At 34.9% G+C, this 240,590-nt stretch overlaps 3 protein-coding genes across 8 annotated transcripts; 1 reads left to right on the top strand and 2 right to left on the bottom strand.

The window, feature by feature from the left end:
* Positions 1–7,494: 7,494 nt before the first annotated feature.
* LOC124360051 (nostrin) lies at positions 7,495–127,209 on the top strand. 5 transcript variants are annotated; one of them, XM_046813307.1, is made up of 14 exons: positions 7,495–7,674; positions 32,676–32,687; positions 89,745–89,830; positions 105,827–105,970; positions 113,199–113,305; positions 114,065–114,252; positions 116,577–116,665; positions 119,732–119,867; positions 120,718–120,882; positions 121,872–122,024; positions 122,491–122,643; positions 123,633–123,741; positions 125,414–125,566; positions 126,678–127,209. In XM_046813307.1, exons 1-14 carry the CDS (start codon positions 7,645–7,647, stop codon positions 126,782–126,784), a joined length of 1,632 nt encoding a protein of 543 aa, XP_046669263.1. In that variant the 5' UTR covers positions 7,495–7,644; the 3' UTR covers positions 126,785–127,209. The 5 variants fall into 5 exon arrangements, with proteins under 5 accessions (XP_046669263.1, XP_046669259.1, XP_046669260.1 ...); XM_046813305.1 differs by lacking the exons at positions 7,495–7,674; positions 32,676–32,687 and adding exons at positions 73,230–73,358; positions 87,222–87,524; XM_046813303.1 differs by lacking the exons at positions 7,495–7,674; positions 32,676–32,687 and adding an exon at positions 41,263–43,232.
* Positions 127,210–131,891: 4,682 nt separating this feature from the next.
* LOC124360053 (xyloside xylosyltransferase 1) lies at positions 131,892–150,756 on the bottom strand. 2 transcript variants are annotated; one of them, XM_046813309.1, is made up of 5 exons: positions 150,170–150,756; positions 138,662–138,888; positions 136,814–137,060; positions 135,274–135,524; positions 131,892–133,884 (listed from the first exon to the last, which is right to left on the bottom strand). In XM_046813309.1, exons 1-4 carry the CDS (start codon positions 150,581–150,583, stop codon positions 135,318–135,320), a joined length of 1,095 nt encoding a protein of 364 aa, XP_046669265.1. In that variant the 5' UTR covers positions 150,584–150,756; the 3' UTR covers positions 131,892–133,884; positions 135,274–135,317. The 2 variants fall into 2 exon arrangements, with proteins under 2 accessions (XP_046669265.1, XP_046669264.1); XM_046813308.1 differs by having other exon boundaries at positions 131,892–135,524.
* Positions 150,757–153,735: 2,979 nt separating this feature from the next.
* LOC124360050 (acyl-CoA synthetase short-chain family member 3, mitochondrial) lies at positions 153,736–217,902 on the bottom strand. Its single transcript, XM_046813302.1, has 15 exons — positions 217,784–217,902; positions 179,641–179,768; positions 169,638–169,803; positions 167,826–167,970; positions 166,914–167,058; positions 166,523–166,619; positions 165,400–165,611; positions 164,298–164,526; positions 163,339–163,449; positions 163,174–163,246; positions 162,212–162,338; positions 157,461–157,606; positions 156,526–156,748; positions 155,609–155,784; positions 153,736–155,015 (listed from the first exon to the last, which is right to left on the bottom strand). The coding sequence occupies exons 2-15, from the start codon at positions 179,753–179,755 to the stop codon at positions 154,920–154,922; spliced, it is 2,061 nt and encodes a 686-aa protein (XP_046669258.1). The 5' UTR covers positions 179,756–179,768; positions 217,784–217,902; the 3' UTR covers positions 153,736–154,919.
* Between the last annotated feature and the right edge of the window lie 22,688 nt (positions 217,903–240,590).

The raw sequence follows: 240,590 nt of genomic DNA, 5'->3' as shown, positions 1-240,590 counted from the left end.
GCTCCGCTCGCGTGGCAGTAGAGAGGGCTACATCAATCAAGCATCGAAAAGAAATACTAATTTTATTATACGTTTTTTCCAATTAATTTATTGCTCTACTAATACATCGTAGCATATCATAAAATCTATTATAAAAGTTTTTTGTTTATTTTAATGCGTTTTGGTAAACAACGTTATTAGTTGGAGCATAAATATAAAGGTTCTTCGGGTTTCCGACTCTTGAGCAAGCGACGTATAATTGACCGTGCGAGAAACATGAGGGTTCCAGATGGATTCCTGCGACGTTAAGTGATTGTCCTTGTGCCTTATTAATCGTCATTGCGAACGCAAGTCGAACGGGGAACTGAAGTCTCTTAAATTCAAATGGCAAGTCGGATGGAATTAAGGGGATGCGAGGGTTGAAGACATCTTCCCCGGCAGATGTTCCCGACAAAATCGTTGCTTCAAATGTCAAAAAATGTTTGTTTAAATAGAAACGTCAAAAATATTTATGTTTACTTAGTTACTGTCAAAAATAACAACAATTTTTTGTCGCATTATATATGTTTACAAAGAACAGCTGATTAAAAATTTGAAAAGACTCTTTCACTTAATAACATATGTTTGCTGCAATGCATTTCTTACGGGTATTTCTGTAACCAGTGGGGCGGAATCCTGAATCGGGAAAGGGATAAAAAGTATCCTATAACCTTCTACAGATCAAGACGAACAAATTAAAAAAAAAATTAGGCGAATCCGTCCAGCCGTTTGTGAGTGATGCTGTTACACACGAACAGTTTCATTTTTATATATATAGATTTCAATTATTCCTGTATAAGCTTCCCTGGTAGTAGAGTGTTTGTACTGTAAACTTTATACACTTTGACCTGATCTTTGCCCTCCTTTTATTAGTTCAGAGTACTATTGTTAACGATTGTATGACGTAGTATTTCAAAATATTCCCAAATTTTCCCTCTCGCTAGTGTGGGGGGGTTCCATACTCCCGACTCCACGGTGTCTCGAGAACCCCTATAGAAGATTTCTGGGTACGCCACTGGACTCTTAGGTGGTTTATTGAAAAGAATTCTGTATTTCCATACAAACGAGCCCTTTGCCGGGAGTGTGGAAAAGTACCAAGAATTTTTCAAAAGTAACGATTTCAGTAACTGATTACAGAAACAAAAGCATATACAAGATAATTTTATATTATTCTACTAAGCCATTAGTCTGAAAAGAATTTGTTGTTACTTTTTGCATCAAGGACAAAGGGAGGTTATTGTTTACTCACGTAGACGTGAGGACATTTTCATTGCCAGACATTACGTGCATGACGCCTGGCTGTGATGACTGTTAAAGTTATATAATGTGTAGCTATATTATGTCGTATTTTATGTGACAGGATAGTTAAATAGTGAAAGAATAGTGTCGTACTATTAGATGTTGCCATGTTGGGAGACTTGCAAACGTTTACTACATTGTTTTAAACACTTTAACTCGTAGTGCAGTGAAACCCCGTCATAATGTCTCCATCTCAAGTTTCCTCGTTTACAACGTCAAAATTACTTTTCACCGAAAATGAGCGGTAGGTTCGTTATTGAGTCTCATTGATTGATTCCGAAATCGGAATCTTTATTGAAGATTTGGTGGACTCGAGATTCGGCTTTGACACATGACTAATCTTTAGCGTCTCTCAGGCATTACACTAATGACACCCGAGTTTCCTTTAGCCTCTCACGTATAAAGTCGTATCGGTGGGAAAACGTCATAATGATGGCTCACTGTATAATATGTTGTCTGTAAAAATTTAATTGATTTTAGACACATATCAATAAACCGCCCTGCTTATATAGTCGTATCGCAAACTCTGGCATAATTCACATTTAAGTGTATACAGGGCTGTCCGTACGGTTGTAGGCGAAATGTTCTTCTTCCTTCTCTCTACAGCCTTTTTGCTTGCAAATTCTAACAGGCAAGATGAAAGACTATTAACAAATGAAGGAAAAGTTACTGAAATCCATTGCTTGGTTGGATCCGGTCGGGAGCACTTGTAGTAACATCGTCAGTAACAAAACTACTACAAAACTCGGGTTTGCACTTTACTTGTTTTAGTACTGACATAGCTGGAGTGTGGTAGCTCCATAAAATGGACATTCCCTTAAAATTATTTAAAATTCATAACTTTATCTCTATTAAAATACGATTTATAACTTCTGCTGCACTGTACACTGATTGAATGCATATGGCACCTCTACTCAAGATAAGTTTTACAGTTTTATATGAGTCAAAATAACTATTACAGACGCTAACCTTTTAGTATTTGTTGGTTGTACGTGTTCTGTATCCTGGATTGTAGAACCTTCTGAAGGTTTCATAATCAAGGCCTGTGTTCACAGAATTGGTCACGTGATTAATAGAGTATGACTTGATCGACAATGCTTGAACTGCTTTATAGGCCTTTTACCGCTTGTGTCAGTAATACTTATTCAGTATTTAGTTAATTGGTTTGTTTTATTTGAACCATAACAGCCATAAACAAACCAGTGCGTTACTCATGGCACAAAGAAACGTGCACTTTAATAAGTAAAAGAAAAAAGACTCCTGAATTAGTTACGGTACATCAAAAAATATTTCGAATTTCTTGATTTACCATCTTGGGATTCAATCCAAGAAAAACCTGCTATCCCAATTGTCTAACGTCCAAACGGTTCTCACTAAGTTAACGTCTCTTTTCCTTCTGATTAGTTTCCAATTACATTTTGATTTCGTAGTCGTTTGACTTTTATGTATTTAATGAATTTCAATATTTAGTTTAACCGGCTCAGATATTTAACTTGGTTTAAGTTTACTAGAAATGTAAGTTTTTTTATTTAGCAGTATTTCAAAAATAACCCTCAAATCAAAAGTATGAGTTTAAGATACACAAAGATAAACGTTGTACTATTTGTGTCTCCAAACATAAGAAACAGTTATTTTGACGCTTAACTAATTTTTCAATGCACAAAACAACTTTACTCGTTGCCTCATTTTGCACAGATATTAGATCTTCCTGGTTAGGTTAACTCATTTGTGATCGCTATATAATTTAAGGAACAGTCAGCTCCGCTATTTGTGCAAACTTGTGTAACTAGTGAAATCAAGCTTTAAACAACAATATAAACACAACTGACACTCCGAAGTGTCAATGAGTCTTAGAGAGTCGGCACTATTTAAAGTCCACGCCTTTGATTCTGCGTAAAATGCTACGATCCTCGTTCTTCTGAACTAATCAAGGACGTTGCCAGTGAGGAGGTCCAACGGGGTCCAGACCCCCCCCCAACTTTTCAATTTTACAATTCTTTTCTAGTAAAGATTATTATTGTTTTATTGTTTTAATAATTCGGTATTACTGACATGTACTGCTGAAAGATCGTTCTCAACAAAGAAACGAATCAAGAACTTGTTAAGGAACAAAATGAGGTCTTAATCTCTGTCCACTACGGGAAAATATCAGTTGTCTGGACACACCCTCCCCCCAAATCTTTTCCTAGCTACGTCCTTGAAACTAATATTTTAGGATTTATTACTGCAACGGCGGTGAAGCGCTCACGATAAACTGTGGAGACGACCCGCGAAAAGGTTGGTAATAACTTCACGTGACTTCCAATGACCAGTTTGGAAAGATAATCTAAAAATACTAATTTATAACTTTGTCTCTCAAAATTCTGTATCTGAGCGTTGTTCCTCCCTCTCTGAGCTGTGTTCCTACCATCATGGCTATCAGCGCTCTCAGCTCAGCTTCACTGCACCACTGCTAGAGTTAGGTAAGGGAACGGCGCACGCTATCCTACCATCATGGCTATCACCGCTCTCAGCTCAGCTTTACTGCACCACTGCTAGTGTTAGGTAAGGGGGACGGCGCACGCTATCCTACCAATCATGAGTATCACCGCTCTCAGCTCAGCTTCACTGCACCACTGATAGAGTTAGGTAAGGGGACGGTGCACGCTATCCTACCATCATGAGTATCAACGCATCTCAGCCCAGCTTCACTACACCACTGCTAGAGTTAGGTAAGGGGACCGGCGCACGCGTAATCCTACCATCATGCTATCACCGCTCTCAGCTCAGCTTTACTGCACCACTGCTAGAGTTAGGTAAGGGAAACGGCGCACGCTATCCTACCATCATGGCTATCACCGCTCTCAGCTCAGCTTTACTGCACCACTGCTAGTGTTAGGTAAGGGGACGGCGCACCGCTATCCTACCCATCATGAGTATCACCGCTCTCAGTCAGCTTCACTGCACCACTGCTAGAATTAGGTAAGGGGACGGCGCACGCTATCCTACCATCATTGACTATCACCGCTTTCAGCCCAACTTCACTGCACCAATGCTAGAGTTAGGTAAGGGGACGGCGCACGCTATCCTACCATCATGGCTATCACCGCTCTCAGCTCAGCTTTACTGCACCACTGCTAGTGTTAGGTAAGGGGACGGCGCACGCTATCCTACATCATGACTATCACCGCTCTCAGTCCAGCTTTACTGCACCACTGCTAGAGTTAGGTAAGGGAACGGCGCACGCTATCCTACCATCATGGCTATCACCGCTCTGAGCCCAGCTTCACTGCACCACTGCTAGAGTTAGGTAAGCGGGACGGCGCCACGCTATCCTCTACCATCATGAGTATCAACGCTCTCAGCCCAGCTTCCAATACACCACTGCTAGAGTTAGGTAAGGGGACGGCGCACGCTATCCTACCATCATGGCTATCACCGCTCTCAGCTCAGCTTTACTGCACCACTGCTAGTGTTAGGTAAGGGGACGGCGCACGCTTATCCTACCATCATGAGTATCACCGCTCTCAGCTCAGCTTCACTACACCACCACTGCTAGAGTTAGGTAAGGGGACGGCGCACGCTATCCTACCATCATGGCTATCACCGCTCTGAGCCCAGCTTCACTGCACCACTGCTAGAGTTAGGTAAGGGGACGGCGCACGCTATTTCCTACCATCATGAGTATCAACGCTCTCAGCCCAGCTTCACATCTACACCACTGCTAGAGTTAGGTAAGGGGACGGCGCCGCTATTCCTACCATCATGAGTATCAACGCTCTCAGCCCAGCTTCACTACACCACTGCTAGAGTTAGGTAAGGGGACGGCGCACCGGCTATCCTACCATCATGGCTATCACCGCTCTCAGCTCAGCTTTTACTGCACCACTGCTAGAGTTAGGTAAGGGAACGGCGCACGCTTATCCTACCATCATGGCTATCACCGCTCTCAGCTCAGCTTTACTGCCACCAACTGCTAGTGTTAGGTAAGGGGACGGCGCACGCTATCCTACCATCATGAGTATCACCGCTCTCAGCCCAGCTTCACTGCACCACTGCTAGAGTTAGGTAAGGGGACGGCGCACGCTATAATATTTGAATGATCTACGCGGCCATAATTCATAATACGAAACCCCATTACATTGACTACCTGAGGCAGGAGACATTCTTACAAACAATAGGCCGCCGCCTCCACCCTTCTATTATATTTCTTTTTCTTTTGCGCGTAACAAAAACTAGTCGGAATTTGATCATTGAACCATATTTACGTGTCTGTTACCGGAGATTGTATGGAAGCATTAACGTTGTGAGTGAAACAAGCGTTCATTGTTAACCTGGTGTAAAGTAGCGATCTACATGTAAGCGACATCTCCAATATAGTATATTTAATCGAATGTGTTAACTTTTAATATTCTTTTTATGATCGGGTAATTAAGTCCAAAATAAAACATTTTCAAAGAAATTTATGTTTGAAGAGATATTTGTTTTGGTATTGGGTTTTGAGTCTCTTCGTCGTCGATTTTCTTGGATCTCTTCAGACGAACATGACTCCAGATTCCAGGAGTCAAGTCTGAGACAGCGTCAACTCAAAATTAAATACACACAGAATTACGCAAGAATACATACTCTGGAGAATCCTGTAATAGGGATTTTTGTAACAGACTTGTCTTGAGCTCAGATCCCTTACCTCGTGCTTCAAGGACTATAAATAAAAGAAAAATGTCTTCTTTTCTACCTGAAACGATAGAAATGCTTCTGTCAGCTCAACCAAACCCAGCAGTAGTAAGTGAGGATGAAATAAATTGAGTTAAAAAATCCCTATGGTAAAATTATGTTTTGTAATCTGATTTTTTGTATATGAAATTTTAACTTCGTATTTTTAATTTTAAATGTTTGTCTTTGCTTTATTTTTGTCATTCTACTTCTTGAAAAATAATAAAAATATTGTTGACCCGTATTACGTGAAACTTCGCTAATCGGTGTCACCTGGCCGTGAATGTAGAAGATACAGGAATTTGGTGCAGGAACTTCACACGAACCCTGAGATCGTGTTGTACAAAGACACTAATGCGTATTACGTGGTACCTCGCTAATCGGTGTCACCTAGCCGTGAATGTAGGAGATACCACTCATGTGTTTCCGTGATCTCGATACTGTATTGCTGGAACTGGACGCTTACCGTATTGAAGATACATGGAATTTGGTGCAGGAACTTTGCACAAACCCTGAGATCGTGTTGTACAAAGACACTAATGCGTATTACGTGGTACCTCGCTAATCGGTGTCACCTAGCCGTGAATGTAGGAGATACCACTCATGTGTTTCCGTGATCTCGATACTGTATTGCTGGAACTGGACGCTTACCGTATTGAAGATACATGGAATTTGGTGCAGGAACTTTGCACAAACCCTGAGATCGTGTTGTACAAAGACACTAATGCGTATTACGTGGTACCTCGCTAATCGGTGTCACCTAGCCGTGAATGTAGGAGATACCACTCATGTGTTTCCGTGATCTCGATACTGTATTGCTGGAACTGGACGCTTACCGTATTGAAGATACATGGAATTTGGTGCAGGAACTTCACACGAACCCTGAGATCGTGTTGTACAAAGACACTGATGCGTATTACGTGGTGCCTCGCTAATCGGTGTCACCTGGCCGTGAATGTAGGAGATACACGGAATTTGGTGCAGGAACTTCACACGAACCCTGAGATCGTGTTGTACAAAGACACTAATGCGTATTACGTGGTACCTCGCTAATCGGTGTCACCTAGCCGTGAATGTAGGAGATACCACTCATGTGTTTCCGTGATCTCGATACTGTATTGCTGGAACTGGACGCTTACCGTATTGAAGATACATGGAATTTGGTGCAGGAACTTCACACGAACCCTGAGATCGTGTTGTACAAAGACACTGATGCGTATTACGTGGTGCCTCGCTAATCGGTGTCACCTGGCCGTGAATGTAGGAGATACACGGAATTTGGTGCAGGAACTTCACACGAACCCTGAGATCGTGTTGTACAAAGACACTGATGCGTATTACGTGGTGCCTCGCTAATCGGTGTCACCTGGCCGTGAATGTAGGAGATAAACAGTGTTCGTCGGTAGATGGCGCGCTGCAGCCCACTTTCAAACACGGCCCTCTGGTCCGACCAGTTCCATCCAAACACGCGCCACTTCTCACAGCTCTCGCGGTACCAGCGAGGTTATGTTCGGTGACCTTCGCCGGTCAGGTGGTTGTCAGTTGCGCGCGAACTGGGTATCAGTGAACAGTGACCGTTATTGTGAGCTCCCGAACATGTTTCGTGTATACTGTTGCTATCGGTAGGTAGCCAACATGACGTCGCTCTTCAAGGATACGTTTACGGTAAGTTCTGAATTATCGTTAAGATATATTTTACATTTAGTAAGAGATTGACTGCTGGGGTTTCTATTCAATTTTTAACTTTCACCATCACGGTACGGTATCGTTTTTATGTTATTGAGGAAACTTGTTACTTTGAGCGTCTAAGACGCAGATGACAATTGTGTATTGGGGACGCACTCCCGTCAGTTCTTACATAAGAAAAATACATACAAGTTATTTAAAATCACAGTCGTATTTGTATAATTGTGTTGTATACATTCATAACCTAATTGATTGCTATGAACTACCGTACTATATTGTATTCAAAAACTTATGAAAACTAACTGAACGCATAGTCTACAAATAGGTAATAAATTATGCAAGCCTTAACAGACCAAAGACAAGAAACATTCAATATAACTTTAATATATGTTTTTAAGTCAACAAAAACATATAAAAAAACACCGTATTGCTTGTGTTGTGTTATCATGTCAACAATTTTAAACTAAAATGCAGAAGCAAAACAAAAGTATTCTAATCCTCTCTTGTACCATTTGAGGAGAACCCTCGGAAACTGCATCTTATTTTGCTTCTTTCCCGGAGCAAGGGTCTCGTATACAAGTATACTGGATTGACTATCTTAAAGTTTGGTGAATGATGTAGCATTTTAGTGTATTTAATTATTTGTTCTTTTATTCTCCATGATCTTTCACCCAAATTCATAGGCGACAGATTGCCCATCGTGTATTGATCAGCATGTATATTGTAATATTTTTGTAAACTGTAAACAAGACGCATTGTTGAATGTTGGTTTTGTGTACCTTATCGTTCTCTTTAAGGATGATAATTCAGTAAACCGAGAAATAATAATAATGATCTAAAAAACATGTGATTTTACTAGCTGCAACTTAGCGGCTTCAGGTACTGGTACGGTAATTTCAACTTACTTAGAGCTCGCTGGGGATCATGATTCACATAATCATTGAATGGACGATCGCTGCCCATCAACAATCTTACGTCATTATTTAATTACTTAACTTTTTTATGATTCTGAGTTCATTCACATTGAGAAGGAGACCAAAGATGACAAAACATTTTATTGCAGGCTATCATAACCGGAATTTATTTCCCGAATAGGAACTGTATAACTGATACGAGTGAAAGGTTTAAATGCCGTGATTATATTTGGAACTTACATTCATCTTTACTGTTTACCGAGAACAATTAATTAAGCCACAAACAAATTCGACAAATTCGTACAGCCTAAAAGATTACGTAGGAGTCTGACATTACTTCGTTAATGTACTTAAAGTCATTGATAGTTTGTATTCATTAATATTTAATATTACAGGTCACTAGTCTTTAAAATTATATTAGAAAACAAAAATATTTGGAGTTTTTGTAAATTTTTGAAATTTTATTAACTTTGGAAAGAAAACTATTGGCTGATAAAAGGTAATCCTGTCAAACGCTCCACAAAAGTGTGAAAGTAGCCACTCTACACCACACATACCGAAGCTTGTACTTTCAACAATAACACCAAAATCAGTCTCTGGCTGTGTATCCACTGATGGATCAAAATTTTCACTTTAATTTTACTAATTAATGTAACCTATATAGATAAAACATACGTTATCGAAATAAAATTATTCATTTTGAAAAATATTGAATGACCACGTTTATTTGTAGGATCGTACAGTCTATATTCTATTCTCGCGTCATCAAAACCTTAATACCTCACTGAGGAGTCTAGTAAAGGAAACCATTGACCTCATGTATTAAAATTTAACGTAATGAGAAACAATGATAAAACATAGGATTAATATATTTTTGGAAAGTGGGTTTTGGATTTTTAGTGTTACGTAAGCTTAACTATGAAACTTGTTACACATTACACATACGTAGCTTCTTATTTTTGCTTGTAAAGTCTAGTGAGTAAAATTTGACAGTTCTCATGACCTCTTTAAGGATATCCTTTCGGCTTAGCCGAAAGAAAGGCAGATTTCACGTGTGAATGTCATTTCAAAATGTCAGACAAAAATTAGCATTAATTAGTAGTAGATTTTAAATTTGTACAACGCTAATGACCCATGTAAATATACTTGTAATACGTTCATGTTCACTTCTTTCATCTAGTGTAAAATTATTTCAATAGAAAAGATTCCTAAAATTAACCAATAATTTTCAAATTTAATTAGTTTTATTTTTTTCTACTGCAATAGTAAACTCCAGTAAGAAAGAACCCATTCTCCAATCAATTGTCAAATAACGTTGAGGAGGTTATCATCTCAAAAAATACCAACAAAAAACACTCTAGAAAGCCTTGAAGAGGCTCTGGAGTATTACCCCCTCCACCCAATACGTTAACGTGAAGTTCAAAGGTCACATTTAGGTTGAATTTTGGTCTCAACATGTTTAACTATCAATTGGCGAAGTTTAAACTTGAGGCGCTTTTTCGATTGACTATATCTGTTTAAAATTTGAATCTAAAAAATACATTTTTATTGTATTGCACTATAAGATCACCCACACATTCGACACGTTAAGTACAATTTGCCAAAAGCTCTTTTGGATGACTTAGGAGTCTCATGTATAGAACATACTTGAGGTGTGAGGTGGAAAATTTGTCCACATATTCCCTCCGGCATTGGAGGGAGAAGAAGAGAAAGAAGTTCAATAACATAATGTAAGTGCGGTAGTGTGTTACTAATTAACAATATCCATTGATCTTTACTGATATTTGGTGAACAACAACAACAATATCAAGGACTCGGCAGGTCCTTCTTAAAATCGAGTCATTGTTTGTCTGTCCGACCGTCAGTCTGTTTGATAAATCTGTTTGATAGGAAGGTCCTGAGACTTGAAACTTGGAACGTATGAGTTTCTGAGTCCAAGAAATGACTATTGATTTTGGAGTCAAAAGGCCAAAAGGTAGCAAAGGTGCAAGAAACTCCGTAAAGAAATGTTAACTTAGCACAATTGAGAACAGTACTCATAGTTCATGGATATAATTTTGTTGGGACCTATGATACACCGTTGTGTCGGTGTATTGTCAATAAAGCTGCAGTTTTATTGCCAATACAGCTAGTTTGTGACGACACATTATTCCTGGATATTCAATATGTTGATAACATTCTCGGAAACATTCGTTAACCCCGTTTATAGCTCAGACTCCGCATAATTCCGAGAGAAGAATGCCGGCAAGCCCCAGGGCCGGCTACAGATCAGGATATACCCCGAAGCTTCTTGACCTCCTACCGCCAGATCGTGACAACTTGTCCTACATCTCGGCACCGGCAACGCTTCCCCAGTAGGGAGGGCTCTGTCACGTCTCACAGAATCCATTTTGTCCCGTAATCTGCTTAACTAGACCTTTCTTGTTGAGTGTTCAGTTTGAAACTTAATGTGAGTTAGATCTGTAAAAGCAGTTTTAGGTTTAGTAGCGATTAATTATACTCATCTGGTGTTTTAACGGGTTAAAGGATTAAACATACAAGTATTTTGACATTATAAAACATTGTTTATGAACTTTAAAAACTGGGCTTAAAATAGCTTCAAATAGACATATTTCAACCATAATGGTACCCCTGTTATATGGAGTTGAGAATCTGAAATAATTTCGAAATAAAGGTTTTTATAAACATATACTTTGGAAAAAATTTCAACTAGAATATTAAAACTACAAACTTACTGGCATATGGAATTAATAATTTTCAGAGGAATTATTCTGCATGTTACCAGACATCGTGCTATTGTAACAATCGCAAAGCATTCTGTTGACAACATAGCACCACCTTTGAGTTTGGAGTGCCTGAGTATCTGGTTTTGGATCATCACCTTAGTAGACCTGAGGACGTTTCTCATGACTGCTCATTTGACTATAATATGTCTCTGTCCTGTTGCTGCAGAAATATAGGGAAATCTGGTCAACTAGATTTTTTAAAATTGAGTAATGCCACTAGAAGTACATGTGGATTCCAGTGGATGTTCACCAAAACGCAGCTTCAAATAGAAATATTTAAACCATAATGGTACTCCTATTATATAGAGTTGACAATATACAACGATTTCAACATGAAACTGTTTATAAATATATAGTTTAGAAATAAGCAATTTCAACTAGCATATTTATTACTGGCATATGGAGTTAATGATTTTCTGAAGACTGATTCTGCGTGTTACCAGACACCGCCACCGTACGATTGTAACGCTCGCAAAACATCCTGTTGACAACATAGCGAGATCTTGCACCCCCTTTGAGTTTGCAGTGCCTGAATATCTAGATTATCACCTTAGTTGACCTGGAAACGTTTCCTATGACCGCTCTTTTGACTATAATATGTATCCGTCCTGTTGCTGCAGAGATATGGTTTTCTGGAATATCTAAAATTGAACAATGCTACTAGAAACTAGAAGAGCATGTTTGGATTCAGTGGATGTTCACCAAAACGAACAATCACTATCATTAGAATGCTTCTGAACAAACCCACGACATACTCCCGAGTAAAAAAGAGCTATGAAGCATTTAGTGGCTAAGGTAAATAATTAGTATTGTGGCTTAGAAAATTCGAAGGCCTCTGTTGCAGCATTGGATAAAGCCAGTGAACGAACAGACTGGCCCAGACAGCCCGTCGTACGGGAAAGTGAATCCAATCTGTGTCAACAATCTGATTGGTCATGGCTACTCTAGAAGCTAAGTCTCGCTGTCAAGAAATGTAGTAGCGAGTATTCTCTACAGTCAATGTAAATGAGTTGAAACAACGGGATAAATACTTAACCCTTGTTAATGATATATTATCTTGTTTACCTAGTCATTAATCATCACCATCACTTTGATTGCGGTAATCACTTCACCGTGACCCTAGTCGAGAACTACAGTCAGTTAGTTAGTTTTACGCAGTTAGTTATCAATCCCAAGGGGAGTCGAACATTGATTATTAGCAAAGCCTGTCACAAAGGGTTGCACAATTTTAATTTCTGCCTGTCTGTCTGTTTGCACGATATCTAGAGAACTAATTGACCTATAGGCTTTAAATTTTGCACGAAGATAACATTTTTATATATGCACCATATGTGGTTTGGCCTCAAGTTAGCGAATATATTTATATTTGTCTTATTGGTAACCATGATGGCAACGATAAAATGGTATGTGTAATAAACAAATTGAGTAGAGTCTAACATGTGAGAAAGTAAGACAAGGTTAGTTTGCTACATTGATGAGTAAGATTTTCATAACTTTCTATTTTTGATTGTATTAGTTTTTGTTTTTGTTTTCTTATGACAAGAAACTGAGGGTACTTTGGGATTATACCGACCACACCAGTATGAAGAACACAAAAATATAAATTTATAGAAACAAACATGATAGAACGAAAAAACAACTCTTTAATTACAAAATTACAAAGTTACAAGCATTTCCAGGTATTGTGATCGGTATTGTTGTCGCTGTTATCTTATGTTTCTCGAGAATCCCGATTACAGGCAGGCCGCGCGGCATCACATGATTATTTAAGTTTTTTGCACGGTACATAATTGCCTTTCCATTACAATTCAATTTATATTTCTGATCAGCCCCTCTAGAATTTGATATTTTACTGATAGGTACTATCTCGAGGGATGTTTTTCTTTCGTTGACATCAGCGCGGCGCAGCACCGAAGGTGCTGCCGAAGCCCGCGCTGATGGCCGGAGGCACTCGCATTTTGGGTGGCAGAGTGTGATCAAGAATAAAAACAGGTTTGAGTGTTTTTTTTTTCAATAAAGAGTTTAATTTTTGTTTGGTAATGTTTTTTTTTTGTTGAATTTTTGTGTTTGGAGAAATGTAGGGGTAAAACACGGAAGTACAACAAAGCGACGCACCAGCTGAACGGGCGGCGAGACTCTGCAATCACGTTATTTACTAGACCGCTCGACTTTGACCTCTGTCTGAGGATGGAGAGGGGTTTGCGATAAGACAATTCCTGTTTTATATTGACGAAATATTGTTCTACGCTAATCTAGTAATCAGTAGAAGCAAAATGTCAAATAACGATTCATGTCTGGGTGTGGTCGGTATAATCCCAAAGTACCAAACTGAGAAATTGCACTTGTACCTAACAGGACCTTTTCGCTGCTTACGGAGTAACGGATATTCTGGATGGGTAAGGTTGGAGGTATTGGCCGTCTCCTCTCGAGATTCATGAGGAAGGATTTTGGGCATTAATCTCAGTCATGTATCCTTGGAAGAAAGGGAGGCCAGTTCTGTACCAGTCTCTCCAGTCAAAGCAGCCAGGAGGTGGCATACCCTTATGTGTAAGCTTGCAACTGCCTTTAACATTTAGGGACCCACAAACTCCAACAGTCATTCACCGCAGTAGACTAGACCCTTGCTCCCCAGAATCTCAACATTTGCGGTTAGTGATGTACCGCTCCTGGGCATCAATGAGGTTGCCCAGATGTAAGTGACATCGGTTTTTGCTGTACCCATGTTGGTTCAACTGAAAGATGTAAACCAACCAGAAGTAAACCCTCCTGAGGAAATTGTATTACTAATACAATCGAAGGTTCTATAGGATCATCGATTCGCCTTTGTAGTTTTATTTATACGAGACGGTATATAGACAAAAGTATGAAGTATTAAAGTATAAAGAATTAGATGGTAGTGCATGTCCTTTCACGGAATTTGGCTGAATGTTAGGAAAACCCAAAATTCAGGGTGCTATCTAGAGAATGAATTGAGTAAGCTTGAATTTTTTATATTTTGTTTTTTCTATGACTATTTGTTCTAGCAAGATTCCTCTTCAATACGTTTCTCTATCTGTCTGTGTGCCTCTTTTATGTTGGATATATGAACAACATAAAACTTAATATATTTTGTGCATGAACAAACGAATTAAGTTATGCACTTTAAAATTTGGATGACATTTCAGATTAGATAGACAAGAATGTTCTGTGATGATGCACTTGGTTGAGCGTCATTGAATCCACTAAGTAGGCTGAACGAAAAATCTTTCTTCCGTCTATCTGGGGCTGTAAAATTTTCTTTGTCTGATTCTCTATCTGTCTGTCAGGTATCTCGAGAATGAGGTTGTCTAGGATCTTGAAAATTTCCGTGCAATTTCAAAGAAGCATGTTACGCGAATTTGGTTTGGCACACTCCCACCTTGTAGTAACATGATTATACTGGGTAACCAGAGTCATTCTTCACATCATTCAGATTATTTCTAATCATTATCTCCATTGTTTTATTACAAACGCAAAAAAAGTTATCACCCTTTAAACAGTTCCTGGTATACTGCCTCAGTGAGAATGAGAATGTATAAATTGTTCGTGCAGTTTCCGAGTACAGCACTCTTAAATACTAAAGTGAATGTGGAGCAATGTTCAAGTCCGAGTTGTGTCCCAAGAATGGAGAGGCAAGTAACGGACAACCTTTAAACATCAACTCTTTACCTCTCGCCCTTCTCCCAGTGTTAAGTAATGTATGTTGTATAAGTGTCGTTTACTTAGTCAGCTGTTTGATTAGGTCTCCATCGGCTCTTTCTTCAGGGCTACAGGACCTTGCCAAGTGGCTTGCTCAACTAGGACTATTATTAATGGGGCACTCAGCTTCACGTTTTTTGTTTGAGCTGCTCTTAAAATGATCACCTTTTGTTTGAGCTGCTCTTAAAATGATTGTTTGTACACATAATATTTCCATAATAATTTTGATAAATTTTGAAACTGGCGTTCAAGTAACCTTGGTTGATTTGTTCTGTTGAAGATTGAATGATTAAATGAAAGGCTTCTATATTAGACACAATTTGTTTGGATAGAGGATGCTGAGAACATTTCCGTATCTAATGAGATATTGCTTATAATATAACTTCTGGTACAATCGAAAGAAAGGCAGATTGCATATTTCCATCTTTAAATATCAAATTAAAGATGCTTTGACACGAGTTAAAGGTTAATTTGCTCAACATTGATAGCATGCAGGCTTGATTGATTTACTGAAGGTAAATAATGGTCGCCACTCCGAAACCTAATTGAATGTGTAGCCTTCAGGGCATCCTAAATAATAATGCCAGGTTTGGGGTCATGCAGTTAGAAATTGTTTTTGTGAACGCACTCGTGTTGATGCCATTTGATAACATCTACGTTTGTACAACAAGCATTAAACTCAATTTCTTGTTTGCTTCACGATGTTAAACAGCTGAGATATAACTATTCATATTAATATACTCGTGCCAGAACGACCACCATCTTGAAATCTTAAGATATAAAAATGGGTAAATACTGAAATACTTTTCCTTTTCAGTCTATGTTGCGTAATATTCAAAATAAAAACCTTTCGCACAAGTGCTAACGGTCACCATCTTGAAACTTTCATTAGGTCTATATGAAGCTGGCTAACGGACTTATCAAGACTACTTCTACTATGTTTACACTGAATCGGTTAGAAATTGCAATAGTTGTCGTGTTCACTCGTAATCACACGCGCGTATAAAATCAGGCATTATAATTTTAATCGATTTTCCCAGTAAAACACATTTTTTTTATAAAAAAGTTATATTTTCGTTAAATTAAGTATCATGTTACTTGCTTCGAGTTTAGTGTTTTAGCGTTAGCGTTAGCGTTTTAACGCGTTAGTGTTAGAGAAGCTTACGGACAATTTTATTTCTATCAGTCTTTGTTTTCGCACGAAATGTCGAGAACAAACTAACCTATAGATTTGAAATTTTTCATGAAGCTTCATTTCTAAATAAGCAGCATCGAAGTTGACGATGGTCTGTGTGTTAGTGAACATACTTACATTAGTCAACCATGGTTGCAATGATAAAAATACAGGATAGATACATTTTTTAAACAAACTGAGTACATAACAGCTTTTTTCACGCGGGTCACAGTAGCCTAATGAAAGTTTGCATGCAACGTCAACAAAGCCTGTTGTGCGATACGTGCTGTGGTTTAGTTCTACCATGTATTGTATTGTTCATGAAACTGAAAAGACAATAAAAACATTGGTATTGTGCAATTGACGTGTAGCAAGTGCCTTGGCTGAAAAGATCACCGATGGCTCATTCCCACCTCGACCTCCTGCCGTAGCCAACAGCGACGCTAACGGTTGTCGCAAATTGCCATTTCCTCTCCCGCGGGAAGCTGCAGTTAACCCTTCAATTACTTCCACTTTGCACTTTCACTACCCCTCTCCCCCCGCCAGCTCTTGTACTCTTTTACTTGCGACTGTTGTCTCTGAGGATCCTGTTATTTATTATTAATCACGTAATTTTACCGAGTTACACGTTTGTGTTTATTCTTAATACCTCAATTCTGTCATCAGAAACATTGATGGTTCTATACTACTCCTACCATTGACAACGTATTGTATATGAGAATTTGAACTAGAGAATTATCCGATATAGGTGCATTATCCTCTTCATTTACACTAGCAGCAATGAATAGCATGTCATGAATCTGAAATGACTTTACCTTTCTTTTGTTCTAGTCGCCAGGAGTAAATAAAAAAGGCACACCGGTACAATGGAGTATCGAAGAATTCGAATGAACATAACAAAGGACTGAAGAGAGTAACTCTTTCCCGGATTAGTGCACTTTGTACGTTTGCTACCTTTTGACCTTTTATCCTCAAAGGTATTAAAGTTCTTTCTTGGGCGAAGAGGAAAGTAGGTAGCAAGTTTCAGGTCTCTAGGACCGTTCTATCAAATGTTATCGCACAGACGAACAGACAAACAACTACATTAAGCGTATTGTAATATAAGACGCATTTTCTCGTGTTAAGGACATTATGTCACCGTTGTCCTGTAGGAAATTTTTGAAGTGTTGTTTAGAAGGCCATAATGCTGCATACGTGACAATTAACCAACATTTAATGTTTATTTACCCGTAGATGCTATTGATCTAAAAATTTATTAAGGTCATGGGAACAAAATTGTAAAGTAAACTAAAAAAGATTTAAATTAAATTTACGGTGCAAGCAGTAATTCGTCGAAATATGCCCAGCTGATAGCATGTTTATCAGGCGTTTCAATTTGCAGTTCTGTGTTTTTTCCTAAACTTATAATAGCTATTGATCATCAGTTTTTAAGATGCGGATTTATGCAATCTTAGCCTTACTCCGATATAGGTTATACACGCGTACCTATGTATTACTAAATGAAGCTTGATCGTAGATATGAAAACTATACTTCCTTCTCATCCACTTTGTATGTATATGAGCCAGAGTTAAACGATCATATCATGAGCTTTTGGTTGTGTTTGCACTTACAACACTGGTAATACTGCAATTTTGGTAATAAGCCGAGGATAATGCTGTAACTAAACACAGCTGTTACTAAATGTAATGGTGACTATGTCTGGTAACAGCTCTACCCTCAGCTCATTCAACAATGAACCGAAGGTTCCCTGGAAGCCCTGGAGTTTCCTGTGTTACTTGCTGAGGTAGAAGACCTTCCAATACACAGCTGCCAGCAGTGAGCCGCCGGCCAACGACGAAGGCCAGTCGGTCAGTAAGGCGACACCGGCCCGGCAAGGTGTAAAAAATAGCAGACAGGTGGAAACTGCTCTCTTGTCTGGCTGTCAGCCGCGATCTGTGTTTCCCGTCTGGATAATTTCTGTCCTTTCCAGCACGAGCCTCCTGTGCTTATGTAACCATCCTGGATTGTTTTCTGATATGTACTTTTCGATCCCAAGTAAATGTTTTATACCATTTGGTACAGACCTCAAGTTCCACTGGGATCCAAGACTGTGTTGCCAGTATAGCAAGAGTAAGAGAAACTGGATAAATTTTTAAGGAGATACCGATAACCCTTTTAGCCTTATACTGTCCGTCGTCATGGACTACTAGGCTGTTCGAAGCCCTTATCAAACGATCAAGGGGCAGTCTACAGTACAAGGTCGACATTACTGATCCAAGTGCTACAGCCATAGAAAGGATTTGAACATGCGCTAGCTCCAACTAAGACCCATAGATTGATATCTTAAGACAATTCGGCCACCGAGAGAGCCGGGTTTCAGAGATGAAATTCCTTGTAATATTAGTAATTACGAACATCACATTATTGACCTCAGAGGTGCTTTTACCCATCTCATCATCTAAGTGAAAGTGCTCGAAGACACCCATGCTGGTGTTCGGAAATGGGAGAATTCCTGCATGCAAATAGTCCTGTGATAAATCTCAGGAATACTTAGGTTCTGATCGGTATCCAGGTAAAGATGCGTATTGATACTGTTTTTGTAGTCATCGAGATTCTAGGTCTGATACAGTGTGTTTACCAACGTCCATAGCTAAACTGAAGAAAGCTTAGAAGTATCTTGCTATCCATCTTGTTTATTGCAAGTTCACAACTTCTACAAAGTTGCAAACCTTGGCATAGCAAGATTGTGAGGGGCATGAATCAAAATTAAGACTCTCCTGATATCACCACTGACTTCTGGTGTACTTGGATCAACTTGTCGTCTCTGTAAGGATGTTATTTCATAACTCCTTGCAGCGATGGGGACACAATGGGGAACCGTACTATACTAAAGAACCTGCTAGAAATCCAAGGTTGCCTCAGACAACGTTTTAAAGCCTATCTATATATATAAAAATGAATGTTTGTATGTTTGTCCTTTATGGAATCGTGAACTATTGGACCGATCATGATGAAAATTTGTACGTATATGTATTTTTCCACGGAGAAGGTTTATAAGCTATGCCCATCCCTTTCCCGATTCAGGATTCCGCCCCACTGGTTACAGAAATACCCATAAGAAATGCATTGCAGCAAACATATGTTAACGTCTTTTCAAATTTTTAATCAGCTGTTCTTTGTAAACATATATTACACTTATAGTTTTAAAGCATAGAGTAAGCTTAAGAGAAACGACAAATTTTGTTTAAACTGTTTTTGCAATCACTGTTAAACATAGACTTTACTATCCAGATAATACAATTCAAATTTGACGTAAAAATTCACCTTTAACTGCAATATTTATTTAATATAAACCATGCTCATGCTTGATCAGAAGAGTAATGCAGATATCATAATTACTATCTTACGTTGGCTACAAATATAAAGAATGTTATAAAATCAACCTTAGTTGTTTTTTTTGACAGAAGTATGGTTCTCAAAACTCCGTGTGTTCTCTCGATCGAGACAACAAAGCAAGCTCAATCGTGGCATCGGAGATATAACTAATTTAATCTAAAATTTATTATAGTAAAAACAAAAATTTACTAAGTAATATAAGGACTTCGGTTCTTAAGATTTGCGTGCGAAGCCGTGGGTAACAGCTAGATAGAGGCAGGAATATGGTACATACCTTCATAATACGCCCAAGAGGCTCACGATGGAACGACTATCAATTATCTCAACAATGTTTAGAATGTGATAGAAAAAGAATAAGTGAATATAGTGTACTGTTTTTCAACGGGAAATTGCGTGCGAAGCCGCGGGCAACTTTTGCAAAAAATTATTGAAATGCGCAGCAAAGCGCGCCGGGCCCGCTAGTTAATAAATAAAAGAGTAGGGTGAGATGCCATTTTAATCGCAGGAAATAAAATGTACCAGTTTTATATATATATATATATATATATATATATATATATATATATATATATATATATATATATATCTTCCGCTGGGAACAACTTACACTGTGACATGCTAGGGCAGACTGTGCTAATGGCGCAGTGTAGCGTGTACACTGGTTATCGCAAGATAACCGGAACAAGGAACGTCGAGCGTGGCTGCTGCTTGGATGGACGACCGCTGAGCGATCCTGTCCTTGCAAGCAGCCCGACTGTCCGGCCGTTGGTAGTGGTTCGGAAGTCAGCTTTAAGCCGTTGGTTCCCAGGTTAAGTGTTAGAGAGGGCTTCTTAGCCCTAACTTCGCCTGGGAAAATAAGTAAGATCTACTCTGCTTTAAAAATACATCTTTGACATAGATGAAGAACGTTTTGCACCCTTGTTATTAGCCGAGTCTGATAATTTTTACCAATTATAATTAATAGCCCAATGACCAACAGCAACCGAGGGAGTCCTACAGTTGTCAGTGGGTATTGACTCACAAGAGATTCCTCCTTTGGCTACATTAGAAGACTACTGAAATCCTACGTACGAGTATTCCTTCATTACTCGACGATGACTTCTGTACTTACAAGGTGCAATGTCATTAATATTAGTGCGAACCTCAAATCATACAGACAGACCGATCCAGCTCAGAACTTACTTTAATATTTTCACCTGAATCTCCGGGCCTCCAAAAATTTCTTCAGAAAGAAGCAAGAAATAGAGCTGTTGTGACTTAAAAAATGTATCGAGAAGCATATTACTTAGGCCAACCATCTGAAAACTAAAAGGCGTTTGTTTGCTTCTTACGCAATTTTTAGATTAGTAGAACAGAGATAGTCTTAGTTACATAAGGTCAGCAGGCAAGTTGATCTTCAAAGGCGTTGAAAGGTCTGGGAAGGACTTAAATTACAAAGATTACTTTCCAAAGGTTAAAGATTCGAACGGGGATACGTCTAACTACGGTTCAGGTAGGCCACGGAGTAATCTAAAAACGCTCAGGGAATAGTTGATCCTGCCGTTCCAGCCTTGTGGAAGCTGAAGGTTGCGTGAAGATTGGCGAAACTCTAGTTTAGTTACTGGGGTACCTTATTATGTGGGATTCAAACAGTTATTTTGGAAAATTACTAAGATCAAGGATTAATATTTTTGAAAATTTTTAGGACTGACAACCAAACTTCGATGTGGGCTGAGGAACTTACAAGAACCAAAATCCCGACCTCCTTGATACTTTAAGGAGGTAATATTTAGGAAACTTGCCAGAACCAAAATCCATGTATGCTAGTATTTTGATAAATTTCGTTTAGTTTAAACTGGTATAATTTAACCACAATGTCTACCACATTCACTCTTTACTAATATAACGTACCTATATGTTCCTTTCCCTTCGAGGAGCTCCTTTACGACTTTTTATGTACACGAAAATAATTTGTTTTCTTGTTTTGTACAGCACCTGTTTTATGGTTTACACCACTGCTTTACTTCTACATTCATAGGCATTGCATAATTCATTTACTCCTTCATTGTAGTTCTATTTGAATAAATCAGCTATTACTGAGGCAGTTCAGCCTCTGTTCCACGAAGAATGTGGACAGGAGAATGGGCGAACTCCGAAGTTTGCCAATAAAGGCAAGGCTTAATTAAAATCAAGAGGTTTTAGATTATGCAGACCCACGTTAGGACGACCTTGTAGAGTCTGCGGCGTCTGTGTGAGCGAACGTGTTTAGATACATCTGCAAGACAGTCCTCACTATTATTAGCTAGATGCTGGAACATGATTGATCACCAGGCTGAGCGCTGCTTAGCAGGCGGCAGGTGGGATATGTTAAGAATATCTGTTCTACCCAGGATTATTTTAGCAGACCAGATATATGGCGCTAACAACTTAAGGGACTCTCTTCAAATACAAATGCGAGGTGACACTTATCAAACCCAATAACCGCTTTTATTATTCGTGGAGTTTTAAACCCATTATAATTTATATTACTGTAAAGACGGTATTAATAATATCGAGAATATAAAACAAGTATACAATAATTTACCTGAATTAACCAGTTACACTTGCTATCCTTGCTGATCCTTGTTATAACTGTTAAATGTTACATTTTGCTTAAAAAAAAGTATATGAAATAAATTATTAAGGTAGTTTTATGTAGAATCTTGGAGCATTGGAAAAAAGGTTTATCGTACTAATACTAGTATAAACAAATTCAACATTTTCCAATATATAATTTTTATTTTGTGCAAGGCCTTTCTGAATCAAAGATTCCATCATCAGGTACTTTGCAGCAGGTAAATTTACAAATAGAAATAGTTGATGAATATTCCATGTTAATAAACCTGTGTATGTATCATAATACTTTTCAATTCAAAGAATCATACTACACTCAAATTGATGGTACAGCGATGGGAAATCCTCTTTCATGCTTCATTGCAAATATATTTATGAGTTATTTTGAAACTACGGCCAAAACAAAAATGAAATATTTTCCAAGAAAGTGGATAAGATATGTTGACGATATCTTCGCAATATTTAATAAGAATGAAAATCTACAAAACTTTATCTCGACTCTAAATTCATTTTACCCTACAATTAAATTTACATACGAAGTTGAGCAAAACAATAGTATACCATTTTTAGATGTTTTAGTAATTAAAAACCAATCAAAATTTGAATTTGACATTTACAGGAAACCGACGCATATAAATAGATCTATTATCAACGAATCTAACCATCCACCTCAACAAAAAAGAGCTAGTTTCAACTCAATGATTTACAGACTTTTGAATACACCACTATCTATCGATAACTACAACAAAGAGTTAAACTACATAAAAGATATTGCTATTTTTAACGGTTACACCACACAACTTATTGACAACATACTTAACAAATCAATCAAAAGAAAATTAAGAAAATCTAGAACAACATTACTCCCCCTTCAAGATAAGAAACAAGAATACATCTGTACAACATACAGTACACATTTCAAATCAATTGCAGAAAATTTTTAAAAAGCATACAAACAAATCTATCACTTATAAAACAAACAACAAATTATCACAAATATTAGGAAATCCCAAGGACAAAACCACATTCGAAAACAAATCAGGAATTTATGAAATTAAATGCAACGACTGTGATAAATTGTACATTGGCCAAACTAAAAGGAACATCAAGACACGATTCAAAGAACACTTTGCACATATAAAATATGGAAGAAATGAAAAATCTGCTGTGGCGAATCACTGTATTGAATCTGGACACAACATCTCTAATAAAAATTTACGATTATTAAAAGAAGTTACTAACACAATACACTTAAATGCTTGGGAAACATTTTAAATTAACACAAATCAAGAAAAACTTATCAACAATGAAGACGGACCAATTCAAAATTCAGTTTTACTCTCATGTGAATTTATAAAGAAATTAAAAATGTAATTCTGATTAAAAATTTTATACTGGCTAACCGTACATCCAAATTGTTAACCATATGTTATTATAAAATTAATTATTATTTAAAAATGTAAACATTTGATAATTTGTGAAGTGCCTGATGATGGAATCTTTGATTCAGAAAGGCCTTGCACAAAATAAAAATTATATATTGGAAAATGTTGAATTTGTTTATACTAGTGATAGTACGATAAAGGTAGTTTTAATTTGTCTTTTAAAATTTGCTAATATATAAAATTTTCTTTATAAAATTTCAAGGCATGAATTATTTAAAATTTCGGTACTTTGGGATTATACCGACCACACCAGTATGAAGAACACAAAAATAGAAATTTATAGAAACAAACATGATAGAACGAAAAAACAACTCTTCAATTACAAAATTACAAACTTACAAGCATTTCCAGGTATTGTGATCGGTATTGTTGTCGCTGTTATCTTATCTTTCTCGAGAATCCTGATTACGGCAGGCCGCGCGGCATCACGTGATTTGCACGGTACATCATTGCCTTTCCATTACAATTCAATTTATATTTCTGATTAGCCCCTCTAGAATTTGATATTTTACTGATAGGTACTATCTCGAGGGATGTTTTTCTTTCGTCGACATCAGCGCGGGGCAGCACCGAAGGTGCTGTCGAAGCCCGCGCTGATGGCCGGAGGCACTCGCATTTTGGGTGGCGGAATGTGATCAAGAATAAAAACAAGTTTTGAGTGTTTTTTTAATAAAAAGTTTAGTTTGGTAAATGTTTGTTTTTGTTGAATTTTTGTGTTTGGAGAAATGTAGAGGTAAAACACGGAAGTACAACAAAGCGATGCACCAGCTGAACGGGCGGCGAGACTCTGCAATCACGTTATCTACTAGACGCTCGACTTTGACCTCTGTCTGAGGATGGGGAGGTGTTTGCGATAAGACAATTCCTGTTTTATATTGACGAAATATTGTTCTACGCTAATCTAGTAATCAGTAGAAACGAAATGTGAAATAACGATTCATGTCTGGGTGTGGTCGGTATAATCCCAAAGTACCAAAATTTCAAATGTCCCTTAGTGTCTGTCATCCGATCTATGCACTTGAAACAAGAGTGCTGTCATCCAATCTATGCATTTGGAGACAAAAGCGGTGTTGACCAACGTTTGTGCTTGAAGACAAGAGCAGTATAGACCAACATTTGTGCTTGAAGACAAGAGCAGTATAGACCAACATTTGTGCTTGAAGACAAGAGCGGTGTTGACCAAAATTTGTGCTTGGAAATGAGATCGGGGTATTCATTTTTTTGTGATTTCAGACATGTAAGGCATCACGTCACCCTATCTTCGCGTTTTGTGGCAAAATGTATGTCGTCAATCCAATACTGCTTTGAAATGAAATGAAATGAAAATTCTTTTTATTTTTTCAGGCGAAGTTAGGACTACATAGTCCTTTCTTACACTTAACCTGATTATTAGTATATGTAAGTACAAGCCATTTGCAATCTTCAAAATAAAAATCAAATCAACAGCGTTTCAAAAATAAAATGAATATTTGCTATGTATTCTAAAACTAACAACAAATCACTTAACAAAAACAAAATTACACTCTTAAATTTATACTGTGTATAAAATTAATATTTTGATTATAAAATAATATTTATGACACATTTTAAACAAAAACTTAGTCAAAATATACAACATTACAATTAAAGCATTCTATTTTTATTAAAATTATTTACTTACACTCACACATTCATTCATTCTGTCAAACGGCAAGCAGACACTACAAATGATTTATTAAAGACAGTCGTTCTGTGGTGGGGGATTCGCAACGTCGACGAGCCAGTGCGGGTGTTCCTTACGCCTTCTTCAATAAGGCAATGAACTCAAAATCGTTTGTAAAGTATTTTGGAAACCCAGTTTTAAAAATAGAAAAAAGTAAAATTAGGATTCGGAAAGCTCTCAGATCTTGCAATTTTAACGTTGACATTAGTACATAATAAGGTGAGATATGCTCATCTCGCTTTAAATTAAACAAAAATCGTAAACAATAATTTTGGATTTTCTGCAATCTATTATTCAAAACCACAGTCATGTCATTAACCACGGCACAACAGTAGAGGAAGTGGGGAAATACGAGTGATTTAATCAGTAAAAGCTTTATGTGGTGTGGTAGAAATCGTTGCATTGTTTTCAGCGTATGAACTGCTGCAAATACCTTTTTACAGGTACCTACACCGTAGTCAGTCCAGTCCAGCGTTTTCGTAATTGTCAATCCCTAACTTCTGACACTACTACAGTATGCTACAGCCTCTCCGTTTACCAATATTTCACGTACATTGTTAAAGTCAACTGTATTCAAAAGTCTAAAATGCCCAGTTATTATGGGTTTAGTTTTGTCCGAGTTGAGTTTCAGTCCGTGCTTTTCAATCCAATGTACAATCTGTTGAATGTCCAAGTTAATGTTTTCAATAGTTTGATTAATGTTACTAACACACTGCAGTGAGCATATATCTGTAAGTCATCAGCATAAGAGTGAAACTTCGTATGTGTCAGAACCTTGCTTATATCGTTAACATATAGTGAAAAAAGTAAAGGGCCAAGAATGGATCCTTGTGGAACACCACACGTAACAGGCTTCCAGTCAGATCTAATGTCATCAACCATAACACACTGCTGTCTTCCACCTAGATAAGATCCCATCCATGTAAGAACCTCGGTGGAAAATCCTACATGTCTCAATTTTTCTACTAATAAAGTGTGATTAACAGTATCGAAAGCTTTAGAATAGTCAAACTGTACTAATACAGTGCACTGCCTTTGAGACAAGAGTGGAGTTGGAGTAAAACACAAAGAATATATAATAGTCATTTAATAATGCAATTAACGTTTATGAGGGGAAAGGTAAATAAGTTACTTTTATAATAATGTGATCCTGTACTGACGAGAAGGATTAACGTATATAAGGGGAAAGGTAAATAAGTTACGTTTATAATAATGTGATCCTGTACTTACGAGAAGGATTAACGTATATGAGGGGAAAGGTAAATAAGTTACGTTTATAATAATGTGATCCTGTACTTACGAGAAGGATTAACGTATATGAGGGGAAAGGTAAATAAGTTACGTTTATAATAATGTTATCCTGTACTTACGAGAAGGATTAACGTATATGAGGGGAAAGGTAAAATAAGTTGAGTTTTTAATAATGTGATCCTGTACTGACGAGAAGGATGGAATGGTAGGTTTCCCTCCATTTCCAGTAGTGTCCTCTGCCGCCGCTGAGGACAGGATTCCTGCAGGCAGACAGACAACTGACCTAGTCCACTTCTTTGAGTTGACATGTGAAGAGAGAAGACACAGTTGTCAACAGAGAGTAAGTTATTTTCTCATAAAACGCAGCTGGAACCTCCATTAACGATGAAGAGTATTACGTTTGTCTCGAGGCGTTTTTTTCGACAATTCTAATCCTTTTTTGGCTTCGTCAATGATGGAAGAAGTGTTGACACTCCGAATCCAATATTGCCTATGTCTTCTAAGACGCATCTTGACATCACGACATTTCATATCTATTCTTATAGAACATTATCGTAGCCTCTCAAAAACTTAAAATTAACGTAATATTTTTTTCGAAAACAACTTTTGAAGAACGCGAAAATAACTTGTAGGCCTATGTGAATTTGTAATAGAAAATTTTTAGAGCAATAACATACAATGTTTACGATTACAGTGTTTAATAAGATACGGTGTGGCAGGAGAGTATTAATGAGTACCTAGTGTTTTCGTGGTTACAGCGTACGAAAAGTTAAAAATCGTTTTCTTTTAACCACCAAGAAAAAACGGGAAATTTTTGAGCGATGTTAGCAATTTTTATGTAAAAATACAAGATAACTCTCCGTTCAGAAATTTTGATCTCCAAAATAGATATAAAAATACTATTTACATAGTTTTTTTCTATGTTGGAATTTAATGGGGATTTCCCTGTTACTGTCCTCTAACTATAGGCCTAATGTACCTCATAAAAATGTTGAACTTATTTTTAGTTATGACCACGGGACGATACCTCTTGATCTTGTCAATGCCAAAGGTAAAAATTAATTGAATTTTTGACGTGACAACGTCTTAAATTAGGTTGCGGCTCGGAGTCACTCATGAAAAAGTGTAACGCCCGGTAACGTTACGATGCCCGTCCAGTGGGTCCGCCGCACGGGATCCGCACGGGATAAAGCAGATAACTGTGGGTCCGCCGCACGGGATAAAGCAGATAACTATGTTTATTCGTGAAAATGTGGAGTGCTTAGATTCGTCATTTACAACAACTACAACAATAAAGGTAAATAATTGTACACTGATATTTCATTATCGTAAACTATGATTGATTGATTAAATTGTTAGATTGACACAAAAGTTGAGAAACTGAGTTTATAGGTTATGTCATACTATTGACAAATGTTGATAGTGTTAAGTAAATTATTAGTTTAAATCACTCTGCAATCAATCGTAATTCAGTCGATTGAGAAGAAACAGCGCGTATTGCTAGTCAAACATTTAAAATAACAAATTATAACCTCTAACCTGTCATAACAGTGCGACCAAACAAACGAACTAAACCGACCAATCACCACGCGCGGAGTTAGAATTTAACTGTGTTTAGCAAAAATTTCAAATTCCAATTTTAGTAAATGTTTTATTCAACTTTACCATTTACAATAACAAATTTTAATTAATTTCAAATTATGTACAATGTTTTAGTAAACAAAATATATTTCTATAGTTAAAATTTGTGCAATTCTTATTTTCATTCAATTCCTTGTTCCTATTGTGCAATTTAATAATATTCATATCAATAAATATTCTACCGAGAAAAAGACGTTGTCACGTAAAATCTTCGCCCGTAAAACCGACTTTACAGGCAACCATAATGTTTTTTTAAGATTTTATTTTCAAATTGAGTTTTGAGAAATACTTGATGCATAAATTTAAGTCGATAAACGATTTTAAGAACATTTTTAGATTTCCATTTAATACAGAGAATCGTGTCATCAGAATATTGTATCACTCTTCCATTCTAGATTGATATATTCAAGTTCTTGACATAAATAAGGAAGATAACTGGTCATAATATTGATCCCTGAGGGACACCGTCTTTAAGATACAACGAGAGTCAGGCGGAAACCCCCTAATACCAGTACTCCATAACTGGTGCAACAGTGTTGCATGATGCACACAGTTTAAAGCTTTGGAGAGGTTGAAAAACATGCTTATCACATGTGTAAACATACCTTAACTGGAACGGTTAGGGGATCGCGACAACGAAAAAGTAACAGATTCCACTGGAACTGTTGTGACAACATTACAGCGAATGCCTGCCGTTGCATCGTATTCTGGGTTGGTAACCTTGATTCAGCTCGTACTGTAACGAGAACTGGAGTGATGAGAAAACAGGAAACCTTAAAAACTTCAGTACGCATTTGCATTAGTGAAGTAACCAGTTTGCGTCAATAAATGTTTTTATGCTTCCAAAAAATTTGGCTCGGCTCAAAGTGACATAAAGTTGACCGCATGAGTGAAAACGGGTTTCGGAAGATATATTGCAACCTTGGATAAGGTTTGTCCTTCGGGCTTGTTAATAGTCATTACAAATGCCAATGTGATAGGAAATTGCTTTCTTTGCATTTTAAATTGTAGTGTGGTTTCTGAAGGCATTAGCTCTACACGGGGAAACAAAACACTGTAATTTGTAGCTTCCTGTGAGTACTTTGCAATCAATACTGATATTGAACATTCTTCTTCCCTCTAATCCTGTAGAGTGTGTTCTTCTTTTCTGCATTTTGCAAGAATTTTTAGAAACTCCACAAAAATATACAAAATGTAAAAATTGTGTCTTGTCATATAACGTATTCAATTTTAAATACATGTTTATTTTACTATTATATTAAAATACATTTTTGCAACAAAAAACGATTTTACATGAAACATAACTCATTATGAATTCTTTTATAAACAATTCCAACGTGCACTCTCATTTGCACAAAGAAAATAATATTTCCCAAAATATTCAAGATACGAAAATGTAAGATTTTTTTAATTGTAAAACATTATGCTCAGGAAATATTTAAAAAATGAGTAAACATTAAAAAGTTGTAATAAAAAATAAATATTTTCGTCTAGTCATTAGCAATCTTGTTTTAGCAAAATATAGCGTTTGATAGAAAACAAAATATGCTGTGATTATAAGTGTTTTTACTTGGTGACCTATTGATTTTTATACGATCAATAAAATCACTTATTTCAGCGTTGACAAACCACTAAAACATTGATATATCAAAGCTATGTTACATAAGCTACAAAATATAATCATACAAGGACCTGATGTGTGAGACAGAGAGAGAAGTAGGTCTCCACGGTTCACTAACAGTAAATTTACGTCACATACAGCACCGACAATTACAGTAATTATAAAAACTCTACTTTACCGTAAAAACTGTGCTCTGCGCACAGTCACTTTTAAAAGACTAATTGACCCAAATAGCTGCTCCTCTCTCTCCGTAATTAGCCATTATCAACAGGTTAATAACCGTCAATTAAGCCGAACGTGGAGTCCTGACACGGCTCTTTTGTCAAGTTTAGAAGGCGATATTGTTTTGGATTTACACTCGAAAGTACTTTCAACTGGAAAATTAAATCTGTTTATGTTTGAAAACTCTACGGCAGAAGCATGATTTCTAAACTTTGTCGATCAGATACACTTTAGTAATTTACTGCATGTATATTAATAATGCAGCCTGGTAGTGCGGTAGTTTGGTAGTATAGGTTTGTTTATTTTGACTTCCATCACGCAATGACCACCGAACAGGGTAATAGTTTGTAATTGCATTGTAATTAATAGTTTAAAAACTGCAATAGCAATTTGGGAATCGCCCCAATTTCAGAACTCCTTAGACGCTTTAGATGTTTCAAAGAACCCTAGTAATATTATAAATGCGAAAGTGAGTTTGTTTGTTTGTTAGTTCCGCTCTCACGTGTAAACTATTCAACAGACCATCATGAAATTTTTTAATATAAATACTTAGGATCCCTAGTTATTCCCATAAAGGCCTCTTATTATTTTGAAAGTCCCTCGGAGCTACGCCCCACTGGTCTCTAAAGTTGTGAAAAATCCTATCTTGGTCTCTAAAGTTGTATTACAGCAAACAAATATTGTTAATTGAATGAACCTGTCAAATGTAATCACGCATTCTGTGTAAACATTTATATATGACAGCACAACCTTATTTTAAATTAATTTAACCACTATTTTCAATTTGTTTATATTTATAGTCTTAAAAGTATAGCGTAAGCGTGATAGTAACAAGACTTCTTAATTTAACTTTTTCTGTAAGCGCTGTCTAAGAAAGATTAAGAAAATGTGGAGTTAAGAATTTAAAAGCTTTTGTAAAAATATGATTTAAAATGCAGAGCTTGGTAAGTACTGTAATCCAGACATCAAAAACTACTACTAGCTAACTTTTACTACACATTTAAATCCGTCTTACCTGTATTTTGACATAAGTAGGCATCTCACACATGTGTATAATATAATATACCAGGTGTTTTAAAAGCTCCCCCTCCATTCACGTTTTTATGAATAGAGATGGGGTGATTTACTTTAGGGATTGTTTATATGACCAACTGAGGAGTTTTTTGACGTATGAGGATGTTTGACTCACCCCCCCCCCCCTAATTGAAACCCCTAGCAAATGACACCTCATTTTAAAGATATTATAAAAGAAGAATAATGAAGCAAACTATAGGTATCTAATGTTACTCTATCAAATTTGGTTACCAATTCCAGTTTGAGTTTTTTATAAAACCTCCACAGTTTAATTTACATTTAAAATTATTGTAAGGCAGATTCACTTACTAGCTATTTTGAGAACTTGGGACACAAAATCACAAAACAAGTTATTACAGGAATCAATCAACAAACATCAACAACAAAGGATTAACATAGCATTTATTAGGTTTTGTTTTGTCTGACCAAAGCCCATTAGGAAGTCCTGGGAATACCAATGGCTGATTTTGCCATGTCATCTCTTATTGTTTACCTGTTATTATGTGAAACACATCCAGTCCAGACTCCAGACCGCAGTAAATTACATCGTCTATAAATAAACACTTTTTGACATCGTGGCAACCAAGCAAACTAAACTTGGCGTCGGAAATATAATTCACTCGAACAAGAGGTGCTCATACACTTGCGAAGCCTACGAAATTGCATGCGAAACCGCGGGTAACTCCTAGTATTAAATATAAGTGCTCAAGCACGTTTACATTAAACGTACGCATTTACGATTGTTAAAACAATATGTATTTATTTACGTCTCTTCTTCAAAAACTTGTAAAACTCTGTAAAAATAATTTTAAATCTCAAAAAACTAAAGTTATTAAAATCAAATATCAAAGAATATTTAAAGTCGGCGCCAATTGAGTGTTTGTAAACAGTTTTACTCTTTAACTTCAGGGTTTAAATAAAATATTTCTTAAATTTAGATATTCACGTTAGATATATCATGGTGGCCACTTAAAAACTTTAACTTGATCTCTAACTTCACGACTGACAACAACCGGTGTCAGCGTAAGTTTAAAAAAGACAACTAATGATTTCTGTAATGATTCATGTAATTATACAACTTAAAGATGTAATGAATCTAAATAGCCTCCGGACACACGCATATCTTCCAATAGTCAATGCCTACCTCAGAAATTTCTCGTTTTCCATTTACAAAAACAGCTGTTTGTATGAAACCTATGTTACATACAACGCAGCGAAATACGTGCTAGGACTGTGAATGGCTGCATAAATGAATTTGTGATAGCGGGAGCTCAGGTGGTGTTGGAGGTATTTCCTCCAACCCATATTTTACCGTTATTTTAAGTAAGATACTGAAAATGTTCTTTAGATCAATTATACTCAAATACACTTAGGTTTTTATATTTACACGCATATTTAGTGTAAAACCCATTCAAAAATTAAACCGTTAGGATTTAATATTAATCAAATTACTTTTCTGTTCCAGATTTCCACGGAGGTATGTGATACAAATCGTTTTAAACGACAGATCACGTAAGTTTTAATGTCACAACTGGAAAGCGGCAGTCAATGTCTTCTTTCAAAAGTGCATAATTATTTAGCCCATAAATATTTGCAATCCTACTGCAAACAGTTATGCAGGACACTTTACTGCTTAGTAAACAATGCAGTAAAGTATAAATGCCTGTGATTTAGTGCTTTATGCTGTTGAACTGTTCAGTGGCGGGTGTCAAAGTAATGGTGCGATTTAGCAACGACTATTTACGCTAAAGAGTAGAGATTAAATTTATTTATAGAAATGATGCAGTGATACTTACATTCTACAACTAAATAAATTACAATTTTTTTGTTCTCTTAGAACAAGAAGTTTATCATTGCAATTAGTCCTGAAAGGACCTTTGCGCTACTTCTGGAGTGACAGTATTCTGTATGGGTAAGGTTGGGGGTAAGGGCCACCTCCTGTCGAGATCCATGATGAAAGATTTAGGGCATTAATCTCAGTCATGTCTCCTTGCAAGAAGGGGAAGCCAGCTTAGAACAGCCTTTCCAGTCAAAGCAAACAGGGAGCGGCAAGCCCTTAGGCTAGCAACAGCCCTTAACACTTGGAAGCCCCACCAACTCCAACAGTCATCTCCCGCGGTAAACTAGACCTATTGATCTACCCTTGTCTCGACATTTGCGGTTAGTGATGTGCCATTCCTGGCCATCCATAGGGTTGCCCGGATTTAAGTGACACATCGGATTTTGCTGTACCCGGTGTAGGTTTAATTGGAAGGTATAAACGAGTCAGAAGGGCACCCTCCTGGGAAAAGAAACAAGTTACTCTAATACTTATTACTACAGTGTAAAGTCTGATTTGGTGTTTGTTAAATGGCTTAGTGGCAGTTGGAGTAATGAATGAACACAATGTAACGCTGCTAATAAAATAAATAAAAATATTAGGTACTCCCAGAAACTATAACGCATGTACATCCTAACTAATATTCTAAATACGAAATTAAGTTTGTCACATTTTCACGCGTAACCATTCAACCGATTGTACTAAAACTCTAGATGGGCTTTCTCAGGGTCCGTGGTTAACATTAAAGCCTATTCATATTTCGAAAATCCCTCTGACCAACGCTGCACTGATCTCTAAAGTTTCATTACAGCAAAAAAATGTTATTAAGTGGAAGAGCCTGTTAAATGTAATCAACTGTTTTGCGTGAACATTATTTTATGACAGCACAACATACAGCAGTAGGTTTAATACATTTTACCAATATTTTCAATTTGTTTACAAATACAGTCTTAAAAGTATAGAGTAAGCTAGATAGTAACAACACTCCTCATTTCAACCGTTTCTGCAACTGCTGTCGGGCACAGAGTAAGAAAATATCCAGATAAGAAGTTTTAGTAAAAATATACTTTTAACTGTATGATTTAGCAAATGTTTAAGTATGGGTAACTGCTATTCTTCTATAAGTTTCACCTTTTTATCTTTTAGTTTTTATTTGGACTTGATTACTGAATTGCCTACATTTGTTTCTACTTCTTCTATCTTCGGGTAAGTTACCTTGAATACAAAAACGCAACCAAAAATTAATTGCACCATCGTAATACATCTAACTAACTTTCAGCACCCTAGGAACGGTTCACGAGAGTTTATTTAAACAATACAAATAATGGGATTGTTCATATATCATTTCATTTCAGCTATGTTTGGATTTAGAATTATTCACTAGTATTAACCAATGTCAGTCTCTCAGCTGGTAGGGAAGTCACTCACTAGTGGCACTGTTTCTGTCAACATTCCTCCCTCATAAGATAATTTTTTAAAAGTTACTAAGGTATTCCATACATTTAGAAACTAATGTTTCATACTAAAACCAAATTTGCATTATCATAATGGTCTTTTCTCGATCACTTCAAGGATATTTGGCGTGGGATTGTTGAAGTTCTGTCGTTGGCGCGGTGGCAGAGTTTAATCGTAAATAATTAACTCTTTGACCGCTCTAAACCGAGGTCAACAGCGAGATGTGACTCGCGGCCAGGGGTCAACAATGTGCCCAAGGGCCGTGACTGACCCCCGTGTAACTTACTGCCACCACAACTGTCAGTTCAGTCCTGTCTGTGTCGTGTGTCGTGTGCGGTACGTGTTTGTGTTGTGTGTGTGTGTAGCGTCAGAGTTAATCACTTACAAGGCGAGGGGTGTGGGGGGGGGGAGTGATCAGTGGTGGAGAAGAGTGGGGTCAGTGATCATCAGTGAATCAAAGACGGGAGAGTTGCCTGTGCCGACGTGTAGCAAGACTTTCTGATGATCTTCGCTGTTGGAAATTTGAGTTGAGCTTAGTTTTAAATCACAACTACAAAGCTGAAAACTATTGTCTCCTAAATCGTAGCTCAACATCTACAAAACCCACATCGTTTGTCTAGTTGTTAAAGTATGGGTCACCCATCTATCAATAAATTTTACAAGTTCCAATTTCAAAATTAGATAATTTCTTAAAATTTGAGTTAGCAAGTTATTTTTAAACTCTAACATTCTAAATTTAGAATAGTTTTAAATCGCTTCAAATTAATATTTAATAAGGGAGTTTGGGAATAAACCCATACTAGAAGATATTTTTTTAAACCGTGCAAAATGTATTTTAATTCTATTCAGTGCTTTGTACTATGTTTATTCAGTTGTAGCAAAGAAAGTAGCTAGGAAAATATTTTGGGGGGAGGTCAAGACGAATTATATTTTCCCGTATTCAACCGCTCATTCCCCACTTTGTTCCTTAAAAGGTTCTAGACCTGTTTCAATGTTGAGAACGATCTTTCAGCAGTACATATCATTAATACTGAATTATCTAATTAAAAATAATCGTTTGCTAAAAAAAGTCATTTAAAAAATTGAACATTTTGGAGGGGGGGGGTCCGGACCCTTCGATGCTTCGCTGGCTACGTCCTTGGTTGTAGTGAATAAAATATATGTTAGAATAAAGTTTTAAAATGTTTTACAATTTTATCTCTACGTGATATAATAACTTTTGCCTCTGGCATCACAAGCCTTTTATAATGCAGGGGAGGTTTTGGTATTTAACTTAGAGACCGTCCAATTAGACGACGACTGATTCCGCTGTTTAAATTGGGTTGCATTGGCGAAGAATGAAAGGGACATGATTGTAAAACTAGATGTGTAAATGAAAATGACTTGGTGTAAATGAATGTAAGACATTTTAGACCATAAAACTGATTTGATTTGGCCTTCCCGGTTCCTGAGATGGAGATATGTTAGTGGCATTGCAATCTCTTTGCCACTTTGCTATTGCAAACTTTTCATTGCACTTTCTACAGAAAACCATATACGGTGAACGTTGGCGGTATAAAAACGGTTTATCTGTCACTTTACAGTCACTGTATAGCACTTTTATTTGCTGTCGTAACGTAGGCAACAATCGCGAAATTTAGCTGTGAAGGCAAACATAGATACATGGTTACGTAACGTTGGATAGGAAGATAAAGGCGTTAGATGAGATGGCTAGTACCTCTTGGCATTAAGAGGCAAGCATACGTGTGAGACTTTGTCTGTAGCACTGGAGTAGGGAGTAAAAGGAAGAGATAGCTACCTTTTGTCAAGCATAAGAAGCAATCATGAGTATGAGAATTAGTCCCTAGCACTGAAAGTAGGGAGTAAAAGAAAGATATGGCAACCTCTTGGCAAGCTTAAGAGGCAAGCTTGAGTGTGAGAATTTGTCTGTAGCACTGGAGTAGGGAGTAAAAGAAAGGGATGTCTACCTTTTATCAAGCATAAGAAGCAGTCATGAGTATGAGAATTAGTCCCTAGCACTGAAAGTAGGGGGTAAAAGAAAGAGATGGCAACCTCTTGGCAAGCATTAGAGGCAAGCATGAGTATGAGAATTTGTCTGTAGCACTGGAGTAGGGAGTAAAAGAAAGAGATGGCTACATCCTTGGCAAGCGTAAGAGGCAATCATGAGTGTGACAATTTGTCTGTAGCACAGAATAAAAGAAAGAGATGGCAATTTCTTGTCAAATATCTAACGGAAGTATAGATAACGCGAGAACTTGGCTGTAGCATTAAAATGAAGAGCAAAGAACTTGGAGGAGATGGTACCAGATTTTATTAAATAGTAACTTGATATTTGCATCTAGAGTACCTACAAGATCGTTGTACACCACACCATATTTTGTGTGTAACAACCTTCGTTGCGGTTGAATGTGAAATTTCAAGTCTATACCTCATTTGATTCTAGAGATGTCCCGTGGACATCCCGTGGACCAATACTGGGGAGGACAGACAATCGAACAAAAAAGAAATGTTTACATCATCCCACAGACAAAAGAGTAATTGACCAAAGCTACTGATTGTCTTTGAGTGTTAAACGTCAATGAGGCTTAGCAAAATCCCATGGATACTGTAGACATCCACCATCGTAGAACTTTTTGTTGTACATGTGAAAGTGAAGTTTCATACAAAATTTAAAGTTTACAGATGAAATCTTTCTCGAGATATCTTATGTTAATTAAGGTACACGTGTTACGTTAAAATATCATATGATCCTTCTCAGGTACTCAGTTTGCTTACAAATGTATACATTCTGTCATTTATCGTTGTCATTATTGTTATGCGTAAGATCAATGAAAACATTTTTGATAACGCTCAACCAAATCCCGTGGAGTGACAGGTATCATAATCGTACTCTATGGTACATATACAGAAATGAAGCTTCATGAACAATATCATGTCTATAGGTTACTTTGTTATCCAGATATCGTGCGGAAACAGTCAGAGATGAAATTTCGCAGCCCCTCAATTGATAGGCTTCGTTAACTTTGAGCTAATCATGTTGAGGTTGTGCTCCCTCAACCTCCTCAAGATAACGAACCGAAAAGGAACTGACTCTGAAACTGTGCTCTCATCGGATAACGACCTCTGGTATAGGTGCTATAGATCATTAATTGGCTGAGCGCTAGCGAAGCCTTTCACTCGTAGGACTGAAAAAATTATGTCTGTCTGTCCGTACGATACCTTGAAAACGACCTGAACTATAGACTTCAAACGTTGAATGCCGCTTCATTTTTGTATATGGGACACTGAGTTTGATGATGGTTTATATCATTCCATTGGATTTGGCTGAGCGTTAACAAATATTTTACATTGGTGTTATGGGTAACCGTTATGGCAATGAGAAAATAGTAGAGTAAATAAAGTTTCAAACAAGTTGAGTACAATCATATGAGATTTTAATTAGGCTTATTATCTCATATAGCTTATTCACACAGTAAAAAGATAAACTAATTAAGTGGAAGATTTAATGTCAATAGTTTGTAACAAGAACTGATTTCAGCCTACTGTTACGTTGTGGTACTCTTCCTACCTTAACGGAGTTTTTATTATTAAACACTGGCATGAGATTTAATTCAATGGGAAAAATATGAATGTATCATGTGGCAAGATGTCTCGATAAATATCTCCTAGCTTTAAATTTTACATGAAACTTCATTTTTTTCTACATATACAAAAATGAGTTCTATGATGATGCATCTCCAACCATGGAATTTGTCTGAGCATCATTGAAGCAATTTCTTTTTATCTGCAAGGGTATTTAAAACTTTCTTTTCTGTATGACGTATGTCCATGTATCCGACCGTACATCTCGATAATGAAATCAGCTGTAAGCTTAAATTTTGCATGCAACTTCAGTGAAGCCTGTTGTAATCCTATCTTTTACTATGTCGAACGCGTAGATGCAATTATGAAAGTGATATCTTTAGCCGGATGTTTCTTAAAATATGTCAAAAATCGTAAATTATTAGCGTTGCAATAGAAACATTGCTTTACTGAACTTGCGTGTAAGTTGAATTTTGTTTATAGTCGTGCTTGCAATAATATGGGCACGCCACATCTAATTAATTAAAAAGTGTACAAGCAATAAATAATGTATTTTTCCTTGGGGTTGAACATCTCACCTCAGATTTAGTCCACAGCCTCTGTTTTATGCCGCTGTGCTATTATCAAACAGCAATAAAAATACTTTATTACGTAACGTACGTTCACATTCACTTGTAAAAGACGTCGTAATATGAGCGAATAAAACATGCTATATATTTTACTACATTACAGCACCTTTCGAATAGCTAAAATATATGTGTTAAGTACCTACTCCATCAACTTCTTTATGTAATATAATCACTGAAATCTATAAAATCCACTCTTTAGAAGAACAGTACAAGTGTAATGGACGTTGCAAACTTTAGAACACATTACGGTCTTACATAGTTTTCTTATACTTTGTGTTCTTTTACAAACACAAGAAACCATTTTTAGTAGATTACTAGCTGACCCGGCGAACTTTGTCCCGCCTTAAAGGCAATATCACATGATCAACATTTTTTACTTTTTAAATTAGGATAATTGTAAATAAAAAAATATAATTATTCCAATGATTCTTTATTTGCCATTTATTGTAGCACCTTGTGATAAACTACATTTTTGGTTTTTTTTTTATTAGGCGCGAAAACGAATAACGCGGATGGTCTTTCCGACCCGTGGACATGGCCACATTTATTGGCTATGGGAAAAACATGGATGTTTGAGATTAAGACCACAAACTTTTTCAACGATTGGCCTTGTGACTTATTTACAGTCATGACGGATCGGAAATTGAAACCGTTTAAACTCAAATGGCATGTCGGGTGGGATCATCGGGATCCTCGGAATGAGAATTTCCTCACCTTTGAGTATTGTGGTGTAAATCAAATTGTTCATCAATTTACTTACCACCAAACTTGTTCCGTTACACAGTTTTTGGTTGGTATAAGTTTCGAAGCATGATTACTACAGAACCAATATTTAGTTGTAAATTGTGCCAGGTACATCCAAGGAGTTTAAACATTCAGTTGGATAGTTGGTGGCATCATCTTCATTTGTTACACAGTCAACAGATTTGAAAGAATGCAGTGTACCAATGATCTCATTCTGAATTATGTAGTTTAAGTCATCTACATCTTTATTCTTAGCTGCCAAAATTGCTCGCTCACTCAACCATTCATTATTTTTTGAGGTTAGTAATGATGTTTGGGAATTACCGATAGTCAACAATTACTTAGAGAAATCTTCAGCAGATGTATCGTTTCAGCAATGCAACTCTCATGTTTGTGTCAGCTGGAAGTTTCCTAACATAGCGCCATAGATTCGATGATTTGAGGCAAGCGTTTTTATTCTGTCGGCAGCAGTCGATCTGGGAATTACTGGCAATGTTTTGGCGGAAATCGCCAGACAGTAAAATAGTTGCGCCTCCAAAACATTTTTGAGGTCATTACGTATATTTTGCAATGTTAGGTTTAACCGCTTCCCAATGCACGTTTATGCGCTATTGTGCATTCGTCCCAGATGATGATCTTCGATTCTGATAAAACTTTCGCCATAGCGGAGCGCTTTTGTAATGTTGCACGTTGGTTCTTCAATATATTGAAGATATTTAACGGCAATTTTTAATGCAGAATGTGCCGTACGACATCCTTCTAGCAATGTGGCTGCTATTCCAGAAGAAGCAACTGAAACTGCAATGTTGGATCTTGCACGAACAGTGGCTAAAACTACTGACATGAGAAATGTCTTACCAGTTCCACCATGTAAATATAAACCACCGTTTCCATCATCAATTGCCTTCATTAATGTATCATAAACTTCCTTTTGTTGGGGGTTCATCAGGGGCACATTTGTTTGAACTACTAAATCTAATGATCATATTCACGTTCCCATTCCAATTCTCGATTAAATGCGTCATTCATTTTACGATTTAGCGCTGGCATTCCTAACCTGACTAATAAACTACCACACATGAGATAACTCATGTCTTCGATCAAGAGCAAGGCCCGATTATGTATCTCCTCATTCATTTCAAGATCGTAATTTATTGAACTGACACGAATTTGATGTAAAAATATCTTCTGCCATATTATCCTTGTATTTGTGCCACAGGTTAGATGGGTTCGATGGAAAGCATGTCGAAATGATGATAGCAAATAATGTACGTATCTGACTTGAAGATGCAGAGATAACTGCTTTGAATTGTAAAAAATTAAAATTTGATTTGTATTATCTGGATAGTAAAGTATTAACAGTGATTGCAGAAACATTTGAAACAAAATTTGCTGTTTCTCTAAGCTTACTCTATGCTTTCAAACTATAAAGTGTAAAGAAATTTAAAATAATAATTAAATTATAAAAACATATATTTCTTTTGTCGCATTAATATATGTTTTACAAAGAACAGCTGATTAAATTTGAAAAGGCTCTTTCACTTAATAACATATGTTTGTTGCAATGCATTTCTTACGGGTATTTTCTGTACCTTTTAGAGACCAGTGGGGCGGAATCCTGAATCGGGAACTGGATAAAAAGTATCCTATGTTCTTCTCCCAGTCCTTAGCTACCTTCCTACCAATTTTTCAGCCAAATCGTGTCAGCCGTTCTTGACTTATAAATAGTGTAACTAACACGACTTTCTTTTATATATATAGATATAATATTAATTTAATCATACATAACTTTTCATCTCTATTCGTTTAATGTTCCTTTCGAACGTAAAGTGAGAAACATTGCCAAAGGAAATGGAAATGACTTAAAAATATGCAGATTAAGGTAAATTTGTACAATGCTATTTTTAGCCCAGAATACATATATTTTTGTCTTCATTCTATTCGACTGTTGCCGTGAATTTCCGTTTGTAAACACTACATATATAGCGTTAACTCTCTTTAAAAGGACAGCAAAAGTAAATGATGACTCACTCTGATGATTTATTTAGAACTGAGACCAGATGTTAAATTATTCTAATTCTCCAGCTCCAGATTGTTCCACTTGTTGCACGATAACAGGCGAGACAGCTCCACCCGAAATAGAGAACTCTGCGGAGAGCTACCGGCGCAGCGTGCGGCGAGTGGTGGGTAAAAATAGCCCAAGAAGCGCGGAGAGGGTAAAGCGAGTAGTCGCGGTGGCCGAGCGACGAGCGTAGCGAGCAGTGCGGTGATCATGTCGCGGGAGCGGCGGTGGTGGGGTGTGCCACGAAGCTTCGCGGGGTTCTCACTGTGGAGACTGTCCAATCCGTTCGATATCGCGGAGGTCGGGTCGCCAGAAGCCGAGGTCAGGGAAGAGGAGGATACCAAGAAACAGTCTGAGGAAGCGGCACAACCACCAGTCGTAGAAGAGGAGGTTTGCGTGAAAGAGAAGAGTCCTTCGAGAACGTCTTGTGTGAAAGAGAAGAGTCCCTCAAGAACACTTGAAAGGAGTCCCTCGAGAAAATCGGAAAGACGACGGAGTAGGTCTTCCAGTTTTTCTTTTAGAAGTAGAAAATCAGTCGAAAGAGTCACTCCGGAGGTGGAAGTTGTTAACGAAGACATAAAGAATAACGTATTACCAGAAATCAGCTTCACTTTTCTAAGCGAACACGATCGAGAAGATGAGTACATAGTGGTGGATCCTTCTTTTAAAAATCCATCCGAACCCGTACAAAAAGATTCTCCATCAGTTCTGAAGAGGAGGTCAGAGATCAATTGTGTGCTAGAATCTAAAGGACCGGAAGAGAGGAACAGCAGTGAGAGATCGTGTAGTGTAGAAGATGATAGACTGAGGAGAGTGGATGATCCGGAAGTAGACGGTTCCTATACGGATTTGAGGCATGTGTCTAGTGTAGTTCTGTCGATGAAACCGGTGGACTATTCAAATCTGAATGTGGCTTTGGAAAGTGTAGTGAAGGAGCACGATTATGAGGTATTGAAGGAGCCAGCGTATTCTTCTCCGAGAGCTTCCGGATTAGAGTGCTTTCCTGTGTACGCTACGGTGCTTAAAACAAACAATACTCAAGGGTCCACTTTGGATTCAACATCTTCAAAAGACTTTGCAGAAGCGCTGCCTTCCATTCACACCACAGAGAAGTCTTCCACTATTGATTCCACGTCTTCTAAGGACTTCCGGGAGGCGCTTCCGTCTATTCCTCAACCCGATTGGGACGAGATGAGTGGTAGTTCCGGATATAACGCGGACTACGCCGAGCTCACTACCCCTGTGGTCACTCCGGAGCCTGTTGAGGAACCTCAAACGGATGTTCCGGAAGCTAAGGAAGACATGGCGTACTGTCAACACCGAGCGGAACTCAAGCCTTCTCTCCGGAGAGTGACTCTTCTCCGCTGCAAGAAGACAGTAAGAAGGACCCCTTCCATCGGGAAAGTGAAGAACAAACTGGGAAAGGCTTGGAAGAAAGTTCGCGGTTGGTGGGTTGACGAAAGGGTACGCTTGAATGATGTGATACTGAAGAGGGACTCGATCCGAGAGCCCTCGGTTGTGTCCGATTGCAGAAGTATGAGTGAGGATGACGTGTATGTGGGGTTGCGGGGGGTAGAAGAAGTGGACCGAGTGCTTAGTGTGGAAGATGTGGCGTCTACCTGTTCCACTCTACCTGCCAGGTACCGAAGACGGCTCAGACACTCTCCAACCCCTGTCCTCTCTAGGGCTTCCAGCGTTGCCGCCTTCCGTCGCAGCAGATTCTTCCCGGAGGTAACCAACAAAAATGTAGATGTCTGTAGAGATTAGCCAATTAACTGGTCTATGATATGATTTCTTTTATTTTTGATGGATTTTGAACAAATCCATTTTTTCGAAAATGTCTATTACACAAAGTAGTAGCGGTTTTGACTACTGGGAAGCATACTGTCAATATTCGCTTAGGCTTATGAATTCCTTACAATCATAATGAAAAGTGAATTAGTATAAACGTTTATTTTCAGAATAACACATTTTTTCAGAACTCAATGTAAACGCAACCAATCAAGAACCAGTAACTATAAGCCGAGACTGCCAAATAATCGCAATTGCTGACAGGAAAACCTCTGGAGAGTTTCCAACTTGGACTCTATACTTACTGTTGGATTTGTCGACAACAACGGTTTGTTCGGTGGCACAATCAACAGCCCCACCGTGTGTCTTGGGCAAAATTCACTTACCAGTCATAAAATAAAAAAAAATAATAAAAAAAACTAAAAAAAAAAAAAAACTAACAAATTACTCACATTTGGAAAAATGTTTTAATTTATAAAATAAAACATTTCAAGTAGGGAAGTACTCGTGGTAGTAAACTAATTATTCCTGTTACAGAATACAACAAGTTATTCATATTGTGTTGTAACAGAATTCTCTAAGAGTATTTAACATTTACAACACGTCTTTATAGTACTCACGTTGCTTACACTGATTTAACTGCGTATATACCTAGCGATGATAGAACGTGTGACAACACTAAAGTATGTTTTGTAATACGAACCTGAAACCTGAGTGTTCATCAGAGGCCAAGGACATTCGTCTTGACTACCTACTTAGTCTTCCTCTGTATATTGTTGCGCACTAGGTCCAAATTGAATGAACAGTATTAGTTCCTTTTAATATTCACATTTAACTATCGATTTGGAAACAATTACCAATTTGAGATACTAACATAGTTAAGTACGTTTTTATGGCGAATATAAAAGAATAAAAACGTTGACATTAGTTAAGATTAACTTGCCATTAACCAATAGGCCAATACTAAATACTAATGCGGACTCTACTAATACTAGTGTTTTAAGAGTTATCAACAACATAATAACATAATTTCTATTATGTGAGTGTGCTGATTTAAAACTGCCTCTAAAGTCATTTTTTTTCATCGCCCTAAGATGGCATTGAAACTAGGCTAAAAGGAATTGTCTGACGTCAGGAATCACGAACTCTTTGCTGAGATTACTTGCAAATCCGACGTGCAAGTAGCTGGTCTTAAAAACCACTCAACCTGTCTCAGATTTTCTTCACTTTCATGGCTACGTTTAAATAAAAAATGTATTTACCTAGATGTTTTGACGCTTTGTCAATAATCTCTTTACGTGGTACAATCGGGTTTTAGTTGAAATTATTTTTTTATTGGTCAATGTCCTTCAAAATACATTTTCTGAAGACAGATAAACGTTTTTGGTTATTCCACGAGGAGTAGGCATTTCAATTAACTTAAGTTGTAAAAAAATTTTCAAAAAGAAATAACCTAAGCCTCTTTCTAAATTTTAAATGGTTTGACTCTGCTGTGAGGTGCATTTGGGAGTTTGGAAGTTTAGGCGCATCTTATAAACAGACTAAAAAATGGTTAAAGATGATGAAATGAATTATTTGTAGAACACTTAATATAGGGAATAACATGTCTTATGTAATACTAAATTTAATTCTTACAATATTAGTAATACAGTTTTTGAAGACTATACTTATTTTAAAATATGTAAATTCTGTTTTCATAAATAATTGTGCATGTCACTTCCTGAAGGAATAACTTATGAAGAGACTGTTAAAACTTATATTTTTATCGACACCCGTTTTTATTTGACTCTGAAAAAATTCCATTATAAATGCCAGTAATCCTTCGTGTACTGATAACTAATTTTAAAAAAAAACTTAAAACTAAGAGTTTTTAAGGCATATGACTTTGAAATAAAACAAGATTTCAACAAAACCCAATCGCATTACCTTCACATCAGATAACAAGTTCTATCTGAACTGATTAAATAAACTTATAAAATAGCACAAAAGTACATTCAAACAAGGTATATTAAATCGACTAGTGAAATGGTCTGTTATTCAATATAAATTTGAATAGTCATTGGTTAGTTAAGAGTTCTGCGATATGGTTGCTTGGTAAATCTAGAGATAGTATCATCTTAATGACAAGTTTTAATACAATCACTAAGTACATTTTTTTAAACCCTTCATTCTAAAAAATTAACTTTAACATCAGATATATGGTGTGAGTTCTATAACTTCCAGACAAATATATTAAATTTTTCGCACTTTTATCTATTATGGATTGGATTTTTATTTGAGAAATAGAATTGATGGTCAACCAGACACAGCTCGCACCGTGCCAAAGACTGGCATAATGCGCAATTGCTGATATTCCGTCATATAAATAAAATAAAATTAAGGATATATCCTGCTGGATTGCATCCTTTATTACAATGATGTGTCGTCCATTAAACTCAGAAATATATAATTAGAACCATGTTAAAACTTAATAAGAGGAAATCCTGCAAACCAATAATTTTGAAAAACCATAAAATTCTCACCTTACCATCTCTGTATATCCTAGAAACCCTATTATCAAGTATTGCACTATTATAACATCATAAATCAACCCTACAATACACCATAGATCTATTAAAACTATTCGAAAAGTCCTTATTATTCACCTCTCAAAATCTATAATAATTGCCTCTATATCTAAAGAGTGAGAATTCCATAAATGCATTTTAACTTCTTTAAAATGCTATCTCATTAAACGGGCATACTATTCAGTAGATGAATACTTAAATTGTTGCGAGTACTTATTATTGAATGTTGAGACGAAGCTCACTAAGCTATGAAAAATATGTGACTATTTCTTCATTGGTGTAGTTTATTTTATTTTTAAATATTGACAACTCACATGTTTATCTTTAGCTATGCTGAAAATGATAAACCTGTGTGAAGCTGATAGTAAAAAAATAAATAATTTCACTGTGACAATTGTTTTTAACAAAAACAGTTAAAGTTTTAAGAAAAAATATGCTCTGTATAAACTATCTTGAGCAAACGTCTTACAAAGCACAATCGTTAGATCATATAGTAACATTATAACAATATAATACCGTACGTTACTCTAGGTTCGATCTTTCCAGTACGTTTGGAACTCCATAATTTGTGTATATGTTAAATAACCAGTATAGGATTTATGATGGGACGAGGGCTTCTCCCAATTGCTGTGACCTGTCTCAATTATGTTTCGGGAGACTGTAGTTCATCTTGAGATTTCCAGGTGTCTCTTCTCTTCGAGACTACATCAAGTATGTCCTTGAGTATTGAGTCAGAATGGGGTACAACGATGAAATGAAATCGTTTTACAGCAAGTCTATAGATTGAACTGCATTGGAAAAGGAACGTCATATGTTCAGTTCTTTATTACTCTCCTAATCCATCATTTTATAACCCAGTGGTTCGTCATGTTCCCATCGACAGAACGCCCGAGAAAGACTATTTAACTTACAATTTTAAAATGACTGGAATGACATTTTTTGCAACTTACATACTCTTTCTATTCTTGTATAGCACTAAGGCGGTAATATGTCTTTTCTCTACAATCAGTGAGAACAATAATTAAGAAATGCAAATAGTCTGACGCAACTGTAGAACAACGCTGTTGACTTGGTAATTCCAGATAAAACTCCTGTCCAGCCTTTTTCCAAGAAGTGGTTAGTACTAACTTCCCTTTGATGGTGTCTGTTACCACTACTATCGGCCAATCTTCATTTTAGACCTACCATAAACAAATGATCAAGTGTTTCAATTTGGAAAAGTTTATTTCCAAGGTGCTATCACTGAAAAACTAAGTACAGGAATTATTTTGGATATAAATAATAATGTTCAGTTGTTCTCAGTTTTTATTTTGACATATTCCAGAGAATACTATTGTGTCAATATCGGATTACTTTTCAATTTATACAAACACTAAAACAACACAGGGTTAGGGCAATTTTCCTGGGAGAGAGACGGATCATGATTGTACGATTTCTACCTGCACATTTTAATTTCTGCTATTTTAGGTGCGATGGGAACCCCTGAAGTGAAAAAAACGTCACGTACTGTACATGTGTCCAGTGCATTCAGCTGAGTTTCGTGGTGAAAACAATCGAAAGTTTTAGAGAGATCGAGGAACATGTCCAGAGTTTGCTCACGTCTCTCTATGTCTCCTTTCCCCCATCGCAAATACAGTAAGATAGCTATTGCACAACTGTCTATTTATTTTGCCCGAACCCGTAATATTCTAGGAAAGAATATCGAATCTATCCCAAGAAAAAATTTTAAAAGATGGTTTTTTCTTCTAGCGACCGTTTCTGTTACCGTCATTATACCAAAAATAAATTTGCTATTTAAGTTAAGTATAAAAAAAAAGGTTCTGTTGACATTTACTCCAATAGGACCATATACCAGAGATGATGCCGGTACCAGTTGTAATCCCACACGTGTCTCCCTCAGGTAAATGTCTGCCGTGTCCCCGGCACTATACTCTCGGTCATATACCAGAGATAGAACACCGATGTGGTGCCAGTTGTATTCCCACACGTGTCTCCCTCAGGTAAATGTCTGCCGTGTCCCCGGGACCATACTCTCGGTCATATACCAGAGATAGAACACCGATGTGGTGCCAGTTGTATCCCCACACGTGTCTCTCTCAGGTGAATGTCTGCCGTGTCCCCGGGACCATACTCTCGGTCATATACCAGAGATAGAACACCGACGTGGTGCCAGCTTTCTTCCTCTTCCGGTTTGGCTACAAGTCTAGATCGGAACATTTTACCTTTATGACCTTTTACTTTTCCTAATATTATTGTGATCAAAGTGTTTGCTCGTAATAATAGCGAAGTGTTAGACTGTCCTGTCCAACAGAATAAAATATTATCAGAATAAATTGTCCCATATTCACAGATACTTTGTAGCAAATAACAAAGAATTTCTTGTGACACTAGTTCTCATGTAACTTTTCGTCTTGTTTGGCTTTGTTCTAACAGTTCTGCAACTTTCGAGAAAAAAGATTATAGTAAATTATAGATTTTAGGGAGTTCCTGGCTCTGTATTGCAGGCAAAAGCATAATTTTCTACTCTGTGAATGAGAAAATCTTTCAAATCTTCTGCAGTTTCATATACAAACCGGAATGCCCCATATTGATTTTCAGGGTCGCAAAATTTTACATGTAAAATTAAGAAGTCTAATTTTTTAGTGGAAGATCCTTTTAAGTATAGATTCACATCAACACAATTTGAACACGAAAAAGAATTGTTCATCGTAGCATATATATTCTTGTTGTGTTCAAAAATGTTCAACAAAACTACTCGTATTTAATTTTAATTACTTATTAATGAATGTACCTAATACAAAGAGCCTATAATTATAAAGCGGGTGTATATTTGTACTGATTCTAAAATTAACTAAAATAAAGTAAAACGTTCATATTGTGTCACATCATTTCATTAATCTGGAGGATGGATTTTACATTCGGGATCTAGAAATTTAGCTTTTTTATGGAGGTTTTGCATTGATGACCAAGAATTTGGCATTGGTAATTAAAGGCTTTGGTGACCCAACAATATCATACTGGTACTCCATTATTTTTGCATATTGGTTTGATTTACGGATTTAACCGCAGAAATTTTGAAAAATTGTTGAAGCAAGAATTTTAGTTTGATTCATAGAATTATTTTTTGTTCGATTATAAAGTGTAGCATTGGTGACCCGAGCATTTAGTACTGTTCGTCTGAAAATTTTGTATTGGTGATCTAAAAACTTTGCATTACTGATTAAGTTTAATAATCAATTTGTAGTCTGTAACCACCAACCTTCAGAATGTTTGTTCGTATTTTGTCGAAATCTCGATAGTTATAGAGCCCATGGGGTTCATTGTCCTCAAGCTATAAACACTAGAGTAAGTCTGACCATACATTCACGCCACTTCATTACAGCATCTCAGCAAAGCAATCAACAATAGCCATTGTTGTCCGCTTAACATTTCCTCTCGTTTATCGGAAGTGGGATGAGGTCTATTGTCTAATATTTCTTAAGCAACCATTCAGTATAGCGGGCTGTCCAACAGCGTATTTATAGATCATTCTTTTGAAGGGTGAGTAAAATATATGGTAGGATTATATAATTTATTATTGTTATGCTTATAAAACAGAAACGTTCCACATAAAGTTTTGAAAAAGTTACTATATGACGCCATCACAAGCTGCTTTGTATGCATATTAGGTGGAAAATACGAAGCTTATCTTAAATCTAGCTGATCTATTGTTAAACACGATTTTAAAGACTGGTGAGATGTAGTCGATGATGCCAGTGTTTTAGTAACAGTATATATGTTCCTATATCACATAAGTTCTTTGTTTAAAATTTGATAATGACGATGGAAGGTTTGAAAGGATAATAGGGTTCATACATTTGCCACCGTTATATGTTACAAAATGTCAATACACGAAGTTTCGAGCATTGGAATCCATCCCCTTCGTCAGGTGCGAAAGTAAGAAATAAAAAAATCGAGTAAATTACATAAGTCATTTCAATCATTTTACATTTTTATGAGACTAATTTTGTACTCAGGAATGAATTGTAATTACCATCATATATCATAAAATTCCATTTCTTCATAAATTTTATTACATAATATTAGATAAAGTAATCTCTAGGAGCTGAGAGACAATTTGCACTCGTATAAATATATAACCTGAGATTTCTTGAAATAGATAAGGACATTTTCTAAGACAGAAATCGAGTATGGTGGAGGTTAAAATGACATGGTATCAAAAGGGTTAAGAAAATATACAAATATATTTTTCGAGGTTGAAAAACATAAAACTAATCCTCAGACACTTTAATAATAGTTATATAACTGTCAGACAAGATAAAGGGACAGTCGTCAATTTAAGGGTCAGTATATGGTTAGTTGACAATGATTTACATTTATGTACGTGTCTGGCGGTTGGTTTTAACTGTGTTAGACTACGAAAATTATGATCGGGGGAAATTATTTTTAAAGCTCTTTTAATCTTTTTGATACCCTTCTCCCATTTCGATTACCACTAAAACTAGCACGGTAGACAGTAGATTTATTTTTTTATGGGAAACTTCTCTACAGTTTTTAAGAAACCCGGGTTGCGTGCTTGTAGAATGAAACTGAGCTTACATTTCTATAGATAGTTTTCTGAAATTATACTTATTTAGAGAAAATTACAAATAGTCATTGATCCGTTGAGAGTTTTCTGGTAGAAACTACTGAATTTTCAAACCTACAAGACCTGTTTTGCAAATAACAGCGGAAATTTCCCTTTTGACAACAAGAGAGGTCGACCGACACGTGAACTGTTAGTTGTTATCAGTTTCCTCATGTTGAGTGTCACAGGTGATAATGTCTGATGGCACTTCGGTTGAAGAACTGACTACAGTTAGTAGACTTGAAGTTCCCTTCGAATCGAGTACTAAATCTGATAGGTTGTCATAAAAATATTGTAGGCAAGCAGAAAGAAATAGAGTGGAGATGTGCTCCATGTAATATATGAGAAGCAGGCGTGGAATTCAACATGTATTTCACAAATGAAAAAAACACTGTAATTTCTTTTTACTTCAGTAGTTCTGTGCCTTATATGATCAGAAAGAGAACCAAGTCCTGCAGAGATATGTGAATATTTCTAACTTCATGACAACACTGACAAATAAATAGTGCCGTACAACTAGCACCCGTTTCTATACAACCAACTATACAAACCACAAACTATTTACTGTTTGGGTTTTCGCATTAAAAGTAACTAAATATCATTTCCCCATTAACTTCCTTTCTCTATTTGAAATCATTATTAGAAGTACCTATACTAAATTTTCCAAACAAATCTGTTTGTCCAGCTTAATGGTATCAAATCAAAACAAAATCGTTTATTCTCCAAAAAAGTAACAAAAGATACATTATTAGTATATTCATTGACTTTAAAAACGAAATGAAATTGAATATATATAAAATATAGAATATAAAAATCAATTTTTATCAAAATGAAAATGAAAGAAAAGTGAGAATTTATTTGGATGAAGTTGATAAACTTGATGATACAGCTACAAAGAGAGCTGTATTTTAATGATTTATTCAGTGGTTAATTTATGACTGAGAAAATAAAAAGAAGAAAAAAAGGTGAAGTGAGCAACACAATTCACTAGAATTGGCCGACTCTATTTCTTACCAGACCTGAAGGATTGCTAATGTATATACAGGCTTCATCGACAGTTGATTCCCTATTGATTTGAGTCAGGATTCGTAATGTACGAGTTATGCCGGATTTAATCTTACCAGCCTTGAATTATGTTTCATAAGATACCGGCTTTGCCGATCTCATCACTGATAATCAGGGTTACTAAACTGGCTGTGTTTTCCCTGGCATCTCTAGGTCGTTTATTTAAGATATTACTAAATATGTCTAAACTTTTGATATACGAAGGGAACGGGAAATAAAAAACTATTATATTGTTTATAATAATTTGATGCAATAACTTTTTAATCTATCTTGGTAATTCATATTCCAACTATGTTCTACGCATTTTATGTGCCACGAATAAAAATAAAACTCGGTTGCTCCGCTCTGCTTTGGGATCGCGTCTAAAACATCGTAGTGCCCTACATTGTGTAGCTGATGAGACATCTAGATTACAGTTGATTTTATAGTCTAGTGTCTTTGGTGTTGAAACAATGCAAGTGAGTACGATTTGAGCTTCTTCGTCACCGACTTCTTTTAGGTCTCTTCAGACGGATGTGAGCACCAGATTCCACGAGTCAACCCTATGACAGTCAGATTTCAGACGCTGCACTTACAGGAAGGCGAATTTGAACTTAACTCAACATTAACAATCAAAAATTATTATCTCTGCTTATGCTAAAGATTGGACTAGATTTGTCGATTTACGCAAGAAGGATATACAACTAGTACTAGGTATGCTAACAGGACTGGCTAAGCGGAAGGTGAAATGGAGGGTATTGCAAAAAAAACGCACAATTAATAAAAGGAATCCAACCCTTATGTTCTTAGAAATAAGGAACGTTATGCTCACAGAGCGCCAACGTGACTTGAGCTTAAATTTGGGGACTACCTCAAGGGATGTTTTCCTTTTTTGCAATAAGAGCGGGGGTCCGCTGACGCTGCCACCAAAGCCCGCGCTGATGGCTAGGGACATTTCCAATCGGTTCTTTTCCCCTTTCTTAAACGTGATCTGGGGTTGGAAAAGTTGGACGATGTAGCTCATGGTATGACGTCAGGAAGTACCGATCGGAAAATACGTGATGACACACCTGAAGGGTTGAGTGAACTGTGGTGGATGGTCAGGAGGAATGTACATGGGCTATTGTATTTCGCGATGACTCACTTCCAAGCAGTTCCAAGTATTCATGTCCTGACAACGTAACCCCTACCCTAAACTATCACATTGGGCTTTGTGCGCTTTTTTTTCGAAAATATCGCTTTATTCTCTGTGGGCTTTTTTCGCATAATGAAATTAACCAAAACTCAACATAAATTGTACATATATTATGTTATAAAATACAGTTATATTCTAAAAAAGTTGCTTTTACCGTCTGAAAAACACAGTACATAGTATACAAATCCACCTCAAGAAATTATAATATGTAAAAGAGTTTTACAAAAGTAAAATTCTTCTTGACTTCTGAGCAATCTAAAATCGGTTTGGAGATATTATTTTCCTGTAGTGGCCTGAAAGTAAGGCAAGTGCAGTCAACTGCTCATTATCCATTTTGTTCCTTAAAAAGTTCTTGGCTCGTTTCAAAGTGGAGAACGATCTTTTAGCAGTACATAGCAGTAATACTGAATTATTTAAATAATAATAGAAGTTTGCTAAAAAAGTGAATGAAAAGATATTGAAAATTTGAGGTGGGCCCGCACCCCTCGCTGGCTACGTCCTTAAGTCCAAGGAACAACTTTATTGAGTTTGGATTAAAGTTAAAAGAGTATTACGTAGATTTGTGCAATAACTCGTCCGTTACCTTAAAATATTAAAGTAAGCATAAGAAATTTAACTAAATTTAAAAGAGAATTATTTTTTCCCCAATACATCCATAGGTTGGAACTCAAACATTTGATCATTACATTACACCACCTAGTTAAGTATAGTTTAGTTTGGGAATGAAGTAATTTTAGAGGTTATATATCAACACGTCAAAGTATTTACGTCGATACGTAAGAGCGGATACGGATAGTATCGATACAGTCTATATAGGAGAGAAAGTGACAGCGGTTCTGAGCGGTGGAGAGGCGTTATCTCGGCTGTTGTCAGCAGCGTGCGCGCGAGCTTGTCGCAATTACCATAATGTTGTGATAAACTGTAATCTAACTGAGGAAGCACTACAGTTCCCATTAACAGGCCGTTGACACATTTATACTTGGCAACTTTAACTCTACAGTAGTTGTCTTGGTTCAAATCTGTCTCACACGGCGTGTCATAGTTATTCTTAATGGCTTGTAAATATTCTAAAAAGGTTTAAATACAGTACAGTGATTTTATGAATTCATGTAAAAACTGTTCGTTGGGGGTGAAAACTGTTATAGATTTATTAAATTTCTTAAACATGGATCCGTACCTATGTCATGAAATTGTTCTGTTTTTATAGCAGAAATGGAATTCAGTATACGGTGGTATTTTTGGCAACCCCAAAACCCTAACCTGGGGGGTATAATGTAATGAAACAAATGTTTGAGTTCTTGCCTATGGATCTATTGGAAAAAAACAATTATAGACTTTATTTAGTTAAATTTCTTATCCTTATGTAAGTATTTTGAGGCTAGAAAGTGTTGTGGAAATAGAACCAAATAAACGGATACAATTGAGTATTCAAGGATCCGATTGAACGTATCGAACGAGTTACTGCACAGACCTACGTAGGCCTACTCCTCTTTTACGTTTAGACCAAAATCAATAAAGATATTCCTTGGACTGAAGGACGTAGCCAATAAGGGTAAGGGGTAAGGACCCCCTCAAACATTCAATATCTTTTTATTCAATATTTTAGCAAAGTATTATTATTATTTAAATAGTTCAGTATTACTGAGTTGTAGTTCAGTATTACTGCAGAAAGATCGTTCTCAACATTGAAACGGGTCAAGAACGTTATAAGGAATTAAATGGGAAAAGAGCAGTTGACTGCACTTGTCTTATTTTTTGTCCACTACAGGAAAACATAAGTTTTTCCAGAGCTAGATACGATTTTTCAGAAGTTTAGAAGAGTTTTACTTTTGTAAAAACTCTTTACATATTATAATTTCTCAATGTGGATTTCTATACTATGTACTGTGTTTTACAAACAGTAAAAGCAACTTGTTTTTAATTACATTACTACATAAGTATAATCAATTTAAATTATTAATCCTGCACAGCCTACTAAGGCATTGCCTCCATAATATTATAAATACCAATCGTCAATACAACGTATTCATAGACGTAAAACCTTTGTGCAAAATTCACCATTTTGCTTCTTAAATTTGAAAGTTTCGAAAATTTGAATGTTTCCGGGGGGGGGGCAATTTCGTCTTGACCCCTCCCACACTTTTTCTGGCTACGTCCTTTGCTTGGACTAAGAGGAAACTATGTATCAAGCTTCGTCTCTAGGACTTTTCCATCAAGATACATCGCACAAACGGACAGATGCGATTTTAAGAAGTCCCCGTTGGGTCTTTAATAAAACCCCGTAACAAAAATATTGTTTGGAAAGTTGCATTGTTGAATGAGCTGCCCTTTAATGTCCTAAATATAATTGTCAAGTATAACTGGTTATTTTAGTTTATGACCTATGAAAGAACGTCAAAATGTTTGTAGAAAAGAACGTAAAGTAGCAGTTTCGAAAACCCATTAGATAACCTCATCTCCGCCGCAGAGCCGAGGACATTAAACCTTTGGACACGGTTGGTATTATTTTCAGATTTTGTCGTAATCGATGTTTACTATGGAAGAATAGAAACACCCATTTCATACTCCATTGTGTTTTTGTTTACTTTCAGTAAGCCAGCGATCCGACAGCGCACACAATGTAAGCAGGCGCATTACTTTCTCCAGTATGACGTTGACGGTGTCAGTGGTGAAGCGACCTTCAACTTGACGCTTCAATTACGGAAAAGTCGCGATCAGCTGACGAGCGTCGAGCAAGGTTAGGTTATGACGGAGCAGGTGTGCCAACCTATACATAACATTAATCGGTAATCAACGGATATGATCGATTAACTGATTCCGACCTTGAGCTTAAAAACGGGGAGATTTCACCTTGAGAGATGATTGGAGTAATGAATTAATTTCGAGTTGTTTACTTTCATCGTGTAGTCGTTAACTATACAGGTTTTATCGGGCATAATTTCGATGTTTCGTAAAGCTTAAGCGGACGGATCCAAAGAGGCTACTTATTATAAGGCAATAAGTATTGACAATGTTTAGTAAAATATGAATATATCAGTGAATGTTTTAAAGATGGCTGTTTTAAAACTGTATGATATTGGAGGCACTTCATTTAAGAATTTCTTCAATTACGAATAATATAATTTACGAGTATTAGAGATGTTACCCCTCCTCTACCCGAACTTAAGCTAAAATTACCTGACAATTTTATTAATTTTTAAATTGAACGTTTTAGGTAGGTACTTTCGTAAATTCTTTATTGGCGATCAACGAATCAAGGGGATAATAGGATGAAGGAAAGTTTTAATCGTCAAGATTTAGTGTAATAGGACAATTTAGATATGTCTAGAACCTTTTAGAGCGTCTGATATTTATCATAGTTATATGTCACTAAATGTATTACATGATGTTTGGACGTGTACGTGTACGAAAAGTTGTGTTATACATTTTTCCAACACATAACGATGGCAAATGTACGAAATCCTTTCAAACCTTCCTTTTCCATTATCAAACTTGAAACAAAGAATGGAAACTATGGTTTTAATAAGTCCTTTTTAAAGGTCTAAGAACAAAATAGAAATATTGAGAAAAATAAATAAATCATATGATAACAACACATTTAATGCGTCAATTCACTCTCGGCTGAAACAGATTAGCCCAACCTGTTTCCACTAGAAGCATTTTCACAGTTAGAACAGTTAAGTGAAAAATTATCTCTCTGCTGAATTAATAAAGCCAAGAATTCACTTTTGCCCAAAATAGTTATGGCTTCAATTTTTCCTCAGTTGGTTGGTAAATATCTCCTAGCTGGAGCATTTAAGCCGGTGGTAATCCCGCTATCAACAACTTACGTCGTTTCATCTGTTTAATTCGTAGCTGGAACAATTAAGCGGCAGTTTATCTTGATTGGAACAGTAAGCCGTCAAATCTATTCAGGCTGGAGTAGTCAATCTGTCGATCTATCCTGGCTGGAACAGTTCCAACATATCTCCATCAGTAGGAACAGTTAGAGTGGTAGTTGTAACCACTCCGCCCGAAGGACGTATACAACGGGAATTCCCTGTCGCCTAAAGCAATTTTGCCTCGGCTGGAGCAGTTTAGTGGGCATTTCTCTCTTGGCTGGAACATTCAATTTGGCACATATCTCAAGACTGGAGCAGTTAAGCACGCCATTCTATTTCGGCCAGAATAGCCAAACCTGTCAGCCATAGCGGCATCCCCGATAAATCCCTCTCAACTGGAGCAGTTAAACAGGCAATTCATTCTCAGCTCTCGTCCGGAGCAGATATGCCGACATCTTTCCTCTGGAACAATTAAGTCAACATTCTGTCAGTAGAATGACAAGTATTTCATCATTAATCTGACGACTGAAATCAAAAGACTCTTTCTACAACAGTCCTGAACAGTTTCTATTCTTGAACCACATTCATAGGCGTACAACTGCTGGTAGTTAAGACAGACTACCAATGTAGTTTAGTGGCCGAGAGCCAATTGCACTAAATAAGCAAGCACACAATTCGGGTTTTCTTGAAACCACAATGGGATTTTTTCCTAAGAAACGTCAGCCAAACTAATTTTGGTGGAATTAAAAATGGGTTAAAAAGACGAAACTATGTATTTTTATCAGATTTTATTTTTCCTAGTTATACATAACATAGCTATGGTAGGAACATTCCATTTTAATGTTGAATTTAACTTCAGTTCACCTTCATTTAATTGCACCGTCTGGTATCTGACTGTCTCAGACTTGACTTTGGGAATCTGGAGTCATGTTCGTCTGAAGAGATCTAAAAAAGTCTTATTGTCTCATCAGGTGCACAATGAAAGGAAGGTTTGCTAGTTTAGTGTACTTAAATCCGATCATCAGACACTCAAATAATAGTTGCCATACAAATTCAAATTCAAATGACTTTATTTGTATCATATATACAAAAGGGCTAATTTAGGGCCATAAGGCCCTGTCTTACAATTAACCCTAAGAAAGAAACAAGTAGATTAAGAAACTTTAAATTTGATGTATATGGTTATACATAGATGATATTATTTTACGATATCTGATAAATAGTTTCATATTTTAACCTTTTTGATACTCTCATTTCAACATCACCAAAACTAGATCGGCTGACGGTCGATTACCTTCTTAGGAGAAATTCTCGTATCGATCAGGTTGCGTGCTTATACAATGCAAATTGGCTTTCGGATCCTGGGCTATAATTAAGCCAGTTACAAATAGAAATCTCGGTAACGATTTACATAAGTTCAAAACCACGTGAAAACCAGTTTGATGCCAAACTTAAATTATAAGTCTATATGGCCGCCGTATGTTTATTCATATAGTGTAATTTAAACAAACAGTGTAAATAATCAACATAAAAACATTTTTTGAAACTACAGTGCTTAGTGTTTACAGAACTGTGTTAGATAGTAAAGAATATTGTAGAGACACTGAAGCATGAATCAACACAGCAGTTTATGTCCCACAGCTTATCACAGTAGTCGACTGTTAGCGTTGTAGCAGCTTCTAATGACAGCATACTGAAGATAAGAAAAGAATGCTAGTTGATTGTGTAAATGTCGTGAGACTTTTTCTGAGAAATCTACCTATTGCGATCGTTCTCATGACTGAACTTTTTGCGTTTTTGTCGCTTATGTGCCTCAGAACATAAAATCTCTCTCTCTCTCTCTCTCTCTCTCCCCTTCTCCTCTCCCTCCCTCCCCCATAGTTTTATATATAGGCTATATATATATATATATATATATATAATATATATATATATAGCCTATATATATATATATATATATATATATATATATATATAACTTGTTACGTTGTATAAGCCTAAATGCACGCGTGCTTATGAAAACGATCCGTTGTAATTTTTAATAGCTTCTGACTAACTTTGGAACTGATACAGTATTTACATATGGGTTGGATAAGTTTGTTGCCAGTCTCAACCAACAAAATTTGTCAATGCAATATTGCGGCCGTTTGCATAGTACGAAATTTTTATCTGAATTTTTTTCCAACGTAGACTCAAAATGACATGCTTTTCGAAGTATTAAGTAATTATGAGCAGCTATTGCTCTTATTCATAATTTCATGTTTTGTTCGGTTTAAAGACAACGGCTATTGAAAGATTGGAAAAGGAATATCAGCTATTATAGGCAAAGTATAGCATAACGGAAATGTATTTTATAATCCACCGATCATTTAAACTTAGCGGCCATGCTATGAAATAACGAAAACCCAAGAGAAACGGAGGAATACGATCATATGGAATCATTGCAAGTTAATATAGTTAAACATATATAATGTCAGACTAATTACATCCAAACAAAGTCCACGTTTTTAGAAAAGTCTTCACAGGTTTATAACTATTTATGTGTTACAAGGTCCCGAGATGATGTAGTTTATAATTGTTTAACAGTGTTTACGAGTGGCTTATACTACCTTGTCAACCATTAAAGAGTCATTGCGCCATCATTGTTATACAAACTATCCTCTCTAACTAATAAACTCTAGCTCCCGTTCAGTTATTCCAAATGATAACCAAACATGAAGTCTTCTTTCTTCAGTTTACGAGTGGCTTATACTACCTTGTCAACCATTAAAGAGTCATTGCGCCATCATTGTTATACAAACTATCCTCTCTAACTAATAAACTCTAGCTCCCGTTCAGTTATTCCAAATGATAACCAAACATGAAGTCTTCTTTCTTCAGTTTACGAGTGGCTTATACTACCTTGTCAACCATTAAAGAGTCATTGCGCCATCATTGTTATACAAACTATCCTCTCTAACTAATAAACTCCAGCTCCCGTTCAGTTATTCCAAATGATAACCAAACATGAAGTCTTCTTTCTTCAGTTTACGAGTGGCTTATACTACCTTGTCAACCATTAAAGAGTCATTGCGCCATCATTGTTATACAAACTATCCTCTCTAACTAATAAACTCTAGCTCCCGTTCAGTTATTCCAAATGATAACCAAACATGAAGTCTTCTTTCTTCAGTTTACGAGTGGCTTATACTACCTTGTCAACCATTAAAGAGTCATTGCGCCATCATTGTTATACAAACTATCCTCTCTAACTAATAAACTCTAGCTCCCGTTCAGTTATTCCAAATGATAACGAAACATGAAGTCTTCTTTCTTCAGTTTACGCCGAAAGGAATATTTACCGTTCTAATCTCTTTTTCTTTCTGTGTGTATTGGCCATACCCATGTATTTCGACAATCGGAAATTCCGTACTGCGAACTACTTGTAACACAACATAGGTTATTCCTTGGTTGCTTTTGATAGATTGACTATTACATAGTTATGTTGATGCAACCATTCTAAAGTATTCGAGGCTACACTGTTTCGTGATCTCGAGTTAGTGATTAGTATTTCAGTGATAGGACAAACTTAGAGTCACGTTTGAACGTTTGAAGGCAGACGTTCAAAGGGTGTGGACGGTTTCTTATTGACAAAAGCATTTTTACCATGACTATGAATTAGTAACTGTCTCATATTTACAAGAAAAGGCAAAGTACGAATATAACAAGGAAGTGGCAGAATAAGGTAGACTATCCAACATTACCAAGAAAAAAACAAACTACGAGTATCACAAGGAGAAAGAAATCTCCTCACATTAACAAGGAAAGGGAAACTATATGTATCACTAGGAGGTGATAGATTATCCAACATTGATAAGAAAAGGTAAACTACAAGTATGACGAGGAGGTGGTAAATTATGCAACATCAACAAGAAAAGGTAAACTACGTATATTAAGAGAGGTGGTGGACCCTCTCACATTAACAAGAATAGAAATAGGACAGAATAGTATTATAACTTTACCTTTAATATTTTAGACTAGTCATATTTAAAAAATAATAAAGTTTTATTCATACCACGTATGTATAAGCACCCCGAACACATATATTGACATGCTGAGGCGCTCATTGTGTTCATGGCTTAAACGTGTCAAAAAGAAGCATTAGATTTCAACAATATTTCATTTGTCGTTCATTGACATCTTTGTATAATCATCGAGTTTTTCCTGTGGTTTAAAACATCAGTGGTATCATTGTACGTTATTGTTCCGTTAAGACCAATTAGGTGAAATGTTCGTTTTCCTGACCAGGATGCTACAATCTTAACTTCTTAGTTGACCCTTGTTGCTGCGAGAAGAGATCTGGAAGAAAGACCTGTATTCTGAATTCAATATCTTTGTTTGTGCGGTTATTTAGGACACAATTGCCAGTAGAAGCTGCTGAATGTTCCTAAACGAGGCCAGAATGTTGAGCATGTTTATGTCTGGCAGGTTTATTTATACCGCCTTCCTCTTACAAAGCAAAACTTCGCACTACATCTTCTCTGCTCTAGTTTAGATTTGATATGCAGACAATTACGCTTTCAGAATTTCGGAAATGTAGCACAGTTATAAGCCACAAAAAGTGAAACACTGTTTAGAGACAGCGGTTCAGGATGCACGAAAATTTGCAACTCAACGAAGTATACGAACATGATAATGGTGACAGTAGAAATATTTTTTTTAAAAATCCATGGAACTGCCAAACTGTAATTGGTCGTCAAATCTAGGTATCTGTTCAACAAGTCATCCACCACCAATAAAGAACTTTAAACTAAGTATCTTGGCATGTTTGTAAATCTTCGAAATTGTGTCCTTTCCATCGATTGGCTGGGCGTTGTAGGAAATATTCAGTTCTGTTCGATATTAAGTTCTGAGACAAGGATATGGTGATGAGTTAAAAACGGATTGAAAGAATATAAGTAATTGTACTGTCCTTCGCCTTGTAACAAAGACCGGTTCAGGACCTTATTACAAGTAATAATGAGGTTAAGCTTGGCGATGAGAGTTGCGGCAAAGTGAAGATATTCGAAGTAATCTTTCATGAAGATGTGACTTCCTATGATAATGTTACCTTTGATAGTCCTGTATTATTTATTTAATACAGTCAAAAATGTCACTCACAGAATCCAGCATGCCATAGGAAGACTGAGGAGTCTGTACAGGTTCAGTAATTTGTACCAGTGTGAACAAAGCTGCAGCTAGTTCAGACATTAGTCCTAGCACTAATTTATTATTGTTATCCTCTCCATTGGAATAGCATTTTTAGGGAAGACGTTCAACACAACGTCTCCAAAATACAGTAATCCCATTTATATTTTCACTGCGACTATATGCTCACGTGACCCCCTACAGAGATGTTGAAATACTTGTAACAGATATGGAAGATTCTGACTACTGATTCACCGCAAACCACAGTATTTATGTGAGAAGATCGAGTTTCGGAATGGGGTTTCAGAACCCAACACTCACGACTACTGTCAGCTCCGCATTCTGCATGTGAAGCTTAAAGCTGCCAGGAAAGGCTTCTTCTACTTTGGGCCTACCATGTATGACACCTTGGATGTTGTTCGAAGAAACGTTCAAGCGGAGCACAAGGGAGCTTTGAATGTTGAGTCTAGCTCCAGTTCACTGTCTGGAATCTGACGCTGTCACAGACTTGGATCCTGGAATCTGGAGTAATGTTCGTTTGAAGAGATCTAACAAAGTCGGCGACGAAGAAACTCAAACTCTCACAGTTTCCACATTTGAGGCACCTAGACTACAATTGTCTGCCTGATGAGAATATAAAAATACATCTTCAACTATATTACAACTAAATCTTTGTAGTCTAGGTGTCTCTGACGTCGAAACAATGTGAAGAGTTTGATGTTCTTCGTTGCTGACTGTTTTTGGATATCTTCAGATGAGCAAGTCTCCAGATTTCAGGATTCAAGTCTCTGACAGCGTCATATTCCAGACGCTACCACCATAGCTACTTGACAGGGGTACTTTATAGAGACTACACGAGTAATAATATCTTGAAGCATATTAAGTAATGATACTATTTGATTTGAGTGCCTAGACTTCTTCTGGAAACCAGATGTAACTAGAGATCGCTCGTAATAAAAGAAGTTTTTATTTATTTATTTATTAGTAAATCAAAACCGTATTCGAGCGGACAAGTCCTTCATTGCTGTGTGTTCTAACAATAGGTATGACAACTGCAGGTTCAGTTAGAAGCGAAAACCATCCATATGTCCAAACTTCTTTAAAATAAGGTGCCAAACAAAAGTGACAACGATCACTAGCCGCGTTACTTTTTCCAGTGATAGCCAATTAACCTATTTCGGCGACCGTTGATCTTGATCATATTATGATTCCTCAATTGTCAGACGATGACGGCGGATGACACGGGTTAAATTGACGCCAACGTCCTGTCCATCAATTGTCCGCGTTTTTCTCACGTCAGTGCCAATTATCTGATGGGCTGCTCTCCTCTCTCAGTTCTCAGAGATCGTGTCCAGGGCGAGGACTCGAACTCCGGGCTCATGGCGGCGATGGCGGTGGTCGAATTACCGATCCTTGTCTTCACTTGGGTGAGTTTGTGTTGAAAATCATATACCTGCAGGGCGGACGAGATAGGCAAAATATCGATCTACAAGTTTAGATTCTTTGTATTTTTAATAGTATATAACTTAATACAAATACTGATCAAGGAACTAATTTTAATTGACTGAGCGTTAGTCAGGTCTCTCTGTTAAGGGATTGGCTAAAATTCTCTTCTATTTTTCTGTCCACAGAATATCTCGAGAACGAATTTATCTATAGGCCTCAATTTTCCATGAACCTTTATTTATTTGAAGCAACATTGAGTTCGGTGATGGTGCAGGTGCATTTCTCTCCATGGTACTTGGCTGAACCTTAGCAAAGCCTAACTATCCGCAGGATATGTTTAAAATTTGCATATTCTTGAATGAACTTGGATGATGAACTTTAGCAAAGCCCAACTATCCGCAGGATATCTTGAAATTGTGCATATCCTTTGTCACTCTGAGAGCTGGTAAAATTAATGGCTTGCTATCTGTCTGTCTGTATATTTTCCGCTGGTTATCTCTGGAGTAAATTTAGCTATAGACTTAAATTTTTTACGAAAGTTCATTTCTACATAAGGTAGCATCGAGTTTACTGAGGTTTCATTTTTCCATGAAATTTGGCTGAGCGTTAGCAAAGCCTATATATTACTCAGGCGGGTTATAAAGAAAAATTAAACTATAAACTTGAATTTTGCGCAATACTTCATTTTGTACATAGACAAGATTGAATCTGTTGATGCTGTTCAACGTGATTTTCATCATTCTATCGGTAGCGAAGCCTGTTACGCAGCGCGTTGGTAATAAGTTGACCTCTGTCATATTCGTACCTTTTTAATACAAATGTGCACATTGTTATTAGTGTTGTTCTTGTATAACAATTAGAACAAGTATACAAAACAAGCACAGCAAACATTGATCTCTTGCCCTCTCATAGAATAGGAGGCTATCAAAGTGGCTTTATATTTTCATTTTTGTCGTTAAATTTTATACTAACAGCATTGTAAAGATTTCTGTAAATAGATTAGTTCAATCCGGATACAATACGTGATTAATAACACGTGAGAATGTGTTCTATGCAATTTCGTTACTATTGAAGGTTGACTGAAATAAAAACAAATATGTAACATTCGGCTTTTAAGTCACAAACACAATAACTTTACTGACCTATTTAGGTTAGGTTAGGTTCGTATGTAGGCTGCATCAGTAATATTAGTAAAGGTCAGCTCTCATTCTTAGTAATGACGTTATTGCACAAATCCATTTCGTTGTGTTGGTTATTTTATCCAAAGTTACTTAAAAAAAAAAAAAATACAAAATATATACTCTTTGTGCCAAAGAGGACATAAATTGCAAAAATACCTAGATAAAATAATAAGTTGTTAGATGCAGACAATACAATTACACGATTATTTTTCCAATGAATAACTTAATGCTACTTCCAACATTTCCATGTTGAATTATCTGGTTAATTAGAGAACATCGAGTGGTTTCTTTCTTATACCATGCATTCTCTTGAATTGTGAAAATATAAACCCGTGTATTCAGTTATTTTACCAGGACTAATAATGAAAAATAATAGAAAAGGTTAGTGGACTTACCATACGTATGTCTTCCGGAAATATTCGAGTTATCCGTGTTCCTATTTCTACTTTCCTAACGTGAAATAATAATTAATAAGTGATGGAATCTAAGCATAATAACTCTTATATTACAGATAAAAATCTCTGGATTCGTTTGTCAATAAAGCACGTACTCGTATTACGTACACATTACATTACATACGGTGCATACGAGTATAATGACAGTAGTATTTTAGACCAGTTTCGATTTATATTCAATCATCTTTAGTCATGGATCCATATAGACTGAAAACGACTGAAATAATCGAAACCGGTCTCGAATACCATAATTAAGGATTGCAAAGGTAGTAATTATTGGCTGAGCGTTAGCGAAGCCTTTCACTAAGGGCAAGGCTTCACTTCTATCTGACTATCTGTCCGCAAGTTATCTTGAGACTATAGATTGACTATAGATTTAAGATTTTGCATGTAACTTGATTTCTTCGTAGGCAACGCCGAGTTAGGTGACATGTCTCTATAGGGTTTGGTTGAGCGTTAACGTGTTTCTCTTAACGTTATTTCTGTTTGGGTGCTGGAAAAATGTCTTTGATACCCAATTGTCTGTTTGTGTGCAGGATATTTCGGAAATGAAATGAACATTTGATTTGAAATTCTGCATGCAATTTCAGTAATGTCTGTTACGAGGCATGTGGTCTGGCGTACTCTTAGCCTATATATATATATATATATATATATATATATATATATATATATATATATATATATATATATATAATCTCTTTTGTACTTACTGAGGTATTGTCAAATTGGTAGAATCAATAACTTCCCTAGTAGTAGAGACGCTACTAAAATGGGCACCAGGACAGTTAGGCGGTTGCAGCAGACAGATCGTTTCCCAAGAGAAAGTAAAACTCCCTCTGCATACAGCGCGGTTTGCGATCGCTAAATAAATGGTTCTCAATTATTACCTTACACATTGTACAGAGCCCAGCACGCTATCGTCTGTCCTGCTCCATTAGCTTCGGTAACCGTCCGTTCGCGGTAACGTTGAGGCGGTTACGTTACTCTCTTCCCGTGTTGTCTGTTTGGCCGGCGCGGGGTGCATCCGTTACTGGCGTACCGGACCCGTCACTTGTCCGGATGTATTCAGACGTTATTATACAAGTGATTTGTTAGTTTACTTTGTATAGTTTAAATGTAAAAGTTCCAAAAGTCCTTTGGCATAACATTGACCATTAGTAAAATGTATACCTAGAGATGCCAACGTGATTCGAGAGAACGTGACGCACACTCATTTAATATGTTACAATAGATTTTCAGTTGGTATACATTTTTCGAATTTTAAAATGAAATTATGGTCACTGCTCTAAGATACCTTTCCTCTAGACAAGAAAAATATAAATGAATTAAAATTATTTCACGAGGATTGTCTTAGAGGTGTCTTTCAATCACAGTAAGAGTAAAGTACGGAGTTAATAGAAACATTGGTTTATTTACCAAATTATTTCAAAGGGGCCATCGCTGGGTGGTTAAGGAGGTTTAAAATATCCTCCAGATCAATGACTCAGGAACCTTCCTCCAGGATAGTATTGAGATTTTACCTCATAAATGTGTTCTAGCTTAAAATGAACTACTTGGTGCAATTGTAACATTTGTTTTTAGAAATTTGGGCTAGAGCCTCCTTATCAACCCCCCTTATATACGTCCCTGAATAAAAAAATGGCAAAGATCTGTACGCAATGGCAGATCTTTGCGAAAAGAGGATAATATAAGCAGTCGTCTTAATAAGTCAATTTACTAAAGTATACATTGTATAGTGAGACGCGGAAAGAGGACTGAATTCTAAACAATATAGAATTTCAAAATCTATAAGGCGGGAACAAACTTGTTTTTTGTCCTAAGCACACAGCCTAGTTTGTCGTGATCTCAATAAAGTCATTTTTGCTAATAAAGCACTCGATCTTCAGCAACGCTAGTTTTGATAGGGATCGAAATGGAACTGATGGTCGCTATTTTCACAGGTGTTTATACTAGTTTATGATTGGCTAACTAACTTAGTTTATGATTGGCTAACGTTGATTTAACTTTATGTGTGTGACAGTTGATTTGTAGTTTGCCAAACTAAAAAATACGATTTGAGGGAAAACATTTTGCTTAGTATTTTTAGCCCTTTTAATACATTTCCATTTTAATTTCCGCCAAAATTAACGCGGCTGGCGATCGATTTCTTTCTGAAGGGAATCTTATTTACTGATTTCACGAATTTATGTTGAGGTAAAGCGTACACAGGTGTTAATTTTATCAGTTTAAGGTTACTTAAGTACCAGTAACGAAAATCATTTCAAATAAGCCACGACATCGCTCAATTTATTCTACTATTGCTTAAATTAACATGCAGGATAACCTTCTCCTGAGTAATGATGAGAATACTCGTATATACGTATTGGACTTTTTAAATATCCCAGTGATTTAATGTTTTTATTGCCAAATTCTCATAAATACAACTACTACTGGGTAATTGTCATTGATATTATAGCAAACAATGTTTACAAACATGAACATGAAAGACTATTGTGGAAATGCATTACCTAGTTATTAGTTTGGAATCTGAAACAAAACAAAAACGCTTCTCATTCACTCTGGATTCATTCATATAATAACAATGTACAGTTTCAATTTGTAATCTACCTACATTAGTGAAATTTTAAACATTAACTGTGGGGAAATCATCTATAACTAGCTTATTATTTGAGCAGTAATCAACGGAATGATTTTCAAACATTCTTTTTGTGAACACTGTATAGTGTGCGGGTTAAATTTCTTATTTAAAATTAGTCTAAATTGTAGAATAACCCTACTGTCTAAGCTCTTATGTTCAGATACTTGTACAGATTACAGATCTAAATATATTACTATGTCAATACAGATATATTATAGTTAATAAATCTAATTATTTCTCTCTGGATTTTCCTTAAAAATGTCCTTAAAATATTGAATACTTTAATTCATCATATTAATCAACGAATCTAAAAAGTAATTAAGCTAGTGGCATTCTCATTGCTTTCAAATACTTGTACCTCCATATTTTTCGTTTAGAGTTTTACTATTCATTCAAACAATGTTTCTTTTATACCTCTATAAAAGACCTACGCGACTCCAAAGTTAGTGCAAAGTTTTCTTTTTACTAATACCAAATTAAAATTATTATTTATTTAAATAATAAAAGCCAATTATTAGTATTGTCAGACTACTCAAAGCCGATGCCTGTTGTAGCTGTTCTGTGTTAAAGGAAGGCTCTCACTGGCTAACACACCCCTCCCCCGTAATAGGCATGACATTCAACTTCAAAACCAATTTCTTCAATTCACACCAAATGAGTTTTTAAATTCTCTTTTAAGTATTACAAAAAATCCACATTTTTCCAATTGAGAGTAAGAATTTTCCTAGATCTAAAATATCTTAAAAGGAAGTCACCAATTCTTTTAGTGTAAAAATCAAATATTACGCTAAAAATATTGAGCTATAATTTTGATAATGTTTTGTTTTGTTTCTAAAAGTGTTGTTTTTATAATGGAAAAAAGATATTGTTGACGCACTGTGGGTCCCTATAGGTCCGAAAAGACACATTTGCGGGTACATGTTGACTGTCAGAAAACACTTATTTGACACCTAGAGTAGGTAGAGTTGGTCTAAGTTTCTGAGAGATTTCACATAGATTCAGATACATCCTGTATATTCAAATAGTGAACGTTGAATCCCCATTGAAGTGATATTATTTATAACAATTGTAACGATAGTTTTTTAGCAATAAATAATCTATGACTTTGGTATAATCTAATTATCAAATTTCATATAATTGGGGAGAGAGGATAAATAACTAACAACTTATTAAGCTACACAGTTATGGTGGAAAGGGTTGATTAAATGCGAGTTATGAGTTTAGTTTCATTTCACCTACCGCTTATAGCATCGTCTGAGCCATATCCCACAGACTTTAAGATTTAATTAAATTTAACAATTCTTAATTTATTTCGAGTAATAAAATATCTGGAATAATATATATTTAGAGTGGCTATTTCAATAAATTCTTATAAACGGGCTGTTACCGTTAAAATGTGTACTTTATTTTTAGGCTCAGAACGTAAATTAATTCAAATGTTATGTCACTATTTTAATTTAAGTAGAAATTACTGCATTTGAAGTATGCAAGTGTCTTCCTCTAGTATTTTGAATTCTGGATATGCTAATTCAGTTCGTTATTGTTGGGATTTGTACTTGTGCAAAACATATCGCTCATTCACAAACTTACGTTGTAGTTAGAGGACTGGAAACAAAACAATAAGAAATGTCCATTTCTCAAATGTATGTTTTATGATTTGTAACTGAACAGTTTTCAGTCTTGAAAAGAGCAATGAAGTTTAACGACGCGTCATAAGTATTTATTACACTTAATACCAGCTACCAAACAAAGACGTTAAGCCTAATAAGGACCTGTGTTCAAGATAGCTTAAATAGATATACACGACCAAGATGCGTGACACGCCCATGATTCATGGCTTAGACACTTGACAGTCGAGATGGATGTTTACGTATACTAACGAGTCAGATAGCTTCCTTCTTCCGTTCTTTCATTACTACAATATACTGCATGAGTCACTAATGTGTTGTATTCATTCATATTAGTGACTCACATTATGGGTTGTAGCTAGGAGAGCTCCCAAGGTCAACCAAGGGTTTTAGACTAAAATCAATATGTAACAGTATTCATCTCTTAATCTTGCAGTAACAGATACAGGACAGATTAAGAGAAGGAAAAATTGATCATAGCTTGGTTTAGGTATATTTAATCTTAAATATTTTTGTGGCGCCTCTAAACGAATACATCTAAGGAATTCGTAATTAAATTTAACGTTATACGAAGTACAATATATTCAATCAACTTTAGTAACGCGTAGAGCCGCAAAACATTTGGATTTATTGGAAAATTTAAAACTATTTTTCAAAACTTCATAATTAAAAGTAATTTTAGATTAAACAGAATTTTTCGGACATTTTCCATCGTTCAGTGAAACAAAAATTCAATAACTTTACGTTTCGAGATCTGCAATCTGATCTCTTCCTCAGGCGAATATCTAACCTTACACATAACTCATGGTCATTTCTATATGTAAGTGCAGTGCGATTGTAATCTGTATTCTGTAGTTCAATTTTAATGATAAGTGTTTCGTTTTTATTAAGGTTAGTGTGTATGAAGTTGATACACAATATTGTTGTTGTGATTCCTGAGGAAGAGATCAGATTGCAATATCGAAAAGTAGGGTTACTGATTTTGTGCATCACTGGAAGATGGCAAATGTCCGAAAAAATCCGGTTTCCTTCACAATTCTTTCATTATCGAAAACAAAGTTGAAACTCGATCTGGGGAATACAGACTCACATTGTGCAATTATTTGCCATAATTTTAATTTTGTGACTTTACATTAAGCATTGTATAAATTATAATTGGATTACAGTTTGCAATTTTTCCAGGAACAATGGCTTCATTACGCCAAAAAGCCATTGTACGCTTGGAAATGTAAAAATGGATTTAAAAAATTACAAACACATATAATACATAAAAATATAAGGACACTCACATTGCATGATTATTGTAAAGAAAACGTCTTTCAAAAAATCATGTATTTTTCGAGTAGCATCTGAGGGTTATAAAATGATATTAAATCTTATTTTTTTATGTAATCTCATTCCAAAGTGACAGTTATGTATCTTTTTACTAGAAATATAAAAACGTGACCATGTAGTTCTTCAATTTAGTTGTCCATGAAGTTGTCATTTTCGGTCAACACCTAGGCTGTTTCATTTGGACCACAGATTGAATATATATATATATATATATATATATATATATATATATATAAAACTATCATACTTTTTGCAAGCAATGCTTTAAGTTCTAATTGTCCCTGCTAAATCACACATGAATGAAAGGAAATCATTTGTTATTTGCTGCACTCTTATTTTTAACGTATTAACTTAAGTATATATGGCTGTAAGAGATGTTATGTGTGTATACATACGTGTACGAGGACCCACACATACATTTCGGTTACATTTATCATGCAAGAGAGAACACCGCGACCAGCACTGAGCTTGAGTTCGCTCGACCGCATCTGAAATGCCAATTATGTGTGGCCAAATACGTTGACCTCGTGTCCACACCAGCAGTCGCAGCTATGTGTTTTATTCTAAATGAAATGTGGAAATCTGACCTTACGAAATGTCTGAATGTAAGCCAAAGTGCTATTAAACTCACTGATTTAATATGTCAGAAATATTCTTTACGAGGCAATTTCATGTAACGTAGCTTTTTTAGTTGAATTGCATTTCACCTTCCACCTCGTGCAGCGTCTGAAACCTGACGCTGTCACAGACTTGTCTGCAGAATCTGGAGTCAACGTCCGTCTGAAGACATCCAAAAACGCCGGCGACCTAGAAGCTCAAAAAGAACACTGCCTCGTTTTGACATCAAAGACACATAGACTAAACGTAATGTAATCTAGATGAAGAGGCGTTCTCATTGTCTCATCAGGTACACAATTGAGATAATGACACCTGAGTCACAGCGGGAGGTAAAATTATCTCATTTAAATATTCGTATTAATTTAATGTGTTAGCCTTCACGTAAAATGATGTTTAAAAGCTTTCCAGAAATTTTGTATTATTTAATTACTACTTTACAAGGAAAGCTCAGGGTTTGAAGCAATGTGGTTATATCATTGGCTTTAGTTTCTTGGCCGTTTTATTAACGAACGTAAATGGCTGTGTTCTGACACATTCACAGATTAAGACGGCAGTTTCTTGTCCTTATGTAAAATTTGGTAGGCTTTAGTTTCTTGGTCGTTTTATGAATGAAGGTAACATGGCTGTGTTCTAACACATTCACAGATTAAGGTGGCAGTTTCTTGCCCTTGTATCAACCCTAGTAGGCTTTAGTTTCTTGGCCGTTTTATTACTAAAGGTGACATGGCTGTGTTCTGACACGTTCACAGATACAGGCGGTAGTTTCTTGTCCTTATGTCAACTCTAGTAGGCTTTAGTTTCTTGGCCGTTTTATTACCAAGGGTGACATGACTCTGTCTTGACACGTTCACAGATATAGACGGTAGTTTCTTGTCCTTATGTCAACTCTAGTAGGCTTTAGTTTTCTTGGCCGTTGTATTACCAACGGTGACATGGCTCTGTCTTGACACGTTCACAGATGTAGACGGTAGTTTTCTTATCCTTATGTCAACTCTAGTAGGCTTTAGTTTCTTGGCCGTTTTATTACAAATGGTGACATGGCTCTGTCTTGACACGTTTACAGATACAGTCGGTAGTTTCTTGTCCTTATGTCAACTCTAGTAGGCTTTAGTTTCTTGGCATTTTTATTACCAACGGTGACATGGCTCTGTCTTGACACGTTCACAGATATAGACGGTAGTTTCTTATCCTTATGTCAACTCTAGTAGGCTTTAGTTTCTTGGCCGTTTTATTACAAAAGGTGACATGGCTCTGTCTTGACACGTTAACAGATACAGGCGGTAGTTTCTTATCCTTATGTCAACTCTAGTAGGCTTTAGTTTCTTGGCCGTTTTATTACAAAAGGTGACATGGCTCTGTCTTGACACGTTCACAGATACAGTCGGTAGTTTCTTGTCCTTATGTCAACTCTAGTAGGCTTTAGTTTCTTGGCCGTTTTATTACAAAAGGTGACATGGCTCTGTCTTGACACGTTCACAGATACAGACGGTAGTTTCTTGTCCTTATGTCAACTCTAGTAGGCTTTAGTTTCTTGGCCGTCTATTAACAAGGGTGACATGGCTCTGTCTTGACACGTTCAAAGATACAGACGGTAGTTTCTTGTCCTTATGCCAACTCTAGTAGGTTTTAGTTTCTTGGCCGTTTTATTAACAAGGGTGACATGGCTCCGTCTTGACACTTTCACAGATGCAGACGGTAGTTTCTTGTCCTTATGTAGGTAGGCTTTTTTGTCTTGGCCGTTTTATGAACGATAGTGTCATGGCTGTGTCTTGACACTGTCACAGATTAATACGGGAGTTTCTTGCCCTTATATCAACTTTAGTGGCTTTTTCTTGGCCATTTTATGAATGATGGTGGCATAGTTTTTTTACACTTTCACAGTTTGAGGCGGCATTGTCCTGCCCATTCTAGGGATCAACATGGCAATTATTATTGATTTTGAAAGTAACATAATACACATTATATATTTTAGCGTTACAAAATTAAATGAGAACATTAAACATAAGTAAAGCCGTAAGTACAAAGTATGTTTCTCCGTGTTCATGACGTGACAGAATAACTTAACACCAATACACCGTATTTGTCCTGTCGCGCCTGTTCGTGTGAGTGCGCTTAGTACAGTACGGGTGTAGTAGGCTATTGTGTGTGACGTCAGTTCCGTTCTACCACAGCCCAGCTGTTTGCTGTTTCCGCTCGTCTTCAGTCTCGGAGTGGCGCGCTGGAGAGAGACATAACCTCAACCTGTTCAGTTGATAGTTTGTTGTCTATGGACTACCGTTGAGTGTAGGTTTAGTTTCACTGTTGTTTCTCGGTGCGCGTGGTGCATTCCGTTGCTGCATTGGGTTTGATACTTTGAATTTTGTATTTAAAATAATAATTAATGTTATGTAGTGTATTTTAAGGTAAGGAATTCAATTTTTAAGAAATCAATCGAGTATAAATGCTCTGGAGATTACGTTTACTGATTTTACTACAACAAACAAACGTATGTGCTGCTATTTTACAGAGTTTTATGCTCTTCTAGTTGTGTTCGTTTTGAAACGAAAAATATTATGTACTCTTATAAGTTAACTTGAACAGAAATATTGGACTTAAAAATACAAAATACAATACACCTTAGTTTCCTTTAGTTTAACTAGTGCAATACTTTTGAAAATTGTGACAATGTATTTTACTCTAAACTGTAAGTAATATTATTTAAGTGTAATGATTCTTGCTTTAAAATCTTTTGAAAGGCAAACTGCGTTGACAATTAATAGTCATGATTTAATATGGATTATATCGTTGTAGTTCAGACTTTCATGTGGTACTTTCAGACCAGACATTAGAATTGATTAATAGCCAACATCACGTTCATAAGTAATTAATAAGTACGTATACATTATTTAGTTGAATGTGTTTGAAATATATTTGTGCAGTAAAAATAAATATATTTAGGTTTTAAAAATTGTCTCAACAATTTATGAAAAGTTCTTAACTTCTTAAAATTAATTGTAATGCACATTTTGTGACAACCTGTTCAGAGCAAACATATTTAAACAGCAAAATTCCTGTGGATGAAATATAAACCGTGTAGACCTAGTAACATGATCTGTGGAAACCCTTTTATAAACGTTCAACCAGTATTTGGAGGGGCTAAGCTACGATTACACTTTTGTAGGTCTTCATTACAGGCCAACGTTAGCCCATGATCATGATGTATATATTGGAATCAGTGATTTTCTCGAGTTGAGAGTTGTGTAGAGCAGTGTTTGATAGATCGCGGGATCGATTCACAGGAAAATGAGGAACATTTTCAACCAAAGTTTTCCAAGGTTAGAAAATTTTGTAGAGCACTAACAGACACACGTTTTCATTTTGGCTCTCTGTAATTAAGAAAAGACTTAATTTAGTTACCTTCAATTTGAACTTCGAGTTGAGCACTGATTTACTGTTTCTGTCAGTCGAACACCAAGTAGAGCAGTGACTGGTAGACCCTCAAGTAAATAATGAAACATTTAATTTGGTTAGTTTTTCGTGAGTTGTGCGCTTAGTTATTAAATATACAAATAAAATAAATAATGTATACTAATATATTTCAAAGTATGGCTCTGTTTTAAAGGACACTCATATCAAAGTCAAAGTAACTAAATTACATAGCATACAAAACTGATTAAATATATACACTTAAGTCTTAAGATCCTAAGAACTGTTAACGAGCAGCCATATAATTTCTATTTAAAAGAACTGAAACATTTAGAAAATAAAATACGAATTCATTTAGGATCCAAAGCGAGAAAACCTTTTCCTGCACGATTCATGCTCACGATTCATTGGATGACTAACCATAATTCTCATACCCAGTGATGAGCGCACACTGTTATTCGCTATTTTACTAGAAATTGATGATAGCCAACCTCATCTCCCGTCTAAAGTACAGAAGCTATTTGAGAAGTTGATTAGAACCAGGTACATTCCTTTAAATCTCATCTAGAACCAGATGTATGGTGCATACGATGCGTTGATTATCTGAAAATAAAACCAATTACACGTGGTCGGTTAAGGATTTGACTATGTAACAAGCCAACAGTCAAAGGTTAAGGTGTCTATCATCACGACCAAGGTGACTCTAGTAAGGTTATTGTCCTCCTCAACGACTAACGTTACCGCACTCGATCTCCAACTGATTTAAGTAGGAAATTGCTTTATTGCTGAGACCTCTTCGTACTGATTTAGTAGTGAACTGGTTTGCAGGTCTGTGAGTTAATCTTTCAATAAAGGTTTCAATCTATATTTTCCCTGAGGTGAACATCCAATAGAGCCTTCAGTAATGGACCCCTCCGCATGAATATAAAGATTTCCCTAAGGGTAGAGCAGAATAGTGTATAGTTCGAAACATTGCAGATTTCGGTGCAAATTCTGGTGAATGCAATTTTAGACTTTCTTCAGCCTGGACTAGTTTAATTGATGAGATGGTCGGGGAAGGTTAAGAGGCCAAGGACAGGGAAGGGAAAAGCTAATGTATCAAGGTGTGTTTTAAGTGTTTCCTGGGAAAGTACGTCGCGATAGGAAATGACTCAAACGGATAGCACACCTATTTGTTGCTGTTTGTTTATAGTCGTGGTAGTCATTAGACCTCTTCAGGGTTTTATTCACGACTGTACACGATCAAAACACAGTCGAGTTCATCAAGACTATAATGTATCCTTTATGGATTTTACTTATGTTCATGGAAAGTTATTTCTTGGTTAGGTTCATGTTCCTTCGTAAACCTATCGGTTATTTAATTGTGTTAGATTTATTTTTGTAATGATATATCAGGTAACAAAATAATAGAGTTGAAAACACGCTTTATATATTCATTTTACTACTTTACTTTCTTTCTGAAGTTAATTAGTGGCACGGACGTCATAATCAATGAGTGTAAATCATACAAGGCTCAAGTTTTGTCTGATCTTTGTTTGATAATAGTATGCTCATGTATATTAGCAAAACAATTTTGCATGCTACAAATCTTTGATATTCTAACTGGAATCGCGCTTATCGCCGAGTGCATTATCGGGCGAGATTGTTTTGTTTACCAACCACTGCCCACGACTGTAGTTTGTGATAAGTACCTACAATCCGTGTCGCGAAATAAACTTGTCGATAAAATATGAACTTGCCAAACGGTCTGGGAGGTCGTGCTGTCGTTCACGGTCATGGTACATAATTCACCATGTCATCGACACGCTATATCTTCGTCATGTTCCCTAGGGATGCGGGAAGTAGGTCTGCTCTGCTGATGATCATCATCGTGCTATGCCCAATGCAGTAAGAGACCATAGTCTTCATCAGTTGCTGATGACCTCCGTGAGTTAGTCCTGGGAAAAGACGCGATGTCCTGCATCCTTCCCCGTACAGGGCACAGTTCCCAGGGGAGACCTTGGCCGTCAGGACCACGTGACTGACAAACAGGTTCGTCAGACGTTCAAGTTGTTTGTGAGTCTCTTCGTAATGACTGTGACTGTGTGTACGGTGGAGTTAAGTAACGACGTACAGAAATCCTTGTTGAATTTGTTAACCAAAGTAATGACGTCCAAGTGTGAGAAATATACCAAAGCACGTTCCTATCGTCATGTCGAAGCTAGCGTTACGAAATAATAGCTTTGAAACGTTTTGGTAAATGATGTTGCAGCAAAATAAAATTGCAATTTAAAGTTACACTTGCTAAAAACCGTATTCTTTTTATAAAAGCTGGATTTTAAGATTTGGAATCAAAATACTCTAGACGTGAATATTCAATGTAGTAAAACAAGCCGGTTAGTCAAGGGAAGAAGAAACTGAATCTTAGTAAAATAACATTAGTTGTCATCTTGAAAACAAATGTGTTATTACATTTTGAGTGAAATGTATACAGCGTAAATGACGTTAAGATTCATTAATGATTGGTATGTTTATTACTTAAACCTTTTAATTGATTTGGAAGCTCCACCATCCTAAAACATTACTGGATTTAAATGTAAAAAGGAACGATTTCTGAAACTTTAATTATTCAAACTATTTTTTGCTATACGTAGGGTTATAAATTACACAAACAAGTTTATATTAAATATTATAAATTAATACTCTGCATTATGAAGAAAAATAACTAAAAAATTAATATATATGGCTATTATTTTTAATTAAATGGTTATCTATCAGTGTATATAAAATTCAACTGTGCCAGGTTTGGCTACAATCGTTTAGAAATTATATTTGCAACGCATTACATTTTTCTCTTGCTGTGATATTATCTATCGTACAATTCCCAAAAAATGTCTCAGCAATTTAAAAACTTTTCGGCATTATGAAAAGTTTATAAAAACAAAGATTGTTGTAAACTACAGGAAATTCAAAAACTCTTTTTACTATATGTCTACAATTCCTTATAGGTAATATAACACTTCCCTTTCTAAACTTTCAAAGACCGCCCGCCATCTTTAAACATTTTATTGTTGTGTTTATTAGTTGATGGAGGCTGGCTGAAGCATTTAGGGGTGTGAGTACCATTCCCGTATCAAGTTCAGTTTGAATTAATTAGAATTTACGGCAGACATCGTGTTCACTCAATCGCATTGCTGATTTGCAACATCAAGCATTGTTGTAAATTAAATTATAATGAAAATTATATTCTGTTTAGTCCTGCGATACATAATAGCTGAGATATGACCATCACATTTCGAAACTTTCAATGACCACCTCCAAGAAACCTTTATTGAGTGAGGTTGGTCAACGAACTTATCCTACGAAAGTGTAAGTTCTCATCCCATACCAAATTTAGCTCGAATCAATTAGAAATTACGGGAGTTAACGTGTTTGAACCCCTGTTGTTTTAGGGAAGGTGGTGGTTTTCCGTGTATATGGGAGTCAAATCGACAAAAATGCAAAAAGGGTCATGAGGATGATTGGTATACTGGTAAGAATTCTGTGAAATCTAAAGATTAATGTCATCAATAAAACTTACGACTGCGGTTTTAACTTAACTTTTGAAAACAAACTGACACGTTGCAATCAACTGTAGGTCTAAAAGTAATCTAGAGACGTAATTAGAATGGGATTTACCAACATCTGTTGCATCCTTATCCTGACTTACTTCTGATCAGTTCGTGGAGATAGATCGATCTCCTGGGTGCACTGAAACACCATGTAATCGGTAATTGTGGACTTATACAGCGTTGCCTTGCAAGTCTCTTGCGTAATGGAGACTCATTATGCTCGACGTTGGCTCATGGACTATTCATCAAGAGAGTATCAGGGAGCTCGAATTGGTAACTACGTCTGGCTTGGTTCACGGTTTTACAACAGTAATGGTTTTTGCTATTACTCTACCCCAAGACTATCATAAATAATTATTCAAAGGTATCAAAAGAATATCAGAGAAGTTTTCTCTGTCAAACACTGGGCTGAGCTGCACATCTCTCAATATTGGATCTGGGAGGCAGAGATCACACACTGTTGGCTGTCGTATAACCTGTCATAATTATTCCACGCTCGAGGCGCGGTCGTGTTGAAGAAAGGCGGCCGGACCTCCATTTCGTCCACGGTTGTAAATCAAAGTTTCACCTGCACACTGAAGATTGTCTTCAGTTTCTTTTACACATCCTTTAATCTTTTATTTTATATTTTGTTTTTTTGGTATTAGATATTTCTGATCAGAGCGTTAAGTATGAACGAGTACTCATTCATTAGTATGAATGAGTTCTTTACTGTGAAATAATCTTTTCGAAAACCAAAGTTTGTCAGATATTTTCTTTCAAAACAAAAAGTAGAGCGTTTGGGATTCTTCTTAAAACTGTACCTTTTTTTAGTTCGTAAGACCTATTGTTAGATTTATTTTGTAATAAAAATGTGTTGGCCCTACTGTACACATGCGAGTACATGACACTAAATATTTGTCTAGCTCCACCCAACTTTAATTTACAACGTCTCTTTACTTCTTTACACCTCGGCCATTTTGAATGTTTACGTCACTAGTCTAAGTGATGACTTTACCTCTAAGCTACAGCTCCACGGTTCGAGGCCGTCGTCAATGAAGTCATCTCTAAGCCGTTCTATAGCCTAGTTCCGAGCATATTTCGCATATTTTTAAAATCCTGTTCGGATTTACAGCTCTGTTTGTAATTTATTAGTGTTGCATACATTGAGGAATGTGTTTGTAAATCAGGCCGGTTAGTTAAATCATTCCTGCCCCAACCTGTCCGACAGCCCAATCCCACGACCGTCCTGTCCCCGTACAAGGAGCGCTGCACACTCCTTCGGAGGTGGCAGGAGCGGGGGCGGTCATCCGCCTCTCACCAGAAATGCTGCCTCATCCTGCGTCTGGTTCTCATCCTTCTTGACGAGGTTCTGGGTTTTTAATTCCACGTACTCCATTCATTTCAAATACTAAGTTAGGTTCTTTGTTTATTAATTATACTTCTCTTTAAACATTCTCGACCACAGACCGTAGCTTCGGAACAGTCAAATCTTACATTACACTGCTTATACGTTCAGAAGTTATACATATTAAGTAAATTACTTGGTGAATTCCTTCGTATTCTTAAGTATTTAACTCGATTTGTATATAGAAGAAATTTAGAAATATGAGATATTTCATGAAGGATTTTTATAAACCTCTATCACATCTTTTAATAGGCTATTTACTATTTATCAAAGCTGGTGTTCCTTTGTTTTTCAGTAACTTCGTTGTCAAAGACAATGGCTTCCAATCACATGATCCGATCTTCCACTGCTTTTGGTAAATGATAACGAAAATTGTACTTCCAACAAAAATTTTAGCATGTACTGTTTAGTGAGTAAGGCTAGTAATTGACAGAATAGTATTCAATAAACCGACATTACGGATTATTGAAGGTCCCGACGGAATGTAGCAAAATAGTGTCGGACAGAAGGTCAGATGCAAGGACTACCCTTTTACTGTTTGACTCCAAAATCAATAGAATTCCTCCATGGATCAAGCTGAACCTATTTGCTAAATTTCAATTCTCTAAGACCTTCCTATCAAGAGTTATCGCATAGACGGACGGACTACAACACAATTTAAGAAGGGCCTGGGTAAGGACCAATCTGATCGTTAAGGAACAATACGAACAGTAACATTTTTTAAGTACATCCAAGAGTGGTTGCCACCCCGTTTGACTCCAAAATCAATAGATTTCCTCCATGGATCAAGCTGAACCTGTGTGTCAAATTTCAAGTTCCTAAGACCTTCCTATTAAAAGTTATCGCATAGACGGGGGACACAATTTTAAGAAGGTCGCGGGTAAAGACAAATCGGATCCCAGTAAGATTCTTTCAGTACACCCAAGAGTGGTTGCCACCCCGTTTGACTCCAAAATCAATAGAATTTCCTTCTTGGATCAAGCTGAACCTGTGTGTCAAATTTCAAGTCTCTAAGACCTTCCTATTAAGCATTATCGTATGGACGGACGGACTAAGACACAATGTTAAGAAGGTCCTGGGTAAGGTCCAATCGGGTCCTTGAAACACAATACGAACAGTAACATTCTTTAAGTACATCCAAGAGTGGTAGCCACCCCGCGGAATAAGATCCCGAGACGTGTTTAGGACTTTTAAGCAGTGGCAAGGTCTGATTACTGCCTTGTAACCACTAAAAATCATTCACTCTCAAAATTTAACGTGTGATGAAATTATAGCAATCCCTCACTGATACGCTCCAGATACAGAGCGATGATTGTGCCAACGCACGACCGGTTCCAACCTTCTCGGCTCTAACTGGTTGAATGACATTCACTTTTCCCAAAAACTAGCCTAACATGTGACAAAATAATACAATTCTTTATTTACACCTGTCACTTATAATAGGATGATATTGGTGCCAACTCAAACCTCGCTGCGATTTTGTTTGTTATTTTAAAACTACACTGAATTTTATTTAAAATTACAACGTTCTCTGCAATCTCCCACTGACTCACGTCAGATACAGCCCGATGATTTATGCAAATCCCTGACCGGCATAACCTTGTTGGTTTTAACCAACACCACCCGTCAACATTGGCCAGTTGTGCAAGAGATCAGGTTATTAATTGATTGGGAAAGGCTTAAGATAATACAATTACCAAAATGGCTGCTACATTGGTAGAGCAACTCATTGACGTGTGTTATCTTCGTAGTGTGGAAATTTCTTTTTAGGTTACCGATGCACCATTCTCTCTTTTTAACGCATTTGCGTTAAATTTCACTGTGTAGCGTTTTCGTTCAACAATAATTGAAAGTACATTTCTACACTATCGCATTTTTTCAACTCCTCCGTCACTTTGAACATAAAATTGAGACTGGCTTGGATCGTATATTCAACTAAAAACATTTCTCAATCTGTTGCGCTTCGTACGTGTCTACAGTAATGCCACGACACAGAAAGCATGACCAAGTATCCTATCACCTCTAAGATCGACCGCTGCAAAGAAAGCTCAGAAGTGATCCATTGTCGATTATAGGAGTGGCAATAACTAGAGTGACCTGTGCTGACCCCGGTCGCTATAACCGCCACCTTTCATTGACAGAGACCCTTCCATCACTCCGCACTTTCACCCCAAGGCTGGGTGTCAATGTCTATAACCTCCGCCTTACATAAGTCCCTCGTTACATGATGTTCTTATGTTACTGTTTTATGTTTATAATATGTGCAGGACTACTCGACATATAGACTGTACATTGTTCTGTAATGTGTGTAACGGGTGAGGTGATTCTCAAAGGTCTGCATTGAATACCGAATATTTGATTTGCATAGTTTATTCTCGTAGATGACGTATAGTATTTGTTGTCAGCATTAAAACTGTGAGGAAGTTTCTTACATGATATGAGATAAAGTGTTGCTTCTTCTGATATTACTACACAATTTCTCAAATTAATAAAATATACACGTGAACGTTGAGTTTAGTCCGAGTTCACGTTCATTTCTCTCAGTGCAGCGTTTGACAGACTTGACTCTGGACTCATGTTCGTCTGAAAAGATCCAAAACAAGTCGGCGCCTTGACCTAGATAGTGTAATCTAGGTGAAGAGATATTCTTATTTTCTCATAAGGTGCACAATTGAGTTCAATCCATTGTTTTAGACACGATCGCAAAGCACGGTGGAGCAACCTAATTTTAAGGAGAAGGTAACTAAACTCAATATCCTTATCAGTGAATTAAGTCTTCCCACCATAACTACATTATGTGTAAAAAATATACATCTTGATAATCACACCTTTTCACTCCTTTAACAAATGTGGCTGATCTCCCATTTCCCCCGATCTTTATCGTTGAAGGAAGACGAATTTCTTGATAACTGAGAACCCGTCTCCCAACTGAAACCCTGTCTGAAGAAACAATTTTTCAATACTTTTACCAATTTGCAGAAAATTTTAGTTATCACAACTCATTAGGATGGTGATCTATTATGAGTAAAGGATGCCTTGGGACAAAGTCGATCCAAACCTAGACCTCTTTAATGAAGTTAATACAATAAACAGAATTGGCAAACGTACGCTGTATCTAGTACATCTTAGGTACTAGGTCTGGCCATAGGATCGCCTGTGAACTGTGATCCAGTGAGAATTTTGTGTTTTATGTTTGTTGTACCGAAGAAAATTCTCTTTTCGTCAAACCTCCCGCCAAAGTGCAGGAGGAGTCGAGGTCACAGAAAATGTCCCCAAGTCTGATTAGTAAGAGCCCGATTCGGAGGCTGGAAGCCGAAACCAGATAGTTAATTATTGGCTGCTTAACTGCGGCCCTGTTCCAGTTGGAAGCGTGGCCGTACATTCATCAGCACATCAAGGTCCCGTGGTGACGTCACTCAGACAACAGGTGCGTGGCGCGGCTCTTTACCTGCTGACAAACACCGCTCTGTAGTCGCTGATCGTATCTCAGACACTGTTCTGCTGCCTCTTCTGTTCTCGCATTCAAGCTGGCTCTATGATAATCTGTAGGGGAAACTTTTACATTTCTAGTTTTTGTGGTTTATTTTTGTGATGTGCTGCTTGTGTGGGCAGCAAGAAATAAGCTTATAAAAAACGAGTATACAATACGAAGTAGCAAACGATTGTTAAGTCCACGTGTCTTTTATTACTGGGATGACAGTTATTTCCCAATAATAATATTAGTACTTTTAATATTAGTAGTCTCCAGGTAGTTCACGTTTTAAGTCTTACTACTATTTTTTTTCGTATTATTAGACGTCTTTAACATAAACTAGATAATACAGATGCCAGTCATTTAGTATACAAAAAATTTAGGACATCTGTTTTAAAGTGGTAAAATGATCTTTGACTAATTACAATTATTCTTAGTATGATACAAATAAATGCAAACTAAAACTAGAACAATGCTAGCTATCAGTAACGACATAAAAACATAACCACTTCTTGTTTTAAAAGCAGCTATGAACGAACATTTCGTTTTCATTTATCCGCTCTTAATTATTCCACAGAGAAGTAAAGTTCTTGTCCTGGTGCTTTATCCTGTTTTTATATAATTATAAACAATGTATTTTGAATGAGATAATAGTAAGGCGTATGGAATTCCGCACCGCGAAATTATCTGATGAGTTTCCGAGTAGTTCAACTTAGGCTACCAGGCACCGCTCCGATAAATGACATACAAATAATTTTTTAACAATTCTGACCTACCCCAACGAGGTAATTTGGCGAAAAAAAGTATTTTGAAGCGTATACTTCGTATAAAGGGAATTTTGTGAACTAATTTGTATTTTCAATGTAGGTAATTATAAAAAAAAAATACAAAAATGCAATTATAACATTGCATGTAACAAGTGTTCTGTACAGTTTCTTGGAAATGTAATCACTGGATTCACGGGACAACCAATTAAAGAGCTTATAATGATTCTATGAAACATTTTGATATACCACACTAAAAAAAACTTTTAGCTCCGTAAGAATTTGAACAACTTGGATTTTGGTACATAAAATTTACTTGTACGAGAGCCGGATCGAAATTTTTCTAGTCAAAGTAAATTTCAGAGCAGATTTTAAAAGGATATTCGTTGCACTTAAAATAATCAACAGCAAATCACCATACTTATCTATGAGTACGTGCCTCTATTGCCAAACCTTAATATGTATACAACCTAGTTAAAGCAAAAAAGCCACTTATACTTTATTATCTTCTTCCGTTCTACTTTATCTCGTTTCTTTAAGTGGCACAGTCCATTTACTTATGGAATAGATATGTCTAGTTGTAGAGTATAGAGCTTTCTTTGGTAAACTTGGATCTTTGCCTAGATGTTACTGTAGATGTGTCTATACGTCAGTTTGGTTATGAATGATGTCAGTTCCAGACCTTCCGGCAATATCCCCTCGCATAAATTCTTAGATTCGTTCCTGGTTTCACAATATACCTCGTGAACTGTTATGCACAAACCTTGGATTATGGAACCTTCAGAAGGTACAACTTTCCATGTTATCAATGGTTTTATAATGTTTTAATAAATGCTGTTTATATTTTTTCTACGGTCAATCATATGTGTACTGCGTGTCATTTAGAATATTGTATCAGCTTTCTTTAGATATTTAGATAAATATCTAATAGATATTTTGATAGATATCTAATAGATATTTTTATAGATATCTATTAGATATTTTGATAGATATCTAATAGATATTTTGATAGATATCTAATAGATATTTTTATAGATATCTAATAGTTATTTTGATAGATATCTAATAGATATTTTGATAGGTATCTAATAGATATTTAGATAAATACTTTTAACTGCTCTGTCCTTAGCTTTTCTTTTTTAACTGTAGTTTTATTGTGCGTCTCGTAAAAAAAATTAGAAAATAAGAGTGAGAATACTTTGAGAGAAAACCGAATAATAGGCCTACGCGGGATTATGAGACCGGGTTGAACTGAAAGGACAATTGTCAGATTAAGTAATCTAGCATGTGATAGAGCAATCCAAAGTTTGTTGAACAAAGTTTATGATAGTAATATCTCTATCAAGGACCATATATGGGCACGTGAAAGCGGTTGAGCCTGGAGAATTGTGAAGCCAACTGTACAAAAGTGTTAGACAGTGTGGCCTATCCTTCTCAAATGTCTACCTCTGTTTAAGAGATAGCAGTACCTATTAACGTCTTTGAGTTTAATCCCATATAACCAATGTTAATTTCAAAAGGTCGTCCTGACCTTTAATTTATCATTGATGTTATATGATTGTACTCGTTAGTTCATTGTCCCCTGGTGATTAAATTTCCAAAAAGAATCTCATGTTGCAAACAAATCGTGCAATATTATGAGTATATATTTTTTTTAATTACCTAAGTTGAAAATACAAATTTAGTTCACTGAATTCCCTTTATACGAACATATGCTTCAAAATAAGTTTTGTTTCGTCAAATTACTTCGTAGAGTAGGTCAGGAAGACTGTTAAAAATTATTTTTATGTCACTGATCGGAGCGGTGCCTGGTACCCAAGTTGAAAACTTGGAAATTCATTAAATTATTTCTTGGCATATAATTTCTAGGGTCTTTATATTATCTCGTTTCAAATTCATTGTTTATAATTATGTATAGCAAGACAAAGTCAAAGCAAGACAAACCACCAAATGAAGAGCTTGACTTTTCTGTAGAATGATTTTGAGCGGAGAAATGTAAACGAAGAGTTTGTTCATATGTGCTTTGCAAAAAAGGGGACGGCGCTGTTTTTTATGTCGTTGCTGATAGCTGGCATTGTGCTAGTTTCAGTTTCCATATATTCTTTATCGGATTAAGAATAATCTTTATCAAACAAAGAGTATTTTACCACTTTAAAAACAGATGTTGCAGTTTATCTAATTAATTAATTTTTAATTCAACGCTTTATTTTATTACAAACAACATACCTTATTTTGTTTGTTTAATATGTTTTGATATTAAAACCATTAGACTATAGGCTAAAGTACTGTTGCATAATTTATGACCATTGGTCAACAAATTACAGTTGTTTATTTTTAGTTAAGTTTTGAGATACGGTAATTATTTTTAAAATACACAAAATTGTTTATTATGATTTATGTGATCATTATTATAATACCGCTGTGCACAGCAACAGGAAACAGACTCTTCACCACGCACAAGCCTCTGTGGCCCATGTGGGACTGATTTCGTGTATACAAATTGTACAATGTATGTTTTTAATAAATTTGATATTGATTTCATTTGTGTATTAAATGACTGGCAGAAATAGTATTTAGTTTATGTTTCGGTCTAATAACTCGTAACAAAAAATTAGTAGTAAGGTTTGAGACGTGAACTACCTGGGGACTACCAATATTATTGGGATAGCAGTTCTTTCCATCTGTTTCCCAGTGCCCCATAAAGTTTCACTTTACCTACATTACGCGGCTGGAAACAATGCGTTAGCGGTAGTGTCGTGTGAAATTATGGTAAACCGTTTACGGATTGGGAATGGCAATTGGAGTCAACAGTGGGAATCGGTGAATGTGGGAACTCTATGGGAACAATGGGCTTAACGCGCATTTCATTTCACCGGTGACTTCTGCCCGCGCCCGCCACGGTTTCTAGAGAAAGTGCGTGAGCCTAGAGCGCTGTCTGCTGTCTGCTGTCAGGCGCTAATCCAATACGCGTCACTCACCTAGTAACACCCGCCCGTCTATAACAGATATTGTGTCGGCGTGTAGCGATATTTGGAATTGTTGCGATGATATTTTCAAAATAATGTCTATGTAATGTGAATTACATTATATATACTCTCGCGTTGACCTCGTTTCGCCCGTTTATAATAGAGCGCTTTGTATCTACATATAGTGATTTTTGGAATTATCGCGAAGATATTTTGAAAATACGTAGTTCTCCGCAATTGAATGTGAATTACTTCATGTACTGATCTTGTTCTCCTCGCATTGGCCGCCTGTGATAGATCTATCTATAAATCTTTTTAGTTGGAAAGTTGTATCGGTATACTATACCTAATTAACATTACTGTATTTTAGTCTCCTGCCTAAAAATAGTTATATTAATACAACGTCTTGTACCAATAAATGGCTACGCATATTTAAGGTATATGGAGAATAGTCAGTTAGCTATGCAAAATAGCGAATGCTGTAATTTATGTATTTTTTTAAACATTTCTATTATATTTGTCAATTCTAAAACAATGTATATTGTTCCATGGAAAGTAATCTCCAGAGCATTTAGTACTTAATATTACAGTGTAAGTGATATGTGCTTTTGAACAAAGTAGGCTGAAGAAATAACAAGAAGAAGAGAAAGAAACCGAAGTTACCACCTTTGAAAGAAATTCCCTGGATTATTGACGTCCAATCAGATTAAGTGCGCTGTTTGTGAATCCTTAAAACGGATTAGTAAATTAGTGACTCAGAAGAATGGACCCTTGACTCTAGCCGATTCTTGAATCTCTTTATACCTCTTTCGGCTACTCGACATGGAGTCCAGGGAACGCAGGTCGTCCTCCACCTCCCAGCAGCTCCTGGATAGGACTCGCAACCGTCGTACCATCAGGAGATTCACAAAATCAGTTCTTCAGGTATTGTAACCGTGTAACCGCCCTCTTTAGTCATAATAAAATACAGTGATAAGTTTAGATGATGATGATATGATGCACAGTCGTATGGAGAATCCTTTGATGTTACATCATGCTTGCTACTGACATATGTCAGTGTATCAATCGAGACTTATTTTCAGACATTATCGGTACTCTTGTGTTTTATAGATTTAACAGATTTAATCTGCTTATTGCAATAACTAAGAATATTAGACTCATGTGTAGATGGTATTTTCGTGATAATTCAGACTCAAGAAACAATCCCCTAAAATATACAAGAGTTAGAGAACATTGGAATAGACGATGTAATTAAGGGTTCTGAATAAATTGGCTATCGTATTTCAAAACTGATTGTAACCAAACTTTGTTTGATGCTTGTACTCAATAAAGTTTCTTTGGTTAAGCCTCTAATTCAACCCAAGTAAGGGTTTCAAGTCCACAGGTGGGTTCACTTCTGCCTAGTTTATACTTTCCAGTCGAACCCACACTGGGTATAGCAAAAACAGATGTGTCACTTAAATCTGGGGAACCCTATGGCGGTCTAGAAGCGGCAAATCACTAACAGCAAATGTCGAGATTCTGGATCGCAAGGGTCAATAGGTCTGGTCTTGCGGGAAATTACTGGTGGGGTTTGTTCCCTAAGAGTCAAAGGTTCTTGCCAGCCTAGACATAAAGTATGCGACCTCCTTCCTGCTTTGACTGGAGCGGCTGGTTCAGAGCTGGCTTCTCCTTCGTCCTAGGGGATATGAATTGAGATTATTGCCTTGAATCTTTCTTCATGAATCTCGACAGGAGGCGGCCCCTATTACCAATCTTACCTATCCAAAATATCCTGTCCCTCCGGATGTAGCGCAAAGGTCCTTATAAGACTGGGTGTAATTTTATAAGCTTCTTGTCGTAAGAAAACAAAAAAGGGTTTCAAGACGATGACAGCCTTTCACATTTTTTCGGTGACGTTTTTGTACTTCAGCTTTATAACTCATAACGAATGCCAAAGAAAATGTGTATAACGATCCAATTATATATATGCATAGCGGCAAACGAAAGAAACGGCGATTATAAATATATAACAGAAAAAAATATTGTGAGTGTTATACTGAGTTAACTCGGATAAAATAGCTAAAATTTTAAATGTAACTAATAAAATGAGTTAAATATATAAACTCATAACTTTTTGTCCTTAAGTTGAAAATTGATTACATCTATATACAAAAGTTAGTATAGTAGCGCAATCTATGCGTTAGCCTTTTCGAACAAAATTTCTGCCACACAATCTCCATATTGATGCAAGGTTTATTCTCTGGAAAGTTAAAGCCGAAAATACAAGTTTTTTACAGGGTACTAAATCATTGTTGGGTACCACACAATATTTTTGGTCCAGTGAACGGATGAGAGATAATTGTCACCGGTTGTTGTCATTAGCGGTCACGCCGCGCCGGTTCACTCTTCCTGTTCCTTATTTATTTATCGTTCAAAAAGTGAATTTTGCTGATTACCTCAACAAACATCATATGTTCTATCAGACAGTGCAGCAGAACCAAAAGTAGGACGTTAAAAGAACTGCCTTTTAGCAGTCAAATACATTTTACTAAGTAAGAAAAACATCCAAATTAGAAATTGGTAATTAGTAAGAAATTGAGTAACCAAATTATAAACCTAGCAGAACTTTCAATAATTTCCTTGCTTATTCGCTTTTAGAATATGAATGAGTTAGGTATGTAATTTATTAGATCTCACCCTCTGCCTACCCATTTAAACACTCTTCCCCTCCAAGTGATAGATGTTATTACACATTCACTTGATTTTACATTATGCATGCAATTGCCATTGGATAGTCCACGCAAGCCAAAATTGTTTTCGGACATAGGCCAAATAATAACGATTTACAAACAATCGCAGTATACGAAATAGAATAGCTTCGGTGACGAAGGGAAATTGCTTTGATTGTACTAATTTCTTACCATAACGATAGCTGAATGATCGACAAAGTTTCAATTCTTCTAGATGTATCAACTGACGTAATCTTTTCTTTTTGGATCAGAAGAATTTTTTTTAAAAGGTCTTGAATCACATGTAGTAATATAATTACGCGTAAGAGTATTTTTCGATGGTACCTTCGTTTAATGAAGGATAAAACATCAGTTATTCTGCTCGGCTGATCACAATTCTGCCCAAGGAATTGACAAGGTGTTCTTGTTTCAGGGACAGAACGGGTTTGAGGAACTTCGCCGCTACATCAAACAAGGTGGCGACTTCTGCAAAGACCTCAGTACTGTCCTGCATGAAAGGTGAGTGAAAGGTAGAAGGATGTAGGGGAAGGATGGTCACTAACTAACGCTCGCTGTTTTTGATGACATTGAGCTGACTTTCCTCTATATGTATGACTCTACTTAGCATATCTTTAACAAGACGAAGAGTTAGGTTATGAGGCAAATAAAGAAAATGAAAGGTGGTAAAAAATTAGGCAAATGTTCGATGTTGTGTTATAGGCACTTAGATAACAAATGATGTTCATGCGATGAGAGGTCTACCCCGAACGAAAGTGGCCAAATATGACATTACCAATAATTATGAATACTGGCTATATCTCAGAATCCTTGTCAAAATTGTCTTTCCGTGTAGGTACACGATAATCACTTAAGGCTGCTCTACTTTCCGAGACTGCAAAGTTCTCGATATTTTTACCGTTGGTCTCGGCTGTAATCATGACCTCCGTGGGTGACATATGGAAACACTAGGTGGAACCAAAGTGTCACAAAAGCTGTAGATTCTGTCCGTGATCACGTGATTTGTCTACTCTTCCCACATACTTGGGTAAATTGAAATAGGTCGCTAAGTAAACTAACTACTTTTATCAGCGGTCTTCCTGTCACTCGAGTACTTTCCTCGTCACTTCCTCGACTCTATTTGCAGAGCTAATAGCCAGATAGCAGAGCATCGTGCAGATTCTAATCTATCTCTTCACTGGTTTTGCCTTTTTAGTTTCTTCACTCACTCCATCACCTCTGTAATCCAAACTGTATTTCTTTAAATGTATTTCAGACAGATTATAAGTATGATTTTGTTAAAATTGAGAATATTAGCATATTACTAAATGTTAATGAAAACACTACTTTTCTAAATTGTTTATTTGTTGGACGAGGCCTTTCTAAACCAAAGGCAACTCCTTTGATTTTACACGGTAATAAATCAGTGTTGGGTACCACACAACATTTGATTATTTAAAGAATTTTCCAATTGCTCCAAGAGTCTTCAATATTAGCATATGTTGAGCCTTGTAGATTCTTAGACTGTTTATGTATTCGTACGTACATAGTAACTTTAAAATTCCCAGAGTTATCGAGGAGCAGTCTGAACCGGACCAAAGGTAACTCCAAGAAAGTAAGTTACTTTTGACGCATATAATTGTGCTCCCCATTCGTTGTCCAAGGCAGGTCTACATGGGCGAAAGCAGCTTTTGACAGTCTGCATCGAAATTTATACATAACCTCTTTACAGCGAGTTAAATGTACTAACTGGCCACACACGAAGAAAGTAGCCTCCAGGCCACAGATGCTATCTAAACAAGATATACGGTGCGGCGGTGGAATAGGAGCAGTGCGATATGCGAGGCTCTCAGGGCGGTCCAGTGCACGATATTCGGCTTTCTCCGTGATGCACGGGGCAAGGAAAGCACTGGTCTGAGGCGCACCAAATGTGTGTGAAGAATTTAGTTCATCTGAGCACTCCATCCAATAATTAGAATTTCGCTTTGATGGTCAGTTTCATATTCAGAGGCAAGACGTGACTGGTGGAAGTTGTAGTTTTTTGCTATCTATGGTCGAGGTTTCGACAATTAACTTTTCAATCAACTTTTTGATCAAATTAATAAAGCCCTATAGTGTTATTAGTTGGAATCTGAACAAAGTCGTACGTTTGGCCATTGATATTTGTTAGGTTAAAGAAACTTTTTTTAGGAGAAGCCGATCCTCTTTTAAGCCTTATTTTGTTCGTCCCCATGGACCACTGGCCTGTCCGAGGATCTTATCAAACAGAATAAGGGGGAGAGTCGATACAGTACGTGGTTGATGGTACTGATAAAAAGTGCAACGGTCACAGACAGGATTTGAACCAGCGCTATATCTAACTCAGATCCAAAGTCCAATGACAGACCGCTCGGCCATCGGCACTCCCACTATTGATAGTTGATAAATGCTTCAATTGCCATCCCAGTAACCCAGAAGAAAGACTATACTGCTGAAAGGTCTAAGAATTCTCACTGAAGAAGAACCCTGCGAGTGAGATTATGGCCAACTAAACCTTGACCAAGGCAACATCTCGTTAAGTGTCAGCCGTAGCAAGGCTACAATCTTTTCTAAAAAGTACTGCCGTACTTTCTTCTCAGCGCACGAGAGCCAGGGTAGCCTGAGGCTGAAGGCGAGAGGTCATTTCTCCTACGAAAGCGTCCGCTACCGCAAAGTCTATCGTGCACCTGTGTCTGGCCTGCAGGTATCCCACTCGATATTGCGTGAATGCCGACTCGCCGGGTTATTTACTATAGTTGGATCCTGCATCAGTCAGTAAATTTGACATTTTATGGACTGAAAAAACTTGGAGTTTTTGAACATTTGCAGTGGAGCTCATTTCCAATATATGATTTTTACAATTTTTTAGAATTTTCAAGTGTTTATGGTTGTTAGTAAAGTATTGACAATGTATTTGAAACCTCTCTTGCAATACATGTCTTTGGTAAGAACACAAACAAAAAATTGAATGCGTTTAAACCATGCCTTTGAAACGTGATGCTCGCAACATCCTAACATTCCTAACTTTCTACAACCTAATCAGATTTAGCACTACTATCTTCAATTCAATTTATTATTTATTTACAGTTTCATGAAGAAACTGCAATTGCGTCATGTGATAATATAACCTAAAGGTAGATACAATAGTTCGTCTGAAGTTAAGAGATAGCTATTATATAAAATGATGTAAAACAATTCATAAACAGGAGTATTTTTACTAAAATTGGTAAAAATGTTATTTAGAATAAACAAATAATATTATAAAATTCTTAAAGTTATTGATGTAGTTTAAATTCGAGGAATTCCTTCAAGGAGTAAGCTGGTCTGTCTATCAGCCACTTATGTAGTTGTGTTTTCAAGTGTTTTCCCTTCTGTGACTTCAGTAATTGCGTAAGACCATTGTGGAGTTTGCGGCCAATGTATGATGATTTTCTAGCGTACTGGGTAGTTGTGGTGTGCTGGCAGAATGAAGTCGCTTCCTCGTCTGGTGTTGTAGGTGTGGATACTTGTACCTTTTGGTAGATCTGTCTCGTTCACAATCAGGATTACTGCTTTAATGTAGAAGTTTACGACAGTCAATCTTGGAGCAATCGTCACAAAAAGCTTACATAATAGCAACTAGTTTCTAAGGCATGATCGCAAAGTGTGGTTCGTTCTAATGTAGGGAATGCCTCAAGATACTTGCTTAGGTCCAGTTTTATATATTCCGTACACTGCTGATTTGATCAGGTGGGTTCGGCATGGTAATGTGCATACATCATATGTCGATGACTGTCAACTTCATATGTCCTATGATCTCACAACTTTCGCATTCATTGCTGTGGGAAGACTTAACCAGGTTACGTTACGTAAGACAGATTTCTCTTACTTTGCTCCTAAGCCGTGTAATTGCCTTCCCCTTGAAGTTACATATCAGATAACTGTTGTAAGGACTAAGAAGCACACATTTAATGTATTTGTTTTGTTTATTCTCATAATCGTAAGTATCCAACATAATTAATGGGTAGTCATGTATTTTTGTACTTTAGTATTTGTTGAATTCGATTTAAATGCGTGATATTTATGTAAAATGGATGTATTCTTAGAAACGTGCAAAATAAAATATTGTTATCAGTGAAAGAGTATATTTTACATAGTAAAATCCTCCATTATTAAGTTTTTTTCTGGATGTGTATAAATAAAATCCGAAGTTTTCTATTTTTAAAACATATTTAATTATTTATTAATTGTTCTAAATTTTAACAAATCGTTATATAGATTCGTACATTAACCGAGACAAAAAACGTCACTAAGAACGTTAAAAACTAATGAAACTTACTAGTCGGTCTTGAGTTTTGACACATTCAAGGGGCTGGCTAATTAACCAAATACCTTGAGATGGCAGTTGTGTCAGTAATCCTTGTCCTCTGATGTGGGCGACAGTACATTACAGAGGTACAGGACGTTTGTTAAATCTGATGAGCATCTGGTTATTTTTTCTTTGTTTCTAGAAAATTCTTCATATAACCCTGGCTTGGTTTTCTGTACTGCGTCTCATTACTTAAAAAAGTCAAAATTTTACACAAAAGGTTAAGTTAATCAAGGAATCTTGATTTTCGTAACAGTTTGTCAACGAAGATCTAATCCAAAATTTTGATTACTAAAGGACGGGTGTTTTTAAGATTTTAAACAGTAAGTTTTAAGTCCACGGGGTCAGTAACTACTAGTAGTGACGTGGTCCCGGTAAATACCTAGTGGGGAGGTAAATATAATTTATGAACCCAATGGTTATTTAAATACCCACAACGAGGATAGTTTTGGGTTTTCACCTTTATACAACACATTTTGGTAAAGAATTGAGCAACCAATAACTAGAACACAGTCATTTGTTGCCATAAATTGAAATCAGGAATAATATTTATCCTTCAAAACTAAAAAAAAACTACCGCACAAAAGTCTAATCTAACATCTGCGCACCAATATATAACATTATTTAGGACAAGTTTCTTCTTATAAATTAATTTTAAGGAGTAACCGATCCCCTTTTTGGGTTTATTTTGCCCGGTCTCATGGGCCACTGGCATGTTCGAGGATCTTATCAAACAGAATAGGAGGAGAGTGCTGATGAAAGGTGCAACGGTCACATACAGGATTTGAACCTGCGCTATCTCTAACTCAGGTTTAAAGTCCTACTTCATAGTCCGCCCATCGGCAGTCCCATCATATTCATAAAACAACTCCTCACCGCGCCGTTTGTTTCGCCACTGCCGCACTAAAATCCTCTCTCCGGTTTTCTGCAACGACTGCAACCCCACTATTGAATCTTACTTGCTGCCGAACAAGGAAGTGAACCTGTACTTTTCTTGTTTACCCAACTGCGAATGATAGTCCGGAAAACAAAATAAACTACACAAACAAATCATATACATCCATATCTTCCACTTTTACTGCCCTCTCACCGATCTTCCGTCTCTGGTCTCCGCTGCCCAAAATAATTTGCGGGCTTTCTCCCCGGGATAATCGCAAACAAATCGCCTGCTGTCCAGTCTGACAATTTTGCCACGATGATGACCACGACGACGCAGACCCACCTCAAGGCCACATAATTGTTGGGCCACTTTCTACAGAGAAACTGACTATCCTCTCGCTCAAGCGCGAGTGTGTAATTGCTAATGTGAAATTCTTGTCCGACTGCGAACTATCTCTCAGCGTACTACTTGATTGTATATGCGAATGAAAAACTATGCTTTGGAATATTTCAATTTTATCTAATGATCTCTTGTCGGTATAACACGACGATACATGACGTCTATTATCCCTGTGATACCCGAGGTTGTTGCTAGTCGGAATACACAATTATGTCAGTAATTTCTAGCTTTAACTTCACTACCAAACCCACATTTAATGTGCGAACGTAAGTCTTTCTATAGAGTATGTAAATGTTACCCATTGATTTTTAGTATTTGTTTATTTGGTGCAAAATCGCATCCAAGTTGCTAATATGGTGTAAGTGATCTGAAAACTTTTTTTTGTTTGCTTCAATACAGATTTTTTAATCGTTAGACGCTAGTTAACCTTAACTTTTAAACTATTCATATGCTTAGTTATAAATGAAAGTAATATTAAATAAGAACAATAAATGGTCAACTAAAACCATTTTTTTAATTTTATTTTATTATCAGACACGTGTTTCGGTATTAAACCATCATCAGTGTGAACATTAATCTCTAAATAAATAATAAACAATAAACAACTAAATATACACATGTGGACCATTTAAACAGATGTTAAAACACTTGGTTCACATGTGTATATTTAGTTGTTTATTGTTTATTATTTATTTAGAGGTTAATGTTCACACAAGTCCTCCTCCGTAGACTAGTTGTTATAGTTTCGGCTCTCTAACCGAGAGATCACGGGTTCGAATCCCCGGGAGGTCTAAAAATGTAATAATAACAAAAACCAGTGCACTTCGAAGCCGGCATAGCTTACGCTGAGGCTTACATGAGAATAAAGAAAAAAAATGTTCACACTGATGATGGTTTAATACTGAAACACGTGTCTGGAAATAAAATAATTACCAAAAAGGTTTTAGTTGACCATTTTTATTGTTCTAATACAAAGATAACCCCTTTAGTGTGGAGTTAATAACCACATAGGAAAATTTGTATTAGATAAATATTAACCAAATATTTTATGAAAAAAATAGTATTCAGCTACAAATTACTACAAATACCAAATAGGCTCTGTATAAAAGATATTTACCAATTTGCATACACAAACTCAAAACGAATCTGCCACCAGCTTAATACCAATAGTATAAACTTTAGTATACATTTTGATTTGCAGCAGTGGCCAACCTGCACATCAGCACCAGCTGGTCTTTTCCATAATAATTACTTAGCTTCATCTCCACGTGCAACTGGTGACCATGAAAAGAAAAACTGATTGAAACCTTGAGTTTATTCGAATATTGTGATTGTATTTATAGACATAACGTGGTAATCAAAATATAAACAACTAATTTCGAACAAAGTAATATTTAATCATACACAATTATTGATTTAAACAAATTTTATTTGTCCATTAAAACTAAATGCAAAGTGCTAGCTTAGGTTAATGTACATTATTATTTTTCCTTATTTGTCATGATTATGGTGATTTGTGCGATTCGTTATTCTTGAATAATAACTATGGATAATCTGAACTTCAGTTTTTCAAGCTTGCCTTATATAGTTTCACTGTAGTTTCTGTTAAATGTCGCTAATAACTGTTGGAACTTATATATATATATATATATATATATATATATATATATATATATATGTGTGTGGTCAACTTGACTAGACCTCCAGTTAAATTTCTTTATTCCTCCTATTTCTGTGTCGTCTTATGTTTAACCATTTTACTTCTAGAATAATATCTGTAATGTGACCTATACTGGACTAAGTGATTTCCCTCATTCTCGTGTATTCTCTTGTGAAGTGTCTCACTTCTTCGTCTAATTCCCATGTCGACAGCGTAAGTTCATGTTTTGTGACATTCTTCGCTTCCAAATTCTCCAATTTAATATCCTTAACAAGCGTAGGTCTCATGTTATGTTTCCATTATGTGGTACTGGAAATGTGTAATGTTGAACATTGTAACCTACTTTAATTGTAAAATAGCACTCTCTCCCTCCTTCCCAAACATGTCTAATCGTCTACATTATTTTCTGTACTATGGTGTAATACCATGGGTACAAGAACGTACCTGTTAAAATATTGTTTACTCAAATATTGTAACAAAGTAATACAGGACCAAAATAAAATCAAAGACATGTACTCTTAAATAGCGGTAGAAGCATACAAACACCTCGTTCCAGAACCAAAGTTTGCAATTTAATAATTTAAAATACTTTTAATATGCATCCGTGATTGCCTGGCAGACCTGTCTCCAGACGTCAAATTAGAATGACTACCGTAGAGCTTTGAGAGTGGGAGCAGTTTGTCCTTGCCCAAGGTCGATTGTCCCCATTCAGTGACGTCTAGTTATACAATCTCCAGGTGTCAAATAGAATAATTTCTAATGTTGTTTTTGTACAAGAGCTTCTACTACAGAAGATGTTCGATCTCGTTCTTAGTTGAGTCTTATTATCATCACTTCAGTGTTGTCAGTACATCCAATCTCCAAACGTCGGAATTAGAATGACGAATGCAGTCTTTTACGAAAGCTCTTGGAGGGGGAGCAAGTTGACCTTGCTCAAGGTCGACTGTCTCCATTCAGTGACGTCTAGTTATACAATCTCCAGTTGTCAAATTGGATCATTTTTAATGTTGTTTTTGTACAACAGCTTCTAGTGTGTGAGATTTTAGACTTTGTTTTTCATCGAGTCTTATTATCACTTCAGTGTTGTCAGTACATCAAATCTCCAGACGTCAGATTAGAATGACAAGCGTAGTCTTGTACGAGAGCTCTTGTAGTGGGAGCAAGCTGACCTTGCCCAAGGTCCAATCTGAATATCATTATATCATCCATTCAGTGTCGCCTAGTAGAGAAATCTCCAGACGTTGGATTAGAATGAATAGTTTAGTCGTGTTTACGAGTTATTAGTCTAAGACCAACCTTAACCTTGGTCTTCTTCTTGTATGATTGCCTTTCCTTCTGCATCTCAAGTAGTACAATCTCCAGAGGTCAAATTAAAATGCTCAAATGTAGCCGTGTACAAGAGCTGTTAATGTGAAAGCAACCTTGATCTTGTTCTAGACAGAGACGCCAGGCAGGCTGAAGCTGTGGCCACAAACGCGCCTCACGAACTTTAAGGATTTGGTTGAGAGATTTACCTTGTGTGCATTTGTAGGATGTATATATTAATACTAGCAGTTGCCCGCGGCTTCGCACGCAATTTCCTGTTGAAAAACAGTACTCTATATTCATGTTTTCTTTTTCTATTACATTTTAAACATTCCTGAGATAGTTGATAATCGTTCCTTCGTGAGCCTCTTGGGCGAATTATGAAGGTATGTACCATATTATTTCCTACATGTATCTTTCGTGGTTTTTGCTAGGTGTTGATTCAGTACAGTTATTCAGTACAATTAATTTATATCGATGAATCTCGATAAACCAGTTAGGTTATACAAAATCAAATTCGGTCTGTTAAAATTAATTTTCCGTCTAAGATATTTTCAGTATTATTGTGGAGTTTCCTCGTGCTCCGATCAAGAAAATGTATCAACGAAAACCAATTTCGATCATAAAGCGTCTTCTTTTGGTTCTTTTCATTTACCTTCGATCCAACCAAATTCGTTTACCTTATGTGCAAACATTCACGGGTTTGTACCATGAGGTGGGTTTTATAACAGTGTTTAGTAGTATTTTCATTGCATTAGATAGTTTATTGATCATTGGTGCAACCTAAATTTATAATTAGCCAATAACTTCTTGTGTGCAATCTACATTACACTACTTATCAAGTACTTAACAATAATAATTTTCTAAATTTAATTGTAAACAAATGTTTTCGTTTCTTTGACGAACTTCAGCTGAAAGAATTAACAGCTGTTAAGTATCAGTTTACTTTGTATTATGTGTCGTAGCGCAGTCTGCCGGATCGAAGGTAAAACATTAAAAAATCAAACATTTTTGAATAAAACATTAATTAAATAAACTATTTTAATTGGACAGAGTTGTAAATATAAACCATTCTCGAACCCATTCTGGAGGGGTTCAGTGACATACACACGCACACGAGAAATATATATAAGATATTTTTGGGGTTTAAACTGAATTATCTCCTCTCTGCTCAGAGATCCATCTTTAAAGAAAAGTGCACTTAGGTACCTGATATATATTATAGTGTTAACTATTGTTTTGTATAGAATTTGATAGCAAGAACCAGTTGAAGGCTGGTTATTTTAATCAAACTTAAATACTAACCCAGCCGACACGAGTCAAACTCATATTGTTGGTTTATTGAAAGGAATTCGTTCCATTCATAATACATGCTTGAGTACTTTGAGGTTCTCTAACTTCTCGAACATGTCAGATCCTGTAAATTCGTGCACGAAGCTCCTTCTGATGCAAGCAAGGCTGTTGATGAAATGTGTTTGTTAATATCTCTCGGGACAACACCTAAACCCAGCTTCTCGTTTAATTACAGAGCCGCCTCTCTGCCGCGGTTGCTTCATGCCTCAGCAACCACAGACGGATACGTTTTAACTGTGACAACACATTCCACCCGTGGTCGGCTTGGGATGAGGTTGCGGTGACTGCGCCAACACTTTACCGCTATAACATATGAAAATTCGGTAAACCACAAGACCGTATATTGATAAGATCACATATTTCTACATCCTGCTGCAATTATCTTTGTTGAGAACAACACTCTCGAACGAGTTACCAGCTTTTCGAGGAGATTTGCTTTCTTCCATCTAAACCTAAATTATAAGAATTCCGTTGAAAGCTATGACGGAATATATGTTGTCTATATTCCGTTCTTGTATTAGTATTACAAGACTGAAACCCGCATTCGATGTGTTTTATGTAACACCACAATGTAAGTTTTAATGTCCAAACAAGTCCTCAAATCATTTGACTTTTGAAAAACACAAATGCCAATTTTTTAGCTTAGCATTGTCAAAAGATTTATCCAGATTTCATGTATTTGTTATAACAAAAGAAGAATTTAATGTACATAGGGTTATGCAAATACATTCTAACACAGACCAGAACATGCAAGGTTTTTCGCAAATTCTACTTGTTTTCTTCTAGCATTAGTAAGAAAAATACAGGAATTATTTTCTAAACTTTAAAAAGTTCCTGGTGCATCTTCTTCTTTTATCATGGACAGTATGTTTCCTGCAAATCAATGTCCAAGCAAGAGAAATACTACTGATCACGCAAGAATTGGCATGTTTATAGAATTAACAATACAAACACACGGATTTGGCGCTTCCTTATCCTATCAATAACAATACAGAGTGTCTTTAAGTACAGCTACCCTTCTTGAAGCACATAATGATATAGTTTACTCTAGTTCCGGTGGTCTTCTAGCAAGAACAAGAAGAATACAGTGTCACGTAGGTCTTGGTTGTGACATGCACACACCGGAACACCCCACAGTTTCCGGTGCCGCCTCCTTGTTCCGGTCAGTGGTGCAGTCACCGTTTTTGTGACGTCGGATCTCAGCTGTCAGAACCTTCATCCGAAACTCTTGATTCTCTTTTGCTGTTGTCTACACAAAGGTTCCTCTGTCGACGAAATCCAGAGGATTTTACATGAGAGTTTAATCCAGATTTAGTAAAAATCAGGCCCAATGAAGTGGTAAATTATTTGCAGTAATGGTTTTATTTTCTAGTAAAAACTCTAGGATAAAAGTTAAAGGATTTTATAATTCCTCCAATAACAGAAATACTGATTAAGTCGTCCAGTGAAATGCGTATAATACTCGTCGCTGGTCTTGATACGCTCTTTCTTAATTTCCATCATCTTCCAGTCTTCTGTTCGTAATAAATTATCAAAAAATTGAAAATGGTTGAAATATCTCGGAAATACTTTGTTTTTCATCTCATTTCTTTCATATGGTCAGTCAAGTGAAAGCTCCAGACTGATCCGCTCGCTGATAAGGTGGCACCGATACGCTCGGACAACAAATACTTGAGCAGGAAGAATGCGAGAGTAATGCCAACAGCAAGTGACAAAGCACCGTTCTGCTCACATCACAATTCCACACACAGGACATCGATGACCGCTAGACGCACGTCTTACTGGGGAAAGCCGCGACACCACCAACACTTCCGCGTGTCAGAAGGGCTTCCGGGCAATCCAAACGCGATCGTGTGTGGAATACTGAAGTATTGTGTCTGGAAAATGAGTGTTTCATGAGCAAGTATAGCTTGCCAAAAAATCAAAGGCAGAGATTTGGCATACCTCTTTTGGACAATTCATAACTTCCCTCCAATATAGTGCAGGTGCTATAATTGAAAGACGTCCTTAGGAAGGCAGTGAAAGATTTGACCGAACTTGTAACATAATTCACTAAACCACTCGGTTCGAGATGTGGCAATGAGATGGCCGTAGTTTAGTAAAAGTTGTTCCTAACAGTGGATGTCTTAAGGTTTTCAATGCAAAACAAATCAAAAAAGCTTCTGAAAGAGATTTTTCTATAGTTGCACTAAAGTCCAAATGCTATCTCCACATAGGTTTCAAAACAACGTTTGTTACACTATACATATTGAACTCTTAAAAGCAGCAGTATATCAATCTCAAAGGGGAGGTGTAAAATAATCCGCCACAACACTAGGAATGTCTGCACGAGACCATCCTCGATCCTCAAACATCCGTGAGAGTTGGCAGAAATCGGAATGAACTCGACCTGCAGTGGCCTTCTGTACGCGGTGAGAGCCTGACTCTTGTTTGACGGGAATCTTCTGATCCTGATACCACTTCCGGCTGGATGACTCCTTCCATCTTGCGTCTCGTCTGTGTCCGAGCCTGAATCACAATGAGAGAGAGGGCAATGTCAGTAACGCAGTAATGAGACTACAGATGCGATGTATGCGGCCGGTACTGCCTTTCAGCGAATTTCACCTGAGGAAAGCATTCCTTATAAAGATCCTATTTATGCTGATGAAGAATCTGCATTTGTCTACGAGACAGTTTCTCTCCTTGGCCACTTTCGAGCTTACTCTTCCTGTATTCGCTAATGTTCTTGCTTTGTTGTGTTTATTTATCGGTATTAAATGATTTGAACTCAGTAATCCTAATATTTTCACGAATTATTTACTTTAAAAATGACGGAGTCTACAATACGATGTTGAGGAAGTATTAGAAGACATTCTTTACCCACATGCCCTCACTTCTTCTGACGTCTATTTATTCCCAAGAATTCGTCTCAAACAACGTTTAGTGAAATTAGTTATTTATTTCAAGATGCTATAAAGGTATAAAATGTATTAAGGTATCAAAGAAACGTTTGCCCTATTTGCTGACAAAACTGGGAATATACATTTACCTCCATACTCTTGCTGCAATAAGTAAGTCAATGTTAATATAAATGAATAGACAATTCAGTCCCTTGCATCAGAGACCAATTTGTCTTTGCTTATACGTGTCATATTTTAATACTGTCATCCTGATAGTAAATTTGTATTCAAAACCAAACTACTTTATATTGTCTAATGAGGATAAGTAATTTGGATTTGCCGGCTGTATTTTCTAAACAATCTTGAAAGGTTGGGAAACTAGTGTTGTGTTGTGACATATATCAGTGTCCTGACTAAGAAAGATAGTCCAGCTGACAGGTCCTGTGTAGAAGAAGCCAACATCTGCCTTTGTTCTACTCCGTTGACCGCCTCCATGGTTCACTCGGATGGACGAAATCTAACACAGTGTCCTGAGTACTGCTGCACAGCTGCTGTGCCGTGCCGTGACAGTGACAGTGGCCGTGCCGTGCCGTGCAGCAGAAGCCAACCTCTACCTCGGTTCTGCTCCACTGACCGCTTTCCTGATTCACTCGGATGGTCTAAATCAATTACCGCCGACTGCCCTTGTCAAGCCGACATCATCGTCGTGAACGCAGCGTTTCTTCACCTCTTCCGTTTTTCTCTGTTAAGACTTTCCTCAAAGATTTGGATGTCCCAAGATTGTGCACTTTTCTAAAATCCCATCGACGATGGTTATCCGTTCAAATCTGTAACATAAACAGTGAATATGATACAAAAGTGGCCAAGGATCCTTATGAAAGCATTGGATCCATTATGGAAACGAATCTTATCAAACCGGATGTAGTAACGGCTTTCATTGGTGTTTGAGCAACAGATGTCGAGAATTACTTTCCAAGTTATTGTTCTTTACCAGATAGGAATACGATCAAGTGAATCTATACATTTTTTCTAATCTAACAAAGAAAACAGTTTCAACTTTTATGAATGTAATTTTTAGGATTCTATATGCGACTCGAAGATCTTTGGAACTTTATCTTCGATAATTGTGACTTTCCGATATTAAATTACGTGTATATTTAATAGGTAAATCATATAATTACTGAAACTATGAAGGGATATTATGTTGTATTATTTATGCTCACTGTCTAATGGCTAGTACCGACATGTTGTGACCGATGTTACACCCACTGCACGCTTGTATCATTCATAATCTTCTAACGTTGTGCTCCATCTGCTGTCAGTTCAGAAGTGTGTAAGTGCTTAGAAATCTAAATTATCGTAGGGAGATTTATTATGGTGATCGTACTAAGATTGGTGACAAAGTACTAGGAAGTGTCTTGAAGTTTTTAATGATTAAGGTATATGCTTTTAGTTTAGTAAGAGAGGAAGAGAAAAAAATATGAGTTTGGAGAGAGGAACCTCGTTATAAGGGGTGCTAGGGTTTCAATAAGGGGTAAGGAGTAAAAATCATCACCATGACTGAAGGTAGTTGAAATTCGTTTACTAATGTTCGCTTGTACTTACTAAGAAGACATTTGGAGTGTATATAGTTAGGGTAGCTTGGGACCTTGGGGGAAAACCGCAAGACTTGTATCAGATGTGTATATGTTTGCTGAGAAGCTGAGAATCAAACTGAAAAAATGTAAATATCAGACCGCAGACCGGTTTGGTATGGTCTGATTTTGTGTACTCGTTGCCTCGAAGGGTTTGGTGAACAGGGGACAGGGTAGCTCCAGTATAGGTCCCTAGCGGACAGAAAGCTATATCAACCACTCTCGGCCAGTTCTGCTAATGGCTTCTCACCACTTGTGCAACAATGAGATGCATTCTATATTTGCATCTCGAAGAAAGCGCCATTATGCTCCTAGCCTTGGCGGTGAGCTCGTACAGCCGTCACACTTTCATGCCGCTCGCTGCGGTTTATAGCGTACTCGGGCATGGTATGAATGTCCGTATAATGTGGCGGACAAAAATACATAAAATGTTCTTCAATATCTATCGTTGAACGTCGTCCTAAATAGAACTTCTAAAACATTTCCTCGTGACCTGCTGAAATCATGATTGATGATCGCTGTGCTTTTCAAGTCTCCTTCTTTGACTCAAGAAAGAGTAGTTAGGGCATTTGTGGTTTTGTGTTTGTGGACACCAGTCTTTTAAATAGAGATTGCAGCCGCCTCCTTTGCCGGTTGGATGGGCCGGATCTTCGGCATTGCGTTGTTGTGGTTTGCCTTGAGCCGATTGTTTCAACAGAGAAAAATGGTTTATAATAACAGCTCAAGTGTTCTTCATATAATTAGTTCACACGGGTGTAGTGTTCCGCGTCACAGGTTTCTCATCGCTCGTCTTTTCTTATTATTTTGTAAACTTTGTTATGGTGAAAACTTCAAATCACAGTTTTTGTGGAAGAATTCAATTTGAATTTTGATATATTAATACTTACCTGTCAGATCCCATGCTACCAGTCTGGCAAGCAAGGAGAACATGTCTTCGACAGCCTGATGTATCAGATGGCTGATAGGCAAGCCCGAATAACTTAATAACTGAGCGTAAGAAAATTTCCCCTGACATGCTTCAAGGACACTCAAAGTTGAAACAGCCTTTGCTAATTCTACCTGGAACAGAAAAGATATCTCATCCAGTGCTAGGCAGAAAATCAAGATCCAAACTATCAAAGCCAGTATCGATCCCTCCTGTGTCACCCTCGGTGACTAAGCACTCCGTTTGTGTCTCTTGGGCAGCTCACCCACTATTTTTAGTGTAAGAAGTGTTAATGTTTTAACTGTATGTTGCCTTTCACTACAAACTAACATCAACATTGTCTATGTAAGGGGAATTAATTAATTAATATTCAAATAAGTTCTAGTAGCCCAATAGTCCTATGTTTTTGTGCGGTCCAAACTTCGGGATTTCGGACTTTGCTAAACATTTAGAGTCTTTGCAACGCTTAAACGTAACAAGCACCTTCACAAGAATCTTTCCAATCGGGCTAACGACGAAGACCTGTACAAAATTGATTGCTCTAGTTCGAACCATTCTGAAGTTTTGATTCCCTAGAAGCTAGATTATAGAATCATGTTATCACTCAGCTTAGTTGTCATACTAAGTCTATTCAGATTATTATATCTGACATGATAATTTTTTTATAACATTACATATGTTATATATTATTATAAGAATCATAAAATATTGTCTTATTACGCCTGGATTAGCTTAACCTGGTCTTGTCGCTGTCTACCAAGATTATTAAAAACTCACGATGGAGTCTTCAAATATTATCAACACAGTCTGGGACAAATTATCCTGACCTCGCCTTAGTGTAACACAGGTCCCCGAGCCTGAGACTGGGAATTCCACAACAGTGTCCAAGCTGTTGGCAAACCTTTGGATCACGAGGGAGTCCTCCAGTACCATCAATACAGTCTGCCACAATTTATCCTGACTTTGAAATTATCTGACAGGTCCGAGGCCGAGATGCAGTATTCCAAGACACTCTCCAAGCTGTCTGCAAAGCTTCTAAAACTCACGAAGGAGTCCTCCAGTACCATCAACACAGTCTGGCACAATTTATCCTGACTTTGAAATTATTGTCTGACAGGTCCGAGGCCGAGATGCAGTATTCCAAGACACTCTCCAAACTGTCTGCCAAGCTTCTTAAACTCACGAAGGAGTCCTCCAGTACCATCAACACAGCTTGGCAGCGTGCCGCTGTTGAGATGGAGGCCCAGAGTGAAATCCACAGGTAAGTCCCTCTCCAACTGGAAAATTATATTAAGATTTTTGTTGCGAGTATTCATGGATACGTATTGCCAGTGCAAAGCAACCTTTTCAGATTTTTTACTGATCTCTTCTTGAATTGAAAGTGTATAATAAAACTTAAATCTGGGCTTGGTAATCTCATAGAAATAATTATGTCGTTTCCAGTTAATAATATTAAAATAACACAAGTTACACGACTAAATGGCAAATCATATCCTAACCTAAGCATATTACCGTATACAAAACATATGCCCAACCTAAACCTTTGAGTCTTCAGTTATATCGAATTCAATAAATCTATTTATAACTACTTGCCATGAATAATATTGTCATAATTATATCTAGTTGGGCGTTAATAGTAGGAGGAGCCAATCTATCTTATGTTACAAATTATTTATAATTTACATTGGAATGTCCTATGTGTAATAATAGTTTAAATGTTGAAGGGAAGTCTGAATTTCCTATAACCGCAATGCAATTTGAATGTGAGTAAAAGAACTGTTAAGATATTCCTTATTCTTTCGTTTAAAGAACCTTTATTCTTAGGATTACGCAATTTGTTTCACGACTATCGTCAAAGTTCCCGGTTCACAGACCTTTGAAAAATTGCTAAAAATTAAAATCTTGAGTTATTCAGACTACTCATCAATATTGATCAATGATGGTACGAATGATCGCTGATCTGTTCAGTTTCAGCAAATCGCGATAGAGCTCCGCCCCTTTCACTCACAAGCGGATGTGCACTACTAATCTTTCCAGTATTGTTAAGCATGTATTGACTGAACAACGAGGCCTTTCCGCAACTAGGCCGAAATATCGCAGTATCTTAAATTGGGTTTGCAATTTTTTGACATCCTGTGAAATTAAAAAGTGTAAAATTAAGTTAAATGTCGTATTTTTCAAAATCGGAAATAGCTTTTTCTAACGCACCATACTTTAGCTTGAAGGCCCATTTTCAATTGGTTTAAACGATTTACGTATTTTTCATCACAGGTTAAAATCCTCATAAGGTCCTAACCTCAATGATTCCATGTACATAAAATATCTTTTGGCGCTCGTGTTCAAATGACGTTGTTGATGGATTTGGGAATTTTCTTATAAGGCAGCTTTCAAGAAGGTTGTCATGAAACATTGGCTTTATCTCTACTATAGAAACCTATTGTGAGTGGAAATGTTTGTGTTATGATTGTAAGTTTCAGGGATGTCTGATTATATTTATACCGCATTAAGGAATGTGAATCCCTATAGCATAACCGGGGAATTCCATGTTTTGATTGAATGTAAAAATAAATTTCCCATATTCCGTGTTCTTGTCTGTATATTTTTAGTATTTATTCTAAGACGGGTTGGAGTTTTTGCAATGCTAACACCTTTCAACGCAATTTTCCAAAAAAATATTTTTTCCGTCCTTTTTTCTATTTTAACTTTCGTAACCTAGTCTCCATTAGTGTTTTTACATATCCAACATATTACAGGGTTGTTATTGGTTCATATGGAGTATAAAGAAAGAAATTACTTACTTATATAATCACAGTGACATATCCATCTCTTAAATATTACGTATAATGTATCTTGTTAAGTAACGTTTCACTAGCGTTTTATGGTATGCTTTTATATTTGTCTTGTAGCTTCTTGCAAAGACGTAGCCAACGAGGGGGTTCAAGGGGTCCGGACCTCACCCAAATTTTCAATTTTTTTCAATTACTTGTTTAGTATACGATTATTATTATTTAAATAATTCAGTGTTACTGACATGTACTGCTGAAAGATCGTTCCCAACAAAGAAATGGGTCAAGAACTTTTTAAGGGACAAAATGGGGCCTTACTCTCTGTCGACTACGGGAAAATATCAGTTGTCTGGACCCACTCCACATTTTTTCCTAGCTACGTTCTTGGCTTCTTGTTGCTAATTCGGCTGTTTTACTATTTAATCTAACACTAATTTGACACGCCATTTTTAAAGTAGTAACATTATACCTGTACATCTACAGAGTTTTGAGTCCGTGCAACTGATCTATGTACATGGAGTTATTACTAACATTGACGAGAACTTGGAAACTTGTAGCAACTATTGGCAGCTACTAGTCACAAGACAGCGACTGGGTTTTAAAGAAGTGACAGGAAACTCGGATTCTGCATTGAATTGACCGTGGCGAAAAAACATAATTAAATACATATCCATGTTCTGTAGACTCGTACAGGAACAACAAGTTGGTGTCATTCCAACGCTGTAGATTGTCATATTTTTGCTCTTGCACTGATACATTGAATTAACTTATTGCAGTTATTAGGAATAGATCTAGAATCTTAGCATTATTTGGGAGTCGTTCCAGAAATGACCAAAACCGGGATACGTCCTTGGGACGAGGATACAAGTGAAACCTGCAACCACCACAAAAAGTGATCTCAATAAACTGGTTTGGGCATTGTGGTCTCCTCCCTCTCCTCACATTAGTTTCGTAATAGAAATTAGCACATCTTATGTGATTCTGCTCCAGTTGCTCAGAGTGTGTCAGAACAATAGTTATGAAATTATTGGATATTTTCGTTTTTATTCTTGGATCACAGTCGCGTTGTTGGACTGAAAACTACGAAGGTCTTCTAAAATTGTTCGCTGCACAGAAAGAAATGAAATACCGATGTCACATTGGAACCACTGTTCACTGCATGATCCGATGGCCAGTCCCAGTACTCCCACTGACGGTACTTACCGCAACGCTAGCGAGTTCTGTTGATTTATACTAGTTACTAATCCCAGGCAGACATCTAGATTTTCATTGTCTTTGAAAAAATTCTTTAACTGTTATCATCGTAACCTCTCTATTTTAGAATCTATTTAATTAAAATTACCCCTAACACTAGAACATTTTTGGCTAAAGAACACATTTTATATGTATTCTATCAACACATATATTAAGAGGTTAAGTTGCTTTAGTTTCACCTTCAAGATTGCTAAAATTATCCTTTATGATCATAATATAACTATTTATCTTTAATTACCGCTATTTTAAAATTAACAAAACTTGCGATACACTATTAATAACAAGACAAGAGTACAGCTCGTTTACCGAATGTACTTTTAACGGTAATACTCCGTAGGCTAGTGGATATATAGTCACGGCTCTCTGAGAGATTGCGGATTCTAAACCCAGGGAGATTTCAACACAGAAATAACCCAGCATAGCCCATAAGGGTTGATGATTAAAAGACAAAAAAATCAACGATGCATCATGGACGATGGCGTCTGCTGCTTTCAACTTGTCAAGAGTATTCTTCACCAAGTGTACTTGAGTAATGTAACGATTGTAGACGGTAGGCTATCTATTGTCCTCCGTGGGTTAGTTGATAGAGTCACGGCTCTCTGAGAGATTACGAATTCAAATCCCGTGGAGGTTTCAACAGAGAAATAAGTCACCATAGCCAATAAGGGTCGAGGCTCAAAAAACAAAAAAAAATAACGGTACAGCACGGACAATTGCGTCTGCCACTTTCTAAGGATTAATATTAAGTAACGATTGCTGAATTGAACTATTGAAATGTTCATAAAAAGCAAATTCTATGTTCATAATTTGTCATGGTATTTCCATAATATTTGGTTACATAATGGTCTGTGTATGATTAACACTACTCTGCCATAAATTACTTAAGCTCGCGTAACATGTCATGGTAACCTTTAGCCAAGAGCCTTTAGTTTCTCTTCCGCGTTTAGTTAGCAGTATGAGAACTTTATATGGTTTATAATAAAATTGTTTTAATTAAGCCATAATATAGGCGGACGCAAATATAACAACCTATATCCACTGTTATATTACCCTTATCTTAGACGTTGAAGGCTATAATAACGTAACTGTTAAAAGTAGTTTTATGTCGTATTAATCATTATATCTGTACTAAATTACGTTTAATTAATCGGTAACTGGTAGAGGTAAGAGCTTTATCTGAAAGAATTATACTGGTAATAAAATATAGTAAATAAACAGTAAAAGTTTATCTTAATACTTTGCAATCGAAGTATTAGTTTAATAGATGGAATTGCGAAAAGTTGAACAACATGCAGGTACTTCGTTATAAGTTGAAATACTCCCTAGTGACGTAATAATAATATGGTTATTTCTTGTAAACAATATTCCCTTATTACTATACTGCAAATACCAACAAATATACTTTCAAGTTACTATTATAATAATTCACATCCAATGACTCATGCGTAAAATAGTCAGTCACTTTTCCAGTCACCACTCACGTCGTGTATCAAATTTCATGATAGATGGAATCATCATAGTATTATAACTATTCTGAAGCCCAAACGCAATTCCTATACTTTATTTTAAATTTTGTGAACAGTTAAAACTAATTCGGAAAACACATATAAATAGAGGGATGCTATGATAAATTCTTCACTAACTAATTTGTATAGGTTGGTATCCACATAGTTTCTTCATATACAATCAAGATGCTCATGTATGTACTAAGCTTTTTCGGAAGTGCAGCTTATCCTATTGTTAATAATTAATGACGTAGGCAAGATTATACACATACATATTGACTACTTTATGAATTTTTGTGTATGGTCCACCTTCTTGAGGATTTTTTGACACATGAAGAAGATTGATTCCAATCCTCAAAACTTAGTCTTCTATTTTTGTGATACTAACGATGGTTAATGTTTAAAATCTGTTATGCTTTCAAAACATACGTCGCTAGTAAAAAACGTAAAACAAAGAAAAATATATCCAGTGTTGCAAATTTACTTTAGCGTTTCTACGTGTATTGTTACTGCAGGTCCGCTGATGTAATGTTGAATGCAACAAGATTCACGTTGGATTGTGGCACCGACCCGGTATTGCGGCACAGGCAGTAGGTAGATGCCGTCAGGAGACTTGCTAAATGAGGCGAGAACTCTGCCGTTTCCCAAAAGTGCAGTGTTGTGGCCTTTCACACAATCTTTATCCTGTCATACATGGTTACAAGTGTTTGGAAATAGTAGTTAAAGAAACGTTTTCAGGTTAGGTTTCATATCAGAATATGGCTACTAATAATCATGGCTTATTTATGCGAGAATTGTGAGTACTTTGCTATTATACGGAGGCTTCTATGTCCCTATCTACTACTTGTTATTACGCATTATAAGTAGGTTTACAGTAGGTTATCATAAATATGTTACAAGTAGTACCACAGATAAGGTTAACTTTTCCGTGCGCTCACGTGATCTGAGCTGGAATTTAGGTACTATCTCGAGGTATGTTTTCTTTTTCGCCAGAAGTGCGGGCTACCGAAGCCCGCACCGATGGCCATGGGTATTTCCAATCGGTACTTTCCCGACATCAGATCACATTGGACGATCTGGCACGTCGGAAAAGTTGGACAATCTGGCATATGATCTGAGGTCGGGAAAGTACCGATCGGAAATGCCCTTGACCATCAGGGCAGGTTTCGCACTTCTGGTAAAAAAGAAAAACATCCCTCGATGTAGTACTTAACTTCAAGCTCAGATCAAATGATCTCTCGTAAATATTCACTTTAACTTTTTCTATTTATATTACGTTCAGACGTATTTACCTATTTATATAGACAATAATAAATAGTAGATAGTGAGAGAGTGGCCTCCGGATAACACCAAAGTAACGAATTATGTGAATGGGAAATCATTTTGGTATAACGTTTGCACTATTACTGCAGAACACTACACTGCAGCGTTTAATAGTAGAGACAGGAAATTGCACGATGGGAAACAGGATAAGAGTCGAGTGCGGGTGCGTTGATTATATTACCCTAGTGACAACAAGGAGGTGGCCTTGGTAGAAGACCGCACAATCAAGTCTATCTGGGCGTCGAAGCGTCGATGGGCGGGGTGGACACACATGCGCGGGCACGCACACGCACACGCACACTACACAGGTGCGTCACTTGCGTCATCTACATCTCTGTCAACAATACGCCCGATTCTTTAATTGACTCTTTGACGAAATACTTAACCAGTTTTTCGTATTTGATACGGATTATACCAGATTGTGTAGGAATACAAACAGATTTACCAATACTTGTTTTACCGGGTTTAACTCACTATGTTGTAACTCCTACTATATCTGTAAAAGACTAAAAGCGGCCACAAAGAAATCGCATTTAATTTGGAATTTTTTTTAGTAACTACACACACAAATAATACAATAAAAAATAAGATGTCATGTGACACAATTTTGTAATCTTGAACAACTTGTTGAAAAGCCTGATGTTTGTGTTAAGGCCATGAAAAATACAAATATACACTACATACATTTCAAACCAGCCATATCCTCTGAGATTCCATAATCAGGGGTATTACTTATTGCACTCAACTTACAGGAAATTTATCAAAAAACGTAACTCCAAATCTGACTAGTTTTTTTTTTTTTTTAATCTTTGGACAAGAAACTTATAAATTGCACTTCCTATAAGAACCTTAGCGCTGCTTCTGGAGTGACAGGATATACAGGATGGGTATGGTTAGGGGATAGGGGTCGCCTCCTATCCAGATCCATGAGGAAGAATTAACTTAGTGCACTAATCTCAAAGTCATGTCCCCCGGAAGAAGTGGAGCCCAGTTCATAACCAGCCTCTCCAGTTAAAGCAGGCAGGGGGTGGGGCACCCTTGTTAAGGCTAGCAAGAACCTCTGATAGTTAGGGAACAAACTCCAACAGTCATCTCCTACAGTAGACTAGACCTATCGAATTGCCCTTACACCCTAGAACCTTGACATTTGCGGTTAATGATGTGCCACTCCTAGATATCCATAAGGTTGCACAGATTTAAGTAACACATCAGTGTTTGCTGTGCCCAATATTAGGTTCAACTGGAAGGTATAAACCAGCCAGAAGTGATCCCTGCTAGGTTACGTCTGACTAGTTATATGTAGCATTACTGGGTGTTAACGATTGCCTGTGATGTTGCCCACTACACTTACCAAGCAGGTGAAGTTCTGGGAAATGAACTCTACTCCCAGTTTTATTGGTATGATGGGAGCATGTCTTGCCAGGCAGATGTTGCTTTACAGTGTGTTTATACCATTATACTTAGCATATAGAGTTAAGTTTTGAGTCCATTACTGACCTGGCAGATGTTATGCTGCAGATGCTTGCAACTATCTTTACTGACAAGGATGTCAAGCCTCTGAAAACTGTGGTGAAGAATACTAGGTCCACATATGTCTGACAAGGCAGATGTTGTGTTACAGGGTGTTTGCAACAGTGCTCACTGAAGAGGTGGTCAAACCTCTGAAAGCCCTGGTGGAGAACCAGCATCGATCTCGCAAAGCTGTCGAGGCTGCTGTCGATAAGACAGGTGAGTTCAGTATTCAAGGTTGGTTTGTCATTAAATTCTTATCAGTTAACACAATAGCTATAAATTATAAATAAATAAATTACTTCATAATAAATAATTTTAAATAGGTACTACAGTTCCTAATAACTATATATCAAATAAACAACTTTCATTTCAAAATATAATATAATATTGATTCTAAATCCAATAATTAATGTGCAATAGATAAAAACTTATTGTATATCTTCAACTATTTATTTAAATAGTGTTTAAATGTTTTCATATTTACTCCATAGAGCAAGTGTGAATATAATAAAAACAAAATATGCTGGTACTAGCTTATCCTTGCTTATGCATCGTTTTATGCTGCGTAATAGTTACAGAACCATAAATTAATTTGAAACATTAACTGTTAAAATTATAATCGCTAATCTTGAACATAAAATGCATTTCAAGTTCTTTTACTGATTAAATTTCATATTTATTCATACATTGTGTAGTGTTGAAAAACAAAAATCAGCAAAACACTCAGTAGCTATTTTTTATACAGTTTGTTAGTTTTAAGTCTTTAAGATAATTACATCAATGTTTAAATTAATTAGTGTTTTGTTACCAGCATATGATACTGATTGACAAGACATAATGGAAGCAAAATCATTATTATAAAAAATATATATTGTTTTTATTTCATACCAGGCCTGAAATAAAATATCTGAGCTGGATGTGAAAATACAGTAGCAGTAAATTGCATAAATGAGAATTAATGTATTTTGTGCTCAGGAAAGAGTCTGGCAGAGTGGAGATCTGCTGAGTGCAAGGCCAAGAAGCAGAGTTTCCAGAGTGCCAGAGAAAATGAGAGGATGCAGGACGCCATGCTGGATGTGAGGATAGCAGGAGTTCAGAGTCCCACGGCATCCACCCTGCACTTGCACAATACAAAGCTGGTGTCGGACAAGGAAAATGCCAAGGTAGGATATTTCAGCCCAGGTAGGATATATAAGCCAAGTTAGGAGATATCAGACAACGTAGGATATATCAGGCAAGTTATAATTTATCAACCAAGTTAGGATATATCACACAATGAAGGATTTATTAGCCAAGGTAGGATATATAAGCCAAAGTAGGATATATAAGCCAAGGTATGATATATCAGCCAAGGTAGGATATACCAGCCAAGGTAGGATATATCAGCACTGAAGTAGTTCATAACAATGTTCAATTTGATCCCAACAAGAATTAATCTGGATTAAAATTTTCTTCCAAGTAATGTTGTCTGATCACTTGATCAAATAAGCATAAGTAAATAATAAGAAATCGTTAGTTACATCAAACTATTCAAGGAACATTCATTCACACATCCAGTGGCATGAATATGACTTGTATTTGATAGGGGAATGAATCTGATTGAAAGGCACACCACACTAGGGGTACATAATATATCTAAATTTGAAGATAGGCTTAATTAAAAGTAAAATATTTAACTGCTATATTTCAGTCAAATTAGATTGCTGTAATATGAACATTTTTTAATTTTTATGGCTCTAGAGGAAGGTTCTATACTCCCACATCCTGTGTACTTTGGATGTAAATATCTTTATAATATACAAATATTATTTTAGATAATAATCTCAGTGGTATCAAAAGTTACCTTGATTCATGCCCAAAACACTTCGTCTTACTGAAGAGAATGTTAGTTTTTCAAATGAACTACACATACTTCATTATTATACTATACTATTTATTTTTATAATTTCATAGTAAAAAACATCTACATATTAAAAGGAATTACAATGTCTACTTGAATGGCATCTTCACATGCCAATATGTTCGTCAGACTATTTCAAAGTAATTTTAAACTAAATCATAAATATTGTTCACTTCTGTCTTGGTTCAGGTACATATGATATATTTTTTATAATTCAGCAGCACTGTATTAAGAAACTGAAAGATTTAACCTACCTTAATACCTTTTGTAATTTAAGATTCACCTGGAATATCTAACCAAATTTGGTAACATTCATAGATGTGCTAATTAAAAACTGTAGTTTGAAAACTAAAATTATAAAAGGCACAAACAAATTTAATATTTAAATTTCAGCAGCATCCATCCAAGTAAAAATTAAAAAAAATTCCTAAACTCTAACAATAATGGTGATAACCTTTTTGTTATTTATATACTAGTTAATATAAGTCTGATTTCAACAACTATATAAATAGGTAGACTTTCTAATGTCCTTTTTGAAAGAGATTTTCTTAAAAAAAACCTTATAGATAATTGTCTGAGCTTTAGCTCTATCAACTATGACTCTATCTGTTTGTCTGCACAATGTCTTGAAAACAAAATGACCTATAGACTTGAAATTTGGCATGAAGCTTCGGTTCTATATGCAAAGTACTGGGTTAGATGATGGTGCATGTCTCTACGAGATTTGGCTGAGCGTCAGCAAATGTATTTACATGGGCTTTATGGGTATCCATAATGGCAATGATAAAATAGCAGGATAAATAAATTTGTAAGCGAACTGAGTATAATCCTATGTGATTTAACCATGTGATATATTTATTCATAGAATAAAACGAAAAAATAAAGTGAAGGTCGGTGACAAGATTTGATTTCAGCAGACTCTTGTGTTGTAGTACTTTCCCTAGTTTACCAGAACTTCTATTATTTGGGCACTGCTATGAAACCTTATCGACTGTTAATGAACAATATCTTGAGCAAGGATTCATACATAGACTTTAAATTTTGCATGAAAATTCATTTCTACTTAGACATAACGTGTTCTATAAAATTCCATTTACAACCATGGAATTTGGCTGAGCCTAACTTTTGTGTAAATTTCTTTTCTTTATGATTGTCTGTCTGTCTATTTGTCCGAAGGTCATCTCAAGAATTAAATGAGTTTTAGATTAGAACCTATGCATGTAACCTTAATGAAGCCTGTTACGCAACAACTTATGTGGCATGTTCCTACCTTGTCAAAGTAGAGCACCGATAAAAATAATTCCAATACTATCAATCCAAATGGTTCTAAATCTTAGAGATGTTAGATTTTAAATTTTTAACAATGTTTCCTGATCCTTATATAGAATCAACACAATTCTAAAGGTGTCTTTTTCTGAGTATAAATGTTGGCTTCCCTTGAGGATAGAAATTTGTTTTTCAAACCCACAAATTTACGAAACACCCTTTCTAGGTAAAAATATGGTACTATACCTTGTCAAAAAGTTCCTAAATATATTAAGTGTTCACTACATAAAATTAGTTTTAATAAATAATTTTTATATTCAGATGGAGTCGAAACGGAGAAAGGCAGAAGACTCCGTTAAGAAGGCTGATGTGGAATATTACACCTACTGTATCAGGGCTGAGAGAGCAAGGTAAGCTACTCTTTATGACATAGGATGACGATTACAAATGCCAAGGCTGATATGATCCAAAAACATTAAAAAGTTACTGCTTCTTGTAACCAGTAGTAATTAGTCTACGGTAACATGTACGAGGCATTACTAAGAAGTATTATATTACTATAAAAAAAACAAGAAGATATGGTATATTTTCTTTGAATATAAATTTACTACCATGAACATACAAAGCATTCATTTTATTGACTAGATTTATATAATCTAATGTATAAAAACAAAAATATAATTAAAGTAGCATATTAACATCCTTGTTAAAACTGATAATATTAAGAAATCAGAGTCTTTGTATGAACCATTAACATTTACAATCAAATATCTCATAAGTACTTTGTGGTGTTTTTTGAACACCTGTAAAAGGAACAAGTAATAATTAACTAATCTATGTCTGGACGTTTTCTGACAGACGTTGACTCCAAATTCAAGTAGTCAAGTCTGTAACAGTGTCAGATATCAGATGCTGCACTAAGTGGAAGATGAACCAAAAATTCAAACAATATAATGTTATTTCAATACTTACAGCTTTGTGTATATTGAAAGTCAGTGAGTATTTGATATTCATATAAATTTGCAAAACATTTTACCTTTGGTCTTGTGTTCAAAGGCTAACATTGCAGTTCTGTTAAGCAGAAACATTGTGACAACATTCTTGAAATAAGAATTCTTATACTCTGGCAGCTTTAAATACTGTATAAAAAGTGTGGAACTTTAAATTTGTATACTGTATAGTACAGTAATTTAAAGTTATCTTTAACAAGTTAATGATTATTGATTATGATGAAATAATGGTTGTGCTTACAACCAAAAGTCATGAACTGAATAAATTTAGTTTATTGTTACCTGATGGATGGCATTAATGATAACAAATTGCTTAATAATGGATACTTTGTATTTAGACATGATATGAATGTTCTGAAAACTAACTAGAGTGACAAACAGAGGTATAATGGATATTGCTGGCTGTTCATGAGTGACTGTAAGTTAATCAGCTGATGTGGCAGCTGGTGTTCAGTTGCTTTCATCTGACCTTGAATCCATCTGGCTTCAATTATGCATGCCTCACCAAAGCTTACATTCTATGGTAATATCCTTTTCTCCCCATCAAGAAATCTGTATAGTTTTACTTTCCTATTTTGAAATTAATATAGGATAAAAATCTAAAATTAATAATGGTTTTTTCCTACTGAAAATAATGGAAGTTAGGAAAACCTGGAACTAATGGAATTGACTGTAATTGGTTGAAAATTAGTGAAGTTAATCACTCAAGGAGTTGGCAAAACTATTCTTCTGTCCACACAATATCTTGGAAACAAATTAAGCTTTAGACTCGAAATTTTTCAAGAGAATTAAGCGAAGCCTGTTACACTATATGTGGTGTGGCATGCTCTTGATTTGTCTGTTATTAGGAGGTGTAATTGTAACGCCTTGTATCATTTTAGGCCCTGCATGATCTTCCAACTTAAAACAGGATTTTATAACTTTTTTTATTACTTGCACAACTTACAGGTTACACTAGCATTGTTGCTGCTTTTGGTATTATAGGTTTCCACCACCATTATGTGTATATTAGTGTTAATTTGCCCTTAAAAATCACTATTTTAAGTAATATACTGCTTGAAACCCAGAGGGTTAATGATACTAGTGTTACTCTTGATTAAATTGCCTATTCAGCAATATAACATTTGTTTCATTGATCAAACAAAGAGGTTTTTTGTGATACTCCTTTATAAACATTTGATAGTCATCATTTCTTAGAATTAAGTTCCAGGCTGAGTCCCGGGATGTCCAGTTTTGACTCCCGGCTTAATAATGCTTTTAAAATATTACATTTTATGAAACAATAATATAATGTATAGGTTGTAACTGGAGAATTATATAATAAATCATGATTTTCCTATTAAGGCTGTATTAGTAGGCCCTGAATCTCTCTCTGCTATAATTTGTTTATAGGTTGTGGTAGGAGAGCAATATCCTAAATCTCTCCGTTATAATTTGTTTATAGGTTGTAGTGGGAGAGCAATATCCTGAATCTCTCGTAGTTTTGATTTGTTTATATGTTTTAGTGGAGAGCTCTATCTTAAATATTTACTGTAATGATTTCTTTAGGATAGGTTTGGGAGAGATTTGTTCTGTATCTCACTGTTATGATTTGATTAAAGGTTGGAGTAGCATTTCCAATCCTAAATCTTTCAGCACTACAATGTTTTTACAATTTTAGTGGGGTATCTGCGTTTTCCTGAATTCTTACCGCTGACATCTGTGAATATTTTTTGTGGATGGATGTCCTACAGCTCTAGCCTGTAACCGTATATCTTCTGGGTTGGGATGATCTGCTAAGATGTAACTAATCAACTATACCCAGCAGGGATCACTTCTGGCTGGTTTATACCTTCCAGTTGAACCCACTACTGTGCACAGCAAAAACCGATGTGTCACTTCAATCTGGGCAACCTTATGGATGTCCAGGAGCTGCACATCACTAACCGCAAATGTCGAGATTTTAGGGTTCATGGGCAATTCAAGAGGTCTAGTCTATTGTGGGAAATGATTGTTGGAGTTGGTGGGGTTTGTTCCATAACCTCAGAGGGTCTTGTTAACCTCAACAAGGGTGTGCCACCCTCTGCCTGCTTTGACTGGAGAGGCTGGTTCAGAGCTGGCCTCCCCTCTTCTGGGGCGACATGACTTTGAAATGTAGTGCCCTAATTCTTCCTCTCATGGATCTCGATAGGAGTGGACCCCTACTCCCTAACCTTACCCATCCTGAGTACACTGTCACTCTGGAACCAGCGCAAAGGTTCTTACAGGACTAAGTGCAATGTATAAGCTTCTTGTCCTAAGAGAACAAAAACAAAACAGAAACTACTCAACTACCTGGAACCTTATCCTCATAATAGTTTGTAATGGTAAGGTGTTTTCTTGAATTTTCCCATACTATGGTCTGTTTACAGCTTCTATTGGAAGAGCAGATTCTGAGACCAAAAATCCTGCTGCCCAGAATCTCTAATGCTATGAGAAATTTTACAGGTTGGAATGGGAGAGTGCTGTCCTGAGAGGCAGTCAGTGTTTCCAGTCCATGGAAGAGGAAAGACTGCAACAGCTCAAGGAATTGACAGACTCTTACCTCCACCACTATAAGGACGTGGGCCCTAAACTGACCCAGGTATTATTTCAATCCTGGCTTTATTAAAAACAGCTGAGAAAAACAAGATCAGTTGTGCTACATAGCAGAGTAAATTCAGATCATTCATCAACTTCTATGTACAACTGCAATCTATAGAACTCTTACAAATGTATTTCAGAAAACTTTGAAGAAAGACCATTGTAAAAATATTAAATAGACTAGTAAAGATGATCACATAGTCTATTAGAGATTTTTAGACCTATTAGGAGGTGTAATTAAAATCAGAGCGCTTTTGCGACCTGCACTTGTCACTATGCCATTAGGCCCAGCTACTGCATGATAAGATATTTCATTTTAATTTTCATGCAAAGTATAAAACTCTTTATTTTTATATACATTTCAGATAATATTTCTATATTTAATCAAACATATCCCTGTATTTATAATATTTTCTCAGGTTCTTTATAAAGTAATAGAAATTGCTACTGATTTAATGTTAACCCATTTAAAAACATCTACTGTTTTATCTGTTCTTGTACTAAACCTTGATTTTACAATATTTGTTAATACATAAAATAGATGCACATAATAAGTGCACAAGGTACAAGTATATTAAAAGAACAGTAATTAATTATGTATATAATTATAAACCTTTTAACACTTTTTATTTTCATACTATATACATTTCGAATTCTGGAAATTCATCTTCTAGTATGAAAATAAAACGTTTAAAAAGTGTTAAAAGGTTTATAATTATATACATACTCGTATTTATCAAACACTTTTCGAGGTTACATCTCTAATAATAGTAATTAATTGTTTAATAAAAATATTTATATAATAAAATCATATTTAATAGATAATAACAATTTGATGTTTTTGTTCACAGAGTGCGGCCAGATTGGTGGAACCAGTGAACAATGTGAGTGTGGTGTCAGACCTGGAGACATTGGTAGCACTGCGGGAGACGGGACAACCAGTACCGGAACAGCTGCTGCCAGACTTCTATGCTGAACACATCACCCTAGCCATGAACAGGGAACGACGTCGACAGGTACATCGAAATTTTCGGATTCCTTGTATAACTTGCAACATTTTTTGCCTTGAACAATTATTTTCCTATGGTTTCAACATGGCGGTTATTCAAAAACTATAAATCACACAGCTGCCTACATCTAAAACCACTAACGTACATTAGAGCAAATGGGAAATATATTTTATCCTTGCAATACATATAGCAACTTTTTTCAGATTTTTCAATATTCTGTATAATTTTAAAAGGTTCATTACTAAAAGCTGGAAAATTTATTTAAAATTTGAAGAAGAGAAAACAATTAAGATCCTTAGAAAAGTTGTTTTAAAAATATAATAGACAAAAATACCATATGAAATTTGCTTTTCCTCTGAATGTTAATAACTACAGAGATATTTGAAACACAAACATTTGGAATTGTGTGGTTGTGATATTGAATAAAGCACTTTTTTTATTATCAATGAATATAATATTTATTATGTAGGGCACTGCAGCTCATGGAATAATGTCTAAAGAGAGGAAAGCTGAGAAAATTTGAATCCAAAACGTTGTTTTGAGTCTGTTTATCTCTTGACTGCCAACTCAGTGTTCTGAGCAATACAGAATAAGCAAAATGATTTTCTAACATCTGAAGTTTTGTTGAATGTCAATGCAAAACTCCATTCAGTCATTTAACCCAAACTTGATCAGTTCTTTTGGATGAGAATAGGTTAACCATCCACCATAAATCCAGACTTGGTATCGAGCAATTTTAATTTGTTCTGCTACTTAAAAGAATTTATTGGCAATATGCTTCACCACAGATAATGAGGAGACCGAAGCAGAGAAAGACTGATTATCCTTATATGTGTCAGGCGTCAATGACTTTGGCATAGCATTGTGATAAAAGTTTAAACAAAAATAGAATAATATAAAGATGTCTGTTGTGGTTTATTCTTATAAAAGATCAGACCTTACTCTCAAAATAACCTTTGTACTTTGAAATAAGGTGTATTCTTATGTATTAATAGGCCTTGGTGAAGCTGCTACAGCTGATCAGACAAGACCTGGAGAGGGAGAGGCGTGGCAAGCAAGGAGTGGAGAACCTTGCCAGAGCTCTCAAACAGACACCCACCTTCGGCACAGACGACAGCCAGCAGAACGTCACCGAGAAACTACATCATGTGAGTTGCTGTACTGATCAACTCTGATCTGATTGACGTTATTTTTGATTTACAAGTTCTTCTCTTGATATTTATTGATAAAATGAACAAACAAAAAAAAAAAAAAAAAAAAAAACACTGAAAAAACTGAGTTTTTATCAAAATATAAAGACATCTTGTAATGACCCTGACGTAACTTCTAGGTCATATTTATATCGATCAATTATTATGAAAATCTGGAAAGTTCGTAATTTTCTAGATAACTTTACTTGAAATATGTCATGTATGTCTACACAACTAAAAAATGTAATAGCTAGTTTTAGATTAACTAAAGCACATTTAGACCCCTCTTATTCTGAGACTTCAACAAGGTACAGCCAAAACATAGTTCTTTTTTCAGAAATTATCTTTTCTATACAACAGCCCCTCAGATGATCTTCCCCGTGTGTGAGTACTGTAAATTAGCAAGAGATTTCTGTGTTATCAGATGAGGTCCATGTTGGCATATCTGGAAGCTGCCCGCTACAAGGTCCAGGGTGCCTTAGCAGAAATGGAGGGTAGGAACAAGGAGAGTCACCCCCTAGCCTCCCACATTCATATGACCCGGGACAGGCAGGGGTTGCAGCAGAGCATCCTCAAGGTATGTTTTGTCTTATATAAAAGTGAATTTCTATAAATATCCAGCATCTCATATATACAATATGTTGTTGATAAAATTTCAATTAATTATATAAAAAAACTTCATCATAACACTGGATTTGGTTTTCTGAGTATAATAAATAGTATTTCTCTCAAAATATACATAAATGATAAATTCTCCATTATGAGACTAAAAAATGTCATGGGAAATAAACAAGTAACATACTCTTTTATGCAAATGTGAACATTTAGTTACAGATTCAACTATAATAACATTGATAAATTATTTTCAAAATAGCTAAGGGAATTGCAGTATTTTATCAATGTTGTTAAAAAATGTAGTAAACAACAGGTCTGCATTCAAAATTTACAAAAACAACCAAAAAGAACAATTAGAATTACCAGAAATGTTAAGCTTGATAGGAAAGAATGTTACTAAAACAAGACAGGAAATCTCAAGTTTGGCTCTGAGTACATCAACCTAATGTAATATTTTAAATCAACTTCAAACATGAAAGAAGCCAGTTCGATTGAAGTGCAGTCTGGTGGCAAATGCATTTTACTCCTCCACTTGGATAACTAAGTGGCATTGATGCAAGGTCATTCAGATTACAGGTCTGATGTTGTGTATTTATGATTGCTATGGCATGTGGATGATATTGCATATATACATAAGTAAATGTAAGTGATTGTATTACATTTTTGTCTTAAAATTGTATTAAAATTCAATATACTATGTTTCAAATACAATAAATTATTTTTAGTATTTTTCAAGTAATTTGTTTGTTAAATTGTATAATCAAGGACTTTGGCAAATTTTAAACTGTATAAAAATCTAATATCTACTATACCATTTTTAACCATATTTTTAATGTGGTGGTTTAGAATGTACTGTTCGAACTGCTGTTCGAAAATGACAAAATTACAAATTCTCTGTAAAATTTTTAATTATTAATAATTTTAAATTAAAAATAAATAAAATTGTTGCAGGTGCCAATCTGGGTGAGAAATGACTCCATGGAACTACCACCAGATAACATCGAGTGGAGCGACCGAGGAACTGCGGATGGGAATTCTGTACAGCCTGACAGTGACTTTGGTAACTACCTTTGTAATGTTTAGCAGATAGTTTCTTTGCTGTTTGCCCTGACATGCCTTGATGAAAGGTGACTCAGTGGCGTAACTAGGACTTGGCTTTGGGGGAGAGGGGTGTGGTATGGAATAAATTCAACTTTAAATAAATTAGATTGCCATAATAAAAAGTAAAATATTTAACTCCTATTTCAAATAAGTTGGATTCTGTAATACTATATTTTTAAAATCTGTAGTTTTTATGGGGGGGCGGGTGTTTTGTCTCCCCCACTTAGTTACGCCACTGAAGTGTCTGATGGTACCCATGCAGATTTGCTGCACAAATGCTTCACCTCTCTTGGCACTCATGCCAATTTAGGCAATATATATATCAATGTAATACAAGGACCACTTGTAAAATAAGGTTCCCAAGGCCGTAGAGGAGCAATTAAATTTAACTATGTGGGCAATTCCAAGTAGCTTTCACATTCCCTAATTATACTACTCCAATTTCACTACACCATTTACTCAGTACTGGCTAAAGAGCAGTCAAAAGTTGGAGCACCGGCTCTAAACTTACTTGGATAGAAATGGCTGTCATGTAAAAAGTTTTATATTTTAATGTAAATTCATAATGTGTAAGAAATGAATAATCCTATATACCTATTTTCAATTGATGATCCTATTTTAGGACCTTCTCTTGTACATAATTTCTCTTTAATGTTTACCTACTTTGATGTAACCCGTGGATGATTTCATAGTCTAGAAATACATGGTTTATTAGCTGAGCGTTAGCGGTTTATTAGGTTTGTGGAGCTTGAGAAATTTGTATGTCTGTCTGTACGATATCTTGAAACAAACTGACCTATAGACTTCAAATTTTGCTTGAAGCTTAATTTCTATATAGGGATTACTGAGTTCCAGATATTTCATGTTACGTCATCAAATTTGGCTGAGCATTAGCAAATTTTTTACATTAGTGTTATGGTTAACCGTTGTGGCAAAAAAAAAAAAAAAAAATAGCAGAGTATATAAATATCCAAACAAACTGAAAACAACCATATGACTTTTAACATTATTCATAGAGTAAAAATAACAAAGTAATAGAATGGAAAGTCAAAGTTAAAAGTCTGTGGGAAGATTTGATTTTAGCTTACTCTTGTGCTGTAAGTATTCTCACTAGCCTACTGGAACTTGTATTGTTTGAACATTGCAATGAAATCTAACTTAATGAACAAAACTATGAATGTTTCATGTGGCAACATATCTCAAAAAAGATTTAATCTTTATCAAATTTTACATTAAATTTCATTTCATTAGACAAAGATGATTTCTATGATAGTGCAGTCCAACCATGTAATGTCTGTTGGAAAATGTACATTTTTCTTTCCTGCATGACTATCTGTTGGTAGAACATCATGAGAATGAAATAAGCTACAGATTAGATTTGAAATTTTGCATGCAACCTCAGCGAAGTCTGTTACATGACACGTGATCTGGCGTACTCATACTTTATATACGAGTCAAATTCATAAACAGAAATTTATGAATAAAAAGATTTTTTAGAAATCTGATAATATGCTTTAACATCCATAATTTAAAAGTTAGTGTTTATCTTGGTGTTAAATTATCCTTTAATTTTAGTATTCCATTTTTACATATTTTCACAGTTAAGCTGAAAAGGTTTTTAAACATTTCAGATGAGTTTTCAAGCCAAGGCAGTGAAAGGGACTACCAGAGCAGTGTTTTGAGCCAGTTTCCTGTTTTAAATGATCCGACTCCCTGTGCTGGCCGTTGCAAGGCTCTTTACCATTACGCAGCTAACCTGTATGATGAACTTAATCTTAACCCAGGTGAGTTTACGTTGCAGTTCTCTATTCTATAAAGGCCTATAGCATACCAATTCATATGAGATAAAAAGTATATTTGATGTTGTGATTCTATTCTGAAGTGTAAATGTCATAACAATCCGAATAGCAGATTCCAGATGCTTTTCTGAATGGAAGGTAAACTGGAGCTAAACTCAACATTCTAATGTGTATACATTATGTAAACATCATGACATTGTGAATACTGGGTATAATATTTACCTAGACTTTAAAAATTAGTGCATATTATTTTACAAGATATTTACTCTAATTAATCTACATTTACTCAGAAAGGGATAAGGGTTTAAAAATAACATTGAGAATACAGCGCGTAATTTTTTACTTTACAATATGAGTGTTTTCTGACACTTTCAACAATTACAAGACAAAAATATTTAGATTGTGACTGTAGTTTCCCATGAATTTAATGTGAAAAAGGCATTTCATTCTGGAACTGGAATTGTCTCATGGCAGTAGTTCCATGACTGGAACAATACCAGTTCGGGAATCGCCTGACACACCTGTGTTAGAGTAGGTGAATATTCTGCCTGCTTTGAAAGACGTTGGAACTGGCTTTCCTCCTCTTTTTCCAAGGTCACAATTACATAATTTGCCACTTCAATCCCTCTTTAACAGAAACTTTGGAAACAGTGCAAAGTTTCTTTTAGGACTAAGTGCAATGAGAGGCATCCTCGATCATAGTCATGTTATAGAGGCGAAAAGAAACGGTTGGTGGCTTGGAGAACTCAACGGTGTGGTCGGCATCTTCCCAGGAACCTATGTTGAGGAGATAAAGTAGCCTTGCGTAATGCGGTATGAGTCGTAGCGTGACAGTAACATCTAGAAGTCCTGCATATGTTGTTTCCAACAATAATCAGGATTCTTTATAAAAAAGAAACTAAAATTATTAGTAAAATGTTTTTTAGGTGAGTCATTTTTGGGTTTTACATGCCATTGTCCCAGACTAACTCCCTTGTAATCTTTTTGTTCAGTTTATACTCCCTGGGTGAAATTACGATTTTAACCTTTGAGCGAGAGTGGCAGCAGTGATGCAGTGTAACAGTAAGTAATGCATGGATGATATTTGGTGTTACAGGGGACGTGATTAACATCCATGACAAGCAAGCGGACGGTTGGTGGCTTGGAGAACTCAACGGTGTGGTCGGCATCTTCCCAGCAACCTATGTTGAGGAGATAAAGTAGCCTTGCGTAACGCGGTATGAGTCGTAGTGTGACAGTAACATCTAGAAGTCCTGCCTATGTTGTTTCCGTATGTCAGTTCCGCAAAACCTTGTAAACAATGTTAATGTTTGGAACTAAACGTTTACGATTACTGTATATATAAATAGTCAATAGATTCGAAGAACAAACTAAATTGTAACTATGTCATAGTTGTTCTAAATGTATCTTTTAGGAACATTCAGTTCCAAAAACTATTTTAACTTGTAAATAAGATTTTACCCAACTTGATGTGAGTAGAAGTTGACGAGTTTGGCTAGTTTGCAATATTGAGTCAACTTTGTCACAGTCAGTGTACAAATATTATGTAAATACTAGTACTAGTGTTTAAGTTATCCAAAGAGTTGTATTTTAACACCACTTGTTTGACAATAAAACATTGTTTTGTATTTACCTGTTTTAATTAGTTTTCTCCTGAACCGGTGTTTAGTATAATTTTCCCCTCAATCTCTATAGTAAAATTGTTTAGTATATAAAATCTTGTTTGATATCATGTCTTAATAATGGTGGCAGCTATGTAGTACAAAAGTGAACAAATTTAAAACTTTTTAGGTATCCTTTCTATGCAACCAGAATAAGAATGTTTTGTAAGTTTGATTAAACATTGGAACCATCTAATTCAGAATAGTGTATTAATTTTTTGTAAACTTAACATTACCAAAAATTTTTATCTTCCATTTATTGAAATAAAATATTAAAATACATAAAAACAAATATTTTTATATTCATGTACAACTTTATTTTCCAATTAACCCTCCGCCACCCCCCAAGTACCCAGCCTAGTACTTGAGACTATTAAGCTATTATAGAATTTTTAACAACATTTCTTGAAAGCATTAATTTCAAAGGGTAAATGAGTACTGGATAACAATCAACAGATACAGGCCACTAGCTAGAATTTTTTGTATTCATATCCATGAAAGTAATTTTCCTCTGAGAGCTTAAGGTCCTAGGATGGCATTCTGGGTGCTGACAAGAAAACTGTGGTGTAGCAATCAAAAAAATTAATTTCCTCCATCATGGGCTGCTGGCGAGGAATTTTTATGTTGAATTCCACAAAAGAATATGTTCCTTCACTGAGTATTTTCCGTACTGAAGTGACATCTCGGCTGCTGACGAGGAATTTTTATGTTGAATTCCACAAAAGAATATGTTCCTTCACTGAGTATTTTCCGTACTGAAGTGACATCTCGGCTGCTGACGGGGAATTTTTATGTTGAATTCCACAAAAGAATATGTTCCTTCACTGAGTATTTTCCGTACTGAAGTGACATCTCGGCTGCTGACGAGGAATTTTTATGTTGAATTCCACAAAAGAATATGTTCCTTCACTGAGTATTTTCCGTACTAAAGTGACATCTCGGCTGCTGCTGACTAGGAATTTTTATGTTGAATTCCACAAAAGAATATGTTCCTTCACTGAGTATTTTCCGTACTGAAGTGACATCTCGGCTGCTGACGAGGAATTTTTATGTTGAATTCCACAAAAGAATATGTTCCTTCACTGAGTATTTTCCGTACTGAAGTGATATCTCGGCTGCTGACGAGGAATTTTTATGTTGAATTCCACAAAAGAATATGTTCCTTCACTGAGTATTTTCTGTACTGAAGTGAAATCTCGGCTGCTGACGAGGAATTTTTATGTTGAATTCCACAAAAGCATATGTTCCTTCACTGAGTATTTTCCGTACTGAAGTGACATCTCGGCTGCTGACGAGGAATTTTTATGTTGAATTCCACAAAAGAATATGTTCCTTCACTGAGTATTTTCTGTACTGAAGTGAAATCTCGGCTGCTGACGAGGAATTTTTATGTTGAATTCCACAAAAGAATATGTTCCTTCACTGAGTATTTTCCGTACTGAAGTGACATCTCGGCTGCTGACGAGGAATTTTTATGTTGAATTCCACAAAAGAATATGTTCCTTCACTGAGTATTTTCCGTACTAAAGTGACATCTGGGCTGCAGACGAGGAATTTTGATGTTGCGATCAATAAATATTATATTCCTCTACTGAGAATTTTCTGTACTTACAGTGACATCTAGACTGCTGATTTGAAGTCTCTGTATCGGAGTCCAACAGATTTCTTCTCCCACGGATGATTTGGTCCTTGGAGTGGTGTAAATTTATCTGATATGAATTTGATCTTGTTCAGACTTGTTTCAAACTGAAGATTGAGTCTTGAGAATGCCATCCTTGTCTACAAGATAGTAGAACATCATGTAACAGACAAAAATTTTTTCATCTGGAATTTTTCATCAACAGCGTGTGCTATTTTACAGTAATTTCATGATTTTTGATTTATTTTTTTACATGACGAGATAATAACTGAAATACACCAGAGAAATTTTGACAACAGTTGTTTCTCCGACTTTAGAATTTTGAATGACTTTTTGTTTGAATTTCAATAACCATGGTTACTGATTTCAACAATAAACCATAAGATTAATAAATTACTACCTGTTACTTTTAAGATATTTAGCCTACTGCAATTTTAAGTAAATAAGTTTTAGTACCACTCTCCACTAGCCAGTACCCACTATGGTGTCTGCAGCAGTCAACACGTTAAACTGCTCAATAACTGTCTAGGTTTAATAACAAGCCTATAACAAGCTTCAATAACATGCAGGCTGTATTAATCCGTGCCTAAAGTAATCTGAATGTGCAGTAGTCCGAACGATGTATGTATTTGCTTATGCAATACAATACAAACGTATAAAAACTATTACGACAATAATTTTTTTAATATTCGGAGTAAACTTGTTAAAAAGGCAGTTTATGCACATAGCTTGGATGAGTTCATAACTCCGTCTTAACCAATCAAACTTTTCAAGAAGGAGGCATTTACATTCCAGCAAAAATCCTAACTCGATTAATTTCCAACATACAAGGTTTGTCCAAAAAGTATTCAATCTGCCCAATTATATCTTCGCGCCTGAAAGCCTCTTCGGAGTAATGAGTGAAACTAGTAGTGCCTCACGAACCTGAATGCCGGTTTCTGGCTGAACATCGGGTCTTGCACAGCGTGTGTTTATGTCACAGGTTTTTTCTGTTTGTCGCATTTGTGTACTGTTGAAAATGACCAAAAGAACTGATCAATGAATTTGCATCAAGTTTTGATCATAACTGTAAACCCTTGACTCATCACCAGTAATAATTTTCTTAAGGACATTTTCATCATCAGTGACCATTTTCAAGTTGTCCAGAGCAATTTCACAGTTAAGGGTTTTCTGCTCAGGCAGGAGCAATTTTGGAATGAATTTTGCACACATGCGACATTCCCAAAATCTTATTTAAAATTTCCCAAACAGTGCTTTTTGGTATTACAAGATCATTTTCTAGTTCACAAACAGTCAATCGACAATCATCTTCACTCGCAAGTCACACACATTCACAAGGTACACTGTCAACACATGTGTCGCCATTATTAAACCGGCTGTGCCATTCTTTTATCTGTGTTGTGCCTATACTTTCATCCCCAAAGGCGTTCTGTATCTTTCAACCATCTCCGTATAACTCTTGCTGAGACTGAAGCAAAACTTGATTCAAATTCATTGATCAGGTGAAGGCAGTACTTGCACATAGCATGGACAAGTTCCTTTACCAATAAAAAATTCAATTATAAGCAACTTTTATTTACTCTTTCACTTTTTTATTTATCTCATAAGGTTTCAATACAGCGGCCATTCAAAATTTGGGTAAATAATGATTATATATGTTATGCTATTGCAAAACAAAAAAGTGTTTATCAGATCATTTACAATAATGTTTATTCTTAGGTATTTTGTATATATGGTAAGATTTCCAGATTGTGAACACAATAAATACCGTACTTCTTAATAAATTCAGACTAAACTGGGTACAGAGGCAATATTTGCAATAGCTTGTATGAGTTTGTTAGCCAGTCTAAACCAATAAAACATTTCAAAATGATGGCCATTTGCATTTGAGCAAAATCGTAACTTGACCAATTTCTATCATAGCCACAAAACACCACAATTTTTAATTATACTAGGTAAAAACGGGTATTAACAACTTGTAACCTTAGACTTTTTCAACATCTCTCAAGGTTTCAAGATAGCGGCAATTCAAACTTAAGAAAAGGAATGGTTTATATATAGGTTATTATGCATTATAGCGCCAAACAAAAGTGTTTAGCAATTATCATGCCATTTACAATAAACTTTTATCTTTCTTATTTCTTTCATATCTTATAAGGTTTCTAGATATGGACATTATAAAGTTTCAAGTAGTACATGACTGCAATGACTACTTGCAGGAATAATTGTGAACATGATAAGTACCATAGTTCTTAATAGATTTACATTAAACCTGGTACAAAGACATAATATAAAATCAAAATTGCATTTATTTCCATAAAATATATAACTGAACAACACAGAAGTATATATATATATATATATATATATAAATAATTATATATACTTCACTTGGGAACAGAAAGTGGTCCCAGGGGCTCACATACGCAGACCAGTGATATAACAATGTTGCGGAGATCCCAAGTGATTACTTATGCAAGAGATTGTATAATATGAGTTTATAGATGTTCTGTTTTATAAATAGTGCATAATTAGACTTGACAGATTATTAGGGACACACTTGGTTCACAGAAATTCTGAGAACCTGTATAAAATATAATTATGATATATATAATTAAAGAAGAAAACTGAAGCATTTGAATAACAAATGATGGTAGAATAATGGAATAGTTAACGTGAAACTTATGTCACAAAATAAATAAGTCCATACAATTAAGAGATAATTAAATAATAACAAAAAAAATAATAAAAAAAATAGAAAAGCATTTATTATTAGATTTAATTTGCTACATAATTAAGAAAAGAGCCTACATGGGCCTTAATGGCCAATGCGTAGACTCGAGTTGTAAAATTTTATATTTATGATTTTATTTTGAGCAGTGTATGGATTAAAACACTATTTGAGCATAGCTTTGACGAGATTTTTAGCAAGATAAATAAAACCTTTCAAGATGGTAGTCAAGATTTTTATCTTGGGTATTTCATAAAACAAATAAAAATTACACTTTTCTTTAAATTTCCAAGCAATTTAATGGAGCATTTATTGTTACATATTTTCCGATAGCTCTAATATATAATGTCAAGACATTTATATGATAAAATTTATTTTTCTTCTGACTAAGTTGGAAGAAATATTTTCATTCTAAATGGCACATTTAACACTTGTTCTGTATGCTCTTCAACACTAAAATGTGTCTTATGGAAACACCATTTTCTTCTATCCAGGTTCGGGACATAGCAAAGAAACCAATGGCATACCACTGCAGAGTAAATTCTATATTTTTCAGTGTAGTTCTGCCTCTTTTTACTAGGAATAACATGGAATTTTCCCAAATACAAATTTAATAATACAGAACGGGAATGCTTTAATAGGTTTCCAATGTCCAGTAACATTCAAACTAAATTGTTTTCATTAATGTCAAAACATTTAAACAAAATTTTTAAAAGAATAGTTTTTCTGAAGAATCTGTACAACTACGGATTAATACTTATTTCCTCCATATTTAGTATGAGAAATTATTTGTGTTTTACATTAGGAATAATATTAATGTTTAAATAAACTGTATCAGTTAAACAATAGTAAAAATATCTAATTTATTTTTAGTATTGAATAAATTGATATTGTAATGACTTTTTGTAAGTGTTAGTAAGTAATAAATTTCATATAACAAGAAATCTATCTATCTGATGTATGATATATCTATTGTTAATATCTACAATATATGATTTTATTACTGTGATTCTTTTGTAATTGGAATGATATATTTTTATTGTGATGTTTGGGCAACAGCAATAAAGGACCAATGTTTCACACAAAATAACTTATTCTTAAGATGTCATACACGTTTTTTACTTTTATAACATTGTTTGTTAGACACATAATTACAAAAATGTATAGAAATAGCCACTTATACAAATGTATTACTAAAGTGGTATTATATATATATATATATATATATATATATATATATATATATATATATATATATGTACTGTATTTTATAAAACACATAATATTCTTAAACACTATAATCTGTACAATAACATCACATATTCTGTTGTCTGGTGCCATAAATATTATATTGTCTTTTGTTTGTGTAAAATAATATAAACAAAAGCTTCTTATTTAATATAAAATATAACAGTGATAAATGTATAAAAATACTAAATATTAATAAAAACGAGACTTAAAATAATCAATAAAACAAACATGTTATAACTAACATCTAGTACAATTACAATGTCACATGCAATTGGTTTATAATATAAATTCTCTGAGATTCTTACAACACAGAAAACTGAAAAGTGACGTTTGAACACTGAAGTATACCTAAAGCAAAATTACAGAGAAAAATATAACAGGCAATAGTTTAAATTCAATTTCAACTTTTTGATGTATTCAAAATGTTTCATGTCTATTTGTTCAAAATCTATAAAACTGGGGTAGAGAAATCTTATTATCAATAGGATAGTAAAAGATATACCTTTGAAGAATGAACATCAGAGACAAAGAGGGCAGTGTTCAAAGTATCAATACACAATGCAAAATGTACTTAATCTTGAATAAAATTACATAAGTTTCAAAACAATAAGGTCGAAAGAAATTACTTTTTCACATATTACAATCAATTATTCTCTATCTGCTCAAAAATTAGCAGAGATTTTAACAAATCCCTTCATACAGTTATTTCTAACTCTGAACTAGACTCCAGTAAAAAAGGGACAGTTGACTTACAGCACAACTATTCAGTACTCAGTTTTTCTGTGTCTACATCGAGTAAAGGCTAAACTATTCTATTTATTACAATAACTAAAGTGCAATAAAAGAATAGAAAGCAAATATATATTATGCAAAAATACTAATAATGTATATAAACTAATAAACAATATTACAAAATAAGGAAGCAGAAAAATGGCAAGCAAAAATAACTGGTAACTTTAAATTAATCAAGCAGCTGAAGTCCTGATTCTGTATTATTGCAAAGGAATCACCAAATCAAAGTCTGTAAACCAATAAAATAATAATTCGACAAGAAAATAGATATGTGTGGCCTATAATAATTTACATGTAATTTTTAAGATACCTACGATAAGTTTTCAGGCCATCAAGAAGCATTTAAGATTGTATAAGACTACAGAAAACAATTATGAGGGGTTATGAATTTCTTGAAATGATTACACATACTGTAACTTCTTTCACACATCATATGATCTAATATTCTTTTAAATTAATGTTTATTTCTCTTTTTGTACTCAATATACATTATTCTTAAAGCTTTCATTCATAAGCTTATTTTCACCTAGAACTTCAAATTAGTTTCTTCTATCAGTTTTATTGGAATATACAAATTTTATAATATTTACAGAGCTTTATTACTAACTATACAAATTTTGTCTGAATCTACTCAGAAAATTACATTGCATATGTGTCATGTACACAAACAACTCATCATTGTTATATTTAGAGAAATTATTACACAGAAAACAATGCAAACGATGACCATGATATCATGGTGAGGAGTTGAACTAATATTATTTATTGCACTTTCACTATTTACAAGGCAAGAAAGGCATAGTATAAATAACAGCCATGGATATAGATTCAATAAACTATAATATTACTTTTGTGATGTCTAGCTGACTTACACAATAACCTGACAAAATACCGCATTTGAGCCTATGGAGGATTGGTCTAAGATTGTGCTCACCGGTGTACAGTGTGTGACATAAATCAGATTATTGATACTAAAAGTAACATTTACACACAGTAATACACAAGAAGTATCAAATCCCTAGGTGAGCATACTGGAACCAATAGTTTTATAATGTGGGAAAAACACGGGAATAAATCTAAAAATTACCATAAAATTAAATTGTACAATGGAGGTAAGGGACAACTAAAATATTGGATACTGTTGTGGCAGTTCATTATAACATATTTCAACTAGCACTTCACTAAATTCGATACAGCCTATTATAAAACAAATTAAAATTCCAACTATGACAGTTGAAGGTAGAACGGTTGTAAATGTTGTATTGCACTTGATGAAATAAATTAACCCATTATCTATTAATAAAATAAATTGTTATTTGATTGCAATATGTACACACATTACCATGTTTTCTCAATATTGAACCTCAATCAGCGGTCAAAACCCCAATAGAGAGTTATTTATGAATAAATCTAAAATTCATGAATAAATCTAAAATTAACTAATAATGAATTAACTAGTATTTTTAATATATACATACTAAATTGTTTAACTTAATGTACCATAATTTTAAGACTGAATTGGAATGTACTACAAAATAACACAGCAAGTTAACTTTTAGGAAGTAGCGTAAAAAAAGAAAAATGTAAAAATAAAGAAGTACTCATTGATCAAACTTACATTGACTGGAGGCTGTTTTAGTTTACTGCAGATAGAATATTAGATTAATCACGTGGGATAGGAGTATTACAGTTGCCATGATAGAGCCGTGTGCGCTGGCTACAGTATGCAAAGCTGTCGAAAACATCTCGGTATCCGTGGTCACGCCACCAGTCGCACAGTTGCCGGTTCCAACCACATGGCAGCAAGTGTAGCAAGTGTGGCCGATCCATCCCTACCAGAGTGTACCAGTCCTGGTCTCCCAAGTGTCCCTGGAAGCATCAATGTCATCCTAACTACAGAGTCATCTTGTAATGACACAATCACACTCGAGCAGGTGCAGATAATTCATCCCCATCAGAGTAGGATGTGAAGTCCTGTATACCCAAGAATCACTACGCCTATAATCTTTTTATGTCATCTTAACTATAGGAAAGTCCTGAAATGCCCACCAACACATGGTAACAAATGCACAGATGTAAGACTGACGAGGTTTAAAATCATGGTCACAAAATTAATCAATTGAAATTTTATTTAGTGTGGTAAGAGATCAACGCAATATGGTTAACCTTAGCGTATATATGATCAGGCTGTGCTGCCTTGACCTTTGCTAGGAGGCTAAGCTGAGGAGTATTACTGAAGAGCAAGTTTTGTTTGCTAATATGTAGATTATTTTTAAAGTAATCTGCTCCTTCTTGTCTTTAGAGTTGGTGTCTCTGTTTAAATGTTGTACAGCTGTAAACAACTAAGTCAATAATTCTGATTCATATAATATGCAACTGCATAGTGCACTGTTTGTAATAAAGATAATTACACTATTTAAGCTAGAATAACTAAAATTTATCCTACTTTGCTACAAAAACCACATGCTTTAAACAGATTTAAATCAATCTGTGAGATTTTAATCTTTTTACAGAATTTATGTCATAATCTCCACCAATTATTATTTATTTTTAATTATTACTGAAATTAACAGATCAAATTGCCTGAGCGTTAGCGAAGCCTACCACTCATGCAACTAGGAAAATCTAATTTCTGCCTGTCTGTGTGTACAATATCTGGAAAACGATGTCATCTATAGACTTCAAATTTTGCATAAAGCTTCATTTCTAAACAAACAACACTGAGTTTAATGTTGGTGCATGCAACTTCATGGGATTCGGCTGAGCGTTATCACTATGGTAATGAGAAAATCGCAGAATAAACAAATTTGTAAACAAGGTGACTTTAACATAAGGCATATTAAAATATGTAGCTTATTCATACAGTAAAATGAATAAAAACTATGGAGTAGAAAATCATATATCATTCAGAATGCTGACACAATTTCACTGTCAGCCAGGAGGAAGTAAAAATTTCTTAAACAATTCTGACTGTTTCTCTTTTTGCAAGACATCTCAAGAACAGAATGAGTTAAAGACTTGAATTTTTGTATGTAACCAAGTGAAGCGACAACGAGGTGTGGCGTACTCCTACCTTGTTTATAAAGATAAAATCTGAGGTTAAAATGTTATAAAGTGTATAGTTTTTTACTAGTTACGTAATGAAGTGATTACAGTACCTTGAAGCTGTACTTGTTGGCCAACCGCCGGACAGCCTGGGGGGTGAGCAGGTGGTTGTACTCGGCCGAGGCCCTGAGTCTATCCAGGTGCAGCAACAGTACTCCACTGTTGACCCCTGGGAAGCCACCTAAGCTGAGGGGACTTCCTAGGGGTGTGTGCTTGTGTCTACTGCGGTACGAGTACAGGATGTGCTGGTAGACAGGCGACAGCTCAGGGGCGATACCTAGAACCGCTCTCTCACCGAACCTGATACCAATGATTAGTTATCAGTTATACCTATACATCTTTAACGCTAACAGATACAAAAAATTGTAACAATTTGGAAAGTAGGCATTTAATATCACGCCTTGCTGGCACACACTATGCCTATCTAATGTGTTTAAATTTAGATTTATTCAATACTCCCCGGTGTGGTTTTTTCAATTAGATTCATACTCCCTCCCCCAAAGCTAAGCCATAGTTAACCCATTGATTGTGATCAACATTATTTTACTTGATGTATTAGATACAGAAATTTACTCTAGTTATGTTTATTTCAGATTAAATTGAACTGTGAAATACATATTTTAATTTTTCATTAAAGGATTGTTGAGGTTAAGACTAGCTGTGTATGGAGTTCACTACATTATATAAGTAGTGTCAAAAAGTCTATACTTCAAAATCACACCAATGTAATAGATTGATAGATAAGTGATTGTTATTGAAAAGTATTCCTAACTGTAGATCCACTTCAAAATTTACGCTTAGAGAACAACGAGTCGGATGCCTGAAGTTGCAAAATAGTATCTACCTTTCAGTACTAATTCAAACTATTTTTAAAACACCTTAAAAATAGGCCAAACTTGTCTTGCCAGTACAGAATTACTACAATTACAGAATAAATGATATTCCGTCCTGATTAAAGTCTTTCCACATTGGTTTTTTAAGAACTAAAAAATTTTAGGGTTTTTGTTTTTGTTGACAGACAATGTAAACCACCCATCACAAAACAATATTGTCCAAAGATGGTTTATATGATACATCAAAATCCCATTTTCAGGAGGATCGTGTTCAACTATCAATTTGGGTGTATTCTGAAATGTTTGTGTTTTTATGACCCAAATACAGACTCTACAGACAATAGGATGAATAAATTGAGCGTATGCTCGATCTCGTATTTTAGCAAACAATGCCAAGATTTATATTCCAGAAAAATAATTCTCATTAAATGAGACTATGCTCCTCTTCAAAGGGCGAATGTTATTTCACCAGTATATAAAAAGTAAAGTACATAAGTATGGTTTTTTTTTAGTTGTCGAAACTGACTATATGTGATAGATTTATCTTGAATACCATCATTTACTTAAGAAAGGAACACTTTTAAAGATTTTGTTTAAAATATGTTTATAAGAAAAAATTCCCTCTTGTACTACTTTATAAAAAAGAAAATTAACTTAATGAACTAAACTTTGATGATGAGTAGATTTCTTGCAAAAAGTTACATTTTTTATTTAATTGAATGCAAACCACCTGTTATAATAAAGATAACCGTAAACTAAAACCAAGATGGCCCTCCAAAAATCAATACTGGATCTGCGCTTAATATATGTAATGCATACATAGCAAATACTGTAAAATGCATGTTCAATAGTAGTGTGTTACATTGTTATATATTAACTTAAAAGGTCCACCCTTACAGCAGCCTACTTTGTCTGTAAATGTATCAGGAGATTCATGAAGTATCTAGGGAACTGTTCCTTGATATTACCTCCCCTTAGTCTACTTTACCTACATGTTCAGGATTGTACCTCCCGATTACACTTTTATGACTCAGTACTTATGGTTGTTAATATAACAAGTAAACTGACCTATTAAACTCCTGAAAGAGCAGAGCAATGTCATCCACCAACTTGGTATCAACGTCAAGCAACACCGCCCGAGTCTGGATGGCTGGTGCCACTCTGTGTAGTCCCAGGGAGATGAAAAACAGAGCGTCACTGTAGTAAGCCCCTGGCTGAGAGCTAAAGTATGGCAGCATGGTCGTTGTCAACCCTGACAGTTGGGAGGTTATGTTCTTCACATCATGGTACTGCACCTTGAAATCCATCATTAAACTCATTGGTACTCTCGACTAACCAAAATATCTAATTACATATTAATACTATAATTATATATAATGTGAATGAAAATAAAGAGAAAAAGGAGAACATTTTTCAGACTCTAAGGAGCCAATTTCATCAGGGTTTTATTATCGTGTATTAAAAGTTTAAATTTTCCTTCACCATACACTGCAACTGATTGTAAGTAATGGACTAGGGTCCATTATTTCCTATTTCCTACATTACAATACTAAACTCTAAGTAGTACGTGATATATTTGATGGTGAAATGTAATACAGGCTTAGTCAACCTCCTATTACTTGTTTAGGTGAAGTGTAAATAGGCTGAGCATGATGCAGGCAATACCATGATGTAATTTTCTGCTTATTTACCATTCACCCCAGTGGTCCAGACCAACCATTATACTAGATAAACCATTATATATTTCAATAGTATTTGTATTTTAAAATGGAATTCTGGTGATGGGTCTCAATTATGTTGATTCGTTATGTTCTGTAGGAAATAATTCACAACATTCATTCACTACCCCGTTGGGTAGATGAGACAGTTTCCTAACTCTGAATTGCAGGAATCTCCAAAATCAGATCATTTACAGTGGGTACAGGTACTACTAGACTAATGGTGAGGACTGCACTGAGTTTGGGAGGGGTTATCTCGGAAGGCAATGGATCAAAGTTGTATATTTAGTCAGGGACTTACTGTGACATAAAATTATCCCGTTCATTGGTACAGTAAGACTGCCACACTCATTATCACCACCCTACCAAAGAGGGATTTTCTTTCTTTCAGTGGGAATGTTTTTAATAGTTTTTGAGTTTTTCATAACTTTTATTTAATTAAAACTGCTATCCTGATCATTTATTATCCACTTTCAATTCACAAAGTGGGTAAAACTTGTGAACTACAGTGGAAACCCGATATATCGAACCTTAAGGAGAAATAAAAAAACTCTGATATATCATGAGTTTTAATATCAAAGTTGTTTGTGGCCAACTTCGATATATAGAGGTTTACAATTGTTGGATACTTTGGTATTATCTAGAGGCCACTATTTTTGGAACACTTTTTTCTTACCGAGGACCTAAGAAAACTACATTACTGGAAAAAACACACTTTATTTGAATCACTGTAAAAATCACATCTCATTATGAAGATTGATTCTAGTTTACTACCTCTCAAAAGAAAGTGATGTTGGTGAGAAGGATGCCACTCTGTCCCTGTCTAATATTTATTAATAGGCTACACATACGTATGTATTGTGAATATAAAAAGAAAGTCAATATTTACGAGTGAGAAATCGTGTGGTCTGAATTTCAATTTAGGTACCAATATCAAGGGATGTTTTTCTATTTTTGCTACGAGTGAGGTGCCAATTAAGTCTGCACTTATCTGCCAGGACCATATCTGATAGGTACTTTGCCAACCTCAGATCATATGTAGATTGTCCAACGTAATCTGACGTTGGAAAAGTACATGATCTGGGACATGATTTGAGGTCAACAAAATACAGGGTGTATCAAAAAGAATCATCCGATTTAATAAAATCAGAACTATTCTGTTTGTTGAGCTAAATGCGCCAACAACGTACTGTTGAAAAGAGTATCTTTTAAAGTTTTACATGGTTCCCGCTAGGTAACAGCAGCGCGCTTGAGTGAACACCTACTTCATTTCTAGTGAAAATGGCGTCTGCACCACAAAAAGCGTTTTGTGTTCTACGTTTATCGCAGTGTGAGTCTGTAATAACTGTTCAGCGTGACTTTCTTAATAAGTATGGTGTTGATCCTCCTACATCTAATGCTCTGTGATGAGCAACAATGGATGAGCTGTGGAATCGCATTACAACAGCAGTGGAATCAGTAACTCAGGACATGCTCGCTGCAGCGTGGGATGAATTTGAATACTGCATAGACATATGCCGTGTATCTAAAGGTGGACATATTGAACACCTTTGAAAAGGTATGAAAAAAAAATCTTAGAGTTTCCCTTCCAGCCAAAAAAATTAGTAATTGTATATGTTTACTACTGTTTGAAATATAGACATGCCAAATCGGATGATTCTTTTTTATACACCCTGTACCAATTCAGAAATGCCCCTGGCCATCAGTGCAGACTACGGTGCCAAGAAAAACAATTTCTCGAGATAGTACCCAAATTATTTTTTAATTTTGGTACTGCTACTGACATATTTATGGTAACCTAATCTATACCTACTTATATTGTGTAATACAGTAACAAGAAGTAGATAGGGGTAGAGTGGCATATTTCTTGCCAACGCTTTCTTTTAGGAGGCAGAAAATAAGAACAGATCATTAATGACATGTCATTTTCACAGTAAGTCGAATAAAGTATGTTTTTTTCCAATAAATGAAATTTTTGTAGATCGCCAGAAAAGAAAAACTGTTCCAAAAATAGTGACCTCCAGATAATACCAAAGTACAAATTGTTGTTCTGTTATTCATTATAACAAAGTTAAATCGGCAGATTTTGATATAGACTACATAAAAACTACTTTAATAACGTATGCTTGATTATCAATAACACTTTATTGGGAAATGTGTAGGAAGAAATTACAACAATAGGCCTATTGTGTATAAATTTTATTTTAGCGAAATATAGAGTATAATGGTATAAATGGTAACGTGGAATAATAACTAACACTTTGGAGACCAACTTCCAATACATCGGAACGTAATAAATGTTTTGAATTTATTCAATGACACTTTTCGATTGAATTTTCGTGATAAAAGCCTAAATAGATAACCAAACTAACAAAATGTAATGGTTTTGTAATTAGTATTTGACTTTTCTTTTGTTTATTCTGTCTGTACCTATATATGCAATGTCACCCATCTGCTTCCTCTATGGTCAGACTGCACCAGTTGCTGCTTCTCGGGAGTAAACAGACAGTAGTACTTTGGTATTATCCAAAGGCCACTATTTTTGGAAGAGTTTTCCTTATTGGGGATCAAAATAAATTACAGTATTAAAAAGAACAGAAATTTACAAGTCATTACGACAAACGGTTATCGTTATTTGGGAGGTTAGTCTGCCTCCCAAAAGGAAGTGATGTCGGTGAGAATTGAGTTGAATGCATCGCCACTACTCCCGATCGCCACATGTATTCTGCCAATAAAAAAAAACTTTCCTCTTCAGTTTGAGGTAAATCCTAAAAGCGAAGATAATTATTCATAATGAAATTATAAATGAATCAAGTGTATGACAATCAGTGAAAACAAAAACTAAAAAAACAACAATTAGTTATTTGAAAGTGACAGGCGATTTGTATGTCTAGGCCTACTTGAAGGGTTGCTCGTCTAGGCCTATTTAGAGGTGATTTTGTGACAGGATTGTCTCATCAGGTCTTTTTCAACTCATTACAAAACAAGAAAAGTACTAGTAACATATAATGAAGTTTATTTTGGTTCCCGATAAGGAATACTCGTCCAAAATAGTGGGCTCCGGATATACTACTCATAGTACTCCTGATATAGCCATTATCAAATAGTACATTATTTGAGCCACGCACAACCAGACATAGTTGTTATAACTGAGCATGGTCTGGACCAATCAAGGATCCTTAGTGCGCGACTTTTGGAGTACAGCCTAGCCACTAATTTTTGTAGACAGAACTTTGAAAAGGGTGGTGTTGCAATCTATACACGTAATTCACTGGGCAATAAAATGGAGAATTTGAACATTGAGTGTCACAGCAAAGAGCTTACTTGCGAAATGGCAGGTATAAAACTGTTCCTAAATGGAGGAAAACAACTGTTTGTACTTGGGATTTATCGGCCTCCAAGAAGCTCCCTCGAAGAGTCGCTTATAATCATTTCTAGAGTCCTGGAAACTTTTCCAACAAACAACAACCCGATATGTATAGTTGGTGATCTCAATGTGGACAGCCTAAACAAAAAGAAAGAAAATGAAAACAATGCTCTTAGGGACCTTCTGGCCACCTATAACATTCATAGAGTGAATCTCCCGCCTACAAGAATTACTAATGTCTCAAGATCCTCCATAGACGTGGTGTGCAGTAATCTTAGTCCTGCGATGCTAAAAGTGAAAGTAGTGCATGAACACATTGCCGACCATGCTGGACAGCTCTGCGCCCTAAACATCCCCGCAAAAGCGAAAATCCAACCTACTGCCACTTATAGGCAATTAAATAATCAAAACCTATCACGGCTCAGAAATTTTTTAGCGGAGGAAGACTGGAACAACGTTTTTCAGACAATGGATGTGGAGAAGGCTTATTCAGCACTTATGGTGACGATTACATCGGCACTTGACGCTACATGCCCATATAAAACATCAAGGTCCAAAAAAAACTGGCCTAAAGCCATTTCTATACACCCCAGAAGTTCTTAGGCTAAGAACCGAGTTCATCGAAGCTCAAGAAAGAAGTACCTCAACTGGAAGAGCGGACGACAGGCTTGAAGCGGCACAGAAGAAAAAAACTTATGACCTCAAGTTGAAAACCATCACGGGAGGCTAGTGAGGAGCTAATCTCGCGGTCCTCCAACAAAAGCAAAGCGGTGTGGAGCGTCGTTAACGCTGAAAGAAGAGCTTGCGAGGATGTAAATAATACAACGTGGCAACTTAGGATCTCAAACGACATCATAACAGATCCCGTTGAGGTTGCTAATAGCTTCAATGAATACTTCACTACCATTGCTGGAGATATTTTGCGGGCAGGTAATCTACAAAAAAGCACTCAGGTCGTTGGTTGTAATCACAATCTGGTAAATGAATTGACCGCTTTTACATTGGCAACCACTGATGAGGTGCGAGGTATTATAAGGGCACTAAAACAAAAAACCTCAACAGGTGTCGATGACGTCTCTTCCAGACTTCTGAAGTACTGTGAAGAGGAACTCTGCCTGCCTCTAACTAATATTGTGAATAAGTCACTGGAGCAGGCAACTTTTCCCTCCCTGATGAAGGTAGCAAAGGTTTATCCTCTCCACAAGAAAGGCAAGAGAGACGACATTAGCAACTTTAGGCCGATATCGTTGGTCCCAACTTTCTCCAAAATACTGGAAAGGGTAGTTTTGACCCGTCTTATGAGACATCTCAACTCCAACAACATCATTCCAGAAGGACAGCATGGATTCATGCCGGGCAGGTCAACCATAACTGCGGTAGCGTCAATTGTGGAACACATATTGGACAACTTGGAGGCTGGGAGAACAGTCGGTGGAGCCTTCTTAGACCTTAGCAAGGCCTTCGACTGTTTGGATCACGGGCTGATTCTGGCCAAGCTTGGTGCCTTTGGTGTTGTGGGCGCAGCACAGGAGTGGTTTAGGACCTACCTCTTTGGAAGAAGGCAGCTGGTTGAGATCAGGCAAACCATCAAAGGTAGAACTAACACGGTCAGATCGGGTCTGTTGAGCGTGACAAGAGGAGTCCCACAGGGTTCCGTTTTGGGACCAGTTCTTTTTGCATTGTTTGCTGCCGACCTCCCGCAGTACATGAGTAATTACAGCCGCACCGTCATGTTTGCTGACGACTCTGTCCTGTTGACCAGCGGCATGGAACTGGACAAACTTGAAGTGGACAACTTTATTTCCATCAATAAAGCCATGGAATACTGCGCGAACAACGACCTGGTGTTCAACGAGAGCAAGACGCAGCAGCTGTTTTTTGGAAAACTCCGTGATGAGGTTTCATGCCCTCCAAATATTCAGAAGTCCGAGTCAACCAAACATCTGGGAGTGATCATAGACAGTGATTTACGTTGGGACACTCACATAGACTCCTTGTGCCAGAGGCTCAGTTCGGCAGTCTTTGCGCTGAGACGTGTTAACACCGTCACTAAGGCGGACGCCACTCGTGCAGCCTACCATGCCCTGATTGAATCCCACATCAGGTATGGGATAGTTGTTTGGGGTGCTGCTTCTAAGGAAAACATCCAGCGAGTGTTTGTGCTGCAGAAGCGCGCCGTACGAGTTCTTGGGGGGATCCAGAAGCGAGCCAGCTGCAGGGAACTGTTTAAAACCTTCAGAATTCCAACTGTAGCCTCCATTTACATTTGTGAGGTGGTCGTCTTTGCCTCCAACCAAGCACTGCAGAGGAATGGTAACGTACATGACCATAACACCAGGTACACTTCTGACTTTAACCTGCCTACACACAGAACATCCAGATACTCGAAAGGGCCGTCCTATGCCGGAGCCAAACTTTTCAACCTCTTACCGAACAGCATCAAGCGTGGCAATCCAAAGACTCTGAAGATGAGGCTTCTGAACTGGCTGCTCGATGTCCCTGTCTATGATTTGGACGAGTTTGCTGATCGCTGTGTACATCAACATAGACTGACCTAAAATACGTACCTGTTTGTAAATGCCTGTCTTTATATTTTTGTAACATGACGCCATTTCTGAGCTCAATGCTTATGTAATAAAGTTCTCTCTCTCTCTCATAGTACTCAGATAGTTGCTAGGATGTGTTTATATTGTAAATAGTGTTATTTACACTGTGTTTCGTTTGATTTATGTGAAGAACAATGAGTGTTCAAACTGCCAGGAAATAAGGAAAGATGTGCTGCTTAAAGCAAAAAGAGCCTACAAAGTGGAGGCAAGATGAAAAAACATCCTTATAAGTATTATAAATTCATACTAATGTTTTTTACAAGTAAACAGTTGACATATATTTTAGTAGCCCATTTTATAATATACAATATAAAAAAACAGGTAAAAGATATGATTTGTGGTTCAGAAAATATAGCCATTTCCGGGCAATTCCACGGTGTCGGACGTAAAATTCATACAGTTTTTTCTTACTGTCTTTCTTAATTTATTGCAGTTGCCAGATAATATTTCACACTTTGACTACTTTAATTGAAAGAGCTAACAATAAGGAACATTTTGATAAATGAAAGTGCTCTTAAATATTACTCACTAAGTAATAATAAAATAAATATCACTGGTGTCGGACGTAAACTGCTGAGAATGTTAGTGGTGACTTCATTTAAGATATGTTAAAAACTCTATGCATGTCTTTTCACTTAGACATGCAATAAAAATTGTGGTGGTGCACTAATAGATATGCTATAAAAACATGAAAATTTTAATTGGATTAATGATCTGGTTTTTCATTAATAAAATAATAAGTTTGGTGTCGGAAGTAAAATTTTTGGTGTCGGACGTAAAATGTCTGACTTAAAAAGAAGGATTTGAGATGCTAGAGAATAAAATACACAAGATTAAACTACTAATGCGATTTTTATTAGCTAACTTAACATGTGATAGACATTTTTAAGATGTTAAGACAAAAAAATTAATATACATTAATACTATCATTGAATTTTATATTGCTCCCTAGTTCCTTCGCAAGGAATCGGAGATCCAATTTTCTTTATGACATCTTTTAATAGGTAACAAATGCAATCTTCATCTTTGGGCAGGTAGTAGTATTTGCCAGTCTTTGAAACATGCATTTACTTGTACTTCCACTTCATTTTCTTCAAGCTTCACTTGTTTGACCTCACCTGGGTAGAACACATCTTCGTACTTTACGACCAACCCCAGTCAAAAGGCTTAATATCATTTATTTGCAGAGTAGGAACTGGCTCTCCTTCCACCATTTCATCTTCGTCACTGCTGTCTGAATCAAAAGCTTGTCCTTTTAAAATCCTTACTTTTCTCATAGAAAGGTCTGTACTAGTCTCCCCAACTATGATGTAACGCTGGTCAGTGACAGTTGCACAGTAGTGCACAAATGAGTATCTGGCACTAGGACTGCTGAATACCACATCTCTTCAACTTCAGTGAAAGAATTGTGTACATCTTCTTTGGAAATGAAGGCTACCATTATATTTGGGTTTCTTTCACTTTGCTATTGTAGCAAATTGGCTAGCTGTACTGACAACACAATTCTTATTAGCTTTAACATAGTTACAGACACTCCTTTTAAATTGGTCCCACCAATCCCATCTACCACACCCTTCCCATGGGAAGTTGCCAAAAAAGTGCCATATGATCTTAATATTGAATTTTATTTCAAGTAAATGTAGAACAGAAAACATAAACCTATTTTTAAACTGGGCTGATGTACCATCAGAAAAAACATTTACCACTGCTATTTCGGGATATTTTGTCTTTAAATGGCTTAACAAGTAACTTGTGTAACAGAAAAATTTGGGTTTTGGTATAATCCAAAATCATTTGATACAATTACACAGCTTTCTCCAATGTCCTCCGACACCCACGTGTATGTTGTAAACACTGTAGCCTGGGAGTGGCTCCAATGAGCTGACTGGATTTCATTTTGATGCAACAATGTTGCATTTTCAGAAAAGTCCATTTGTATCAAAATTTCTGAGCCATTGACTGTTGACTTTAAATTATTAAAAGTTTTAGCCTGTTCTCGCTTGATAAAGTGTGAACTAAAAAGGGTTTTTTAACTGAGCTTTCAATTCATCAAAAGTCCCTTGAACAGTGCTTATAACTTCAACCTTTTGTGCTCTACCTTCAACTTTTTTGCCATTGAAAATACTTTAATGGCTCATCCAAGCTGTTTTCTGGAGCATGAAAAATCTATCTTGTTTTTGCAGTTGTTACATTTTTGAAACACACACTCTTTGGAAGTTGAATCACAAACCATGGAGAGTTAATAAACTCTTTAAATTCTATTGGTAGATCAGTATGGGGTTTCAAACTTGATATTAATAATCGATACATTTTCATGATATGTGCAAATGCACACATTTTGTGGAATTTCTCAAAACACATACAGTGTTTAGGCTTTAAGTTACAGAACTTAGATTTGCCAACAATCGTGTTGGGATATTTTTCTTTAAAAATCTTAAACGCCTCTCCAAGTGACATTGTTAAGTAACGAATCTGTACATAAGATTTTACCTTTTTTCCTTTTTCATCTTTTCTTTTTCGCGCTGAATAATCCTGTCTTTCTACCGGGGGCCTGCCAAGAAACATCATCAACTGTTAAAAAATGTCACCACTGTGGCAACTGTCTCTTCGCTTAGGCTTAGGCCATGGCATTTTGATGTGCTTTTGGGGTCTTGAAGTTTTAGACCACATTCATCCACTAGACGTTTGACAACACACCTTTTCTTCCGTGGTGAATTAGGAAGACTTCTGGATGCTCTTTTAACAGCTTTACCCTAAAGACTGCCTAGTGCTGAATGGTGAGCCTTGACCTTTCTCAGGAGTCACAGGGTCCTGACCACCTTGATGTGGTAAAGATTTTTTTTTAGAGTAGTAACCCATTACACGCTGTACTTCTCTGCTTTGAAATCTTTCATTTCCTTTTCGGTTGCTGATTCTTTGAATATTTGTCTATTCACTTTTTTTCTCAACCTATTTTTTTTTCCAAAGCAGCTGCATATTTTACTGGGTCAGCCTTCTGTCTTTCTCTTCTGCGGGCCATCTTTTTCTTTATTTGTTAACGGCATCTGAAAAAAATCCACGAAGCATTTAAGTAAAAGGTTTAAGTTTGCCTCTTTAAAACTAAATACTAAAATTTTGTTAATATACTTGTGGACATAAGGTACAATTTTACTTTGAGGTTAGAAAAAGTCAAACTCTAATATAAATCTATATTATTATTTAAATATTTACTCAGTTTGATATTTTGCACAATAAAACACTAACAGAATGAATTAAGAATATGCATTTAGACTTACCTTTGTATTTGGATATTAAGTAGAAAGGAATCAGGTTGGAGATGAGTTGTGAGTTTCTTCTCTAACAATGAACTCATTTACTGTGTAGTAAATAAAGTAACATAACCTGAAATAGAAACAACTACCTAACATTTTACTTCTTCTTCCTTTTTCAAAGAGGAATTTATTTAAAGGTTTTAATTGGTATTATACCCATTCAGCCTTTCACAGTTTTTTTCATGTGTCATTGTATAGAAAGATAACCGACAATTTATTAATTTAATTAAGTGTAAAAACATTACATAACCAAACCTTAAGAAGTTAGAAACCTTAGTAAAAAGGCAAGTGTAAAATATTTATATGACCTAGCTGTTGTTAATGGTTGTTATGGGAACCAAATGCATTAGGGGTCGGACGTAAGTGTCGGACGTAAGTCAATTGTTGGAATAATATTTTACGTCCGACACCTGTCTATAAATTATGAATGCAAGATAATTATTTTCTCAATGCATGTTGTTAAAGCACATAACAAGCTAGTTTTAAAAAACCAAAAGTTTCATGTAGGCTATTTAAAAAAATTTTTGTAACTCAGCAGAAAACTAAACGTACTTTTTTTGGTGTCGGACGTAAAATTAAAAGTGAGCCATATTCCAACACATCCAAATTCTTTTTTACTTTTGGATTTTTTTTATGTCAGTATACCAAAAGTTTAGCTTACTTTATAAGGTTTTGAACTATAAGTGTTTCAATTTTAAAATCTCTATAATAAGTATATTTATTTCATTGTTTGTTTAGGGACCGTATTTCTAATTGTTGAAAAAAAATTAAAATAAACTTTTGTTTAAAGCTATCATACTTAACAGCCAAACTTCATTTTGAAAATGTAGTACCAGTTTCTTATAAAGGTGTATTTGAGCTTTAAAAAAATATATAGTTGTATAGGATTTTATGAAAAAAACTTTTTTTGGTAGAGGTTGACGTTTCTGTGGAAATGCCCTTCCCCGAAACTCTGCAAAACTCATAAAAATAGCCCGGTATTTCTGGTTTACTTCTTGTAATATAGATTGGTCTCCAAAGGATTAAAAACGTTGTTATATAAATACAATACATTTGCCATCACACTTTTACACGAAATACCGTGACACTTGAAAATCTAATGCAGTTAACTTAAATTTTGAGAAGTCATTGAGTTAGCTTAAATTTGCTTGAATCACTGTAACGTCCAAATAAAACTGAACTTCGAAGTATAAATGTTAACAGTAGGCAAAATCAAGGTGAATATTCGATATATTGAGGTTATTTACGTTTAACCTTCTATATATATATATATATATATATATATATATATATATATATATATATATATATAGTATGGTACCTAAAATTAGTATTGAAGTAAATAGCACGTATTCAAGGAGAATGGCAATATTTCATTTTATAAAGAAATTCAATATACTGAGGTTTGATTTATCAAGGTTCCACTCTAGTATCATTTGCGTTTTAAATTATTGGTTAAATTTCACTGATCTTGAAAGTGTGCTCTCGCACAGCCATGTTTGACTAAATAAGTTAGTACTAGGCTAGTTGTATAGTTGAAATAGAATTAATAATTATTTAAATAATCAACCAACCTTAAATTCAATTGGTGTTGTAGATGAGGAGTTTATGTCATCAAATATCTTCTCAGCGAAATATTGGCTCTTTGAATCAGTTATAATATGAAAAGACAATTTTATACTTGATGACTCAAAAATAGATTTTATCAATGTTTCAAACTTGTATCTGAGGGAAGAACTTCTACTTTTTACTTTTGTAAATATACACCATATATTGAAATATTTATCAACAACTGATACACTAGGTAATTTTGTAATTTCTGAGAAATTGCTTTTAATCACGGAGGTTGAAAATCCAGCCTCGAGATTATCTGTAAACTCTTGTTGATTTCTGAATGCATCTGTTTGTTCTTTATTGGTTTGAACAACATAGAAAATAACAAGAAATGAAACTAACAAAATGAGGTTAAGCAAAATTTTGTAGGACATACGTAACACTAGGCTCTATATCACATAGTGAACATATATTGTACTTTGAAGTAATAAAATTGTATTATTTCACAGCAGTCAACACACATACATCACTATCACATGAAATATTATATCCATTGAATATCTTGACCATGGCCATTGGACCAAGCCAATTAATTTGTAAACACAGCTTTTTCATATAATTTTTTTGTTCAACAGCTGTTTCAAAGCACTTGCAAAGCAGGCAACTTGTGCTGGTTATAATAAATAGTTGAAGAGTGTTGTTAGGCTAGTTTATATACTATATTTAGTCTATATTTCAACTTAGTAACTATTGAAATAAGATTATTTCATAAATTCATAGCTAATTCACATATAAATATTGAATTTATCAACTATCTTGCTGATTTGAAACTAAGAGATGAAAAGTTTGTAAAATTCCTATATTGCATATTGGCTATTTTAAACGTTAAATTCCCAGTTCATATTTAGTCAATATTTCACTCGAATAATTCAGTAGTATTGGGCTTGTTTTATAAATGTACTGTTCACGACAATATTATGTTATAGTTCACCTTTTTTATGTTACTGATTTTTACGTTAAGTTTAGTTGTCTAGCATATAAAATAAGTTATATGTTATAGTTTATATATATAAACTTTCTAAATAATGTTTTGCTTTGTAGAGAGTCAGTCATTGTTTCTAAACAGTAGTCAAAATAAAAAATGAAAATAAATAAATTATTATTTAAAAATGATAGATAGTTTTGATAGATGTTATCAACTATTATAAGAGACTCATGCTTTTTTGTTATAAGTGGAAAGGTATTACTTTTGTCATTTAAATATGAAAAGAATGGCCATACAAACATAGGAAGAATAGCTCGTTCAATGTTTACTTTTGAAATTTCAACTAATTCTTAATGGCAGTAGTTTAATATCAGACTTTGTGGGTTACTTATGAGGAATTTTTGTGTTTTTCTATTGCGAGAAGTATGGGACAGATTTGGTATAGGTACACATAACCATATGGTTAAGATTTCTAGAATTAATTAGTACTGACAATAATTTTCTCATGTTTTGACGATCGATAAAGAATTATAAGAATAAATAGACAACAAAAATCAGTGAAAAATGCCTCTCCGCTGAAAAAAAACACGTACCTCCATAAATCAACCATAGATTTAATTGAAAATTGAAAATTAAATCTAATAATTTCAATAATAGAATTTTTGAAATCGGTGGCAGTAAATAAATGCGAAATCATAATCATTGCATTTGAATAAAAGGCAATAACCTAGTTAAATTCAAATAAAGAATAGCAATTTTTAAATTATTAAATTTACAAATTACGTACCTACCTCATCAGGACATACAGCTTGACATGCATCGGGGCAAGACCTTGACCCCCGTACCTTTTAAGGAAAGAAAAATATACGTACATCGTGTGTAGACAGGTTTATTTTCCCCGTCTCATAGGATCACAATATATAGGTTTCTGCCTTTTAGGTAAGCATTATGGATTTAGGCACATATTTATTGAATCTTAAATCAGTCAGAACAAAATGGATATTTTCCTGCATGTATTTGTTTTAAATGATACAAAAATAGAATGTAATAGCTCCACGTCTAGGTCTTCTCACTACAAAATTTCATATGAATGCCCATGGGGCATTCTAGCAGTCTTTCTCCTAAGTAAACTAGACCTACTGTCAATGAAAATTGGTGTTTTGTCTCTCTGTTGTGCTTTGTCTGCCTTGAATTTTATTAGCCTCTGCCTGTTAAATTATTTTGACTGTTCCATCTCAAAAGAAGGTACAGCCATCCCGTAAACAATCGTATCGAGGTAAGCCATTTGAGTGGCTGATACCTTTACCAATATGACATTGAATACGTCGGGTGAATGTTGGACCAGGACTCAAATTTCTGATCTGTTTCATTGTTTACCATGTCAGGAAGGGCTGTAGAAATCTTGAAGTAAAATAATAGTAACACTGAAGAGACAGAATACCTCTAAATAGTAATCAGATGTATTTGATTAACGAAACAATATTATTCACATAGACAGTTAATAAAATGATTACTTTACTTAATAAACCCTGAATCGATTTATATTAATGAATTATAATTAATTTGGGCTAACAGACCATTTGGCATGAAAAAGAGTTGTCTTCAGTTAAATTCTTGATATTCATTTCCTGTTCTTTTCCAAGATGACAATAATTATTTTTCTAAGCAAAAGGATAATTTATAACAATTTCGGATTTTTACCTGGAAATATGTTAGGAAACCCCACAATGAAGACATATAGTTAACATACTAATAACCTTCAGTTGTATTAGTAAGTACAATCAAAGGTATAACTAAGATTGTATCAATTTAGAAATTAATTAAAAACCTTATAGCCCTAATTGCCTACCTATCTATAACAAAAAAGAAAGTTGAGAATAGTATAACTGATTACAATACAATCCGAGTAGCAACAATACATGCACGAAGAAACGCGCGATTTCGATTCCACTGAGTATTATAAAGTAAATGTAGATGAACTACAGTGATAGGTAAAATTGACAGCGAAAACATCTACTCTATGGGCTATTACAAACATTGAGTCATACCGTTTTTCCACATTTATTGTTGGGTGGAAAATAAAATAAATTCCCTTAAAACTAATAACATCAACCATGACCAATCCCAATCAACAAACATTTGTTTGTTTGACATTGATGGGTTTTATTCAGTGAATCCAATATTCAGTATGAAATTACAAGATTAAATTTTAGTTATTCATATACAAATATTATAAGAGGTATTATTTAACCTATCATGTTATATTCTACAAATTAAATATATTTAGTACCAAGATTTATTCCAAATTTCTCAACAACGACTAGTACTTACGTAAGTTGTGTAAATAAAGTTCTGCATTATATTAATATGTAAGCAATCTGTGAATTTTGTTCATCAAATTTTCACATAACGTGTTATTTATTCATATACATATACAACTTAATTTTTAATATATGACATCTTGATAAGATCTTGATCACAGAAATAATAAATTATGCCCTCCTTAAAAATATTACTTAAACTTATCCGAATACAGTTTGCGTCTCAGTATGCTAATATGTGTCAGGTGATATGAAGGAAATAAAATAAAAACTCTGAAACTCCATTTTTAATTCATTTATTTAAAAATCTAAGCAATGATCCAGTATTATACTTGTTTAGCTATTATTAAAGATCAATAAATAAGTTTAATTGGAGTACATGTGAGGATATTTGGTTACAAAATTCATTTTTGTCCTCAACAATAGTTAGGACTTAGGTTTGCAACTTATTATAGAAAGCACTAGTTTGAATACTAGTAGGTAGACAAAAACAGTTAATAAGTAAGTGGCGTGTCCTGAATATTTCTTCTTTTAGACGGTTTTTGGTGTGCTAAAAGATTGTTTTAGGAAAAGTAGTTCAAGCCCTTAAATGTTTGTATTATTTCTTCTGAAATTATGAAAAGGGCCTGTGAGTGATACAGTCTTAACTTGGCTGGCTACGGACAACCTTAGTGTTTTTATAAAATAAGCATGCCAATTCTCCATCAACGGTTTACTTTCACAATAACACAACTAAAAATTTAAAAAAATCCCTTTTTACACACATTCCCTTATATTTACCATTTTTTACAAAACATCTCTACAATCAAGCCGGTCTTTATATTAAGTCTGATTAATCAGGATCATGATATCGTATACAAAATAAAGCACAATATTTTATTGCTCTTTTAATAATACAGCTCACGCTGCTTTAAAAAAAAAAAACTCATTAAAGCCAATAAAAACAACTTGATCCTCAGTCGACTCCAATCCGTTGAACTCGATTGTTTCTCCACTTTCAATAATGCAATGTTTATAACGTATTATTAAAAAATTTAATGAAGTGCTATACACTTTGAGTGTAGAATTCTGTATTAGAATTTCATCTATTAATTTCATTTTTACATCTGGGAATAAGCAAGACAGTCAAAGGTTTCTCAGTTAATATGTTTGAATAAGTATATAGTAAAATTGATTTCGAGAATTTCATCCTTTTGGTTTTATGTTTTCGGAAGTCAAGGCTATACTATAAAGATACATACAAAATTACTTATTTACTAAGAGTTGCGTAAAACATTTACACATCTATAGCTGTAGATGAAAGTACACAATTTAACTCAAAAGACCAAAAAAATATTAGGATACACGTACATGACCTTTTCTAATGTGATAACTACACAATGAAACATAAGTCAAGAAAGTTATAGACAGTTCATGGCTTGTTCCTATTCATAATTTTTGACTGATGATCAGTGTCTCCAGGTTTCAAAGAGGGTCAGGAGCCGTCAGGGCGTATCCTAGGGTCTGTAGCACATGTTTGATCTCCTTATAGATGGTAGGGTCTTCTATAGTCCCGGGGATCTGAAAATTAAAAATTTCTCAAGCAAATGTTCTTATATGCCCCAAAACCACGAGTTTTAGTCTTATAATGACCTCTCCTCATGGATATTGGTTGTTATATTTCTGCTCCATGGGGGGGGGATGGGAAAACTTGTACATAGTGAAATGTAATATGACGCTACGGGGAGTGCAGTATAAAATGCTAACATGAAAGGCAACTGTTATTTATTAATTCAGGAAGTTTTGAGAACAAGTTACAAGTATAATACCAGCAACAAAGTTTTATTTGGCTTACTACACGAATGGTTTTGCCTGTTATTACACAATCGTAAGTTAATTAACATATTGCAGTTTCATTGCAGTATACTTTGTCTATGAAATACCGTGGCATTAAACGTATGGCACTAGAGGACAATACGAGTGAAAATTATTTCTATGGGAATTTGATAACATCATTTTGAACTGTTTAGGCGTGTACACTATTTCAGAAAGCACAGATCATATGTGGGCCTACTGTTGAAGAACACGATTTGAAATTTATATTCTATAAACTAGTATACTAAAGTAATGTTCTCATTAATGTCTTTGACCTAGGATTAATCTTATTTAATAACCTTGATCTGTTTGTTACGGGCGAGGTCTGCGATGGATTTCCTGGCCGTCTTGCCTGACCGGGTGCGGGGAAGCGCGGAAACGGCGGCGCTCAGTCGAAATGCAGCGATTGGTCCGATCAGTTCCCGCACCTGCCTCACTAGCTCTTCTCGCAGGACGTCCTCACTCTTGGTGCAGTCTATAAATATATTCACATAAAGACCAAATAAATTATTATCACATAGTCCTACTTAAGTTTAACTAATTTATTTTCTTGTTTTAAGGGTTGTAATGAATCAAGAGAGAAGAATGTATAAATTATACCTTAAGTATTAGTTATATTTACCTAAGTGCGCAACTCCGCTTACAAAACTCAAAAAAGTAGAGTAAAAATAAATAGATCAGTTTACCACTTTTAAATTAATGAATAAACGTTATAGAATTCATAATAGAAGCAAAGATGGTAGAATCCAGCCAGCACGAAAAAAAACAACAATAACTAATAAGTCGAATTTAAACAAAATAATGGATTTTTCGTGAAACTAAACAGTGGCTCTCTATATCATGAGTGAGGCAAATTGGGACATGGACATCAAGCTTCCCTAACAAAAATTACACCGCGATGATTGCTTAGAAAACAATTTTATATACTTGCTTAGCAACTAATAGGAGACATATGGTCGAGTTATCGACTATTGAAGCCATAGAACTATTGGATAAGTGATTGAACGATTTGAAAGTAGTCAATAACAGTTAGAAATCATGTAAAGTAACCACAATAACGTATATAAATAACACTAACCAATTTGTTGTGTTATTGTGGTTTCTTCGTGGAACCTGATCATTAAAGGCTGTACACTATTGTACCCCTAGTTTTTTCTGGCACGACAAGGCTACTACGCCTAACTAAAATTAGTTATAAATCAGGTTGATGAATTACCGTTTCTGACAATAAAGAGGCAGAGTGGTATCTCTCCCTTTGTTGGCTCTGGCACCCCTACGACTGCAGCATCCGCCACGTCCTTATGGCTGAGGATCACATCCTCTAAGGCGGCTGTGGAGAGTCGGTGTCCTGCCACGTTGATCACGTCATCGTCTCGTGCCGTCACGTAGATGTATCCGAACTCGTCACGGTACCCAGCATCCATCGTATCGTAGTACCCCTGGAACAATCAAAGTCACATATCGTACGCAAAACAGATGAAATTTCAAAAGGACTTAGAGGGAAAACCAAAGAAGAACCTATGCCAAAGTTATAGGTTTAGTGTAACAACGTGTTAGAAGTGTCACAATTAGCCTAGGCATGAATAGTAGGCATGTTATGCATATTTCCTATTTAGTGGACACAGCAACAACATTTCAGCGAGTTTTAGATCCACGACTTTTTAGTAACTCAAGGCCGTACATAGTGGATTTGTTTTTTTGAATATCAATACTTGTACATGCTTTGTTTGAATGTATTGTAAGTGCTTTAAATTTAGTCCCAAGACAAGGCAGTAAATAAGCTTTATTTATTTATTTAATAAAACATTGATTACTTCAATGAATGTGTTGTTTAGCCTATAATTGCTTCAGTCATATTCGCTTCAATACGATCTCTGTTGAGTTTTTGTATTGAATTTGGAATAAAAATTTCCAGCCAATGTTTTCTTATCTTAAACTCACCAGTTTTATTTGCTCAAAGGTCAGATAAAGGAATAAACTAGGTTATAAATTTGTGTGGACTTTCATTCTAGGATGAAGTCAGATTCTTTTTTAAGCAATAATGATACAACGATGACAATATAATTAAGTTTGTAAAATGAATTTGAACTGTCAGAATATACTCTGTAGATATTCCTGGAAGTACGAGCACATAGGATAGGTGGAACTTACCGGATAGGTGGAGAAGTAAACTTGTAGAAACCGTTGTGTCGCCTTGTACAGGTTACACATGATGCCTGGCGGCAACGGGAGTTTGACAACGATCCGCCCCAGCTCGTGATAATCACACTCGCTGCCGTCATGTCGAAGTATACGGACTGTAACACATACGTTAGTGAACAACTCGCTTACAATATAAGGTTAAAGTTATAGAATATATTGTATTATGATGGATATAATTTTAAACACTACATACGTAACAAATACAGGATAGCGCATACTATGTCAGTTTCTCCATAAATTGGATATTTTGTTTCGATACGTTGGTAACAATGTTAAGTTGGCAATAACACGGAGTAAGTTCAATTGAACTTGATAAGACCGAGTTAATTCGGTTAAACTAGAATTCGGTCAATACAGAGTCTTTTTATAGCGAAAACATGTCATGCATATATTGAGCCGATAGATTGTTTGTTACATGGAAAATACAGCTTTTTTCACATTGCCGTTTATCAAACGGTCGTAATTTTTGATCTAAGTGACATAAAAGTAGATTCGGTTGAAAGGGATTCGGTTGTTTTAGTCTCAAGTGAGTATTTTTTAAACCAAAATACTAGAATAAAAATTCTAAATATGTAAACCCCAACGACAAAAAATTTCAAGTAAGTTTATTTTGAACGATTTCTCTACAAAATATACACTCATGTGGGATATAAAGCAAATATGATTGTTTTCTGAATCTAAATATTTTAAACTCAATTCTGAAATGCACAAATTATACAAGTCTTTCTAAACAAGTTTTAAAACAGTCACAAGCTACATGACACGCAGATGATTTCCCTTGTTTTCAGCGTTAAATTTCCCTACGGCATATCGCGATCTCATCAATGGAGTAGAATGCATTTAGCACCAGATGATGTTTCACATGAGCTCTGAATTGTTTCAAATCATTCAACTGTTTATCTGCCACAGGGAACCTATTTATTAGTCTGACTCGGATGTTCGGAAACCCTCATCCAGTGGCTTTGAATTCGGTAGTTGCCCCAATATCTCGCTTCATATTAGGTTGTCTCATTTAAAATGGCGTACACAATCATCTCCAATAATCTTTAGGCCCTTGTAACTCAATTATCTAGCCATCTAGCTTATCAGTAATGTCAACTTTTTACTATAACGACACTTCCCTTACTCTGTTTGATAAAATCCTCTCACAAGCCAGTGGTCCATGAGGATCGGCAGAGTAAGGCTAAAAAGAGAAACGGCTCTCATAAAAAAATGATCTTGACTACGTGTTATAGTATGTATACTCGTTCCACTTTATATTTTGCACAATCACACAAGAGTCTTATTCGTAGTTAAAACTTTGATAGACTTCATCATAGTAGGTGATAAAGTATCATGTACTTAGTACCTTAGTACTACTGATAATAGTATCTTCCAGACTTTGCTAGGTAAATTATATCGAGAAATTAACATTTCCCTTGATAAAAAAATATATGTTTAACACACAACAAACAGTCCAGAACTGAAGAAACAATCTCGTCTTGAAGCACTGTTAGCTAGCGAGCATAGCGAGTTATTTATTTTGTGAGATTCAAGGCTGGAATAAGATAGAACCGTAGGGATGACATTTTTACGGTAGAGTTTAAATTGCTCTTTCGCTATACTACAGCATAGTAGAGACATCTGAGGAATTTACTTTAAAGCGCCCTCTTAAAAACTCTTTAAATAAGTTATAGATATTGGAATAAATTTTCATCTTTAGAACTACTTCCAAGTTTGAGAGACTACATTTAAAATCCAATAATTAAAACCCTAAAGTTGAAGATTAAAGCCTTATTTAGTGACCTACGAATTAACATGAATGCCTATACCACAGACTACAGATATTTCTCAGCCAAATTTTAACTTTAAATTCTTGTGATCTAAAGTTGTAACTATAAAGAAGAATGTAAAATCGACTATTGAAAAATTAGTTGATTGATTAATTTCTGAGATTTTACTAGATTTGTCTTATAGGACAGGCCCTTTTAAGCCTTGTTCTGCCCGTCCTTATGACCCACTGGTCTGTGCGAGGGTTTTATCAGACAGGAGATTCGATACAGTACAAGGTCGATGATACTGATAATAAGTACATCAGTCACAGGCAGGATTTGAACCTGCGCTAACTCTAACTCATAACGTCTTTAGACCGCTCGATAAATGGTACTACTTACTATTGTTATTTATATTGTTATATTATATTATTTATATTATTATTGGTATTAGTTACTACTGAAGAGCCAATAGGATGCATATTTTGGAGAGAGAAATATTTTCGTAGCGAACAATTACGATTTAATATGAATGTATATGTAAAATTGTACTCTATTTAATTGAATATTTCCTGATATTCTAACATCTTATATTGAAATTTGCAAGGCTAGTCGTCCTGATAACAGATGGAAACCCAGTTGTTACTACCCGTAACATTTCAGCGTATTAGGTACTAGTTTCAGAGAGTTCGTGATCAGCGGGTCAGTTCATGATTTGCCAGTGATTCTTTCAACCAATAGTCTTTGGTTGAAATAGCATTTCTTCCACGTTGCTCCTGGTTTTTCCAAAAAGCACAACTTGGATATGGGAGTTAACGTGAACGTTATGTCTATCGAGCAATATCGGAAAAAATGTAAAATAATGTTTATTGTCTTAAACGCCACTTTCCTAAAGATTTTAAAGATACTTTGTACATGTTTGACGTATTACATATTACAAAGAGGATATTTAAAATAAAAGATGGTTCATGAGGGTCAAGAACAATGATCTATTTTATTTTTGACTTCAGGGTTTCTCAATGTAAATCATTATGTAAAGTTATGTATGTTTTAGGATAGTTAGCTTTGCTAAGGCTGCATGCAACATTTCTAATCTATAAGTAATTTAACTCTCGAGATGTCCGAGAGAGACAGTCATACAGAAAAGACACCCCGGCACCCTCGGCGGACAAGTAATAGATTTCTCTAAAGCTCGGAAAAAAATATAAGAACACAACTTAGTTATACGTGAAATTAATAGAGGACTGTCCTCTAAAAAATATAAAATAAATCGATCGCCAGCAACGCTGTGTGTTTTGATGTTTTTTAAAAGGGAGTGTATCAGAAGAGTTAAAAATACTAGAAGATTAATTTGTTCCAAGTAATATTTTCAGCTTTATACGATCTAACCAATCATCAGGCACGTAAATATTAGTCACATCGGTGTCAACCAACGAGATAAAGTGACTGAAAGTTGTTATTTCCAGCCAAATAGCTACTCTTTGATTTCACAACAAACTAGGTTGTATGCTTTTACAATGCAAATTGGCACTCGGCTCCCGGGCTGTTAGTAGGACACGTGGAGGGGATGCAATTTGTGAAGAAAAAATAAATTTAGAATTATACATATTTTGTACCATATCAAGTTTCCAAGAATGACTAACAACTCTGAACAAAATATGACACAGTTGTTATTTCTCAATATCTTATAATATGCAAATAACACATGATTTTATATAATTTCTTTTCACCCTGATATACTTGGTGAAAAACATAAGGAGACCAAACAACGACACTTTGTTGAAATTTTGAGATTTTGAGATTTAATATTAATATTGGATTATTTTAACATGAAAGCTTGATTTTATTTGGGATAGTGTAAACATATATTTTTATATAATGCAAATTTAATTATATTTTAACTAATACAAATATACAAATGAATGTTTGTCTGTATGTTCTTTATAGAATCGTAAACTAGTTGACCGATCATTATGAGCATTTTTATGCATATGTATTTTTCAACGGAGAAAGTTTATATGCTGTGCCCATTGATGTAACTCGCCACCAGACGGCGCTGCAAAAGATAAAAGTTTTCAAAGCACCTGCACATTATAAACTGCAAATACGAGAAAGTTACGTATATTACATTGCTAAACACTGTTTAAAGGCGCTAAGTTATGACTTATATTTGCCTTTACGATCAATTTCTGGTTGAACTTAAAGCTCGAATGTTAGACCACTTTATAATAAAGTACATGTACGTGTACAATGGCTGTAAACATAGTTGTATAAACATATATCAACGTATGATTATTATCGTTGATTATGGGGATCTCATTCTACAACAAAGCCAAATTATCCAGTCTTAAATTTACGTGTGCGCATCATAACGGCGCATTATTTCAATAACACAATTTACTTGAGTAAAACATTAGTGAATGCTTGTGATACTAACGAGCTAACCATAAAATAAAAGAGTTATGCAAGACCAATAATAATCTATAGATTATAGAACAAAACAAAATGACGGATAGGAGAGGGTCTAAAATGTCGGTAAAAAAAGTCTTTTTATGAGCGATTACAACTTACCGACGTCGTACCTCGCTTCAGGCGAGGTACACAGGGCGGAACATTAGCTTGAATTCGAAAGAAGTAACATTTTTTGGGAAATATTTAAGTTAGAGACTTGCACAACCACGGATTTGGTAAATGTAAATGTGGGTACATTTTAGAGAGTATGGGTGTGAATACGAGATAAATATAGATGTTTTGAAAATGTAGGTATTTATTCTCAAGCAAGCAGAGTTTTCCATTCAGATTGAAAAATATAGAGAAATATGATTAGTCTTTCAAATCTTTTAACGTCGTTCCCCCTTTAATTCTATTGCTTACATGCAGGTGATATATATTTCAATTTAAACTGCAAGGATTGTTATACAAAATACATTTACTGTGAGAATTCCTCACCGTCATAGCCGGGGAATGGCATCCCTGCAGAATACTTGGGCGGAGACGTACTGTGTTCTAGACCTACACAGGAGGCAGTGATAGCATGGCCGGTCTCTGTTTGCCACCAGTGGTTCAGGATAGGGACCTGGTGAAATATATATTAGTATTAATTTCCTATGTTAAGTAGGTACAATACATCCATAGAGAAATGCTGCTTGACTTAGGAGGCAGTGATAGCATGGCCAGTCTCTGTTTGCCACCAATGGTTCAGGATAGGGACCTGGTGAAATATATATTAGTATTAATTTCTTATGTTAAGTAGGTACAATACATCCATAGAGAAATGCTGCTTGACTTAGGAGGCTGTGATTGCATGGCCGGTCTCTGTTTGCCACCAGTGGTTCAGGATAGGGACCTGGTGAAAGATATATTAGTATTAATTTCTTATGTTAAGTAGGTACAATACATCCATAGAGAAATGCTGCTTGACTTAGGAGGCTGTGATTGCATGGCCGGTCTCTGTTTGCCACCAGTGGTTCAGGATAGGGACCTGGTGAAAGATATATTAGTATTAATTTCTTATGTTAAGTAGGTACAATACATCCATAGAGAAATGCTGCTTGACTTAGGAGGCTGTGATTGCATGGCCGGTCTCTGTTTGCCACCAGTGATTTAGGAGGGGCAAGGCGGATAAAAGGTATGAGATCTTTTTCAAACTGGTGCAATCGATTTGGGGTTTGGGATGTATTTTTTTAAAATTTCATAAAGCATAGCTTTCAAAACTGTAAGTCGATTGCACAATTTTAATCAACTAACAACTTAGGGGCAATTCAACTTATTATAATCTATAAATCACATAACATCAGTTTAATATTTGGTAATTTTACACAATTTAAAGACATTATGATCAGTTAAGAAAAACCTTTCGCAACGATAAAACGATGATTGATTTGAAAGTCGACAGAATAAGGTTGACATACCTGAAACACCTGCTCTGACCAGGTTTTAGTCTCATGGTCGCAGTGTTCCCCGGCCACAAATAGATGTCTCAAACTGAAAAAAAGAAATGTTGATGAGGTCCAAGACATTTACATTTATAACATTTTGAATTGGTGATTAATTCTGTACTTTATACGTAGACTTACGACTTAGTGGAGTATTTTTTGCCCAATCGAGCCTCCGGGTCGGACCTCCTTATGACCCTGAGGGCTGTGGGGGCCGTCAATACAGCGTTTACTTGATGATCGTTGATAACGCTGCAACAAAAAAACGTTTATAGAATAGCTAATTAATATGTATTGTTTCAACAAGTTCAACAGTTCAAACTATCGAGGCCAGCTTTCAAACCTCATCACAGCGTTTGTTTGATGATTTTTGATCGTCTTCCAAGTGCATTAGTACAAAAAACATTTTATATTGTTTCGTCATGGTAGATATTAAGGGCTATGACAGAAATAATTAGCCTACAGCTTTCTCATAATTAATCCACAAAATTAAGAGACATCCAACTTCCTGATCTGTGGTAACGACGCGAGGTGATGGTGATTAATCAACATTGCGATCACAGACCTATAAATACTATGATATTTTCAAATAAAATGACTTTATTTGTATCAAATTCATAATATACAAAAATCGAATTTAGGGCCATAAGGCCCTGCCTTACTAAATTAACCCTAACGTCAATATTTTCATAGAAAACCATAAATAGTTATTGAAAAGAGTTGAAAAAAACAAAACGTACAACAGACATTTTAGATTGAAATCGCATTTTACAACAAACAGTATGTTTGCTACTTTGTCATTATCAATAATGAAGCACTATCTCTTCACATTTTTAATTATTATTATTATTACTCCTTGTGTTTTTTCGGTGAGAAACTTCGCATATAGTGTTTGTGTGATTTACAGTTTAAACAATAAATTGATAACACACGAAATATGTTTTATAAGCAAAATATATTTCGAATTGTATTAATCGTTTCATACCTAAACTGTAATTTGTTCAATATTTTAACTGGAAAACAATAGCCTTGTTGGCAGCTAAAGAAGATACAAAATGGATGATTAAGTTATAGAATAGTAGAATAAATGCACAACTTACCGGAAGTACTGGCCAGAGTCAGGGGTGCGGTCGGGCTTGCCCTCGTACATGACCGAAGTGAGGCCAGCACACAGCGGGCCGTAGCAGATATAAGAGTGGCCCACGACCCAGCCCATGTCCGAGGCTGTCCACCAGACATCGGAGTCCGTCATCCCGTACACCGCAGACATGGTCCAGGCCAGCGTGGCGATGTGTCCACCTGTAGGGCGCAGGATCCCCTTCGGCTGATCTGCCACAACCAGAGCAGACATCTCTCAAGAAAGATTTTGCATTTAAATAGTACACAACATTAAATTTACATATGTTGGCCAGGAAAAACTTGTTTTGGAGATGTCAGTTGGTGAGGTTCCAATATTATAGTGAAATTTCAGCTCTCATATTGCTTTGAATTAGAAGGAATTAATCACAGTTTAACTATTGACTAACTTCAGGGCTGGATTTACATATGGGCTGCATGGGCTATAGGGCCGGGCGGCAGAATTCAGGGGGCGGCAAATTTTGGTAAAAAACAAATGATTCCAAAAGTTAAAAACCTATTTTATTTGAGTATCATTACAAGGTTAGCGTGGCCGCCTCGATGCCGCCGACGTAGCATCGACCCACTGCGGTACCAAGGTAAGCCTACATAGTTAGTGGGGGGGGGGGGGCAAATATTCAAATCTGCATCTGACTGACGTTATTTTACTAAAGAAGAAGAATAAAGTCCAATACTTAACATATTATCAAATATGAGTACACGTACCAATGTATCCTAATTAATATAAAAATGCTGTTTCAGGATTTTAGGAGTTAAGTAACAATTGGGTGGTTTCCCTAGGAGGTTGATAAGTTTAGAGGTTCAGAAGCCCACTCACACAGAGATACGAGCACAGATATCATAATACGTTGTGAGTCCTTCCTAAGAAATAAATGCGCTTTTTACTTAGAGGTGTGGTGATACTAAATCATATATCACACAATTCGGTGCGTGTAAAAATCACATTGAGTGTTAGTCCTCCATAGGTCGATCCATATCCAGACACATTTCGTAAATTTATGTTCTTATAAGATAGAGAAATGCTTACATGTGAATTTAGTTTTTCCTTGAAAGAAAATGCTGTACCTGTGGTACCGGAAGTGTAAAGTATGTACAGAGGATCGTTGGCCTCTACAGGCACGCAGGGGTGAGGCTCGGCGACAGAGAGAGCATCGTCCCACAGCAGGTCCATGCCGGGACAGAGCTCGACCTCCTGGACATTACGTCTCTGGAAGATGATGCACCTTAGGGGTTTGCACTGCACCCTCGCTATGGCCTCGTTTAGAATTTTCTTATAACTGGAATCCAACAGGAAAACCTCAAAAACAAAACACGTCTTACGGCTGAAACCATTCAAGATCAACAAGAATGCAGAGCAAAGACTATGTACTCTAGCACCTGTTAGCCGTCATTGTGGCTTTGCTCAACATGTTCTTGTAAATATGATATGAGAAATAAAACTTGTCACATGACTCCCACTTTCAAGGAAATAGAAGAAGAATATACTCTAAAGTAGGTTCCATTATTACTTACTAAAATATGATTTCATAAAAAACCTTCTGAATAAAAAACTTAAAAATTTCAGAATGTGTTACGTGTGTATATAAAGGGTCAAGCCCGTACTTGCTAGTGTGCTGCTATTGCACAATTTCCGGAGGAAGATTAGTGTGACAAACAAGCCAGTTAGGAAATATTGTGATGGGGCAGATGGGATCTGTAAGTCAATAAATCAATAGTTCGATTGTTAATGTCACCTGCTGGGCTTGCTAAGATATTTTATATAGTTAATCATTTAAAAATGAATACATTATACCATTGCGAATTTCATATAGTCGGTTTACCAAAGGAAGCCATTTCACTGAAGAATAAAATATCTTCAAAAACCAGCAACAAAGACTATCGTCAAATCATTAACCAATATTGATTATCGTTCTAGTCTAAGCATCTTTTTTCAACCAGTGACACATGACTAGTACTCGGCGGTCTTCCAAAACCATCATGCAGGAGTTAAACCCAAATTTAGGTGACAAGAAAGTGAAACTCTAGATACTAACAACAATTAGAATTGTTTGAAAATTAGATTTTTAAAGTACTTATTGTACAGTTTGTAGACATGAGCTGGTATCTTCAAACTGTGTCATGGGAAAATACAGGGTTATTTCAACAAATCCTTAAACCTAAGAACAACATAGAGAGTTGAGGTACTTACTTCACAATTTTGTTTGGCTCGACTCCGCAGCTTGCGGCGATGATGACTTTGGGTTGCGCGTGGTCTATTCTGGCGCACAATTCTCTAGCTGCAAACCCTAACAAGAGAAATATACTAATTATTTTCTTGTTTGTAAAGTATGGCTTCTTTTTAATTAATTATAATAAAATTAGCCTTTACGTTTATAACAGATTTTTAACTACAGTAAAAAGTAAGCCATTATGTTGCTAAACTTTTATGACTTCATATTATGGAGTAGTCAAAGTTCACGATTTGTTAAAAAAATATACACAAAATAACTTAAAAGCAGAATACCAAAAGGAGCAATATTGTATTGGTCTAAAGATTAGTGTAATAAAATATATAACCGAACTTTACTACGGATACTAACCTCCGAAGACAACAGAATGTACTGCTCCCAACCGAACCGTGGCCAGCATGGCAATAATGGCCTCAGGGATGAGAGGCATGTATATAAGGACTCTGTCACCTTTACGAACACCCAAGCTAGCCAAAGATCCTGCCAGCAAAGATGTCTGTAACATATCATTGTCTTCTTAGAATATACTCTCAATAAATTGGTTATCGGTACAGTTAATGCTTACCATCAGACAAAGGAAACGTTAGTATGGTATACTTGAAACAGTAGTGTATGGTATCAACATCAACATGTATCCAGGTCACCGTAAAAAACCTTTTTGTGTTAATTATTCAGAAGTAACTGCAAATCTCCACCATTAAACTAATCATACCAACCACATTTGCTTTTGAATTTTGAGTTTAGCTCCAGTTCACCTTCCTTTTATTGTATTGTATTCCTGGTTCAGATCCAAAGAAAGTCGTCATCGAAAAAGCTCAAAACGAAACATTTACATGTTTTTGACATCAGAGACATCTATAAATAGGTAAAGTGATAGTCTAATTGTCCATTTTTTGCAATAAAAGGAAGGTGAACTGGAGCTAAACTCTAAATTCAATTGAATCAACCATTCCTACACATAGCTACTGCCTACTTTATGTGTAGAAAACTCGGTTGCTCCACCGTTCTTAGAGATCGTGTCTATCACATTGTAGTGCACTCAGTTGTGTACCTGATGAGACAATGAGAATACCACTTTACCTATTAATATCGATGTCGAAACGATGTAAATGTTTCGTTTTGAACTTTTTCGTCGTCGACCTTCTATGGATCTCTTCAGACAAAGAATACTCCAGAGACCAGATTCCATGAGACTTTTTATTAAAAAAAAAATACCAATTAATATGATGAATATTATTTTATGTTAATATGTTGAGGATGTACCTGCTGCTGCAACTCGTTGTAGGTGACACGACGTGTACTCCTGGTGACCGGACTGTCGTGGATGAGAGCCACCTTGCTGCCTTTGCCTGCCGCCACATGTCGGTCCACGGCGTTGTAACAGGCGTTCAATTCCCCACCCACAAACCTGTGGCACACCCAACATCGTCAACTTTATAACAGTCAAACATTCAGATTAAAACTGAATTCTTACTGATTTAGGTCTGTTATCTCCATGGTCCGTTTGAGTGCTACTGACCATATTGCTAAGAAGTAGCGCGAATTTATAAATTTTTTTATTGGCGATGAAACATCAATTCAAATCAGATTTTTATTGCCGGAACATTATACAACGCATTACAAAAGTCAATTATTAATTCTTACTTGCTAAAAGCTTTGCCATACAAACCACAAGAAATCTCATTCAAACTTACAATTTTCAAACTTAACTACATCTATTCATTCACCGATTATTCCAGTTCCATCGACGGATTCAGTCAATCTTTTTCATTGGTGGTCTCCCAATCATATGCCAAAAACTCGTCAACAATATTAAATGTTTGTGACACTAAAAAGAGTTTCAAACGAGTTTTTAACATCTTGAGCGTTGGAGTCTTTTTTTATTGAATTTGTTAAGTTATTGACGAAATGAACACCTGCATGTGAAGGCAAGTGTTCATAAACCACCGTTCTGTGTCTACCAGTTCGGTAGTTATCTCTGCCTCTAATCTCGTACAATAATGTCTCGGCCATTCGTCATGGCACATTTAGACATACAAAATAGAATTGTTTCCAAGATGTAGAGATTGAGCTGCGTCAAGAATTGCAAATTTTTGAAGGCTTCCTTGTACGACTCTCTCGGATCGCTTGTTTTTGAATTTTGAACACTCTCATGAATTAAATAGCTTGCACGAGCTCTCTACAACGCCAGCCCGTAAGTGAGATGGAAAAAAACTAAATTGTGTATAACTATATAAGCTTAACAGATAGACTTTACGTATATATATATATATATATATATATATATATATATATATATATATATATATATATATACGTATTTCTTGCTGAGCATGAAAAGTTGAGAGTAGGTCGGGTTGCAGTTCTTGCTGCATCTTTTATTGTGCGTCTAAGAAATATGATGCAGAATTAGCCAAATGTGTGGCGTTAGTGAGAAAGTTTGGCAAGCCAGTCATCTTCATAACATTAATTGCAATCCTCCATGGTCTGAAATAACTGATAGTATTACTTCTTGAGAGGCACCTAGAGGTAGGTTAGACATTGTGGTATGAGTTTTTCAAGTGCAAGAATTGATACGACTAATTTGTAAAGAAGGCCATTGACTAAGTTGTATCTGCTGACATTCCCACCCCTTCAAATAAAGAACTCTATGAATTAGTAAAAATTCATATGGTGTGTTTGCATGCAAAGAAGGAAAATGTAATGTAAATATGTTCCAAAATATTGAGGAAATGTAAATGGTTCTACATTGCATAGGCTAAGAAATAATGTCATGACCATAACTAAACGTATTATTCGAGAGTGTGTTGACGTTACTAATCAGTTCATTGTACCATGTAATCTATTCCTCTTGCTATATTTCCTTCAAGAGCTGACCGGTTGTGATAATTTTTGTTTCGAGATTTTTAGAAATCGATGGGTATTATCACCCAGCATGTATAAGCTGATATCATTATGGCATGTCCTGCAGGTGGAAATGATAACCAAAAACTAAACGATATACAATCGGTTACAACTACACAAGGTTTATAACTAGTAGGTTATAAATAGTGGTTTAAAATCAGCGGGTATAACCATTTAGTGAAGGGCTGATCAGAGTTCTCCAGCACTCTGGTCCATGGTTTTGTCCAGGAGAGGCACGCCCCCACCTCCGCCCAGAACGTTTCTGGCTCCTCCAATGAACGCCGGAACGCCTCGAAGTATTTGTCGCTGTAGTAAGGGTTCGGCCTCCTGATCAAATCTGTAAATAAAATATAAAACCCATGAAATATTCTATAATCTTTCATGCTGATCGAACTTTTATTCTATCTAGAATTTTAAAATGCCCAAATATACTTGGTTTGCCTAAACTACTGCAAAATTTAAAGTATTATTCCAGTACAATTAACCGCCGGCTCATTTTTGCCAACAAAGACCATGGGAAATTGAACTTGGTTTTTCAAAGATAAATGTGCCCGGCGTGGCGGCCTGTTTCTTGATCTTACAGTAATAAATTGACTTTTTATTTTAGGTGTTAAAGAAACAGTTTGTATGTTCATCTCCTGAGACTAGGTCTAATAATTTTGAACTCAGTGTTGTTTTTATACTTGGACTGTTCAAAGTGAACAACAGAGTAGATATGTTAAAATGGATCTATGTATTGAGCTTAGAATGACCTGTTTCCATTTCCAGAATTGTGTAAATAAAATATAAAACCCATGAAATATTCTATAATCTTTCATGCTGGTCGAACTTTTATTCTATCTAGAATTTTAAAATGCCCAAATATACTTGGTTTGCCTAAACTACTGCAAAATTTAAAGTATTATTCCAGTACAATTAACCGCCGGCTCATTTTGCCAACAAAGATTTCAAAAGAGATCAAAAGACGACTAACCCCAAAATTTAAACAATTTGACTTATCCATCATATTGAATGAAAATGTAGGCTCAGATTTAGGATGAAGCTAATTATGTATAATGCTTTTTACATTTTATCTTAACTGATAATAAGTAGCATTAATAAAATTGTATTCTCTTTTTTATATCGTATATTGTAATAAATAAAATGCTGGATTTCATAAAGCTATTTGAATTAAAAATATGTTTAAAGGCAGAAAGTAAAGTATATGTACATGGAAATTAACACAGTTATTGGAATAAAGTAGGCGCATGTGCGAGTTTTTATTTATTTAGCAAATGCGTTGCAAGGGTTGTAAAAAGCACGGCCAGAGGTTAAATTGGTAAAATATAGAATGAAAACCTCTGAATTCTTACGTTTGGCAATTCAATGAGTTACTGTTCTGTATAACAGAGGAAACACAAATCTAGAAAATGATTGTATATTTTAACGTATTGATTAAAAATAAGCTCAGTACTAGAGTTCTAAACAATTGAAACGTTTAATTTGGTGCTTCACTGAATTTGAAAGATACTGGGCTCTAATTAACTAATTTCAGAAATACGTGTTCCTTTTAGGGAAGCTAAGTACGAAACTAAACCATTACACCGTGCCGTGATGTTGAGAGGGTGGGACAGCCAGACATAACTGTGTCCACTAAAAATGTTTCATAACACATGTCCACATAAAAGCATTTTTGAGCTCAAGTACACCCTACGAAGTCTGGAAGCCAAGAGAGGAAGGGTTGACCTCATCCTGTAAAAACTAAATTACGGAAGTTCCTAATAACCGGAACTACTGAAAAGACAACAAAGGTGCCAGTCGCCTCAGAATAAAAGAAAACCTGGCAAGTTAATAAATATTAAAAAATGAGATTTTGAAGTATATTCAAATAATATCAATCTATAAAAATAGATTTTTATAAGCCTAACAGGTGTTTCTTAGACGAGGCCTAACTTCCTTTTGGTTATAAAACAATGTTGCGCCAATCACCACAATAAACTCCCCACGATATAATATTGGATTCGGAGAAGTGAGAAGATATTTTGCTCACTAGTGTGTTGATGTTTGATTTTTAATGAAATTTCTATTGATTTCAAATGTAAGTCATGAGGCACGTGAGTTTAAACTTCATCTCTCTGAGATATCGAGAATTTAGAAACGAAATATAGTTCTTCTAAGGATCGCAAACCCATTTAAACCCCTCTTGGTTGGTGGTTGTATCTTCATGACAAATGTTTTTTTTATTTGTTTGGTGAGAGAATAAAACCCGTATGAGTCAAAATGTCATGCTGTAGGAAATCGGAGAGTGGAAACAAATACAGTTCTTGTATAGATCCTGCAATTCCATTCTTATCCCTGTGTAGATGTTTGATTTTTATGAAATTTATTTTAATTTTCTATATATGCCATTGAGGCACGCGTGTCAATTTGTATTTACTTCTGACATCGAGAAGTTGAGAAATGAAATATAGCTGTTTCAGGGGTTGCAACACCATTTCAACCACTATGTGCCCTCGATCCTCATGAAAAATGTTTTATTTGTAAGGTGAGAGCATAAAACACGTGTGTGTCAAATTTCATCGTTTTTGGAAATCTATTTCGTGGTTTTCGCGAAGTTGTAAAAACAAAAATATAGTTACTCTAAGGGTTCTCTATTTCAACCTACATAACGCTCAATCTTCATAAAAAATGTCCAATTTGCCTCTTAAGAGCATAGGACGCGTCTGTGTCAAATTTCATCTGTCTAGGACGCCGAGAAGTTGTGAAACGAAATATAGCTGTTCTACGGATTAGAACCCTATTTCAACTCCTGTTGATGTTTGATGAGGATGAAAATGCTCTAGTTTGACTATTTAAGTCGTGAGGCATACGTGGGCCGAATTGAAACTTTCTGGAATATCTGGAAGTTGGATAATTAGTGTTGAGTGAGTGAGGGCTTTGCTGTTTATATATAGAGATAATATCAACGTAATAGTAATATTTCTAACTGATTTAAAATAATAAATGGACCTAATGAATATGTAATTAACTTAACAGTAACATTTGTAGTTATTTTGAAGTAATAAACTAATCCAATAATTACTTTTATATAATTTGAAAAGACAATTCATTCAAAAGTAGGACCCTATTATTAAATTGTAAAGCATAATAGAAAAAATGGTAAAAACATTTTATTCCTTGTGTCACTAAAAAGGAATTGAGTAATTGTTTTCATTAAGTAGCACGGAATCTCCTGGAATTAGATGCAACAGAGAGGCGTTTGCAGTGGATGTTTGTTTTGTAATTTAATTTACGAAGGTCTGTTCTATTACAATACACACCTACTTTCTAAAACAAGTGTTTAAAAATGGAGAAAGGTAAACACGATACTTTCTTATGTATCCAACGATGACTATAGCTTGAGGAAATATATATTTAGTTTCTTAAATTTATCTTGTTGGTACATATTGAAATAAAACATTGATTTCTTTTAATGATCTCATCCTAATTCATGATAATTATAAATGAATTTAAATCCTAGTTATTATTTACTGATTGTTACTGTAATATCTTACTAACGCAACCATATACTGTGTAATAAACGAAGAATACATGATATTAAAAACAAAAATGTGTGAAGATATTTCTAGGACAAATACACATTCCAACGTGTCTAAATGTGTTTCCTGCAGATGTCAGACTACACTTACACATATGTTTCCTCGACGTATGTATAACGGAACTTATATTATAATAAAATAATGTGGGGCATTCAAGGTATGTGTGGAGTAATTTATAGAACAAATAAACATACTAACGCATATAAATTTATTTCCAACAGATTTCAGATTATATTTACAGGTTTACTTGACTCAAAACTTTTAAGTATAAAGTAACTTGTATAACATTACAGGAATTTGAAATCATAAAACTTATGCCAGTTAAGATAATTCTGGTTCGAATAAACAAGACTACTATCTAAATTTGTTTCCAGCAGATGTCACTTACAAGTATTTTCTCGACCTAAGTGTAATGTAACATGTATCGTATACAGCTCTCCTTACCGGTGACGATACATACAATAATGTATGTAATGTATGTATGCTGCGACTAATGCCACAATAAATGTTTTTATGTTTCAAGCTTTAGCTGGTAATTTTTAATTTATTATTTTGTAATGTGTACTAGATTACAATATTTAACCCAGATATGGCGAATGATTATTCCGCTAAAAGAAACTGAAAATAATTGAAAGTTTTAAGCCTTTATACTGTACGAACCAAGTGACGTCATCGTGTTAGGCAAAACTGTATCCTCAAATCCACGGTATGCAGATAATTGTGAATTTGTAATAAATATCTCTGTACATATGGAGGTATTTTTAACGTTTCTCTTGCATCATTTCCTAATAACTGTTATTGGTATCAATGAAGAAATTATAATTTTATTTATGGAATTATGAGAAATGTTATGAATTATTAATTTTTAATGAAAAATATTTTCGATCTAGATGGATTTAACATAGATTTATATTTGTGTCATGTATTTGTTTTTGAAACATTACCCACTCACTTTGATTAGATTAATTCACTTACACTAACCCTGACAAATTATTAAACTATTATACAAAAATGAATTTAATGAGATATAAAAAGGGCGCTACCTTACTGTTCATTAAGGACCCGACCGGTAATTCTTAAAATCATGCCTTTGCCTGTCTGTCTGTCGGCGTGTGCGATAAATGTTGATAAAGACGACCTAGAGATATGAAATTTGGTACTTGGTTTCCTCTTGGTTTAAGGGAGAACTCTATTGATTACTAGGGGTAGTATAGAACGGCAAGGTACAGTTCTGAATTGAATGCTACTGGGAAGAACTTGACTTCTTGATAAATTAAAATATATTTTAAGTTTATTAAGTTCCAGATAAAAAAAATGTATAAAACAAAAGAACTGCAGCTGGTACAGAACAGAAGATCGACAACGACGACAAGCAAGACGAAGTGACGAGAGAGTTCGTCCGGAAGTTTACTCCGGAAGAAGCTACTATCAGTTCAGTACAGACTTTCGTTACATTCTGTTAAATGCTTCGATTCTGAGTTTTATTGGTTGATATGATTAGCGAAAAGATAAAAGTAATAAACATGATATTACACTGCACAATGCACCACAGTACAGTAGTTGATGACGTTAGTAGGCTTGAGTTATATATTTAAAGATCGCGTTTTCAAACAGAATTAAAAGGCCAAGCTCTGGGTTGCTGACTGACAACAGAGAAGTTCACGACGCAAACTTGTTGATCCGCGCCAATATCTGCTATTGTGAGGCGTGTTGACACTGAGCTGATCTCCTGTTATTGCAATATCTGGCACAGCGCAGTTCACTTCAGTGGCCTAATTATTAGCGTTGTTGATTCCAGCGTGAGAAAGTCATGTGCTTCAGCTTCGATGAAGGTAAGCACCTGTGCCGTGGTGCTTTTTTATAGTCCTAAAATAGTAGAGAGTACAACAATATCTGATACAACACTGTTGTTCCCCCAATAGCATAGACATTAGTCTTGTAGACCTGAGCTGAATCGTCGTGAGCTCCAGCCTTTGGGGAAGGCAGCACATTGTAAAAAGAATTCTCTGGTTGCAGGTGAATAAAGATTTATTTACAGGGTTTTACTAATACCACATGGGTGTAGATTAGATAAGATTAAAAAGAACATATAAAGGACTATTAGTTCTCAAAGTGTCAATCTAAACTCATTGCGCACCCCAGATTCCATTAGTAGAGCATGCCCACACTGTGACTTTAACGATATCCAAGAGTCTCTGCCCAGTATTGACGTCAAATTCATCACATGGCTACAAGGTTCCAAATGGGGTTCTTCTCCTGACCTCAAGCCTCTCATAATCCAAAATAATGTGTTTAGCAGATTCCTACAACTGACTGCATAGTTCACACCTACGATCTTCAGTAGAGACTTCTACAGGCGTGATATTCATGAGTGTAACATGATATCTGATGATGGGCTGTGGAGCGCCTTACTCAATGAGAATATGCCTCAAATTTAGCAAGGAGAAATTAAAATATGTACCAAGGGAATTTGACAGAAAAGCACAGTTCTCATACTGTATTGCATTGCAGCACATGGAGAACACTTTAGAGTAATTTAAAACTGAAAATAGAAATCGCTATACTAATTACACAAATTTATTTTTCATGTTCTTGATTCTAGTGAGTGTTACTAAAGGTATTTGATAGTCACATATTAAAGAAATGGACTTTACTAACCAAGTGGGTTGGGAATGAAAATAATTGATGTAGTCTGCATATAAGCATACAGGCTTAGGGTTGTTTGGTACCGGAAGCAATAACGTACGACCCTTTTGGAGTACATGTCAACTTAATGAGGTTATTTAAAGGTATAACTCACGATCAATAGAATTACCGCTTATGCAGAGGAAGAAGTTACGTCGACTATGCATTTGGAATATTATTTTGTACCCGAAAATTTTTCATCGGCGTAAGAATACCAAAGAAGAACTTGCAATTAAAATCATTGAATTTACTCTCCACAGTTTGGAACGTGTGCATGGGAGTGCATTTGATTACACTCTTCCCGTAATAGTCTTTTAAACCGTGTGAAGTCCTCAAACTATACGAGGAATAAACAAGGTTTTGGCTCACGAAAATTAAAGAATTATAAAAATTATATTTGGAATGGTATTTTTTTATTGCCTGATTTGTTGGGTAGTGCGAAGAAAATACTTGTAACAAACTACTCGATGGGCGTGTAAGTTGTGAGGACAATTCCGCTACTCGAGAATTAACGCTTGTTTATATACGTTGTTTATAACACTGACGTATGCAGTAACTCATATAGAACAGATTATAGACGATCTTAAAGCGTAAGAACTCAATACGTATAAGAAATGTGAAGTGTAAAAATATAGCTTACTTTTTAACTGAGGACGTCAATATTAAAATCTCCTTAAATTGACCATACACCTGCACAATTTCCGAGAAATGTATCTTAATTCACTGATCATGACCTTTAGATATCAAACCCCCTCACTCACTCTTTTTATCGTCTAACTGAGTTTTGAATATTCTCCTCAACACGACTTAATTAGTGGACTGTATTGAGTCACGTTTGAGTTTATAGATTCGAAGAGACTTCCACGAAAACGTAACTTTTAGTCAGCACTTCCAGTGATGTGAATGTGTACAGTTTTGTAAACATAAAAAAATCGCAGGACTTTTTAAAATTTCTAAATGTAGTTTTTTCCATTTCAAGTTTCTTTAAGCCTGTTGTTTCTTACTTTAATTACTGTTTTATACGTTGTTATATTTCTTATTTGTGCATTGTGGTACGATATATGAATATATAGTGATTTTGTGTCTGTAAAGTTCTAATTAGTGGGTCAATTAAAAGAAAAATTATGAAACATGAACAATTTGAAGCATATTGGAGATGTATGGAGACATCATCGCAACCTTCTTAAATCACCAAACAGTTAAATTAGCTGGATCTTCCTGTATTTTGATTTTGATGGAAGAAGCCCGTGCTGATAGAAAAGCATTTCTTAGCGTCAGCACGAAGAATTCCTAGGATTAAAAACCGTAAAATAGTTCCGAAATGAAATCGTCGAACGTTACTACGAACGATACTTGTATAAATCAGCGCCATCACGTTTTTACTGCAGTTTCTCAATATTAAGTCCGGTATAATCCGACTTGTGTCGTAAAAACTTGGAACAATAAAAGTGCAGGTTGTAATTACGTGTACCTCCTCACCGAGGTGACGCTGCGCCCAATACACATTGGCACTTGAGGCAATAATTAATGGCTCGAACTTTCATAGTAAACTTACGTTATGTGTCCCCCAGGTAATACTCAGTGTACACTACTTTATATTACTACTTGTGTCTTTCGTTTTACAAGAATGTCACCATAAAATACTTCTTACTTTTATTACTTAAACTGTGACAAAAAATTGAACATTCTAATGTATTGTGTCAGTAATATTTCGACGTGGAAAAACTGTTTCACACGACCCAGATATAAAAACGATTGTAAATATTTAAAACAACTCATTTACGACTAAATAAATTAAACTTCTCATTTGTCTTTGTATTCTACAACATAATAGTTATAAATAACATTATGAGTGTTACAAATGTTACAATCCATTCCAACTATTCCAGTTGTATATATTTGCGATTGCTTTACAGTATTTTTTACTCAAGTAAACAATGTGCTTATTATGGAATATTTCAACTAGTATGTGTCGATTAGTATTAGGGTAACTACGATGTTACTTAGGTACCAGTAACGTGAACTTTACAGAGACTCTGGGGACAGCGTAACTCTATAACCGATACAAAGTGAGTGTCTGTTATAGCAGTCCCACACACCTGTAATCTTGGGTATACGATAAAACGGAATAAATTTATGACAATCGAGATGCAATAGCAATCATTAAATTATTTGGCTTGTTATTGACAAATGTATGTTAGGTACCACCTAACATTTCATCTTTATTGATATTGATGATACTGATTGGCATGATGTATCACTAAAAATTGCATCTTTATTAATACTGATGACCTTTAGATGCAATATCAGTCAATGAGGTGTTTGGCTTGTTATTAACATACATATACTATCTTACTGAGTTATTATACATGAGGTATCATCTAACATTTAATCTTTATTGATATTGATGACCTCAAATTGCAATATCAGCCAGTGAGGTGTTTGGCTTCTTTTGACAGACATCTACAACCTTACTATGTTAGTACATGAGGTATCACCTAACATTTCATCTTTATTGATATTGATGATACTGATTGGCATGATGTATCACTAAAAATTGCATCTTTATTAATATTGATAACCTCGAGATGCAATATCAGCCAGTGAGGTGTTTGGCTTCTTATTGACATATCTACAACCTTACTATGTTAGTACATGAGGTATCACCTAACATTTCATCTTTATTGATATTGATGACCTCGAGATGCAATATCAGCCAGTGAGGTGTTTGGCTTCTTATTGACAGACATCTACAACCTTACTATGTTAGTACATGAGGTATCACCTAACATTTCATCTTTATTGATATTGATGACCTCGGGATGCAATATCAGCCAGTGAGGTGTTAGGCTTCTTATTGACATACATCTACAACCTTTACTATGTTAGTACATGAGGTATCACGTAATATTTCATCTTTATTGATATTGATGACTTCGAGATGCAATATCAGCCAGTGAGGTGTTTGGCTTGTTATTGACAGACAAATACTATCTTAAAAATCTTTGTTTAAAGATTGTTATTGACGACGAACGGTTTGACAGGATGCCAGGATTTCGGACATTTGCCATCGTTATATGTTACAATTTCACGTTTGGAAGATTGGAATGTATCATCTTCATGGGATTTCTCTTGCATTCTCTGCAGTGACAACGCACCGATTGGGTATGTTTGAACCCTTTTCTTTCCCTTCTTTTCTTCTCTCTGTTCTGTATTTTTGTATATACTAATACCTCCACCGCCTGACGAAGAGGATAAATTACAATCCTCGAAACCTCTGTGTTATACCTTTTGTAACATATAACGATGGCTAATGTCTGTAATCCTGTGTTACAATGCTGTATCCTATGACACGTGACCTTCTATAAATAGAATTGTTAGACATAGGTAGGTCACCGTTTAATAATAGCTGATCAGTGGTGGCTGATCGTAACAGAAACGTCTCTTCTATGGAAATTCCATTTACATTTTTAGAACTACAAACACTGACAGATTTTTCAGTAAAATAATGAAAGGAGAGTTTATTATTCGTGATCAAATTCACTAGAACTGTGATACATTACGTGATAGGTACTGTCTCGAGCGATCTTCTCGTTCCTCAACATCGGTGTCAGCCTATACTCAACTATTCTCAACAGTAGGTCTGGATACACTGTATTTGATGTGTTTACTTATATACATTAAAAATAACAGTTGTATTGGATACGTTGTCAATATTTACCACCTTTGAGTTCTTAATACAGTTTAGAAGGTTTTAGAGGCAGTTAACGGATTCAACGGAATCTTGAGTGCATTGCTTTTTTAAACATTTTGCCAATAATAAATTTCTTACAACTTTCCCTTCCTAATGGCTACTATTAAACGCACGTGATCACTTAGTATTTTAACTAATTTTAGAAAAATACTGTTACCTTCAAGTTCATCTCTGTGGTCGTAGCGGCTGCGGCAGATCTCTGCCTGGAAGTTAATACCGTTGTGTTTGGGTTCCGGTTCTGCGAGGAGTCGAGCAGAACTCGGGGTAATCATCCTGCAGCCGTTCCTGGAACAGGGAATTATTTAGTAACATCCGGTCACTCCTCTCATGCTGGAAATTCTAGCCTATTGGTATTTTGTAGCCTATTTGTTTGAAAATTTTGTATTAACCATCGAAGGTTAGAAAGATAATAGGATTTTGGAAATTTTCAATCGTTACATGTTGCAAAATCTATAACACAACGTTTCGAAAATTGATGTATATCATCTTCGTCAGGTGATAAGAACCTAAAAATTAGAACTGTACTAAGAAAGAAGAAATAAAATATTAAATGTCCTTTTTTTCTTTTTTGGTGGCAGTCCATTGCTTCACGTTCTAATTTTCTTATCACCTGATGAAGAGGATAGGTTTCAATCCTCGAAACGTTGTGTTGTAGTACATTTTGTAACATATGACGATGAACATTGTCCGAAATTATATTATACTATCGATCATTATATTAATGGTACAGTTTGATAACGCTGTAGGACCTGTGTTGTCCTTACTACTCTAAGGCTTATGTACTGCTTGGGTTAGCAATAGGGAGGTTCAAATCAAATCCAGTCTACCGAACTCATACTGTATAACTATGACAGAAACACACACACACACACACACACACACACATACACACACACACACACACACACACACACACACACACACACACACACACACACACACACACACACACACAAAACACAGTCCGACATGACTACACTTGTAAAGATAACACTCACGAGAAGATAACATTTTTTAAAGCTAAGAACATGATTGTTCCTCTTCTGTGGAGAATATTCCTAAAAGTGTCTACACATAGAAATAACATAAAAGAAAAAGATAATTTCTGACGAGTTCCTTTCGTTTTGAGGTAAAATTTTCGGTGTAATCGATGAGTGCAAACGCCGTTTTTGGGAGAACTAAACAAACAAACAAACAAAATTGAACACAAAATAAAATAAATTGCACTCTAAATATTTTATAACACAAAATGAGCTTTCATATTATTGGTGCTCAATTTTTTCGTGTTTAAATATTTCACAAAACCGCAGAGCATATAATAAAATGTTACTGCAAAATTGAAGCTATTTTTCGGAGATGTGGCTACAACTGTAGCCTTGCTGACGGCCTGTGGTACTGAATCAAATCTAAAAGCCTAAAGAGGAACGTCTAAGTTAACAATGGAGTATAAAAGAAGTTTATAGTATAGTATGTATGCGAACTGTAGAGTCTACTGGAGTCTCACATCGTGGCAGCGCAGTTCCGATACTAAAATTCATCGGAGTAACCACTACAATAATAGGTAGAAGGGATTTGGAAATTAAAATGAGTCACTCTTGATAATATTAGTGCTCTTCCTATGTATCTAATCTGAATCCTTTTCATCGCATGTTGTCTTTCAAATTGAAGGTTGGTGCCCCCTTCTTATCCTTATCCAGTTATCTAAGCAAAACCAACAATTATTACTTCTACGTGAATCGAAAGGCATCACATAATAATTTAAACCCGTGTCTCACCATCCATGATAATGTTAAATGACTCACTTTCTAACCAAGATAGAAATACACCATATCAAAAGTCGCGTAACAGGCTTCTCTGGGGTTGTATACAAAATGTATAGTCTATATTGGTAATACATGTCTATATTACCATGTCATATATTACATCTCAGTTGCTTCTTAAACTGAGATCTTAATGATTATGTATAACATTGTTATTTATTAATTTATTTATAAAAATTGTTAAATTTCTAGAATAGATATATTACACAACATATTGTTTTGCTTTTTTTCTGCATGTTGAAATGTACAACTTAAAATATGTTGCTTGTTTTGTTGATTATTAACTAAAGTACAATTAATTTATTTGTGAATCCCAAATGTATGTTATACACACATATTGTTGTTGTTTATATATTGTTATTGTTATTTTTTATTCTGGCCATTTATTTATTGTTGTTATTTACTTATTGTTGTTATTTATTTGCTGTTGTATTTATATATTATTTGAGTGAGTTGTATCTATTTACATAAAGGATATATATGCGTGTGTATTCCTTAAAATTAAGGTGTAGGTATAATTATTATTAAGTAATAGTTTCAATTATTATTGCTTTTAAAATCTATTGCTTGTTGCATGTGGTTGGGGACTTTAACCCACAATATATTGTATTGTAATAAGAGAACTGCCCCAATGTAATTGGGTTGTTACCTGTTTTGGAGCATGTAAAATAAAATAAATAAATAAATAAAATATCATGTTAAAATGGCATATGATTGTACTTAGTACATTTACAGGTTTATTTACTCTGTTACTTTCTCGATACCATTAAGCTTACTCATAAGACCAATGTAAAAATATTCATTAACGCTCAACCAAATCCAATAGAGTGATATGCACTATCATCTGTTCGTTCTTGAGATTTTTTCCGACAGGCATAAATGAAATATTTCCATTCCCTCGAATGATAAGCTTCGCTGACGCTCAGCCAATGACAGTAATGTTTATCTTGTGGTAAACAAGCATACAATTTAAATTTGTCATCTATTGTAAACTAAGTTGTACTAAAAACTATGTCATCAATAATTTCGACACCTGCTAGATATTTTCAAGCATAAATTTAAATCGCTGTCTGTTTTGTTATTTCAAATACACTTTTTAAGTCACATGGGTAACACAAATAAATGGTGAAGGACGATTCAGTTTTACAGTGCTTGAGTGTATACAAAAGAAACTGTTTTTTTTAAACCTGAATAAAAGGTAATTCAGAATCTCACAAAGTACCAACCGCGTTACAAACGTCAAGTAGAACCGCGCTACCAACGTCACGGTACAGGCATGTCTTAAATTTACGTCACATATCGTACTGTGTCTGCCATCAGTCGTTCTTACCTTGCAGGGAGTCAAGTTCTAAGAATATGTAAATCAGTTCAAAATTATCAGTATTACTTATAGATCGAGAACACCCCTTACCAAAATCTATTCTATTTTACCAACAGTTTGATAAAAATTTGTACATCGAATAAAAATGAGAAAAAGCCAAATGCACGCATACTGGTAATATGGTCTGGTACAAGGTCGTGAAATCATGTATAGATAGGGTATATTTTTCACAAATGTAAAATTACATATAATATTTACCAAAATCAATATTTTGATTTAGGGATTGACCCAATAATGTAAATTGTCGATTTTGCAATATCTCAGTAAGAATAAAACTATATTTTACAGCATTTTAGCGGAAATAGAGTATTGAAACTTAACACTCAACTCTCTCATCTGAAAAAATGTTAACAAATTTATTATTTATTATAGACAACAAATAAAAAACTACTATGTCATTTGAGTAATTACTGATGATAGTTAAACTTCTCCTAAACCAATTTCTGTGATGAGAGTAATCAATTACTTCTATTCGAGAAACAATTTTTAACAAGTAAAATACAATAAAACTTTACTACATTAAAATACAGAAATTTCTGAAAAAATTAAGTAAATAAAATTGATTTCGTTTTATAAAATCGTAGCAGTACGCAGGGGAGCGTCTCCTTACCTTGGGTCGTCTTAAGCACACTCAAAAAAGGAATAAGCTAGGAGAGATGATCGCGGATTATATAGGTGATGCTGAAAGAGATGCCAGAATCTTCAGGGCGCCTGCGCGGGCGGCCAAATCAGTGGCGCCGCGGTCCATGCGCATAGCATAGACTGTATGCCTCCTAGGGCCGACGCGTGAGGCTCAGGTAAATACTTTCGGTAGCGCAGAGTAATAATAATATACTTGGATCTTCTTGAAAATAAAACACCATTTAAATCAATTATTATTAATTATGATTAAACAATATTTAAACCACTATTGAGACAAATAAAATTGACCACAATCAGAGATAGTTTATTGCAAGGATTATTTCCTTTTATCTGTAAAATGTGGTAATCTTATTGATTTCATAAAAGACCTCATGAACTATTGTTCTTTGAAAATAGATTTGGTTCTATATTCATACAAATATTTACAGATAAAAATATAGCTTCATTAATTTTTGAGTAAAAAAAAACCAAAAGAATTAACACTTGTAATAATATTTGTATTATTAAAATTAATGGATATTTGATATTGAAAACAACATGACATGACTTAAGGACGTTATATTATAAATTAATTATGATTGAATAAAATGACATGTTTGAAATAAAACTTTTCTATAAAGTTTCTTTATATAAATAATTTCTTAAACTAATTATTTATACAAAGAAACACCTATAATTCTCTCTAGTCATAACTGTACTGTAAAAATTGAATATCTTTTTGTTTATGAGTTTTATTTCGGAGTTGGTTTTGTTGAAGCCTTTAAAGAAGCACTCTACGTGATACAAGTTTCTACTAAGGATGCACCTCAATAAAAGATCATATTTTTTCTATTTTTTTTTTTCATCAGAAAAGATTTCTTAAAAGACTAACAAGGCTTTCGTTTGAAAATAAAAATATTATTCCAACAGAAAACCAAATGCACCACATTAACTGTTTCCCTTATCTTGGCATCTTCATTGGTTTATGTGGTGAAATGTGTTGTTTCTATAATTTTGAACAATAAATATGCAATATATATTTTCCAAAGACAGTGATAGTATAAAAATAAAATGTTCTAGAATGACCATTCCAAGAAGAACTGTATGGATTTAAACTGTAATTTAGGACAATCTTGAAATAAGGTCGCGGAAAATAGCTAAGGAACCAATACACAATTTTTCAGTATTTATAAAATATTAATGAAAGGAACTAATTGCTTCTATACTAAGAAACGTGTAATTTCCTTAAATTACGCCTATATTTAATTAAGAACATTTCATTTTCTTCAATCGTAATTCATTAAAACATGTAGTTCTCATCATACACATATCAATATAAACATATATAAATACAAAAACCCTAACCGTACTTGGGTTACATCAATCGTAGTCAATTACATTTATTAACCCTATGGCTCTTTCGCAGATATAGCTATAAAATTCATTATAGTTCACACTCACAAACAGGTTATTTCGTATGTCCTGGGGTCTTCAACAACTGAATTGCGTTTCATTAAAATTTTCACAACCGGTTTATTAAAAAATTTCTGCTTAAAATAAAAAAAATAAAAACATTAAGTAACATATACGTAACATAAATGTTAATACCCGATACCGACTACAGGTTTATTTATGGGCGGACCCTAAGATTAGCCTTTTCTTGAAACAGAATTCCCTTTAGAATGGATTTTATAAAAAAATTTGCAAAACATTTAAAGAGTGTTGACATAAAATTATTTTGTAAAAAATATATCGATTGATTTTAGGAACACCTGAATCACACCAGTAAACCAAATCCAAGAATCCAAAAATAAATAATATTTTAAAATTATTTCCAACTAGCAAACTTCTAAATAAGTGCCCCTGGACTAACACCACCCAGGAAGAGGAACAACTCACACAGCCCCCAATATGTCCAGAAGTATGTCCTGATATGTCTCAAGTACTTATGTCCCAAATTCGCCACGTTCTTAAGATGTCACGTCTTGGTTTCTTATGAATGCTTGCTTATTTTTTTAGCTAATTATCGTATTTCCCCCACATTTCTATTATTACAGTTTGAAATTTAATCGGTTTAACCATAGGTTAACTACTAAATTAATTTGTATGCTGCTTTGGTTGATATATTCAAGTTTTTAATAGTACATCATTTTTCTCCACTAGACCGAGTAGTAAAAAGGTCAAGTACGTATTTCAACGGTAACACGAGGCGTAGTCCTAGTGTTAGACCTCATAATTAACTGAAATAATCTCCTGAACCTCACCACACTTCGTCCGCATGAATGATTTATCTCCTGTGTAACTAATAAAATCAAAGGTAATATATACTGCTACCATTATTTGCTCACATATGAGTCACTGTCTGTCTTGCTTTTTTAATTACTTCAGTTCCCAAAATACTATACTACAGTGTCCCGTTTTGGAGGTGAAACAGATATATACAAAAGAGGATTTGACTGAATCACAATTGTTTGTTTGGAAATGTCACGTAGTGGGAACGGACCACATCTGCTGCTAAATAGAGAGAATGAATGGGAGATCCGGACAGTGATAAGAGACAATGGTCGATTATGAATGGTGTTTGTGTCGCCACGAATACAAGGTCAGCTACAAAGACTCCAGAGGAAGGTCTTTGTTGGAAATACATCTTTTGTGCTATTTAAGCTTGTAGTGTGTAGCCACGCGTGTGACTGATTTACGTAGACAAATTAAGAAAAATCCACTCTTAACGTGATCCACAAAATTCCAAAAATTAAAGTTTTGATTTCAAATTCCTAAATTATCAAATATTGGATACAGTTTTTATACAAAAATTTTCAGCTAACCCTCGTTATCTTGGCATAGACCAAAGAAAAACCCATCGGCGGCCACTACGCTACGTTAAAGTGATGCAATACATTTTTGGTTGCTTTAATTGTTTTAAATTTCAGTAATTTTACTTTAAAATTACTTCTCCGAACACAGAAATAAAATAATTGTATTTATTTATATATATAAAGTGTTCTCTGAGTATTTATTTAAATATAAAGTAGGATTTTTAGGTAATTTTCTAACCGAATCCAAGGAAAAAACAGAAAGATGTTGAAAATAATAATTAAGTTTTTGTTGTGAGTTATGACTTAAAAAATGAAATTTTTTTTAAAATTTAAATGATTTATGTCATAAGAAATATATTTTTCTTAAATAAACTGCAATAAAAAGAATTTTTTTGTAACAAATTTCAAGGTCATTACTCTTTTTTAAATCAATGTAAACAGGCTTCGCTGAGGTTGCGTGAACGATTTCAAATCTATAGTACATTTTATTCGCGAGATGTCCGAGACATATAGACAATCATAAAGAAAAGACATTTTCTCATTCTACGTCAAACAAAGCGAATTTTGTCATCTTTCAACGACATTAAGTTAAATTCCATAGTTGGGCAATGGACATGCACCATCATACAACTCGTTCTTGTCTGTTTATAAATTAATTAACATTATTAATCATTATTTATATTCTACAAGTGAAATCTTTTCAAGATATTCTTGCCACATATTAAAATCAAACTTTTGTTCATTAACATAGTTTTCATATCTATATTACAATAATAAAGGTTCCGGTTAGCTAGGGAAGGTTCTACAACACCAGAGTGTTCTAATATCGAATATTGTTACTGCCTTTGGAAATTGACTATGCACTCTATTGCACTCATAATTTTCTTCTTTTTACTCTATGAATAGAAATTGTCAGATGTTAAAATCGCGTATGATTGTACTCAGTTTGTTTATAAATGTGTTCATTCTGCTATATTTTCATTGTCATCATGCTTAGCCATAAAAATACTGTAAAAATATCTGTTAACACTCATCCAAATCCCATGGAGTGACATGCACCATTATGTAATTCAGTGCTGCTACTGTATAAGCGAGGCAAATTTTCAGGTCTATAGGTCAGTTTGTTTTCGAGATATTATAGGGACAGACAGATAGGTGGATAGACAGAAATGAAACTTGCCCACACCAACGATGAGTGACAGCCTTCGTTTATGCTCAGCCAATAGAAATGCAACTACCAATACTCTTATATCATGTACTTATTGTTTAAACATTTCAAATCTCTGCCTTCAGCAATTTTTCTGTTGGCCTGATTATACTCGCAGCCAACTAAAAACCCACACCACCTAAAGACAAGTTTTTGTACACTCTAAATGTGTACAGTTTGTTTTGAAATTACCTAAATTATTTGAAATTTATCTAACCGCTTAAAAAGGCATTTTAATAAGTTTTGACTAAAAAGTATTAGAATGTTTTTAAAACTAACTAAAAGGATCTTCGATATCACCATATTAATATAATTTTATCAGGAAATGTTATGGTTTACTTAGATAGGGCTAAAATGTAAATATATGTATTTGAATAAATATTAAACATTACATAATAATTAACCGGTACCTTTAAATAAATATGAACTAAATTTAGCACAAATTTGTGCTTAAAGTAACATTTTGAAATTCTATTCAACACAGCCATGTATTGTCTTGGACAGAAGTTTCAAACGTATGACAATACCAGTACATAAAACACAGTATTAAAATAAAACAAGATCTTTTAGTTCAGTGACCAAAATATTCAGGTGAATTTCCATTACACTCGTAGTTCACAAAACTGAAACACATTTTGAAAACAAATAACATCCAAATCTAGAATTAGAGACTAGAAACTTTCATAATTTTGAACTGCTTATATAAAACAGGAATGTTACTGACCTCATTTAGTTGTACCGTACAAAACAATTTCTAGCGTTAATTGGCGTATGACTAGGCCCTTTTTTGGAATCACTTGTGAATAACATTTGTCCGTGTTTGTCAGCGGACCGTTGGCTGGACCGGAACCGTGGTTGATACCGGTCAGGAGGCAGCTCGATTCTTTTGTTTAATGTTTCATCAGTGGAGCCTGACCATCTCACCTACCCCTCTGTACCCCCGCCCTCTCTGCTCCTGACCCAAGCTGATGAACTGGATCAGTGTACGATAGATATTTGAAACTTACGGATATAGAGTAATAAACGCGCTTAAGTTTTCTTTCACGCTGTTTCTCCAATCGACATATAAATCGCCTTCTTGATTCTATAAAATAATGTTATTTTAATATTTGCATTGTAAATTCCTGGTAACTTCATTCCTCTTCCTGGTAATTTGAGAGTCTGGAAAATTTGAGATATTAAAGTAAGAAGTTTCCTGTTTAAGTTTGGTAAATGTGTAACGTAATTGTTTGGTTTCGGAAGACTTTCGGAGTCAGTTTTTAAACGTTTTGGATCTTTTAACTTTTTAATTTGTTAACCTTTAACAGTTTGACTTTTAACCTTTTTTAGTACATTTTATAGTTTTGTTATATTTAAATATGTGTTGCAATGTTTACAAGTATTTAATTTTCAAGTAATTTTAATTTTAACAATTCAGTAAATGAATCATTTACATTTTTTTAAAGTTAAAAAGTCATTGATTAAGATTTTTTAAGAAGATAGAGAAGTATTTTGTCAAAATTACCTTACCACTTAACCTACTTCGCTGCAAAAGTGTTCAAAATATTGTTTGGTAAACATTTTCTATATAAAAAAATTATGCAAATTTTGATTCATACGCATTGAAAGACACGTAAATTAGTGGGAAATATGTAGGCTCCCGAGTTTCAGCCTGTTTGGCCTAATATAAAACACAGGAGCTCATTAACTACGTTTGGTTAAAATATATTTCGTAACGTGTTCATTTCAATTCATGTCATGATTCAAAGCATATAATTCTTCCGGAGGATCGTCTTCTAGACCTTGGGAAGCCCCTCCACAGTATCTTTGACTTAACTAAAGGATAATTCAGAAATTTCAGTCTCTGTACTATATTTATGGTTTCTTTGATCCAGGATGTATCTTTTAAATTGACTCCAATAAGGACACCATTCTGTGTTTTACGGCATTTCTAAAGTTAGTTATGGTACTTTTTTAGAAAATAACAGCCCTAAAATTTGCTTGGTCTTGTTTATTTGCTCAATGTTTTAAACGTGAAACTCCCAAGATGATTGATTGGGTCGTCTAATTATTCAGTCCTTAAAAGATTGAAATGAGACCAATTCAAAGATTCATTAAAATCGGTTCCGTATTCCGGTTCGTTAAGTGGGCACACATAAAAAACATAAGAACAAATTGAACAAAATTGCACGGAACAAAAAAACACATTAGAACACATCGAACAAAATTACAATTTTCTCTTTTTTGAAGTCGATTAAAAAGTATACTCAATACACTTTTAACACTCAGTTAACATCGAATTAAAAATTCTTATTTTCTTTTAGTATATATGCCATATTTTAACCTATAAATCAGAAATATTGTGTTTTTATTAAGTAGAGTAACAGCAATAAAAAGTAATAGGCGTGCGTGTTTATAATAAATATGATTGCTATAAAATGAATGTATTAAAAGACGTATGTTTTAATATCTTTATAAAAGCCTTTTTCTTTTACATTTAGTCACATTTTCAAGTTTTCATATAATTTTGCACTGCAGTTAGACAACTTTACAGACGACTTTTGTACAAATTTATAAATTCAATTTATAAATAAAATATTTTATTAAAAATGGATTATAATGTTTTTATAAATCTAAGTATAGTAAAAGAAAACTAATAAATTCAAAGAAAAGCCGCCATGTATTATGTAGGAACTGAGTAATAAGGAAAAATAAATCAAACCAATCTAAATTCATGTCTCAGTAACAACTTTAAAAGAAGAAGAATTCCGACTTCGTGAATTGATAATTGTAGTTATAAAGTACAATTACTAGGACGAAACAATCGACTTAAAACATATATTACAGTAGGAACCACCAGAGAGTGCAGTTGAGGGAGGAGCCTATATGGCACGTGACCTTGGAGCAGCCAATGAGGACTAAGCGACGTTGCCAAACTTGTTTCCCCGCTGTTAACGCAGCGCGTCGTGCCGAGTGGCAGTTAACGTGTTGTGTGGCAACGTCGCGCGGGCCTGTCCATTCTATTGGTCGCCGCCAATTGCACTCTTTCGTGACGATTACTGTAATTGTTTTATATGGTCAAGAGCAACCTCAGGACGGTTCACTTCTGTTATGTTACTGTATTGATAATAGGTATCAATGCACACTTAACAAATATGCTTTAGTAACGAAGCATGAACAAATTGTACAATCTTTAATGTATTTGTATATACAATTCTTGCTGCTTAACTCAGGCACACCAAAAACAATAGCATACCATTTTGGTTCACCTTTATTCAAAACCTCATATAGTTCCCAAAACTTGCTTTGTATTTCTAAACGTAACCATTCTGAGGCACAGAGACCAATGAAACTGTATAGTCATTTTAACAGAGGTAAATTAGTATAGAATATAAACACGCTCTACTACTTATAAACTTGCATTTTCTACAAATTAAAGAAAACTCACACCAGCCATGGTCTAAGATAGTTAGCTTCTTTTTTATTGTAACTTCTTAATTTTATTTATCTTTTATACAGTTGGATTTAAAGTATTGTGTGCAAGTGATTGCATTATAAATATACATAAATAATCGTTAAAACAGGACATGCACTCTTAGAATCTGGATTTGTATTAGTATTATTGATAATACAAACGAAATCATAGTCTACACAATAAAGTATATATACAAATTCACTAGAGCCATGCGGCCTACTTACTTAAGGTCGTTTGTTCTCCAAGTGCCTCATGAAGGCTTTGTCCATATATGAGCACTTTTGTTTCAAGTGAATTAATTATATTTCCAATACCGATGTAGAGTTTGTATTGTTGCCACGATCAAGAAAATCTGTTGAAAGTGTATGTTTATAGCAATTGTACACGTACATGTAATTTATAATAAAGTGGTCTAACACATAAACTTTAAGTTCAACCAGGAATTTCTTTTCAAGACAAATATCCATCATAACTTAGCGCCTTTAAATAGTGTTTAGCATTTTAATATACGTAACTGTCTCGTAATTGCAGTTTATAATAAGCAGGTCCTTTTAAAAATTTATCTTTTGCAGTGCTGCCTGGTGGCGAGTTACATCAATGGGCAAAGCACATAAATCTTATCCGTGAAAAGATACATATATATATATATATATATATATATATATATATATATATATATATACAAATTTTCATAATGATCGGTCAAATAGTTTACAATTCTATAAAGGATATAGAGACAAACATTTATTTACACATATACATATATAGATAGCAGTAATGATGAATTATGATCAATTGTTTTATTTCAGACATGTAACTAATGAAAAATGTGAATATACATGCCACGCAATTGGTTCTCTTGGCACATTCATTTATACATACAATATGGATAGGGAAGGGAATTAAAAAGCTTAGGTACTAAAAAAACCGAATTTTGAGAGAAAGAAAGACAGAATCGATCGACCAACAGACTTTCATTTTGTCTAGTGTTATAATTTTAACTGAGGACTGAGAAGCTATGTTTGTTTTTAAACAAAAAAATACTGTGTTATAAATGAGGAGGTTTGCCAAAATGAGGGTACCACTTGATCGGAAGAACTCCCTAAAACCCTGGTCCCACTAGTTCAACACCCAGGCAACCCTTAATGCCCTTTTTTAATGCACACAATACTACTGGGCCACCAAGCTCTGCAGAAACCCAAAAATACAATACCGTTAGAAGTAGCTTGGTTAGAGCTTAGATTTAATGAAATATTAAATGGACAGAGGTCGATTAGATAAGAGGTTTCAACATTTAATCATTCCAAACTTCTAGATTGAGAACAATCACCTCGCTTCGTTTCCATCATATTATCAATATAGATTTATTAATCAGGCTAGTCTTAATCTAATGAGGAATTCGTTTTACAAAATTTACAATAGAAGAACTAAGGGAAACCCAATTTGGACAAATAACAAAATAGTCGGTGACGTTGCATCGAGAGGTTTTATCTGGAGTGTTGGGAGGATGAGGTAACAGTTGCAGTCTTTGCCATGACATTAGACTTCCAAAACAGGTGGAGTTCCGGCGATTGTGTGGGGGTCCTGGCCCTGACCCTCTGTTGGTCTTCTCCGCTCCCCCCCCCCCCGTGTGACACGGAACCGTTGGTCCATCCCGAGTCATCTGTACTTTCCCTGGGACAAACCATGTAAGTTTTTTTGGTCACCGGATAAACTAACTGAATTGAACTACCAAAGATATATCAGAGGGGGAATAACTCAGAGGGAAAGAAAGAGCAGTGTCTAACCGTACCATACATATTTTGTATACATAATGGTTAATAAGTTTTAGCCATATTCAGTTACTATATTCAGTAATAGGAATATAGTTATGGTGTTATATAGTTAGGAATATAGTTATGGTTATATATATGCTATATGGAATATAGTGTTATGGAATAATACTAATAATAATAATTATTTATTGTAGTGGGCACAACAAAATAATATTATATCCGTCCAAGCGTCATTGTAACACATGTATGTATAAAGAATATCTGACATCTGTTTTATAGAGTGTACAAATAAACAATCCCTGTCACATTCAAACGTACAATAGTACCATTCAATCCCTCATTAATTATTTATTACCGGATCCAGATTGTATGTGAATTTCTAATGTGAGTTTCTAATTGTCCCAGTGGCGCGTTAGGAACTCATCTACAGAACAAAACACACCTGACACCAAAAAGAGTTGTAACAAGCTTTAAAAAAACTAGATTTTGAATGTTTTTGAGCTCTTTAGGAAGGTCGTTATTTGGTCTGACACCGTATCATTTAGGAGCTGTGAAGAAGCTGATGTTCTGTGTTGTCGTAGTTGATAATTGCTTCTACCCATTTCTCGTAATTGTGAACTTCCATACCCCTCAACAAAGTACACTTTGAGAAGTAGTAAAGAATAACCATGAGAATATAGAAACTCAGTAAAGTCAGGAACCTAACGTCCCTGAAAGAATTTCTACACGTCTCTATTATCTAGTCTAGTAATTCTAATGGGTTTGTTTTGAAGTTTGAAACACTTAATAATTATTTTGGGGACCGAATTCCGTATGTCGAGTGAGGGTTGTTAATAAGGCAAAAATATTTCTTATGACTTCAGAAAAGCAAATTTGAAAGATTACACAGTTATTGAATAATTAATGTTACCTTCGAGCACACTTTTTCGATTACAGGTCAGACGTAGATCAAGGTGCATTCCCAAGATGTAGTGGAGTTTGTCATTTCAATAAGTACATCTTCCAAAAATATATTAGGCTCCACTATAAGTTCATGCTGGCTAAGAGAGAATAAACAAATTGATTTTAATTCATTAATTTTAATATTTTATCTAAAAAAAAAAAAACTAAAAATGAGCATTCAGTTCTATGAAGGAGCTAATTTACAAATTTTGAGAGCTTTTGGAGGAGAAGCGGACTCTCAATAATAAGCGTCAGAGCGTCCGTGTACTGAATATATGGCCCATTTTTGACTGACGATTTTTGATTATTTACATAAATGTATTTGGTTATCTGGTTATATTGGTAACTCCTTTTGGTTCTTCAACAATTTTGATATTCATGTAAACTTTATTTTTTTTAATTGAGGGGTTTATTAATTAGGTTATTAATAATATTACAGACAATTCACACTCTAGGAGATATATCACAGATCTGTGCAATTGTGCCAAACTGTAGCAGAGTGGAGAGTTCTGGATTGGCTGTTAGCTTTTGGGATGTAAAACAATGGATAGCTCGTTCGTTTCTTGGTAACATTAAATATGGAACAAAAGCTACCTACTTACTTCTGTGATTCGTGAATATGTACAAGTTTGGTTAACCTTTCCGATGCTTGGTTACAGTGAAGTCTTGTTGCTGTCTGAGCAAGTGAAGAATATATACAATCTAGATTGGTCTGACAACGTTTTATCTTCTAGTAGAAATATATTAAACATTTAAAACACTAAAAAGACTGCAATTATTTGTATCTCAACATACAAAGTTCCCACTGCAGAAAGTGCAATAGTATTGTTTTTATTTTTTGTTTAATTCAAAGTGGGACCATCATACCTTACCTTATTATGTACATATTTTGATATTAAAGATGAAAAATCTTAAAACTTTTTGAATCCATAGTCTAGATTTTCAAATCTAGATTTACAAATCTTTGCAATAGAGAGTGGATCTTGCCCATTTTTTTAATGTTGAGAATTCATCGTCATAGAACAACTGTTTTCAACAAATCTTATAAGGAGTTTGTCGCAAGTGGAATTTTTTCTAATTTTCTTAAAATATCTGGGTAACCGGAATCATTTTGCTTCCTCTATAAAGAAGTACGGAATTTATTGAGGTGGACGGCTATACATGCGTTATATTTCAGCGGTTGGGATTTTTTCTTTTTCTTGTGTATATTTATTTATCTGTGTAATTTAGTATTATTCATATGTGTTACATTTTGGATTTGTAAAATATGTATTAAAATAGGTTTTATAGCAACAACTGTTTATATTGCCTAATTTATGTTTATTGGAGTTATACTTTTTATCATGCAAATTATTGCTTGTGCTTATACTTTGAACACATATATTAAAGAATTGGGTAATAATAACTTCATCAGGTATATTCATTGATTTTTCAAACACACACACACACACACACACACACACACACAGATATATATATATATATATATATATATATATATATATATATATATATATATATATATATATATATATATATATTGTTATTTTTGTTTTCAGTAGTCTTTAGATGTTACCAACTATAGTCCTCGTATATTACATTTGCTTAATAAGATTTATAGAGTCCAATACCAATAAAGGAAAGGGGGCTTATATCTAAGCCCATTCTTAAATTCGTTGTATACATATTCTTAAATCGTATGTTACTATTTAAAAGTATAGATTGTACTAGTCATTAAACAATCAAAACCTTTTAATCAAACGAAACAATTTTTTAAAATACTATGGTAGTTACATGTTAAAATGTTTTTGTTTATACATTTTTCTATTAAGAATGAATTTATATACAAATCATACGATTTAAATTATTTGCCAAAATGTTGTCTCGGAGTTTCAGTGTGCACTTTACCAGAGTAATAATAAATAAACAAAGAGAGAAAGTGAGACGAGTAAACGAAGACATACGGTAGGGTGTTAAAATTATGGAGAGACAACCCGTTGTCTTCTTACACTAAAAACGTCACCGACATTTCATACTTTCTAAGCAAGTAAAAAATTAAGAAATTCAAAAAGATGTAGAACAATGGATAGAAGAAAGTAATAGAAAATAACGGATGAAAGCTCGTCCGTCTTTTGGTGATAGTAAATAGGTGACACAAGCTACCTACTTCCTTCTACTTAATTTCAATAATGTGTCACAACGACTTGTTATTGCCTGAGTAAGTGAAGTGAAATATAAACATAACCAAATTAACACGTTTATAAGATCTGTTTGAAATTGGTAGTATTACGGAAAATAACTATTTATTAGATTTTAAAGGTTCAATAGTCAATTTCATGTTGCATTTTTCTTGTATTTTCATTTGCTTTACTGTAACAGCTGATTTAAATAAAAGCTTATCAGATACTGTTAAACTATTGGCCATTTAGTTTCAATGTGTAATAAGAAAATGTCCATAAAATATTTATTTTTTAACTGATTTTTACAATTGGTTAAAAGTTAGTATTATCGTTAGAAATGAAAAACAATGATGTAAATAAAATATTTGTGTAAAATGAACGATATTTAAAAGCCTAAAGTGTTCAATTATTATGAGGACAGTTTTTTATGGGGTTGTGTTTCAGACGAGCATTTTAGTCCATTAAATATTTTGGATGTCCAGATTAATGTTTTACTGTTTGGTTAATATAATAATAATAATAATATCCATCCCAATAAGTTTGAAATAAAATCTTATTAGTTCCAATTTTTAAATAAAAAAGGTAAATGTAAAAACAAATTATTAGACGATACATGCAATAATCATTTAAACGTTAGTGACAACAACATGAATAACAGAAGTTTTTATCAGCTCAATATGAATATTTGTAGCAAAATACAAAATCACTATATAAATACTAATATACACACATACATAATACATAGGACACATGATACATCATGAATGGAATCTGAATGATATACTTTGTTAAAGGTATGGATGGAATGCAAAGCATTGACCAGTAATACACATTTTCATGATGACTAAAAAAGGGGAAAATCAGGATACAATTTTGTGTTAAAGTAAATATCTGAGTGTGAAACTTTCATCTGTCAATGCAAGTCTGTGCTGTATATCGCTAACATACAGTGAAAACAACAAAGTCCCAAAACTGCATCCTTGTAGTATACCCTACATGTTTTTTTACAGAAAGGTTTTCTAGTCAGATTTATTGTTACTAAACGTATACACATTTTTCTCTTTCACAAAGATGAGATCTAATTCAAGTAAGAACCTTTCATTAGCTTCAAACTTGTTCAATAGTACGAAGTATACGGAAGCACACAGCAGCATAGTCATGAGGTATTGTAAGCAGCAGCAGGTTGTTGTTATGCATGAAGGTGTCAGTTTGGGTTGTGAGCGACAGTTTTCTGTTTTGCACCAATCCAGGATATTGCCTTGTCAATTCACATGGTTGAAGACATGAAAGGTATTTTACATAAGATTACACTTCGTTTAAAAGTTTTAATAATAGTTTTGTGTACCACGTGTAAACACGTTAATTTCTGTTTTGGTGAGGTCATTCACTTTTAGAGGTAGTTTTATGTTGCTGTCATACGGATGAATTTTTAAAATGCATAAGTTTTTCACAGCAAACAAATGCATTCAGCTACAAAATAGTTATTGTCAAGTGTAAAATAAAAAGTGTGAACAATGGAATAGATGTGATTGAACAAAATATTAGTTTCCAATGTTTGATAGGGAGTTATATTTTTTATGAAAAATAAATGCGATGACGTGACTTGACATTGTCTGTAATGATTGAATCAGATTGGTCATAACCCAATTTTGTTCTTAGCGGTCAGACTTTGGATCTCAGTTAGGGATGATAGCGTTGGTTCAAATAATGCACTTTTATAAGTATCATATATTTACGTATTTTTTTAAAGTTCGTTATTGATAATGGAAGGTTTAAAAGGATAACAGGATTTCGAAAATTTGCCATCATTATGTGTTACAAAATGTATAACAACGTTTCAAGGATTCCAATATATCCTCTTTTTTAGGTGAAAAGATAAATAGTACACAAAAAGAAAGAACATTTTTCCTTTGTTTTTTCCTAATGTATTAATTATCTTTTCACCTGATGAAGAGTGGATAGTTCAATCCTGAAAACGTTGAGTAATATGTTTTGAAACATATATCGGTGACAAAATTCCGAAATCCTATTATATTTTCATATAATATATACACCTCATACTGTATCGACCTCACCATTATTCAGTTATAAAGTACTCGCATGGTTAGTGGCCCATGAGGATGGGCAGAATAAAGCTTAACAAGAAGACCTCAAAAAGAAAACTGTTTTTACCTCGCCATAGTTACAGCGACCGTTTCAGATTGAGGTAAAGGAATAACTAAATTTAGTTTGAAGGATCCTAAAGGCCGAATATATTTCATTTATTTTAATTTACCGAACGAGAAAGCAATTCAAATGTTGGTCTGAAGGGTGGAAAGAAGGGGGTGGTTGGAGAAAAAAAGGATACAGCATTCAATGAGTGAAGTGAGTTTACAGTCGTATCTGCTATAGATATTGTTATAAGAAGCGATTTAGGCAGTAGTGTATTAAAGTGGTTTGATGGTAAACACAATAAATTTTGGGACATAAACATTATTCAAACACGAGTTTCGTCACGTAATATTCTTGTCCCGTGTTTTGCAGCAACCTTCTTGTTGATTGTGAATGGGACAGTCGTTGTTATTGTCGTGACTTGGAGGGCTTCACATTCTTGGCTGAATGCATTTGAAAATTGCCAATTCGTTCTTTCCCGAATTATGATTCCTTTTCTTTCGGCAGAGGCCACTTTCAATGATCAAGTTTCATTTCAGCTTCTACTGTTATAGATACTAAGAAAAACATTCATTGTCCGTTCTTACATGTAAGAAAAATACATGTAAGAAAAATCGTTAAAAGTAAAAAAATTTTAATTTGTATGTAATAATATTTTATTTTACTAGGAATTACTGTTCTGTACGTTTATTATACGTATTTTAATGATTTCTTTGTAATATTCGTTAGTTCCCTCCAGCACAGTACTGTAGATAGTGGTAACAGTTCCAACTATTGCTGAAGTCGTCCAGATGTTGCACTAGTGAGCACTTTTGGGTCAACACAACCTTAAAAATATTGCTAAGTACATAAATGAAAGTGTTTACTTTTATACAATGGACGAAATCCTGGGTTAATTAATAACTTAAATAAATTACATTTTAAATGTTAAGGAAAAATGATTTTTCCGGACACTTGCCATCGTTCAGTGATACAAAAAAACCAGCAAAACTACGTTAGTTGTTTACCTGAAGAAGAGATCCAACTGCAGGTCTCAAAACGTAGTGTTACTGATTTTTTGTATCACTGAACGATGGTAAATGTCCAGAAAAATCCCATTTCTTCACAATCCTTCCATCGTCAAAAACAAACTTCAATCAAAGAAATTTGAAGATTGAAGTCAGTGACCAAATTTTTATTGTGTATTGTTATGCACTTTTAATATGGTTAATATCTTATTCAACTCAAAAGTCATAGCAGAGTGGAAAAGGAAAATATGAACGCCTACACATATTGCGCTGTTGTAAATATATATTATATTTTCTTTTATATCCATGTTGACCTAAATGTTCTCTCAACAAAAGAATGACCTGTAACATATTCTTCTCAAATTTCTGCTTTATAATTACTGTAAAAATAATTATAATTTTGCATGAGTTCATAAATTAAAAAGTTAAAATCGTCCAGATCGCAAACCATTAATATAACATAATGTTTTTGGGATTTCCATTAAGTTTTAGAAAAATAGACATTATTTCTGAAGAAATTTTCATGTCTTGTATACAAAAATAATTTCACTGATTTTTCCTTTTTTAATTCAGCACAATTTTAAGATGGTGAACACGACTGAGAAGTTTGAATAACATTTCGGCAATCATATGGTAACGTTTAAGATATTTTAGCGTTTATATTTCAGCATTGGAAGTGGTTATAATTACTAACACTTATCCGCGGTTTCGCCCTTAATCGTCCTTATCAGCAACATTTCATATGTTTGATTAATTAGCTCCAACGATTATAATAATACTTATTTAGACCAATTGTTTTAGACCGATTTGTAGGAACTCCAAAGCCGAATTCCGTAGCTTGAATTCACTTATGCTGCAATGAGCCCTATAATATTTTTGAAAAAGGTAGGCATATTTCACTTATATTTGATTCGTATTTTACAGTGTTCATGGTTAAGATGAAACAATAACAATAATAAATAAACGATTATATATCGCTAGTAGTTATCTGCGGTTTCGCGTGCAATTTTGTAGGTCTTGCACCTGTATGAGCACTTCTGGTTCGAGTTAATTATATTCCCTACACCAATTTTTAGTTTGTCTTCTTCTCACGATCAAGAAAATATGTTAAAATGTGTACATATAAATATATACACTATAATATATGAATATAATCGGTCATTGTCATTCATTCCGATCTTAGTATTTTGTGTCCCATAACTCTTTCCTGATGAAGTAAATTTATATACATACACAACTCTGAGAAGCCTATTTTTGTCAAAAAATAACTTAGATAGGTTACACAACAGTATCAAATTTAAAAAAGAGGAATAGATGATTAAACCTAAATTTATACCGTCTGGTTTCCTGTGTTTTAAATTGTTACTTATATACGGTTTTAACACTCCTTAAATGTATTAAACTTGAATTAGTTTCTAAAAGATAAGTTCCATTTAGAGTGAAGTAATTTTCGAAATGATTTTAGTTATGCCAAATTGCATGTGCAGATAATGGCTTCTCAGAATTTTGTGAACAATATCAAATAATGACCAGTTATTCTTACTCATAATGTGTGTAACTGAAAAGCGTCTATTTCCTACGCTTGTAATCCACTTCAAGTATGGAGTAAAAATCCTAACTTCCGGTTGTGCCTTACCCTTCAATACTTCTACATTGCCTGTAAATCTCCTCATTGTACGTCAAACGGTTTCAAGCCTAATGATGAAGAACTGACGGACTTACAAACAAAGATATGAACTTTTAAAAAGGTCCCGATTTCCTAATAATATTTCAGATTAATTTCATTCCCTGTAATGAAATGTATGCTTACTTTGTGGGCCATCTGGCCCGCTACCTTTGTTTGTACCTCTCAATCGAAACCTGGTATGGTATCTGTAAACAAGATATAGTACAGTTATTCTTTCCCAACCTCTGTTCGCTATATTATGGGGGTTTTTCAGTTCATTTTAGCATTTATGTCAATATTTATATACCTAATCTATATTGTATACCTCATCAGGAAAAAATGGACGCGATGTCCCTTGATATCTTTCTGTTATACAAATTACATTAGTGCCCAGTGTATTGCTTTGTGATTCTACTTGCTATAGTAATGGACTCATAGCGGTCGCTTATTTGCTCTAATTGTAGTCACGGAGTGAATGGTTCGTTAAATAGAGTTAGTGACCAGTCCCTCCGGTTTTGTTTTTGCGCCACTGTAAATATGTCGTGCCGAGAGAACCAATTGCGATGCATGTATATTCACATTTATCATTAATTAAATGTCTGGAATAAAGTGGTTGATTAAAATCCGTCATATATATGAATGTTTGTCTGTATGTCCTATATATGTTTCCTATATATGTCTGTATGTCCAAAATCGTAAACTATTTGATCGATCATTATGAAAATTTGTATGTACATGTATTTTTCGACGGAGAAGGTTTATATGCTATGCCTATTTATGTATCTCGCCACCAGGTGGCACTGATAAAGTTAAAAGTTTTTAAAGCGCCTGTACACTATAAACTGCGATTACGAGACAGTTAAATATATTAAATAGTGAAAAACTATTTGAAGGCTAAGCTTTGATGTATATTTGTCTTCAAAATACATTTCTGGTTGAACTTAAAGCTTGAGTGTTTAGACCACTTTATAATAAAGTACAAGTACGTAGACAATTGCTATAAACATACACTTTTGACATATTTTCTTGATCGTGGCAACAATACAAACTCTACATCGTCGTTGGAAATATAATTCACTTGAACCAGAAGTGCACATACACGGGCAAAGCTTACGAAAAGCGTGCGAAGCCGCGGGAAACAGCTCGTATATAATATAAGTCAGACGATATTACCATTACAATATGACAATATATTCCAAAGCAGCTCGCACCATAATAGTCCGATGGTGGCTGTTGCCTTACAATCCCTCTATTCACCCCGCGCCCAACACTGTTGACAATGTCAAGTGTATGACAAATTACTTGCCGGGAGCAACAAACTTGTCAAAACAGATGATACCTTTCAACTGACAATAATGATTGTTGCTCCCGGCTTGTGCAAGAGTACCTTTAAAGTGGTCGTGCTCGCTTATGCAATGTCAGATTTTACTGGAAAACATTCTATTGAAATTTTGATACCAATTGCAAAATATTTGGTGTCTTGTAAATGTCTGATAAAGATATTGATATTTTTGTTATTTGACTTTAAAAATTACAACAGGCGCCATTTTTTAATAGAAGGAAATGACACCATTATTTGTAAAGTGTTCACTTTTCAGGCATTGAAAAATTACTGAGGAGTTATATAAAGTTTACATCTCAGTTGTTGGAGTACATCTTCTCAACTATTAAAGCGTTAGCTTTGGTGTCAGTTAATCTTGAACGTACACAAAACTTTTGTTTTGAGAATATTTAATTAAAGAAGATTTTACAAATTTCAAATAGTAAGAGATATTATTTTATACGATTATAGGGACTGTGCTAAAGATAAATATTTTGTCTTGTTCGTAGTTATTAATTATTACATACATATCTGGTATTGTAAAAGTATTAAACCCCAACAACAAAGTCCATTCCGTATACTGGATTCTTGCGTAGCTACCCCAACCCAAACCTTCCCAAGTCTGTTACACCCACATAAACAACTAAGGCCTCGTAGTTCCTTACTACACTTGTAAGATCGGCCCGGCGACACAGTAAAACAATTGTCCTTGGGCGTGTCCATTCAGAGACGAATGAAAACAAACGACTCCTGTAATTGTGATTTACCGGGACTGATCGGGGCGTGTTGCATGCTGATGCCGGAACTACGATTTGCTAATGCTGTTGTGTCGTACACAGGTGCTGATAGTAACTACGTCGATAGCTACAATGTTTTAAGAGTTCTAGCTGCGCAATGACATGTTCTAATTTATAATACGAAACGTTCTTCTTTTTACAAAAAAATGGTCCAAATTTTCTCTTGAAAATTTAATTGGCCTCACCAAAAATCGAACCAGTGACCTTTCGGTCTACTGAGAACGTATTTAAAATTATACATTTTAAAAGTATTGGTAGTTTATTTCCTCTACTTTCATTGTTGAACTCGTATAGATCAACTTGCGCTGATTCTATTACTGGTTGCTTCACCCCACCTAATTTCTTTCTGATTTAAGTCTCCTGAGAGACACCCAGGATCTAGCAAGAAACAATTGAATAATTTAGGTCTAACAATGTTGGGTGTGATATCAGTCATAAATGGAATTTTCGTTTTCCAAAATAAATCACTTGTTATATTCCAAATTAAATTCGTTATCAAAACATTCGAACACAAAAGAGATGTCTACATCTAATTGGCAGATCGCAAAACTCGGAATTGGCACCAATGATCTCGTGCGAAAGATGTACCAGACATTCTTAGATTCTTAGATGTATTTTATGGTAGTATGTGGTAACAATGTAGGAATATCCTTACAAAACAAGTCAGCCATATTACGTTTAAAGTAGAAAAACAAAAATACGCACAGCTTAAACTCTCCAATTGTGTGAGTTAATCTCTACAGTGTTAGTTAAAAGTATGGAATCACTCTGTTTAGTTTTTAATGGATAAAGATGGAGGGATGGAACTCGGGACACCTTTGTAGGACATAGAAGTGAACTTTGTAATCACTGTTACAACTTTGCCGATTTTTTGCCGTTTGCATATACAAGGGGACTTGGAATATATACAAATATAAAATTCTTTTAAACCATAATTTTGGTTATAAAACCCCAGTCTCGTTATAGTTAAAGAGATAATCTTTAGGAGTACAAATAAGTACACATTGCTGATGTTCAAAGGCAGTCCCAGTTTATTTGAGTTAATATCACGTCAAAATCAATGGCTAATTGAAGAGTGAAATAGTCGGTTATAGACAGATGGATTAACACAAAATTGAATGACACAACTCAGAAAAGAAATCACAGAGGAGTCTCAGAACAACAGAAATTTATGAACTACAGAAAAATCTCGGAATTACGGTTCCTCCAAAATTTAAATTGAACTATTTCCTGTATGGAAGATAGGTTTATATCAAGCAAAACAATCAGGATCAAATCCAAAAGCTGGGACTATTACAAAATTATATTGAAGGTAGCTGCCATAATTCCTTATATACGATACAGACTTTCAACCTTAGCTACTAACATTACCGCTGGGTCAGATATCTTTTATAATGACGAGATATTGAAGGCAAATGAACGGTCTCTTATGAGTTCGTACTCTTGGGAGAAACGTGGACAAATACGCACTATATTCTTGAATATCTTTGTTGTGATTCGAAGAACCGAAACGCGTTTAAACTAAGATAAATAAATGAATGCTTACATATTAAGGTAAACATTTAAACCTTAAATATAATGATCCATTCCTACTATTAACCTCAAAATTCACAATATAACTAAAATTAAAAATATATTTGGCTACATATAAAAGTAAAAATATACTTATAAAACAATCATATATAATGCTAATGATCTCAAATGTACGATTACTTTTTATTGACTACAAGCTTAACTATGTTTAAATCAACAAATTATAAAAATGGAAAGAAAAAAAGGAAAATTAGGCAATTTTTAGAATTTAAAAATTGGCCTAAGAAAACTTCTAACGGTAGAAAAGAGTGACGAACATTGCCACTGATCCACCAATTGGTTAAAACCCCGACCTGACAGACCCAGGTGACAGTTCTGACTGAATCAGTTAGTTGCCGAATGTTTATTTAAGTCCATGTACACTGATAAAGGCTGTTTAGAAGAGTAGTAGATACAATCTTCTTTGAGAAGGTGATTGTGAATGCATCTTAACCTATTTGAGAGGAAGATGCTGACATACAATAACTGCACAGAACTTGGGAGTAAGTATGTACAACTATCAAGGACCCGTAGTATCAAAATTTGAGAGAACTGGAAAGCAAACTCTTTTCGCACATCTGTACCAACTAACCTTGAAATCATCTATGTAAGATGACTGCACAACTTTGATCGAACCTTGGTCCAGCATCGCAAAGCAGCATACGATCAAGGACAATTTCATGCAACAGAGAGAAGTCTTTAAAAATCTGAACCATTCACACAAGACTGGCTGAAATTACTCCTATCCTAGATGAAACATCATTGCCACAGATTATCTCGTCCCAAATCTTTGAAAAGAAATATTTACGGTATTTCCCAATTCTTTTGATTCTAATTTACTATTTTCTGTAAGCTTCGGATAATGTGGTTGGTTTATGCTTACTTTTTAGCAGAATCAATGGCTGATTGCAAACCTATAAAGTCCACAATAATCTACCAACTGAGAGATCTTGAGCATAAAGCTGGACAGTTTTCCATGAAAGAAGTTATGTTGTTGATAATACACAACAAAGTAGATTCCTCAAATGGGAGCCTTATGAATTCAACAAAATTCGAACCCAGCTTCTATTAATATCTTTCCAGACAGGATTACCGGTTTATTGCTGCTTTCTGTTGTTAAATGAAAAGACTAAAATTAAGTTATGTGTGAATTGTCTTTACCGAGGGACACCAGGTAGCACATTAATTCACTGTGGTGTGTTCTCATCACCATGAATAAAGACGCCGTGACCTAACACAATCTAAGCCACTTAAAGTAAACTGGCTCACTTGGAGCTCACAAATCTGGAGCTATTATCGTCACAGCCCGACAATTTGTATCAATAGATCTGTTTGTTACTCTAGGCCAGAACCATTAATCACACCTCACTGTGATCTCATTATTCGGGTCACTGTGAGACAACTCTGAGTCAATTACCAAGATTGTACTGTACGGTTACTGTGTTGGTACAGGGCATGGTTCAGATTTGTTTACCGTACGATACAATGTTCTGCCATTGAAGTTAACGAACCAGTAAAATCAGATTTCGAATTCATGATCTACCCATGACTCGGTTTCGAGAACTCTACAATCTCAGTAGGAACTGACATCTAACGAAGTTACCCGAGGCTCCATTAAGGGGGATAGTACACCGTTAAATTTAAAAAATTTCATTATTTATTTTTTTCATTATAATTGTTTACTAGTTTGTTCTGATCAATACAGTAATACAATTATGGTGATATCTTGATTTGTAGCCGAATTATGACAAAAAAAAAACAAAAACAAAAAAAAAACAAATTAATACATGAAGCTTCACACCACTTCACCATTTTTGTCCGACTGGCCCAGAATCTTGGTGTAAGTACCAGCAGGCTATATATAATAACTCAATAACAACTTTTAAACATAAAAATACAATACCATACCCTGTCATGGATTTCATTAAACCAATATTTGTAGATCTGACAAAGCCTGAATTTTTAAGAAGATGTTTAAAAGGAAAGACCCAAAACGCTAACGAGTCATACAACAATGTGCTTTGGAACATCTGACCTAAAAAAGGTTTTGCTGGAAGAACAGTTTTAAATATTGCAGCACATGAAGAATCTTTGATTTATAATGAAGGGCATTTATGTAGGTTAAAGGTTCTTACTAATTTATCCATGACCCCGGGGACTTTCTGTGAAGAATCAATGAGAAACTATGAAGAGATCCGTGGGCGCGCATCGCTAAAGAAAGTTGAAAATAAAAGTTTGGAAGCCAGAAGACCCAGAAGGAGATTGAGACTAGACCAGCAAAGCAGATTTGAAGAAGTAGAAGGGGTAACATATGCAGCAGGGTCTTTTTAATGTAATTTAAAACAACATTTTTAATAGTTTAACTTTAACGGTGGTTTTCCGAAAGTTACTTTTTTGCCTACTATTTACATGATTTCTCAAAAAGTATTCATGATATCCTTACATATTGTGAAAGTAATAAAAATAACTGACTAGTTATAATACATGCTGTTAAACTAATATAGAATAATTGTCTAGCTATAATACAATATGTTGTTAACACCTTCACTGCTGGTCTGTTCTGAGTGATGATAACTATTCTCATAAGACAGCGAGCCGTCTATTCTCTAGGCCGTCTTCCGAAATCTATATGTTTAAAATGATTTTGACACGCGTATACATGAGTGGCAACTATAAAGCTGTCACTTCAACAATGTACTGTTTACCGTGAAATGTAAAAAACTAACAACATTTATTATATTTAAAGTTACAGAAATCACCATGCACACCACACCACAAGTCGCATAACGGGCTTCCCCGAGGTTCAATGGAATATTTCAAGTTTTTTGCTCACTTCATTATTGACAGATAGAACAACAAGAATTTCAGAACATGGAAAAGAAATTTACATCCAACGGCAAACAAGAGAGAAAGTGTCAACCTACTAAGTGATAGGTTTCAACGACACTCAGCCAAATTAAGATCACATTCTTGTCCATGTAGAAATGAAGTTTCATGCAAAACTTAAAGTGCAGAGACAATCTTTCTCAAGATATCTTACCGTAATTATTATACATGCTGTTTATAAAATTTGGTTTTATATCTGTGTTGAAATCTTCTATGTATGTACTGAGCTTGTTTACAAATATATTTATTCTGTCTGCAGTTGTAAAATTATTCTCTAACGCTCGGCCAAATCTTATACGACATCACCAAGGTCAGTGTTCCTCATATAGAAATCATGCAATCTGAAACCTATAGGTCATTTAGTTTTTGAGATATCATGATAACAGAGAAACAGAAATACTCTTAATTAGCGCTCAGCCAGTAAATATCTTTATCCATAAACAGTTACAGTATATTTTATAAAACTAAGAGTCTACATGTCTACCTCTGTCCCCGGCTCCCAAATTGTAATTCAAATAAATAACATATATTACAAGTACAACTTGAAAATTAAATTTAAATTTGGTATGAACGAGAATTGTTGACCACTCCAGAAATATTCACTATCACCTAGTCAGTTGCTTGGATCACTAGTTTTAAAGATTAATATCTTTATCTTTCCTTCAAAATGAGATACATTCAAACCAAAATTTATGTTCATATTTATTTGGACAGCAGGAAACTCCATAAAGTTTCCTGCGGTGGCTTGCAGAATCCTCTAGTTCTTGAGTTTAAACGGGCCATATGATCATAATGATATGATTCTATAAATATTTCAATGACATTTCCATTCCTATTTCCAAAATTGTTATGAATAAAGCTCACTGTGTTTTTAGAGTGTACGTACACACTATCGTTTTTCCTCCGATGTATTTGTTATTGTAATATACTACGTATGTTAAGTATCGTGGATGAAGCATGTACAAGTGATACACCGCGTTATCAACCTTGGTTTAATTATAATAAATATGTAACAATAATTTAAAACGGACAATTTTAAGTAATGCTTTTGGTAAGATAGCGTATAATACAAGACATGTTACTCGCAATTGTTGCTGTTTTTCAGGACCATTACTTATCCAATCGAAAAAAATATAAAGATATTCATGCTAATGAGAAAATCCTCTTAAATATAAATATTTTTTTGAAGTATTAAACAAATTTTGAAGAAATGGCGAGTAATCGTCAGACAGGACTTGCATGGCAGGTAGAACGAGATAGTGAAAATCTGCGTTGCCAAACTGTGTACATCTGAAGTGAAAAGTTAGAACGAACGGAGTGTGACACTGATAGGACAGTAAGACTGGTAGTACAACTGGGAGTGTAACACTGGTAGGAACGTAGACTGGTAGTATAACTGGGTGTGTGACACTGTAAGGACAGTAAGACTGGTAGTACAACTGGGAGTGTAACACTGGTAGTATAATTGGGAGTGTGACACTGATAGAAGTGTAAGACTGGTGGTAGAACTGGGTGTGTGACACTGATAGGACAGTAAGACTGGTAGTACAACTGGGAGTGTAACACTGGTAGTATAATTGGGAGTGTGACACTGATAGAAGTGTAAGACTGGTGGTAGAACTGGGTGTGTGACACTGATAGGACAGTAAGACTGGTAGTACAACTGGGAGTGTAACACTGGTAGTATAATTGGGAGTGTGACACTGATAGGAGTGTAAGACTGGTGGTAGAACTGGGTGTGTGACACTGATAGGAGTGTAAGACTGGTGGTAGAACTGGGAGTGTAACACTGGTAGTATAATAGGGAGTGTGACACTGATAGGAGTGTAAAACTGGTAGTACAACTGGGAGTGTAACACTGGTAGTATAATTGGGAGTGTGACACTGATAGGAGTGTAAGACTGGTGGTAGAACTGGGAGTGTAACACTGGTAGTATAATTGGGAGTGTGACACTGATAGGAGTGTAAGACTGGTGGTAGAACTGGGTGTGTGACACTGATAGGAAAGTAAGACTGGTAGTACAACTGGGAGTGTAACACTGGTAGTATAATTGGGAGTGTGACACTGATAGGAGTGTAAGACTGGTGGTAGAACTGGGAGTGTAACACTGGTAGTATAATTGGGTGTGTGACACTGATAGGACAGTAAGACTGGTAGTACAACTGGGAGTGTAACACTGGTAGTATAATTGGGAGTGTGACACTGATAGGAGTGTAAGACTGGTGGTAGAACTGGGAGTGTAACACTGGTAGTATAATTGGGTGTGTGACACTGATAGGACAGTAAGACTGGTAGTACAACTGGGAGTGTAACACTGGTAGTATAATTGGGTGTGTGACACTGATAGGACAGTAAGACTGGTAGTACAACTGGGAGTGTAACACTGGTAGTATAATTGGGAGTGTGACACTGATAGGAGTGTAAGACTGGTGGTAGAACTGGGTGTGTGACACTGATAGTATAATTGGGAGTGTGACACTGATAGGAGTGTAAGACTGGTGGTAGAACTGAGAGTATAGAGCTGGGCGTGTTACACTGCTGGCAGCGTAGAACTGAAAGTGTAACACTGGTAGGGGCATAGAACTGGTGGTAGAATTGACAAACCGTTCCATCAAGTGGCTGGACGAGAACGTAGTGTAAAGCTTGTTTAAAAAGGCTATCGCTGAAATTGATTGAGCACCGAATCTGAAAGTCGTCTATAAAATACTTACTGATAAATATACTGTAAGGATCTAATTAATTGTGTGACTACGGAATTATGGGAAGCATAACAATTGAATTCGCGGTTTTTAAAATTGATCAATTAATTAAATGAATACAGTAATGTACAAATATTTATATGCACAAGGTAAATTACATATTGAAAACACACTCATTTGCTAAGCATACCATTACTTAATTTGCAAGTGAGTGGATGTTTACTCTCAATTAAATAATGTACTGTAAAATACATATGATTTTATTTTACTATTGTAAAACTATCACAATAGTAATACTGTAGCAAAATATTAAGCTATGGCCGTTTATACAAAATTACATATTAGTTTAGTTATTTTAAAACGTGTGACTAAAATGGTAAAATACTAAATTAATTAAATCGTAAAGACGGTTCTTTGACGTGGTGATATACATGCTCGTCCGTAAAGTGAAAGATCCGGGTTCGAGTCCCTTCGGAGCAAGTACTTTTTGTGAATTGATATTTATTGAAATCATAAGTTCTGTACTATTTAATGGAATATCAACATTGCGTGAATCTAAATTAAGAAGTATAATAAATTAAGACATCATGTCAGTGAGAGCTGTATTAGATCACGTACTTGACGGGTAAAAAAAAACAACAAAAAAAGAAGAAATATAAATGTAATATAAAGTATCAGTGTTACTGGTACACTTATATAAACATTTTATGTAGATAAAAGCAATATTTTAACACTGGTAGAGTTTGGGTGAACATCCAAGATAAAATTTATATCCTTTTATTCATACATACAACACGAGAAAAATACGTTATATGGCATAACATAAATACAAGTCAACTGTGACACATTTTATTTTTATCGAAGTAGATCTCCGGACTTTGTTTTCATTGGCAGGTATTCCATACCTCCTCCAATCTCCGATTGTTCAAATGCTGCTATTTTAGTTACATTTCGTAGAAATGTGTCTGAAGCATTCTAGCAGAATCTTTGTGACTTGACAATAAATCATTGTCTGTACAATTTTCTTACGTTAAGAATCGTAGCTGCAATTTATTCGCGGACCACACGGGACACATAACACAGGCGGATACTCGGCCATTTATAGACACATTTGAATAACAATAAGCACAAGGTCTTGCAGCTGACCCGATGATACTGGGAAACATGACATTGACATTATCTGTTACTAACTCAATCCTTTCATGGTCCAGGTGGTTCTTCGACTATGAATGTGTGGCTGATCTGTAACGAATCACATTAGGGACTGAACATTTAATTTCTGTCTCTCTAGCCGTACGATATCTCGAGAACGAACTAACACGTAGGCTAAACATTTTTCATAAAGCTTAATTTCTATATAGAGAAAATCGAGATCAATGATGGTGCACATTACTGGCTGAGCGGTAGCGTACATTTTGTGTGAATTTTGAGTTTAGCCCAAGTTCTTCTTCCTCGTAGGATCTGGAGCTAAACTCAACACTCACACTGAATCAACTCTTCCCATCTTAGCTACGTTATGGGTACATTTTATGTTGCTCTATGGGTAATCATGATGGAAATGAGAAATCATAGAACAACTTGAGAAATCACAGAACAACTTGAGAAATCATAGATCAACTTCAGAGATTCTAGAAAAACGAGAAATCATAGAACAACTTGAGAAATCATATAAAAACGGGAAACCATATAACAACTTGAGAAATCATAGAACAAATTTGTCAACAAAATGAATAAAATCATTTGACATTCTAACTTTTGAAATGGTAACAAAGAGAGCCTAACTATCCGCACCATACATCAAGATTTTCTCTGTTAACTGCATGAAATTTTATTTCTATATAGAAAAAATGAGTTCAAGATGGTGCATATTCAGGCATGGGAATTTGCCAGAGCGTCATTGAAGCATATCTCTCAGTAGGTTGACGATGTTTTCTTTTGACTGCCTAGGGGCTGTAAAAATGTCCTTTCTGTACTGTCCTTAGAACATCTCGAGAAGTAAATGAACTATAAACTTAAAGTTACATGCAATTAAAGATATATAAATTAAAAATTATTTCTTGTGAGCTTACTTTATATGAATTCTTCAACTTGCTGTAATGTATGAATGATGCATTCGTAGTTTTTAAGTTTAAAATAAATAGCAAAAACCGCTTAAGATTATTATTATTATTTTACAAGATTTATCATAAAAGGTCAATTTAGAGGTTTAAAAACATGACCTTACAATTCAATATGCGATTACAGGAGCCCGTTTTAATGATTTCTTACAAATACGTTTAAAAACATTTTCTTCTAGGAAATCCAACGAAAGCTGTGGTTTGTATAGCGTAATTAACCGATCTTGTACTGAGATAATGACCGTATTGACTGACAATTATTACCACATCTCCCTGTAATTATAAGGCGTCTGCGTGAATGGCTTGTTAGGCTTCTGTGGCTATCTGTAATCGAAGGTTTCACAAGACTTGGAGTTGGGGATCGAAAATAACAAGGTCTATAGTTTAAATTAAATTGATTTATCTTAAATGGCCGTTACCCAAAATAAATGTTATTAAAAATATATACATTTTAAAAATATACTAATAAATCGTGAATATAATTTCATAACATAATATATGTATTATTAGATAGTAGGATGAACAAAATGCTAAAAAAATATTTTTGCGTAGCCTAAACTTTTAATTCATAACAATGAATTATTATTAGTCTATCTATTGATATATACCAATTGCTATTTGAATAGTTCCTGAAACGGGGTAATTAACTGAATGTCTATGGTTTGATACATTATTTATTTAAATCATCCTACCATACACGGACTGAAAAAGGTAGAGATGGATTCATTTTCTTGTCATTTTTCAATATTAAACTAAAAACTATATATCATTAAAATTTAAGTTTTTCGTCTATACTACATCTAACAATCTCTATTGTTATCTCCTTTAAAACTCCCATTTTCTTTTACTGGGATAGTAAAATAAAACTGCGTACAATATAAAATAATAATTTCAGTCATTGTATAACATTTATTGCTTTTTTTGTGAAGTGGCTACGAATTTTTGTGAGAGTCATTGTATCATCACACGCCACAATTTTCATCAACCACGTCAATCATGTCCGTGAACATTTCTACCCTCAATTATTTCAAGGAATAACGTACTGAAAAATATGCAAATGCCCATGCAAATTCTAATTATCAAGAATCATTACTGTGAACAAACAATGAGTCATGCTAAATTCTAAATTCGTAATCTATGAATTGAGGTCAGATGCAGCAATGATGTGTTTTTGACAAACCATGCGCACGAATTGACGAACACATTAACATATACAGCATTGTTGGAAGGGGAAGGGCCATTCACTATCAAGGTTATTTCTGACGTGTGTACCAGTTAACGCTTATAGCACTTGTGAATTGCCATGTTACCATAATATTTTTTGATATGCTTTCTCCTTGAGCTTTTAAAGCAAAACATACAACTAGTAGTTGGCACGCTGCTCTGAGGACTTGAATGTATAAAACCAGTCCTTTTGTTTGAAACAGCTGTATCTTGTGACAGGATTAACAACGGAAAGAAGCGACAAAAGACCCTTGCTGTCACCTGCAGTGCTGCCAACTGTATGAAGAAGAATCCCGCCTTAAATAAACCGCTGCTTGGTTATTCCGAAACTTATTCGTGAGTTAAATAGTCACAAATTACTTCTTAGTAATTAATTATGAAATATTTGAATTTTCTACTATACTATATTTATATTATCTGACCCATCCATCGATATATAGCAATTGTTATTTGAATAATTCCTGAAACTAACTTAATATCTTCCAACTCAAATCAGAATCATTCATAGCTTGAGTGTGAATAATAAACAAATATAATCAACAAAATGGTTATGGTTTTTTCAGTTTAATAATTAACATTAACGTTTCGAGGATTGATATCAACCCTCTTCTTCAGGCATAATAAAGACCCTAAGATATTCTTACACTTGAAGAAGAAGGTAGACTTCAATCCTCGAAACGTAGTGTTATACTTTTTTGTAACAGATAACAAGGATAGCAAATGTCAGAAATCTTCTTATCCTTTCAAACTATCGATCGTCGACAAAGAGAAAATTAACATTAGTTTATGACTAAGTTACCTGGTTAATAAACACTTAACTTTGAAACAAAGGTATGAGCAGTACGAGATACATGATCGGTGTTTGTTATAAATAACAGAAACATAAATAACAAACATATACATGATTGTTTAATCAATGTATTTCAATGTACCATCATACTATTTGTTGTTAAATAGACAACTATTCGACAATACATTAGGGTCAGTTGGCCCAATTAATTAATTAGTGTACAATAAATGCAATTGAAATGGTACTTTAAATATGATTATCGGTCTTAATTAAAGTAAAACAAACGGTAACTATTTAAGTTTTTTAAGTGTATAAACAAAATAGGAAATAAAATAATTATGCTTATTAATCAGCTCAGCCTATTTTATTGCTTAGTTGTTAAATAGTTTTGATATAAATTAAAATATGGTACAATGTACCATGGTTGATGTTTGTTTACAATTCTACAAAATACATTACTAAAATTGCTTGCTATGTTGTCAGCCTACATTACGTTATGGTGCCTCCAAACACAGTTACCAAACTCTTTGAATGAGGACTGTAAAAGGACCATATAAAAGAAAATGAAATTGCTTGTCTTGTTTGTATGGTAAAGTTAGTACATATTCGAAATAAAAACAATGAATAAATAACAATGGTAGTTTTACGTGAGGTCCATGACAATATCCACTTAGAACACGAGGACAGTGAGGTTAAGAACAATTAATATTGATCTGATAAAAACTTTCCAGCTTCGAAACGATAGACCAATTATGTTACGTGATGCACGGTTTCAAAACGATTAGTTGCCACGCACAAGAAACTCTTGGAAAGATGTAACAGCACATTTCCTGTTTATTGATGCTTGCCTCTTAGACACTTAGACAAAAACGGAGGACGTGGTTTAGCGTAAAAGAGGTTTTTATAAGACCAACAATTCCAGATAATTATATACTGAATTAATAATTACATTTTTATTTCCAATACACAGCGTGTCTCAAAACTCTTTATCAATATTTTCCGGTATTATTCCTGGACCAAAGACAAACCCACATAGCCCATTAAAACGACTGAAAACTCTTCTGATCTAGTAATTTTAATTACTTTTATTTATTTTATTATTCCTGGACCAAACACAAATCAAAATATTTTAAGACTTTCGAGAACTCAATAATTACTCGAATAGTCGCCATTTTGTTTTTACACTTAAATATTTTTTCATTTGAAAACAGTATGTTGTAATAAATTTACATTTACCTTTAAACTTAAAGACTTACTTACAAAAGAATTTCGATTCTTAGATACTTTACAAAATGGCGGCTTCCTAAAATCCTAAAAACGACATATGATAAAAAAATGTCTCGTTAATATGACTTTTACCAACTTCGCCTTGTAAAATAATACAATACTTTACTTTTCTTTAAGTTATAAAGGTATATAGCAAATTTCAACTTATTACAAGCCGTTCTCAAATTAAAAAGTAACAAGTAAAAAAACAAAATGGCGGCTATTCGAGATATTGAGTTTTCGAAAGTTTTAATATATTTTGATTTGTCTTTGACCCAGAAATAATAAAATAAACAAAACTAACTACAATCACTTTAATTAGAAGAGTTTTGTCGATATGCTATACATTCTTAACTTAAATAGTACTTGAAATGTGTCTCTTTATCTTGAACTCTTTTTAATTAAATATAAAATATTAATAGGAAAAAAACTTTACAAAAGTTAAAAGTTACACAGTTCAGATTTAAATATTTAAGTTATAGTGTTTAGATATTAAACTACTGAAAATCCTTTATTATATAAACCGTGGTGCCCTCGAGCTATCGAAATAACAGTATATTAACACTGCTATCTACTAATTCATAATAAACATTAATGGTTTATATTTTAGACCAAGTATAACCGCATATAATGTAGTAGCTTTGGAAAACTGTACATTCTAATGTTTTGAGTTTTTTAGCTTAATAAAAAATCCTCGTGTACTTTTATGACCTTAGTTTTAGTCGTAAAGTTATGGGGGATGCCCAGTTTAAAAAATATAATTACTATGCATCGATGTCTTTTTCTTATTTTTAAAGGTTATTGTGTAAAAATCTTAAAGTCTCTTGTACTTCATCGTTTAAATATTATATTAACACACTTAAAAAAAAAATAACAAGCTTTTGGATGCGTATTTATAAATCTCTAAAACAAGACATATCCCATAACGTAAGATAAAAAAAGGCATAGAGGTTAATGACGTATAACATTGTTCTTGTAGGTAAAAAATCAAGGTTGCTTAACTACAGCGAGTTCAATGTCAAGGCCCGATTTAACTCGAAGGCCAAAGGAGGTGAAGGACTAGGCTGGTGAATCAAGAGACTGATTTTGGCCTTAACCGTTTAAAAAAGATCACTTTTTTGGTAAAAGATAACTTTCTTTAAAATATGATTGTGGCCAATTTAGAAATTTTGAGCTAAAACTGATAACATATGCCCATTGAAATGTATATTCTATATTAAAGGTCAAATATAGAATCTTTCATCGTACCGCCATAATTCTTTTAAATTAAGAAATTCTGTCAATTTATTAAAATGATTTTTCCATTACAATCATATAAAAAAACTAATAAAATCTTTAATTACACTTGTTATTTTTGTAATTATATTGAGGCTTGTCGTTACTAAACTTGATCAGAGTTATGTGTTACACTTCAGCCAAAAAATGGTGTAAATTCTAGCCATCAACAACATTTGTCGTTCCAGATGGATGTTGACTATACCTTAATTGAGGTCATACCTCAATAAATTTGACAGTTTTGTAATGAAATTGTATAGTCTTAAAAAGGGCCTTGTTTATTTAGCTCTATCTCTTACGGATTGAGCTTATATTTATCCTTGAATGTAGTACTATTAGAAATAGGTTAATATTAATTGGCTAAATATAGAGTCAGCCACACTTGACAGTACACTTCAATGCCCAGCTGTATTTCAGCCTACCTGTATGTTTTTTATATGTCTGTAATTAATTGCATGCAATAAGCCATACACCTCACATGCAGTCTGCAGCCATGGTAAGTGTCTGACTAAACGTTGCCACCCTTGCCCCTCTTGCTCTCCCTTAAAGGTCCAATCTCAAGCTTTTGATTTACAGCATATCTTTGTTAATATTCATTGAAGGAGTGCAATCTTTTTATGATTTATGTCCCAGTGAAATCCTTTACAAAATTAGGTTATGTTGATTATTTTTCTAAACTTCTTGCTTTAAAAGATAATTACAACATTCCGACAAAACCAATAACCCTTTGTAATAACTCCTAATTTATGTTTTCAGAGCTGAAATGTTAAGGCTATTAAATATTTCAGAGTATTCTCGCCTCGGCTATTATATTTCAAAGACATGGAACATGAAAAACTCAAACGTGACTCATAGACGTAAGAGCAAAACTAAAAATAATTTCCAAACACATGAATGTTTTAGAGCAATTCGAAGTGAATTTTTAAATTAATTACTACATGAGTCTCAACTCGAGATTTTTGCAATTTTAAAACCCAGTCCACAAGTATGTGGAGTGTACCATTATTTTGAACATGATTCCGAGGAAATATATAAAGTCAAGATCGTTTAAACAGAATTGGTTGTAAGTTGAACTGAAAATTACTTGAGTCATGGAACGTAATTCCTATTCTTGATGCTTACAGAGGTTATGACCTAATTATACTAAACATAATTTATGTATAAGTACCAATTGTTACAGGTGACATCACGTAGACCTCAGTTGCGTCAGAGTACTTACGAGAATTACTTAAAATACCCAATAATTTACAACGAAATTATGAATATTATGGTAATAACTACATGCAAGTTTCATAGAGGATTCATGAAACAACGCAAACATAAAAGACCTACCAGTCGAAGCAATATGAGTGAGAGAGACACGTACGAGTTGACTACACCAAGAACCACTGTCAACTGAGGTGGACTGTGTCGGTGGAAACAGTTCCGTCACCACTTCCCGACCGTCGCTGGCCAGTGTGTAGAGTACACTATTTATTTGTGCGAGAAAATCTAATTGGGTCGTTCTCGTTTGTAAACAATCTTAGGGTTGTGAACCAAATGTTTGTAGTTGATTAACATATGTTATACATATTTTTCAGTATAACAATTAAAATTAAAAATCAACCCTCTTCTTCAGGCGTAAAAAAGACCCTAAACAGTTATAAACCTGATGAAGAGAGTGGATTCCAGTCCTCAAAACGTAGAGTTATACTTTTTTGTAACGTATAACGATGGCAAATACCCGAAATCTTATTATATTTTCAAACCTTCGATCGCCGATAAAGAAAATATAAACATTAGTTTATCAGTAGGTTACTTGGTTAATAAACTCTTAATAAAAATTGAAACAAATGCATGAGCAATACCTTCAAAACCTCGAAACCTTCAGTAATTTAAAACCTTTTTTTATAGCCATACCAAAAGATCATTACATGTGTTATTTATTGACAGATGCAGATTATTATTTGCATACATAGCACCTGACAATATCTTTAGTCTTAAAAGTATAAAAAAGGATGGTAATTTTTTTGTAAACAATTAAGAGGCTTTTAGAATGAAAACACCGGTGCTTCGTAATGTTCTAACGAAAGTTTTCTAATGGAATTGGCGTTCTAATTAGTCAGGGGGAATGATTATGCACCGACCTATCGTAACTAAGCTACTTTAACAGATTAATCAGTACTGTCTTTATGTTTTAGCATGGACTTTGGAGTAGTCGTTACTGGTACGGATTTATTACACCTTGACCCAAGCCTCTCTAACAGATTAGATAGTACTGTAAACTGGGTTTAGTATGAAATTTGAGTGACGGTTATTTGCTCTGATTTGTTACACCCTGACCAAAGCCTCTCTAACAGATTGGATAGAACTGTACACTGCGTTTTAGTATGAAATTGGAGTGACCGTTATTGGCTCGGATTTGTAACACCTTGGCCCAAACCTCTCTAACAGATTGGGTAATACTGTACATTGCGTTTTAGTATGAAATTGGAGTGACCGTTATAGGCTCGGATTTGTTACACCTTGGCCCAAACCTCTCTAACAGATTGGGTAATACTGTACACTGCTTAGTATGAAATTAAAGTGAACGTTATTGGCTCGGATTGGTTACACCTTGGCCCAAACCTCTCTAACATATTGGGTAATACTGTACACTGCTTAGTATGAAATTTAAGTGAACGTTATTGGCTCGGATTGGTTACACCTTGGCCCAAGCGTCTGTAACAGATTGGGTAGTACTGTACACTGCGTTTTAGTATGAAATTGGAATGGACGTTGTTGGCTTGGATTTATTACACCCTGACTCAAGTATATAATAAGTTTGATAGTAAATACCGTTTTGGCATGGAAATGTAGGAGTAATTGTTATAGGGTTGGATTTATTACATCATAACCCAACAGATTGGGTAGTAGTGTACATAGTGTTTTAGTATGGAATATCAGTAATTATTTTTGGATCTTTCAATCCTGAAACAATTTCAATTCAATTCAAAACCTTATTTATTTCCAAATAAAGAAATTACAGTTCCATAATAGAGTACTATATACTATAGTAATTTTCAAGTATGATTAAAACATTAACATTACTTAAAATATAGGAAAAAAGTACCCACATAGGCAAGCCTGTGCGTGGGCACGAGTCGTTGAAAAGATAGGTCGACCCACATTGCCGATAAGTTTTAATCATATATAACTCAGATATGTAGCACACTTAACACACTCACGTACATACATAAATAAATAAACCTAGCTCCCATTACAATAGAGCTAAAAAAAAAGTAATAAGGTAACGGGGCATAGGCTAGTAACAGACATGAGCTTGAAGTAAAAGAAAAAGAAAATCCTATCTGTAATTGGATGCAATAACGTTCTCCGTTGCCTCCCCTCCCAAATCCGTAAGCCAATTAACCAGTAGCTTCTTAAATATTCCAATTTTTATATTATAAAAATCAGTTAATGGTCTCGGTAAATTTCAGTTTACGAAGAAACAGTTTACGAATTGTTGGGCAGTCGCCTCTAAATTATCACACCCTAATCTAATTTCTTTGATGAAGTTATTTTCTTTTTTGGTTAGTTCTAAGGTTTTTTACTATATTTTGATAGTAGAATAGTACGAAATATTCACAAAAAATGTATTCTGTATAATTCAATATTGTATGGTTTTGAAACGTTTTGTATGCCTACACATATGCGTGCATATACCCTTTTGGTTTTCCAATGTATTGATTTCCCAACTATTATTGCATTGAATTTATAAAAACCTAGGTTGCACATAGGATTCTTGTTCTTGACCGGTCTCAGATATTTAATTAATATTTCCGATGGTTTGAATAGAGTTTTGATATTAAGTCTCCTCAATAACTTTCCTTCTTTATCAACCCCGGATAAAGAAAGAACTGGCCTTGGATTTAAGAAAGATGGGCCAGTTATGAACGTTCCTTTTTTGGTAGTAAAATTTATGGTGAAGTTTCATTTTAAGGACACAATTTATGATATTCCAAATGCATATTCTGTTTCTTGTATTTTAAGGGTTTCGACAATAAAGTACAAAAACAGTTATAAATTTGTTTGAATAAAAAAAAACATAAAAATAAAAAACACGTTTTTGAGTATTAATTATATCATTAAAATTATACATTTCCCATAATTATATTAAGGGCATAGCGGTGTTTTGATTTTTAATTGTTCTTAGAGGCTTATAACCAGCCCCAGTACAGTTGAACTTAAAAACAATATTAAACCATACGTATAAGCCATTATATGTAGTGCTATAATTATGGCAATGTCTTATTTTAAACATACGATTCGTAAGTAACCAACCACATTTTTTATTTCTCATAAAATGTATACATTTTGAGTATTTTAATGAAGAATTTTGATGAAGTATAAATTATGTTTGAGATTTCCTTCTAAAAAACTATAAAAAGGTGTTTGATACATATTTATTCTATTTGTAAAATAATGTATCTATCCCCATAGCCATACGAGCAAAAATAAGTTTGTTCAAGTATTTTAGATTTTAGATTGCTCTTATTAGACAAAAATCAAGTCAGCTCACAGTACAGTCGGTTATTAAATATAACACCTATGTTAAACCTTATGCACTTTTACTACCGTATTAGTCGTAAAATTATGAATTATTCTCATTATAAAAATATAGGCTTAACTGTATATTAATATTAAAACGCTTTTAATATTTTTCCAATATTATTATAGAATATTATATTCAGAAAAAAATCTCAAACAGTTTTGAACTTCATGGTTTAATAAATCAAAAATTTATCAGTCTACAAAAAAACCTAAACAATGTTTGGATGCTTAATTGCATCTTTAAAATGAGAAAGCCATCACCCAAAAAAGGTATATAAGTATAAAGGTTTTACGTTGGAAAAACACTCATAATGGTTTTACTACAGCCGCCTTTTAATCAAAACTCCATCAGTGCTATTTCTGAGTCGAAGTAAGAGCGATCTACTTCTCTTTCAGCTAAATTGTACATGCAGTATTTATAGTTTCCAAGTAAACGAAATCCATATGATCTTTTAGTTTTATTACAGCTTCATAAAAGTGATAAAACAGCTCCTTTACCCTTAGAATTGAGGGAAGCCACATAAATTGTAGCTTTTGTTTACTTCTGAACTCGGAACCTGATGTACTTTTAGCAATGTGTAAGGGATCCGACAAAGGTAAAATTTTCGATGCGATTTCTTAACGAAGACAACAGTAGGGGAACAAGGGTTTAATATGGCTTCGTCTCGTCTGTTCATGTCAACCACCCTATTTATGTTCTGTGTTATAAACAATTTTGTATCCGTAATCACAATTTATAAAATTCCCTCTTGAAGTCCAGGACGCGAATGCAATTATGCATTGTTTTAGCACCAAAGTTGATTTAAAGTATAATCAATAGATTTAAATAAAACATCTAAAATCCCACGAAAAAGTCAAATATACTGAAAATACTGTGCATCACCAATAGACGAGATAAAGAGGCAAAGTTACCCCTTTCATCTAAAACTCTGAGTTTTATCTGGTTGGGAAACGCTGTTTTACTTTTTTCGAACCTGATGGTTCATTTTTGTGTATCAGTCTAGTAAAATGTTATTCCCAGATATTGACTGATATTTTTGACCATTCTTGGGGTTTTATTTAACAACCTCCCACTTCCCTCACCAATACAATTGGGGCATATCATCGATTTATTTCTTGAAATTAATCTATCGATTTAACGAGAAGATTTAGGGGTTTAGCTTATCCAACGGAAATTGGCTCTCGACTTTTTAGCTGTTAATTACTATTTTAGGTTTACCTAAACGTCCATTACGTAAATTCGAACGAATATTGTGGAACGAAAATTTAATTCAACCAACAGCTTGAATGGTAAAACGATTCTAGCCGTTATTTGCAAAACATATTCTACTCGAGATATTTTCAAATTTTGCCTTATTTTTAAATCCACGAATTTCTTTGTCACTTTCCTCAGACAGAGGAGAATGGAAGTATGAATTATGATAATAAATGCATCATCTCTCATTTTGACTTACATCGGTCAGTAATAGTTATTCCCAATTTTTGGCATTTGTTTGGATTCTAAGTACAGTTATTTTCAACGAAATTGCAATAACATCCGGGGTTATGTACGGATATCCTTTGATCCAATGATTTTTAATATCTCATACCATTTTGAATTTTTGTCATACATGGATACATGGAGCTTTTTTATCTGGGCAAAACTTTAGAGATTACTTATGCATTAGTATTTTGTCAGTGAGAGCCAATTTATATTCTTTTATCAGAAACCAAATCTTTCGTGGAATCTATAAATTTAAAGAAAAAAATTGAAAATCCTATGACCAAATTATTGTCATAAGTGTTAGTTTAGGTAGTAAAAAATGTGGGGTTATTTAACGAAATAATAATCAAATGTAAGGATATGTGTTATACTTTGACTTTTAATACCTCATCTCACGCAATTTTCCATTTTTTTAGACATTTCTAAGAAAAACTTAGGGATTACTTGTGGATATCAGATACCCTTGTGAACGATTAAAGAAAATCTAAGTTTCAGTACACTGCATATGGAAGTAACTCATTTCTCCCAGTGTCCTGATCTACTTATGATCGGGAACTCAACGACAAACAAACCAGGTCGACTTCGATGATGGTCAGTTGCCACGAAGAGGCCACTGACCTCGATAATTGTATCGACGATGCTGAATAGTCATGAGCGGTCTACATGTCAGGGGCCACCCCTACTAGCCTCAACTGTCCGCTTATATCTTCATGTTCACATCGATACATGTTCAATTAACGGGCTCTGTAATACAGAAATGTTCACAAATATCTAGTAGTAAAATTATTGGACACACACACCATTACTAAATAAATTAACCTTTCGTTATTTACATGAAACTGTAACAGTTTATAATAGAATATATACAATATTTGTTTATTAATAACCGCTAAGTTAGCGTATTGCGTAGTAAAATTACCTAAAATAAAAATAAACATAAAAACTATTATTTATTAGCTTATAACAAAATATATACTCAGCGTTAAGACACAACTATTAATTATTTTTATGTCAATGATTTGAATAAAACTCACGTGATGGTGGAAAACAACTCTACCTAAATGAAAGAAACTCAAAATAGCCTATTTCACAATTCTATTAATGTTAGAGTATGAACTAAATGTAAAAAGCTTAGAAAACTTATTTTCGATTGGATCATCTATCTATGATTTTATCGATCATCTTATTAATCTTTCGTTAGTTTTTGAATAGAATATATAAATTAATTGTTTATTAATAACCTATAAGTTAGCGTATTGCGTAGTAAAATTACCTAAAAAAACACACAAACACTTTTAAATAGCTTATAACAAAGTATATACCTACTCAAGTAATTAATAGTGATGCTTTAACACTGAGTATATACTTTGTTATAAGCTAATTAAAAAAAGTGTTTGTGCTTTTTTTATTTTAGGTAATTTTACTACGCAATACGCTAACTTATCGGTTATTAATAAATGTAATCCATGCACGTATGTGATAGTGGAAAACAACTCTTAACCCAAATGACAGAAACTCAAAATGGCCTAATTCACAATTCTATCAATGTAAGAGTAGGTACCGTACTAAAAGCAAACCAAAATGGAACTTATGGAGTTTATCTTCGATTGGATAGATGTAATTGGATAATTTACACTAAGAATCCACTGGTCGTCGTTACTCAACGAGACAGACGGTCTTACATGTACAGCGTGGTATATGCTGTAACATAGATAACCACTGTGGGAGACAATTTTATCTTCCATGATGGTCGGTAAGGAAGTACTTTTACTTGCAACAAAATGGCTGCAAGCGGATTCCATGTATGAGATATTGCTGCACATGTGAGTGTGACATAACGGAAACTCAAGGCCACGAAACTACGCGTTTAAAGACATGTGACACCACGGCTGGGCACACTTTGCATGTCAAATCGTTTATTGTGAAAAACACGTCTAGGAATGTAACTTAAAATAAATTTGTCAGTTGTACGACAATACACATTCAGATATACAGTTTTTGTATTCATTCAGCCTTATCCATACGCCAACTCTACCCACTTCTAAATTCGGGGTCAGTATTGTAAATGATTGGCCTCACAGTTTTGTGAAAACCAAAAACACACAACACACAAAACACATGCACACACACGTGTTTTGTTGTGCGTTGTGGCATGTATGTTGTCATAAATTCGCCGTCATATAAAATGCTTTGCCGCTAAACAGCGTTTGAGGCGAATGTACAACAATTTGGGGTTTGGGGCAGTTTTTATGGAATCTGGCAATCTGTTGATTAAATGAACAAGTGCTCACAAGCTACCGTTCTGTGTCTTTCACTTTGGTATCTATCTCTGCCTCCTGTCTCTTAGTCATGTATGTCTCGGCTCCTTATCAGAGCACATCTTGACTTACAGAACAGAACTGTTTGCAAAATGAAGAGACTCGGTAGAGTCAACAGTTGCAACTGTTTGAGAGCTAGTTTGCAGGATTCTCTAAAAATCATTTTTGCAATATTCAAATCACTTTCTTTTGAAACTCGAACGCTCTATGTACGTCCCCCACAAAACCAATCCGTAGGGAAGATGTGGATAAATCAAGCCATAATACGCCGGAGGTTTTGTTATATACTTCAAAACTATTTTAAGTATCCTATTAGAATGTAATTTTCACATAATATAAGAACTAACACTGGGAAGATAGTTGATAGCATAAATAAGTTGTAAATAAATGCAAAAGAAACAGATAAAATTGTAGTATTATACACACGTAAATTACGTACACTTCTGTTAGACAATCTACTGTAAAAGCAACAACCGAAATGACTCAGTTAAAACCAAGTCTATTTATGTCAAGTAAAAGTACCCAACACTCTGAGATAATATATGTTTAGCGCATTACTGAACAAGATCACGGTTTGGTAATTCATGCTACAAAGCATAAGAGGCCATACATAACTCAGTTAGAGCAAGAAAACCAGATTTTTCAGAACAGTGGATCGTGTCTTGTATAAGAAAGTAATACCTCGTAACAAGGAAATAGTAACATAAAAACAATCATCCCAGTAGGATTCATTTCTGGCTGGTTTATACCTTCCAGTTGTACCTTTACTGGGAACCAAAAAAAACGATGTGTCACTAAAATCTGGGCAACCTTATGGATGTTCTGGCACATCACTAATGTTGATATACTGGGGTGCAAGGGTAGATCGATAGATCTAGTCTACTGCGAGGGATGACTGTTGGAGTTGGTAGGGGCTCCCTAAGTGTTAACACAGTACAGAGCTGCCCTCCCCTTCTTCCAAGGAGTCATAACTGAGATGAATGCCCAAAAGCCTTCCTCATGTAAGGTCCATCCAGAATACCCTGTCACTCCGCAAGTAGCGCAAAAGTCCCTTTATGACTAATTGCAGTTTCTCAGCCTAAGAAAACAATATAAAAATAAAATAAGGAAAACGTGCCATAAAAATAAATTTCTAAGTTGCTACCTTGAACATCATTATAGTCTGAGAATTCAGGTTATCAAAGTACTATCGGTTGGAACCGTCAGTGATTAGGCTATTCCTAAGATTTTATTTTTGTAATGTTTTTTGTAATTTTTTGAAGGAATAAATCATTATTTTAATTATTCTCATTTTTAAAATATAGATATATGATTAACTGCATACGTAAAAGTTTGCAGAAGAGCTTCTTGCCAAGTGTTAGTTAACCTCAGATTTCTTGATACCTTGTCATCTGGTGTAAAAGGACATTAAAAAAATTTTAAACAAGACAGAACTGAACGTAAATTTAAAAAAATTGCTCAGGATGATTCAATTGATAACTTTTTCTCGTCTTAACCTTTTTCTTTAATCCTATTTTTTATCAGTTTATCGTCTTCCGTAAAATCGAATCCGACAGCCCACTGGTCTCTATTATTGGATATTTTTATGTACGGTCTGCTTATTGTTATATATTGGTTCTGGTTAGTATGGGTGGTACTATATTTTATGGGCTAGTTTATGATCATGCGTTAGACATTTTATCCACCAGGGTAAGAGCAGATTTAGTGTCTTGAAAGATTCTGATTTTTATAACAGTATCCATTTATTAAAATCTCTTTTACTACAAATACTATAATAAATATAAAAGAATGAAGAAAAGTATATGTTAGGACTATATTTATATAAATAACATTTATATATAATAATAATAATAAATAACATTCTGTATTTTATAAGCATTATAATATCGATGTTTAGTAAGTATTAAAATATCGTTTACTGTAGAAATACAATGGTAAATGCAAATGCTAAAGAGAGAACAAAAGTATTTCTTTCCTTAACTACAAAACTTCAGGTTATGAAAAAGTCCGTAAAACAGTTTCTTAATCATATTGACAAAGAAACTCTACGATTGAAAAAGTTTATTCATACTTTAGGGGAAAGAGGATAGTTAATTACTTTTTTACTGTCGCTTACACAAACATAAAAACGATGAATCTGTTTAAAAAAATTTGACTTTTTGAAATATAAAAAAAACCATAATCATTATGAAGACAAATATAAAAACAGTTGAGAACTACGAATTTAAAAATATATTTTCTGTACCAAATTATTGCTTCCGTTTTTGTTCCTTCACTTTAAATTTAGGAGAATAATAATTATTTAATTAACATTATAAGTCTCATTAACTTACGTTTTAGGTATTGCCACTTATTTACCCGATGGCGCCTGAAATTTCATTAATCTCCAATAAAACAAAATTGTATTAAAAAGGGCTAAAACAACTCAAAACATAACTGGGTGTAGTGTGTGTTTTTTAATTAAAATCCACCAAAGAAGTAAACAGTCGCAATGTATGAGGTTTCAGTTTAATTTTTATAACGCATACTATACACACCATATTACTCAATATTAACTTAAGTGAAAGAAAGCACATTTTAAGCCTCTCAAGCCACGTAATGACCTTGTGTGAACATTATTGTTTCCAGAGTAGAAGCTGCTTTCAAGGTTGAGAATTTATGACTTCCTCTATTTACATTTATTTTAATCAGAACATTTTGCATTCATTATTTTCCTGGCTCATTCCTTGTGGCAATATTGCCGTCACAAATATATTAGACAAATGAAAAAAAACTCATGGGTCTCAACATACGAGCATTTGCTAATATATTAAAAATAAGTAAGTCCGTGTTTTAGAGAAGATAAACACATCTGAACACACCTAACGCTCATATATACGTAGCTTATGTAAAGTGATAGAGGCTGAAAAACGCATATTTTAAGTTTTGTTGAGTATAGGTCTACGTGTTATTCCAAAGTCTACTTTAATTGCTTAGTATACATAAAGACACATAATTTGAGCTACATAAGAGTTTTGAAACTTCGCATTCAACATTTTACGAGTACGAGTTAGTACAATAACAAGTTTTTTACGCAACAGTTTATTTTAATTGAGGCAAATTTGAATTTTATTTTGAAAAACTTTCTCTTGGAATGTCTATGTCTATTATCTAACATATAATTTTCAAGGGCTGTATTAAAAACATATTATAGTTTTATAAGATCCATTCTTAACATGTATACATATCTACTTCAATTAGATTAATCAACATATTTCTTTACTATTATAATAATGGTCTTGGTCCCGAAACGTGTAAATAAATAGTAATACAATATTTCAAGGCTACTTTAGAACGTTATTTCATATTTTAGAGCCTTTAGAGTCTTTTTTGCCATGGTTGGGTAGTTTTTTGTAGAAAAAATATTTTCCACAGATCACTGAGGGTGAGAAAATCTTATTGTTTTTCACAACATTGGCCCAACTCCTGAGTTGTTTTGTTCACAAACACAAAGTGCACTGTTCTGTGGAAAACATTGTACGACTACAGAGTCGGGGTTTTATTATTTTCGGCTTGTAACGTGTAACTGTCATAGTTCAATATCACTGAGGGTGAGAAAATCTTATTGTTTTTCACAACATTGGCCCAACTCCTGAGTTGTTTTGTTCACAACACAAAGTGCACTGTTCTGTGGAAAACATTGTACGACTACAGAGTCGGGGTTTTATTATTTTCGGCTTGTAACGTGTAACTGTCATAGTTTAATATTACTTCTCAATAACAAATACAAGAGGCAAGGGACTTTTTGCACATTATTGGTTCCGAGGAAATAAATGGAAAAAGAGTTTATTGACTGTGGTTAGTTGCCTTTGTTTTTTGTGAATAACCTACGTACAAACCCTTCAATGAAGAAACACTGCCATACAAAAAACACTCATAAATAAAAAAAAATCATCTCGATCACCACAATATTAAGCATGGAAAGTAGTGAATTATGCACCTCGACTACTAATAAAAACAACAGGCTTTAGTGACATTTCACCCTTCACCACTCCTAACAACCATCTTTCGATCATGCATCACAGCCATTCCTACAACTAACCAATGATTTCATTACTCATTCAATCCATTGTCATTCATCCAACGTGTACACACTGTTAAGATTTCCACTATAAATATGGCGCGATTAATTTTACAAGATTTATAATCCTAACTGTAGAGCTCTTGCAACTTATAAATTATTTCATTACTCATTTAATCCATTGTCATTCATCCAACGTGTACATACTGTCAAGATTTCCACTATAAATATGGCGCGATTAATTTTACAAGATTTATCATCCTAACTGTAGAGTACAACCATTCTTGTAAATTATCAATGATTTAATTTCTCTTTCAGTTAGCTTTCCATGCACCCCAACATTTACACAGTTATTTACAAGAGTTTTACTGTACTGCTATCCGATGTGGTTAACTTTCCAACAGTTAAACCACATAACTAAAGTTTTCAACTTTTTCCATATGATTCCATAATTATTGTGGTATATTAGTTATGGGTTTACTGGAATAGGTTTGACTTACTTTGTATTCTGTATTGTATTATCTGTATTCCCTATCTAACGGAATTACATAGGAGTATTCATGTTTTGATCGAATACATTATTAAATACAAGAATATACATAGATTCTTAAAGATAATTAAGGCTTATGTTTTATGACCAAATTTTGTACTTTCGTTTCGCACTAAACAACTTCCAAAGTCCAATCCCTCTCCATGTCTGCGTGCTTCCAATAAACCGCATAGAAAGAATCAAAATTTTAGATTTCCTTAGCCAGGAATAGTCCCTGTAGTCCACTTTATTCTCCTACATTGGTTAGGAAGGTTCTCGGAGCAGGAGGAAGCTTTAAAACTTCTCTCGAAGCTCAAACTGAGAACGTTTATTCCTTCCTTGATATCTTCATAACATTTGAAAATAAGCTTTGAAAATTAAAAAAGTAATATTGATTATGTTTTAAACTAAATTAAAAGTCATTAATTAGTTCTATTTTAAAAGTTTATTGTTGGTGACGGATGGTATGAGACGATAAAATGGTTTTGGATAAAATTTGCATTACGTTTCTAAGATTGTTATCTATCCTTTTCTGCAGGTGTCTTTTCTGTATGCATAGGTTTAGATAGAAAGTACATACAGAAATCTTAAGCCGAAAATATTACTCTGGATCCAGCTGAGTTTTTTGACAACTGCTTGTTTCATTGTTACCCACGACGAGGTCCTCGCCACATCTTTGTATATACATAACGTTACACCTTAAGTTCCTCGATACCCGTAGAAGAGAATAGAATAGATTCCAATCCTTGAAAAGTAGTTTTGTACTTCTGTAATTAGCGATGGCAAAAATTTTAAAAGTTAATACACCTACACTAATTATAGTAGCCTACAACTTTCTGGAAAGATACAAAGAATGTATTTACATAATTTATACCGTTATTGAATGAACTATATCAATTTAAAAAATACAATCTCTGTATTAAAAGTAGTTGTATAAAGACTGAAAGAAGAATTTGAAAAATAAATGTATTTCTGACCTAAAAATGCTGAAATTACTGACCCCGTGTTACAACTTCTGACCCTTCATTATCTTTTTCTACCACAAGCACTGTCCTTTCATACCTGTTACTACTAGAATCTCTGTTCCCTTATTAATTGTTACCCACACAATCGCTTTCTCATATAAGTTACCATTACAGTAACTGTTCCCTCAGACTCTGCTCCGTGAGCAGGTTGGAGCTTCAGTATTTAACGCCAATACTTTGTAAACTATTACAAAACTATCCAATATTTTATGGTATCTTTTATATGTTAAACGAATACAAACACAGCGCTAGTAATAGTTTCTGAACTAAAAAAGTAGTGGAGTAGTGAACATGTAAATCCCTGTATCTTTATGGAGGAACGCATCTCATGTACTCCCACCGTGTTATCCAAAGACGTATTCAGTCCCCCGCAGGAGAATGGCTTGTAATGTATTTCCCTGAGGCAGGGACGTGCGTGGAGTAACCTATGTGGACACGACTGTCACTGCCACTCACGTTGCTACTTCGAATATTCTCAAACTATTCTTCTTGCTGTCTGAAGAGTGTTTGGCTCACATTTCATATAAAGTGTGAATCAACCTTATTAGGTGAATCAACCTTATATGCAGAGTGTCCCACGAAGAGGTTTAAACGTTTGATTTTATATTACTTGCCCATTTATACACAGAATATTTTCAATCTCTACACAATTAATAAAGTAGGTTTTAAAAGTATTCTGTGAAAATTAAAGCTCCCTAACAATTGTAGAAACAAAATGGTGACATATTGAAAATGTTACAGCTGTTTAATAATGCTCATTGTTGAAAACAGCTGTTTGATTGAAGATTATTGCTTGTGCTATAAAACATAACCTAACCTCCTCTATAACAGTTTTACTGATATTGAAGTGCTTGAAATGGCTTTCAATGTTGAACAAAAAGTGAAGTGTTGTGGGTGGGCTAATGCTTTTGGCAACATTACAAATTTGACTTTGTGTAGTTTCTTTCTATGGGGTTACTTAAAGGAACAAGTTTATACTTGTAGCTTCAATAATGATGAGGAATTTAAACAATCAATTGAAGAGGAACGTCATCGGATATCACAGAATTTCTTTGTAAGAGCTTACGATTCATGTGTTAAATGTGTTAAGCGCTGTTATCAGTGTGTCGTTGTGGATGGATTACAGTTAGAATAATTGTGCACTGTAATTGTAGGGTTTTTAATAGGCTATATTCTAAATTTCTGATTGAAATGCTTTATTTTTCTAGAATATGACAAAAAATTACTATACAAAACCGAAAATACTGTTTTTAAAGTATAGTTTTCCAAAATGCCACCATTTTATTTCAACAGTTGCTACAGAACTGTAATTTTCACAGAATATATTTAAAATCAATTTAATGAATTGTGTAGTTTGAAAATGTTTGTTGCATAAATGGGCAAGTAATATAAAATCAACCGTTTAAACCTCTTCGTAGGTCAACCGGTATATTGTGAACTATATATTTGTGAACTTTATATAAAAGTACTATGATTAGTATGCATGTTCCGTCCCATAAGTACTATTCAAGAAATTCTTCGAGAGGTCCGGAAAACCATATTTTGGCTTTCATATAAAATACTTTTTGGAATATATTTTTCTTTAAAAAATCTCTTAAAATGTTCACCATTCATTACCTCTTGGGCAATTTGAATGAAGTAATTACCCAACTTTTGTGATTCATTAACAGAATTTCAAAAAAGTGCATCTTTAACAATATTGTTATTTTGTAACATATCAATTATTTTTTTGTTAATTCAGTTCCTTTAAGATTTCCTCCAAATATTTGTTATAAATCCTTTCCTGTATTTTTGCAGCATCAGTCGTCAGCATTGCTGCAAAAATACAGCAAAGACAAAACAATCCCCTGGATCTGGCCTTGGATTGGAACAACCCTAGGCCAGAGTGACAAAATTAAGTGTACCGCCTGTGACTGGACCGTATACTATCTCGATAAGCGCAGAAACAGCTCTCCGGGAGGTGTTGAATTCAGAGCGTTGTCGTTTCGGTGATGAGCCACACATATTTTTCTAAAAGAATCATTTATATAAAGTGCTTCAAATTGAAAATTGCATGGATTTTGAAATTTGAAATAATTTGCATGGCTTTATAATACAGTGAATAATAATGTACCGTATACTAATACCAACTCAGGAAACTTTGTAATTATTAATGTAATGATATATTAAACAAGAATTGTTTTATTAGGATACTGGATTATTGTAATGAAAATGCAATTTGTTAACTAACACAAAAATAGTTTAACATGTATATAGTTAACAATACATCGACAAGACCTAATTGTTGAGAGCTGTGCCGTCAGCAATGCCGTATGATGTGTATATAATCATTCTATGATTTGACGAGTTGCTGTATTCTGTCGAATTGATTGAGCCATCGTGTTCTACGACTGAAAAATTTCACTGGAAATCCATCCACCCAAAATGAGACAGTATTATTGGATGAACAGCTTGACAATGAGTGGAAGGAAAACGGCACGAAATATGTGTGAATTTCTGCTACAGTAAGACTCCTACGTCATCAACGCTTAGCTATCCAGGTCAAGAAGGTATGTCACCAAAGTTCTGACACGCTAAATTTTGAAAATGATAGGCCCAAACTGAACGAGTTACCGAGGCTTTCGTTTTATAAACGAATATCATATGATTTAAAGACGAGGTAATCGAGATGTTGGTCCAATAGTTGTCACGCTCCATGATACAAGAAATTAAAACAGTTTCAACTTTGTTACGGTTGATGAGAGACATCAGCTATATCAGTTCCAGAACAAGTAACTTTGGTTATTCAAGTAGTGATTATAAACTTAGATATTGACGAGTGTTTCTTAAAGCGTTTTGCAGTGCCAAACATAGAAGCTGAAACCCTCAGTATTGTAAAAAATATTCTTGCTCAGTACCAAAACTAGACGTTTATACTTATTTATACGCTTAGAATATATTTTTTATATATACACTTCTTTTCAAACTGACTGCTTATGCGATTCTCAGTAATTCTAAAGGTCAAATACATTAAATATGCCTAATTGGTTAATCATTTAATCACATGCTTTCAGTCCGCAATCCAAACGAATTAAGCATTTTTAATTAGCGACTTAAAATAAAAGTCACTAATTTACTAAATAGGTTTACTAAATAAACATTAAAATAAAAATCATTATAATTCAGTGGCAAAAATTACAATTTCAATTAAACATAGCAAAATCTTTGTTTCAGATATAAAACGGGATTTTACTTCTCCTACCACAGTGGTTCGATAATATTAGTTACACATTGGTTATTTGAACATATTTCACACAAGCGTCCAAATAAGTTATGACAAAATTGTATCAAAAGTATCATTGCACTTTGCCCTGAGTGCTTAGTAATTGACTGAAAACTTTTGTTATTAATACTCCACCTGACAAAGAGGATAGATTCTAATACCCGAAACGTTGTGTTATACATTTTGTAACCTATAACGATGGGCAAATTTCCAAAATCCTGCTATACTGACTACCAACGTTGAGTAGTCACACTCTGATGTCCTGAACACTAATTTCAAAGACAAATGTCGCTCCGCGTGAGGATGGCAGATTCTGACGCGAAGTCAATACACCTTCGTTTCCGGCTGTTAAATAAGATCACCAAAAAGGTTGGCCCGACGAAATATACCGAACACAAAACTAAAACTTCCACAACATGCCGTACTTGAGATTATTTGTTTTGAAAATAAGACATCATATCATGTTTTAAGTTCCACGTACTCATATATTTTGAAGCGATTAACTGCTTTAGTCCTTCCAGTTAATCCAACAACCTGGCAGTTTTCACTACAAATCTTGTCAGCTTCAACAATTTCCCTCCATTCGACTACCTGCTGGACTTGACTGAACTTTGAAATAATTTGTCTCGTATTTTTGTATATTTAATGAACAATTCTTGTATTCTTTGTTTCAAGTTTGTTATTGACGATGTAGTTTGTCAGGATGACAGGATTTCAGACATTTTACATCGTTATATGTTAGAAAAGGTACAAAACAACGTTTCGAGGATTGAAGTCTATACTCATCGTCAGGTGGTGATAGTGGGGGTGATCTTACCTGACTAAGAGGATAGATTCCAAATCCTCAAAATGTTGTTTTATACCATTTGTAACATATAACGATGGCAAATATCCGAAATCCTGTTATCCTGTCAATTCCTGGATCATTACACATTCATTGAAGGAGGGAAGCTTTCAAACAGTTCTTTACGTCCTTGGCCTGTTCTATTCTAGAAACTATGGATCTAGTCAATGAGCATTAAAGATAGGTAGCCTTTCCATGGTCGTTGCCAATCTATGAAGTCAAAAGCCGAAGCCTTCCTTTAAACCATTTAAAAGAACCTTGGTTCGTGTGGTGTGTTCAAAAGAGACTACTAAAAGTTGATGGACTAATCATCGAATATTTAAACAAATTCTAACGCTATGCATAGTTATAATGGTTAAAAGCTAAAGGCATATTAAATATAATTGTTTAAGTTAGAGTTGTAAAGAATCTCTTACCATGAAGGTAGTAAAATTTATTACATTATCCTATTATAAGCTCTTAATATAAAGTTAAACTCCCTTCGTCCGTATCAAATTCATTGGAGTGATATAAAATGGCCAATGGAGAACACAAGCTGCTTAGCGCCAAATATAACAGTTGCATTATTCTATATTTAGTAAACGTGTGAGTTAAACAATGTTACAGTTGTGGGTGCTACAGAAATACAATAATTCAGGCTATTTCCACTTAGTTGCTTCAATCTCTTCGGTTATGTTTGTATCGTCTACAATATGTCTACCACTTTACTTACCCATAAGAGATATTAGGTCTACCACTGCGTGTAATTCCAAATTGTTAAGGGAACCAGGTAGTGAAATATTTTAATTTTAACAATTTTTTTTATTATTATTTATTATTGTTGCCAATCTTTTTCTGAACAATTTGATACCAAATATATGCAAATCTAAGCACTAATTCATATCAGTAGGATTTCCCATTTGTGTTTTGCTTTTCTAGGTTGGCAGCCATGTCATAGGTTATTTGAGTCAGCTGGTTTTACTTACTCTCTAATTCTGTGATGTTATTAGGTTATGTTGGTCCTGTTTTATGTGAATGTGAGTTTGGTTGAGTATTAGCTTCCTATATTACAGTTTATTGTTATCGAAAAAAGAGAAAACTATCATTGATTATGCCTAGAATAAAGAAGTTTGGGAGAAGGAGATGTAAATATGTAAATACACAAGTTAGTAGTAAATATGAAAAAATCAATATGGGCCACATACTTCCACAAATCCTCAACCTTAGACAAACCAATGCATGGCCTATGTCCAGAAGGTGTAGAATCATGGTGCAAGTACAACCGCAGCAAAGCGCTAAAAGTTTCCCCTACACCCACTAACAATTTACCAATTGCTGTGATTGAGCACATAAAACCAATATATAAAGACTTAGCAGACCCAAATTTATTAAAAAAATGTGTTCACGGAAAGACACAAAACCAAAACGAGTCCTTCAATAATATGATTTGGACAAGGATTTCCAAAAACAATTTTGTTGGACTTTCCACTTTGACAATTGGAGTGCAAGATGCAATATTGTGTTACAATGATGGAGCTCTTGGGAAGATAAAAGTTCTTGATAAGTTATGTGGCCAAGCAGGAACTAATTGTGTTGTAGGAATCAAGCGACAAGATGAACTCCGCATATTTGAAGCTGAAAAAGCCATGAAAGATATAGAAAAAAAGCAAAAGAAGTCAGAAAAACAGTGAAACGTAGAATACTTGAGAATGAGGAAGACCCAGATGACCCAGCCTATGGCTATGGTACACACTAATTATGTTCAAGTAGGTAGGCCTATACACATTTGTTAGTTTTAGGGCAGAGTAAAATTAAATGTTGGTTTTCCGAAAGTTTGTTTTTTTTTGTCATTTGGTACCATTATTTTGCAAACTATTGAACCAAATTTGACCAAACTTGCACACATTCTTTGTATTATCACAATAAACAATAATAAGATGTATTATTACATGAAAATAAAAAATAAAAAAAATTATAACACTTTTATGCAAAAAAATGTTTAATAAATGTTTTGAAATTCAAAAATCAATAAAAAAAGTTGTAAAAAATATATGTTTGAAAATCCTTATTATTGTTAACAGAGCAACAAACAAAATAGTGTGAAAGTTTCATTGCAATATCTCTTTTAGTTTTTGAGAAAAGTGTACCTAAAAAAAGTAAATTTTACATGGGCGAGATTGCCACTACCTGGTCCCCTTAAAACGGTGGAGTGTGGCGTAAACTACTTAGGTAGTCTGCTCTGAAATCAGATATATCATTATACCTATTTATTATTACTTTCTATTTTCATCAAATAAATGTTAGGAAGTTTGCTCCAGTCTGAGATCGGATTTTCGGCATCATGTTTCCCTAATAGATGAAAACGTCCTTTAATTCGATGTATTACTCGACCTTATGCTATGATTTAAGATTCCAACTCCTTTGTGGCCAATCAATAATATGGTTAAAAACAAGATATTTGATTCAAAAGTAGTTTTTTCGATAGCGGGTTTTTACTTGGTTATGTATTTCTATTGAGTTTGGATATGCAGCTGACGTTTTGGTGGGAAGGGTCGATTCATTGTGATTGTTGAGTTTAGCTCCAGATCACCTTCCTCTCAGTCCAGCGTTTGGAATGTGTCACAGACTTGACTTCTGGAGTATTAAGGACCCTTTCTAACGTTAAGTGTAGAAAACTTGGTTGCTCCACCGTGCCCATGGATCGCAGCCAAAACATCGTAGTGTTCTGAATTGTGCACCTGATGAGACAATGAGAATTCCTCTTTAACTAGATCACAGTATATTTTGTAGTTTGGGTGTCGACACGATGTTAAAGGGTTTATTTTTAGCTTCTTTTTAACCGAATTTTTTATCTCGAACATAACTCCAGATACCAGGAGTCAAGTCTGTGAGTCATCTTTCAGACGCTGCACTAAGAGGAAGGTGAACTGGAGCTACACTCAACAATCGCATACACAGCTAAGTTACAGACACACAATTCATACTGTAATGATTTTACTTCAGATCAAGGGAGGTATATTACATTTTTTGTAAGGAAATCAGTTTTAGAGATCTCTACAGGCTTATAATATGAGTAAGATTGGCTGTTCTCATAAAAAAGGCCGTTTTATAAAAGTTTGAATTATTTGTTTGATGTTCATTTTGATTTATACAATTTAGTCTTGATAATAATACAAACAAGGAAACATTAGAAATAGTCTCAGTGGTTAACCACATCAAAATGTGAGTATTAACGCTTCGCCTGTAAAACTAAAAATCTTGGTATTATAGGCACAATTATTCATTTGCTGACCGTTCACGGAGGGGCTACAAAACATTTAATTGCTGTTTACCTGTCTATCCGATATTTCTAGAACAAACGATATATAGATTTCATGTTGATTCATGTTATACATAGGCAATACCGAGTTCTATGATGTCACTCCGTGGGAATGGTGGAGCGTTGGCGAATATTTTTATATTGGCCATAGCTAACCATGATGACAATGACAAAACCTTAGAGTGAAACAAGTTTTAAACGAACATATAGCTTACATACATATAGCTTAAAAATGAGCTTTGTACCACAGAATTTAGGAATTTTGCATGCAACCACAGAGAAGCCTGTTTCGCGGTACGTAGTGTGGCCTTCTTTAACCCTGTTAGTATTACAAGCATTCTGAAATTTATACGTATTAGGTGAAGAAAATTCATACTTTTTCTTAAATACCAAAGAACATACAGGGTGAGTTTTAAGTCCCTTCCCCCCTATTTTTTTTTTTAAACCGTATAAGTTAGGAGGTTTAAACTCCGTACATATACGTTAGACCTAAATATCTTGTTTTTCATGGGTTCATTGACTCTCCACCTCCAATGGGGGACGGTCCACGAGGAGTAAGCCGAGATTCTTAAATGTAAGCATAGGTTGATATGCACATCAAATTAAAGGTCTCTATAAGTAGAATACAATGCCGCAAACCGGACCTCAAAAGGTTTATCCTAATGAAAATTACAGGGTGTTAAAATGTACAAAATAGTAATGTGCTATTATCTGCGTTTTATCGCGCAACTTTTTAAAAGTTCATTTCAAAACAATTTTTCTATTGCTGTTTATTCTTTAAAAGAAACTTTATTTTGTTGTGTTTAATGATTTTAAGGGATCACTGGAAGTCCGAGATCTAGGAGTTAACTAAAGGATTTAATAAGAAGTCGGTCATGTGATGTGTCGTTTAACATTGCCTTTTAACGGTGGAAACGGTGCTACAATCTGAATTAAAAAAGGATAATTCGTAATTTTGTTAATAATAATTTTGTACAGAATCTGTGGTCTGCATTTTTAAATGTAATCTTTGACATAGTCCCTGTGTCGTTGTAAAAGTGAAAGTTGTTTGTTATCTGGGTATTCCCAGAGACTTGTTATGTTTGGTTTCAGTTACTTGGGCCATTAAGTATCTGACCTTGTAAGTTGCAGTGTGGCTACTGACCTTGTTAGTTTTAGTGCTGTTAAAGTTAGAAACATGTCTCACACTCTTCAAGAAAAAGTTGACATGGTGTTTATTTTTGGCGCTTCTGGGAATAATTACCACGAAACAATGAGACGATTTAATGAAAACCATCCAGAAAGACCTGTTAGCAGAACCTATTTAAGGCAGTTAATAACAAAATTTAGAGAGACTGGTAGCGTTACTGATGCAAAACATTCAGGCCGTCCTCCTTTGTCAGAAGAAGTTGATTTTGAGGTTCTTTGTACAGTTGTGGAAAATCCTCAAACCTTTTCGAGACAAATAGCAGACAATATCGGGGTATCACAACGCAAAGCAATAACTACCCTGAAGAAGCACAAATTTCATCCCTACAAAATTATGCTACATCACGCATTAAATGAAGATGACCCGGACAGAAGATTGCAGTTCTGTGAAACTATGGATAGACTAATTATAGCAAATCCAACAACCGTAAATAATATCTGCTTTAGTGATGAGAGTACATTTTACGTAAATGGTTTAGTGAATAGACACAACTGCCGATACTGGGATAACTCTAATGAAAATTACAGGGTGTTAAAATGTACAAAATAGTAATGTGCTATTATCTGCGTTTTATCGCGCAACTTTTTAAAAGTTCATTTCAAAACAATTTTTCTATTGCTGTTTATTCTTTAAAAGAAACTTTATTTTGTTGTGTTTAATGATATTAAGGGATCACTGGAAGTCCGAGATCTAGGAGTTAACTAAAGGATTTAATAAGAAGTCGGTCATGTGATGTGTCGTTTAACATTGCCTTTTAACGGTGGAAACGGTGCTAAAATCTGAATTAAAAAAGGATAATTCGTAATTTTGTTAATAATAATTTTGTACAGAATCTGTGGTCTGCATTTTTAAATGTAATCTTTGACATAGTCCCTGTGTCGTTGTAAAAGTGAAAGTTGTTTGTTATCTGGGTATTCCCAGAGACTTGTTATGTTTGGCAGAGAACATGTTCACAGAGAACATCATACCCAATATCCCCAGAAAGTAAATGTTTGGGCAGGTCTCTTTGGTAACCACGTGATTGGACCACTGTTTATTGACGGAAATTTAAATGGAGAAAGTTATTTACATATGCTCCAAAATAATATTCATCCATTAATAGAAAATACAATTCGCACTAATGGTGGGGAGTTTAATCGAGAAGAAGTAAGGTTCCAGCAGGACGGTGCTCCTCCACACTACGATGTTAATGTTCGTGGTTACCTTAATGTACATTTTCGTGAGAAGTGGATAGGACGACGCGGGGCAATAGAATGGCCGGCACGGTCCCCTGACTTGAACCCACTGGATTTTTTTTTTGTGGGGACACTTGAAGTCTGTGATTTATTGTACACCAGTCGCATGTGTGGAAGATCTTCGGAACAGAATTAGGTAATGCAGGAAGGTAACACCAGAAATTCTAACCCGTGTAAGGAGTGAATTTGTTAACAGACTATACTACTGTCAGGAAGTAACAGGCAATCAGTTTGAGCATCTACTACAATAAAAGGGTAAGTAACAACCTACTAGTATCGGAATCGTACAATATTAGAACCGGAATCGCTGTTGAAATAAAAAAA

The sequence above is a fragment of the Homalodisca vitripennis genome, chromosome 4, assembly GCF_021130785.1.
Source record: "Homalodisca vitripennis isolate AUS2020 chromosome 4, UT_GWSS_2.1, whole genome shotgun sequence".
NCBI classification, from domain to species: domain Eukaryota; kingdom Metazoa; phylum Arthropoda; class Insecta; order Hemiptera; family Cicadellidae; genus Homalodisca; species Homalodisca vitripennis.
This window is presented reverse-complemented; position numbering and strand designations above follow the sequence as displayed.

Bases quoted from the DNA above. Each gene is read 5' to 3' on its own strand.
- LOC124360051 (XM_046813303.1), top strand. From the start codon at position 41,712: ATGTCGCGGGAGCGGCGGTGGTGGGGTGTGCCACGAAGCTTCGCGGGG. The intron at 105,971-113,198 runs GTAAGTCCCTCT...GTTGTGTTACAG, and splicing joins GCCCAGAGTGAAATCCACAG to GGTGTTTGCAACAGTGCTCA. The intron at 123,742-125,413 runs GTAACTACCTTT...TAAACATTTCAG, and splicing joins ACAGCCTGACAGTGACTTTG to ATGAGTTTTCAAGCCAAGGC.
- LOC124360050 (XM_046813302.1), bottom strand. From the start codon at position 179,755: ATGATTACCCCGAGTTCTGCTCGACTCCTCGCAGAACCGGAACCCAAA. The intron at 169,804-179,640 runs GTAACAGTATTT...TTTTATTTACAG, and splicing joins CCACAGAGATGAACTTGAAG to ATTTGATCAGGAGGCCGAAC. The intron at 164,527-165,399 runs GTACAGCATTTT...TGGTTGTGGCAG, and splicing joins TTACACTTCCGGTACCACAG to ATCAGCCGAAGGGGATCCTG.
- LOC124360053 (XM_046813308.1), bottom strand. From the start codon at position 150,583: ATGTCCTACAAAATTTTGCTTAACCTCATTTTGTTAGTTTCATTTCTT. The intron at 138,889-150,169 runs GTTGGTTGATTA...ATGGATTTCAAG, and splicing joins CAACACCAATTGAATTTAAG to GTGCAGTACCATGATGTGAA. The intron at 137,061-138,661 runs GTCAGTTTACTT...CATTGGTATCAG, and splicing joins CTCTTTCAGGAGTTTAATAG to GTTCGGTGAGAGAGCGGTTC.